The 288358-nt window shown below is 47.2% G+C and overlaps 1 protein-coding gene and 1 long non-coding RNA gene across 5 annotated transcripts; one reads left to right on the top strand and one right to left on the bottom strand.

The window, feature by feature from the left end:
- Positions 1–65099: 65099 nt before the first annotated feature.
- LOC142575082 (uncharacterized) lies at positions 65100–286117 on the bottom strand. 4 transcript variants are annotated; one of them, XM_075684062.1, is made up of 3 exons: positions 286047–286117; positions 94622–94864; positions 65100–67984 (listed from the first exon to the last, which is right to left on the bottom strand). In XM_075684062.1, the coding sequence occupies exon 3, from the start codon at positions 67959–67961 to the stop codon at positions 66027–66029; it is 1935 nt and encodes a 644-aa protein (XP_075540177.1). In that variant the 5' UTR covers positions 67962–67984; positions 94622–94864; positions 286047–286117; the 3' UTR covers positions 65100–66026. The 4 variants fall into 4 exon arrangements, with proteins under 4 accessions (XP_075540177.1, XP_075540178.1, XP_075540176.1 ...); XM_075684063.1 differs by lacking the exon at positions 286047–286117 and adding an exon at positions 285940–286019; XM_075684061.1 differs by lacking the exon at positions 286047–286117 and adding an exon at positions 144093–144196.
- LOC142573897 (uncharacterized) lies at positions 206498–208495 on the top strand. The gene is made up of 3 exons (XR_012826364.1): positions 206498–206818; positions 206896–206949; positions 207938–208495. It is a non-coding gene; the product is annotated as an uncharacterized LOC142573897 (long non-coding RNA).
- Positions 286118–288358: the final 2241 nt, after the last annotated feature.

Here is a 288358-nt window from a genome sequence, read left to right as displayed (position 1 = left end):
TTTTCTGTAGCGCGCATATGAATATAAGTATTTAGGCCTCTTTTTCACTCCAAGGTTATCCTGGTCAGAACATATTCTAACAACTTGCAACAAAGCACTAAAAAACATGGTTACCTAACCCGAACTCTACGTGCTGCCCCCAAAGAAACTAAACTCATTACATACAAAACACTTGTAAGACGGATTCTTGAATATCCGGCTACCATATGTAGCCCTTACAAAATTTCGGACATACACAAAATTGAATCTGTTCAGAAAAAGGCGGTTCGCTTCATATACCGCCGTTATGACAGAATGTTCTCACCGTCATCTCATCTGAATATGCTCGGTTTAACCCCTCTTTCCCACCGTCGTCACATTAATTCTCTGAAACTTCTACACTCTCTATTTTACTCTCCACATTATGCTTCCCCTAACACATATCTGACCCGTGCAAAGCCCCTAATCACGAGAAACAGCAATGACTTAAACTTATTTGCTCGCACCAACACTTTTAAATACAGTTTTTTTTCCCCGGACAATTGAACTCTGGAATGACCTGCCTGGTTCCAGCCGTTGTTTACCACATAGAGAATTTCGGGATGCCATTGAGTGCTTCCCTTAGTCATCTTACTCACATATGCTTCTTTTGTATAGTGATTTTCTTTCTCACATTTTGTATTCACCCACTCCTGCAATAGCCCTTCCGGGCTGCAGTATTTGTAAATAAATAAATAAAATAAATAAAGGAGGACTAAGTTGGATTTTGTTCGATGAAGGTGAATTAGGGTGGATGAAGGTGCGTTGAGGTGCATTAAGGACGATTATAGTGGATTAGGGCGGATTAAAGGGCATGAAGAAGGATAAGAGTGGATTAAGAAGGATTAACGTGCATTAAGGACGATTATAGTGGATTACGGTGAATTAACGTGAATGAGGGAGCATTATGGTTGATTAAAGAGGATTAAAGTGCATTAACGAGGGTTAGAGTAGATTAAGTTCGATGAAGGTGCATTAAGGAGCGGCTTTCGTGGATTATGATAGATTCAGGTGAGTGAAGGAGGATTAAGATCGGTGAATGTGGAATAGGTGGATTAATGTGCATCAGGAGGATTATGGTAGACTAATCGGTCTTAATACTCAATGAACCCTAATTCACCTTAATCCAGCTTAATACTCTCAATCCACCTTAATACAACCTAATTAACCTACATCGCCCCTAATGCACCTTAGCCTACCCTATACGGTCTTAATCCTCCTATAGCAACCCTAATCCGTCATAATCCTCCTTCATCCACCTTAATCCTTATCCATGCACCCTAATCCAACTTAATCCTGCTTAATAGTCCCAATCTACCTTAATACACCCTAATACGCCTCTATCAAACCTAATCCAGCTCCATGGTTCCTAATGCACCTTAATCTACCCTAATCCATCCTAATCGGCCTGAATCCTTCTTTATCAACCCTAATTCACCTTAATCCACATTAATCGACCTTAACTTCCCTAATCCACCTTAATCCTCCCTAATCCTTGTTCATGTACCCTAATCCACCCTAATCGGTCTTAATACCCTATGGGTGGGCAGCGCAACCCGGACGAAGGACGAGAGGAAGTACACAACACGAGCGCAGACTAACAACTGGTTTATTATTTCAAGCAACGGACTATAATATACAGAAAATGTAAACACGTGTAAAGTGACATTTACGAGGGTGTTAGCCTATCTTGCCATTCAAAAAATCAGTTTCTTTATCCTGCAGAGTGATAGAAGGCTGGCTGACGCATGCGCCTGAGTTCACATGCATGAAGTAGGCCTCTACAATCTCACGGTTAATTTGATGCATTTTTATACAATATTTTCGTTTGTTCAAACGTGGGTTTGCATGAGCAAACTCTACAATGCGCGGCCAGATTCGAACCTGTTTCATTCCTGATCGCACCTTGGTGCTCCCTAAGGCGGATGTTAAGGCAGCGTCCCGTCTGCCCAAAGTACAGTTTGCCGCACGAAAGTGGAATGACGTAGACCCCTTCCGCCGAGCATGCCACAAGCTGCCCCTACTGTTTGACGCGGCATAAAGCTTTGGACGCCTGTTTAGGTCTATTGACAAGATTCCAAATTTTGTTTAAGGAGTTCTTTGCTGAAAAGATCACTTGAACACCATATTTCATGGCTGTCTTTTTTAAAACATTCCCCATCTGATGTACATAAGGGATGACTGCGTACTTTTTAACTTTTTCGATCTGTCTTTCGGGTGCTTCCCCTTTCTTTATTTTCTTCCCTAGCCCTTCACATATTGACACAATAATGGATTTAGGAAAACGGACCTTCTCTAGACGATTGAGTTGTTGCGAAAAGGGGGTGGCATGACTTTCTAAGTGCGGAACCCAAACACATCATAGCAATTCCTCTATTCACAAGTTTTGAGTGTGCCGAGGCTTAGTATAGAATTGTTTCGCTAGTCCTGGGGTTATAATGCCAACAAATATGTTGTGCTGTTAATCTTAACTGCAAATCCAAAAATTGAATTTCATTATTACTGGGCAGTTCATGAGTAAATCTGAGACCCATTCCTTATTTATCAAAAGCGGCGAGAATATCTTCAATAATTTTGGAACTGTTTTGGGAGCAGATAACTACCAGGAAGTCGTCAACAAACCTGAAGCACTTGATCAAAGTTCCTGCCAAGACCCTCTCGAGTGCCCGGTCAACAGTGCCGAGAAAGATTTAGCTAAGAATCGGTGCGACCTGAGAGCCGATGGAGACTCCCCGCTTCTGAATAATTATTTGATTATCCCAGATAACGAACGTGGAATTTAAATAGAAAACCAAGGGTTCGAGAAAAGACTCAACCGGGACGACACTATCATTTCTAAACTTTAACTCGTTGTTTTCCATAATGCAATCTTTGATTGTCTAGATCAGCTGATTTATAGGAAGGGAATAGTATAAATCTGTGACGTCGATGCTAAACGCTGTGCATGCTGGATACACCTCTTCTCGTAAAAACCTAATGACATCTTCCGAGTTTTTTTTACTTTGAATGGGTCTTCTACTTCGAGCCCTGTTAAGTACTTCTGAAGATAACCAGAAACTACGTGTTGCCATGTGTTTCTTTCAGACACAATTGCGCGTAAAGGTTGGTCGGGTTTATGCGTTTTTATCGTAAAGAGCACCTCAAGGTTCAACCCCTGACTTTTGTTCACTGCACCAGATAGACGCTCAAGGTTCCATTCTAGCCACACTTTCTTTGCTTCATCTTTGAATTTCTTAGGTTGAACGTGTACCTTCTTGAAGTTTTCTGTTAAAGCTTTCGTGCGGCACTTTCGTGCGGCAAAATGTACTTTGGGCAGACGGGACGCTGCCTTAACATCCGCCTTAGGGAGCACCAAGGAGCGATCAGGAATCAAACAGGTTCGAATCTGGCCGCGCATTGTAGAGTTTGCTCATGCAAACCCATGTTTGAACAAACGGAAATATTGTATTAAAATATGCATCAAATTAACGGCGAGATTGGTAGAGGCCTACTCCATGCATGTGAACTCAGGCGCATGCGTCAGCCAGCCTTCTATTACTCTGCAGGATAAAGAAACTGATGTTTTGAATGGCAAGATAGGCTAACACCCTCGTAAACGTCACTTTACACGTGTTTACATTTTCTGTATATTATAGTCCGTTGCTTGAAATAATAAACCACTTGTTAGTCTACGCTCGTGTTGTGTACTTCCTCTCGTCCTTCATCCGGGTTGCGCTGCCCACCCATAGGAACATGTTCAATCACCAACTCGCCCAGCTTGCCGTCTTAATTCAACTTAATACCCTTTCATCAACCAATCAACTTAATCCACCATAATCCGCCTTAATCCTCCTCCACCCACCTTAATCTTTATCCATGCATCTTAGTCTTTCTAATTGCACTCTAATCCACCTTAATATTTAATACACTTTAATCAACCTTAATCCACCTTATGTCAATCACGAATGATTCATTATTTACTTAGGTAATCATTCTCTTATACAGGGGTGGACATGCTTTGGGTCACCTCTGGCCTTCCTTGGGTCACGTGATACTTCCAGTTTACAACGCGACCTTGAAACAGAGATCTAAAGGCTGTCGCCTTAAATCTTAAAAAAAAAACTCAATGTTGACTAGCTAACGCTCATCACCTGCAATACCACGGGTATACTTGCCACTAATTTTTTTCAGGGCGCAAAGCAGAATCTATAATGCGGCACTTCCAACTGAATAACAACAGTTAGCGACGTGCAAGGTGTTGGAGCCGCCTCAGAATATTGAGCACACTGAGGACAACCGCAACAAGAACGCTGGCCGGAAGAATGAAAAAAAAATTCAACATTACGGGATGCTTTGCTACGAGCTGTAAGAAAGACGTCCCAGCTCGCAAACAGCGCTGTTCTTTCTCGGAACAAAGTTATTGCGGCCAATGTCATGCAGCCACTGCTTCCTGCACAAGCCATCACGCTTTCCTTGTGGTATCATAAAAACGGCATAACCATCTTCAGGCTTCTTGCTGCAGTTATATGCGCAACAGCCCGGCATAGCGCTAGCACATAGAGCAGGAAACACAGCGTACAACACTCGCTACGCCGAGCCAAAGCGCCGAGAGAGAGAGTAAATGTTTATTGTAATAGAGGTTGTTTGGTTTTATGGTGGGTGGAGCCCCTCTTCCAGGGCCCCACTGGTTACAGCAGCTGGCCGGGCCTGGTCAAGGCTCGCCAGTTGGCTTCCCAATTCCACTTGCGCGAGGCGCGCCTCTCACGACCAGTTATGGAGAGTGTTGTCTAGCAGCGGCGAGGTTGCAGCCGCCGGACGTAACGCGCACTGGAATGTTATGTGTTCCACTGTCGGTGTTCCTTCGCACCACGGGCATGTGTTGCTATATTTGTCTGGGTACATTTTAACGCGACAGTGTTAAGGAGCTCGTGTCGCAGAAAAGCCGGTGTCGTCGGCGTCGGTGTCGGCGGCGTTGGCCGTGAGCGATAAATCCCAGCAGGCACTTCATGAATAAAAAACAACTTCCAAGATGGGCTGGGTGGGAATCGAACCAGGGTCTCCGGAGTGTGAGACGGAGACGTTACCACTGAGCCACGAGTTCGATGCTTCAAAGCGGTACAAAAGCGCCTCTAGTGAACGCGGTGTTGCCTTAGAAACTAGCTGTTTCTAAGGCTCAGGCGTGCGTCGCTTGCTCAGGCGCTCATTTCGTTGTCGCGCCGAACGCTGCGTTGCTCGACGCTCACCGCGTCCGATGCGGGGTGCGTAGTCGCTGCGCCGTAGCCCAATACCCCTTGGCGCGTCGACGGGAACGCTCTCGCGTTCCACTCTTGAAGGCGAAGCTTAGCGTCCTCCAATTTTTTTGTGTAGCCTATATAAATGTGGGAAAGTGTTTGCTTGCAGGCGGCGCCAGTCACGTGCTTGCCTCCTGTCTAGGTCTGGGTGAGGAAGGGCTTTGGTTCGCCTACTTAGCCGTTGTAATTCGAGGATTTCTCTTGGCGCACCGGGTGTCGAGGTGTTCTCTCGGGCGGTGTGGCCAGCGGCTCGGCCTGTCATGCCTCGAGCCAAGCGGTGCGCGCCCGTTCATTCCCCGCTATCCCTGTGCGCGCCGGGCACCAGGTCACGCAATGATCCAGGGTGAGTTCCGTTCCTAGGATGCGGAAGACGCAGCCCGATAAAGCCCACCCAACGAAGAGGCGGCAGGCGTCCTGCGAGTCTGTCAGCACGTAGGCCGATTGGCCCTTAGATTCTGCGGCGCGTATGGCCAGAGCTATGGCCACAGCTTCGGCCGTTGCAACCGATTTCGTGTGTATGGATGCTGCTACGGTTGTTCGTCCTTGGCTAGTCACGACTGCTGCAAATGTATTGAGGGTGGCTGTATACTTGTGATAAGAACTCGCGTCTGTAAAGTAAGTATCCGGATCGCTTCGCCGCCTTAGTAAGGTGGCTGCCCGCGCGCGTCTCCGTGCCGCATGATGGACTGGGTGCATGTGACGGGGGATTGGCGCCACGTGGATCCGCTCTCGGATTTCAGATGGCAGTAGTATTGTTTCGTCGCCGCAATATTAACGCGACAGCGTTAAGGAGCTCATGTCGCAGAAAAGCCGGTGTCGTCGGTGTCGGCGGCGTTGGCCGTGAGCGACAAATCCCAGCAGGCACTTCATGAATAAAAAATTGGAGGACGCTTAAGCTTCGCCTTCAAGAGTGGAACGCGACAGCGTTGCCGTCGACCCGCCAAGGGGTGTAAGACAATGCGCTCAGACAGTGATCACTTACGAGAGGCGCCCCGCATCGGACTCTGCGCCCACCTATCACGCGGTGAGCGTCGAGCAACGCAGCGTTCGGCGCGGCAACGAAACGCGCGCCTGAACAAACGGAACGAAGCAAAGAACTCGGTGTCTCGGAGGGGGAAACGATCTACGCCAGCCAAACGTCGTGATCGGCACGGGCAGAGAGATAGATAGATAGTAATCTAAAGAAAGGAACGGCGCTTGATTCTGCAACCCGTGTGGGAGCACGGCGAAGCGTCGTCAGGGGAGAGGGAGTCGGGGACGCGAGGCGCCTGGCACCGGTCCGCGCACAGCCCCAATGCGCGCGCGGCGCGCCACCTGTCGGGGCAGCGCCGCACATTGAGAGGAGGGGGTCTATTGTTTGCCGCAAGATGGCTCTGCGTGTGTGGTAAGCGCAGAAGAAATGTAGCGGAAACGTACTTCGCTATTCGTGTAAATGCGACTTCTGTAAGTTACATGCTCATAATTACCGATATACACCGCAGTATAACTTTCTACGGCTCGTTTCAAAGGCAACACCGCATTCACTAGACGCGCTTTTGTACCGCTTTCAAGCATCGAACTCGTGGCTGAGTGGTAGCGTCTCCGTCTCACGCTCCGGAGACCCTGGTTCGATTCCCACCCAGCCCATCTTGGAAGTTGCTTTTTATTTATGAAGTGCCTGCCATGATTTATCGCTCACGGCCAACGCCGCCGACGCCGACACCCGACACCGACGCCGACGACACCGGCTTTTCTGCGACACGAGGTCCTTAACGCTATCGCGTTAAAAAACAACTTGCAAGATGGGCTGGGGGGGATTCGAACCAGGGTCTCCGGAGTGTGAGACGGGGACGTTACCACTGAGCCACGAGTTCGATGCTTCAAAGCGGTACAAAAGCGCCGCTAGTGAACGCGGTGTTGCCTTAGAAACGAGCTGTTTCTAAGGCTCAGGCGTGCGTCGCTTGCTCAGGGGCACATTTCGTTGTCGCGCCGAACGCTGCATTGCTCGACGCTCACCGCGTCCGATGCGGGGCGCGTAGTCGCTGCGCCGTAGCCCATTGTCTTACACCCCTTGGCGGGTCGACGGGAACGCTGTCGCGTTCTACTCTTGAAGGCGAAGCTTAAGCGTCCTCCAATTTTTGTGGTGTCAGTGGATAGTGGTCTTTGTAAAACCGAGCGTCCCTGAGGTGTCGTATTTAGCCGTTCACGCTGCGCCATTAGGGTGGCCACTGCATATTCCTCGAAAGTGTTCTTCATTCCTAATTAGTTCAGTCGGATCGTGCTTGTGCTTTCAGGCAGGCCGAGTGCTGCTTTACAGGCGATTCTTATGAGCCTATCCGCATGTTTGATGTCGTTACGCCGCGTGGTTTGGAAAGGCAGAGCGTACGTTAGACAACTAATGACGAAGGCGTTTACTAGTTGCATGGTGTCTGCTTCGGTCATGCCTTCTCGGCTGCGTGCAACTCTGCTAATAAGCCCAGTTACGCTCCGAACAGTGCGTCTGAGATTGGAGAGCGCTATGCTAACGCTGCCCGTTTCTTGTATGCATATTCCCAATACGCGCAGGTGGGATGCCCTGTTGATGGGCTCTGCCTCCAAGGTGAGTAGCAGATCCGGAGCCCTGGTCGCTACGGTATGTCTAGGTCTAATGTGAATATACTCCGATTTCGCTGGAGCGCACCTCATGCCTGCTCGCCTCATATAGATTTCAATGGTGTTGATGGCCTGTTGAAGCGTGTCCTGTCCGTTTCCGTAGGACCCTTTGCAGGCCCAGAGTGTATGTCGTCTGCATATATGGCGCAGCCAAGGTCCCGGTTCTTCTGTAAGTCCAGGGCCATTCTACGTAAGCCGATGTTAAAAAGAAGTGACAATATGGATCCTTGAGCCAAAGCGCCGAACCAGCCATGCTCAGGAGGAAAATGAAGCGAACGAAAAAGAAAAACACAAGCAAAACTCAAGATCTGCGCGTTTCCAAGGGCAACGGCAGGGAGACCAATCGTCGCGCAGAAAAACGGGAGCAAAACTGGTAGCCGCGGGGGAACGCGCAAGGCGCGAGGAGGTCGCGCGGCGGCGGCAGAGTTCAGAGTGTCGCTGCTTTCAAATTATCAAGGGATTTTATTGGGCGTCACGCACTAAGGCTGATACTGAAACTAGTCAAGAGAGGGCGCCACAGTCTCTTGAATGTCACGCACGCAGACTGATACCGAAGCTATTCAAGAGACGATGCCACAGTCACTCTGAATACCTAAAAAAGACACTAGTACCCCAAGAAACGATGGTATACGTGGACGCAGCCACGTACACTAGAGCAGCGGGGCAGAGCAACATCAACGCGGTAGCAACAGTGATTGATTCGAACCTACGCGAGATCACCAGCGCATCACTACAAGACTGTATGATAGTCGAGACTGAAGAAACGGCCGTCGCTCTAGCGGCAGCGGAGGGATATCGGTCTAAACGGTCTCTAACAATCCTTACAGATTCACAAACGGCGTGTCGTAACTACCAATGCGGCAGAATAGGGCACGGAGCCCTCCGCATACTCCGCTCCGGAGACCGCATAACACAACGACAACTCAAACGAAGAACCAATTAGGCATACGATAGTATGGACGCCGGGACGCACGAGTGTGGCAGGGAACCAAGAGGCGGACAGGATATAGCTCGAGGGTACACTTATTACCGAACATCCAACGTAGGCGAAGTCGAGGGGACCGAACGTGTACCCCAAGACTATTACTACAAATGCTGCAGAAAGCGGTATCCACTGCACAAATCCCATAGCACAGAGTGCCCTGCCGCCTGGAGGCACGTACAAACGTGCTCGTACCCGAACCTAAACGTACTCAGCAAAATATATCCCACACAATACAATGACAAATGCCCCTGGTGCCACGAAACACCCACGCCGTATCACATAACGTGGGTATGCCAGAAGATGGACGTGGTACCCGTTATACCAAACCCGTGTGCGTAGCAATGGAAGGGAGTGTTTTCCAGCGATCGCCGGGTCGACCAAGAAGGTCGGATTCGGCGAGGACAACTGGCAGCAGCATCCAGCGGAGCCCTGGACTAAGGGCAACTGACCGTGGTGCAAGAAGATGGACGAAGCCATCTGAAGACCGCACAAGACCAGGAAATCTAAAGCTCAATAATGTTTTTCACTCACTGACTCACACTTGAGCGTCACGCACTCAGGCTGATAGCGAAGTTATTCAAGAGAGGACGCCACAGTCTCTTGGACGGCATGCACCCAGGCTGATAGTGAAACTATTCATGAGAGGACGCCACAATCTCTTGGGCGTCACGCACCCAGGCTGATTCTGAAAGTCGTCAAGAGAGGGCGCCACAATTTCTTGAGCGTGACGCACCCAAGTTGATACTGACAATATTCAAGAGAGGGCGCCACTGTCTCTTGGGCGTCATGGCGTCATGCACTCACGCACTCCGGCCGATACCGATAATAGTCACGAGAGGGCGCCACAGTTTCATGGGCGTCACGCAACCAGGTTGTTATGCAAACTGGTCAAGAGAGGGCGCCACAGTTTGTTGGGCGTCACGCCATGGAGGAAGGAAACTGAGGAGAGGCCCTACCCCATAGAGTTTCCGACAAAAATTACTAGAGGGAACTCTGGCGCTGCAGTCGTCGTCCTGCCATGGGAATTATGGGAAGCACATGGATTTGTCCGATCTTCGGGCTTGTGGATTCAGACGTTCTTGTGGCTTTGTATATTACGCTATGTAAATTATATTATCGTGTATTTCAGCGCAATCTATATTCTTCGGAGTGTCGAAGACGCCGGGAACGCGTACAAGTGCTATTAATTGCAACGATTGAGCTTGTCCAGGTGGCCAAATCCAAACGCGCCAAGCGTCTCAAGGCACTGCCATGCCCGCGATAAATTCATCAAGGCGTTTCATTCGCTTGTCGAAACATGCGTCCGTGGCTTAATGGCTTCAATATCAGGCTTCTGTGACAGAGTCCCTGTGTTCGAATCCTGCCGTCGGGCAATTTTAATGACGTTTATTTAATTACTTATTACGCAATACACTGTTGAAAATGACGCGTTTCCAAATTCACAAAGCCGTTTGACGCCGAAAGGACGAAGTTTAGGCAAATCCATGTACTTCCCAAGCTGGGACAACCGCTGCCATTACAGGTCCCGTATACACAAACGCCAGAGTTCCATTTTTGTAGGAAACACTATGCCCTGCGCCCTCCGCGCGCTAGGAGAAAAGTGTGGAGGAAATTACGTAGCAGATTCTCCGTTTTTTGCTGGTTTTTTTATTTCTTTGCTGTAGCGGCCACGCCTTTCGGGCCACAATGGCGGCTTTGTTATGGTTCTGTGCGCTCACACGTGTTCTAGAAATCTAGAAGTCGTCGCTTGTCACCCGGAAGTACTATGAGCGACTAGCCGATAGTGCGAAGCCGGAACTGGATTACATAACTCAAATAGTACTGTTTGTCGCACGGAACGAGCAAACTATTGAGTTTTACACGTGCAAGGATAAGAACCTAGGGCAAGACCTTCAGAAATATTTTATGCTCCTTTTTCAGTAAAATACATTAACTTAAATTGATAAAGCATGTGTCACGCTAGTTTCGGCGCGTATATTGCTGCCTTCATAGCGGGAAGTCGTCGCTCAAAGCCGTCGCTCACGTGGAGTTCGGCTTGCAGGCGACGAGTGAACGCGACAGCCATCGCCTCGCTTGTCGCGCTGTCGCTGTCGCGTTGCAAGATCACTTGTGAGGCGTTTATGCTTTACTCCCTACATGTACGAGCCGATTGCGAAGAGCCGGCCTCTCCAAGAAGCGAAAAAATGCTGGTGCAAGCACTGCTTTCCATGCGAACAAAGGCGAAGTGTTAGCATCTCCTTGTGTTGGAAATGTTCTTTGGCGAGTATATTTTTTGCTAAGCTGCATTCAGCGTTCCAGTGAGTACGTTTCCGGGCAAACAACTGTAGTGTTATGTTCCTGCATGCCTCCTCGTAGAACGTAAGCGGTGATGCGATCTTCGCGATTCGTGCGTTGCCCCAAAGCTGTCGGCAATCTACACAGACGGTTTAAACGCGGGAAAAGTTTACCGGCTGTTGTAGCACGTGTAGTATAGAACCTTCATCAGCGCGCCATCCTCCCGCTACTCGTAACCGGCGAATTCCGTCGGCTACGTGAAATGATCGGTTTCTCTATGTGTGCGAGAGAAGGGGGAGCGATGTGTCCTGGCGTGAGCAGGCTTTCCAACACATGCAAATTTTACGCTTGCACTGCGTTATGGTAGCTGCATGCAGGCTGTTAACAACACACGTGCGAATAGAAAATTCGCGGCGCTTGGCGATGAAACCTGCGTCAAGGGTGGGAGATAAACATGCACCTTCCGTTCAGCGTGCTAACACGAAGAAGAAACCAAAGCATGTATTATTGATAAACTCCGGTAGTACTCGTCACGGAAGTGGTTAGAGCACAACACTGTTGTTCTTGAGCCTTTGAAGTTGTTTCGCTTCACAGCAGCCTCCCGCTTAGCTGAAAGCTTCTTGTCTTGCAGGAACTAATGGAACATCGGAACATCGTCGCGGCCGCTGGTGTTCGTGCAAGCGTAGCCTGCACAGAACGCCAGCTTGATCGGCCTACAAATTCTATTGATTCTGCGCACGTCAACTACCACTCCTATATACGCCACAAACAAAGGAATGTAGGGTCGAGCGAAGCAGGTTAGGACGGCACGCACGCAGAAATAAGCCCGGTCAGGCACGGTCGCGGACACTGCGAAGGAACGGAACACCAGTGCTGACGTCACTACGCCGCGGTTTCCGGTCTCCGCTCACATCGTCAGCGTCAGCAGCAGCGCGCGGCGCTCGACGGGGGGCGGAGCTACAGCGCAATTTTAACCGACGATTGCGTCGCTCCTAAGTGAAAAATCACCCCCAAAATTGTACCTTCATGCTTTATAAGGTTCCCGCATCCGTCTATGAGCATCTCATTGAATTCGACAGACTCTTCAGCTTCCCTTTAAGGAGCGAATCCTCCCTACCGCAGGCGTACCTTATCTGTGCGCGCGAGAAGCGCGGGGAAGTGAAAGTTAGCGGATGCGCTGCAAGAGTCGGCAAGGCTCCACAGAACGTGCGCTTAAGAACACATCAAACGGCTGTTCCATGGCCGCACGTAGGCCGGTTCTACGCGCGTACTGTTCTGCACGGTGCGCCGGCTATCGCAAAACTTTGGTTCCGTGATGCTTCCCTTACTGTGAAGAAGGCACCTCAGGCCGAATGACATTCTGCTTCCTCGCCGGCGCGCTGTCGTAGTGATGCGCGGCCACCCGAATTTTGTTCAAAAAAGCACCATGATTGCTCAAGCGAGAATGTGTTTGTGCTCATAAACTCCAAATGGGTCGGTGTGTCGTACGTGTCTCCAGTGCGTTCTTGCAGTGCAGTGAGAATGCGTACATTGTTTTCGTATCGCCACACGTCGAGCTCGCAAGTCCATCTAAGTGCCCCAGGATGCCTAAGCAGAGAAAAGCAAGCAGAAGGCAGCGCTAGGTGACCTTTTTTAAAAAAAAGAACACGCAAGAACTGGGCAGCGGCCGGTACCTGCGCCTGATAAGAACAGTTCAGTTCGCTGGCCTTATAAGGTATGTTTATTTTCATAAAAGCCGGTAAAAGAAGCCCATTCTACCTCACGGCCCAATTTGCGAAGTTCATCAAGAACTTCTTTTAACATTACTTCGGCAACGGCAATGCAATGAGACATCGCGATTGTTTAGTATTGCTGCGGAGCGCGCGCGTCCGAGCAGCCCGGTTGCGTGCAGCACGGCGTGGTTTCGCGAGAAATGTAAATATGAGAGGAGCTCGCCCGATAGGCGGAGCAACGCCATGAGCAACGCCAGCTTCCGGCTTCGCTTTAGCTTCACCGTCACGCACTCACGCACTCAAGCTGGTACGGAAACTAGTCAAGGGAGGGCGCCACAGCCTTTCGGAAAGCGCGTCCGCAAGGATAGACGAAATTTCAATGAAGTTAATTAATGAACCATGCCCAAGAAGCGAGGAAGCGCTGATAAAGGCATTGGAGGCAGTCCTAACAAATAAGCAAATTCCGCACAGCTGGAAATAGAGTAACATGAATTTGATTTTTGAAGGGAAAGGCGATAAGACGAACATAAAATCCTTCCGACCAATTACGATTACATCAGTTATATATAGGCTGGCGATGCAGGCAGTGACATTAAAAATGCAGTCATTAGTTGAAAGTAATAGAATACTCAGAGAACTTCAGAACGGGTTCAGAAGTGGTAGGCGCTTAGATGATAGCCTGTTCATGCTTACCCAGTGCATAGAAATAGCTAAGGCGGAAAATAGACCTTTGTATTTAGCCTTTCTGCACATATGCGGTGCATACGACAACGTGAACAGGGAACGCCTGTGGAACATATTAAAAGATGAAGGTATCGGTCATGAGGTAATTTATTTTCTACAGGAAACATATCGAGAAAATAATTTTGAAATAACATGGGAAGGAACTAAGAGTACAACTGTCGAGGTACACAAAGGATTAAGGCAAGGTTGTCCTCTATCACCACTGCTGTTCATGATTTATATGATAAGTATGGAAAGAAGGCTACAAGGAAGCAATCTCGGGTATAATCTGTCGTGCAGATTAGGCGGAAGGACTACCGGGTTTAATGTATGCGGACGATATTGTACTGTTAGCAGATAGCCTGAAAGATTCGCAAACTCTGGTTAATAACTGTGGAAACAAAGGATACAGTTTCGGTTGCAGTTTTAGTGCAGCTAAGTCCGGTGGGATGTTTCTCAACTATACAACTGATCAGGAGCTTTCAATACAAGGCCATGAAATACCTCGAGTGGCCGAATACATATATCTTGGGGTATGATTAAACAAAGGGCAGATGTACATGGAAACGCACGAACAGGCTTTCATAGCAAAAGGGCGAAGTGATGCCGGGATAACGAAACATAGGGCATTGTGGGGGTACAACAGGTATGAGGGACTGAGAGATATTTGGAAGGGAATAATTGTGCCGGGGCTTACTTTCGGGAATGCGATCCTGTACTTAAAGGGCCGAAATTCAGTCGAGACTAGAAGTAAATCAGAGAGCTGTTGGATTATTAGCACTAGGTGCCCACGGGAAAACCACAAACGAAGCAGTATAGGGGGATATGGGCTGGGCATCGTTCTAAGCACGGGAAGCTCAGAGTAAAATCGTATACAAAAACGCCTGAGGAAATTGGACGATAACAGGTGGGCAGCTAAGGTATTTAAATACCTACACAGAAACAGCGTTGACTCACAATGGCGGAAAAGAACTAGGAAGCTAACCAGTAAGTATGCCAGACACGAGGACGGAGAAAGACAGAGCGTTAAACGACAGGTTACAAACGCGGAAGGTAAAAATTGGATAAATTCAATGGAAAAGAAGCATAGTGTGGAACTATATCGATACTGCAAACAGCAGATCAGGAAGGAAGCGTTTTATGATAACTCAAGAGGCAGTGCCCTACTCTTTGGAGCTAGATCAGGATGCCTTAGAACGCGGAGCTATAAGAAATTCAAAGAAGAAGACACATGTACTGTGTGTGGTAAATCTGTAGAAACAATAGAACACCTCAAACTAAAATGTGATGGTATCCATCCCGATATCGCTGCGGGCATCGTCAGGCTTCCTGAGGCCCTAGGGTTCAGAGCTAATAATAGCCGTGTAAATAAATATGCGGTGGAAATTATCAAAAAGCGATTGGAGGATTGGTGGCTCAAAAGCAAAGAGCTGACATAAGGTTAAAAGTGTAGGAAGACGTATTTAAAAAAAATGGCGAATTTCAATAACTTGCAACCCAGTTAAACAAAAATAAATGCGGAAGAAGGTATCTTGCGGAAGAACGTATGTTGGTCAAACCGGCAGATGCGTCAATGAGAGATTAAAAGAGCATCGATATAACGTCACTAGAATAATCTCGGGTCATTTGGGTATTCACTGCCGAGATTCTTCCTGCAAGCGCATGTTTGAAAGCACTTCCATTCTGTATAGGGCTCATAGCAGGATGACGAGGGAGATTGTGGAGGGCTACGAGATTGCAAAATTAGAGGAAAAGTGCGTAATCGAGCCTTCGGTATTGCTATCTGAAAAGGAGGTACGATTCCTCGGTTTATCTTTGTGACCACTGCTGTACATGTTTCCTCCATGCCTTACACACGTGTACGGCTTATCGAAATTCACCACTGTGTGTTCTTTTTTTGCTGTTACGTTTGTTTCCGCTCGTACGGTGTATATTTATCAATGCGTGCGAAAATAAAATTCCACAGTTGAAAGTGAAGCGCTTTGTTTGTGTATCTGTTTCTTTTCTACGTCCTCGTACAGTCGCGCTGATACACTCTACCATGGAAAAATAAAAAGCTGAGCAAGGTGGCAACTGCCATCAACCTGTTTCAAAGGGGACACTCCTGCCTTCCATCCATCCATGGACCCTGCGAACAAAGAGGCGGTCTTTGTCGCCATGGACGCCGAGCACGGATCGAGCGACAGTGGGCGCTTGCTCGCGAAAGACAGCGACGCCGGAAGGCCGATTTGTCTGCGCGGCAGTACGAAGCCAAGCTTCAACGAAGAAAATGCCCAGCTTCGTCAGACAGCAGTGAAGTATCAACAGCCGCGAAGGAAAACGAATCCTGCGGTTAAAGCTCAGAAAACACTGACGAATCTCTGCTCCGCACTTCCGACAGCTGTCACGTTGAGTTGAACTGCATCCATTTTTTTATAGCTGTATTGGAATTTAATGGGGCTCTGCTGCCGTATTATTAGGCAGATTTTCTTCTTTTTCCAATAAAAGCTTTCGATGTCAAGTTTTTATCTTTCAGGCTTGTATGCTGTTGCTGGATCTGTTAGAGCCTGAATTACGCTTTCTTTTATGCGGAGTAATACCAAATAACTTCTGTGATATGCCGCCGCACATCATCTCCTTCCTAGATTTTACCGTCATCATCCCTTATTGCCGCTTCCAAACCTTTAGCTGGAGCTCCGAGTGCTGCTATATGGTTCCAGAATGGTTTTTTTGGGGCACCATTGTCTTTATTGCGATTGTTATGCACCCAGCCTTCACTTGTGCCTCTAATTTTCTCTTGCAAGAGCCCACTTGCCGCCATTTTCTTTTCCTGTATCTGTTCCATCTGAGAAGCACCTCTTCTTCGTGTAATCGCAACTTTTGGGCTTCCCGACGATCCCTAGACGCCTGCTTACGCTTTTCTATAGCTTGCTTTATTTCTTGTTCCGCCACTTGCGTGCTTTCCTTATTCCAATACATTTTGCCGCATCTGTCTTATTTCCTGCTGCATAACGTATACCAGTTCTTTTTATTCCAAGACTGCGCTTGGCAAAGTCTCAATTTTGTTCTCTATGCTTATTGCGATTCCGTTATGACAGAAGCTCCTGTAGTTGCGACAGAAGTTTCTGTTGTCTTTCTCATGTAGTTTTCGTCTGCAGTTTCTCGCGAACGCTCTGTAGCTCTCATTCTAATGCAGGCATCTTAGAAAAAAATCCAACTGAATTTGGCCACTAATACGACTCTATGATTACGCCGAGTTCCATTTACGTGTCATAATTAGTTAACAGTGAAGTCGTAAACTTTACAGAATTCCCGTCTCCTGTCTGTACATAGCCGTCTACGGAGGAAGTATGGTTACAGAAAACGGCTGTAACTTTTGTTTTATCGATACGATCCTGAAACAAGTTTGATGACAATGAGCCGCTAAGACGATTCTAATATTACGCCGAATTTCATCCAATTTCCTTAATTAAGTAGTTCACGGTAAAGTTGTAAATATTGCAATATTCTCGTCTGCCATGCGGCGGTACTAGCAAACGTTACTACTTCATAAAAGAATAACAATAAATCAGTCCACAGTCGATATATGTAACGGTTGTCTTCGTGCTTCAGTAATAATAATATTAATAATAACCATAATACCAATATATACGTTGGGAACGGCACAGTCCCTCAGCCCACGCCAGCAGGCCCAAGTCGTGGACGGCCGCGCCCAAAAGCGCTCAGCCGAGCCTCGAGCCACCACTCGCGCCGACGAGTTACTTTGTCCTCCAATCATTCGACTGCTGGCTCCAATGCCGGAGTTCCCATCCTGCCCTTCCCTCGGCGAAGACGATGATGGCACTGGCCCATGGCGGCTTGCGGCGACGGCACCGCACACCTGGCGGCTAGCCAACCTTGCAGACTGCTGCACCGAACAAGAATCGGCGGAGCAGGCAACGTCCTAGTCACCAAGGTCTTCCAGGAACCCACAGGTCCTAAACCTGCCTGGCTTCTCGGACGTACGCTTCGCGAACATGCGGCAGACCAGGTGATGGAGCCTCATAGTTGTCGAGGTCTCGCAGGAACCAGAAGGCCCTACACCATTTCTGGAGGCACACTTGGTCCGATCTTTTTCCTCGACCTCGTTCTGACGAGTGCACGGAGCATGTCGCCGGAAGTATAGTAGCACCCTTCTCGCTGCCATTCCACCCGACACAGACCGCACGGCATCGCGCCACACAGTTAACAGAAGGGGATGATCGCAGATGATGATGACCATTTCTCGAACGGTGCCACTTTCATTACCTTTGGTAACTGACCTCAAGCGCCCATGCGGTCCTCATCGTAGCATTAGTTCAACTCCTCTTCTTCAGAATCGTCGTCATCGTCGTCTTCGTTGCCGCTGGCGCCGACCAGGACCGAGGAACCGCCGCCAGAGTCCGGGACTTCACCCTCCTCGAGCTCGGACGAGGACGACGCGCCGCTCTTGATCTAAGCTTCGCTACCCGACGAGCGGTTCTTCCGGGCCGTATTCTTCGACAGCTTGCCCTTGCGTGCCTTGGCGGCTCCTTTGCCGTCAACAGTCCAGTCGTCGTCGCTCTCCGAAGACTCCGAATAGCTGGACGCGACCACGCCATCAGGTTTGGTGCCACGCGTGGTCTCCGTGCTTCGACAACTTGTCGAGTTGATGCAGTAACCACGCCTTCAGGTCGCTTCTCCAACGGCGGCCGTGGGAGCTTCAGCAACTCCGCCCCCCTGTTCCATCCCAGACCCGATGACGGTGACAGATGAGGCGGCGGAAACGCTCCTCAGCGAACGCCCGCGCTGCAGCTTGCACCGCGGAAATGATCACGCACCAGGCCAAGCAGGCATCGCTACTGGCCGTGGAACGGGCGCCACCCGCCTTCCCCACGTTCATGGTCGGTCCCGGAACGCAGCCGATGGCCCCAGGTTACGGGCGCCAATGTGGGAACGGCGCCGTCCCTCAGTCCACGTCAGCAGGCCTCAGTCCTGGCAGGCCGCGCCCAAGATCGCCCAGCGGAGCCTCGAACCACTGCTCGCGCTCACGGGTAACTTTGACCTCCAGTTCTTCAACTGATGGCTCCGATGCCGGAGTTGCCATAATACATAGATGTGTCGATTGAGGTAAAATACACCACAGCTTCGGCGCTCGTCCTTCTTCACATGAGTGCAAGGGCGGATGAATTTATTGTCCCCTTTTTCGGCGTCTTATATCTTTAGTCAGTCACTTCATTGGGCCAGCGGGCGCCGCTTTCGCTCTTATCGTTTCGGCTGCCAGTCCGTTCGTCTGCTCCTGCCGCTTTCTATGCAGGTGCACGTTTGTTCGCACGTTCTGCAGTTGAGCATTTTCTCTCTGTGGCTGCGAACTTTCCGGCAGTGTCGGAAAAACTGAGGAAAGGGCACAAGGCGTGATGCGCGGCTGTGTGGTGTGGCGACTCGGGGAGGAACCGCAGGGCGACACTTTTCCGTTTCACAGCGGACGAGAGGTACGCACATTTTTTCTGCAGTCGTTAGGAAGAAACAGGCGCTATGATTATCCAAACAGCTATGCGTCGGATTGAAAGATCTTCGGCGGTTGTTTTCAAGCGAGCATCTTTTTTGGTTTGGCGTGGCGCATTTTTCTGCGCTGTTGTAAGAAATTGAAGCTACTTGTTGACAGTTGAACATGAGCCGATTGATGCTAGCTGACGTGCAGATGGAAATTTCGCTTCAGTATATGTTGAGTGTTGCTCTTCATTTTTCCCGCTAGTACAAACTTGCAATTTATATCTTCCGAAGATATTTGAGTGTTTGGTTCACAAACTCGTGACGCTAAAGAGCATTCCGGGACCAGTTTTTTGTTATGACACTACAACCTTTGAGTCGTCATGAGCACGACAGAAGCAAGGTAAATATAACTGCATTGTCATTTGTTGGGCGCGTTGGTAAACTGACTTGGAGAGCATATTTAGCGCCAGCGAACAAGGACAGAAGGGAGACCACACCACAAGCGCATTGTGGTGTCGTCTTCCTTCCCATAGGTTCAAAACACGGCGGTTCGTCGGCAGTTCACGGGGCTTAGCGCCATCTGTGGGAGGGGGGAACACTTCCGGCGGAAGAAAAAATCATGTGGCGCCATATCCGTTAAGAAACGCAGTCACGTCATTTTGTTCTCGAAGGCGCGAAATTTATTTTGCTAGCCTGCTATTAGAGCTGTATATTCAAATGCCCCGCCATTCGACTTGACCGTTTCGAGCTTTCAGCGCGGAAAGCAATGCAGGATAAGGCCATCCGTACGGGTGTCGAAATGGCAACCGTGCACAGAGCATACTTTTTTTGGAGGCCTACGAGAGCTTTAGGTGTGCTGGTTCTATTGTCGGACGCCAAGCCCGTTGGCCAGCAGCTGCAGGAAAAAAACTGAAGTAAATAAGTCTCTGCCGGCCGTAGCTCAATACTTTTGGCTGAACAGATTAAGAAACGATGAAGCTACCCGCGTCGCCAAATACAGACAAACGTCGACAAGCAACAGAGCACATTGTGTTAGGGGGGCATATTGTGACAGGTGAACTTTACGAGCACGCCTGTCTGCACACTTCGAAAGCTGCATTGTACTGCAAGTGATAGCGGCGCTGAAAAAATGCATTTATTGATAATAATAAATCAAATAAACTCGTCTTTTATTTACTCGTGAAACATATATAAAGTTCACCAGGAGTTTTATTTTCGTTGAATGAATCTAAATGTTTCTTTCTAAAAGCGCTTTCTTTCTTTGCCAATGTTTCTTGCCTCCAAACATAGCAGCGCTTCAATCGCTGCTCCCATTACTACCTTAGCTGATGTCGGTGACCATTTCTTCTGAACCGCTTTGCGCCCGAAGCTTAGCGACCTATTCGGATCGACCTTGGCAGAAGTGCAAAAAAAAAAATAAAGTCAATGACGTAGCCGTCACCGTTTGCGTTTGCCCAAATAAACCACGTATTCGTAACGCCTCTGGTAAAATGGATGTTCCACATCCGCCACCTAGGTTTGTGAATCGTAGCACTGGCTAACACTCCCAGGGTTAGTTATGGTACTAAAATATAAATACTCCATAAAGTGAACGGGAAAACTGCGTCGCCGTAGCTCATTCGTAAGAACATGGCACGCGTAATGCGAAGACGTCGGTTGGTATCCCACCTGTGGCCAGTTCTTTTTTCATCCACTTTCATTTCCATTAATTTATAATTTCTTTAATTCAGTTAGTTGAATGTCGTCCCTGGTGTCTATATTTGTTGGATTTTTATTATAAGATTAATAAAAATCGGGCCCCTTCGTTCCCTTCGTTCCCTTTATTCTCGTTTAAGAAGTTAGACTTACCTATGTGACTACCTGTGCCTAAAGGACCGAATTTTGTCTTCGCTTCTTCGTACTCTCAACTTTGGTTTCGCTTTTAAGTGTTGTTTAATCATGGCCACGCGGCAGTTTGCCCATCCTTCAGATGTGATATATGGCGAAATTACGCTAAATGGGGAGCCCTGGCGGGGCTGACATGGGAGCACAACGGCTACGCGTCCTCTGCTAGGACCGCTTCACGGGAACGGACGACGCCGACTCTGTCTGTTGGGTTCGGCTGTGCCGTCTGTTGGAGTGCAAGAGCGGTCCATCATCGATGAAGGTAAATAAAACAAATTACTAGTGGTTGCCGCTCTGCGCTTCTGCAGTTCATTATTTTCGTACAAAAATTTGTAGGACGCTGAAGCTTCGGCTTTAAGACTGGAATGCGTAGCATTCAAAGATCCCTGACTGTTTCTCACGCTTCCCGGCAACTGCAGCTTATTTAACCGTAATGTTTAGGAAACGCTTGCGGCGAGTGCTATGCACGAAGTCGAGCCTTCTTCTACAAACGCGGCCGCTTGCGTGGCCCGCTATGCGGCGCAGGCGAACGCCATCTGGAGGTGTTGCAAGGAACCGGCCGCACCGCTTTATGGCTTTGAGATTTGCACGCACAAACGCTCTATGAATGATAGAAACGCTGGAAAAGGGGTTCGTGTTTTTTTTTTCGCTTAACAGAACTATGTTTTCTATTACGTTTAAATTACACTCCGACACTATCATGCCTGTATGTTGTGTGCAAGTCGTACTTGATGAGTCTTCTGCCTATTCCACCTTGAGAAATTCAATTAGTTCAGTAACTTTCTTGCGCCACATACAAGGCCTGCGTCGTTCGGTATGCGTAGTTCGATATTCATCTTGCCGAGATGACGTCCGACGCCGGGTTTTCATGGACACGGGGCCCTTGACGCGTTGAACCACTTGGAACGGCGCAAGCATCGTGAGCACGGCCAGCGCTGTCTTTTCCACGTTGTTTGCTACGGCACCGGCTGCCATACGACATTACGCCACAAAATTTGCTGCGCGTTCGCCAAGAAACCGCGTGCTTATCAGTTTCTCGTTATAGCTTGCTCGTCTGCAGTGCCCGATGATCCTTACTGTAGGCTACACTAAATAATTCAACAGTTTTCGCTAACAGTGAGCGAATTCGCGTTCGTAAAATATGGTGCCGCGCTGGACGTTAGAGCATACGATGCGGCGAAGCCTGTTCTTGCCGCGCGCTGCCGTCTTCTCCCTAAGTTTGGTTTGCCGCTTTATAGCGGAAATTCTTCCGGAGGAAAAATTCCAATGCTCAGTTGGCCACCAACTTGGAGTGGGCAAGGTGACAGCAACGCCGCAACCATGCTTAGACGAATTCTGCTCTTTGTGCAGTTTCTCTTCGGGTTCCTTGCTACTGCGGACCCCCCTCCGGCGGTCCAGGATGCGTCGTCGATTCCGGAACAACGGATACAGGATTCATCTCGCCCGTGCCTGGCCTGCCCTGTCTTCTTTGGTGAAGATAGCCTTGACCCGACCGCCGCCGATTTCAACTTATCTCCGTTCGACTACGTAATCACGGACTGTCCAATCCTACTGGTATCCAACGCTGTGACGTCAGCGCCTGCGACTATAAGAGCAGCACCGCTGGCCGCTTTCTTCAGTGGGCAAGGTGACAGCAACGCCGCAACCATGCTTAGACGAATTCTGCTCTTTGTGCAGGTATGTCACTTCAATGTTGCTTACTGCATTCGATCTGACGACCTCTTTTTGTTGCTGCTGCCTTGCCCACGATGCTGCAATTCCTGTTTTGCGTACATTTCAAAGAGCTTGCGCATCTTGTTAGTCGCCTTTTGTTAAGTGGTGATGTTGAGACGAACCCAGGGCCTCTTAGAAAGAACCCTCAAGCCAACACAGAGCTAAACTCGCAGTCTGGATGCGCCCCTGCCCTCGATAGGTCGACAGCAGCGGTTGCTGACACTCACAACGTTGGTGATATGTTTGCTCAGCTCCTCGCTGGCCAGAACCGAATTGCGCAAGATATTGCTAATCTTAAAACTTCCGTTGACTCCCGTTTCAAGGCCTTTGAAAGCCGTCTAGCTTCACTTGAATCTTCATTTTCGGCCTCTGGCTCTGTGTCTGATGACGTGCAAAATAAAATTCTGGCATTAACAGCCACAGTGAACAGGATTGTCACGCAGAATGATGAATTGGAAGCATGTCTCAGTCAAAACAACTTCAGGGCTCTTTCTTCGCTTCTCGAAGACTTAGACAATCGCATGACCGCCGTGGAAAACGCCCCTGCGGTCAACGACCTGTGTACCAAACTACAAGCAGAGGTGACTTCGCTTTCGACAACTGTGACACGGCTGCTTTCCAAGAATGATGAACTAGAAAACAGGTCCCGTCGCAACAATATAATTCTACACGATCTTGGTGAACCGACTGGCGAAACTAACGAAACATTATTAGCTAATGTTTCACGGCTATTTTCTGAGGCATTGATGATGCAATATCCGTCCATTGAACGGTGTCACAGGATTGGTCGGCCTCGGGAAGGCCCCCGGCGCCCCGTAATAATGAAGGTCTTGAATTTCCAGGAAAAGCTTCAGATCTTCAAAAATGCCACTAAACTCGTAAATTCCGATCTGCGCTTCACCGATGACCTGTCTTCAAATGTGAGATCTGTTCGCAAAAAGCTCTGGGAGGCCTCCGGTTCATTTCGCGACGCAGGTTTTGTTGTAAAAATGCGCTATGATCATGCCTTTATTAACAAGATTCGCTATCACTGGGATCACTTGTCTAACTCAATGGTAAAATCTTCCAGTAATTCCTTTCGCTCCTCACCTGTGCCTTTAGTTAACAACTGTGCCGATGCCAGCAGCCATACTGTATCACCGTCATCGCATCTTTGACCAGCTCCCACATCGCTTGATTGTCTTCGTTTACTCAATCTTAATGCACGAAGTATCACCAATAAATTTCCTGCCTTGTTATATCTTATTCACTCGTACTGTCCTCACGTTGGTGCTATCACGGAAGCGTGGCTACACAATGGTATTTTTGACTCGGAATTCACTCCACCGGACTATATCGCAATTCGCACGGACAGACAGAACAGCAGGGGGGGCGGCGTCGCCCTTTTGCTTCGGTCTGATCTTAGGTTTTCCATTATTCCAGCTCCTCTAGATACGGAGTCGGCCTGGTGCAAACTTTACTTGGAAAAAACGCATTTTGTAATCGGCGCTTTCTATCGCCCCCCGGGAACAACGGTGGACTCGCTTCAATTAATCGAAACGTTCGTGCACATGCACACCCTAGGTCCTTCCAACTTTATTTGTCTGGGCTATTTCAATGCACCTGGCATTCATTGGCCCTCTCTATCGACATGCGGTCATGATGGCTCTTTCGAAAAAGAACTTTTGAATTTTAGCCTGAATTTGGGGCTTACTCAGATCGTTTGCGAGCCTACCAGGCACAATGCTCTTTTGGACTTGGTCTTTCTTAGCTCGAACCTCACCGCGAATGACTATACTTGCGAAGTGGTAGAAAGCATTTCTGATCATAAGGCTGTTCTCGTTTCCCTTCCGTGCATTGTTCCTAAACCATCCTTCGTTCTTACTACATTTCGCGATTTCAATCACGCTGACGACACCTCTATTTTAGATACATTGGCCGATGCCTTCGACACCTTTGAAACACTCAGCATACCAAGTGACGTGAATGTTCTCGTGACATATTTTGAACATATTGTCATGTCATGTATTGAACACTTCATTCCCGTCAAAACAAAAAAGAAAAATACTAAAATCCCTTGGATGAACAGAGATATACATCTTTCACGTCGTGTTCGCAGGCTTAGACGCTTGAAGGACTCCCATAACCCCGTACACACTGCTAGGTTAACTAAGGCGAAGGAGGATCTTCGTACAAAAACCAAATCAGCCAAAGATATTTTTATACCGTGCAGCTACCGCTTCTGTTCAGACAAAATATCACTGCATATTTGGCTAGTACTTAGCTAAAAACAAGTATCTGTTCAGTTTTGTTACTTTTAACTTCATTTTTATTTATTTATGTAAGCATTTGTTCTAAGGTTGTTTGCTTTACTGTATACTGAAAAGCTAACACCTGTTCGTTTACCTTCCTTGCTTTCTACCTTTGTTTACTTCGCGTTCTTTGTTTATTATTTGATTCTCGTTTTGTTCATACTTATGTAACAAAAACTATGTTTTTGCTCCGCATTTGTTATCTGTACCACCCCCCTCACGCAATACTCCTTCTGGAGCCTGTGAGGTATATGAAATAAAAAAAAAATAAATAAAGTAACCCGCATAAATTCTGGGGATCCATTTTTCCTCGTGGCAGCTCTTGTACATCCTTGCGTGTGAAGAACGAAATGACTAGCGATTCACTATTAATCTCCAACGCCTTCAACGCATACTTTAAGTCCGTTTTTACTTGCGATAATCATGTTGTTCCTCCTTTTCCAAACACTCATCCGACTTGCCCCATTAATGATATCTTAGTTAGCACAGAAGGTGTTTTAAACCTTATACTAAACATTGACACAAAGAAAAGTGAAGGGCCTGATGGAATCCCGAATTTGTTTCTCGTTCGGTATGCCTTATGGACTTCACGATACCTTACTCTTATCTTCAATAAATCACCAACTTCCGGCATAGTACCTTCATCATGGAAGATGGCTAAGGTGCTTCCGTTACATAAGTCAGGTAGTAAGCAGCATCTTTCTAACTACCGGCCAATATCTTTAACACCATATTCATGCAAAATACTAGAGCATATAATATACAAACACATTATGGAATTCCTTGAATCAAATAACATTCTCTCTAATGGACAACATGGATTCAGACGCGGTTTTAGCGCCATAACACAACTTCTCGAGTTCACGCACGACATAGCTTCTTACCTGGATAAGGGATTTCAAATTGACGCTATATTCATAGATTTTTCCAAAGCTTTCGATACCGTACTTCACTCAAAACTACTGTCCAAACTAAATGCCATTCTTAACAACCCTCAATTAGTGAACTGGATGGAAAGTTTTTTGTCCCACCGCACTCAATTCGTAAGCTTTAACTCTATCAATTCTTCGATGTGTCATCAGGCGTCCCACAAGGCTCGGTCCTCGAACCTCTACTTCTTTTACTATATATTAATGATTTGCCACGCGAGATATCATCCAAAATTCGAATGTATGCAGATGACTGCGTATTGTATGACATCATTTCATCTCCCTCTGAGCATGTTCGCCTTAGTGAATCATTCGTCAGATTTTCTAAATGGTGTGAAACATGGCAAATGAATATTAACTTCCGTAAGACTGTCGTTATGTCCTTCTCTAATAAAGCTAACCTGTTCCTTTTCAGCTACGGATTTAATGATAATTTAATTCAACGCGTTTCTGAATATAGATATCTTGGTCTCACGTTCACCACTAACCTGTCCTGGTCAAAGCACATTGATTCCATTACGACTAAAGCTCTACAAAAACTCGGTTATTTACGTCGTACTCTGTCTAATTCTCCGCGCGACACTAAATTACTGTTATATAAAACTATTGTTCGCCCTATACTTGAGTATGGTAGTCTCGTTTGGAATTCCTACAAGCAGTACGAAATAGACAGAGTTGAGGCCACACAAAGGAAAGCCATTAGATTTGTCTACCGACGTTATGACCACCAGTTCTCACCATCGTCAGTCATGTCCTCACTCAACCTGACATCTCTCGCCGAACAGCGACACGTTAATTCTTTAAAATTTTTTTCATGGCCTTATTCACTCATCTTGTCGCCTCTCCAGTAATGAATACATCACCTTTGCAAAAATCTCTTCTAGTAGGAGACATCACGCGCTTAACATTACACCATTTTTTGCACGCACTAATACTTTTAAGTATAGCTTCTTCCCTAAAACAATTGAAACATGGAATTCGCTACCAGGAACCAACCGTTCTCTCCCATTAAATGAATTCTTGTCTGTACTCCCTCAACACTGCGCCTAAACTTTCTTTGTTGCCTATTGTATTTCTTTCGTGTATTGTATTATCCACTCCTGCTATAGCCCCAGCAGGGACTGCAGTATGTGTAAATAAATAAAATAAATAAATTTCGAACTACTGGAAGTGAGTTTTCCTCTTATGGGTGCTTTGCAGAAAAATGAAGCCAAAGTAAACAAAACGCTCGATTACCTAATCCTTAACAAGATCAGTCAAAAAAGATTCATCGATCAAGGAAACCACCTATGAGAACTGATGCCTAGTATTCTCAACCAGCTATTGAGAAACCAGCAATGCCGAACATATTGCACGAATCTATAGCGGCAGTAAAGCTTGAAAGTTCGCTTATTAAATTTTTTGGGCATATCTCTACTTGAAATCCTGCAACCAAATATAATCAGAACTAACCTGCCAGGTATAAACGTGCTATTTTACGAAAACAGCCGCGCTTTTTGTCACATGCACTAGAAGTTTGATAATCAACGGGCGTTTCATATCGTGTTTCCATAAATGTGAAGCGATGTGACATGGCACGCATTGGTTGGCAATGAAATTCGCTTTACAGTGAAATATGACACTCAAGCATACACAGGGCGCTGCGCTTCTCCTGTGTGCCCCCCCCCCCCCCTTTGTGTAGTGTTCTTTTACACACAGAAAATTTACCAACTAGCCTGAAAAGACGTTCTCATCAAGCATCTGTCTTTACAGGTTCTACACCACCGCAGCAAGGCCAAAAGTGTAAAATATAACCACCAGAGACCGCAGGCGTCATCAACCGACTGGGAAATGATACGCAGAGCTATCGCAAGTCAACGAAGTTAACGATCCGCGGAAAGATTACCACGATGGAAGCGCTATAGAAGTTGATGTATCATGTGAGCCCAGAGTTATACCAACTCTTGCAGCACCAGGTGACGCTTGATTATCGCAAGAGTGGGTGTTCATTTTATGGCAAACAAGTCCTACACGGCTGTGGATGGCACGATGGACGCGGACAAGAAGACGCAACAGCGTAGGCTTAGCCAGTCACACCAGGAACAGCGTCTAGCCCGAGCCCTACTTCAGTAGCATTGGCGATCCGGCTGCGGAGCTCTGCACGGCGCACTTCTTCCTTACAACTTCCTCCCTCGCTGAAGACGGAGCCGCACAGGAGGTCTAAGGCGTCATGAGGACGAAGGGCTCGTGAGGCGGCTTGAGCCGATGTACGTGCACAGTTTCGCGGCCTCGGCGACGCAGGTCCGTAGGAGGCGTCAGAGGTTCGATGACGTAGTTCACCGGAGAAGTTTGCTGTAGAACCCGGCAGGGCCCATGGTATCGGGATACAAACTTGGAGGAGAGACCTGGCGTCGAAGTAGGAGGTACCCACAACCAAACGAGAGCGTCAGGCGAAAACTGGTGGGGAAAGTCAGGGAAAACAAGCCCTAAAGAAATTTCGTCATGACGAAATTTCTTTAGGGCTTGTTCTTGCGTTGTAAGGGAGCGAGCTAGTTGCCGACAATCTTCTGCATACCGGGTGGCTTCGGAAACAGGTGTGCCCTCGATAAGTCGGGACGGTAAGGAAGAATAGTGTCAATGGGAAATGATGGTTCGCGGCCATATAAAAGAAAGAAGGGAGAAAAGCCCGTCGTTCACTGGGGTGCCGTATTGTAGGCGTACGTGACATAGGGAAGGATGAGGTCCCAGTTGGTGTGGTTGGAGGCGACATACATCAAAAGCATGTCGCCAAGAGTTTGGTTAAAGCGTTCTGTCCATCCGTTTGTTTGCGGGTGATATGCGGTGGTACAGCGATGAATAATGCGGCATTCAGCGAGAAGTTCTTGAATGACATCGGCGAGAAAGACGCGGCCACGGTCGCTCAGGAGTTCGCGGGGAGCGCCGTGACGTAGAACAAAGCGTTGAAGGAGGAAGGAGGCAACGTCACCAGCCGTCGCGGCTGGCAGAACGGCGGTTTCTGCATACCGCGTGAGATGGTCTACAGCTACAATGACCCAGCGATTGCCAACAGCTGTGTATGGCAGAGGCCCGTAGAGGTCTATCCCAACCCGGTCGAAGGGTCACGAAGCGCACGGCAAAGGTTGCATTGGTCCAGAAGGGCGGCAAGGATCAGGCTTCCGGCGTTGACATGCTGTGCAAGAGCGAACGTACTTTTGCACAAATGTGTACATACCACGCCAATAAAACCTATGACGTAGTCTGGTGTAGCGCTTGAAGAGACCAGCGTGTGCGCACTGAGGGTCGGCGTGGAAAGCGGCGCATACATCAGTGCGGAGCTGCCGAGGTATTACAAGCAGCCATTTGCGGCCGTCGGAACTGTAGCTACGGCGATAGACAATTCCGTCGCGGATGGCGAAGTGCGAAGCTTGTCGGCGTAACGCTCGGGATGGTGGCCGTGTAGGTGAATTAGAGATGTAATCCATCAAAGATGAAATCCAGGAGTCCTTGCGCTGCTCCAAAGCCATGTCGACAGAAGTGAATGGGAGTGGGTCGTCTAGGACGGACACACTTACAATGTCGGCGTGGACAGGCGAGCGCGAAAGAGCATCGGCATCGGCGTGCTTCTTGCCTGAGCGGTAGACAACCCGGTGCTAAGAACGGCTAGCTACAGTGCAAGTTTGCCAGTCAGTTACGCCAGCGGTGGTAACCTCATCTTGGAATGCCGCCGCCAACCTCTAGCCTCGTCGCAGTTGCGAGTGAAGGAGTTCGACGAAGCAGGCTTTGTGCTGAAACCGCCAACCTCTAGCCTCGTCGCCGTTGCGAGTGAAGGAGTTCTACGAAGCCCCTCTGACGTCGGCTCCGGACCTTTACACCTGTGTGTGTGTGCGGCACGTGTATGACAGCCCTCATCCTCAGAAAGGGCGGGTCATCTTGAATTACGTCGAACTATGACGTCGAGCAGAGAGCTTATAAGCAACGTTTGCCGGCTGCTAGTGTGTGCTCGGTGTCGTGCTCGAGATGTACTAGTGAGCTGTGTGCTCGTAAGCTGTTTGCTGTATGTTAGTCTTGCGGGCTCCATCTAGGAGTCACGCTAGACTGTCGATGTATGTCTTGTCTAAGATGTAAATAACGTAAATAAATCCTGTTCACCGAGTTCCTCTCTACGACCGTCAACTCCTACAAATGGTGGCAGCGGCGAGATCGTCCGACGACTCCTACATCTGGTTGACAGCGGTGGGATCGTCCGACAACTCTTACAACTGAATGGCAGCGGTGAGATAGGCCTTCGGCTCCTAGATCGGCCTACGGCTCCTAAATCGGCCTACGACTCGGAGACAGCAACGGCAGCTGATGACCTTGGCACATGGTGACCGACCGGTATCCTAATCAAGTTGGAGGCCACTTGAGATTGACCACCTCTTGCAACTGACTGGGTACGGCGGAGAAGGACTGGTGATATGGTGCAGCTTCAGTGGGTAAGCGTTTGGTTTTGGCTGTAAGATTTACCAGGCTTCAATTTCTCTGTGTTTTTGAATTGCGTGGGTTTGATTTGCGTGGGTATCGCAGCAGGTATTGTGTGACAGCAGAGCCAAAGCTTAAAGTAGCGACCATGGTCCTAATGTGTTTGACGAGAGCTGACCTGTTGTGGTTGTGTGAAGAGATCGAGGTAGACGTAGAGGAGGACTTGACGGACCATTCTCGAAAGTGAGAATGATTTGAAATTCATAGAACAAATGGGCAAACGCATTCTAAGTATGAAACGGGAACGGGAAGCAATTAGGCAAGAAGAGGATAAACTTAGGCAAAAACAGGAAGAAGCTAGGCAGAAACTAAAAAGTATTTCACAGGAAGAAGGCCTAACAGAAGTTACGAGGCAGTACATTGATGCACTGGACATAGAGATTGAAGGTTTTGAGCAGTTAATCGAGCAAATTCAACTGCCGCTTGGGAAATCTGTAGGCTGGACGCAGCGAAAGTGGGAGGAAGTAGATAGCAGATTTTGCTCCAAAGCCGAAAGAAGTAGCAGCACCTGCGAGATTAGCAGCACGTTCATAAGTGAACTCGAAGTGCTAGCAGCCAACAATGCCTTAGTGGCAGCAGAGGCCGTTAAAGGCCAGAGTGAGAGCGACGAGGCGCTGTGCCAACAGAGGACTGTAGAGACAGCTAGGCCAGCTGCGAACAAATTGGCACATCATCATCATAAAAACTTTAATGTAAGACTGAGGAGTTTGGAGCACGCAAGCTCCCGGGCCCCCGCACGACCCCACTGCACTCAAGCGTTTATGTTGCTTCGCTCCATAACGCTGGCAGCCCGATCACTAGCCATGGTCTGCACGACCGGGTCTCCAGAGCGCAGCAGGGTCTCCCAGTCCTCCCAGGTCTTCAGGTGCTCGAGGCCCCGCGGGGGAGGATCCGCCGGGCAATGAGAAAGGAGGTGGAGAGCAGAAGCGCGAGGTTCGGGACAGAGATTACAGGCTGATGTGAGGAAAAGTGGGTGATAGTGAGAAAGAGTCAGAGGAGATGGGAGAGTGTGAGTTTGTAATCGGCGCCAAAGGGTTGCGTGTCGATTGCTAAGGGATTTGTGCGGTGCGGGGTACAGCTGACGCGCCGCCTTGGAGGCATTCGTCAGCTCGTTGAAAGTGTGCGCGCGCTCCTTCGTGAATCCCGGATCGGAGGCCCCAAGAGCCCGGTTTAAAGAACCTCGGGCTAAGACGTTGGCGGCCTCGTTTCCAGGATTCCCGCAGTGCGCGGGCACCCAAATCAGCTCCACATGACGGGGCGGGGGTGCAACGGGCGAGTCCAGTATGCAAAAAGCAGGGACGTGGACTCGGCCTCGTGCGAAATTTAGGATTGCAGTTTTGGAGTCTGATAAAACATACCGTGCTTCTGTGTTGATGATAGCTAGGGCAATGGCGGCTTCCTCTGCAGCTTCGGGAGAGGTGTCTGGGGGGAGTGTGTGCGTTCCAATCGGAGAGAGATTATGATCCACCACGACAGCGACCGCTTCATCACCCTTGCAGGCTGCGTCTACCCATACGGCGTCCGGTTCCGAGCCGTAGTAACGGTGCAGCGCTGTAGCTCGAGCTCTGCGGCGCTTATCGTGGTGGTCGGGGTGCATGTTACGGGGTAGTGGCTTAATGAGCAGTTCGCGGTGTAAGGGTTTTGATATGGGGCGTAATGTCGGATCGTTGGCTGGTATCCGGATTCCAAGGGAGTGCAGTATGTACCGGCCAGTGTTGGTTTGTGTGAGACGAAGGTATTGTGCTTGGCGGTGCGCGTCTACAAGTTCCCCGATTGTGTTGTGGATGCCTAACTGTAAGAGTCGGTCGGTAGGTGTATTTATGGGAAGGTGGAGGGCGACTTTGTATGCCCGGCGAATAAGAGCGTCCATGGCGTCAGTTTCACGGCGAGAGAGCTTGAGATAGGGGGTGGAGTAGAGTACACGGCTGAGTACAAAGGCGTGAACAAGTCGGCATAGATCACGCTCCCTCATGCCTCTGTGGTGGCCCGAGACCCGGCGGATAAGGTGCGAGATCGCCCCTACTACCTGCCTGAGTCTCCGGAGTGTAGTCGTGTGCTTGCCATCACTCTGGATATGCATACCAAGTATCCTGAGGGTTTCGACCTCTGGTATCGGTCTACCGTCCAGCTCGATGACGATGGGGGAGCAGGGCAAGCTGCGGTTCTTGGGACGAATGCACAGCAGTTCGGACTTCTCTGAGGAACAAGAAAGTCCTACGCTAACTGCATAGTTTTGAGTCAGATTGGTGGCTGCTTGGATGGTGTCCTGTATGGCGCCATCACTGCCATGGGTAGTCCATAGTGTAATGTCGTCTGCGTAGAGAGTATGTTTCAGGTGAGGAACGGTTGCCAATTGTCGTGCTAGGGGGATGAGTGTGATATTAAATAAGAAAGGTGGGAGGACGGAGCCTTGCGGGGTGCCTACGCTTTTTAGTGAGTATGTGGGATAGGTGAGCGGGCCGAAGTGAAGCTCGGCCGTGCGTGCTGTGAGGAATGCCTGAATGTAGGTGTACGTACGCGCGCCCACATTCAGTGGGGAGAGTGCAGTCATGATCGCGTGATGTTCGACGCGATCAAAGGCTTTGGATAAATCCAAAGCCAGGACTGCCTTGGTGTGGCTTGGAATGAGCGGATCGAAGATGTCATGGGTGATTTGCAACATGGCGTCTTGTGTGGACAAATGGGGGCGGAATCCCACCATACTGTGAGGGTATAAGTCATTGTCTGTCATGTGCTGTGCGAGCCTCGCTGATACCACATGCTCGAAAAGCTTTCCGAGACACGAGGTTAGCGAGATTGGGCGAAGGTTTTGGAGTGTAAGTGGTTTGTTGGGCTTCGGAATGAAGATTACCTTTGCGTGTCGCCAGGACTGGGGGAGGGTGCCTTCTTTCCAGCACTGGTTGAAGTACTCCGTGATGCGAGTAATCGATTGATTGTCCAGATTACGAAGCGTTGTGTTGGTGACCTGGTCGGGGCCGGGCGCGGAATTGGTGCGGAGAGTCATGAGGGCTGCTCTGACCTCCGCCTCTGTTATGTCGGTGTCGAGTTCGGGGTTCGGCTGTTCTGTGTATGAGGGGAGAGGAGATGGTACGCCAGGTGAAGTGTATGTGTCGCGGAGTGTACCCAAGAGAGCATCGGGGTTGTCCATGTGCGTGTATATGAGCCGGGTGACGTGGTGCTGGGTGGTGTTTTAGAGCGCAGCTCTTTGGCGTCCGTTCCTGGGTTTCGCGTCGTCGTCGGCGTTGTCGTCGGCGTTGTCGTCGGCGTCGGCCTCGTAACCAGCTCCGCCCCCCTTTCATCCCCCCAGCGCTAGCAGCGACCGACTGATACCGCTGGATGCCGCTGACGCCGCTAGAGAGTCAAGATAACGTGACTGCATAGAACACCGTCGCCGCCATGCAGAAAGAGTATCAGTCAAAGGCATCAGTCAGTCGCTGCTATCTCTTCCCTCCTCCCTTTATCGTGTTGTCCGCTTGCTGCGCGCGCTTCTGCCCCCATCGTTTGCCGCTGGGTGTACACGCCGCCCCCCTCCGCTTCCGCTTACTGCTGGTTGCTCTCGACGGCGGCGATGAGCCTCCGCTTCGGCGGCGCGAACTGCAGGGTCTTCTCGGCGGCGGCGATGAGCTTCTGCTTCAGCCTCGCTTACTGCTGGTTGCTCTCGACGGCGGCAATGAGCCTCCGCTTCGGCGGCGCGAACGGCAGGGTCTTCTCGGCGGCGGCGCTTAGCCTCTGCTTCCCCCACGGCTGTGACAACCTCGCGAGGCACTTGTATAGATCTCGTCTTTGAGAATCAAGCATTGGTGTACCAAGTCGAACATATATCAGTCTATTTCTCCGACCACAAAGCTTCCTTCATGACTGTCAAGAACTGTTAGTGGAGTCTTTGTTAAAGGAATACGTGTGAAAAATAAAAAAAAAATTCTGTGATAGCGCATACATGTGTTGCTCGATTTCTTTGCCTCAATCTATCCAAAAGGTGAAACAGCTTATTTGCTGCGCTCAAATTTCGCATTAGGAAGTAACGTAATCGTCGGTAATTTTTTGTTTTCGATGGATCGATGAGGTGTCGGAGGAGGTGCCACGCCCTTTTGGTTGTCAGTTTGCCGGCGATGCCGTCGCATACTTGCCCCCAATTTGAGCGGCAGAGCTCCTCCGAATGTAGTTGAATTTGAGATTGTAAAGCGGCTAAGCGTTTCTTTAGTGTTCTGTTATGTTTACCCCGTTTCCACCTTTCTAGGAGGCTGTGGTAGGCCTCCCAAAGGTGGGCGAGTCGGGTGTCTAGTGTCGGGGTGTCTGTGGTGGTTTCAATCAGCTGCGTATGGTCTTGGATGTCAGTCTGAAGAGAGTCTACCCAATCGGTGATGTCGGTGATGGGGTTGTCAGGGAGGGCAGTCCGCGCGGTGCGGAGAGCGTCCCAGTTAATGAGTTTGTGTGTCATGTAGGCGTGGCGGGGTGGCTTGAATGGGACAGTGACTTGTATCATGTAATGATCACTGCCCAGTGTGTGTTGTGTTCTCGTCCAGGTCACATCACGGAGGGAGCGGCTGATCACCAGATCCGGACTAGTGTCCATGCTGACACTGTTGCCGATTCGCGTAGGCATCTGAAAGTTGTTGTGGACGGAAAGTTGGAGGTTCTGCATGAGCAGCCAGAGCCTGCGACCTCTGTGTGTGGTTGTTTTATATCCCCAGTCAGTGTGCTGGCTGTTGAAATCGCCACCGATTAGTACGGGGTGCTTCCCTGCTAGGCGGTACAACTCTCGGAGGAGGGAGTCCAACGAGGCCATCGGTTGGGATGGGGGGTGGTAGATATTGGCAATAAAGATGGATGGGAGTGTATGTGTATGATGGATAATTTCGGTGATCACGCAGGGCGTCTCTGATGTGATATAATGTGTCTTGTGTGTTAAAGTGCTGTGCACAAGTGTGGACGCCCTGGGCCTGTTTGTGGTGTCAGAATGTGTGGAGTTGTAACTGGGGAGTGTGGCCTGATTGGCGGTATCTTGGAGAAGAAGGACTTGGGGTGTTGGGGAAAGTGTAGAAAGTAGAAGCTTCAGGGGCGCGCGCTTGCCCCGGAAGCCGCGGCAGTTCCAGGTTATGATGTGAAAGGAGTTATTGTTGCCCCGTCCCGCCATATTGGAGCGTAGAGGGATGGATAAGAGGGGTTAGTCTCGCGTCTATAGGGATGTGGGGTTCCATGGCAGTTAGTTGTGCAGTGGGGAGAAGGGGGGTAGAGAGCGGGGGGAGCTGCGTGAGGCGTGCTTCGAGGAGGTTGACCATTTTCTGAAGTATAGATTCCATGCAGCGTTCCAAGTGCGTCTCCACTTTCGTAGTGAGGTCAGTGATGAGAGCATTGAATTTGCTTTCGAGGCGAACCTCAATCTCTCTGAGTTTTTTGTCAAATTGGTCGGAGAGGTCTTTCAATTTGGAGTCGACATCGATCGGCTCGGAGGTGAGGGGTGGGGGAGTGATGCGTTGTTTTTTGAGGGGGGTGATTGAGAGGGAGCGGTGTTGCTTTGTGATAGAGTAGGAGGTGAAGTTGGGGGAGAGTGAGAAAGAGTAGGAGAGGGAAGTGAGCTCTGAGTGAGGACTGTGAGGCGTCTTACCTCCTCCCGCAGGGCCCGGAGCTCCCCTTCGTTGTGGTCCGGAGTTTTCTGGGCGGGGGCAGGCGGCGATTTTCTTGCACGGTCGGCCCATGTGAGGTCCTGCTGGGGTTTGTGGCTACGGTCGCGTGAAATGGAGCGCGCAGTGCTTGCACTGCGGGATGACTTTCGCGGGGCTGGCTTCTGCTCCCGGGTTCTTGACTGGCGTCCGGTGGTTGGCTGGGTGCGTGGTGGCGGGCGTGCGTACCGGTACTTACACTAAATATTCCCAGTATGATGCTCGTCCCCACAGACAATGCACTTGGGTGTACAGGTTGGGGGTTCCGTTGGCGTGTGCTTGTCACCGCAATTGTGGCAACATCCGCTAGTTGGGACGGGACAGACATCCTGGCGGTGTCCGATACGGCGGCAGTTGTAGCAAGCCTCCATTTTTGGTCGATGAGGAAAGCAAGTGTGAATACCCGCCCAAAAGCGGACAGCCTTTGGCAGGGGACCGGTGGCGAAAGTGATAATAATGGATAGCTTTTTCCCGAAGGGCCGAGCATCAATAATTGGTAGTTGAGGATTGAAGGGAACAAGTCCTTGCAGGATTTCACCGTGCGACTCACCACTGTGGGCCATGTGAATGACGCCCCTCACGGCATCATCGGGCGGAGCAAGATATGCGGTGACATCATTTGCGCTCGTGCCGATGCGGATTGACGTCATTTGGGCATAAGCTCGAGCTCGAGCCTCCTCTGGAGTGCTGATCGTCAAGGTATTGTTTGTTGGATGCAGCCGCACCTGGTCCTGAGCGAGCGCTTCCTGCAGGGGGATTTTCGTCGCATCACAGATCGCTGCGAAGAGCGCTCGAGGGGTCTCCTTGGTTACGTCCAAACCGCCGCGTGGTCGGACTACGATCTTGAAGTCTCCCCGCGGGAGCTGCGGGAGAGGCGCGTGTCGCGTACGGAGCGGGCGCTGCGCAGCTGGCGGCGCCGCAGCTCGGGATATCTCGGCGGTTGAACGGCCGTCGCCGCCCTTGGGTTCCGTTTGGGGAGAGTGAGTGGCAGTCGCCGGGCGGTGCTGTTTGCGAAGACGCAGGACAGTCTCCCATTCCCCGTTTAGGGCTTCGGCGGGGTCGATGTCAGTGCCGTTTACTTGGTATTCCATGGCTGGGTGGACTGTGGGGGTCACGGACGCTAGGCCTAAGACAGGCGTAGCCTCGGCGTCCACCAGGGAGACGGAGAAAAGGCCGAAAAATCCGACCCGGGCGGGATAGTGACACCCAGGTGCGCTCAAAATGGGCGGCTCACCTTCCCGGATACGATGGTGGCGATGTTGAGAGGCTCAAGTCGAAATGACCGGTCGCTGTGGACTTCGAAGCAGGAGCCCATACACAGCGCGTCCGCTCGCAGCGATACCGAAACCACCTCTCCAAATTGGCACAGTTACCGCGCGTGGGTGTCGCTTGTAATGTTAGCGAGGTTGCTAGCGAAGTAAAGAGTACTGCTGACCCGATAGACACGAGCACCCAGGTCGAGTCAGATCTGCGTGCCGAAGTGATGTGCGAGCTGGACGATGCAGTTGAGAGTAGTTCTCGGAATGGCGAGCTCCGTAGCTCACGAGAGAACAACTGCATTGTTCAGGGATCGGTGCGGCTCCCCGCCCGTCTAGGTAGCCAAGAGAGGAATGATTTAGTTAAGGATCATTCAGACTGTGCGGGTAAGAGACCGATCCGGGCCGACAAGAGGTGTAATGGCCAGCGCGAGGCGCGAGATGACGGCATGAAAGAGAGTTCGAGGAGAAAGCGCCGCAGAAAGAAGCGCGTTAAAGATCGGAATGCGGTGACTAATGTAGCGCCGCCAAAGACGGCGAGAGACACAAGAGGGCACGGCGCGAAGAAAAGAGAGGCGCGATCGTCACTGACGATGTTGACGCATCCAACACGTTCGAGCCACCGGTCAAAGAGAGACCGTGAAGCATTTTCTGCACGGACGTGGACAAATGGCACGGGGCAGTTAAATTCCTCGTCGTTCCGTCGTTCTTTTCTAAGCTCAGCGTGTAGTGCAAAGAAGCGCAAGGTGGCAAGACGAGACCAGGAGGGGAGTAGCGACGCGGTCAATCGAGGTCGTGATGAAAACGGGGCGCCAGGACGCAAATTGGCAGGAGACTGTAACGTCTTGGAGGAGCTGATAGTGAGTCAGCCCTTTTGTTGTTCCTGGATAGCCAGAGTAGCTTTAAAACAGCAACCACCTCGGGTACGGCTCAAAGTTTGAGTCAGACGTAAGCATTTGGAACGGGAGGCCAAGAGAGCTTCCGTGGAAGTAAAGCATGTTGTTTTGTTTTATTTTTGAGCATTGGATAATTTTCGCGATTTGAGACTAGGATTTCTTTCAATGTGTAAGGTTTGAGCTTTGTTTATGTTTTGTTTGAGAAGCTCGAGATTTGAAAGACGCGTTTTTTATGTAAACATGTAGTCACGCGAGTGTTCATTAATAAGTAGATAGGCTTTCTTTCTTTTTGTGTGAGTAACCTGAATGTCAAGGTTATCGGTGAGAGGCCTATCGTAGCGCGCGTGTTTTAGTTAACCTTCTTCATTTTATAAGCGTCTTTTTTTATTTTCTAAGGTTAAATGCGTAGATTTTCAGTGAGTGCATGATTTGCACTGAGAAGCGTTCTTAGTTCCATTAGCGCGTGTCCTGTGCGGACGGAAGGAAGCAGATTTTTGACTGTGTTGCTCGTGTGTGTCGAGGGCAGCCGTATTCTGACTTCTCTAGTACGCGTGCGTAGAGCTAGTTAGTAAAGGACACATTTGTTCAAAGGTTCCTCTGTGTTGCGTAAGTTACGCAAGTTTGGTTGTTTGTTTAAGGAACGTGTCCTTTGTGGGTTAAAGGAACAAATGTGAGTAAGCGTCACAAGTACGCGTTTTGAATAGAGACCACAAAGCTAGCGCGATTGTATTTGCGTACCTGTGGAGTTGGCCAGACGGTTCAGTGGCAGCAGTACATGAGGTAAGTACGCCACTGTGATAGGATAAGAACAGGCTGTTCGCGAAGTTAGGCTGCTTAAGTTATGTTTGGGTATTGGTGTTTGAGAGCCTTCGGTTTAATTCTGCGTAAACCTTTACTCTTGTGCAGCGTGACGGTCGGGTTTCGTCGAACTCAAGAGGAACGTGAACGCTCGCTTTGGCGGCACGAAATTTTGGGGGAAAATTTGAGGATTCCCAGTTGAGTGACTTGCACTGAAATTTTGATAGGAGGCCTGGTGGGTTAAAAGCTGATTCCGGGCGTTTGCACGGTGAGTGGTATAGTGCTGCCGGGTCGACTCTTCTGTGCCAGTTGTTGTGAGATGGTTGAAGGCATTCCAAGTGCGCAGGGGTTGCAGAGAGCTAAGCCATCGTCTTGCTCGCCAGCCATTCTCTTCCTGCCCAGCGGTTGCCAGCACTGGACAGTCGAGATTTTCTGGGCCATGGAGGTGCTGTTAAGAACGGCCAGCTGCAGTGCAAGTTTGCCAGCCATGAATACTTTGTTTAGCGCAAAAAGACAAACACAAGAAAGACGACAGGACAAGGCGCTACTCTCAACTGACATCATTTTATTGCGTCACTCCTTTATAGACCGCTCAAACCAGAGGAACACGCGCAGTGAGCACCATGCGGTGGAGCCACCAACATCCGGTCCCAAGAGCGCACTCATGCGACAGAATCCAAAAAACCAAATTCAGCGCTGTACAAGGCTGAATTTGGTTTTGTGGATTCTGTCGCATGAGTGCGCTCTTGGGACCGGATGTTGGTGGCTCCACCGCATGGTGCTCACTGCGCATGTTCCTCTGGTTTGAGCGGTCTATAAAGGAGTGACGCAATAAAATGATGTCAGTTGAGAGTAGCGCCTTGTCCTGTTGTCTTTCTTGTGTTTGTCTTTTTGCGCTAAACAAAGTATTCATGGATTCGCACCAACTAGCCCGCCAACGCATTTTGCCAGCCAGTTAGGCCAGCGGTGGTAACCTCATCTTGGAATGCCGCCGCCAACCTCTAGCCTCGTCGCCGTTGCGAGTGAAGGATTTCGACGAAGCAGGCTTTGTGCTGAAACCGCCAACCTCTAGCCTCGTCGCCGTTGCGAGTGAAGGAGTTCTACGAAGCCCCTCTGACGTCGGCTCCGCACCTTTACACCTGTGTGTGTGTGTGCGGCACGTGTATGACAGCCCTCATCCTCCAAAAGGGCGGGTCATCGTGAATGACGTCGAACTATGACGTCAAGCAGAGAGCTTATAAGCAGCGTTTGCCGGCTGCTAGTGTGTGCTCGGTTTCATGCTCGAGATGTACTAGTGAGCTGTGTGCTCGTAAGCTGTTTGCTGGATTTTAGTCTTGCGAGCTCCATATGGGAGTCACGCTAGACTGTCGATGTATGTCGTGTCTAAGATGTAAATAATGTAAATAAATCCTGTTCACCGAGTTCCTCTCTACGACCGTCAACTCCTGCAAATGGCGGCAGCGGCGAGATCGTCCGACGACTCCTACATCTGGTTGACAGCGGTGGGTTCGTCCGACAACTCTTACACCGGATATCGTACTCTTGGAGCCTCAGTGCCCACCGGGCTAGGCGGCCGCAGGGATCCTTGAGAGACGACAACCAGCAAAGTGCGTGGTGATCGGTAACGACATCAAGAGACCAGCTGTACAGGTATGGCCGAAATTTTCTGATGTCCCAGATGATCGCGAGACATTCCTTTTCCGTGACGGAATAGTTCGCTTCAGCTTTCGTCAGAGTGCGGCTCGCGTAAGCAACAACATATTCTTGGCAGCCGGGCTTTCGCTGGGCGAGCACAGCGCCAAGACCAACACCGCTAGCATCCGTATGGATTTCCGTGGGAGCAGTTGGATCGAAATGGCGCAGTATCGGTGGTGTTGTGAGCAGGCGACGTAGCGTTGCGAAGGCGTCATCGCAAGTCGGGGAACACGCGGAATGGGGGTCTCCCCGAAGAAGCTCTGTCAGAGGTGCCATAATCGAAGCGAAATTTCGAATAAAGCGGCGGAAGTACGAGCAGAGCCCAATGAAACTGCGCAAGTCTTTTAGAGACGTTGGCCTCGGGAATTCTTTAACAGCACAGAGCTTAGCGGCATCAGGGAGAACGCCGTCTTTCGACACGACATGTCCGAGAATTGTCAGCTTGCGTGCCCCAAAGTGTCATATTTTCAGATTTAGTTAGAGGCCAGCGTCACTGAGACAGCGTAAAACCTGCTCCAAGCGATGAAGGTGAGTAGGAAAATCTGGTGCGAACACTACTACATCATCCAAATAACACAAGCACGTGTTCCATTTGAGGCCTCGAAGAATAGTGTCCATCATCCGCTCAAAAGTCCTGGGCGCGTTGCAAAGTCCGAATGGCTTTACACGAAATTCGTATAAGCCATCTGGTGTGATGAAAGCAGTTTTAGGCTTACCTTCTGCAGCCATAGACACCTGCCAATAACCAGAGCGCAGATCGAGGGAGGAAAATAACTCTGCACCTTGTAAGCTGTCGAGGGCGTCGTCGATCCGCGGCAATGGATAAACACCCTTTCGGGTTATTTTCTTTAGGCGGCGGTAATCCACGCAAAAGCGGATCGAGCCATCCTTCTTTTTAACTAAAACAACTGGCGATGCCCATGGGCTGTCGGACGGTTCAATGACACCACGCTTTAGCATGTTACCTACTTGCTCATCAATGGCGCGTCGTTCTGTCGACGAGACGCGGTAGGGTCGCTCCCGTAGCGGTGAGTAAGAACCGGTGTCAATACGGTGACATACAGTCGTCATTTGGCCCAGAGAAGTGCTATGACTCTCAAAAGCAGGGCGAAATTCCTCGAGGAGACGGAGAAGGTCATGGTGTTGCGTGGGGCTTAAGGCGTTGTCGATGACGTGGCTGAAAACGTCTTCAGGCGATGCGGCAGGTGCGGGACTATAGTAGAGGGCGTTGACCTCTGACGATCCAACAGGAAGTTCCGACGTGGTAATGGTGTCGTAAGGATCCACAGTGCCGAGAGATTCACCGCGAAGCAACGCAATCGAGAATGGGAAGTGGTTGTGTATAGGAAGGGGAGTAGCACCAGCTTGAAGGCTAAGCAGCGCAGTTGGGAGTGGTGAGAGGTGGCGGTGAACGAAAGCAGTCGAAGGCGTGAAGAGTACGGTAGAGTCGGAGGCGACGGAACAGGATACAGGTGCCAGAACGGATGCGTGCGGAGGTGTATGGGTGTCGTCAGTGAGGGACAACTTGGTGCAGGAAAGCCAAACGTCATCAGATATGGCATTGCCAAGCAAAGAGAAGGCGACTTCTGCACGGGAGCAGTCAATAACAGCTTGGTGACGGGAGAGAAAGTCTCAACCTAAAATAATATCGTGGGAACAGTGGGGAAGAACGACGAACACGACTGTGTAGAGCACTCCTTGAATTTCACGCAGCCACCTGCTGGACGTGCTGTGCTGTGACTGTGCGGAGTAAAGGATCGAAGAAAGGCGTCGTGACTTTTCGTATTGAACGGCATAGTTTTTCGGCAATTACAGATATGGCGGCACCTGTGTCAATGAGGGCAAGCACAGAGACACCTTCAACAGCGACATCAATAACGTTGGGCGGCGAAAGAACAGGGCTTGAGCGTTGTGACGATGACACAGTTCTTGCCTCGGGAACTGCGCCACTTAGTTTTCCGTGTCAGCGGTAGATGGACGTCGACGCATCGGGGAGAGCGAGCGACGAAGAGGAGAAGAACGGCGGTCGGAAACTGGGCGAAGGCTTGGGCGGGGAAGGGGTAAATCGCGGTCTGGAGCGTAAGACAAAGGATGGTCCTACGCGGCTGTGCGTGGGTCGTCACGTAGATGAAGTGGACGGCGGCGGCACAGGCGTGCAACGTGTCCGGGAATACCACACGAATAGCAGATGGGCCGATTGTCCGGTGTGCGCCAGGGAATTATTACTCGATGGCCTGGAGGTCGTGGTGGCGTGGGGGTAAAAACAAGGGTAGGCATCGGAGGCGGAGCCCGGAAGGTCGGCGGTCGTGGTCGTGCGACGGCGTCGGCGTAAGTCAATGGGGCGGTGAGTTGAGGCGCCCGTTCCAGAGGAAGGACCTCGGACACTTGCTCTTCTATAACATGTCGTAGGGTCGGACTAAGGGACGAACTTGAGTCCAGCGGGTTGGAGATGAGGGAGAGCTGGCGAGGTACTTTTTTCCGGACGAAATCCTTGATCTGCGAGAGAGGGTGGAATCTTGAATAGGGGAGGTCAAGCCGGACAACGATTCGTTATGGGGAACAGGACGGCGAGTGAGGATGCGTTGACGGCGGAGCTTGTCATAACTTTGGCACAGTTCAATAACTTGCGCCACAGTAGAGGGGCTCTTTGAAATGAGCATCTGAAATGCGTCCTCTTCGATACCCTTCATTATATGCTTGATTTTGTTGCCCTCAGTCATTCATGCATCGACGCGTTTACAGAGATCGATGCCATCTTCGATGTAGCTGGTAAGGGTCTCACCAGGCTGCTGAGAGCGCGACTGCAGGCGCTGTTCGGCACGGAGCTTTTGAACAGCAGGGCGGCCGAAGACCTCGCTGAACTTTGTCTTGAACACCGTCCAGCTTGGGACTTCGCTTTCGTGGTTCCGAAACCACAAGTGGGCAATTGCGGTGAGGTAAAAAGGGACGGTGGTCAGTTTCGTGATGTCATCCCATTTGTTGTTCAGACTGACGCGTTCGTATGATGAGAGCCAGTCATCAACGTCGTGGTCGTCAGTGCCGCTGAAGATGGGAGGGTCCCGCTGACGGAGTGCGCCGGGGCATACGGAGGATTGGGGAGCCGGTGGTGGTAAGCTCGTGGCGCTTGTGGTGGTCATGATGGCAGGGAGAGTCCGGCTGCGCAATTCCAGGATGACAGGAGACCCAGCAAACCTCCAACAATTACGGCAAAGAAGTCCGACACGGCTGTGGACGGCGGCACGATGGACGCGGACGAGAAGACGCAACAGCGTTGGCTCAGCCAGTCACACCAGGAACAGCGTCAGCCCCACTTCACTAGCATTGGCGATCCGGCTGCGGAGCTCTGCGCGGCGCACTTCTTCTTCCTTACACTTTATATGCTCCCGCACGGAGCAGAGTTGCGAATAACTCTTCCGGCACCGCTCGCACCGCTATAACGTGGTGCAAAATGGCGTCAAACGTTCAGCTGCGCCGCTGCGAAGCCAACTTTGCTGGCGCGCCACTGACTCGTCGTTTCCGGCAGTGCCATCGATAGCGCAATCAGCGGACTGCCCAGCATGCGTTGCATTAATTAGCGCCGGGTTGCAGGTACGATATTCGACGATATTAAGTTTAGGACTTTGGTGAAGGGATCACATCATATTGACACTTGTATTCCAGTATGAAGGGGTGTAGCGCACAAAATTGCACAAACCGCACGGAATATCTTTTTACGCGGTGCCGTGAGGACGGACAAACATGCGCCGGAGAGTGGGATGGCTACGTCGTGCGGGCAGGGACCGGCCGGCGCCGAAAGGGACGAGCGTATGCGAGGTGCGTTCGCCTTGTTTGCACAGGTGAGTGTGGCTTTTTTTACACAAAGGCAGCGTTTATCTCGAGTACCACTCATCTACGCGCTGAAATGCGTACGCCTGGCATGAAAGGTTTTGCACTTGCACGATTTTTGGCGTATATGTGCAGCGCGACACAAACGCGGGACAAAGAATGAACGACATGTCTCTGTCGCGCTGCACTTATACACCAATAATGTTAACTTACCAACTGGCCCAATTCGTTGTGCTGCTTGCACGATTGTTCTGACTATGCGGGTGTAGAACAATGTGTTCTGAACAGAGCAAATACTAGCAGATATAATTTGCTCACTGCACCCTGATCCTTTTTCTACTGCATCTTTTTAAATTTTTTTTGTCGGCGTTCTGACTTTTCATGTAACGTTGGTTGATGTGCTAGTGTTCAATATCTGGTGGTAAGTGCAAACAGCGTGCGCGTCCGCTTATGAGACGGCTGTGATAGCTTCAGCATTTAGCGCCCGCAATGTCTTGCTTGTTCTATCGGCCTTAGTAGATGTGAGGAATGTAAAATTCTTTTTGTATGTTTAATAGGCGCTGTATAATAGTAAGTTAACCTGAGTAGCATGAAGAGATAAACAAAAATGGGTTGTCATATTACAGTCTGCGATGTGTGAATAATTATTTTGCAAGTTTGCCATCTTATGTGATTAGTGCTATAAAAATAACCTCTTGTTACCCTTAATTGCTTGTTGCCTTTTCAGTGGATTTGACTTCTACCCCCCAGAGTTCCAAGAACCAGCACTCTTGCCCTGCTGCCAGCAGCCACTGGTCGTCCGTTCCCTCGTATAAATTTGCTCTAGAACCTCGTGCATCTCGAATCCACTTCCACATTTTCTGCTACAAAGCAGCTCCTAACTTTGCGGTAGGAAACGCAAAAATAAGCTTTCCATAAAATGTGCACATATGAACATTTGAAATGCGTTTACATGTACGCGTCAGCACCGCATATATCGAAAACGTGCAGCTGCTGTGAACTACGGTGGTGAATGACGGTCACGGTTAACGGTCACTGACATACTTGCAGGCACGATAGTTCTCTTGCCCACGTCTGGTTTCGGCAGCCAAAATGCACTCACATGATTTTCCACCATACGTGTGGGACGTTTTCTTTAAGTGCACTTTAAAACATTTCTTGCCTTCTGCCCTCGGCAAAAAAACTTCATATGCATGCTGAAAAATATTGCGCTGCGTTGTGTTGCGAGGTAATGCCCATTTGCACGCGAACTTTTAAGCTGTTCAAGCCACGGGCGTAGACAGGAATTTAATCGGGGATCGAGGGGGATCCTACTCCCTATATGTGCGTTCATGTGTGTCTTACTATATGTGCAAATGTTTTTTTTAATTTTTTTATCTAATGATTTCTTGGGTTGGCACCCTGCCCCCCCCCTCCCCCGGCTACGCCAATGGTTAGAGCATAGCCTTCATTAAAAAGTTCCATCTTTCTCAGCGTTTGCGAACAATTGCCGCATGTAGTTCGCGCCCAGCAGACAAGAAAGGAAGTGGAACCCAGCGCGGCATTTGCCTCCTTCGCGCGCGAGGAGTGTCTTCACTGCAGACCTGGAACTTAAAGCGGACCAATGCGCAACTTTGCTCCCTGCGGGAGCATATACAGGGACACTAGCCTAGGAAGGGAAGGACATACAGAAATGTTTTCTGGAGCATGTTGGTGTAGGCCGCAATTGAGCGGCGTGTCCACTGTACGGAAAGATAATCTAAACAGTAGCCTACTATAAAAACTCTTTTGCTCTTTTAGTAAGAAGAAAGGGGGGAACCGACTGGCCCGATTATAGTAATCATATCATGAGAAGCAAACAAAGCTACAATTTATTGGCAAGAAAGACAGAGAGGTCGACCTGAGCTAGTGTGCTCTAGTCTGCTATGATTAAACAAGGACACCAAGGAAAACATAGGGAAAATTGCGTGTACTTACCAAGTGAATTAAAGAAATGATAAATTAGTGGCCATGAAATATGGATGAAAAAACAACTTGCCGCAGGTGGGGAACGATCCCACCCCTTATCATTACGCGTGCGATGCTCTAACCAATTGAGCTATACCGCGGTGGGTTTTCCCATCCACTTTCTTTGGCATTTATCCGTTGCTACTAGAACTAACCTTGGTGTCGCACAGACCTGATGCAGTAGTTCTGCCATGCATGCTTTATTGTGCACATAAATGACATCAATGTCGATCTCGAAAAACAGCGTGAGAGAAAATCCGCAGCAAAAAGAAAGCCCCAGAAGCTTGAAAGTTATGACAATTCTTTTACTGATATTTTATTCTTTTTGTGATTCCGATAGCACTTATGGCGGTCTCCTGATTATCCTATATTTAGAAAATATTTCGGGCTATTTCAATATTTCCACAAATATTGTGCAGCGCATTCTTCGTGCAGACAATCATTGCTTCCACAATTGCACCCTCATCTCTAAAGATTACTGCATAGCCACCATGCATGGACATTGGGAGGCTAGAATCTCCTTGAGCTTACTTCAGTAAAGTTGCGCAAGTACTAATGTTGCTTGACACTCTTGACTTGAATGGTTTCATTAATATGGCAAAAGCAGAAGGGCAGGGATTGCCTTATAGGCAAAGTCACGAATAATCTTAACAAACAACGAGAGCATGCTGTCCCAGAAACGAGTGTTCTAGAAGAGGTGAAATGTTTTGACCTCCTTATTGTCTCGGCACTGAAACTCTCATGCCAGATGACCTCCAGCCAATGATGAAGGTCGTAACATAGCCCTAAAACCTGTCCTATGCTTCAAACAAGTCGCACGAAACTGAGCTACAGGCTCTGCTACTTGCGCGAACAAGACCACGGAAAAAAGGTGGGACAGGACAGAGCGCTCTATGCTGTCCCACCTTATCTCCGCAGTCTTGTTCGCGCTTGTAACTATGTCATAGAAAATGCATCAACACCAATTAGCTCAACTTTCTGGGTAGTGCTCATTCAGCGTATTACAGGAAGGCACAAACATCCGTAAGCGAATTGTTCTGAGCTGGTTGCCTTGATTCATTGAATGCAGCCGACTTGCGTTGATTTTAGAAAAAATTCTGCATGTACCGAAGCTACGCGTTCAATAATACCTTTGAGCATCACTCTGTCCTTGTCCAACCTCAACTGATGATCAACAGCCGAGTGACACACGCTTCTTTTGCATTTACTGTTTCTCAACAAAAAGCTTAGCGCTGTTTGTTGCTATTGCCCTGGAACTGTGCTATTTATGCCTAGATATCGACAGAACAAGCGAAGTACATTACAAATTTTAACGAACATCTGCAATTTGCTCGCGAGGAATTTCGCATTGATACCTTGTTCGCAATATTACAGACCTGAATGAAGCTCTAGTGGTCCTACATGTTTTATTGCGAAACAAAACCACATATGAGAAAAGACTACAGGGATTTTAAATATACTTGGTTGAATGTTTATCGGAACATTAGCACAAGGAGAGCTATGCAGAAAATTGATTAGGTATAGCACATTTTTTGGACTAGCATGTATACTCGTTTTGTGGAATAAAAAAGGAAGTTTTTTTTTTACTATGCTACAAATGTGGATGTGCTGCTCTTGATAATCTTTTATTATTCACAAATAACCGTTGCAACAAGCATTGGTTTGGTAGAGCTGTCTTGTGCACAGCAAACATAACCTTTGTAGCAATTTTCGGCATTAGAAAATGTAGAAACTTGTCTTATGAATATATGATCGTAGTACAGAATATACCCATTTGTAGTGACTAATCAGATACTCAGCTCTACATTATTCTGTTGTGTATTTAATGCCTCTCTATGCAATAGGTTGCTAATAAAAACAATGAATAAGCCACATTGTTCTGTCCAGTTATGTTTTGCCGAAACAAGAAAGCCACGCGGCATGGCATGCTGGCTCGCGCATCTTGAACAGAAAGAGATCAGTTTTCACACAGATGCGTTGCACATATATTCTGAGTAAGAAAAGAAAATTTGAAACCAAAGATTGTTCAAAACGAGATCCGAAAGCGTAAAACACCCAGAAAAAAATTATGCATGTTCCACGCAGTGTAGGAATCGATGTAAGCGAAACTTTCCGTGCTGGATTCTTTCATTGTCGATAATTAGCGGTGATGTTGACGGCTAAAGCTTAATTTCTTCAACGTTTAGGCTAACACGAAAGTGATGAGTTGGTGTTAAACGCTACCTTGCATGCACCACTGCTGTTTGTCTGCGTAGTACACAGAACACACAGTGAGAGGTGTTTGTTTAAGGCGTTGTTGTGCGCCGTATTTTATAACCTTTGAGATATCATTGTCATTACCTCACATGACACATCGCATTGTGGCAGAAGCATCAAACTTGAATTGGATTATGAGGCCGTACATGCCAAAACCACACTCGGATTAAGCCGTGGTGGCGGACTCCGGATTTATTTCGACACCGTGATGTCCTTTAACGTGTCCCAAAATCTAAGTGCACGTGCGTTTTCTATTTCGCCGATTCGAAATGCGGCTACCGCGATTGGGATCAAATCCACGACCTCTAGCAGTGCCATAGCCCCAAAGATGACGCGGCGGGCACAGAAGTGTTGATTTGACGGTCGATCGCTTCCGTAGTGCCTCCTGGACCCTGCGTTGCGCTTTAATTAACGCGGCTCTGCTCCTGCGCGCCCTGCGTAAGTTGCCTGTTTGACATATTTGCATGGCGTTTATTTTTCAGATATAGCAGCAACGTAGCAGCAAGCATATTCTGTGTCGCCGCAACCGTTGTCGTATAGTAGTGGGGTTTCTTTGCCTTCTCACGTCACCTCCCCCCTCTCTCATATAGAAACTGTCTCTTCTTCTCCCTCTCCTTCTCTTCTCCTCTCTACAGTTCTATCTGCGTTCCCTCTGGCCTCGCACGTTTGTAGATAGGGAAGCACTTCAGTTTCTGCAATGCTTCTGAGGTGAGTCATGGATAATTCAGCTGTCAAGTGGCGACGGCCAGGGAGCTCCAGAGGGCATTGTGCCCATTCGACGCGGTGGGGTGAAAACGTGTTTCTCTTGTCGCCTTTCCTCCCTTACTCGCGCCTGTCGTCATGTACACGCTCTGAACCAGCCCCCGACGCGGTGTGCGCGACAGCAGCAGCCACAGCAGCAGCAGCAGAGAGAAAGTCAAAAGAAGAGGCAAAGAAAGCTTCGCTTTAAAAATGCAAGTGGTGTTGGTTTCCGTTGGCTCCTGCAGAGAACGTCGAGTGCTCCTCGAGCGCATAGCAGACGACAAGCGGGATAGCGTTTCCCCGCCGCGCATCAACAAAACTGTTGTCATGGAAACAGACAGACAGACAGACAGACAGACAGACAGACAGACAGACAGACAGACAGACAGACAGACAGACAGACAGACAGACAGACAGACAATGAACTTTATTTGATCCTGAGGAGCTTCAGCGGAGGCCCCTATCGGGGACCCGCGGAAGCCGCTGGCCGCGTCCAAGTCGGGGCAGGAATGCCGTGATGTTCCGCCCTTTCTCGAGCCCTCTGAATTGCCTCTAGTTGTGTCTGGAGCGATGGGCTCCGGAGTGCCTCTTCCCAGTCGGCTTCGCGGGATAGAGGGCCGTTAGGTAACGCGGGGCATTGCCAGAGCATGTGCGCTAAGGAACAATAGATCTCATTACAGTCCGGACAGCTCGAATCGACGTCTGTGTAGATACGCCTGAGAAAGCCCAGCGAGGGGAATGAACCCGTCTGGAGCATTCTAAGTGAAACTGACTGAGACATGTCTAACTTCGGGTGAGGAAGAGGATAGGCCCTTCTGCTGAGCCGATAGTGAGATGTTATCTCGTGAGAAGTAAGTAGCGGATCGTTCTGCTGGATTTCATCCTGTCCCCATAAGGCCTCCATGCCGCCGCGGCGCGTTAGATCTCGCGCACGGTCATGGGCAAGCTCGTTGAGGTCAGGTATGTTCTGATGAACGCCCGCACTCATATGGGCGGGAAACCAAGAGATGAAGTGAGCGCCAGGGTTTGCTCTCTTTTCCAGAATGGAGGCAGCCTCTTGGGCTAGGTTACCCGATTCGAAAGCTTTCATGGCCACTCGAGAGTCGGTGAAAACGTTGGTGCGCGAGAGCTCGGTCATGGCCAGGGCTATGGCGACCTGTTCCGCGACTCCATTCGAAGCAAACCTAACCGAGGCGGAGGAGCGTAATTTTTTTCTTAGCTTTTTCTTCTCGGACTATAGCCTACCAAGCACCAGGGTAGACATTGGCTTTCATGACGCAGTTCCCGGTTATCTGGAGGGTATACCAGCTGACATAGCCATGTTCTAGGTACGTCGTCGGCTTGCAGCTTTGTACGTGCTCTCGGCGCCCACATTGTGTTGAAGCGATAGACAGAATGGTCACTTCGCTCGCTGCGGCTGTCACGTTTCCTCACGCCAGCTTTTTCACAGCGAGCGTCCGCTGTCATCGAGTGTGATGTGTTCATGCTTGCTATGCGCGTGGACATCATGCTCGTTAATTTAGTTAGAAAGCAAATGTTTACAACTTAATTCAGCCGATAAAAGTACTATCCTTCATTCGTATGGCTCTCTGCTAATTTGCTATCGCCATCGTTGCTTCGCATTTCGGAAGAAACTTGGACTCTTTGATTTGAGACTTTCACAAATTATATGTCAAAGAGATACGAAGTGGACCAAAAAGGTGCAGCTCGTCGTCGATCCGTGCACGTTGTTCGATCCGCTCGTCCTTGATTGCGCAAGACTGTTAGGCAGCGCCGCTGACGGTTATGCCACAGGATGTCCTTTCAGACGAACGTGTGACGTATATTTAGATGCCGGCAACTCGCCAATCAACCATTGTGGGAAATTCTCAAAACACAAGGCACACAAAACATTCCATTCGGCTACACTTGTTAGTCTGCCACAGAATTTAAAGAAAAACAGATCACCAACAAACAGAAGAAAAATAATACTGGTCGCCACCTTGGCACTGCAAAGGCGCTGTTAGGCCGGCCCTCGGTGTGCAGGGATGATACGGGATATCGGCACGATACATATTCGTCCCGAATGGTCACTGGGGCGCTCAAATCTCCTACAGGTCTAGATGCGCACACATTGCTTCGAGGCTTAAACAAGCGCTGGCGGTCCTCGTTGCAACACGAGTAAAGCTTGAAGCAGCGCGAAGACGAGGACAACAATCGAAAGCACACACAACAGACATGGCCATCTAAAAACGCTCCCGGTGAATGACCCCTATCGAGTGGGATGTTCCGAAGAATTTGTGAGTGAATTTGTGAACACCTTGGGGTACAAATTTTAATGGCGTCAACGGCTTTTCTGTCGATGTGGAAGATCTCTTTTATTCACTTCCTTGTGACTGTTTGCTGGTTGCAGGTACGTGAAATAATTAATCAACGAAATAGGTTAACAAGAATTTCGAAACTCAGCAGGCATAAAGGTTGGCAATTTCATAACGCTCTTAGAATTTTATCTTCAGTTAACAGCCAATAATCATGACGAAATTTCTTATATGCAACACACCGGTACTTGTGTCGGTTCATCGACTGCACCAATGCTTACCGATATATTTTCATCTAGCACTGACAACACAGACAACTACAGACCGGCACATTCCCGCACGGCACCCTGCTACACGCCATGTATCCTACGAGCTATACTCACAAATGCGCCTTCTGCTCTACGCCCAATACCCTCGTCCACATGGTATGGGACTGTCAACTAAGCCCATCGACACCGCCCATCACCGGAGCAACCGTCGAGCGGTGGGAGGCCCAGCTGACAAGCTCGAGCCCTGAAGAACAGCATCGCCTGGTGAGCAGGGCCAAACTATCGGCTCAGGCCCAAGGCATCCTGGACTAGGGACGCCGCCTACCTCGGACGATTTTACCGTCGGCTCATTTCTACTAATAAAGTTTATTCCTCCTCCTCCTAGCACTGACAAGCGCATTTGCGATGTTTTAGTTGACTCCCAGTTACGCGCATTTATCGCTACGTGGACGACTACCTGGTGCTTCTAAAGCAACGACCTGTTTATTGCTTTGACGAAGAAGTGAAAAATATTCTGCGGATTTTTAGTACGCACAGTGGGGGTTTAAGTTCATGTTTTAACTGCCGAATAAAACTAACATTCCATTCTTAGATATTAGTCTTTCATTTGCTTCAAATCACTATGACCACTGGGCTTATCAACCTAGCTCTCAGAAAGGCGTGTTACCCTACCACGGCGCTGATTCAAAACTCGTGAAAAGGGGAATGCCCATCTCGTGTATTCAAGCTGCAATGAGCACATCCTGTGAGCACCAAATGAAGAATAGCCTTATGCAGGAGGTGGAACACCTAAAAACAGCATGGTAGCCATCTTCCCTCATCATAGCCATGTGTGAAACACTCCTGCTAAAAACAAAGTGCTCGGAACGAAAAATCGAAATGCAGCAAAAAGAAAAGAGACCATTTCATGTAATAGCATATGATCAAAAGTTATCACATAATCTGAAGAAAGTGGCCCATATGCAACAAATGAACTTTTCCTGCTCCCTGCAAACTTTCGAAATTATGCGGTGCTATTAAAAATTGGAAACGCGAGGAATGCACCACAAATCACGAGAAAAAATCCACTAAGTGCACCTCTGAGGCCGTTTACAGGAAACCTTTCATCGTCATCATCATCATCATTATGCAGGGCAAAGGCCTCTCCCATATTTCTCCAACTGCCCCGGTCATGTACTAATTGTGGCCATGTTGTCCCAGCAGCCTTTTTAATATCATCCGCCCACCTAACTTTCTGCCGCCCCCTGCTACGCTTCCCTTCCCTTGGGATCCAGTCCGTAACCCTTAATGACCATCGGTTATCTTCCCTCCTCATTACATGTCCTGCCCATGCCCATTTCTTTTTCTTGATTTCAACTAAGATGTCATTAACCCGCGTTTGTTCCCTCACCCAATCTCCTCTTTTCTTGTCCCTTTATGTTACACCCATCATTCGTCTTTCCATAGCTCGTTGCGTCATCCTCAATTTAACTAGAACCCTTTTCGTAAGCCTCGAAATTTCTGCCCCGTGCGTGAGTACTGGTAAGACACAGCTGTTATGCACTTTTCTCTTGAGGGATAATGGCAACCTGCTGTTCATGATCTGAGAATGTCTGCCCAAAGCACCCCAGCCCATTCTTATTCTTCTGATTATTTCAGTCTCATAATCAGGATCCGCGGTCACTACATGCCCTAAGTAGATCTATTCCCTTACCACTTCCAGTGCCTCGCTACCTATCGTAAACTGCTGTTCTCTTCCGAGACTGTTAAACATTACTTTAGTTTTCTGCTGATTAATTTTTAGACCCGCCCTTCTGCTTTGCCTCTCCAGGTCAGTGAACATGGATTGCAACTGGCCCCCTGAGTTACTAAGCAAGGCAAATATCATCAGCGAATCGCAAGTTACTAAGGTATTCTCTATTAACTCTTATCCCCAGTTCTTCCCAATCCAGGTCTGTGAATACCTCCTGTAAACACACTGTGAATAGCATTGGAGAGATCGTATCTCCCTCCCTGACGCCTTTGGGATTTTGTTGCTTTCTTTATGGAATACTACGGTGGCTGTTGAGCCGCAATAGATATCTTTGAGTATTTTTACATACGGCTCGTCTACACCGTGATTCCGTAATGCCTCCATAACTGCTGAGGCTTCGACAGAATCAAACGCTTCCTCGTAATCAATGAAAGCTATATATAAGGGTTGTTTATATTCCGCACATTTCTCTATCACCTGATTGATAGTGTGAATATGGTCTATTGTTGAGTAGCCTTTAAGGAATCCAGCCTGGTCCTTTGCTTGACAGAGGCCTAAAGTGTTCCTGATTCTATTTGCGATTACCTTAGTAAATAGTTTGTAGGCAACGGACAGTAAGCTGATCGATCTATAATTTTTCAAATCTCTGGCGTCCCCTTTCTTATGGATTAGGATTATGTTAGCGTTCTTCCAAGATACCGGTACGCTCGAGATCATGAGGCATTACGTATACAGGGTGGCCAGTTTTCTAGAACAATCTGCCTACCATCCTTCAACAAATCTGCTGTTACCTGATCCGCCCCAGCTGCCTTCCCCCTTTGCATAGCTCCCAAGGCTTGCTTTACTTCTTGCGGCGTTACTTGTGGCATTTCAAATTCCTCTAGACTATTCTCTCTTCCATTATCGTCGTGGGTGCCACTGGTACTGTATAAATCTCTTTAGAACTCCTCAGCCACTTGAACTACCTCCTCCATATTAGTAATGATATTGCCGGCTTTATCTCTTAAGGCATACATCTGATTCTTGCCTATTCATAGTTTCTACTTCACTGCTTTTAGGCTTCCTCCGTTCCTGAGAGCATGTTCAATTCTATCCATATTACGCTTCCTTATGTCAGCTGTCTTACGCTTGCTGAATAACTTGGACAGTTCAGCCAATAATAATTCTAACTGTACGGTTAGAGGCTTTCATACATTGGCGTTTCTAGATCAGATCTTTCGTTTCCTGCGATAGCTTACTGGTATCTTGTCTAGTGGAGTTACCACCGATTTCTATTGCCCACTCCTTAATGATGACCATAAGATTGTCGTTCATTGCTTCATCACTAAGGTCCTCTTCCTGAGTTAAGGCTGAATACTTGTTCTGTTGCTGGATCCGGAATTCCTCTATTTTCCCTCTTACCGCTAATTCATTGATCGGCTTCTTATATACCAGTTTCTTCCGTTCCCTCCTCAAGTCTAGGCTAATTCGAGTTCTTACCATCCTATGGTCACTGCAGCATACCTTGCCGAGCATGTCCACATCTTGTATGATGCTAGGGTTAGCGCAGAGTATAAAGTATATCTCATTTCTAGTGTCGCCATTCGGGCTCCTCCACGTCCACTTTCGGCTATCCCGTTTGCGTAAGAAGGTATTCATTATCCGTATATTATTCTGTTCTGCAAACTCGACTAATAACTCTTCCCTAGATTCCTAGAACCGGAGCCATATCCCCCACTGACTTGTCTGCTTCTTGCCTACCCTGACATTAATGTCGCCCATCAGTATAGTGTATTTTGTGTTGACTTTACCTATCGCAGATTCCAGGTCTTCATAGAAGCTATCGACTTCCTGGTCATCATGACTGGATGTACGACCTGTACGACCTTCCATTTGTACCTCTTATTAGGTTGCACAACAAGACCTGCCACCCTCTCGTTAATGCTATAGAATTCGTGTATGTTACCAGCTATATCCATATTAATCAGGAATCCGACTCCTAGTTCTCGTCTCCGCTAAGCCCCGGTAGCACAGGATGTGCCCGCTTTTTATCACTGTATACGCTTCTTTGGGCCTCCTAACTTCATTGAGCCCTATTATATCCCATTTGCTGCCCTCTAATTCCTCCAATAGCACTGCTAGACTCGCCTCACTAGATAACGTTCTAGCGTTAAACGTTTCCAGGTTCAGATTCCAATGGCGGCCTGTCCGGACCCAGGGAAACTTAGCACCCTATGCTGCATCACAGGTCTGACCGCCGCCGTGGTCAGTAGCTTCGCAGCTGCTGGGGACTCAGGGCACGGAGCAAGAAATATTTAGGAGTGGAAACTCCGCTGTTTGTGGCGACCAGTAAAGGTCACAAGCCCGCGGATATATTTTCATGCATATATTTTCAGGCACCTGGCGGCATGGGAAGAAATTACCGCCGTTTCGGTTGCCAGGGCAACCGGTTGAGCGTGTTGCCCCCGTTCGGCCGCGCGCGCCTGACTTCTACCACGGAGTGGCCGGAGCTGCCGGAGCCGCCGAGCCGCCTGCCGGGCGCTGCTTTTTTTTTTTTTCCGCTGCGGCTTCTACGACGCGCCGCATGGTGCCGCCACTGTATACGGTAGCGTCGGCGCATGCAACAATCGTGACTTTATCTGGTCGCCCGCGGTCGCTCGCGCTGACGGGAGTTTCACCTCCTATATGTCTTACTCCGTGACTGAGGGCCGGGGTTTGATTGTTGTATTCGCACTCTGCGGCAGAGGCATTTGCACTCTGCGGTAGCAGCGGCGTGGCGCTAATCCTGTGGCTACATTCCTAACTGGGCAATTCTCCCTGTAAGCGCAGGTTCCTACGTCTGCGCTACTCTGCCAGGCATACAGTTTTTCTTTTTTTTTTTTGGCCTTCTGCAAGCTGAATCGCATCACTGCCACTTGCTTTGACTGCCTTCGCGGTACCTGCGGTTGGGCGGCACTATCTACTGGTGCGCCGTACGTACCAGCTGTGAAGTGCATCGCCTGCCTGCGGAGCAGCTGCCGCCCGGGAACCAGTATATGAAGCCACGTCAGCTGAAGACCGACTGCATTTGCACTCTGCGGCAGCACAGGTCACAGGACTGCATTTTCACTCTGCGGCAAACGTAGGCCACTATACACCACAGCTTGAGCCTCCTCCGCCGCTACTTGATATTGCCGCCTGCCGTTGCTGCTGCCGCGAGTGTCCTTGCTGCATGTGTACAAATTTTCTGCAATGGCCGATACTGCTCAGTGTGCTTCATGTAGCCTATCATTTCCCGAAGATGCTCCTTCCATTTTATACGTGAGTTGTGGTTGCAGGTATGACTTAGGAAGTTGTTCGGGGGAGGACGAAATAACCATGATTCGAAAAAGGAAAAAAAAATGGAACTGTGAAGCCTGCAAGCCTAAAGCAACGATTGATCCTGACAGCTCAGCAGATGCACGCACTATCACTGATGTATTCAATGAGCTAGCTGCCATAAATCAAAAGCTGCTTGAAGTGAACTTAATAAAGAAAAATGTAGAGTTGTTACTGAATCTGAAGGCCACTGTGGACGGCACCGAGTCCTTGGTGACACTTGTTTCCGAGAAGTATGATACGCTACTGGATAAGATGACAGCTCACGAAAACGAAATTGGCACGTTAGAGAAAAGAGTTGCCGCCATTGAAGCGTCAGGGGACTATGAAGAAACAAAAGAACTCAGAAATGACCTTAATCAACTTGAGCAATATGGACGACGACACAATATGGAAATACACGGCATAAGGGTCATCGAAAATGAGGACTTGCTCAGCAAGGTTAACATCCTTGCTACTGAACTCGGTCTGCAACCTGTCACTACAAGGGAACTCGATGCTGTTCATAGACTTCCAGCGAAACAAGGAAAGACACAGCCGACACTAGTGAGGTTTCAGTCTCGAACTACTAGGGAAGAATGGCTCAAGAAGAGAGCTGTCTTAAGGGAGAAGAAATCAACTGTGGGTTTGCGTGAGAACCTTACAGCTACAAACAAGAGACTATTTTGGCTAATGAAAGCAATGGTAACTGAGAAGGATTACATGTTTACATGGATAAAGGAAGGAAAGCTGTTCGTCAGGAAACGTGATGGGGATCGTGCAATTAGAATCAGAGGATGACTTGTCCAAGATAGAATAGAAGCTGAGGATGTCAGTGACCCTGATGTAAAATGGCTGAACTACTTAGCCAAAGAGAGAACCAATGCTATAGTCAAGCAACGTTCCGAGCAGATGTGGGCAGCTATGTTCATAAAAAGCAATACTTCTCTGTTTTTCACATGAATGCTAGAAGCCTCAGGAACAAATTTGATGAAGTTAACACGCTTCTTGACTCTCTGCACTATAGTTTCAATGTCTTGGCCTTTACAGAAACCTGGTTCAGTTCTAATGATTTTATTCCCGAACTTGACGGTTACAGCTGTGTGTCTATTTCGCGATGTAAACGAAGAGGTGGTGGCGTTGCATTCTATTTTCGCAATGACGTATTGTACAACGAGTTAAAAGAGTACAGTATGGTTAACGAAGATTACGAATCACTTGTGGTTGAGTGTGACGGCCTGCTTCTTGCTGTCCTGTACCGTCCACCTGCAGGTAGTGTGAATATTTTTTTGCAAACTGTTCAAAAGATCTTGTAGCACAGCTTCTGGTTGAAAGTGCCAGTGTTACTCATTGGTGACTTGAATATCGAACTCCTTCTTGAGAACTCTCATAAATATGATCTACTAGATGTTATTCACTCTTATGGCTGTCGGAATTTAATCTAGGCACCAACAAGAATTAATGTCGAAACAAGCACACTGTTAGACTTGTGTATAACGAACCATTTAAGTGATTAAATGGTCTCAGGCATATTATCTAGCGGCATCAGTGACCAGTTACCAATCTTTTGCATTGTACCGTGCTCTAACCATCGTAGTGTTTCGCAGAATAGGAAAGAAGCTAGAGTAAGTAGAAAAATAAGTGACAATAACATCACGAAGTTCCAGAAGCTTGTAACTAACAGCGATTGGAGTGTAATAGAGAGCGAACAAAATGTTGACGAAGCTTACAGTAAGTTTTTAGCACTCTTTAAGGAAATTTACGACACTTGTTTCCCACTAGAAACGCGCAAAACGCACCGAAAAATTAAAAAGCCTTGGGTCTCCTACGAATTATATAAAGAAATTGAACGCCGTAAAAAGTTATTTGAAACATTCATTAAATGGAAAGATCCACACGTCCTGCAAGCCTACAAGCAGCTTCGAAATAAAACAAACTCTACAATGAAGAAGGCTAAACGCGAGTACTATCAGAATAAGTTTACTGCGGCTGCAAACAATCCTTCACTGCTTTGGAAAACATTTGGAGGATTAATGACGGGCAACAAAGCGAACTGTCCTCGGTCAATAGTGAACGACGGGATGGCATTATCAGGGGAACGCCTAGCCAACAAATTTAACTCGCATTTCCAGGTTTCTGCTGAGCAGTGTAGCGATGCTCCTGTAGGCCGATGTGAAGCATACAATAGATGTTCTGATATGCCCACTATATTCCTGTACCCAACAAGCCCAGCCGAGATAGCAGACGTCATATCTACACTAAAGGATAACTGCGCATGTGGAACGAAGCAAATAAGTACAAAGCCTATAAAGAGTGTAGCGCAAGTAATATGTAACCCGCTTTCGCATATCTGCAACCTCGTCTTATCGACTGTTGAATTTCCCGTGCTGATGAAAATTGCGAGAGTAGTGGCACTGCATAAGGGGGGGGGGTGCGTTAGATAACCTCAATAATTTCAGACCCATGCCAGTCCTTCCTATCTTTTCTAAAAACTCTGAACGCTATTTAAATAAAGAATAGTTGGGCACTTGACAAAAAACAAAGCGATAGTACCAGCACAATTCGGGTTTCAGAAACAAATGTCTACTGAGCAAGCGCTTTTGCATGCGAAAGACCGCTTAATTAAGAACTTTGAAAAACAGACTTACACTATTGGAGTGTTCTTGGATTCCTGAAAGGCCTTTGACTCTATTAATCACAATATTTTGCTCCGAAAATTACCCTGGTATGGCATAATAGCTGTAGCATATGCTTTAATTAAGAACTATCTCAGCTCTCGTAAGCAGTTTGTTTGCCTAAAAGATTCTAAGTCCCAACTTCTTCATTTAAACTGCGGTGTTCCTCAAGGCTCAATCCTAGGCCCAACTTTGTTTCTTCTCTATATTAACGATATTGTTCACATCCCAAACACACCGTGCATAACTTTGTATCCAGATGACACCAGCGTTTTCTTCTCTGATTATAACATTCAAGAAGCATTTAACGCTGCCAATATATGGATGGGGGACCTCAACTGTTGGCTAAGTTCAAATAGAATACAACTGAACAGCGAAAAAACATAGTATGTCATATTTAGACCTAAAGAAAAGCAGCTGATGAGCCACTACGAGTTAAAGATTGGGGGGCGCATTATAGAAAATACGAAGTGCGTAAAATTTTTAGGTGTATGGTTTAACGAAAATCTGTATTGGTCCATTCATGTAGGGACCGTCAGAGCCGACATTCGTAAAGCGACGGGAATGATTAACATGTTAAAGCATCTTATTCCAGTGAATTTAAAGAAACAGCTATATTACACACTAATACACTCTCGTCTAACATATTCCCTTCTGGTCTGGGGAACTACTTTCCAAAACTAACCTTATGTCACTATATAGGCTGCAAAAAAGAGCCGTAAGAGGAGTTTGTAACCGACCTGTTCTTGCACATACTAAACCGTTTCTTGATAAGCTTGGCATACTCCATATAGACCACCTGTTTTTGCATAAACTATCCCTTGAGGCGTTCCGTCTCCGTCAAGCTGATCACATACAGTTTAATCAGACCTTAGCCACCAAAGAAACTCCGTATAATCTCAGACATGACCCAATCTCTATACCACTTACTCACACGAACTACGGGAAACAGGCTACACTTTCAATATCGACGTTACTAAACAATAATCCCCCAATCCTGGAACAATTCCAAACCTCGAAATCAAGCTTGAGGTTCAAGAAATTTGCTAAAACGTATTTTCTTCGCTGATTTATTGCATGACTTCCTTATGTACCTCAATGTTATTGTTTTGTTTTCCTTTTTTAACATGTTCTAAGATTCGAATTCTTTATTGTTTTGATATGTTATATTCTGAAAATTGTAACATATGTTGTGCTGTTGTTTGCTGCAGAGTGTCAACATGTTTTGGGTGCTGCAGCCTTTGACAGGCAAGAATACTGCCTTTTGCAGCAGCCTCAAACAACAAATAAATGAAATGAAATGAAAATTCACATAGGAGGTTGTGGCCAAGTACTGGACCAAGGTGGCCAATATTGCTCTGGTAAGGGAATGCGTTACCGGTTCTGGTCACCGGAATCAGGCTGCACACCAGGCCTGTTTATGCAATCGAGAAACCTTTAGATTGCGTAAAAGTGTACATCGGTGAAGTTCGGCAATATTTCAATGATAGAGGCTGCATAAGAACAATGTTAAAAACAGGTACGGTAGTAATTTAGCTGTGCATTGCAACAAATGCTCATGTACCAGAATGTTGAGTGACACCAAGTTTCTGAAGCACGCAAAGAGCAGAATGGAAATAGAAATAGTAGAAGCTTACTACTCTAGCAAAGCAGGAGATAAATGCGTTAGCACGGCGTTGCTCACCCTAACAAAACATGAGATCAATTTTCTAGATAAGCACCTGTACTTGAAGGTAGTAAGCATGCGTTTCAACCTTTTTGTTATTTGTGCTTTTTGACATGTTACAAAAGCTGGTAGTACAAAAGCTTAGCAGTACAGCGCTCACCCTGTTGTGAGTGTTCTCGATCCTCGTTTTCTTCACGCTGCTTCAAGTTTTGCTGAACCAACTCGCCCAAATGAAGTTCCAACGGTGGCGGCACCGTCAGTCGTCCACACTGCGTGAAACCCGATTTGGACATTTGTACTCGGTTTGCTTTTTTTTTCTCATGCGCCATTTCTCAGCTCGACTGGTGTGCGGTGGGCGCGCTGGCCCTTGGTCGATTCCAGGCATCCTCAGGTCTCTTCGTTTTGCCAAGGCTGGGGGAAGCACAACTGTGCCCTTCAAAGTAACCTTTCTAATTGCAAACAACATGTGGAGCAGCCAGGCATGGCTAGACAAGCCGAGCTGGCAAGTGTCTTCTCGGCAGTGCTCTCACAGTTTGGAAACCCGCGGTCGGCGACTTCCGTTTAAGGCTGTCGCATGAGTCTCCACGCGAGACGCCGCAGCTGGCGACGTAGCTAAGTCACCCCTGTGAACAAATTCACAACACCTTTTACAAATTCAAGTACCAAACAGCTTTACAAATTGTTCAACTAGATTTAAACGCAATCTTGTCTCTCTTTTTCTCTGTGCGCAGCTACCACCTGCTGTCAAGCAAGAACTTATTTGGCTGTCTCTGTCACCGACATAATCCCGTCGCATGTATGCTTTTCGTGGTTAAGGGATACAAGGTGATCGCGTATGCGCGTGCCGTCAAGCTACCGCGTCGCAGGAAGAAACGCAGTTCACCTGTGCGAATACTCTTGCGTGACTCAACACATCATTGGAGCAATACGGTCGAGTGCACGCGCGCTGAGTGAGGTCCGAAGTTTACAACCGAGAGATGCGTTTTACCTTCGTTGGCAGGTTCGCCGCCTGTTCCGAGGCGTCGTGTCTCGAAGCCCTGCTGTGTGCTTCAGTGCACACAGTTTCATAGAAAAAAGTGGTCTCCAATCCACGCTGTGAATGAGTGAAGGCAAGGCGCAAAAGACAAGGACTGAAGAAGGACACAAATGACAGGCTCTGGTCCTGTCGTTTGTGTCCTTCTTCAGTCCTTGTCTTTTGCGCCTAGCCTTTACTCATTCAAGCATGAAACAACTAGCCAAAGAGTTTTACTTGACCACGCTGTGAACGGCGAAGCTCTTACATCAACTAGTACGATTGCCCATTGTGACGTAGCTTGAATTTATTCACTTGGGGACATTCACGTGCACTTTGCCTAATTATTAGCCTAAGACGTTCTGACGGCCTGCGACTTGAGCTTGTAAGCTATTGTAATCGTTTTACATAGAAAAATGCAGTGTTTGTGTAGGTCAGAGTTGTGATGTTTTTGAAACATGGAGCGTACTTTGTTGAGATTTTTCAAATGATTTTGCTAGTTCCGATAGTAGCCCTCTGTAGTCTGCCCGAGGTGGCTGGTGCGCCTGTGCGTTGGGAACAGCATATAGACTGCATCTCACTGTCATTCGAATATAGTTGCTAGTGGCATCTGTGACGTGTGTCTTCTTTGCGATTGTGCCTTCGCGCTACAGTATGTCTTTGAGTAAGTCGATCGAAGTCATTCGTCACTTGCATGTGAAGAGGCACATGCGACGACAAACACCCTCGCTTTGTCCACACGCGCTATTGTGCCGAGTCAGGTGATGTCATTCGATAGACTTCGCAATCATCCACTATCAGAGCAGAAAGTGCTAAGCCAGTTTTCTAAGAATAACTGCATGCCTGCTCAACTTCCCCTTGGCCTGCATAACAGACCTGTCTTACACAGCAAGCGCGCGGTTTTGTGCTTCCCCGTGTCAAAGCGAGGCTGTTTTGTCCGGGACTGCTTTTTTTTTGCCGAATATGCCTCACGCCGCGCAGCACACGCGCACGTCACAGTGTGCCACGGCTCGCATAGGCGCACCAGTTTCACACCAGTCCATCAGGTCATGGACGCAGGAGTGAAACCACAAAGAAAAAAAATAATAGCGAGCCTGGCTATCGCGTCCTACACCTTTCGGCATTCCTCCCGCCCCGATCACCATCGTTCTCGTCACGTCACTCTCTCGGCGTCTCAGTGTGCATTCGTATGCTCTTTGTATATCGGCTTAGATTGTGAACGGTGCAGCGCTTAAACATAAATATGTCATTGCATTAAGGTTGTGATTGCAACGGCACGTGAACATTGCATGAGATTGCGCGTTGCATGGACGACGAAATGCTTTTTGTAGAATTGTACAAAAAGCATTCAGCTTTATGGCACTTAAGTAAACGCTTCACGAAGGCTTCGATTGACAGGTTCCAACAGGTGCGTCGAACCCGTAATTTATTACAGCGAAGCTGCAGGTGGCTTGCGATACGTCCGGCGGGCCGCCCGGCTGTCCGTCCGTGTGTCGGTCGACCGTACACCGAAAACTCCTCCGGCGCCAACCCATGCCCTTGCGCGAAAAGAAATAAGAGAGAGAGAGAGATGCGCGATCAGCCAACACCACCAAGCTTCAGAGGTGTCTTTGTCGATCGTCCTTCACGCGCTATGCTTCCAGTGTAACCATCCAGCTACCACAGGGCCTGTTTACTCCGATCAATGACATCACGCTACCTGGCCCGAAATTCCTATTGACAAGGCTGGCGTGATGAAAGCGATGACGTCAAAATCACTGTTGCCTACTCGGGAGCATCCCCAATATATTCTATGACAGTCGGGCCAGGTAACATGGAGTCATGGATCGGAGTGAAAAGGCCTTGTGCTGTCTAGGTGGTGCTGGATTAGCTGCGCCAGTTGTGACGTCGTTGCTCTCTGTTGCAGCCGAGCGCGCGAAGCAGCTTCTCTCCGGCTCTGAAATGGGTAGGCCACGCATCATACGTACTCCTTAGTAGCAGGCATCTTTCGGTCAGCAACGCCGCGAGCAGAACCAGGAACGAGCTCGCCTACGCCGTGCCAAGTCTGCAGCCCGGGCACAAGAACACGTTCGTGCAGCCGAGCGCATGCAGAAACTGCGTACCGATGATCCGGCAGCCTACCAAGCCGTCCTTTGAGGTACCGTCGGGATTAACACACTGATAAATACCGGAGAAAAGACGGGGAATGCGGGAGATGGAAATTGAAGACGATGAGCATAACGTGAACAAGGTGAATGCAGGAGCCAACGTTTCGACAAGTGAACTTGTCTTCTTCAAGGCGACATATGCTTTCCTCGCCACAGTATATATAGGTGGGGTTTTTCTAAAGGGGAGGAGGGTGAGGCGGCAGGACGCGGAAAAAGTGCTAGCGTGTCGAATGGAGTGCAAAGGAACGCTGTGTACAAGGTCAAAGCCAGCCCCCCCCCCCCCCCCCCCCTTGGTCTGTCAACACACGCGCGTTAGCCGGCGTGTCAAGGGCGTCTGACACGCCGGCTGACAAAAAAAAATAGAAAGGAAAGGGGAAAAGAAAAGTGGGGGGATACGCCAAGAATTTCCGCGCCCTCCCGCCTCCCACCCCTTCCCCTTTAGAAGAACCCCACCTATATATACTGTGGCGAGAAAAGCATATGTCGCCTTGAAGAAGACAAGTCCACTTGTCGAAACGTTGGCTCCTGCATTCACCTTGTTCACGTTGTGATCATCCCCTTGATAAATACCGGGGTGCACTTTTCAAATTCGCTCGGACGGAGTGTTCGGGCGGTGATGTCTTCTTTCTCTCTTTCTAACCCCTTCCCTCCTAGTTTGTCCCCTTACTCCTTCCCCCTCTCTAGTGCAGCCAACCAGAAAACCTTCTCGTTAATCTTCCTATCTATACATCTTTTCGCTCTCTCTTTTAGAATGCAGTTTCCGACTATGGTGTAAGGAAGTATAACGTTGCAGTGTCTAAATATATACACCACACAACCATTCTGTTTTCTGTGTCATTGGCGCAGTTGTAAAGCTCTGATAACGCTTACAGTAGCATATCAAAGACATTCATTTGCGTTAAGCTTCGCCTATGTACTGTCCACTATTTCGTGGGCCGATCAGAGCTTGGTCACCTATCCTTGCTGCAAGTCTCGCAGCACCGCCACAAATAGTAAATACGACAGGTGAGTGCTGACAAGCACAGGAAACGACGCAACGGTGACCGTTTGAGGGGAACATTGACCTGGCCAAGCGTCGAGAATAATTGAATCATTCTTGACCAGCTGTCACCAGTTGGGGCACATGCGCCGACAAACGCCCGTGAGCGTTGTATTCCATAATGCAGGTCGTATCATCATGCGGCGGCACCAAATATGCTTTCTGCAGCGATAGCTCCTCCATGCCTCTCAGAGTTTGCTGTCACGAAGAGTCGAATATGCGTCAGTAACTATCTTTTGGAACGAATCAAGGGCGTGCACGGAAAGGGCCGGTCTCCACGGCATCCTCTATAGGCCGCTTTTCTGCAACGAGCCATCCAGTGCACGAAAATAATGGGGCCATTCCTTAACCAATCGTGCCTGTTACTTGCAGTAGCAGTACTTCTCCCAGCGGCTGCCGCGCGCGCAATGCGAGTGCGAGCTGTACCAGTCGAGCCGGTCGGCCTGCTGCACCAGGGAGAAGGTGGATGTCTTCCAGTCGACTGAGTGGCGCACGACGGCCTCGAACAGGGCATCGCCAGGCGCCACGGATAGCTTGACCCAGTAGTCACTGTCGGTGGTGTTACCGACTGTGGCGACCACGCCACGCGGGTAGAAGCGGATGGCCAGCACCGACTTGAGTGCCCACGGGGCACACTTGCCATTCAGCTGTTGCCCGACAAGCGTGTTGACGCTGGCGACGACGAAGTGCGCCACCTTCAGGGACAGCGGGTGGTTCACTGCAAACGCCTCGGTCTCCACGCACGCGCAGAACTGAGCCGGCACGGAAGCATCGGCGCAGGTTCTCGTCACGGGCAGCTCGTGCAAGAGGCTCTGGCCGTGCCTTGTCACCGTCCTGGGCATGCCGGATTCGAGCAGCTGCAGCAACGTGGCGTGCATGTCGAAATGCGTCGCGAGCCGCCTCTGGTTCAACTTGAGCGCTGCGGCAAAGCGCGGGTTCTGCTGCAAGAACCAGGGCGGAAAAACGAGGAACGCGTATGGCAAGCTGTCTTCGAACCGCCCGATGTACGTCTTTCGCAGCGATCCGAACCTGAGGCCGTGATCGCTCATGAAGGCGAGCACCGTGTTGTTGAGGATGCCGCTGTCATAGAGCCTGCCCAGGGCGGACCTCAGCGGGGCATCGCAGTGGCCGGCCATGTTCAGGTGGTCGTGGGCCAGCTCGCTCATCCAGAAGTACGCGAAGAAGGGTCGCTTGTCGAGCACCTCGAGTAGGCTCAGCATGTAGTCCAGGTAGAGCTCGAGTGGTGGCCTCGGTCCGAGGCAGTACGAGTTCTTCTTGAGCTTCGACTTGTCGATTGCCATTACTGCATGCCGTGTGTAGTAGTCGGTGGGCGCGTGCCTCAGTCCGTCGCCCACATAACTGTAGAGGCCATACTTGGGCTGTTCTTCGTGGAACACTGTGCGGTAGCCCTTTTTCGCGTACCGCTTCCACAAAAAGTCGAGTGCATCGAAGAACTTTCCTCCCGTCGCGTTCCTTGCTTCGTTCCCGCTCAGACCGGTCAGGAGGGGCGTTTGGTTCGGATAAGAATTGAGGCCCACCTTGTTGTAGCCCATCAGCTCGTAGCCCCTGAGCACAACGCGCACGTAGTTGCCGGTCTCTTTCAGGTGCCGGTTGAAATTTAGCCTAGACACAGAATCGAGTCCCAGGACGAGCACGTTCAGTCCACTCCCTTTGTCTCCAGCCTCGTGCCGCACCTGTTCGCAGCGCTCTTCGACGTCCTTCTTGAGCAGAGGCAGGAGCAGGTACTCCTCGTGGAACAGGGCCCCCCTGTAGCACTGCACGTGCACGAACTCGGCCTTCAGTGGTTCTCCAAAGTTGAGTTGAACTTCGGGCTTGAAGAAGAACGCATCGTCTGGTACGCGAACAGACTCGTTTCGGTATATCTCGATGTAAGTGCATCGCACGTCCTTCGGTTTGCACTTGAAGGCGGTCAGGAGCGACGGCTCGTCGATCACGGGCGTGGTCCCGTTGACTAGCCGAATGAACGAAGGCTTGCCCTTGCAACTGTACCGACCAACTTTCTTATAATATTTGCGTACGCTCTCGTCGAAAAGGTCAAAGTTTGGGATCTTGCAGCCAGGAGTGTCCACTATATACCGTTCCTTCTTCGGCTGGGCCAGTGTCGGTGTCACGCTTGTGCCGTCATTCGTGGACCATGGCACTGTAGCGCTCACTGAGATGGCTTGAGTGTTATATGTGGCGTCGATCACGACTCGCTTATGGATGCAGTAGTAGCCGCCAAGGACAAGGAATCCCAGGAGCAGAGCTCGGACGGTAGGTCTTTCCGGTCTGATCATTTAACTGCGGCCACGCATGGAACCTGCACCAAAAAACGTTTGTTAATTAGAAAGAATGTAAACCCGGCTCATCACTTATAACTAAGATCTACAAGGGCAAAGTCGGTGCACCATTTAGTGATAACGCCACCTGCTCTACAGGCGACGTTGTTCGCATGCAGCCGCACTTGTTGTGCTAGTTAAGCATGGCCAGTTGGGAGGGGCAAGATGCGACTTCACAGGTTGTTACTGCCACATACATGTATACAGTAGAGTCCTCCATCGTTACACCAAAGGTTGATGATGTGTGCGTGTACATACGCGTAAAAAGTGTCGCAGCCTCCCACAAAACACGAAGTATCAATTGCGTAAATTAGTCTTCAGCTATCACAAGTAAGGATAGTAGTTTTATCGGCAATAGAAAGCAGTAAACATTTGCTTACTAACCAAATTAACAAGCGTGGTGTCACGCGCGTACGAGCAAGCATGCGCACATGTCACTCGAAGTCCACGGAAACTCGCTGTGAAAGCAAGCGCGGCCGCAGGAGCAAGCGGATCGACTTTCATGCTGTCTCTCGCTTGAACGAGAACTAAGCGGGGGAGAACACAGCGCACACGAAGGTATCAGCTCTCGGTGCGCCTACGCCTAGACTGTGTCCCCAACGCACATCGCCCACCCCTTCCTCCGCAAGCGCCTTGTGTGCGAAGGAGGTCGGTGCCTTTCGTACCCGCTTTCCTCCCCTCGCATGCTTTCACTCGCACTTACTGCATATGGCAGCAGGCGGGCACGATGTTATGGCCCTTGGTCTTTGTACGGAACATTACGGCGACGCCGACGACGACGGCAGCAATGCGCCTAGAGTGTCCATATAATTGTTATCGCAATAAAAGAAGTTTGTCCGGTCAGTGCCTCCTCCATACTTTTAGCGCCTGGTAGACGGGGGGAATACGGGCGGCCGTCAAAGCGAGTAGGACCGTTCACCACCAGGCACCGCCACTCAAACAGGGTCTCTGGCACTTTGCCCGACCGGCCCACGCATCACACGCGCCAATGCGGCCGTCGCCTCGCCGTTTTCCGAAGACTTTGAGGTGTTTTTCGGCTGCTTTCAACGCTCGGCCATGGGGACATAGAAGACCTACTCCTCCACTAAGCTCTTAAACCCGCTCGCGGTAGAATCTAAATTAAGCAGAGAAACACAAAACATGGCAAACCCGAGCTTAGCGCTTGGCCGCAGAACAAGTTAATTCAAAATACCCTGTTAAATATGAACCGGCCTTGGAGCAAAACAGCGCTGTGTGTTCTTGGACCGGGTGCAGCCTGCCTTAGCGCACGATTAAAGCATTTGGTGACAACAAAAAAATCGTTTATCGCAAGAAACGCCTTCACAGCCTTACATGCGTTGGCCTACGGTTAAAACATTTGCTAACAAAAGAAAAGATCATATTGCCGCGATGCTATCTGTGCCCAACCACGCTAACGACGAAGATGACAACCTCGAGTGTGCAAGCAAGAAGGCGTGCTGGCGCCACGACCGCTCAGGTCAACGACAACGACCGCTGCTTCTCACTCCGGTGAACGAAGTAACATCGACGTCAATTAACGACGTCAATTAACGACGTCAAAACGAAGAAGAAGGAGCGGTGTTAAGCGTTCCTGCTTTCAGGGCTCAGGTCAAGTATCGGGTGGTATTTTCTTTGCTCAGCTTGTAATTTTCCGTTACTCTTTTTCTTTATGTGTTCTTGTGTTAGCCTTGCTTGATGTCTGTATCATCATCGGGCTACGAGGCTTCCCCATGGTGAGCCTCGGTAGCTCCTCAGGAACTGCCGCTTCAGTTCTTTTCTTCGCAGTGGAGCCGGCAATGTTCTTGCGGCCATGGTGCCTACTGACGGCTGAACGATCAATATGAAAAATCCAAAGACGATTCAGAGCGAACTGCAGAAGGCCTCACCTCACTTCCGCCAGATTACAGGGGTCCGGCGATTCGGCAAAGGGGGTATACTTTGCTGCTCACCCGACCAGGCCTGTGTCAAAGAACTTCTCAGTTCTACCACCTTCGCTTCACATCCGGTGAGCTGTTTCGTACCGCCATATCTCGCATGCTCTAGAGGCATTGTGCGAGGGATAGACGCCACATTAACCCCTGACGAGATTTTAGACATGTTCTCGGTGGCTGGAGTCACAGCCGTTTACCGGTGTAGTCGAGTAATTGACAACGAAAGTAGACCAGCAAAGTCGGCTATAGTTACGTGTGCTGGAACGATGCAACCAACGGAAATCGAGGTCTGGCCCCTAATTTACCAGGTAGAAGCTCTGGCTACACGCATTTTACAATGCATCAAATGTAGGTTTGGTCACAGCGTCAGGGGCTGCAGATCTGCACCCCGCTGCTGTACTTGTGGAGACAACCACAATTTTAGTGACTGATCGTCAAAAGATGATAAATGTTGTCTCTGTGGCAGTGGTCACCCCGCCAACTACTCGAATTGCCCTGAAAGGTCACAGGAAATGCAAAATATAGATGTAATTGAAAGGAGACGTTGCTCAAGCCGTGACGCTGTTGTTGGGGTCCAGGGGAGATTTAAGGGATATGCAACAAATGGTTGCAGACTCAGCCCTTTCCGATTCTATTGCGACAGCGGTCCAAAAGGCGTTGTCAAAAGCTATGGAACAATTAACATCAAACCAGTCGGAGACTCTCCCTCAAGTGTTGACTTCACAAGTGATTTAGCTGTTCAGCCCTTTAGCGAGTTCTAATGCTACTCGCAGATTCTTACACAGACCCTAACATAGAATGCTCAAGAGCTAATGGATCCCTTATCAGTTATTGTAGAAGGCGCAGACAATGCGAGGCCATCAAGTTCAATTCAGCAGACCGACAACGAATGCTTCTCAAGATCAGTGTCGGAAAACAACCAGGATGTAGAATAGGACCTCCCGACGCTAAAACGCACAAGATTACCTAACGGTAATCGTCGGTCTCTGTGCCGCATTCAAAAAACAAAAAGTTTCTGAAAGATAGTCTTGCCAAGTCAAATTCCAATCCTAACTCTTCCAGCTCTGTCCCTGAATCAAAACCCACAAAGTACGGTAAAAATAGTACTTCGAAGAAAGATTTTCTGAACGACAGTATTTTAGAGCAAATGGTCTCTAAAGTAGGCATTAAATCATCATAGGTTATTTAAAGGTGGAACTGCCGTTACATTATTTCAGCAGCTACCGGTTTAATATATTTTTGTTCAATACTTTCTCCCGACATTATTCTTTTGCAGGAAACTTGGCTCTCCAATGGCCAAGATTTTCATATAAAAATTATCGTTTATTTCGATTGGACCGTCCATCAAGAGCCGGAGGACTTGCTTTCTTGATAACAACAAAAATGTGCCACTAAGTGAAAATTTCCTAGCAGTATATGTCTACGGAGTGTGAGATACTAGCAATAGATGTAACTATTCCTAGTTGTTCCCCATTTTCCTTAGTTAACACATATTTTCCCACAGGCGTGCATGATATTCGTTTCCTTTATACCGTTGTCAAACCTTGTTGGAAAGAAATTGTGGTAGCCGGAGACTTTGATTCGCATCATGTGTCTTGGGGTATCAAAACGGACTCATGTGGAAAGTGATTGTCGGACTGGGCAATTAGTCAAAATTTTTGTTGCTTAAACACGAATTCAGCTACCTTTATTCAGGGTCTTTCTAAATCAGCATTGGATCTAACATTTGCCAGTTCAGGAATTTCCGTAACTTCCTGGTCTACTGTCAGCTCAGCCTCAAATAGTGACCATCTACCTATTAGGGTTGACATTGTCTGCCCTGTTATTCCCCTGGAGTCTCCGACGCGGACTTGTGTCAACTATCAGAAATTTCACAGTGTCTTGAAAACGGTCCTCAAGTCCCAGAAAGCGGTATCCAATCACATCAAAGCAATGAGGCTTCGCGCTGTATTAAAATTTTCTTTAAAAAGTTCCCATTTAATGTTAACATAAGCAAAAGTACTACCTGTCCTTGGTGGAATTCGGATTGCACGCGGGATTATAGAAGACGAAAAGCCGCGTGGAAGAAATTACTTTGCAATCAGTGTCCGAGTAACTGGAGTGATTATAAATTCGCAGCTGCTGCGTTCAAGAGAACAGTATCGAATGCCAAATGCGAGTATGACGAAAAACATGATGACTTCCTCTCTAAGCCCTGCAACAAAAATCTCTTTTCAGATTCCTTCGATATAGAAAATTCATACCGACACTAGCGAAGACTGAATCGGTAATTCTTTCACCACGTGAGACATCTGCTTCATTAGAGTTCATAGGAAAGGGCTTAGCGCAACGCTTAACATCACGTTTGCCAAATGGCCACTAAGGCCTCCCATCGCCGATGAGTTGCGGAAGACACAGTGTCAGAACTGTCTAATGTCCTTAGATGTCTGCCTGCCTCAGCTCCAGGTCCTGACGGCATTTCCAATGCCATGCTAAAATTATTGTTTGAAATGTCTTCTGATGACAGTCTGAACACAGTAAATAATTTTCTACAAAATGCTTGGATTCCATAAGAATGGAGGACTACCAAAATTATTCACTTGCTTAAAAAACAAAGAGCCAGCTACAATCTTGACAACATTAGGCCTATCTCTCTTACGTCAAATATGGTAAAACAAATTGAAAGAGTTTTATATGATCGCATGATGGGTCATTTATCTCCAATTTCGTTACTGAAATACGTTTCCGGCCCGGTCTCTCCATTTGGTGTGCGCATGTAAATTAAGAAAGCCGCATCCAACTTGCTGAACATAGAAAAGAAGTTAGTGCTTTAGTGACTTTTGACATCGCAAAAGCTTATGACAGCGTTGAGTAATCTCTACTACTGGGCAAATTACAGTCCTACAACTTTCCGAGATATATACCGGCATGGATTATTGAATTTCTGAGAAACAGGACATTTCATTGTTTTCTAAACGGCTTTTCTTCAAGAAAGTTCGATCAGACAAGAGGGGTGCACCATGGGGCTGTTCAGTCTTTTGTACTATTTCACATATTGATGAGTTCAGTACCACTGCACCAGGATGTGAATTTGTTGTCTATGCAGATGACACTACACGTTTCGCGACTGCTAGAGACATCAACTCTCTTCACCTGTCTTTGCAAACGTACCTCTGTACTCTAGAGACGTGGCTTCACAATCTGCATCTATCACTAAACGTAAACAAAAGTGCAGTCCTTGTTTTTCCGCTTTCCGGGTCGTTGCAGTTATAATTAGTATATGAACAGAGAACCATGCGTCAGGTATAGTCGCTTAAATACTTGGGTATCATATATGACGGAAAACTTAACTGGCGATCTCACATATAAAATATTGGAACGAAGGAAACACGAGCCGTATAGGTTTACTACGTAGAATCAGTAACCGACGTTCTGGTATGCGAAGTGACACACTAATTATGATTTATCGTATATACGTACGACCGATTCAAGAATTTGGGTGTGTTTTATTTTCCGGAAGTGCAAAATATAAATTAAGACCCATTGTTCTATCAGACAGAGAAGCTCTTCGACTATGTTTAGGTCTCCCTAAATTCGTTGCTAATAATGTATTATACCAGGAAGCGCGCCTACCTACCCTTCACACGCAATTCCGCATGCTTACAGTTCAAACCTACTTAAGAACTTATGAATCTTCGCTACGACGTAGACAATATGCATTTATTAGTGAACCAAATCCATTTTTTGAGGACACGTGGTCATTCTTGCATACCCCAAAAGTTGTACTTGTGCAAGCACAATTGGCACCTTTAAATGTTAGCCTTAGAGAAATAATTCCGCTTCATAGGTCTCCATGGTCGCTCAGAATTAAATTTGCAGACAATTTTTTCCAAACAATGCAAAATGTCTGCCCACAACATATTTGAATGACCGTTGACAAATATATTTGGCCCGTTTCAAAATAAATGTAATAGCGACAGATGCTTCTTCGTGTGAAGGCAGGCCTGGGTATCCACTCATCATCCCTCGATTAGTCTTTTTCACTTCGCCTACCTTATTACACATCACTTTTTCATGCCAAAATTCTGGAAACAGTTCTTGCCTTGCGGAAATTACCCCTTCATACTACAAGAGTTATTATCGTCACAGGTTCTCTATCTGTATGCAGCGCAGTTACTGCGTTTACAAAATCGACAACATAGAACACGTTTTATTCATTAGCTCCGCCTCACTTAAGTTTAGTTCATAAAGTATGGGTCCCAGGTTACCGAGACATCCATATTGATGAAATAGCCGATTCCTTAGCACGAGCTTCTTTAACAGGTCCTGTGCTATCTCTGCTGCTGGCAACGGCGCACATCACTGCAGCCAGATATAGGCAATTTTCTTTGAGCGAAGACAAAAAAGCCCTGTCATTAGCAAAATGTGCAGATTTTTGCACCTAAATTATTCTTGGAACCGGAAATGGTGTCCTAATCGGAAATTCAAAGTTTCATTTACTAGGCTACGTTGCCGTATTCCAACACTTCATTTTTACTTGCACAGATATGGTCTGGCGGTATCCCCTCTATGCTACCTCTGCAATGAACCGGAATCTATAGATCATTTTTATTATCCTGTCGGCGGTTTTCTGCCATAGAAAGCTATGTATATAAATCTCACTTCAAAATGGAAACGGCTGCGCTCACATCGGGCTACGCATGTTTGGGTTTTCGGGTGGACCACCTTCTCGGACCGGCCCGAAACGATCATCACCATCTCCAAGAAGTGGTCCGGTGCCTTTGGAGACCAACTGCAGGTCAGTCGGACCATATTTCGGCGTTTTGTAGCTGATTTTCCACCTTCAGAACGTGGCGAGCTGCTAACCCTAACTTCAGTTAGGGGAGCAGCGCCGGCGCCGGCAGGCGAGCGCGCACTCGAGCATGGCGGCCTTAAGATAAACTCCGGCTGCGACATCGAACCCGCTACTTATTACAACGTCGCGACTTGAAGAACAGATGTATTCCACTGCATCTCAGGTGGGGGATGCAACACCACACCACGGCAATAAGGCAGCTACGATCAACAACAACGTGCAAACCGCTACCGTGGTCAACGAAACGACAGCAGACGCCGAATGGGAGCGCATTCTTTCCCTGAAGGAAAAGAAAAATCTCGCTCAGCAGCGCCACTCCGCGCAAGGAAGCGCACTGCCACCAGGTCCGATTATCAACTCGTCCAAACCCATGGCACATCGCGGACGCCCACGACTCAAGCGTCTTGGTGTGGTCATCAGACCACACCAAGGGCTACCACTCAAGAATGTTGCCAGTCAGGCCCTGGCAAGAGCCGTCATGGAGGCGTGCAAGGACAGTACCACCGACAACAATTTTATTCTAAGAATCAAGTCAGGTTCCAACATTGCAGTAATATCCACCCCGAATCGGGATACGGCCAAGGTCATGCAAGCCATTAAATCCCTGAGAAGATACAGGCAGGAGAAGATACGACGCGGGGAGTAATCCACGGGATTGAAGCACACACCCCTTCTGACGTGCTGCGATCGAACATACGCATCCGAACGCAGGGACTGGAGTTGATCGACACAAGAATGATGGGCGACTCACAAAGTCCTTTGCTGACCTTCTACGGCAGCCAAGTGCCAAGGTGTGTTTATTACTTCGGGGGGGGGGGGGGGAGAAACTCTGCACACCCTCCCGAAATGCGGTACAATTCTGCCGTATCTGTGGCACCGTGGGACACCGCACCCACGTATGTCCACAGCCTGACGTACAGGTGTGCCGCTCGTGCGGGGTACGGGAGCCTGCCGATGGACACACGTGCACCCCCAAATGCGCCATTTGTGGGAGTGATCATCCAACGGGTGACCGCCGATGTCCCAAAAGACTAAAGCCTGTCAGGCAGATATCAGGACCACGGCCAAAGAAACCAACGAAGACCCAGTTACGGTGGTTCGCCACCGAAGACGAAGACTCCGAGCTGGAGTTCCTACCGGCAATGGATCGTCGCAACCGCTCCAGAACCCGCTCGCCGTCGCGGAGCCGATCTTATTCCGGGCAGCCGGGCCAGAGAATACGGTCGGCATCCCGACCCAAGGTGCTTCAGCAGTAACATCAGACAAAAAAGAAGGAGACCCCGAGAAGCAAGTCACCGGAGATCCTACTGGCATGCAGCACCCCTCAAAATAATCAGGTGAGCTGGGCGCAGGTCGCATCTCCCACTGCCAATGCTAAGAATACACCTACACCAATCACACAAAACCCAGAGTACAAGAAAATAGTAAAAGAAAACAAAATACTTCGAAACAATTTAACCGAGCTACGAGCCGAGTTTGAAGCTTTTAAGCGCATGGAAAACAACAGCACATCACAGCAACCCATACAAATTGCGGAACGCACTTCCAAATCACCACCGCAGACATCACTGCAACAAAGTACCGCCTCTGGCGCTCAATCGGTAACGCTGGAACAGTTAGCACAAAACATGCAACTAATGTTCGCAGAGCTACACAAACTCAAGCGAATGGTAGAGGATGTGCAAACAAAAGCCGCAGCCGTCCCCCGAAAGAGAGTCAGTTTAAGTCCGGGAGCTCCTACCAGGACACCTAAAGCTATAGAGCACACTGATAGTGACAGTAATATCCATAGATAATATGGCAAACAACACAAAGACCGGACACATTGAAATCTGGCAATGAAATTGCTGCACGCTACGCACTAAATTGGCTAATTTCACGCACTACATAGAATCGGCGCTTATCCCTCCCGACGTTATCTGTATTCAGAAAATAGGGAAACAAAATCAAAAACTCAAAGGATACGAGCTTTATGCTCACCCTGACTACCCTCAAGTGGCCACCTTTGCCAAGAAGGATGTCGCGATTAGCGTAAATTATTTTTGGGGGGACCTATTCAGCACCAGATTATCACGATTTGGCCGCAAAAAAAGGGCAAACCCAAAACAATTATTGTCAACGTTTATAGTTCTCCCAGAGAAAAACACGGATTTCGAAAACGTGGTGGCCACCGCGGTGCGACTCGCTCAAGGTAGGGACAAATTAGTATTGTTAGGCGACTTTAACGCACAACACTCAAACTGGGGCTACAGTAGAGACAATCCCAATGGCATCTTGTTAGCAGACGTTGTAGAGCGCTACGGACTTTTCCAGCTAACTCAACCGGATCTCCCAACGCGAATCGGGAACAGCGTGTCCCAGGACACTTCCCCCGACCTCACGTTCACCAACAACGAAAGTGAGACGCGATGGACGAAACTAGGTGAAAACCTAGGAAGCGATCACTATATCTTAAGCGTATCGGTTAATGCAGCCAGGATTCGAAGAGCTATTGGCAAAGCAAGGCTATCCGAGTGTACCAAATTTCGTGAAAAACAGAAAACAATCGGCAGCATAACAGACGTAGGAGAATGGGCCGAGCGGATCCGAGTTATTCACTCTTTCTTTCTTTATTGATTTATTTAAGACAATGAACAGATTGCCTTAGGGGACACGGCTAAAGGCTAACATTTGCCTGACTAGGCCGTGCCACCCGTACATTGGCAGCAACATGGCAGTGGCAGGCTTTCAGGAGGTCACACATGAAATTATAGTACACATTTTCGACACTTGAGAACACAATTCGCGTAAGAAAAAAGAAAATATGTTAAAATTTATACAGTTTTCTAAAAAATTGAAGCACAACAACTACAGGAAAAAGAAGCATGTACGAAATTTTTCATACCTGTAGCTGAAAGGTTAAAGTTTACACAGTTTTCTAAAAACAACAACAAGAAACATGTACAAAATTTTCTATACCTGAAGTTGAACATTTCTATTAGTCTTCGGATAGTAACAATTCTTTTACCGTTTTCTTAAAGTTTTGCTTTGAAATTCCAAAATTTAGCAGGTCCAATGCCAAGGGGTAGTCGTTTAGAAGGTTAGGAAGTTGAACTGCTAGTTTTTGATCTCCGTATTTTGTTCTGCAACGTGGTATTCCTATCAGAGTTTTTCTGAGGTTATAGCTTGTCGTTTTGCCATGGTATTTACTTTGGAAGGAACACTTGTCTTCCCAGAATTGCCGTGAAATTTCGAGGAATAATTTGTAAGTGTGAAGTTTTGATACTGTTAATATTTTATATTTGTTATAGTATGGTTTAGTGGTATCAGTACGTTCTAAGTTACCTATCGCGCGCAGTGCGCGGTTTTGGAGTGTTTGAATTGATTTTAAGTTAGTTTGTGCGGTGGTTGACCAAACTAGGAAACAATAAGTTAATCGAGAATGTATAAGCGCGTTGTAAATATTGCGCTTCACATTTATCGGTAGCAAATATCGCAACCTATTTAGCACACCGACAGCACGAGCAATATTTTTTCTAACATCTACGTGCGGTGACCAGGACATATTTTCATGGAATGTAATTCCTAAAAATCTGGCTGTTGGTGCCTGTTCGAGGTTGACCTTCTGAAATTGGAGTGTTAGCTGAGGGTGGATTATTGTTCCTTTTGATTTGAAACTAGATACTTCGTTTTAGTTATGTTTAATTGGAGTTTATTCGCATTTAGCCACAAGCTTAGTTGCTGCAACCAGATGTTAACTTGCTCAAAAAGATTTCCTATTTTCCTTCCTGAGAAGAACACGTTAGTATCATTCGCGTATAATATAACATTGGAACAGCCTTGAATTTTGACAATATCATTAATATAGAGTAAAAATAAAACAGGCTCCAAGACGGATCCTTGCGGCACGCCGTACTCAATGTGCTGAATTTCAGAACTAACTCCATTCATTGTTGTGTACTGTGTTCTACAGGTGAGATAGCTTTTTATTAAGGATAATGCGACACCACGAATTCCATAAAGAGGTAGCTTTTTCAAAAGGACATCATGTTGCACGCAATCGAAGGCCTTCCTAAAATCTAGAAAGATACCTAGAGTTAACATTCGGTTTTCTATGTTGTCAAGGATTTGTTCCTTTATTTCAAGTAAAGCGGTTTCTGAAGATTTAGCCTTACAGAAACCATATTGCTCCTGAGCTATTATTTTATACGTGTTTAGAAACTCACAAAGTCTTCTATTAATTACATGTTCAGCAATTTTCGCGAAGACAGAAAGAACGGATATTGGCCTGTAGTTATTCATGTCGTTAACTGGGCCACTTTTATGAATGACAGTCACTCGGGCTAGCTTCATCTTATCTGGAAACACACCGTTAGAAAGAATTAAGTTACAGATATGTGCAAGAGGCGTGCTTACAATTTCACTGACGGCTTTCAGCGGCTTCACTTTTATATCATCTTCACCTGGAAGCACAACTGTCTTTCAACGATAAGATTATGGTCTCTATCTCGTGCTGCTCAGTAGGCGCCAAGAACACCGTAGAAGAACGTCGATTTAATATATATTCCGTGCAAGAGACCGGTGTATCATTTTGTGAGAGCGCACCAGCATCAATAAAATGAGAATTAAAAGTATTTGCAACCTCAATATCTGACAATTCACTGTGCTGAAATGCAACTTTTCTTGCAATAGCGCCTTTGTTAATTACTTCATTGATCGCTTTCCACATGAGATTTGAATTCCCCATGATAGCAAAAAACTTGTTCGCGTAATATTCTTGTTTAGAGCGTTTAATATCAGAATTCAATTTGTTACGCTCAGATTTGAAAGACCGAAAGTGATCTTCACTTCTGCTACTCAAAAAAATTTGGAAGAGCTTGTTACGACATTTTATCCTGTTATAGAGGTCACGAGTTATCCAAGGCTTTCTAGCTTTGTTGTGTTTTTTAAACTTCTTAAGTGGAAAACATCTGTTGTATAAGAACGCGAAGGTAGATATAAAAACATCGTAAGCCTTGTTTACATCAGTTTCCGCGGTCACTTCGTCCCACCGATAACCAGAGACTACTTCAACAAGTTTCTTAACACTCTGTTCTGAATAAATTCTTTTTAAGCTTTCAGGGCATATATTGGATGGCTGTCTATGAGGTAGCAGACAGTATATAGGCAAGTGATCACTAAGATCGCACATCAGGACTCCTGCTCTTACATATTAAGGAGAAAAACTCGTCACACAGAGGTCAAGTGTTGTCTGGCTTGTAGGTGTGATGCGAGTAGGCACGTTAATGACATTTGAACACCCGTATGATTCAAAAGTTTCCTGAAAACTCGCATATTCTAGGTTGTCTGGGCAAGCATCTGTATTAAAATCGCTCATTACTATTGTATCGAGTTTAAGTTCGATGCTGAATTCTAATAATTTTTCAGAAAATTCTAAAAAACTTACACATGGATCCAGATGGCGGGCGGTACACTAGCGAAATCAAAGTGTTCATGCACTGAAGACCAATACATTCATAGCATTCGTTAACAATCTTGAGCTCGGGGATTATACTGTACGATAGACCAGAACGGACATAAATAGCAATTCCTCCTCCTCGTTTTTTCGTTCGATAAACAGACATACAGTCATACCCAGAAATAGAAGCGCATTCATCCTCTGATGTAAACCACGTTTCACTAAAACAAAGCAAGTCGAAGCAGTGTTGCAGCTCAGACAGATACAAATTGACTTCATCAAACTTATTTCTCAAACTTCCACATTAAAATGAAATATTGAAAGTGGACAGTGGTTCTTTAACGACGCGACATCCCCAGTAAATTGGAATTCCAGGGTCGCCATTGTGGTTTAGTAAACATAACGCATTTTTTGCTATCACGTGTGCCGCCGTCACTTCGAGGCTGTAAGACTGGTCAGATCCTCCTCGCCGCGTGTGACAACAGCTCGGTCGCCGCTCCTTTTTCGCACCAAAACTTTACCGTTTGAGTGCCAGACGTATGCGTATCCTGAGGTCCGGGCCATTCCTTCGTCTTTGATAAAATAGCGCGTGATAGCCGTGTCATATTTTCACAGAAAAACACGTGCCCATGGTCCTTTAGTTACTTCTTGTTAGCAAGCCAGGAATCGCGAAGTTCCTGGTGAACAAAACGAATAATGATCGCCCGTGTTTTGCCTGGTTTGGCGGGAAGTCTGTGTATAGCCATAACATCACTCTTGTTCAATAGTGGAAGCTTAATTTGCATCGCTACTTCGTTTACCTTCATCATTAGGTCTTCGTTCTCGCTTTCAGTAATGCCGTGTATTTCAATATTTAACCTGCGGCTACGGCATTCAAGATTATCCAGATCCCGTTTGATTTGGGACAATTCACTGCTCGAATTCGCATGTTCAAGTTGATCAACTCTGTTTGATAGTTGCGTGGTAACTTTTTCCTGAGCCTGCAGCCTCGTCTGAAATTCATCGAATTTATCAGAAATATGTTGCACAGACGATTCCAGTTCCACCAGTTTGATTGGCAGAACCAAAAGGGTATCTAGCTTGGTTTCGATTGCTAGAAGTCTAACTGCTATGTCTCTCTGCGACGTTTGCCGCTCAATTTCAGCATCCGCCTCTTGGGGTCGGGGGTCACAAAAACAACTAAAACAACAACGGACGCTCCAGCCGTGGATCGCCACCTCTTGCATCTCTGGGAAGCCCGGAGAGACCTCACAAAAAGATGGAAAAGGCAGAAGCTTAATCGCAAACTCAGGATACGGATAGCCCAGCTAGCGCAGGAAGCTAACGAATACGCACAAAAGTTAAGCAACAGCAATTGGCGTCAGTTCAGCGACTCGCTTCGAGGCACGTTGACTACAAAGAAAACATGGCGCATTCTTCGAAGTATGATTGACCCGGGAGGAACAAAAACAGTCGCGAATCGCACACTCAAGCTGCTTGAAAACGAGTTTGAAGGTCGGGAAGCTGACATGATAGACAAAATTAAACGGATATACGTAGGAACTGTTCCGACCGGGCAATCCCCCAAACCCGTTCACGAAGGTCAGGACCAACCGGAACTGGACGTCCCCGTAACCTTTGAAGAGGTTTACGCAGCGGCACACTGTTTCAGGAAAAACACGACCCCAGGGGTAGATCAGGTTACGAGCGCAATGATTCGCAATCTAAGGGAAGACACGCTAAAGAGCTTGACCAAATTCTTTAACGACACGGTCTGGACAGAGGACGGCGTCCTTCCGAAAGAATGGAAGGAAGCAAAAATTATTCTTATTCCAAAACCAGGTAAGCCTCGTAACAACAACAACCTTCGACCCATCTCTCTAACATCGTGTGCGGGGAAACTCTTTGAAAAGGTTGTGCAGGTCCGGCTCTCGGACCACATAGAGCTAAACAACATGTTCCTCTCCAACATGTTCGGTTTCCGACCCCACGTGTCAGAGCAGGACGTTTTTCTACTACTAAAGCACGAGGTCCTGCACCCCAACAGAGGGTCGGAAGATAAGTTTGTACTGGCATTGGACATCAAAAAGGCCTTCGACAGCATCTCCCACCACACTATTCTGGAAGGACTGGAAGCGGTGAACTGCGGAACGCGAATTTATAACTACGTGCTCTCGTTCCTCAGCGACCGCACGGCCACAATCAGATTAGGTTCCACGAGGTCCGACACCTTCAACTGTCCCGACAGAGGTACCCCTCAGGGAGCTATACTCTTTCCACTGCTATTTAATGTAGGGATGAGAAAGCTAGCCTTGGAGCTAGATAAACACCCGAATCTCGGCTGTGCGATATATGCCGATGACATCACGCTCTGGGCTCACCAGGGGTCCTACGGGGACAAGCAAGAAACTCTTCAAAAGGCCATAGACGCAGTCGTGGAATATGCGAGGGCTGCGGACATGGCATGCGCACCCAAAAAATCGGAATTCATTCTGGTGCGACCGAAATACGCAAGAAAGAAGGACTGGGTGCCACTCACTCTGACTCTCGACGGGGCGCCAATCCGTGAAGACGCTGGAACATCTCACACCCTTCAAAAACTAAAGGTGGTCACAAGAAACGCGGCCAGAATGATACGGAGAGTGGCAAGAAGCAGAGACGACCTAACTAAGGGAGAGACCATCAGCCTGGTTCACGCATTCGTAATTAGCCGAATCACATACGCCCTTCCGTATCAGGCCTTGCCAAACCAAGAGATTATACAAGCAAACACAATAATAAGAAAAGCCTTCAAAGCCGCCCTTGGTCTTCCCGAATGCGCTAGCACAGAGAGATTCGAGGGACTGGACCTTCACAATACTTTTTACGAGTACGCAGTCGCGACGTTATATGCTCAGAAAGAACGACTTTGTTCTTCAACTCAGGGCAGGGAAGTATGGGCGAGGTGAGGCTTTCCCCTGAGACCCCAGTATTGCGGAGAGGAAACGGCACCGATAGATCGCAATGTTCGATCGCACATCGCGGTGGCCCCAATTCCCAAAAACATGCACCCCAAGTACCATCCCGGACGACGCAGAGCAAGGGTCAAGACCCTTCACAAACGTTTTGGCATGGGACCGGGCGTGTAATATACGGATGCCAGTCGAGCCAGCTCAGACAATTTCACCATAGGCTCTACATGCAACAACAACATAACAACGGCATCCTTCAAAACCGCCTCGGCATGCGTGGCAGAGGCTGCAGCCATCGCCTTGGCCATTCAGGACGCCGAGCGCCAAACTAATTCGGCTGTCATATTATCCGACTCACAAGCGGCTTGCCGCCTGTTTTTACATGGAACGGCACCCAAATCAATAATCAAAATTTTAGGCACTCAACTATAGGGGCACCACGCTATCGTATGGTGTCCGGCACACGAGCGACTGGAAGGAAACGCGAGGGCTGACCGTATTGCTCGAGGATTAAACGTCCCAGCAACGGCTTGGCCTAGCGACGACCTTCCCTTACAAAAATGACTTTAGACTGTCTATAGAAAGTCTATAGACTTTTCATAGACGACCTTTCCTTTCTATAGATTTGGACTTTTGTTGATATAAAGTCTATAGACTGTCTATAGACGAAAGTCGATAAAGTTTCTATTTATTTTTGTCTATTCGCAGTCTATAGACGGTCTATAGAAAAAAGTCGATAAGGTGTTTGTTTCCTTTTTGTCTGCTTCCCCTCTATAGAATACCTACAGATGAAAGTCGACACAGACTCTATCTATTTTTGTCCATACTTTGTCTTTAGACTTTCTATAGACGAAAGTCGATAGGGTTTCTATTTCTTTTTGTCTATTCGCAGTCTATAGACGGTCTATAGAAAAAAGTCGATAAGGTGTTTGTGTCCTTTTTATCTGCTTCCCCTCTATAGAATACCTACAGACGAAAGTGGATACAGTCTCTATCTATTTTTGTCCATACTTTGTCTATAGACTTTCTATAGACGAAAGTCGATAGGGTTTCTATTTCTTTTTGTCTACTCGCAGTCTATAGACGGTCTATAGAAAAAAGTCGATAAGGTGTTTGTTTCCTTTTTGTCTGCTTCCCCTCTATAGAATACCTACAGACGAAAGTCGACACAGTCTCTATCTATTTTTGTCCATACTTTGTCTTTAGACTTTCTATAGACGAAAGTCGATAGGGTGTCTATTTCTTTTTGTCTATTCGCAGTCTATAGACGGTCTATAGAAAAAAGTCGATAAGGTAGTTTGTTTACTTTTTATCTGCTTCCCCTCTATAGAATACCTACAGACGAAAGTGGATACAGTCTCTATCTATTTTTGTCCATACTTTGTCTATAGACTTTCTATAGACGAAAGTCGATAGGGTTTCTATTTCTTTTTGTCTACTCGCAGTCTATAGACGGTCTATAGAAAAAATTCGATAAGGAGTTTGTTTCTTCTTTGTCTACTTCCCCTCTATATGGACTACCTGTAGACGAAAGCCGATACAGTTTCCATTTATTTTTGTCCATACTTTGTCTGTTGACTCTCTATATTATGGACAATAGTCGACAAGGTTTCTATTTTTTTTCTCTACTCCTGGTGTATTGAATGTCTATAGAAGAAAGTCGATAATGTGTAATTCCGAGTTCCCATACCCCCCGCCCTCTGCGAACGCGATGATATGGCACTGGTTCATGCACGACGGCACCGCAACCCCGGCGCGGCGGGCAAACCGTGCATGTAGACTGCTAGTCTGCGTTCGGTGCAGCTGCACCGAACGAGGATCGCGGCGGAGCAGGCACCGTACGAGTCACCAAGGTCTTCCAGGCACGCGAAGGCCCTAAACCTGGCTGCTTCCCAGACGTACACTTCGCGAAGACCAGGTGGTGAAGGTCAGATGGTGAAGATGTGGCAAAGGGGGTGGATAAGTGGCGAAAGCCCGCAGACCAGGTGGTGAATTCACCACCTCTGAGTTGTCGTGGTCTTGCATGTCTATAGATTAACAATAGACAAACATCGTTAATCTGGGCCCAACCCGTGTACGCTGTAACCAAGCGCAGGTACCGGTGGATAATACATAGCTGCATTTGATATAAGCCACTAAAGTTGTATACTGCTGAGATTGCTGTAGAGCCTATTTGTAGACTTTAGTATACACATAGTGTATACCTCCGCATTTGTTGACCACATATGATCTACGTAGTCGCTCTCGGCAATCCCAAGACAGTCTTCACAGTTGTCGCATCACTTTTGCGGCAGTAGAATAACGGAAGCAAAACGCCGATCCAATTGTTAAAATATATGTTATGAACGCCAGCTTCAGGTACAAGTGGATTCGAAACAGGCATCAAGCTAACAGCAAAGACACTCGTAATGTTTGTAGCTGACAACGCGGACTTTGTGAATGTGCCATGAACCGATGTCGCGCATGTGGTGTTCGCGTTGTGTGTCGTCCGATTCTCGGATACTTTTCACATTGTCTTCATATCTCGGCTGCGTCACTAACATCGGGCGACTTTTGTTGCCTAATATCCTGCACTATAAACTCATCAAAGTTTCTCATTCACTTAAAATAGGTGCCAAATTCTCTGAGCCCACCCAGTATTTCGCCGGCGGTATGCCTGCGCAGCCACGCATATGAGTACCTCAATGCTGTACTGATTGCTTTGACCTATCATCGGAACAGAAAATTAGCACTAACATACGTGCGGGCATCACATTTGGCGGTACGCTGGAAGATATGCTACAAGTACGCTGTATTACTCATCGACGCTGGCAATAATGCGTCTAAAACGTCTGAAGGGCCCCGTAACGGCTTTTACAAACAGCGCATTCATGTTAGCGTTCCAGTCTCATACGATAGCCCACAGCGTTTGTCATACAACCTGCCAGCGCATATCCTTCGTCCACGAAAAAAATGCATAACTGAAAAGAAAAGCCACCCGTTCCGGCGCGCATGGCGCGAAGAGAGAGAGAAAGAGACAAAGAAAAAAATGAAGGAGGAAAAGGCGCTCACACTCCTCCGAGCGCGCACGCCCGCCCGCGCGGAGCTCCTGCGCATGCTCGGAGCTCTTGCGCATGCGCGGCGGTGCGCCATCTCAACGAGTGCGCCAGGCACGTAAACGGTTGTGCCGGTGTGCGGTCTCTCCCTGAACGTTGGTGTCTGTGTATATGCGTGTCTTCTTTGTGGCATCACACGTCAACTACACTGAATGGTAAGCTTTATCAAAGACGTTTTGCGTCAATACCTCATGATTATGTGAGCGCATTTCGTAGCGCGAACCGGCTGCATGTATAGTGTCGGTTTGTCGTTGACATGGTTTGATAACGTGCTCTTGTTCTCGCTTCTACTATACGGAATGTTTTACGGCGAGCGATCGCTCGTGCTTGTTGATTTTATCATTATAGCTTAGGTGCGTAAAAAAGGAAGTACACCATGTTTTAACTTGATACTGAGCTACCACTAAGCGGATTGCGTGTGTTGGGCAGCCAGTGTGGTAGATCTCATTTCGTGGCGCTTGATCTGGCCGCGATGAATGCTGCACCGTATGTGTAGTGAAATTTTCGTGACACGCTTTACGTATATATCTCGAAATTGTGTTAGCATCAAGAATTTTCAAACAGAAAGGCATAGTTGAATAACTGCTAGCGTACTCGGATGAAAGGCCGTGTTTGCGGGGCATGCATCAGCAGTGTGTGCGCTGCCGTTTTCGCATAGTTTAATAGTAGCAGTATTTTTAAGGTTCCTGGCTACCAATCTAAATAATTTTGGGAAGTTACAGCAAGCAAAACACGAGACTTGAAGAAATATCTAGTAGAAATCTCTAGATTCACCCAATCTATTTATATGCAACCACAAACGCTTTTGGAGCATGAAACCTGCGATAAGCTCAGTCACTTGCAGCTTCGCAACTTAGCCGAAAAAATTACAGAACAATAAATTAGTCGCTCCGGGAACACCTTTACACGTTTCAAACTGAAGGCATTGCGTTTGACGGTAGTTGGAAGATTTGTTTTTTGTCTCTTTTTTAAACAATTTAGCAGCAGAAGTTATCTTTCGAGCTATATGAAAAGCGTTAAGCGGCTTCCGATGCTTCGGCGTTCTGCAGTGTACGTGCTCTTAATCACAAGGCAGCTGCTGGCGCAGATTCGCATTGTGCTAATCGTGCATGGTACGAAGCCATTGTCGTGCGTAATAAGTGTTCCGGTTTTCATTACTGTTGCATGTAGTGCCGTCGTCTTGGACAGACTGCATACAATATGCGCTGTACAAAAGAAAAAAGAGCCAGATTATCAATTTGGTGGTCTTTTCTAAGTAGATAACGCACAGATTATTCAAATAATTCAGTGGGCATTGCATTTGTTCTACCCTTATCAACACACCTAAGAGATCGTAACATGTTTTAGTTGATAAGTAATCTGATCAGTACGGCCCCATTCATGTGCATTCTACTGAAAGTGTGGCAAATCTATTCATCTCGAAGTATGAGAAAAGAGACATTGCAGACTGTTCTAAGCGGAAATAAATTGCAAATCTTAACGTGATTGTTCAAAACTGCAGTCAGTATGCTGAGCATGTTCGTTCGGCACGGGCATATTGCATTAACACCTGAAAAATGTGCACAGTCCAGCCGGGTATCTTTGTTTCAACAAGTATTACTATAGGAATCGTTTGGGATTCTCGCATTTCTTTTATTTTTATAAGTACACTGTGTGTCACATGAACCTGTCTTAAAACGAAACGTACCGTTGCTGGCACCGGCGATTATTACGGTTGTCTAACTGCTTATCATACTGTAGTATAACGAAACATCATAATGGTACTGATTAATATTGCCATGTAGTCTTTAGTCAGAGGTAAACAAAGTTAACTAGAGGCATAAGTGATGAGAGCAAATTATATTGAAAACTACTATTGAACCGTAAAAATAACTAATTGTATAACTCATTGTATAGTTTTTCCTCACATTGTTGCATTTGCTTTACGTGTGCCTCTGTGTCTTCCGTGCTGTACTCGTGTGGCCATCAATTACGAACTTGCCGAAGCCCTTGTCAGTTTTATTAATCAAGGGATTCAAGTCAGTTGAATCTAATACTGCATGTCAAGTGACTGACGTGTTATTCGTTTTATCTAAATATTATGGACTGGCAGTACTTGGCAAGCATTAAACCACAATATTTTTTTTTATTACACTTAAGCTGCAGGCGTCATAGATTGCCAGAAAAGTTTCATGAAAACAGCCAGGGAAGGCTTGGAACAAGATCGGGAAATTTTAAAATGGCCACATAGGTATGCTGTCTTGTTATATGTCATACAAAGTTTCCAGAGAATCTCTGAGTTAAATATATTTTTAAAAAGTTTCACCTGATAAAAATTGAAGGAAATTGGTTCCATTTATTGAAAAATAAAAGAAAGTCAAGCTTACTGACAAGGCATTTCTTACTCAATATGTGTTTTTTTTTTGCGTTAACTAAACGTCCTGAACCTCGATAGCCTAGAAAAAATTTTCATCTTTCAAAGCACCTTAAATAATTTACTGTAATAGAATTCATTCGAACTATACTATCAGTTCTGTTTCCTAGGAGGTGCATATCTGTCGTGCCATGACACAAAGTGCTCGTGTGGTATTTCGGGTGCTCATGTGGTATACCTAACTTGGAAACCTGTTAGCACGCCCAAGAGGCCTCATTACCTGTAACAAATTAAGTGACCATATCGATACAATCAGCCCATCTGCCTTCCGTTGAAGTTATGGCCAATCACCCATTCATTTAAAAGTATGAGAAAGACATTCAAATGTGTATTAAGCAAAATAAATTACAATCTTAGGCATGATACTGTGAATATTCCAGTCACGTCTTCTGAAAATATCCCTCTGCACGGGCATACTTAACTACCAGCCAAAAAAAATGTACAGACAGCCCAACTGGGTAACGTTTCAGCAATAAATATAGAGACCATTTGGGATAAGTACAATAATGCATCATATATGAACTTGTCATAAAAGGGAACATACTGTTGCAGGCACGAGCAGCAGTTGTGACTGTTTAATTGTTCACCATACCATGCAATAAAACATTGTATAAAGGTGCTGATTTGTATTGACAAGCAGCCATTAGTCATAGTTAAACCGCATTAAGTATTGACTTAGATGGTTTGAGCAAATATATTAAGCTGCTTAATGAACACACAAAGAATATACACTTGTTATTTTTGCCTCATATTGCTGCATCTACTTATTTGCAGCATACACCTGCAGCACCTTTGGGACTAATGACACAAAGGTCAAGGCCAGCCTGGCGACCATGCTTGCCAAGGAGTAGTGTAAATATTTAATCTGTTTCCATAATAGCATACGACATGAATTTAAGGAATTCATCTATTATATCGAGCAATAAAAACGGTGAATGCATTGCTGGTGCATTTGTTTTATTTTTGCACTGCATGATTCAGCACTATATAAATTCTTTCTGTTTATGCAACGTATATGAAAGTACAGCTGGTTCAGAAGCATTATTAATCTACTAACGGTAATGCATAAGTGCAGATGAAAAGGAACAGGTGCACATGCATAAATACATTCAAAACTTTTTGCTACCGCATGTGAACAAAAATGTAAACTAACTTGTAGATAGCTGCTATGGAGTTATGGCCTTATACACTCTTTGTAGACTTGTCTATAAGATGTCTGTGTATATAGAGTGCCTATAGATTAAAAAGCAATTCATATTTGTTAACAAATGTCTGCAGAATGTCATAGAAAAAAAGTGTATCGGACTATAAAGTTCTGTTTTTGTAGACTGAAGTCTATAGAATGTCTATAGACTATCTATATACATTTGTATATAGACATTCCATAGACTTCAGTCTACAAAAGTAGAACTGTATATATAGTTCTACTTTTGTAGACTGAAGTGTATAAAATGTCTACGGACAAATCTCATCTGTAGACATTCTATAGACTTCAGTCTACAAAAGTAGAACTGTAAGCCTATACACTTGTCCATAGACAGTCTATAGACAGTCTATAGACTCAGACTTCTTATAGACTAGTCTATAAAAAGTGTATGGCCAAAAGTCTCGACTGTCTATAGGCAGTGTATAGACAGTCTATAGACTCAGACTTTTTATAGACTAGTCTATAAAAAGTGTATGGCTATAAGTCTATAGACCGTCTATAGACAGTCTATAGACTCAGACTTCTTATAGACTAGTCTATAAAAAGTGTATGGCCATAAGTCTATAGACAGTCTATAGACAATCTATAGACTCAGACTTTTTATAGACTAGTCTATAAAAAGTATGGCCATAAGTCTATGGACTGTCTATAGACTGTGTATAGCCAGTCTATAGACTCAGACTTTTTATAGACTAGTCTATAAAAAGTGTATGGCCATAAGTCTATAGACTGTCTATAGACTAGTCTAAAGAAATGTCTATAGACAGTCTATAGACTCAGACTTTTTATAGACTAGTCTATAAAAAGTGTATGGCCATAAGTCTATAGACTGTCTATAGACTAGTCTAAAGAAATGTCTATAGACAGTCTATAGACTTCATAGACAAATGTCTATAGACTGTCTATGGACTTTCTATAAAAATTTTTGTAAGGGTTCCACCGAATTCTCGTGACCTCCTCCTACAGCAAAGGCAGGAGCGGAGACGTTTTGGACATCCTCACTCCGATATAAACAGCCAACAGGAGAGGGACTGGCGTCGTATTCAGACGAATACATACCCCAACCTGCACCACCTACACAGAATACACCCCACGAGGTTCACTGACGAGTGCCCGTGGTGCACAGACACACCCACACTAAAACACATCACATGGGAGTGCCCCAGGAGGCCACCGCACATAGACAGCCTCATATTACACCAACACCCACTAATGAGGAATAGGCAGTGGGAGGCATGGCTTGCGGACGATGGTCGCGAGAGCGAGTTGGCTCTTCTGGACCAAGCCCAGTGAGCCGCTCGTGCCAGTGGGGCCCTGGAATAGGGGCTCCAACCATCATGCCTTATTTTATTTATATTGAATAAAGTTACTCTCTCTCTCTCTCTCTCTCTCACTTCAAAATTTAGGATTGCCTTTAATCAGCACTGTTATTCTCTCCCTTGGAGCAACATTATTGGGATACAGCCACAGGAACGTTTGCCTAGCCATTTATAATTTTCTATGTGGCACAAAAATAATGCCTTCTTAATAGTTCTTAGTTTCCATAACTGATTTACTTCTACTTCAGTCTAGAAAATTCAAAAAGTAAACGCACGAATGCACAGTTTAAAGGGGCACTAAAGTGAAACAATAAATCAGTTTAGACTAATGAACCATTGTTTGAGAACCCTGCAGGCAGTCATTTAAAAAAAATAGTTTGATTATTAGATGAGAAAATGAAGGTCCAAGTATCACTATTTGAATTTCGCGCCGAACCCTAGCGCCGGTACGTCAGCGTGACGTCAGGGATTCCAAAGTATGTTTTCACATTTGGGCCGCGTCGGCTGAATAAAGGTTTCTGAAACTTGCAATGTTTAATATTTCGTTCCTTTAGAAAACAATGTAATCAATCTGTACCACTATATATAATTAGTAGGCCCTAGAAGATGCCATGAAAATCCAAGACGTCACAGCCCCCAGGTGCGGGAACTTATGTAGGTGTCGCCACCCGTATTTCATTCTTGCACTTCATCTGGCTTACCAAACGTTTTATCGTTGTAAGAGTGGTGTCTTTGGTGTTGTAGAATGGTAATTTACTGATGCAGAAGAAATCATTTTTCACTTTTGTGTCCCTTTAAATCTTACTAGTATTATTATTCAAAATTTACCTGACTCAAGCTTAACTATATGTTTTTTTATTCTCTTTCTTCTTTAGTATTCCTATCAATGCAAAGCTTACTATAGTATTGATCACTATTTTTACTCATGTATTCACAGTTTATTTTTCATCTTGGATTATATATTTATTTTACTTTTTTATGTGTTAGTTATTTATTAACCAGTTTCTTTTATTTATTCAATCATATTACCACCCGGTTCGTGGCTTATCCCCCATAGTGGGTTTGTGCCATTGATTGAGGCTTCATAATCATCATCAGCTAGAGAAAAAGCCTGAACTGAGCGCTTGTTCTATTCTTATTAAACTTTTGCGCGCACAAAGACAGGACGTCGAACGAAGAAGTGACACACAACATGCGCAAACTTCAACTGGCTTTTATTGTGACAGCGACATATATATATACGCTTCCACAATTAGAAAAAAAGCAGGATGGCAAGAAAACAGACAACCATGTACAAACCTGCATAGCCACATGTGCCGGCGAAACGAAACCTTGTCGCTGCTATACCTTTTCACCGTCCAGAAACCCCCCTTCCTTATCACTTAATGGCACAGACGGGGCACTAACTCAACTCTGATTATGCCGAAGAATTTCTCTGGTGGCAACTATCTCACTGGTTAATCGATTTACGTGAGAAAATAATATCGTGCATCGGTTAAAGATGGGATAACAACCATTGCATAACTTGCAGTGTTCTGCCATGTGGTCTTCGATGCCTTGCTTTACCTTGCGGCGATGTTCTGCTAGCCTCTCGTTTACGCATCGGCTGGTTTGGCCGATATAACACTTGCCGCACGACAAGAGAACCCGATATACTACACCTTCCTTGCATGCAACTTGTTTTGATGCTTAATCATGCATTTTGGTTTCTCATTCTTAATTGGGCAGCTTTTCTTGCAAAGCCTTTGAAGTTTTTGGGGAACCCGCCGTGGTTGCTCAGTGGCTATGGCGTTGGGCTGCTGAGCACGAGGTCGCGGGATCGAATCCCGGCCACGGCGGCCGCATTTCGATGGGGGCGAAATGCGAAAACACCCCCTGTACTTAGATTTAGGTGCACGTTAAAGAACCCCAGGTGGTCGAAATTTCCGGAGTCCTCCACTACGGCGTGCCTCATAATCAGCATGTGGTTTTAGCACGTAAAACCCTATAATTTTAAAAGTTATTGGGGAGCCGAGAACACAGGACTTTGACGTTAGAGCGAGATCGTATTTTCTTTAGGTGATGTGAAATTTTATGGAAGTATGGAATAACAACCATTTCTTTCTTTTATTCTGGCTTCTGTCTTCTTTGCTATTGCTGCGGCGGGTTGTTCTCTCCTCAACCTTGACTCACTTTTCTTTTTGCGGTACATACTTTCAGCGACTGCTACAACAACCTGTTTCGGGAAACCTGCCTCTTTCAACCGCAATACCTGCGAGTGAAAATTTTGCTTCATTAAGTGATGACCTGACTTTTCAAGCGCTTTAGACAAATGTAATTGCTGGTCGTTTTGTGATAACCATAGTTTCGGTGAAACATATAACCTGAAATTTATTTTCTATTGTTGACATCATATTGTGAATTTCGTCTACTTTGTTCCTTATACTTCTGGCATTTATATGAATAGTCGAAAAACTTTTTAAATCTGTGGTTTCTCTATTGAGACGAAGGACGTCATAGTAAGTGTCACTGACTAATTCAGATCCCACCTTAAAAAATTTTTGAGGTAGTGTATGCGTCTCTGATGGCCTATTCGCTCTTTAAGTCATTTTTTTCTAGGTCATTTTGGGAAGCTATGCAGATGACCCCTGAAGTTTCAGTTTTCTGTTCCAACACCTGTCCTTTTGATGTCCAAACGATCTGCCAGGTTACCTCGGATTTCTTCTTGCGCGCGGCTGCGAACAGTTTCTTGTTTGTTTCTGTCAAGGGTTCATTTACATACACAGCGTTTTTAGAATCTAGATCGAATTCTTTACATGTCAGCCACTTCTTTCCGGCCTTGGCGAGCAATTCATCGCGCTTCTGTCGTTGGAGTAAGCGAACAACAATGTTGTTCACATCCTGTTTCGGTGTCGGGACCCAGTGACATAAGTCAGTTTTACTTTTCTGGATGATTTCTTCAAAGACTGCACCTACTTTGTCATCCATTTTCATGGCGTCAATTGTTTTATCTGTTTTTGGAATCCCTATGATTTCGAGATTATTCAGCCTTTGATACTGTTCAAGGTCTTCAATTTCTTGTGTCAGTTTTTCGTTTTCATCTCTTAAGGTGCTATTTTTATTCAGTAGCTGCTTAATCTCATCCCTCAAGGCTATGAATTCCTTTTTGAATTCGCTCACTTCATCGCATGTATCGGCACAGTATTTTACACTTTCTTTCAGTTCTCTGAACTCCGTTCGCATTTCATGCTTGAAGGCTTCAAGCTGTCTAGACAGATTCTTTATCTCTTTGGCGTCATCTTTCCCACCCATTATCAGCACTAGTAGGCCAAAGCGGGCCCAAACACAATCAATTCGGCAAGAATGCACACGAACAAAGTACAAAGTTGGATGAAAAACAAGAGCAGCAGCATCATTGACAGCAGAACAATAATAATATGTCAATTCAAACATACTGTAGTTTCGGGACTAACCTGTACAAGAATAATAGGCGACTCAGATGCTGCACGTTATGCTGTCGCCGCTGCTGCTTTGATGGTCCGGTGATATCGGCTTCATATAGGCAGGGGCCACCGGAAGGGCAGGTAGACTGTCCCCGGAAGGTGGGCATGCGCAGGTGCAGAGGAACCCACGTGTCGTCGGTCTCTAGAATGATGCGGCTGGTAGGTGAAGGCAGGAAGAGGGGGTGGGCTGGACTGATGAAACCGGGAATTTGCCTGTACAAGAATAAGAGGCGACTCAGATGCCGCACGTTATGCTGTCGCCGGTGCTGCTCTCACGTACAGGCCATAATCCAATTCACTACTTCTGCCACAGTGCGATGTGCCATGTGAGTAAATGAAAACGCTCAACCCTATCAGAGGTTCTATAATATGGCGCAAAAGAACCCCTCAAGCAAACACCTCTCCCTGTGTGTTCAGTGTACTACGAAGACAAACAGCAGTCGTGCATGCAAGGTAACGTTTAACATCAACTCACCGCTCTCGTATCAGCTTAAACGTTGAAGAAATTAAGCTTTGGTGCCAACATCACCGCTAATTACCGTTAATCAAAGCATTCAGCACGGAAAGCTTCGCTTACATCGATTCCCATAGTGCGTGTATTCTGCATAATTTTCTACTTCGAAGCCAGCACTTGTTCCAAACTAGTGCCACGAGCCAAATTAACCTGAATGAGTAAAATCATCTTTTCTTCCCATAAATTTGCAGTACCGCTGTATCCGACAGTTGACTGCTGTGATTCATGAGAAATATTATGAAATGAAACAAATCTGGTGTAAACGTTGCGACATCATTGTTGAAGGGACGCCATCGATGCTTTCTTCGTGGTTTTCAAGAAATCACCTGATTGTGTACAGTCATTTATTCTTCCGATAGCAAAAATGCGGGCACTTGAAACCGATTTTCGTCGTAGCCATGAGGTTCATTATCAAGTCCAAGTGCGATAAGACCGCGGCAACGTGCCGTACGTTGAAGGGGCGAGACAAAGCATGTAGGGGTGAACTGAGAACGATGGTTGCCTTTTGTGGTGGCGCCTTCTCGCGCGACCACTAGGGGGTGGCGAGGAAGAAGTGGCACGAACCCACGTCTTCGCATTACGCGCACGATGGTCTTACCAAGTGAGTTATCGCGGCGCCGTATTCCCACAAGATTTCTGGGTTATTTATGTCTGTCTGAAGAATGCTAGGCATAACGTTAAGAAACAAAAAGAGAGCGGTTTGGATCAGAGAGCAAACGGGTATAGCCGATATTATAATTGACATTAATGGGAAAAATGGAGTTGGGCAGGTCGTGTAATGCGCAGGTTCGGCAACCGTTGGACCATTAGGGTTACAGAATGGGCAACAAGGGAAGGGAAGCGCAGACGAGGACGGCAGAAGACAAGGTGGGGCGATGACGCAGACTAGGTGGGCGAAGACAATTTGGAAACGGTTCTCGATGGACAGGGGTAATACGAGATCGCAGGGGGGGCCTCCGTCCTGCAGTGAACATAAAAGGGATGATGATGATGATGATGACTAGAAATAACCCTGGGAGTGTTGTTAGCCAGCGCCACTACTCGCAGCCTTGACAGTGGATGTGGAACATCATATCTATCGCAGCCGCCCCCGTAGTACGCGAACTTTTTGGGTAAAGGCAACTGGTCAAGAAAGCCACACATGCTACCTGAAGGCACTAAAACTGTCAGATTTGAATCTCTTGCCATGTAATGAACGAAAAGAAAGGAAACTGAAGGGCCCAATTATTCTTCTTCAAATCATAAGCAGCCAACATACAATGGCACTAAAGAAAGCGTAGGGAAAATTGTTTGCAGTTCTTCATTGAATTAAAGAATTTATCCATAAAGGAAAATGAAACTGGACGAAAAAAATCACCGTTCACAGGCGGAATACGAACCCAGGTCGTCGCATTTCGCGTGCGACCTTCTTACCAAGTGCACTAACGCAGCGCTGTTTCCTCATCCACTTTCTGGGGTAATTATGTCCGATAACTAGAACTCACCCTGAGAGTCTTAGCGGGCCCCTCTACTAGAGGCCTTGACACTGAATGTGGAAAATCGTATCTATCGGAGCAGTCCCCGTAGTAAGCGAACTTTTTCGGTCAAAGCAACTGGGCAATGAAGCCACAGGTGCTACCTGAAGGCATCAAAACGGCCAGTATTGATTCTCTCGCCATGTAACGAACGAGAAGAAAGGACATTTAGGAGCCCGATTATTATTTCTCAAATCATAAGCAGCCAACAAACAAAGACACCAAGAAAAGCATAGGGGAAATTGTTTGTAACTCTTAATTCAATCAAAAAACTTTTCACAAAATGAAACTGAAAGTGGATGAAGAAACAACCATTCGCAGGTGGGATACCAACTCAGGTCGTCGCATTGCGTGTGCGATCCTCTTACAATAGGCACTACCGCAGATTCACATCCACTTTGTGGGGTAATTATGTCCGATTACTAGAACTAACCCTGGCAGTGTTAGCCAGCGTCATTACACACGGCCTTGACAGTGGATGTGGAACATCGTGTCTATCGCAGCAGACCCCGTAATAAGCGAACTTTTTCGGTCAAGGTAACTCAATGGTCAATGAAGCCACACATGCTAACTGAAGGCATCAAAACTGTCAGATTTGAGTCTCTCGCCATGTAGTGAACAAGAAGAAAGGAAACTGAAGTGCCCGATTATTATTAGCCAAATCATAAGTAGCCTACAAATAATGACACCAAGAAAAGGACAGGGGAAATTTTTTGTAATCAGTAATTGAATTGAAGCAATTATAAATAAATTAAAATGAATGTGGACGAAAAAAATAACCGTTCGCAGGTGGCAGAGAAATCGACATCTACGCTTTGCGCGTGCGATGCTCTTACCAAGTCCGTTACAGCAGCGCCGTTTTCTCATCAACTTTCTGAGGTATTTATGTCCATCTACTGCAACTAACCGTGGTAGTGTTAACCAGCTGCACTACTCACGGCCTTGACTGTGTATGTGGAACATCGTATCTATCGCAGCTGTCCCCCTAGTACACGAACTTGTAGGGTAGAGCCAACTGGTCAATAAAACCACACATGCTACCTGAAGGCATCAAAACATGCAGATTTGAGTTTGTCGCCATGTAGTGAACGAGAAGAAAGGAAACTGAAGGGCCCGATTATTATTAGTCAAATCATAAGTAGCCTACAAATAATGACACCAAGAAAAGCACAGGGGAAATTTTTTGTAGTTGTTCATTGAATTGAAGAAATTATCAATAAATGAAAATGAATGTGGACGAAAAAATAAACGTTCGCAGGTGGCAGGCAAATCGACATCTACGCTTTGCGCGTGCGATGCTCTTACCAAGTGCGTTACAGCAGCGCCGTTTTCTCATCCACTTTCTGGGGTATTTATGTCCGTCTACTGCAACTAACCGTGGTAGTGTTAACCAGCTGCACTACTCACGGCCTTGACTGTGTATGTGGAACATCGTATCTATCGAAGCTGTCCCCCTAGTACACGAACTTGTAGGGTAGAGCCAACTGGTCAATAAAGCCACACATGCTACCTGAAGGCATCAAAACATGCAGATTTCAGTCTCTCGCCATGTAGTGAACGAAAAGAAAGGAAACTGAAGGGCCCGATTATTATTAGTCAAATCATAAGTAGCCTACAAATAATGACGCCAAGAAAAGCACAGGGGAAATTTTTTGTAGTTGTTAGTTCAATTAAAGAAATTATCAATAAATGAAAATGAATGCGGACAAAAAGAACCGTTCGCAAGTGGGATACAAGCCCACGTCTTCGCATTGCTCCTGCGATGCTCTACGAATTGTAGTACCACGTCGCGGTTCTCTCAACCACTTTCTCGGATATTTGTGTGTTACTGCTAGAACTAACCCTGGGAGTGTTAGCCAACCCCACAACTGCGGAAAGTTGTTTTCTCATCCAGTGTAACAATTTAACATAGCAGTCGCGGTTGTCGGCGGAAACGTGCATAGAGATCATGTCAGTTATGGTTGCGATTCAGTCGTTCTGTGGGACCGTTGGCCTGCGGATGATAGGCGGCGGTGACTTTTTGTTTTGTGGAACATGAGCAGAGGAGGTCATCGAAGAAGTAAGGACCGCAATCGGTGAGCTGCTGTCGAGGAGCTCCGTGATGCAGAATCACATCGTGGAGAAGGAAGTCGGCAGTATCAGTAGGATAGCTGGTTGGAAGTGCCCATGTAATAGAGTAGTGCGTGGCATAGTCTGTCGCGAGAGCGACCCATTTGTTCCCTGATGCTGATGCAGGGAAAATCCGATCAGATCGAGGCCGACGTGTAAGAATGGCTCTACTGGGACATCGACAGGCTGAAAAAGGCCGGCGGGAAGCGTCCGTAGCCTCTTGCGATGTTAACACAGTTCGCAGCTGCCAATATACTTCTGTACGGAGCAATAAAGCCCAGGCGAAAAGAAACGACGCCGCACGCTGTCATATGTGCTCGTGAAACCAAGATGGCCTGCTGTGGGTTCGTTGTGATGCTGCTGGAGGACAGAGTTGCGCATGTGGGAGGGCACTACCAGCAAGTGCCCGTCGGCGTATGCACACTGTGGCGGTATAAAGTTCTACTTTGTAAGGTAAAATGCCGGACCGACTCGCCAGAGGCCCAGCAGCTGAGACGGTTGATGATGGAACGTAACTCCAGATCACGTCGCTGTTCATCACCGAAATGAAGAAATTCCGAGATAGAAAGAACACAGGAATCTGTGTCAGGGTTGGTGTGGTCTGGCGGATCCACGGTGTATAGCGACAGGCATGCAGCGTTCTGGTGTAATTGGCCAGACTTGCGCATGACAGAAAACTAGTACTCCTGTAACCGCAAATCCCAACGTTCAATACGGCCTGTCAGATCTTATATAAAGGAAAGCGAGCAGATCACATAATGGTCAGACACTGCCACGAATGGACGGTCAGAGAAGTACAGCCGAAATATGGAGATGGCCCAAGCAACGGTAAGGCATTCACGCTCGGTAATTGAATAATTGCACTCTGGCCCAGTGAGCGGGCGGCTAGCGTACGCTATGATGAAGTCATGACCATGCTGGTACTCGCCAAGGACGGCTCTGATTCCGTATTCACTGGCGTCCGTCTGAACTTCCGCAGGAGCAGATAGGTCGAAGTGCGCCAACAGTGGAGAAGTCGTGAGAAGGCAGATAAGCGCCGAAAATGCATGAGCCCATACACGCCCCCATAAGAAAGGCGTATCTTTCTTTAGAAGTTCGGTGATTGGAGGGGCGATGTCAGCGAAATTTTTGACAAAGTAGGAACGTAAGCCAAAGAAGGATCGAACGTCTTTGGTAGAGGAACGGGGAAATGCTTCACGGCGCGAATTTTTTCAGGGTCAATTTGCAGTCCTACACAGTTAACAAGATGACAGAGCACTGTTATTTCGAGGCGACCAAAGTTGCACTTGGCTGAGTTGCACTGGAGACCGGCGCTGCGGAAAACTTGGAGAATTGGCGACAGGCGCTAAATATGGCTGGAAAATGTCGTTGAAGAAAAGAATAACGTCATCCAGGTGACATAAACAGGTCGACCATTAGAAGCCTCGAAAGTGCGAATCCATCATGCACCCAAATGTAGCTCGCGCATTGCATTGACCGAAGGGCGTAACCTTAAATTTGTATAGCCCATATTTGAACTTAGATTGAAGCGCACACAAGACGTGGACACAGAAAAGAAGTAGGCATGACGGCGTTGTCCTGTCTGCTTCTTTTCAGTGCCCGCGTGTTATGTGCGCTTCAGTCTAACTTCAAATATGAACTTCAACCCACTAGCCCAACTCGCCATCTTATTGGGATAGCCCGTCAGGTGTTACAAATGCGGTCTTCTCGCGGTCCGTAGGATCTACAGCAACCTGCCAATAGCCACACCGCATGTCGATGGATGAAAAATAGCTCGCTCCGAGGAGGCAGTCGAGGGCATCATATTTACGAAGCAACGGATATATGTCCTTCTTAGTGGTCTTGTTCAGTGTCTGTAATCAACACAAAAAGTACAAGTGCCATCTTTTTTCTTGAAGAGCACAACTGCAGATGCCCTTGGGCTACTCGAAAGTTCTATAATGTCTTTTTCCGCCGTCTTTTCAACTTGCTTTTGTATGATCGCCCATCCAGCAGCAGAAAGGCGATACGGACGACGATGAATAGGGTTTGCGTAACCGGCGTGATTAGATGCATGACAGTCGTTGTCTGGCCAAATGGGCGGTTGTCCATGTCAAAGATATCCGATACCACGCAAACTCACGGCAACGGTCCCCAGCGCTTGCAGGAGAAAAGTCCGCGGCTATCATTTTGTCTAATTAACTGGTGGGCAAGCTGATGGATCCTGTTGCGCACATAGGACGTGAAAGGCCTTTAGCTGTTGTTGTGGAGATGTCGTTCAGGTATGACAACGTTGCAAGCGCAATTCCGGAAGGCAGTACATGGGCGGATAAGCTTCATTGTTGACAATTTCGACAACCGTGTGTGGTATACAGAGTCACAATGTGTGCCAAGACAACGTCAATAATAGGAAATGCAGCGCAATCCCCGTCAGCGACAGTACCAGAGAGCACCAAAACAACATTAGTGGATTGGGACGGCAATCGCACGAACTCTACAGCTCATACACAGCTGCATAGACATATCATCAAGAGTCTCGGGGACAGAGGGGAGTTCAAGTTGAAGTATACCGGCGCCCCAGTCCAGTGTGTGGAAAGAAAGTCGATGCCCAAGATCACGTCGTATGGGTACTCCTCAAGCACAAGAAACAGAGCACTTCTCCGATGGCCAGATATAGTGAAGCGGGCAGTACATGTCCCAACAACTGTAGGTGTGCTTCCATCGGCGACACTTACTGTACGTTGCACGGCAGGTGTGAGGACTTTCTTCAGCTTCTCACGAAGAGTAGCGCTCATCCACGAGATAGTGCACCGGTGTCAACAAGGGCCGTCACAGCAATACGATCGACTTGGACTTGGTGGAAATGCGCACACATACCGATATATTTTAGGAGCGGCCGCGCGGTTATCACGCGATGAGCACGTGCTCGGTCGCGAAGGGTAACGGGGAGAGGGCACGATTCGCCGCTTCCTCTGCTGTTCGCGCCTTGCCGCGACGTCGCAGCCAGGACACCTCGCTACCTCCTTCCCCTTTCATGGAACATCATCATCATCCTGGTTACGCTCACTGCAGGGCAAAGACCCCTTCCATACTTCTCCAACAACCCCGGTCATGTACTAATTCTGGCCATGTCGTCCCTGCAAACTTCTTAATCTCATCCGCCCACCTAACTTTCTGCCGCCCCCTGCTACGCTTCCCTTCCCTTGGAATCCAGTCCGTAACCCTTAATGACCATCGGTTATCTTCCCTCCTCATTACATGTCCTGCCCATGCTTATTTCTTTTCCTTTATCTCAACTAAGATGTCATTAACTCGCGTTTGTTCCCTCACCCAATCTCCTCTTTTCTAATCCCTTAACGTTACACCCATCATTCTTCTTTCCGTAGCTCCTTGCGTCGTCCTCAATTTAAGTAGAACCCTTTTCGTAAGCCTCCAGGTTTCTGCCCCGTAGGTGAGCACTGGTAAGACACAGTTATTATACACTTTTCTCTTGAGGGATAATGGCAACCTGCTGTTCATGATCTGAGAATGCCTGCCAAACGCACCCCAGCCCATTCTTATTCTTCTGATTATTTCCGTCTCATGATCCGGATCCGCCGTCACTACCTGCCCTAAGTAGATGCATGCCCTTACCACTTCCAGTGCGTCGCTACCTATTGTAAATTGCTGTTCTCTTCCGAGACTGTTAAAGGTGACTTTGGTTTTCTGCAGATTAGTATTTAGACCCACTCCTCTGCTTTGTCTCTTCAGGTCAGTGAGCATGCATTGCAATTGGTCCCCTGAGTTACTAAGCAAGGCAATATCATCAGCGAATCGCAAGTTACTAAGCTTTTCTCCGTTAACTTTTATCCCCAATTCTTCCCAATCCAATCTCTGAATACCTCCTGTAAACACGCTGTAAATAGCATAGGATAGATCGTATCTCCCTGCCGGACGCCTTTCTTTATTGGGGTTTTGTTGCTTTCTTTATGGAGGACTACGGTGGCTGTGGAGCCGCTATAGATATCTTTGAGTATTTTTACATACGGCTCGTCTACACCGTGCTTCCGTAATGCCTCCATGACTGCTGAGGCTTCGACAGAATCAAACGCTTCCTCGTAATCAATGAAAGCTATATATAAGGGTTGTTTATATTCCGCACATTTCTCTATCACCTGATTGATAGTGTGAATATGGTCTATTGTTGAGTAGCCTTTAAGGAATCCAGCCTGGTCCCTTGCTTGACAGAGGCCTAAGGTGTTCCTGATTCTATTTGCGATTACCTTAGTAAATAGTTTGTAGGCAACGGACAGTAAGCTGATCGATCTATAATTTTTCAAGTCTCTGGCGTCCCCTTTCTTATGGATTAGGATTATGTTAGCCTTCTTCCAAATTTCCGGTACGCTCGAGGTCATGAGGCATAGCGTATACAGGGTGGCCAGTTTCTCTAGAACAATCTGCCCACCATCCTTCAACAAATCTGCTGTTACCTGATCCTCCCCAGCTGCCTTCCTCCTTTGCATAGCTCCCAAGGCTTTCTTTACTTCTTCCGGCGTTACCTGAGGGTTTTCGAATTCCTCTAGACTATTCTCTCTTCCATTATCGTCGTGGGTGCCACTGGTACTGTATAAATCTCTATAGAACTCCTCAGCCACTTGAACTATCTCATCCATATTAGTAATAATATTGCCGGCTTTGTCTCTTAAAGCATACATCTGATCCTTGCCAGTTCCTAGTTTCTTCTTCACTGCTTTTAGGCTGCCTCCGTTCCTGAGAGCATGTTCAATTCTATCCATATTATACCTCCTTATGTCAGCTGTCTTACGCTTGTTGATTAACTTTGAAAGTTTTGTCAATTCTATTCTAGTTGTAGGGTTAGAGGCTTTCATACCTTGGCGTTTCTTGATCAGATCTTTCGTCTCCTGCGATAGCTTCCTGGTATCCTGTCTAACGAAGTTACCACTGACTTCTATTGCACACTCCTTAATGATGCCCACAAGATTGTCGTTCATTGCTTAAACACTAAGGTCCTCTTCCTGAGTTAAAGCCCAATACCTGTTCTGTTGCTTGATCTGGAATTCCTCTATTTTTCCTCTTACCGCTAACTCATTGATCGGCTTCTTATGTACCAGTTTCTTCCGTTCCCTCCTCAGGTCTAGGCTAATTAAAGTTCTTACCATCCTATGGTCACTGCAGCGCACCTTGCTGAGCACGTCCACATCTTGTGAGATGCCAGGGTTAGCGCAGAGTGCGAAGTCTATTTCATTTCTAGTCTCGGCGTTCGGGCTCCTCCACGTCCACTTTCGCCTATCCCGCTTGCGGAAGGAGGCATTCATTATCCGCATATTATTCTGTTCTGCAAATTCTACTAATAACTCTTTCCTGCTATTCCTAGAGGCTATGCCATATTCCCCCACTGACTTGTCTCCAGCCTGCTTCTTGCCTACCTTGGCATTGAAGTCGCCCCTCAGTATAGTGTATTCTGTTTTCCCTCTACCCATCGCCGATTCCACGTCTTCATAGAAGCTTTCGACTTCCTGGCCATCATGACTGGATGTAGAGGCGTAGACCTGTACAACCTTCATTTTGTACCTCTTATTAAGTTTCACAACAAGACCTGCCACCCTCTCGTTAATGCTATAGAATTCCTGTATGTTACCAGCTATATTCTTATTAATCAGGAATCCGACTCCTAGTTCTCGTCTGTCCACTAAGCCGCGGTAGCACAGGACGTGCCCGCTTTTTAACACTGTATATGCTTCTTTTGGCCTCCTAACTTCACTGAGCCCTATTATATCCCATTTACTTCCCTCTAATTCCTGTACTAGCACTTCTAGACTCGCCTCACTAGATAACGTTCTAGCGTTAAACGTTGCCAGGTTCATATTCCAATGGCGGCCTGTCCAGAGCCAGAGATTCTTAGCACCCTCTGCTGCGTCGCAGGTCTGACCACCGCCGTGGTCAGTTGCTTCGCAGCTGCTGGGGACTGAGGGCCGGGCTTTGATTGTTGTGTTCATATATGAGGTTGTGGCCAAGTACTGCACCAGGGTGGCCAATCCTGCTCTGGTGAGGGAGTGCGTTGCCGGTTGTGGTCACCGGGATCAGGCCACGCTCGTCCTGTTTATGCAATTTTATCAACACGCAGATTTTTTTTAATCCGGTGGAAAATTGCGCGCGGCACCGCGATTCGAACCACGTACCTCTTGCACGCGAGGCGGGTGTTCTACGTCTACGCCACCGCTGCAAGGAACCGGGGGTCGTATTTACAATTGCTAGTAGGTACAACGGACCGTGGCGTTTCTCGCGGTGCTCGACGTTTCTGCGCAGGCGCGAGTAAGAGCGGGCGCGAGAGAAAAAATCTAGAGCCTTTGCTCCTTGAATATGTGACTGCCTAGGCACTACGGAAGAGGTTTCTTAGAGCATGTTGTATGCGTTTGTCCCCTACACATGCCGGCATTGCGGAGTGCTGTCGAGTTTGTTTACGCTCCGTCGGTGGCTGCCCGCGCGGTGAGGTAGTGGACACGGACGCCCCATTTGGTGATCGCTGTGTCTGAAAGGGCAAGGGTCTGATTGAAGTCGTATAAGTCGCGAGTCGCTTTTTTCGTCGCGACAATATATTGCAGTTTTACAAGCACTACTCCTGGGCGACACGTGTAACCGGCAAACGGAGGCCTCAGGAGGTTATAATAAAGCAGGTGGCGCAGGATCTCCAGGGCACCCGAGGGGTAGCGAGGTGATCAAAGCTGGAAGCAGGGTGGCCCGTGGGTAGGGGCCGCGGAGGCCAATGCGTGACAGGGGGTGTTCGCATATAAAACTGGCTGTCCGCTTACGCGGACAGCCGATCTTATACCCCCCCCTGGCACGCGCAGGCGTCGGCGAGCTCAACCCTCGGACCAGTGCCGGTTCCAGGTTTGATGTCCCCGTTGCCGCTTTGGTGTGCTGGAGGCGCCTTCCAATAATGGGAAATAATGATAACTTGTTTCAATCAGTGAAAAACACGATTGAATTAATATAATTACGTCTAGCAGCCAACTTGTGACACGAAGTTCAGAGCTACAGCGCCCCGTGACTTCTGCCAGCACTCCTATAGGGGCAAACGCATACAACACGCGCTAAGAAACTCCTCCGCAGTGCCTATAGGCAGAGTCGTATATTCAAGGAGCGAAAGTCCCTACATTTCCTCCCTCGCACCCGCTCTTACTCGCGCATGCGTGCAAACGTCTGCCGTCTCCGCAAATGCCACGCGCAAATACCAGGTGCTGTACCCACTAGCAACTTTAAATACGCAACCGGGGGTACTCCCTCTTCGACGCTCGGGGAGAAGCGCTATCCCCCCGATGCGTCTTTAGGCTGTTTCACATGCAGCGACTAAAGCTGCGACTGGAATGGCGAAAACCGGTGCAGTCGCACGCGTCGCAATGAGATTTTCAGCGGGCTCATTTCATATTATCGCGATTTCAACAATGCAGCTGGTGCGACGCCCAGGTTGCCTACTACCAGGTTTCGTGGCACACGCTGCATAATTATTTTATTGTAATGAATAAAACATTAACATTAAAATATTGTTGACATTTCTTTATTAGGAGCAAATAATATGGGTGTTTTGTAATTTAACAACGTGTCAAGTTAAGATTTGTTTTCGAGTGTGCAACGGCGGCATCTGAAGTAGAGTGCGATGAGACACGGCGCACGTAAACAGCTATTCGCAGCTGATTCAGCGCTGTGTGTTGTCTCATCTGCCTTCTGTGACCCTTCCGTTCTGCCTGCGCTACAATAATCTACGATATGACCTATCAACAAGTCCATATAGCTACCCTCGCCGCATATGCAGTATTCGGAATTCAGCTGCCACGAAGTCGTCGTGTCAGCCCAACAAGGTCGTCGCGCTACCCGTGCTTAGCGTCAGCTTCTGGAGAAATGGTGTGTGTATATTGCTCGTGATTGCACATATGCGGTGCCTGCTCCTAGCCATATTCTTGAACCAAACGCAACAAGAAGCACCAGGCCGAAAGCCCGTGTCTGCTCCTGAACGGAGCCGCAAATGATCTGTGTGATTACTGCACGTGGAATGGAAATTGTGTTGTGAAATTCAACCTTAGCGCTAGCCTGGTTCCTCCATCGTACAATGGTAGCCTAGTCATTGGCCCAGACGCCACGGGGCATGCGCGCACATCCAGCTTCTCTGGCAGTCACTCCCTTGGCCTCCACTGCCGATGGCGGGTGTAAATCTAGCTCGCAATAAAGCTTGTCAATGCAATTTTAACGCGACAGCGTTAAGGAGCTCGTGTCGCAGAAAAGCCGGTGTCGTCGGCGTCGGTGTCGGCGGCGTTGGCCGTGAGCGATAAATCCCAGCAGGCACTTCATGAATCAAAAATTGGAGGACGCTTAAGCTTCGCCTTCAAGAGTGGAACGCGACAGCGTTCCCGTCGACCCGCCAAGGGGTGTAAGACAATGGGCTACGGCGCAGCGACTACGCGCCCCGCATCGGACGCGGTGAGCGTCGAGCAACACAGCGTTCGGCGCGACAACGAAATGTGCGCCTGAGCAAGCGACGCACGCCTGAGCCTTAGAAACAGCTAGTTTCTAAGGCAACACCGCGTTCACTAGAGGCGCTTTTGTACCGCTTTGAAGCATCGAACTCGTGGCTCAGTGGTAACGTCTCCATCTCACACTCCGGAGACCCTGGTTCGATTCCCACCCAGCCCATCTTGCAAGTTGTTTTTTAGTCATGAAGTGCCTGCTGGGATTTATCGCTCACGGCCGCCGACGCCGACTTTTCTGCGACACGAGCTCCTTAACGCAGTCGCGTTAAAAAACAACTTGCAAGATGGGCTGCGTGGGAATCGAACCAGGGTCTCCGGAGTGTGAGACGGAGACGTTACCACTAAGCCACGAGTTTTTTTTCTTTATTTCCAGCTTGGCTACAAGCCTCAAAAGTGTTTGTTATCATAGATCACACTCGTTTTATATGTGTCAAAATATCAAGCATTGACACCACAGCTTCATCACAGTCATTCATCTTGTACACGTCACGTACCTTCACAACCATTTCCACAAAATATTCATACACAGTTCGGCCTTTAACATCGCAATGTCTATATGCCAACAGACTACGCCATACTGCGTGCAGTCCAAGTAAAAAGATGACATCCATCTGTTCAAAATCGCGTTCAGGCGGTAAAAAACGAATGCCATGTGGATTGAGGGGTAGGTCTATTTTTAACGTTCTCTGTAATATATCCCAAAAGAATATGGCATTATTACAATCGATGAAAACATGTTCAATCGTTTCAGCTTTGTTGCACAGAAAGCATCTGCTTCCCCATGGCACATAAATCCCTCTTTCCTCTAGCCACGTTTTAACAGGCAAGGTTCCCGTGTGAAGCTTGAAAAAGAATGTTTTAACGTTCGCCGGTATACACATATTTTTAACCCTTTAAGTACGTCTTGCCCAGGCCCTTGTTGAAAAATTAAACGATATAATGGAACAGGGAACACACTTTCAATGAGATCCTTCATAAGACGCTTTCTTTTTACATTGGAGAGGTACTCAAGGGAAAATCTCGCCCTAAGGAAACGATAGGACGTTACAACTTCACGCAAGAACCTTGAAATTGTGTAGGGAGGGCCAATGGCTGAAGAAACAAAAAAATCTGGCATAGAAACTGTTAACATGGTTTGAAAAAAAAAACACAGAAACGGGTCTCTTTCATCCCTTATCAATATGAAACGTGATACAACTTGCTGAAGAAACAAGTGGCACACCGACAGACTACCTTTCTTTACTCGACGAAACAAATTCGTCCTTGATGTTCGCTCCCACGTAGAACACCAGATAAATGTGACAAATATTCGGTGAAATTTTTGAATATGCTTACGTGTACAATACAGTGCCTGCAGAAGATACATAATTTTCGCAACGAGAAAAACGTTACAAATAGTGGCACGTGCAAAAATCGACAACTCACGTCCACCCCATGCTTCGGCCATCGCACGCATTTCATCCGTTTTTTCGAGCCAAAGTGACTCGTTCTCACGATACCCATCCAAAGGTACCCCCAGGTAAGTGCTAGGTGTCGTGAGCCACCGAATATTTTCAAAAACACCGGGCGTGGCATTCCAATGGCCATGCCAGAGACCAATACTCTTTTGCTTATTGATTTCACTGCCGCTTTTCTCGCAAAACCTTTCAGTAATTCTTAATAATGAGCTAACACTCTCCCTATCTGCAGCAAATAGGGCAACGTCATCGGCATAAGCTAGAACACGTACTTCACAGGACTGTATCTTAAACCCCCTGATTTCTGTACTATTAACTATTTTTCTACAAAGCGGCTCCAAAAATAAAGCAAAAAGTAAAGGACTTAACGGACAACCCTGTCGAACGGAAGAGAGTACTTGTATGCGTTGTGATAGTTCGCCATTAACAATTAAATTGGTACATGAGCTTTGATATGCCATTTTGATGCCTTTACACATGACGGAACCAAGCCCTACATAATTAATTAATAACAAGAGAACACTATGTGGTACCATATCAAAAGCCTTAGCTAGATCTATTTGCAGCATCGCTACCTTGAGGAGAGCACTATCGCAATATTCTAAAATGCTTCTAGCTGTATGAATATTTGTAAATATTTTCCTACCTCTGATGCCGCATGTCTGATGCGGCCCAACTAACTTCTGTATAACTCCCTGCAGCCTTGCTGCAAGAACTTTCATGAAAACCTTGTAGTCAACATTAGTCAACGTAATTGGCCTGTATCCCGTTACTTTACGTAGCATATATTTTTCTTTGCCTTTTGGGATTAGTACTGTGTGCGCATGATTGAACGATGGTGGTAAAGTCCCCCGCTCGAGTGCCTCTGAAAATACTTCATGCAATGCTGTTGCCATGTCCGTCTTGAACGCCTTGTAAAATGCCGCGGTAATCCCATCCGGACCAGGAGATTTGCCCGAGCTCAGTTCCTCAATAGCCCTCTCAATCTCTTCCATACTAATATTCATTTCTAATAAATTCGTTTCCTCTTTGCCTAGCGTCGGCATTTCTGCCAGAAAGTCATCCTCGTAGCCCGGCGCCTTTGGCTCACGACAAGCAAACAAATCTCTATAGTAACTTTCAAATGCCGTCATGATAATTTTCTGTTCTCTGAATATCCTACCATTATATTCTATTTCCAATATTTCATTTCCTCGAGCGTACGCCTTTTCATCTCACAAAGCTCGCTTTGTAGGTACTTCCCCCGCGAGATATTTTTCGGCTCGTGCTCGTATAATTGCACCTCTGTATTTATCCTCCTCTAAGCTTTCTAGTTTTCTTTTAATGACTTGCAGTTCTTGCGTTACCAAACCCGGATTAGCTGTTTCGATTCGCACCAAGTCTTCGAGCTCCTGCCGCAGCATCTGTTCATGTTTTTGAGCCTGATACTTCATATGCCCACCTCTTTCTATTGCGTTCAATTTTACCCTTTGTTTAAATAACTCCCATTTCTCTGCGGCACTGCGTAGTGTGTCATTAAAAAAATGATCTATTTCTTTTTTTGTTTCATCTATGAACACGTCATCCTTGATAAGCTTCGCATTCAATTTCCATCTTTCCCATTCAAGCTTCCTTTTTTTGCTTTTCGCCGATCTCGAAGGTCACTAAACAATGATCACTGAAAGAAACAGCATCAACATCTTAGTTCTGACACAAAGGCGCAATCTCCGAACAAACATACACTCGATCTAGTCGTGCATTGCTGGTGCCTTGAAAGTGTGTGAAATGCTGGCGACTTCCACCTCTTGCGAACTGTGCCACATCCTTTAAAGAGAATTTGCTCACGCATTCTTTAAGATACGCAGCACTTTCTTCATTTACACAAGCAGTGGTTGAACGGTCTTCCTGATTAAGGACACAATTGTAGTCACCCAACACAATCAAACACCTCTCACAATCAAAATACATACTCAATTCGCGAAAGAACAAAAATCTTTCATGCGGCTTTGTAGGTGCATAGACACAAATAATTCTAAATTTCGTTTCCCCGTAAGAAAGATCGCACAAAACAAAGCGTCCTTGCAAGTAACTTGTAACCGTTTCAACGACAATGCCAATTGAATTTTTAACAAACAACATACACCCGGCTGATGTTCCCACCGCATGGCTCACGCATACATTGTACCTCAAAGAAAATTTTGCTACCAAGCCTTCGGTCGCCTCCTCTCTGCTAACCTTCGTCTCCTGGACCGCAAGAAAATCTAGGTCTCTTTCTTGCATTATTCGTTTAACTTGATATTGCTTGCGACTAGCCCCTAGACCCCGTACATTGAGCGTACCGACGCGTAATGGTGCAGGTATACTAATCATGGTGATTGTAAGCGCGAACCACCAGTACAACGCTAACTGTGGCTCTACCCTGCAGTGGGAATACCCGGGTATTACTTATCGCGTCCCTGACCCCGAACCGGCGACGATGACGCCGACCGGACTTCAGGGACATATTTTTTACCCTTGGCGCCAGCAACGCGGTGCCACTGACGCTCCAGGCGTTTAACCTTGCGTTCGGTGCTGTCCTCCGTCAACTTCGGAATGCCTGTTCTGGGACGCTTCCCGCGTCCCGCGGTCGCCCCTGTAGCGTCTGCTTGATATTCGGCCGTAGTGATCTCGGTGCTGTCGCTCATGTCTTCCACTTCACTTGCTTGACTTAAGGGCAGTGACTCTTGCGTGCAGCCTATTTCGGCACGTTCCTCAGTTGCCTTCGTCAAGTCCCGACTGTCAGGTGTCGTCCTTCCAGTTTTCTCGGCGTCAGTCTCCCGAGCCTTGTCTTCGCATTCCTTGGTGTTGCTGTTCGGGGCAGACCTTTCGGCCTCCTCCGCGTCCATTATGTTCTCTTGTACTTCTTCTGTTGGGAGAACGGTTTTAGTTACTCTGGCGTAGCTCCTTGCACAGTCATTACTTTCGTGTCCGAACGCCCGGCACACACCACAACGTGGCGTCTGGCAGTCCCGTCGAATGTGTCCTTGCCTGCGGCACCTCAAACATAGCGGGGACCGGCCCGGGGTCACAAGAAGGACGGTGCCACTTCCCAACTTGAAAAGATGAGGCAGGTCATCAAGCTCAACACCTTCCTTAAGTCTCATTCGCACGACTCTCGTCGTGGATGTCACATGTTCAAAACCGGCGACGGACCAGTTGTCGTTCGACACGTCAAGGACGTCACCAAAGCTGCTCAACGCTTGCCGAAAGCTCTCACTTTGGACAGCAAAGTCGACCCAGTGCACTTTCACGGTGACGTCTTGTTGGACGGGGTCAATGACAGCGCAGAAGCCGCCCTTGACCTGAAGTCCACCCGTTTTCACCAGAGCATCCTTGTCCGCCTTGCTGCGCAACTTTATAGCCAGACGTGATTCATCTGGTAGGCTCCAATACCCGTGATGTTCTTGATGATACCAGCGTCCTCCAATGGCTCGCGAAAATCTTCCAGCCGATATGGTCTTCTTGCCAGGTCCCCGTGCAAAAAAACGCACTGCTGCATGCTCTCGCCTGAAGGCAATGTTGGCAGCAACATCCTATAATCCGAGGGTGCAGAAGAAAACCTGTCACCGCGGCCAAAGGCGGCCGCCAAAGAACCTTGCACGGAGCGCGCCATCACGCGTCCTTCCTCCTCGAAAGCCGAACGCGGAGTGAAGCCACGAGTTCGATGTTTCAAAGCGGTTCAAAAGTGCCTCTAGTGAACGCGGTGTTGCCTTAGAAACGAGCTGTTTCTAAGGCTCAGGCGTGCGTCGCTTGCTCAGGCGCACATTTCGTTGTCGCGCCGAACGCTGCGTTGCTCGACGCTCACCGCGTCCGATGCGGGGCGCTTAGTCGCTGCGCCGTAGCCCATTGTCTTACACCCCTTGGCGGGTCGACGGGAACGCTGTCGCGTTCCACTCTTGAAGGCGAAGCTTAAGCGTGCTCCAATTTTTGTTCCATGAACACAATTTTTTCTTTTTACCTTCCATTAACAGCCATGGAATGAAACTGTCCACTTTCATAAGTATCAGGATGCAAATATCAGATCTGGAGTTTCTCCTGAGCGTTTGTCCGCATCCTATAGTGTGCGTGTTTGTATCAAGTTCTGGGGTCAAAATCCCAGTGATGTAAGCATTTTTAAAGTATGTTGCAACAAACTAATTTAGTCAACTTTGTTTTCAAATCTACAAGAAGTGGCCATGCAGTAACGGCTACATTAATAAGCACAAGAAAACTGCAGATTCAGTGCGCGTGTTGGAATCTATGCGAAGTGAACTTTTTGTTAAGTGGTCAGTTAAATGCTGTTAAAGTAACTGCGATATATACAATTGGTCTTATTTTCAGCAATCCAACATACCATCTTTTGCAAGGTTTGTTTACGCACCACATAGGTAACTACCTCAGTGCCATATAATGATTATGCACTACACTGTTCACAAACTATACTAAAATGCATGCGGCAGTTACATGCACACTCCGAGACATCAACACAGTGACGTTCGTTGAGGGAGGGATGGTGCGAGATGTATGCAGAATAATTAATGACATGGGCATATGTACTTATTTATTTTCCTCGTAGGCTGCACGGTTGGAGTATTAGGCGAGGGGGAACAAAAAAGCAATTACAAAAGGAAGAAGAGACAACATTAAGAAAAAAAAAAACAAAAGAAGCAGCACCAATACAATGCACCAACTAGCCCAATAATGTCTTTACTGCTTTATGCAATAATTGACAAACAAGAGCATAAAAAATTTCCACCCATGCACCCTATCACCATCATCATCAGTATATTTATGTCCACTGCAGGACGATGGCCTCTCCCTGCGATCGTCAATTACCCCTGTCCTGCGCCAACCGATTCAAACTAGCCTGCGAATTTCTTAATTTCGTCACCTCACCTAGTCTTCGGCCGTCCACGACTGCGCTTCCCTTCACCCATTCTGTAACCCTAATGTTCCACCGGTTATCTAACTGAAGCATGACATGACCTGCCCACCTCCATTTATTTCTCGTATAGTCAACTAGACTATCGGCTATCCATGGTTGCTGTATGATACACACCGCTCTCTTTCTGTCTCTTAACTTTCTGCCTAACATTCTTCGTTCCATTGCTCTTTGCGCGGTCCTTAACTTGTATTCAAGCTTCTTCGTCAGTCTCGAAATTCCTGCTCCAGGCACGTACCCAGGGGAGGGGGACCCTGTGCCCCCCCCCCCCGGAAATCAAGTAGCATAACCCCCCCCCCCCAGCCCTACCCACGCCACCACTCCCCACATATTCCTAAAGCGCCGCCAGATCAATGTTGAGACTTGGCAGCTATTCATCGGTCAACACTTTGGTGCCTTTTTCACTCCTTTTAGATGGCGGTAGTTGTCGGCATCTCTTGGGATGTGAAGGCCAGTTTTCTCATAGATTCGGCGTTCGCGCGATTAACTCGAGATGCGTTCAGTTGTCACCATCTATTCAACTGTCACGCGCATAGCTTTTGCTTTTGTTAGTTGAACCTTCTCTCTTTAGGCTGATCCTGGGATCAGGAAAGGGATTCGGTTGTTAGTCAGCTGATCTCTGCTCTCGTGGAACGAGTTGCGGCTGTAGAAAACTCCAATTGCGCTTAACTTTTCCTTTTGCTTCATTATTTCCTCGAGTGACTGCTCGCCGCGACGCTGGCAGATGCCCGGAACCATACACACGTGATAGGGGTTAGATAAGGAGGAAAATAGAATAATGTGAAACAGTGTCCTTCATGAAACCCTGCAATAACCCTTAAAACCATAAGCAATATGACTGTCACCCGTTACCTCGTCTGGTTTTTCCCTAATTGTACAGAACTTTTCGTGCAAAATTGGCAACAGGAAACAAAAATTGCAAGGAGTTGAGAAATTCAGCGATCTACTAAGGGAGAGACCCAAGGCAACAGTCAAGCTGCAAGGAAAAGCGAATAACAACAAACATAACCGTTGTTTATGAAACTATTTATGGATCAGCATCTTCTTTATTTCAAAAGGAAGTAGAGAAAACGCCGCCGGAAGTGGAGCACAATTACGTGTTTTGAATGACGTTTGTCTAGTTATCGGTCGAACCGCCTCACGTAGCCACTTCTCTGCTGTGCTTATGTGGGTGTTTTTCTAACCTTTCTCGGTGGGCGCAGTACGTCAAGAATCGCAGTGTCCTGCGCTCTACGCGGTTGTATAGGACTGGCGGCCACACAGCGTTACACAACTTCCCAAATAACAATACGAGTCGGTTTTCGCACTTGGTAGAGCAGTAAACGAGGAATCCAAAAGAACTGTGAGTGTTCCGCAAATATATATTGCGCTATAATTCTTCCAGAGCTAATACGAAAAACGCTACTATGGTCGGATACAACTTAAGTCTGCAATGAAGCCTCTCCCACACCCTCATTACAACCAGCCACTGTTCCTCCACGAGGCTGCAAATAATCCGTACTTCAAACTTTTCCTGTTGCCCAAATAAGGCAGTAACCAAAAAAGTAAAATTATGAGCGCTTAATTTTACACGTTTTCCCTCGTCTGTTAAAGTGAAATGACGAACGCCTAATTCGTTATTGAACTGAAATAAAATGCTTGCTTCACTGCAACTATTTGTTAAGTTTCACTCCAGTTGGCAGTGAAGTTTCATGAGTAAGCGAGCTCAGCAGTAAAATGAACTGTACCGAAGAATTTTCAAGAGTGAAATATACTCAGGCTCCATACACTTTGTCCATGTCTGTTGCACACCTCATTGCTTTCACCGATGAAAAGACTCTTCAAGAACAGCGGATGATCCGGAGCTATCAAGTGCGACGCCATGTTGAAAAGGCCGCATGACGATGATTTTGTTTGCTTCTGTGATTAACTGGCGGTGTAACACAACCCAGCACGGTCCGTTCGCCTTGGTTGCTAAATGCCGTTTTTTAAGTTGTAGTCTACTGTAGAAATCTTTATTTTACACTTTCGCTTGTTTACTTGTTCTGCGCTTCTTTCCTGCGTGAGTCCATTTGCTGTCGCTCCTTGTTTGCCAAGTAATGGAGAGGTGTATCTCACAAGCGTACCTGTGAGATACGCCTTATTTCATGTCTCTTTTGCGCGTTTACGCGTCTTTGTGACGAATGGTGGTCGTTATTCACATCTGTACTAGTAAATGTACCCCCTCATTTGCATAGAAAGTTACCTACGGTTGCCCCCCCCCCCCCCTATTGAACAACATCTGCAGGCTTAGAGCGACACCTGTCACCGGCAAAAGATGACGAGAGCGAGTGGGGCTATACTAATACAGGTATAACCAAATTTGGAAGGGCCACTAAGCTTCAACAAGACACTCCCTCACCAGAACAAGAATTGGCCTCTCTGGTGCAGTATTCGCCCGCCCCCTCCCACATGGTTCACTCATTTACCCAATGGTCCTCAGTCCCCAGCAGCTGCGGAGCAACTGACCAAGGCGGCGGTCAGACCTGCAACGCAGCAGAGGGTGCTAAGAATCTCTGGATCTGGACAGACCGTCAATGTAAACTGACGCTTGCAACGTTTAACACCTGAACTCCCTCGAGTGAGGCTAGCTTAGCAGGAGTTTTTGAGGAATTATCATTGTTTGGGATATTATCGGCCTTAGGGAGATTAGAAGAACTGGTGAGGCTTATAGATTGCTGAATAACGGACATTTCCTCTGCCATAGAGCTCTTCTAGATAAGAAGCAATATGGGGTAGGATTCCTAATCCATAAGGACATAGCTGGCAACATTGACGAATTCTACACCATTAATGAGAGGGCAGCTGTAGTCGTAATCAAGCTTAATAAGAGGTATCGATTAAAGGAATTGCAAGCCTACGATCTAACATCCAGTCACGATGATGAGGAAGTAGATCAGTTTTAAGAAGATGTTGAATTAGCGATGAGAAAAGTGCAAACTCAGTATACTATAGTAATGGGCGACTTCAATGCAAAAGGGGGGAAACGCAAGCTGGGAAACAAGCAATTGGCAACTACGGCATCGACTCTAGGAACGCTAGAGGAGAGATGCTGATAGAACTCGCAGAAAGGAATAAGCTTCGAATAATGAACACCTTTTTCAAGAAGCGTAGCAACAGAAAGTGGACCTGGAAAAGCCCTAATGGTGAAATAAGAAATGAACTTGATTTCATACTTTCTGCTGATCCCAGCACAGTACAGAATGTAGAAGTGATAGGTAGGGTAAAGTGCAGTGATCATAGCTTAGTACGGCTAGGATTCACATGAATTTCAAGAGAGAAAGAGCAAAATTGGTCAAGAAGAAACAGGTCAACCTTCGGGCAATAGGGGTAAAAGCAGACAAATTCAGGCTGGTACTTGCCAACAAATATGCAGCCTTAGAACAAAGAGATGATGATGACATAGAGCTAATTAATGAAACCGTAACTAGGTTGGTTTCAGAGGCAGCAATTCAAGTGGGATGAAAGGCACCAACGCAACGAGTAAGCAAGCTCTAACGAGTGACAAAGGACCTAACAAAGGAAACTCAAGAGATATGATAGAATTCGCGGAACTGTCAAAACTGATCAACAAGGCGAAAATAAGTGATATTCGAAATTATAACATGAGAAAGACAGAAGATGCCGTAAAAAATTAACGCAGCCTGAAATCAGTGAGAAAGAAACCTGGCATAGGACAAACCAAGATGTATGCACTTAATGATAAGCAGGGTAATATCATCAACAATCTCGAAGATATAGTAAAAGCAGCGGAAGGATTCTATACTGACCTGTACAGTGCCCAGAGGAGTCAGGATACCTCACTTAGAAACAGTTGTGAACAGGATACAGAAACTCCTCCTATAACTAGCGATGAGGTCAGAAGGGTCCTGCAAGACATGAAACGATGAAGACCGGCAGGAGAAAACAGAATAACAGTCGATTTAATCAAAGATGGAGGAGACATAATGCTTGGAAATCTGGCGGCTCTTTATGCGAAGTGTCTATCGACTGCAAGGGTCCCAGAAAACTGGAAGAATGCAGACATTATATTAATCCACAAAAAGGGAGACGTTAGAGAATTGAAAAATCATAGGACCATTAGCTTGCTCCCAGTATGATATAAAATTATATATATATATATATATATATATATACATATATATATATATATATATATATATATATATATATATATATATATATATATATATATATATATATATATATATATATATATAGTATTGCGATGCTCAAATGACGAGCCGCCGCGAGAACGGCGACGAAGTGGGTGTGTGCCCTTGGCGCGAGCGAATGTCGGCCTGGCGTTCTGGCTCCAGTCCAGTGTAAATAGCCTGTAAATAGCCTCTTTCATCTGTGTCTTTCTACACATAACAATATTTACCAAAATAATCTCCAATTGAATAAGGGCAACACTGGATTTTGTCAGCCAAGGGAACAGGCTGGCTTCAGGAAGAGATACATTACAATGGATCGCATCCATGTTCAGGTTATCAGGTTATCGGTTATCGGTAATCAGGTTATCGAGAAATCCGCAGAGTACAATAAGCCTCTCTATATGGCTTACACAGTTTACGAAAAGGCATTTGATTCAGTAGAGATACCAGCAGTCATAGAGGCACTACGTAATCAAGGAGTACGGAACGTTTACGTAAATAGCTTGGAAAATATTGCTACACGCGTGTGGTATTTGTTTGAACGAGGTGCGTGGGCTCCATCACTCCAGAAAAGAGGAGGAAGAACGAACTGGGCTCGCGCTGTGAATTTAACCGGTCAGCGCTGCAACCGTTGTTGCAAATATAACCTGTAATTAGTTGCTGGTCTTACTGGCTATTTCTTCGTGTAACAATATCTACAGAGGTTCTACAGCTACCTTAATATTACACAAGAAAAGTAGGGAGTCACCTATAAAGAAAGGGGTCAGACAGGGAGACAATTTCTCCAACGCTATTCACTGCGTGCAATAATGTTTTCCTTCCTTAGAAGTATTCAAGCTATTAAACTGGGAAGGCTTAGGAGTAAAGATCGACGGCGAATATCTCAGCAACCTTTGGTTTGCCGATGACATTGTTCTATTCAACAAAAATGCAGACGAGTTGCAGCAAATGATTGAAGACCTTAACAGAGAGAGTGTAAGAATGGGTTTGAATAATAATATGCAGAAGACAAAGATAATGATAAATAGCCGGGCAAAGGAACAAGAGTTCAGGATCGCCAGTTGGCCTCTAGAGACTGCGAAGGGGTACGTTTACCTAGGTCAATTAATCACAGGGAACCCTGATTATCAGAAGGAAATTCCCAGAACAGAAATGAGCTGGATCGCATACGGCAGACATTACCGGCTCCTGGCTGGAAGCTTACCAATTATCATTGAAAAGTAAGGTGTACAATCAGTACATTTTGCCAGTGCTGACATATGGGGCAGAGACTTGGAGACTGACAAAGAAGCTTTAGAACAAGTTAAGGACCGCGCAGAGAGCGATGGAACGAAGATTGCTAGGCATAATGCTAAGAGACAGAAAGAGAGCGGTTTGGATCAGTGAGCAAACGGGTATAGACGATATTCTAATTGACGTCAAAAGGAAAAAATGGAGCTGGGCAGGTCATGTAATGTGCCGGTTAGATAACCGTTGGACAATTAGGGTTACAGAATGGGTACCAAGAGAAGGAAAACGCAATCGAGGAGGACAAAAAACTAGGTGGAGCGATGAACTTAGGAAATTCGCGGGCGCTAGTTTGAATCGGTTGTCGCAGGACAGGGGTAATTGGAGATAGCTGTGGGAGAGGTCTTCGTCCTGCAGTGGACATAAAACAGGATGATGATGATGGTGGTGGTGCACCGCCCCTCGAAAAACAATCCTCGGCACGTGCCTGTCCTGCCCCATATGCCAGCACCTGTAGAATGCATTGATTGTACACCTTTCTTTTTAATGATAACGGTATGCTTCCAGTCAGGATCTCAGGATGACTGCCGGATGCGCTTCTGTAAATTTCCTTCTCATGATCAGGGTCCCCTGTGAGTAATTGACCTAGGTAAACATACTCCTTCCCAGACTCTAGAGGCTGACTAACGATCCTGAACTCTTGTTCCCTTGTCCGGCTATTGATCATTATCTTTGCCTTCTGCATATTAATCTTCAATCCCACTCTTATACTCCTTCTATTCAGGTCCTCAATCATTTGTCGCAACTCGTCCCCAGTGTTGCCGAATTGGACAATGTCATCTGCAAAGCGAAGGTTGCTGAGATATTCGCCGTTGATCCTTACTGCTAAGCCTTCCCAGTTTAATCGCTTCAATACTTCTTCCAAGCATGCAGTGAATAGGATTGGAGAGATTGTCTTGTTGTGACTTCGGTGTGGAGGACGAGAGACGGACTCTTTCCGCAGACGAAGAAGGAACGAAGAACTTTATACAATATTTGCAGATAGTGGATGATAGCGTACATGTAGCTGTAAGAGCGCATCAGACCGATTGGGCGGCTGCAGGCGACTCTCTCCTTCACAGTGGGCCGCTTCTCCTTAAATCCCTTTGGCGACTCGTCGTCGGCAGGTACCAGTTTGGCGACTTCTCGTCGGGCAGGAACCCGTCGGAGCGGGCGATGACGTCACCCGCATTGAATTCTTGATTCGTCGCGGAGAAGTGGGAGCTCCCGTCGCGTCGATGATAGGCACGTGGTATGGCACTACAGTCTCCTTGTCTGACCCTTTTTTTATGATTATCCTCCCACTTTTCTTGTGGAAAACTAAGGTAGCTGTGGAACCTCTGTAGATACTTTACAAGATATTTTACGTAAGCCGTTTGTACTCCTTGCTTACGTAAAGCCTCTATGGCTGCTGGTATCTCGACTGAATCAAATGCCTTTTCGTAATCTATAAGAGACGGTAAACCATACATATGGTCAACCTGCGAAGTTGAAATGTGCGGTCGTGGTGTTTATCACTGGGTTAATTCCAACGGCTTATTAAAGTCTTTCTCAATTATTGGCAACCTCTGTGTTTCTAATGAGGCTATGCACACGTTTGGCTTCGGTTTATCGCATGGTTTATTTGAAATATCACGCATCACGCTCGGCGTAATCACCATCATGGAGGGTGAAATGAGTGGTTTATTGGGCTAATGCAGCGGGTTAATCAAAGTCTTTCTCAAATATGTTACGTATTTGTGTTTCGTAATACGTTAATCATAGTATTTATGACTTGGTTATGCACTGTAGTTACCAAGTGACACACCGGGGCTCCACATTTCATTTCATTAAACACAGGGGGGCATTTTTCAACCTACTGCAAAGTCTGAAAGTGACTGTTGCAGGCGCACTCTGCTTTGAGAGAAAAACGACCTCACTACCGTAGTAGCCAATGGCCCGCCACACTTTTGCTGCCAGATAATTATGTCACCAGATTTTGCCTTAACCTCGTCCCCCTCCGTGTCGCTTCCCTGCAATAATACGTCGAAAAATGTATATGTATAAATGCGTAGGCACTTCTATGCCTACCCAACGAGAAAATTTTCGTCCGTCCTGTAAGACGAATGCAATGGCTCATACCCTCGCAATAGGGTTTCTGTGGTCGGACCACGAGTGTTTCGCCTAGGCATATACAGCTTCGCTGTAAAAAGAGTGAGCACCTTTCTTCTGGTGACCAAGACGATCATAAGGTGCACTAACAAATGAAAGTTTATTGAACATGCCGAATAAATGCTGCTTCACAAGCAATAAATCCAAGTTTGCACAGAAAGGAGAAGCAAAACTGTCGTGTCTCCATGCAGATCCCAACAGGAAACGCATCTATCTCTGAAAGTGTAACAGAGGCCACGCTGGCACAAGATTCTCCCAGTGTCTTTGCATCTACAGATTCCATATTTTCTCTAGGAAGCCGATCTCCACAGAATGCTAGTTTATTCCTCTACATGCACCCTCGACATCTGAGCGTGCATTGTAAAGGAAGAAGCTAGCATTCTGTGCAGATCTGCTGCCTAGAAAAATTATGGAAGTTGTAGATCTAAAAACGCTAAGAGAACCTTGTCAGCATGGCCTCCGTTACCCGCCGTGGTTGCTCAGTGGCTATGGTGTTGGGCTGCTGAGCACGAGGTCGCGGGATCGAATCCCGGCCACGGCGGCCGCATTTCGATGGGGGCGAAATGCGAAAACGCCCGTGTGCTTAGATTTAGGTGCACGTTAAAGAACCCCAGGTGGTCAAAATTTCCGGAGTCCTCCACCACGGCGTGCCTCATAATCAGAAAGTGGTTTTGGCACGTAAAACCCCAAATATTAAAAAAAATATTATTAATGGCCTCCGTTAGAAAGGGATGCATCTCCTGTCAGGAAACGCAAATTAATTTCTGCTTCTCCTTTTTCTGTATGTTCGGTTTATTGCTTGTGGGCCAACAATTACTCGGTGTGTACATTAAGCTTTCGGTTCTTAGGTCATCTCGGTTTTCTTGTTCATCTTATTTTTTCTCTGGTGCCGTTTGCAGCCAGGCTATTCTTTATTTTTTTAGACTGCAACACGTCACATTGATGGCCCTCATGATGCTTCGTGTACCTTAGGTAATTTTTTATTTGTACTATCTTGCAAGAGCGTACAGTGTGAAGCAGTAAAAGCAATGTACGCTAAGTTCTAATGAAAATGTTTATTGTGGAAATGCAGTGATTTATAAAGGTTACCACAAAGTAGTGCAGCAAGAAAGCCTAATAAACACTTAGAACGACAGAAAGCTGAGCTAGTTGGTAAGAATTCATTATGCAAAAAAGAAGCGAGGCGTGCAGACAGGACACAAGAGTAGAGAAGTGGACAACACGAACGCCGACTATCAACTGAAGGGAGCACTGAGGCGAAAAAAGAAGACACAAAACTCATCTGCGCATGCTCAGGAATGATAAGACCACGTGTCAGTCGGGTACACGTGCCGGTCTACGTGAGAGATAACTGTTAAGACACTTAATCTCTTCCTTATGTAAAGTAATCGAAGACTGGCTCACGCACGCACTTCCACCATTAAAGATATGCCATGCCTCTACCATAACACGCGTATCTTCATTCTTATGCCTGCACAATATCGCGCATTCATCTAACTCTGCCGTGCAGTTACAATCTCGGCAATGTAGCGAAAGATTAGAAGGCGATCCACCGGTTAACGACCTTTTATGTTCCATTAGGCTCTGATTGATACACCGTCCCGTTTGCCCTACGTAGAACTGGCCACAGCTAAGGGGAATTTTATAAACCACACCCATACGACAGTCAGTAAAACTGTTGTTCTTATTGTGCTTCACTGGACAAATATCTATTCGTTTTTTGCCTTTTACCCGCTCCTTTTTATTTTGTACGGCAGCACATATCTTACCTAGCTTATTGGAAGCAGTGAAAGCAACATTAACATCATATCTACTTGCAACTTTTTTAAGCCTGTGCGACACTGAATGAATATACGGAATAGCCACTACTCTTTTTTTGCTATTACTGCTTTCCGTAATCACGTCCGTCCCTCTCGAAACCGACTTCTTTAGGCGCTCAGCCACAGTGGCCACCGCTACACTAGGATAACCTGCTTCTAATAGGCGCCGGACCTGCGCATTAAAACTGGTGCTCATTTTATGCATGCAGGATGTGGTGAGGGAAGACTTAAGGCACGACATGGCAATTCCGTTTTTTACTAATTTAGAATGCTTGGATAGAAACTTTAGCAACGGCTTCGAAGATCTTGGGGAGTACTGCCAACAAACATGGTTTTGTTCGAAGATCAAGGAAATGTCAAGAAACTGAATTACGCGTCGCTGAGGAAATTCCTTGGTAAACTTTAATCCTCCCCCATAAAGTTTAAATTGCTCACTTACTGAGGTAGCAGCGGAATCGAATTCTTCCCTATTGCAGAAAATCAGATAATCATCACCGTACCGAGATATTTTGATAGCGCTAGCACCTAAGGCTTTCTCTAAGCAGTTGTCAACCTTGCTCAGGTAAATGTTGCTAAGAATAGGGGCAACCTTTGAGCCAATACAAATGCCTGATTTCTGCAGAAAAACGCCATCTCTCCCTCCAATCAGCGTCGACTTCAAGTACATTGAAAGAATTTCTAGAAAAGCTGCCGTGGAAACTCCGCATCTGTCAATAAAAGCCGATTATTGCACTTGTTCTTTAATGCACTCATTTACGGAATTTAGTAACCCGTCATGCGGCAAGGAATATTACAGGTCTTCGATATCCATACTAAAATCTGTACAATCACCACGATTTTCCTCTCTCAAATACTGAACTAGTGCCTGAGAATTACGTAAGCAAAAGGGGTCTGAAAAAACCAGTGAAGCTGAGCAGTTCCGTAGGTAACTGGCGACACAGACCTGCCACGTCCCTTTCTCTGACACTATAGCACGGAAAGGAATTTCTAAAAGGCGTCAAAGAAATCAGGCACACTTTCAAAAAATACAAGCCGAGATGGCCGCGCTCGGCTACCGTTGGCCTTGGCAGCAACTGCAGACTCACTGGAAAAACCTGAAGTCCAGATACAATAAGGTATGTTTCCAATGTTAGTTCTTCCCCTTCTCGGCCTGTGCCATAGTGTTGGTTGCTTAGAACACCTTTCTCTTTCTTTTGACATGCCCTAGGAGCTGCTAGAGCAAAGCAAGAGCGGCGCGGGAAAATCCACTTGGCAGTGGTTTTCTGAAATTAATGCTCTACTCGCACATCGTCCTATGAGCCAAACGCTGCATTAAGGGATCGACAGCAACGAGCCGGACGAAAGTGAAGACTCCCGAGCCGGTAAGCGAATACAGCATAACGCTCGCGTACTTTGCGGACTGCGCGAAAGCAACGACGTATGTGCGGAACGAAGCGCGTAAAACTTCGCGTGAACGTTGCGTACACACGACAGCTCGCAGCATTTAAGCGGCGCGGCCAGAGGGTGCGAGAACCCAAACCGCAGGGGGCAAGGGTTATGCAGACAAACATCCCGCGAAAAAGATTAACCACTGCGATTGCAACCAAAGATATCCCTATGTGTACCGCTCGATGCTGCCCGCAGATCCCACTGCGGTGGGCATCTGGCGAATTCACGAACTTCTTTTCCTAGCGTTGTAGGCCCGCGTTTAGGAGTATGGCCTTTACAAAAGAATATGTGGTCAGTTGCATGCCTGGCGTTCGTCACTTTGTTGGAAAAGCCTAGCTCTGTTTGCGCCAGTAAAATAAAATGTGCCACTGCGGACATGTTCACCGTAACTGGAGACGCAAGCTCATTGAATGTAATGTTGTCTTTGTAGGTAGTACCTAATATGTATTTTTTCCGCCTTCTTTTTGTAATTAAACTTGGAAAACTAGCAGAAGACTCTGTGTAATGTGCACTTACTTATAAGGCTGTTTGTATTTATTTTTTTCGCAGACACGTGTGAAAGTGAAGCTGATGACGCCGTCGAAACGCTCCGAAGTACACAGTCCTGTAAGTGACTGGTTCCTTTCTGTCTAATCACATACGCCCGTTAAGAAACCTTTAAAATTATGGGGTTTTACGTGTCAAAGCCAAAGCACGCCGTAGTGGCGGGCACCGAAAATTTCGACCATGTGGGGTTCTTAACGTGCACCTAAGTCTAAGTACACGGATGTTTTTGCAGCCCCCATCGAAATGCGGCCGCCATGGCCGGGATTCGATCCCGCGACCTTGTGCTTAGCAGCCCAACACCATAGCCACTAAGCAACCACGGCAGGTTTTAAGAAACCTTTTTCGCGCTCACCTGGGCAAGAAATGAAAAACGCTGGAAACATTCTGTGAACGTTAACTCGGGAAATGCGGCTGTGCTGTGCATAAAAAAACGTTTGCTAAGAAATATATACAATTTTGGGTAAATTAGCACTACAATCCGAGGTCACAAGATCTGCGATGCTGAAATTGCAGAATATTAGGGAAAACCAATGTGCTGCTTTTTCTTTCTTCGCAAGCAAGTGTTAAAATTTCCATGACGTGACAAGCGAAAAGAACAAAATGTTCTGTACTGGAATTGGTTTCTTATGACAAAGTTAAACTATTCAACTGCTTGTGTTTGCGTGCAGCCCCAGAAGCCAGCTGTTCACAGCCACCAAGGAAGCGCTCCAGATACAGCAAGCACTCAGAGCTGCGTGAACTGTTCGCTGATCAGCAAAGCAGAAGTGCTGCAAGCACTTGCAGCTGCGTGAACTGTTCGCCGATCAGCAAAGCAGAAGTGCTGAGCTCTTAAGACAGCACACAGACATGATATTTCAACAGCAGCGGCAGCTTTTACAGGAGGAGCGGAATAACATGAATCAACTCATGGCAAACATTACAACTTCCTTCCTTCAAGGCACTCAAGCCCTTTTGTCACAAGTGTTCAGCCAACAGATGCAAATGACAGGCCGCCAGCCAGCAGTGTTCAGCTTTCCTGCACAAGGACCTTTTGTCACAACGAGGGTGGCCTCCAACATCACAAGCTTCCAACCATGTCACCCGTCAAACTCGACCCAAGATATACCAGTGCAACCAAACTTTTCTGGCTCAACCGCATCAAGGTCACCTCGCTCATAGGCGACTCATATTAAGTGTGTTTCATTGAGTCCTAGAAACAGCTGGTGCTCTCTTATGTTCCTTTAAAAAATTGCTCACAGGCACTATAGCACTCTAGTCACTTTCGTTGTTTTTTCTGTGGGTCTGTGGTGCTGTCTCACTCACATTTTGTTTTGCTCGACCTGTAGTAACTTTTTTTGCGCGTTTTATCTCAGTAAGAGATCTGTGGTGTCTAGCCATTGGTTATTTTTTGCGCTGCGTCGGCTCATTTGTAGGTGGATCATATTCAGTGTGCTATGCTAAGTGCTGAAAACAATTGGTGCTGTCCGACCTTCTTTGTACTCTAGTCACTCTTGCTATTTTTCGCTGTAGGTCATGTTATTGCACGGCCTACATTTCTTACTATTTCATCAGATATGAAAAGGTGGGTTGTCTAGTCCGTCTGGTTAATTTTTGCTGCCAGTCAGTTTATGTGGTACCTACATTTTTTGTATATAATCTATTTTATCGCAGGTAAGAGAGCTGTGTTGTCTACTGACTCCTTTGTTTTGCTGGACCAAATACATTGCCCGCATTTTTTTGTGTACTATCTTAGATAAGAAAAGCTGAGTTGTCTAGCCTCTGGTGATATTTTGCCTACATACAGTGCCTACATTTTTTGCATTTTGTGATAGAGCTGTGGTGTCTAGCCACAGGGTTTTTGCCGTGTGTCACACTCTGTCAAATGCCTACATCATTTATGACTCCTATTATAGTCAAGAGAACCTGTGATGTCTAGCCAGTCTGGCTATTTTTTTGTTGTGAACGACACTTTATACAGTGCCTGTATATTTTGTGTACATTTTATCACGGATAAAAGGTGCTGTGGCGCCTAGTCACTCTGACTATTTTTGCAGCGTGTCGCACTCAATAGTGTCCACATTTTTTTCTGGATGTCCTGTCATAGTTAAGCAAAATTTATTTTTTGTCACATGTGTAACCAACATGTTTACTAATCGTAGCACACAAAGACAGTGCCTCCACTACTCCTGCATTTACTGTTTAATTTTTTTATATATATTACATGAAAGTATTGGCCACTTTTATTGCTTAATGAGAAGCAATGCTGCCTTGTTACTGTTGTGCACAAAGTGTAAGCTGAATTTAGCAGACAAGACGGTGCTTCCAGTTCTTTATAAACATTTTATTTTCACACTTTGTTGCATTTTATCTGCGATATGTTGAAGGTGGAATGAACACCTGGAGCTTAGGAACTTATGTTCCTCACAACCACCTCATAATTTGAACACATAGCATGTGATCTGCAAACAGGTTACAAGTTTATGTATAACTGCTTCTCAATTTTATAGGCGCATTGCAGTTCGCCGTCTAAGACAGGACCAGTGTACTTCTGCTTAGGTACATGTTAATAATGTGTTAACAATTGCCATGTTAACTTCGTGACCTTTAGTAACGTTCTACCATGAAGCAGAGCGCAAAGGAAATTCTTCTGCCATGTACTGCTTCAAAAAGTATCTCATAGCATAGACGGCATTCCGGTCCTGAGGACTGTTAGACGGCTGCACATAGATGTTTTGCTCCGTATCTTGAACAGCTGACAGCCATGCATCTGTGATGCTTTGCCGCCTTTGTTCACATAAATTGTGCAGTATACACGTCGCTGCTATTACCGTTGGCATAAACTTATAGCACGTTTTAAACGAATGCGCCATCGTCCCTTTAGCCGCCCAAATGCATCTTCCACTACATTGCGCCCTGAACTATGGTAAACGTTAAATGACTCCTGTTGCTTAGAGAGTGCCCCTGTATAGCCTTTTAAAATCCATGGCAAACATGGGTACGCAGGGTCGCCAAGCCGCATAAATGGTATCTGGAAGTCGCGCAAGGTTCTTTCTCCCTCCGGCAGCAAGTCGTTGCTCCTCAGCAACAAGTTGGACAGCTTGAGCACTGTGGCATCATGCGCTGATCCAGGCACGTTGCAAGTGATGCTGCGAAACCTGAAAAATTAGGCATCATTTAGATCATGCTTTTTTTTGCAGAAGAGGTTTTAAGATATGCCAGGCTTTGTGCTGTTATCTAATCTCACTAACATGGGGAAGAGTTCAGCTATGCATGAGAAAAAGTAAGGCAAGAATGCATCATATGAAACACGCAACAGTTGCACAACTTTGTACAGAAATCACTGAGTAAATATCACACTTAGTGTAGCAGAAGTCCTTAGCTGTAAGTTAGCTGAAGATGCAAGTCCTGGTCATTCAGAGCAGCCTTCTTGGTATAAAAGCATATTTATAGTAAACAAGGTCGTCAAGCCCTTTCTTCAGAACATGGGTGCAGTGACTTGCACACAAATGTGAGCTAAATGGCATCTTGCTGCAATACTCTTAGGAGTTTATGTTGGCTTTGAGCTGAACTATGAATAACTACAGCACTGGAAAACTATACTTTGTTGTCTAGGTGTCTTAGGTTTAGAAAGCATAGCTAAAACACGCTTACAGGCCTCTGTCATCCACTACGGCTTGTACATTGTACGATGTCCAGTCCTTCCTGTTTACGAAGTCTCTGCAGCCTTTTTTCGGGGCAGTTATTGGAATGTGAGTCCCATCAATCGCCCCGAAAATTTGAGGCAAGTGGCACCTGAGCTCAAAGTTTCTGGCTATTGCTGTGGCTTCTTGTGCTGATGGTAGCATTATGAATGTCTTCAAGTAATACTTGGTAAGTGCACGACAGAACATGTAAAAGCACTTTTTAGAGTACTTTTGTGCCCGCCAAATTGGTGTGCAACATTCCTGTACTCGCAGCAGCTAGCTAGCTTGTACAATTCAATGGCCACTCTCTTTTCCAGGGGCCAGGGAGCTCTCACCCAGCCAGATTTGGGTAACATATAGTCTGCGACGAGAGAGACAAGCTCATAAAATGAAGCCCGGCTCATGCGAAAATTTTCCCTCCCGTCGCTGTCCGTGAATTCTTCTAAGACGATGCGACACCACCATACATCAGATCTTGTTTATGCCCAGAAAGACCACTTGCGCCGCTCCTTTGATAAACGATCTGTAAAATAATGCACGAATAAATTAACGGAAACACTGCAAGCATTTCTACATATTTCTACCTAAAACATGCGGTATTCTCCACAGGAAAGTACAGTGGATTGTTACTTCATATTCAATTTTTTGTTAACCACAGCCACAGCTTGTGGGACATATAAAAGCACGCACAGAAAGCTAACGTTTCCTTACAATTTCTTAGTAGTGAAACGTGTTAACGAAACATCATGTCCTACAAAACGCCGCTAGTACTTGGCAAAGAAATAATAATAAAGAAAATAATACCATGTTGCAATAAATGCGATTCACATAGATGAAGCAGCAATGCCAGTAGATCGTTAACAACATTGCGGTTTTCACAGCACCGTAGAAGCGTGACAAACCATTTTTTTTAATTTGTTTTTTTAACAATATAACGCTCGCTTTCTTTTCAGTGCATCAAATCGATCATGGTACGTGCAGATTACAAAACAATCATATTTCCAACTCATGATGTTATAAGTCGTTTCTTTTTTTAAAGAACACGCAATTCGCGTAAACAAGAGTGGACCACATAATTAGGACGTTTTTCTTACCTTGCATCACCGCCAATCCGCTGAAAGTCGACGCCGTTGTGGCACTGGCGCCAAGTTGCAAAGCTTGAGTGTGCAGCAGCCATATTTCTCGGCAACGCTCTTGGTAGCGGATAAGTGCTAATGTAAACCAAACTACATGCAAATTCATGCACGCAGACAAGAGAAGCAGGACGTGCAGACGCAGAGACGCACTGAAGGACATAGCTCACTCGGTGCGTATGGTGTGGCTTTCGGATTGTTCGCGAGGAAACGCGGAAGCATGCTTACCGTAAGTAGGGGGCTCATCTTCAAATGTGACACTAGACGGCGCTAGCTTGCCAGCCAGAGAGATGCGCATACATGTAAACGGAGGTGCATCAACGGAATGCGATACGGCAACATAATACGATACGCTTCTACCGTATTCATGTAAACGCGGCCACTGTCTAGTAGCATGATATATCTGTAGCAGTATATTCTAGTGTAAGCTGCCATGTGCAATTCCTCGCCTTAAATAGTTCATGCGGCATCGGCATGTGTGTTGCATTAACCCATGAACAGTGTGCTATGTAGCATTTGTAGCATTTGCCTTTTCTTAACGTATTTGGCCTTCAGTGCTTGCAGAGCAGAGTGGCTTCTTTCTTGAATGCAAGTTTTCTCATTCCCATATTTGATTCCCAGTCTCGTTGCGGGTAGCTCCTCTTTCTCGATAGCCTGGGTCTTTGTGCAAGCTACACTGAACCGATTAATTGCAGAACGTGCTTTCACTGCTCCGCTTTGATGTGGTTGCCATGTTACGTTTCTTAGATGTGGGGGCCTGGTAAGTTGCATTGGGAAGCCGTCTCTCGATGTAAGCACCTGCTCCTGCAGTCCGCACAGCGACATAGACTCCCAATACACACTCAGCGTAAGTAGTGCTCCCCATTCGTTCTTTCTTGCTGCGACCATGGGCAAATTGTGCTTGTGGCCTTCCTTGTCCGCGATTTGGCATGAACGGAGACCAGCATCCGTGCTTACATGGTCGGAAGTGTATGAAGCTGACAGCCACATGGGTGGAAAGGCCCTCAAAAGTGGCTGCTGAAGGTGATGCCAACAAAACCGACCATGTCCATATTGAGACAAAGTGGGGTACCAAGTGTGAGCCACTCATTTGCGGCCCTCGAAAGAAAAGAAACGTGCAGGTTAGAAAGGAGGTAATGCTAAAATGCCTCGTAGTCCATGTCTTTATGTTTGCTGCGGCAGCAAATGCCTTAGTGACCTGATAGCTTCGCAATGCAAGTTGCTCATCTTCGATGGCGACTGTCCGTGAAAACAAGCGAAACACTCTGTCCAATCTGTTTGCACTACTGGTTGTCGCTTGTTACCAGAACACCACGTGCGACGAAGGCAAGCAATATGGCCGTAGGTGGACGGCTGAATGTGCCGTAAGCGACCCGCGTACGTTGATGCTGACTGTTGCCATGCCAATCTTAGCGAATGTATAGAGTTTATTCTGAACCTTATGTGAGTGGTATGCCTAAGTGACCGATTGCAGAGCCTCGTTTCAAATCTCAATTTGCAAGGACCCTGATAGGTGCTCCCCGTTCCGACCTTTCCAACCGCGGGCAATTTGTGCTTGTGGCCTTTCTCAGCCATGATTTGGCATGAACAGAGACTAGCATACGTTCTTACATGGTCCGACGTCTATGAAGTTGATAGCCACATGGGCGGAAAAGCACGCAAAATTGGTTGCCGAAGGTGATGCCCACGAAACCGACTTGTCTATAATGAGGCCAAGTGGGGCACCAAGTGGGAGTGACACAATAGCGGCCCCCGAAAGAAAGGAAACGTGCAAGTTGGAAAGGAGTTAACGGTAAATTGTCAGGTAGTCCATGTGGCTGTGTTGGCTGCGGCAGCAGATTCCTGCGTCACCCGATTGCTTCGCAATCGAAGTTGCTCACCTTCGACGGCGACTGTCGGCGCAAACAGGTGAGGCACTGTTCAATCTGCTTGGGCTGCTGGTTGTTGCTCGTTCCCAGACCGCCATGTGCGACGACGAAGGTGACCCATTCGCGAGCTCGCGTTAATAATGCCAGCGTATCTCCACATGCAAATTTTATTTCTGCTCATGTACGAAAAGGTGCACTGCTTTTCTTCTGCCAATAAAGTCGCACGTTCTGTTCACTCATTTGTGGCTTGTTTGTGTGGGCGTCCGTAGAGGCTCTTTGTTCTCCTGGCAATTAGAACGCGCCAGCGCGGCAGTCAACGTAATGAGGCATACCGCAACGCCAGCGGAGTGAGCCCGACGCGCATCAGCGCACGCTACTGGTACAAAGCGGCATTATTAGATTTTCCTCTAAAGACACTTCATTCCCGTTTCCCTTCTGAGCAGTGCCATCTGTCGTACACTGACGTAAGTCCCATGCGCTTCCGCTGCTTATTTTCGTAGCAGTGTGAAAGGTACAGCTTCCCTTCTCTAAAGCTGGTTCTGTATTCCATGATACCGCGCCCGCACGGCCGCGCCATGAGCAGCAGCCACCGGGGAAGAACGCTCCCTCCCTAGGCTAATCCTCGTGCTTCCCGCACGACAGGAGAGGACAACGCATCTGGCCCGACGCGCGCGACAGGAGAGGACAACGGTTCAGGCCCAACGCTCGTGACTGGAGAGGACAACGCTTCTGGCCCGACTTCTTCGCTTGTACACGTGATATTGAGCCGCGTTCTCCGGTTCATCCTCGCACGCTTTCACTCGCGCATACAGCATATGACACGCAGAGCAGATTTTATCGCCCTTGAATTTTATATGGACGTTCACGGCGACGGCGACACCAACGGCGGAAATGCGCCTTAAGTGTCCATACAATTGCTATCGCAATAATAACATAAATACGTGAAATGACAATTTGGTTGTCTTCTTTTCCCAGCACTAAGGCAGGCTGACAAGTAAGGTACTACATGAGGACAAGGTACGACATGAGGACATCTTACAGCCTGGCCGCAGCAAACGAGTGGGAGTTTTCGGATTACAACAGCAGTTTCCCTGACCCGTGTATTTTTCCGCGTCGATAGCCAACGCACCCAGCCACGACCCTCTACTTAGCCAGACACGAAACGCAAGCTGGTTTTATCACATCGCATGACGGTGGGCACGAGGCAGATCAAAACGGCCGCAGTCTTCCAGGAAGCGTCCGGAACAACGACTCCCGTGGTGGAGGACGCCAAGCACCACGAAAACAACCGCGACCTGTGCGTCGATGATTTCTTGTTGGCGCATCTGCTGTCGCGCTGAATGAAGTTACGTTCAAAGGCGCCCGTGGCGGACTACGTCAACAAGATAAATGGGCTGCTCCAGGACACGTCTACTCATGCCAAACTGGCTACGGATCCAAGGAAGAAGGTGGAATCGGAGCTCCAGAAGCTGCTTACTGAAGTTTTCAAGTTTGTCCCCCCTCCCGAACAAAATAATCTCTACTACACGTTTCTTTGCCACAGCGGATCGGCTCCCGCTATCTACGGACTGGCGAAAATTTACGAGACCGATGTTCCGGTACGCTCGCCGCTGTACGAGCTATCCGGCTACCTGCACCGTATTCTTCGGCCGCTTGCAGGATTCACGACCACTTTTGTCAAAGACTTCGCTGATTTCATTGAGCAAATAAGAAGCGCTAGCTTGCATTGACGATGACGAAGTCATGATCTTCTTTGACGTAAAGTCAATGTTTACATGCGTGCCTATTGACTATGCGATCGAGTGCAGCACGAAACTTCTCGAGGATGACTCTTCTTTGTCTGAACGCATGCCATTCGAAGCTCACGACATTCGCCGCCTTCTAAAATTTTGCCTTTAGCATACCTACTTCGTCTTTAAGAAGAAGTATTACAAGCAAGTATTCGGCACAGCTATGAAAGCCTCTGTGTCCGTCGTTTGAGCCAACGTTGCTCTGGAGGCTCTGGAAAGTGCCGCCTTAGCTTCATTCGGGACGCGACCAAAGCTCTTTCTAAGATACATGGACGACTGCTTTTGCATTATCCCTCGCCGGCGCGCAACACATTTCCTCGAGCACCTAAATTCCTTCAAGTCGAGTATACAGTTCACAGTTAAAGAGGAAACCAATAGGCGAATTCCCTTCCTGGATGTCCTCGTAGAGAGGACTTCAAGCGGCTTGAGGAGTAGCGTGTCAACGTCAAGTCAACGCACACGGGAAAGTACCTGAGCTTCGACTCGGCGCACCCAATTGGGAAAAAGCGATCCGTTGCAGCAGCACCACTCTTTTCCCGGGCATTTCGCGTCTGCTCCAGCCACACGAAACGTAGGCAAGAGCTACAGGTTGTGAAAAGGGACCTGTTATATAGAATGGTTACGCTCTACAGTTGCTCAGAACGCAGGAGCGCGAATCAGCGAAGCCTCACCGTGAAATGGCGAAAGAAACATTGAAGCGCGCGGCGGTACCCTACACAGCGGGAACAGGCGAAGCCCTTGCACGAATTTTTAAGGGCTACGGTGAACAAGTTGCCCACGTGCCTTCCTGAAAACTTCGCCAACCGCTGGTTTCGAAAAGGACCCTTTGAAACACACAGACTACCCGGTAGTGATCTACAAGATACCATGGAAGTAGTGTGACGTGTCGTACATCATCGACAGCGGATATATTAAACGGCGCTTGAAACAACACATGAATGACGTCGCCAAGGACCACACAAGTGCGAACACCCTGGCAGAACATCAAGAACTAACCGGACAGATCATTGACTGGGACTCGGTAGCCATCGTCGTAAAAGAGAAACACTTATCTGCCCGCTTGCTTTTAGAATCGTTTTACATTCTATCAACTAGACGCACGATAAACAGGACGCGGGGTAATCATCACGAGATATACACCCGCGCGCTGCGCTACCTTACCCAAATAGCCACGAGCCCATGCTTATATCTTCATTGTGATCAAGAGGATCCGTACGGGGCCCGCAACGTCTGTTCATTATTTTTCATTTATTCTTGGCGAGTGCACGTTTTCTTTGCACCAATATGTTTCCTCGCCAGACGAGTTTTCGTCGAACACTTGACTACGACAGTGCCGCTTCAGTAGTGTGTGTACTCCACGCACGCTACATTTTTTGCCCAGTTTCTCGATTCTATGCCAACAGTAGAGCCTACCGGTAATATAACGATAGCGCGGCCTATGCAGACTCGGAGATCAGAGGTGCCCTAAAAACTAAGGAATGACCTCGAGCGCGGAGTCACGTCGCGATGCCTCTGTCGAACGTGCGCTCTCACGAAACACCAAGTCTTCACGAAGCCCATCTTCTATTTAGCCTCGCCTGCTCAGTGAACCGCTGCCCCTTTCACACGCACACGGCCTCGGCGAGCTGCAGACACCGCCGCAATGTTTTTCTGCTTCACACTTTCTCTTGTAATCCAAGGTGATTCACAGAGGTGGCACGCGTGCGGCCACGCCCCGAGGGCTGCCGCTGAATCAACAGCGAGATCGCCTTGATATCTTCACGCTTTGCTGCCGTTTGCAGACAACAGCTGCGCCTTTCCCTTTTGTTTGCGGCGATTCCTGCCGGGCTCGCTCGAATCTAAGTTGGGGCGACGCGACTCCACAGACCACTACCAAGGTCGATTCAAATAGGTCGCGAAGCTTCGGGCGAAAAGCGGTTCAGTACAGATTGTCACCGACATCAGCATGGGGGGTTATGGGAGCAGCGATTGAAGCGCGACTATGTTTGGAGGGAACAAACATTGGGAAAGAAAAACGCGTTTTTTTAATTCAAGCGAGACACAGTTAGGCTCATTCAACGAAAATAAATTCCTAGTCAGTTTTATATACTCGTGACGAGTTAAGAAAATACAAGTTTATTTAATTTTATTATTATTAATAAATGCATTTCTTTTCAGCGCCCATCGCTACAGGGGGCGTTGATGTCATTATCACTCGCAATGCAATGCACGTCATTAAATGGGCAGAAAGGCGCACTCGTGAAGCTCACCTGCTGAAATACGCCCCCCTCACGGTTAGCGCTTTCTTGCTTGTCGAAGCTTGTCTGAATTTGGTGACGCGGGTAGCTTCATCGCTTCATAATCTGTTCAGTCAAAAGTAGCGAGTTAAGACCGCCAGATAATTGTGTAGTTGTTTCCGTGCGACTGCGCTGGCCGACGGGCTTGGCATCCGACAATAGGATCAGCACTCTACACCTAAAGCTTTCGTCGGCCTCCAAAGAAAGTATGTTCTGTGCAGGGATGCGATTTCGACAACCGTACAACTGGCCTTTTCCTGCATCGCTTTTTACGCTGAAAGCTCGAAACGTCCATCAAGTTCCACCAAGTCGAATGACGGGGCATTTGAATATATAGGCAGGACAACAAAACAAAGCTCGCGCCTTCGAAAACAAAATGACGTCACTTCTACTTTTAACGGACATGGCGTCGCATCATTTTTTCTTCCGCCGGAAGTGTTCCCACCACATACAGATGGCGTTAAGCCCCATGAACCGCCTATGGACCGCCATGTTTTGAACGTATGGGCGCCTATGGAAGCTTCGCTACCAGGTATATTTACCTTGCCACTACTACGAGAACCGCTTAAAAGGAGATGCTCTTCAAAGATATATCTTCATTATTAATATAGATAACTTGATAGAATTTATGAACAACATTGAGTTGCAGTAAAACTTCATTTGGGCCTAGTTGGTACATAATTGATAATAGCATTGAGTTGATGCCTTGATCTGGGATCATGATCTAAAATACAGTGTATCATGTTTAGTTATGTTTCGCTGCCCCTTGAAAGTGGGAAATGTAGTCTCTTGTGCAAGGCTTGGGCTTCATAACATCTCAAGGAGAGCCTTACAAAATAGCCTGTATTGCTGCTTCTGAATAAATGATCAAATATAGGTCAACATTTACTTTCTATTAGCTTTATTTTGTACAGAAAACGCTTGCCTCTTTAAGAAAAACGTTTTGACATGCATTGATGACTGGTTTGCGAACATTCACACGGCCATAATTGCTGCGAATTAAAATAAAACTTAGATACTTGCGCTCTACACATCGTAGCGCATGTGCATGCAAAGAAAGCCGCCGATGTACAATATGATGTTGCATTCAAATGTTTCTAGTTCTTCAATGAATAAAATTTCAGAGTCATTGATGACATCGGCCTCTACTTCCCTGCGCTATTATTTACCATTTGAAAGCATGTCGGCGAGGTCCCGCCTAATGCTCACGAGCCATTGCAGCTTTCTCTTCGGCTCTGTCGGAAAACGGTAAAGTTTCCAACCGTTCCTGGAATCATTCGTACACACGCACATGCAGCAGTCAGTCATTTCACTGAAAAAGGGAGTGATCAAGCAGCCGCAGCTCCTTCCTCGCACCTGTCGCCTTGAGAAGTGAGATCCGCAATGGCGGTGGTTGTAGGTAAAAACCGGTCGCGGCGGCGAGTACCCTTTCAAAAAATATCCTCACCCTGCACGCAACACCGGCGAGGAAGAGACCATTCAGGTACCGCCGCCTTCTAGCGGTGAAGCGAAGTACTGCGTCATGACACTAACGAGCGCCAAGAGTGAGCGCATCCGTATACTCAACGCAGCAGAGGCTCCAACGCCTGGGGTTGCCAGACTGGGCTATTAATAGCCAAATTGGGCTACTTTTTATACGTGTTGGCGTCGAATATTCCAAGTTCGCTACATGGCTATATTTGGGCTATCTTTGTCTTAAGGACTTCCGAGTCCCGAGGACGCGTCAATACTCAGAAAATTCGGGAACGCTGTTTTATGAAAATCCACCCGAAGCTCATTTCTGCTAAAAGTGCTGTGCTTTAAGGTAATATCGGAGCTGGAAGGATGGCGTAAAATCATGGCTGCCACGTTTATACGTCATTTCAGCGCTAAACTCTCTTGGGTTTTTTTTTTCTTTTTTGTTGTTTCGGCGCCATCTGCTGCCGGTTCATTCATGGTTCAGTAATAGAAACGGTGCGGCTGACAGCTGTCGAGTACGTGTTCCGTACCGGCTGCCATACAGCATGCTATTATGTAGGCTTACACAGCAGCTTAAGTATTTACACGCATGTCATGGCGAATCGTTTTCGCGCGTGGTCCTTCAATGTTTATAAAGAATTCCTCGAAGCCTATTCCTTGGTTTTCCTACAAATCACCGCGTTCTTTATTTGCTCAGTAACGTTATGAAAAAAGCCGCAAGTTGCTCCAAACGAGACACGCGGCGGTTCGAGTGTTTATGTTCATGATCAGCGGAGCGCAGTGTTCTCGACTGCCGATCAAAACGAAATACTCTGCTCTAGTATCACCGAGCATCGTCAAGCACCAGGAACGCAAAAATAGTGCGGGAAATCCAATGTTCCCATGTTCCCAAATCCAAGCTGTCGATGTGGCAGCTTTTTCTGCATGCTCCTCGCGTCATGTCCTGATGCAAATAAACATCATTGTCATTGTCATTGTCATTGACGTCTGAGCTTACTTTGTCACTACTTGAGCTGTCTCTTTCGAAGACAGCCGTCGAACGCGTGCTCAGCCAGGTTTCTTTGAGAAAGAATGATTGGACAAACCGCATGTCTAATTAGGCACCGCAAGCGCTCCTTCACGTTAAGTTTGGTCTGGCAGAGACTGGGGACTCGCGTAAAGATTTTCGGCTAGTTGAAGTTTCTGTCGCATTTCAACTGCAGTTCTATATGGTCCAAGTGGCACTGGAAATTAATTCATATGGAGCTAGATTGTATACTTAATCCATTTGCGCAAATCCCTATTGTGAGAAGTAACAACTGGGATTCTACGCAGTGTTTGTTCTTTCGTTCTTTGTTTTAGTCAAGCAGCTACTTATTACGTGAAACTTGCGGTTGTATCATTGTACTTCTTGAACGTTGCATATTATTACAATAATAGACTCCGTAAATATATGAAAAACGATGTTCGTCCACAGTGAAGATGGCAAGGCAGTTAGTAGCTCACGAAAGGTCGCTGAGTGATTGCCTTGCCAACGTAAAGGTGATAACTCGTCGGTTTTCATACCGCACTCCTGCGACATTTTTCCCCCTTTAAATTTTGCGTAATTGCGATTATCGCTTACTTTTTATATGCACGTACTTTATCATCATTGTAATTCCTCTTTGTTTCTCTTATTAGTCCTCATTACATTGTACTTTGCTCGGGCGTATTTTCCAGCTGTGATGAGGAAAAAAAAAAGGTGTTCGATATACTGAATAGGTGCGTGTTGTACTTTTATGTCGAAATTTTATCATTTTTGCAGACATCTTAGTGGCGGATGGGCAACGAATTCTTGCCAGTTTATAAAAATATATATGTATTGTTTTACTGACTTCCTGTTCTGATGTATAGTGCTTGGATTTGTTAGACAAAGGTGTTTACTTTGTACTTAACTTCATGACAGCCGTGCGCGGGGGGGGGGGGGGGGGGGTGACCTATATAATTTGATTTTTTGTGTTTCTTAGTAGAATTGCAGTTCTTTATTATTCTTTGAAGTCGCACTATTCTTTTTCAAGGTACACAGCCCTCCGTCAGTAATTTGGCAACACACGCATTCGTACTTGCATTCACATAAACTTAATTCACGTATTCATATGGCACGAATCTTACCAGCGAATCGGTGGAGACATGAAAATTTTCGTACATGCGTGCTTCAATTCAAGCGTTGCGCACTGCTTCAGGAAGCACGATACACACCGCGGGATTCATATATACCCGATAAATAATTTAATAATAGCATTATTATACCGAGCAATTTCGGTTTCGGTTTCTGGGCTCCGGGTGATGGTATGACGTCATAAGAGAGGAAACGCAACACGGCTTGGTGACGTAAAACTATGCTGCGTCGTCTGCTGGCGCATACGCGTGCTCTGCCAGCAGAGGTAAACAACTGGGGATTCGAAGTGCATGTCGCGATTATTATAATTATTGCGAAGAGCGATAACAACGGTAAAAAAATATTGCGGCTTGTGAGAGTCGGTGATTCATTCCGAATCGCCGTAAGCTTTAGCTTTGAAGTGAACCGGAAAAGGCCTAGCGACGATATCGGCGACGCCGAACGATCAGAGGCGGTGAGGCTGCCGTCGGTGCCAGAGTGACCACTCCTCGGTCGCTGATTGGCCGCTTCGCCGTACGGCTGCCGCACAAATGGGTCCCGGGCCCGTCCTCTCTACGGCGAGGAAATTTCGCCGTTCACGAGCGAAACCGCCGTCACACGGGTGCCCGCGAACGGCAAACGGCGTGCGGCGAGTTTCCGTGCCGGTAACGTGGACGGGCCTTCACATTGAGAAAGGCCAAGCGAACGGGAGACCGCTCCGAGCTGCAAAACTATGTGAATATGTAAGGAGAGAAGCGGACAACACGAACGCGGCATAACCTGGTCCCTTTCGGAGTCGGCCGGCTAGTATTACACTCAATGTGTAAAGGCCCGTCCGCACGGCAACTCGCAGGACGGACAGTAAAGTGGAAAGTTGGGCTAGTTGGTGAGTGATCATCACACCTTGCTGGAGAAGCAACGCACCGACACGGACACAGTGAAGACAAACAGGAAAAGACGACACTCGCTGCACTCGCAACTATTTTATTTCAGATCACATGCTTCATATTTATATACCTGCGCACCCTCAGGCGTCAAAGAAAATCAAGGCAAGATTAAAGGCATTTTTTAAAAATCATTTGGCCGCGCATACTCGGGCGTCAAAGATATGGCACCTATCTATCATGGTGTGGCAATCCTATCATAATTTGTTGCAACCCTAACAACCATTTTTATTACACTTTTTTTTCCTCTCTTTAGTGTACTTCCAAAAAGGCAACCTCACAATGGCTTAGATGTACAGATGGCTGACTGATACAACCCTCTCCCCTCTTGTGAATATGAAAGGCTTCGATTATTTCCCTGGTTAGTTGGTCCTTATGGTGTGATAAAACTGTGGTATCATTGTAAAGCGGCCAGCACCCATGTTGTGAGCAGTGCCCCTTAATGTGGGAATGGATGTTTCCTCCCAGTGACCTTTTGTGCTCCAAAAGTCTCGTGTTTACACACAGACCCGTTTGGCCGATGTATACTTTTCCACATGATATGGGCAAACAGTAGACTACAGATGACCTGCACTCAACAAGTTTTTCTTTCTGCTTGACTGTGCACTTACGACCATTTACTTTTGCTTTTGTTGAAACTCTACGATCCAGTCCGGCACATATTTTTCCGAGTTTGTTAGGTGCTGAAAAAACTACTCGTAGACCATATCTGCCACCTACGTTTTTTAAGTTATGCGCAATTTTGTGTGCATATGGTAGTGACACAATTCTTTTGCTATCAATCTCTTTTCTGTTGTGCTCTTTCTGATAGCTATTGCGCACATAACGAATCAACTTATAAGCTGATGTACAGAGTACATGTTTTTCATATCCTGCATTCTTTAGTCTGATAACCTGTTGGCTGAACGTTTCTTTTATTTTTTCCGGGAAGACTTAGTTAAGGCCGCCCTCAGGCACGAGAAAGCTATGCCACTTTTTACAATTTTAGAGTGTCCCGAATTATAGCTAAGCAAGGGTTTTTCTGATCGTGGATTGTATGACCAGCAAACGTGGTCCGGTGCGGAAGTTAACGCCAAATCTAAAAACTGTAGCTTGCCATTCTTCGGCAACTCAACAGTGAAAGCCAGTCCTTGGCTGTTGTCCTTGAACACTTTTAAGACTTCATTCACTCTTACGTCCAAGTACACCCGAGTATGCGCGGGCAAATGATTTTTAAAAAATGCCTTTAATCTTGCCTTGATTTTCTTTGACGTCTGAGGGTGCGCAGGTATATAAATATGAAGTATGTGTTCTGAAATAAAATAGTTGCGAGTACAGCGAGTGTCGTCTTTTCCTGTTCGTCTTCACTGTGTCCGTGTCAGTGCGCTGCTTCACCAGCAAGGTGTGATGATCGCAGGACGGAGTTTGCCGTTCGCGGGCACTTCTCTCCTCCTGTGTCCGTGTCTGCACGCCTTACCCCTTCTTTGCATTATGAAAGAATTTCTATATGCCTGTAGCTCGGTCATAGTGGAGACTATGCTCGGTTGCTTGGCTCAGCAGGCTCCGTAATCGGCATTTCATCGCTACTCATCATACGTCACGTTTTTGTGCTAGTGCGCTATGACGTCAATATTTTCGTTCCTCCACTGTGGCGTCACAACTGCCGCGCTAGCGATGGGTCTCGACCACGAGAAGGAGCTTTTAATTACTCTTTGGAGCTGAATTAAAATTATTGTGAAATGTTTGCAGCGCCCAATACCTCGTTGTGAGTGTCCTTGCATACGGAAGCAGCCTACAACATACTTTTTATAGCCTCAAAATTTGGTGTCCCAACCCCTTTAAGTATTGGCCAATTCAACTCCTTTCTCTAATAATACCACCTGGATTATTGCCAGCGCCGTAATGTAGGCGGCAATAAAAACTATAAATTTTAATTCACCTATTATTTCATGGGCCAGCAGCTCGTTCGTTTGTTCCCACTCAAATGTGAATTGCAGTCCCAGCTGCCGCTGCTTCGCGAGAGGAAATGCGAGATGGTTTCTGGTTTTCTCCAGAGTCCCGTGTGCCTCAAAGCATGCAGCATTTGTTAACTCAGCGTCGGGCTGCTCTCGAGTAAATTGGAAAAGAAAGAAAGAGGGCGGGAAAGAAATAACACGTTGATTTTTTAAGTCAAGCTTAGAAAAGGCATCCCTAATTTAATGCCCTGAGCTCGGGCCGCCTCTTGGTTGCACGAGCGTGAACTGTTGAAGCTCATCCTCGAGCTTGGCGCTGGCAATATGTTATCCGCCTGTTATGGAAAACGCCTCGTGCACAGCGAGGCGCCAACTGAAGTTAACGCAGAATGTGGCTCCGTAAATACGAATAACGTCATGAGTAAATCGGAAAAGAAATCCTTCGGTTTATTGTAACAATAAATGGTGTCCAAATCTCCGTCTCAGTGACAGCTCTCAGTAGATTTCTTTATGAAGAGGCGAGCGTTGTGCTGGTTGTATGTAGCGGACGTAATTTTGGAGCAGGAAATATGCGGTGAGATTTCGAGACCATCTACAAGACACCTGCAGAATATCATCAAACGTTTTGGCTATGTTTCTGGCTACCTTTCGCTCACAATAAAATTGAGTCTGGCTATTTCTGGGCAACATTTTGAGATCATTTGGCTATTTTCACTGAGGCCATCTTCCCCTGCCAGTGGTGTAGGCGGTGTAAGCCTTCTGCTGAGGTGACAGTTTCCGCACATGGTTTGTCTTTCGCGCCGGATTAGCCTGTGACGACTCGTCGCCTACGGAATGCAGCTTCAACGCGCATCAACAGTGCTTGCACGCCGCCTACTGCTTGGCTTGCGATGGCGCCAACTAACTGCTGCGCTAAGCGGCGCAGAAAGGCAACGACGTTGACGGGCGAATCTCGCAGCCCGCCAGCGTGAAGCGAGAACGCGCGTTTGCGGCGCACGCTGCGAACTCACATTCTTGAAGCTGAGCGCGTCGCAACTCAACTGGCTGCCCAAGACACTGCGGGCCACAATGCTGGTAATGTCGCAGAAGCGACTCGGTAGCAGGAGGCCGCGCGCCAATCAAAACACGGTCGCCGACCCGCAAATCGTGCGCCTTTAAGCGGACAGTGAGTTTACGAAGCAGTTTACTAATAAGCCGCTCAGTTTCGCTTGTACGTTTTGCGAACGCCTGTGGTTTATGGCGAAGTTGCCAAGTGCTCCGGCGCGTGCCATGAACAGCTTCTGTGAAGACGCGTTTATCTTTCATGTTCTACCGATTCCTGTGAAAGACGCCTCAACCACACTTTTCGTGTACATCTCCTTAGTCTTCTTTATCTTCCTCAAGCCTTCTCTATGTACCTTGTACCACTACCTATGCAGCTGCCACATGGGGTGCCACCTGGTGTAATAATATGCAACAGCCATGCAAAGTATTGTTGGTACGCGGCGCGTACGTCACACCGCGTGTCTCCTCGCGCGCGTCTTTCCGCTGCAGGTTTGCAAGCGTTGCCGTGGTTCAGTGGTAGAGCAGCTGACTCCCTCCCAGCGTGCCCGGGTTTGATGTCGGCGTGAACTAGCTTTTTTTTCTCATTCCCGGCTACAGCGGCGACGGACACCGGCTGCTGTGGCGGATAACATGGCCAACCGAGGCAGCTGTTGGAATGTATTCATAACAGTCTCGCTGTAAAACACATCTCGAAGCGCCATCGCCAAAGCAGTGCAACGAAGAACACATGTATGCGCTGAAATGTATATGATTGGTGCCATTTACATTTCAGCGAAAGCTATCAGCGCAGGACACTCACCTATGTCGCCGCATTCAAAAAGAACTCCTCGTCCTGACCTGTCAGAAGATGTTGGATCTCTCTGTACTCTGCATGGCAGACACGAGTTCTCGTGAGAGAGCGATCTCCGGAACAGGGGACAGTACTTGTGTACAAAAAAGAAAAACAGACAATGCTCATGTTGCGTATCCACTACGTCGCCTCACACATCCGGCCTGCTTAATCTGGCCGCTTTTGTTTTCCCCTCATTAGACTGCTGACTAGCGCTGCGGCTTCCGTTCGAGGACGAGACATAGCAGGAAATCCGCTACGCTGTGCTCCACATTTAGTTTATAGCTGCTTGCCATTATAGGCGACGCGAACAAACTCAAGTGTCCTACTTCGTTCGTAAACTCTCACCCGTTTCAGAAAACCCGCAGTCTGAACAACCGACCGTCACCTATAATAAAGCCAGACATATGAAAGCAGAAAATTTTCGCTAGAATAGCAGCTTGGGCTTGTTGGTTTTCCATCCTGGTGTTGACAGCGCAAAACGTGGACGGGACACAAGACGAGAAGACGACACCACACGCGAATCCAGAGGCTACAAGGCGCGACTGCCATTCCGATCGGCGCATTCAAAACTGGTGAAGAGAGCCATTGCAAACCTTTTTCTAGCAAATGCGCTTATAAAATCATGCATCCACGCGATGGAACAAAGTTTTCGTTGACAGGTTGACCGCCTTACTGAGGCTGGTTACCCGTCGCACCCTCTTGTGTCAGAACGAATGAGCAAGAACCTAAAACTCGAGCGTGTCAATGGCGAGCAAGGTGGCGAGAACACAAAAATGAAAGAAGGACGAAGGACCATGTCCTACCTTACGTGCACAACATATCTCACCGTTTGGAAAAGAAGCTGTGGAGGTAATGTTGTGCTTACTGCCCTGAAAAAACTGAAAAGCCTCTTCCGACGCGTCAATGCAGAAGAGCCGATAAAGCAGCAAGGGTGCACGATAAATCACCAGAGCCGTTTTGTGGATCGCACGGAAGCCGTGGTGTATTCTATACCTTTGAAATGCGGGGAAACGTATATAGGGCAAACTGGAAGACGCACGACCGAAAGACTAAATGAACATAATCTTAGCGTCGAGCAGGCGAACAGAAATCTAGGTATCTGCGTCAGGGATTGCCCCTCTAAAGCTTGTGCCGCAGAATTCAGACGCAGTGAAATGCTGAAAAACAATATGACCAGCTGGTTCGGGAGATAATTGAGGCAGCGGAGATTGCCAGATTTCGTAGCCAATGCCTTAGCACGTCGTCCTTGTTAATAACAAAAAATAAATGGAGCTTCTGCAAAAAACGTGCATGTTTCCCATGATGTGCAATCACGTGTCTGTGACACATGTGGGCAAAGGTATAAGAAGCCGTGTTTCTTTCAAATAAAATTTGCTGTGCAGTGAAGAGGAATGCCCGACGCTGCAGCCACATCGCCAGTCGTCCGGGAGGCGCGAGATTGGCTGCGCTGCCCTGGTTGAAACACGCTGCCTGCTGCGCTCTTGTACTGCATTCATATTAGATTCTGGTGGAGGTGCTGCTGTTTTCCCTAATCTGGAATTACGCACCCGAACTCTGCCATCCGTCATGCCTGACAACCCCAGCCCGACATCCCCACCAACCAGTGGGGATGTCCAGCCATCGTATGTGCCGGTGCCGAGCGTCAGCGAGATCCTGATATCTTCAGCGGCACCGATGAGAAAGACGTGAAAGATTGGCTGGAACCGTACGAACGTGCCAGCAACACTAACAAATGGGACGATCCCCTCGAGCTCGGCAACGCGATTTTCTATTTATCGGGCGTCGCCAAGCTGTGGTTCAAAAACCACGAAGCCGGTCCCCCCACGTGGGCTAGCTTCAAAACCAGCATCGCAGAAGATTTCGGCAGCCCTGGCGTGCGCACACTTCGCGCTGAACAACGCCTCAGAAGCCGATCCTAGCAAACTGGTGAAACATTCATCAGTTACATAGAAGACATCGTCGACATCTGCCGGCGTGTCAATCCGACGATGGCGGAGGCGGGCAAGGTACGTCACATCATCAAGGGCATTTCCGACGATGCCTTTCATATGCTGCTGTCCAATAACCCAGGCACTGTTTCCCAGGTCATTGAGCTTTTCCAGAGTTTCGGCGAGCTCTGCAAACAGAGTCTTCTCACGCGGCGCCCCCTGCGTCCGACGAAACCCTCGCAAGCATGACCGCGGCTTCTGAGATGGACTCCCAGCTTTGTCAGATAAAGGAGTTCGTCCGCGCTGAGGTCGCTCGTCAGCTTTCGCTGCTGTCCTCAGCCACGCCACCACCTTCGCCTTTGCCGGCCTACCTTCGCCAGGTCATACTCGAGCAAGTCTGCGCAGCTCTCCCTTCTGCACGCGAGACTCCGCCGGTGCCGACCCCCGTTGCTTTTCCCGAGGTGACTGCACCCCTCAGCTATACCGAGGCTCTCGCGCGGCCATCACCTCCGACCTTTGCGCCATTTCCATCAGTCGTGCCACTGCGTCCAGCTGCTCACTTCATTCAGCCGCGGTACCCACACAGCAGTGGACAATGGCGCACTCCTGACAACCAGCCAATAAGTTTTGCGTGTGGTCTACCTGGCCACGTTGCACGATTTTGTCGTCGTCGCGCAACATCCTACCGCCGTAGCTTCGACACCGAACCATACGTTTCCCCATACCCGCCATCCTCCACGTCTCAGAACCCTGCCCAGATATCTTCCCACCGCTCGCTTTCGCCGATGCGTCGTCATCCTTCCATGCCGGAACGGGGAAACTAATCGTCGCAGTTCCAGAGGCAAGAACTGTGTCACCCACAAACAGACCAAGGCGTCTCCCTTCTCCGACTAATGTTATTGATGTATATGTGGACGGCGTCGCTGTACTCACCCTCGTTAACACTGGTGCCGCAGTTTCAGTTATTAGTGCCAAACTTTGCCGTTAACTCAGAAAAGTTACGATGCTACTATCAAACGTGTCACTTCGTACTGCCAGCGCAGAACGCATCACGCCTGCAGCTGCGTCTACTGCTCGCGTTGTGATCAACGGCCTCCTCTACATCGTCGAACTTTTGGTGCTGTGTTCTTGTTCCCACGATCTTATTAACGCGATAGCGTTAAGGAGCTCGTGTCGCAGAAAAGCCGGTGTCGTCGGCGTCGGTGTCGGTGTCGGCGTCGGCGTCCGCGGCGTTGGCCGTGAGCGATAAATCACGGCAGGCACTTCATAAATAAAAAGCAACTTCCAAGATGGGCTGGGTGGGAATCGAACCAGGGTCTCCGGAGTGTGCGACGGAGACGTTACCACTGAGCCACGAGTTCGATGCTTCAAAGCGGTACAAAAGCGCCTCTAGTGAACGCGGTGTTGCCTTAGAAACTAGCTGTTTCTAAGGCTCAGGCGTGCGTCGCTTGCTCAGGCGCACATTTCGTTGTCGCGCCGAACGCTGCGTTGCTCGACGCTCACCGCGTCCGATGCGGGGCGCGTAGTCGCTGCGCCGTAGCCCATTGTCTTCCACCCCTTGGCGGGTCGACGGGAACGCTGTCGCGTTCCACTCTTGAAGGCGAAGCTTAAGCGTCCTCCAATTTTTTTGAGCTGGGACTTCCTTTCCGCTAATAAGGCCGTCATCGACTGTTTTCGTGCAGAAGTGGAATTTCAAAGGCTGTGTCATGCCCCACTCCTTAACGCTTGTGAACCTGAAGATAAAGAATACGTCGCCGAAGACGTTACAATTCGAGCGCACTAATTTGCCCTTGCCACAGAGTCATGCAACATTGTTGCTGATGACAGCGCACTTTTTACGCCATCTGCAATTTTCGCTCGTCGCAAATGTTCCCCGCTGCCTTTCGCTCTTTAGGACGTTCATGCAGGCGTCAGCAGACTGCTCGTCACCAACCGATCGTCCTGTCCTCTCACTTTGCTTTGTGGGCAGTGCATTGGCCATGCCCAGTGTGTCGACCCTGCTGCCTTTATTTACATGCCAACTGGTTCCATCGCCACTCATGAGGTCGCCGGAATGACCTATAACCCCGCGCAGGAGCCGACTTCGCCCGATGTTTTACATAGCTACATCGCCGACACGTTGATTCTTTCTCAACGCGCCCGGATTCTACGCCTTCTCGACAAGTTCCGTTCGTCTTTCGACTGCCAGCATGTTCCCTTGGGCCGCACGCCAACTGTGTGCCATCGCATCGATACGGGTACCAGTGCGCCACTGCGACAAAGACCATTTCGCGTATCCGCGACAGAGCGCCGTGTTATCGACGACCAAGCAGCTGCCATGCTCAAGCGCAGCGTCATTCAGCCTTCGGATAGCCCCTGGGCATCTCCTGTTGTTCTTGTTAAGACGGAAGGATCGATTCGATTCTGTGTCTATTACCGTCGTCTTACAAAACAACTCGTAAAGATGTTTACCCTCTTCCGAGAATTGACGACACCCTTTACTGTCTCCAAGGCACAGAGTTCTTCTATTCTATCGACTTACGCAGCGGCTATTGGCAAGTACCCATGGCACCCGAATACCAACCTAAAACGGCCTTTGTAACACCAGATGGCCTATACGAATTTCGTGTCTTGCCTTTCGGGCTTCGCAACGCCCCCGCAACATTTGAGCGTATGGTGGACAACCTTCTGCGTGGTCTCAAGTGGAAAACGTGCCTGTGGTACTTAGATGATGTGGTTATTTTTTCGCCCGATTTTTGCACCCATCTCTGTAGGCTGGAGGAAGTGTTACAGTGGCTAACTGCCGCCGGGCTTCAGCACACCCTGAAGAAATGCCACTTTGGCGCAAGTCAGCTCACCATCCTTGGCCATGTAGTATCTAAACACGGTATTCTTCCTGACGCCGCCAAGCTCCGTGCAGTTGCATTTTCCCAAACCTTCCTCCGTAAGAGAACTTCGCAGCTTCCTTACGCAAAGCCTACAACACCGCTCTCCACCTTCCCCACAACACCTCAACCGAAAAGCTCCTAGCCTTAGGACTACACAACACCTTCGACGAATTGAAAGAGGCGCAACTAGTCTCCCAACAACGCAGACTACAGCAGACCCCATCTGGCAGGGAGCTCCTGAAGAAACTAGGCTGCGCCGATCAACTTCAAGAGATACAGAGGACCGAAACAATTCCGGACGAGTATCGCAACACACTGAAAGTAGCACCCATACCCCGGAACATGGATCCCAACCTACACAAAGCACGCAGAGAAGCGAGGGCTGAATACCTACAAAAGACACTAGCACCCCAAGAAACGACAGTATACGTGGACGTATCCACGTACGCCAGAGCAGCGGGGCAGAGCAACAGCAACGCGGTAGCAACGGTGATTGATTGGAACCTACGCGAGATCACCAGCGCATCACTACAAGGCTGTACGATAGTCGAGGCTGAAGAAGCGGCCGTTGCTCTAGCGGCAGCGGAGGGATATCGGTCTAAACGGTCTCTAACAATCCTTACAGACTCGCAAACAGCGTGCCGCAACTACCTACGCGGCGGAATAGGGCACGGAGCGCTCCGCATACTCCGCTCCGGAGACCCCATAACAGAACGACAAACAAAAGAAGAACCAATTAGGCATACGATAGTATGGACGCCGGGACACACGGGAGTGGCAGGGTACCAAGAGGCGGACAGGATAGCTCGAGGGTACACTTATTACCGAGCATCCAACATAGGCGACCTCGAGGAGACCGAACCTGTACCCCAAGACTATTCGGCGATACGAAATTACTACAAGGGCTGCAGAAAGTGGTATCCACCACCGCACAACTCCCTTAGCAGAGAGGACTCTGTCGCGTGGAGGCAGCTACAAACGGGCTCGTACCCGAACCGAAACGTACTCAGCAAAATTTATCTCACACAATACAATGACAAATGCCCCTGGTGCCACGAAACACCCACGCTGTATCACATAACGTGGGCATGCCAGAAGATAGACGTGGTACCCGTTATACCAAACCCGAGTGCGGAGCAATGGGAGGGAGTGCTCTCCAGCGATCGCCAGGTCGACCAAGAAGGTCTGATTCGGCGAGCACAACTGGCAGCAGCATCCAGCGGAGCCCTGGACTAAGGGCAACCGACCGTTGTGCTAGAAGATGGACGATTCCATCTGAAGACCGCAGAAGACCAGTGAATCTAGAGCTGATAAAGTTTTTCACTCACACTCGCAGCTTCCTTGGCCTGTGTTCTTACTTTCGCCGCTTCATTCGGAAATTTTGGGTCCATCACCACTCCCTTGAACCAGCTTCTACGGAGCGACTTGAACGATTACGCCTGGTCGTCCGCTTGTGACGATGCCTTCCAAGAATTGCGTCGTGTACTGACCTCGCCGCCTATATTGCGTCACTTCGACATGACAGCTCCGACCGAAGTACGCACCGATGCCAGCGGTGTTGGACTCGGCGCTGTGCTCGCGCAGAGCAAATATGGATTCGACGAGTACGTCGTTGCATACGCAAGCCGCACCCTCACAAAAGCCAAGAAGAATTATTTCGTTACGGAGAAGGACTGCTTGGCCATAATCTGGGCACTTGGTAGATTTCGACCCCACCTCTATGGCCGCCCCTTCGACGTGAATACAGACCACCATGCCCTCTGTTGGCTGTCCACGTTGATAGACCCCTCAGGTCGATTAGCTCGCTAGGCTTTGCGGTTGCAAAATTTCAACGTGCGCATTGCCTATAGGTCTGGCCGCCGCCACGCCGATGCCGACGCGCTTTCCCGTTCGTCCGTGTCAACCGAAAGCGATGCCTGCCTCTCTGCCGTTGACCAAGTACTTTCGTTCCCAGCAGGCTGCGACATGGCTTCGCAGCAACGCAAAGATGCCTGGATTAGTGCTCTTATCCGCTTTCTTTCAAACCCGTCGACTGTTCCTTCACCTTCTCGACCTTTGCGCCGTCAAGCATCACACTTCGAAATTAAGGATGGTCTTTTCTATCGCCGCAATTACGTCTCTGACGTCCGCAAATGGTTGCTGGTCATACCTCGACGTCTTCGTGGTGAAATATGTTCTGCCTTCCATACTAACCAGCAGTGTGCACATGCGGGTGTCTTCAAGACGTACACCCGGCTTCGCTACACGTTTTATTGACGTGGGTTGTACACCTCTATGTGCAAGTACGTTCGATCGTTCCCTCAGTGCCAACGCCGCAAGGTTCCTGCTCAGCATGTCTCTGGTCCACTCCAGCCAATCCCGTGTCCTGCCAGGCCCTTCGATCGCATTGGCATTGACCTGTATGGACCCCATCCGAGCACGGCTTCCGGAAACCGCTGGATAGTCGTCGCATTCGACCATTTGACGCGATACGCAGAAACAGCCGCTCTGCCTGCTGGCACCGCTCGTGATATAGCATCCTTCCTCCTGAAGAACTTTATTCTCCGTCACGGTGCACCTCGCGAACTTTTGAGTGATAGAGGACGTGTCTTCCTCTCCGAAGTCGTAAACGCGCTCCTTGCTGAATGTCGCATCATTCAGCGCACCACCACCGCCTACCATCCTCAAACTCATGGTCTGACGGAAAAATTTAACTGCACCCTTGGCGACATGCTCTCCAAATACGTCACCTCTGATCACACTGATTGGGACCTCATTTTGTCATTCATCACGTTAGCCTACAACACTTCACCACAGGCGACCACAAACTTACTCCCAATTCTTCCTCTTGTATGGCCGCGAACCTTCGACTACCCTTGACACCATTCTTCCATACAGACCCGACTCATCCGAATGTACGCCCATCTCTGAAGCTGCCCGCCTCGCAGAGGAATGCCGTCAGCTCGCCCGTTCCTTTACAGCCGTCGACCAAAGGCAACGAAATCTCGACGTGACGATGATCACCCGCATTGTCACTTTCTTCCGGACTCCCTTTTGTGGCTTTGGGTTCCTGCCGTTCCTGCTGGACTCTCATCCAAGCTTGTCTCCAAATATCAAGCACCCTACCGTGTTGTAGCGCAGACGTCGCCTGTGAACTATATTGTCGAGCCTGTCACTCCACCTACGGACCCACGCTCTCGTGGTCTGTGAAACCGTCCAGGTACAATGCCTGAAGCCGTATTACGGCCCCATGATTCTATGTTCACCATGAGTCGCCAGGATGGCTTCTTTTCCAATGGGGGGGGGGGGGGGCGGTTGTAGTGAAGAGAAATGCCCGGCGCTGCAGTCACATCGCTATTCGTCCGGGAGGCGCGAGCTCGAGATTGTCTGAGCTGCTCTGGTTGAGACATGCTGCCTGCTGCTCTCTTGTACTGTATTCATATTAGAGTTGAAAGTCAGCGATTGTGGTCTCGTCCCGTGTCCCGCCTACGTATTGCGCTGTTAACACCATGTTTGGAATCGGACTGCTGGTACGATCTGTTGGGAACTCGGCGCTGACGCCCGTGGTTGTACCTGGGTCGCAAGCCCCAAGGGTAGCGTTGGCCTGGCGGCCTGGGGTACAACTGGAAGCATCCGAAGGTCCCGGCAAAGCATGAGTCGACGGGTAACAACAAAACAACTTGTTTATTTTAACATCGCAAAGAGTTGGCGGTCAGGTTTGACCGAAGTAGAGAGACGGGAGAGCACTTCACTCAACAGAAGAAATCGGAGCCCTCCTTTTGGCGTCCGGGGGCAGCTGTTTTTATACTCTCGCAGTTGAGGGCAAGAAGGAACCCCTCAAAAGACGAGCACGTGAATGTACAATGGGCTAATGGTGACGCACACTGTCGTAGCGATGCCGTAGCACCATGTCGAGCACGATCTCGTAGCACCCTGTCGTGGCGCTGCCGGTCGGACACAATGACTGTAATGAGAGGATGGTCCCTGCTTTGGCATCGCCTGTTTCGGGCACAATGACTGGAACGAGATCCCTGCTTTGGCATCGCCTGTTTCGGGCCCAATGACTGGAATGAGATCCCTGCTTTGGCATCGCCTGTTTCGGGCACAATGACTGGAATGCGAGGATGATCCCTAGGCGGTCGCATCGCCGCAGTCGCGCCTGGAAACACCTGGCGATGAGTGTTGCGGCGACGACGATCGGGCCAAAATGTCTGCCGCCCCGCCGCAGTCGCGCCGGCAAAACCACGTGTCGCAGGCGAAACGCAACAGACCGCCCCGCCGGGGGAAGGAGATCCCGATGGACAGGGGACTGCATCCGCTGTCCGGAGGGATGTCGCTCGATGATGCTCATAACCGAAGTCGGGCGTCCCTCGACGTTTCTTGAGCGCAGCGCACAGAGAAGGCCTCGTTCTCTCGTTCAGGTTCGCACGGGACACTGCAAAGTGACTTCGGGAGAGTTCACATTTTTGTTCTCGTTCCCGGCAAGCGTTAGAACTACGCTGAAACTCAACCGCTCAGTCAGCAAGCACGGCACAACCCTCACTAAGCCCTGCCAGGCTCTTTCCCCTTTTTATACCACTGCCTAGTTCCTTACAGTAGTCTAGCATCACTCAGAACGCGTCCACAAATTGAAAAATTGCACTAGAAAGCATATCATCACTTTGAAACACTAAACAAAAGCAATATGTTAAAAAAAATCCTGCCTCAGGAAGAAAAACATCAGTAACAAACAATTTTGAGGCTGATTCCTACGTTAGGGGCTTCGACTTAAGCCAGAAATCCTGCCTCAGGAAGAAAAACATCAGTAACAAACAATTTTGAGGCTGATTCCTACGTTAGGGGCTTCGACTTAAGCCATCGGCGTTACCGTTGAGACTCCCCTTTTTGTAACGCACCTCAAAGGAATATTGTTGTAAAGCGAGGCTCCAGCGCAGGAGGCGGCCATTTTTGGGAGAGATGGTCTGCAGCCATTGGAGAGGGCAGTGATCCGTCTCAATGATAAACCTCGAGCCGGCTAGATAGCATGACAATTTCTGAACGGCCCACACGAGACATGCACACTCTTTCTCGGTGGCGCTATACGCCTGCTCACGACTGGTCAGCTTACGACTAGCATACAGGACGGGGTGTTCTACTTCTCCATTTTCCCGTTGGCACAGTACAACGCCCATGCCTCGCTCACTAGCATCGCACTGAACAATGAACCCTTTTGTATAGTCTGGCGATCGTAGCACAGGCTGGCTTGTTAGGGCACTCTTTAGGGCGCTAAAAGCTCTTTCCTTGGTCTCGTCCCAGACGACTGTTTGAGGCTCTGTCTTTCTTAGAGCATCCGTCAGGGGAGCCGCGATATCAGAGTACCTAGGGATGTACCTCTGATAGTAGCCGGCGACACCCAAGAACGACCGAATATCGGTCTTGGTGCGCGGTTGCGGAAAGTCTCGCACAGCGGCCACTTTTATTTCAGAGGGGCGGCGACGACCCTGACCAATCACGTGACCGAGGTAGACAACCTCGGCCTGTGCTATCTGGCACTTAGGAGCCTTGACTGTCAAGCCCGCTTCGCGCAGGCGGGTTAGCACTGCCCGCAAGTGTGTCATATATGCTCAGACCAGGATGCGGAGAATATCGCTACGTCGTCTAGATACGGTAAAGCGAATTCTTGCTGTCCCCGCAACACTTTATCCATGAGGCTTGAAAAACAGTATGGCGCGTTCTTCAAACCAAAACTCAACACTTTAGGACGGAATGTTCCCATTGGTGAAATGAACGCCGCATACCTACTAGCCTCTTCTGTAAGTGGAACCTGCCAATAACCCCTGACAAGATCTAGGGTGGAAATAAACTGAGCGCTACTAACTTTCTCAAGGCGCTCCTCGATGTTAGGGATCGGATAAATTTGATCCTTAGTGATGGAATTAAGCCTGCGGTAGTCGACGCAAGGACGAGGTTCCTTGCCCGGTACCTCAACTAAAATCAAAGGGGAGGTATAATCACTCTCACCTGCCTCAATAACACCGAGCTGTAGCATTTTCTTTACCTCAGCCTCCATAATATCGCTCTGGCGGGGTGACACCCGATACGCCTTGGATCGTACTGGCTCTGGGGAGGTAAGTTCTATGTCATGAGTAAGGACAGAAGTCCTACCAGGCCTCTCAGAGAACAGACCTTGAAACTCTTGTAATAGCTGGTGTAGTTCGTTTTTCTGCTCAGGCGACAGCGGTGCTTTACTGATAAGGTCACTAATGACTTGACCGGTGTCTTCCCTGTTCGTCACTGAGCCTAGTCCCGGAAGCTCGACCGGAAGCTCTTCAGGAACGTTTACCATCATGCACACCACTGCTTCCCTTTGTCTATAAGGTTTGAGCAGATTACAGTGGTAAACTTGCTGTGCTTTCCGCTTTCCTGGCAGACTTACCACGTAGTTAACGTCCGACAGTTTCTGAACAATTCGTGCTGGGCCCTCCCACTGCACGTCTAGTTTGTTGTTTAGCGATGTGCGCAATATCATGACCTCATCGCCCACCTCAAAACGACGGGCCCTGGCGGTCCGATCATAATAAACCTTGGCCCTCTGCTGGGCCTTTGTCATTGCTTCACCTGACAACTCCTGTGCCCTTCTTAAGCGTTCGAGGAGCTTAAGTACGTACTCCACCACGACTGGGTCGTCGCCCCTACCTTCCCATGATTCTCGAAGCATGCGAAGCGGAGATCGAAGCGAGCGACCGTACACCAGTTCAGCTGGCGAAAACCCCGTAGCCGCATGCGGCGCGGTCCTTAAAGCAAACATCACCCCAGGCAGACACAGCTCCCAGTCAGTTTGATGTTCAAAACACAAGGCTCTCAACACGCGCTTCATGACGGAGTGGAGCTTCTCAACGGAATTCGACTGTGGGTGGTACACTGAGCTGTGTAACAGCTTTACCCCACACCTTTCGAGAAAAGTTGTCGTCAAAGCGCTAGTAAACACTGTGCCCTGATCTGATTGAATTTCTGCAGGAAAACCAACTCGCGCAAATATGGACAGTAGTGCATTGACTATCTCAACTGAGCTGAGTTCTTTAAGCGGCACTGCTTCAGGGAACTTTGTCGCTGGGCAGATCACAGTCAAAATGTGTCTGTACCCCGTGGCTGTTACCGGCAGAGGTCCCACAGTATCAATAACGAGCCGTCTAAAAGGCTCCGTTATGATAGGTACCAATTTCAACGGCGCCCTTGATTTGTCCCCTGGTTTGCCCACCCGCTGACAAGTGTCACAGGTCCTCACGAAATGGTCTGCGTCCCGAAAACACCCTGGCCAATAGTACTCTTGCAAGAGACGGTCCTTAGTTTTCTTAACTCCTAGGTGTCCGGACCACGAACCCCCGTGTGACAAGCGCAACAGATCCTGACGATAGCATTGAGGCACGACCAGCTGATCGAACTCCACTCCTCTGCGGTCTAGATACTTCCGGTACAGGACTCCACCCCTTTCCACAAAACGCGCAGTTTTCCTGGCGATACCTTCTTTGACATTGCAGCGCACGTTTTCCAGGCTGCCATCCTTTTTTTGCTCGGCTATCAAAGCCGACCGGCTGACTTTTAGCAACCTATCAAGTCCGTCTGACGTAGGCGCGATGAGCAAATCAGTAGATAGCTCTTCTAACTTTCCCGTGTCGGGCGTTTCCTCTCCAGTATCTGGCGCCTTTAACGTTACAGACTCAAGTTTATTCAGTTCGGGCGTGCTCGGAATATCAGCTTGCTGCGCCTCTGACCCTTTTTCGTTGTTTGATAACGTCGGCCCCGCAACTACCGCCTTTGCAGCGAGCTCCCGAACCTTCGATCTGGTTAAGGCCTGAACACTAGCTTCACCAAACAAAAGCCCCCTCTCGCGCAGGAGGTGATCGGACCTGTTTGAAAATAGGTACGGGTACTGGGGTGGCAGCATAGATGACACTGCCGCCTCTGTCTCAAGCGCTCCGAAAGGTCCTTCAATAAGCACCTTTGCTACTGGCAGACACACGCTATGAGCTTCCACGGCTTGCTTGATCCACGCGCACTCGCCCGTGAACATATGGGGTTCTACGTAAGACGGGTGAACTACATCCATCGTAGCTGCGGAATCGCGAAGCACTCGGCACTCTTTCCCGTTCACGAGGAGGTCTCGCATGTAAGGCTCGAGAAGCTTCATGTTCTCGTCAGTGCTGCCTATTGAAAAAAACACAACTTTTGGTGTTGTTTCCGGACACTGCGCCGAAAAGTGACCCGGCTTCTGGCACGTATAACAAACGCCCGCTCGCCTCATCTCGAACCGCTTTCTGCGTTCGGCTTCGGCTGCCGCCGTCTCCTTAGGTTCGGTCGCACTGCTTCCACTCGCATCCGCACTACGCGTGTTCCCCTTTGCTCTCATGGGTGTGAACTTCGGCCTCTCGAACTTCGAGCCAAATTCACCCTTTTGACCATCCTTAGCTCCGCGAGCCCGACGCGTCACAAACTCCTCGGCTAGCTCAGCGGCTTTAGCCACCGTACAAACGTCTGGCCTATCCAAGACCCAGTATCGCACGTTCTCCGGTAACCGACTATAAAACTGTTCTAGCCCGAAGCACTGCAGAACTTTATCGTGGTCACCAAACGCTTTCTCTTCTTTGAGCCACTCCTGCATGTTCGACATAAGCCTATACGCAAACTCTGTATATGACTCACTTCTGCCTTTCTCATTTTCCCGAAACTTCCGACGGAACGCCTCCGCAGACAGCCGGTACTTTTTTAGCAGACTCGATTTTACTTTGTCGAAATCCTCTGCTTCCTCTCTATCCAAGCGAGCGACTACGTCGGCCGCCTCGCCGGGTAACAAAGTGAGCAAGCGCTGTGGCCACGTTTCCCGAGAGAACCCCTGCTTCTCGCACGTTCGCTCAAAGTTAACCAGGAACAAACCAATGTCCTCTCCAAGCTTAAACGGCCGCATCAGGTCAGTCATTTTGAACAATACGCGTTCTCCTGCACCGTGTGCCTGACTTCCATTACGAGCGCGTTCCATCTCTACCTCGAGACGCTTCATTTCCAAAGCGTGTTCGCGCTCTTCTTTTTTCTCTTGTTGCTCTCGCTCTTTCTGTTCTTTAAGTTCACGCTCTTCTTTTTCTTTTTGCTCTTTAAGTTCGCGCTCCTGTCTTTTTGACCTCTCCTCAATAGTCTCAAGGCATTCCGACAGCTCGTCATCCTCAGCCTCTAACTCAAGAATAGCCTTTAGCAGTTCAGGTTTTCTTAGTTTGTCTGAGACATCCAGACCCAACTCTCTTGCAAGCTCCAACAATTTCGGTTTGCGCAACGACTTCAAATCCATGGCTGCTCTGAATGCTGCTTTCTCTACTGCTTACTATTGTCTTGCCGCAAACTAACCCGGCAGCAACGACAACCACAATTACCAGCTCTGTTTCTGACACTAACAAAAGCCTGGCAAAGCTCAGAAGAAGAAAGTCCCGCACTCACCAAACCTCGCAGGCAGGAATTCCGCGTAGTCGTTCCGCTGCAGGCAACCAGTCGTCACACAGGGCTCGTTGCACTGCTCCCGGATCGTCGTTGAGCTGCTCAGCATACCGTCAACTGCATCTCTTCGCTGCTGGCCTCCGTTGTCGTGATCTCACCGCTGGCAGACAGTTGTCTGAAGTCGGAGGCGATCCCACCGCTGCCACCAGATGTTTGGAATCGGACTGCTGGTACGATCTGTTGGGAACTCGGCGCTGACGCCCGTGGTTGTACCTGGGTCGCAAGCCCCAAGGGTAGCGTTGGCCTGGCGGCCTGGGGTACAACTGGAAGCATCCGAAGGTCCCGGCAAAGCATGAGTCGACGGGTAACAACAAAACAACTTGTTTATTTTAACATCGCAAAGAGTTGGCGGTCAGGTTTGACCGAAGTAGAGAGACGGGAGAGCACTTCACTCAACAGAAGAAATCGGAGCCCTCCTTTTGGCGTCCGGGGGCAGCTGTTTTTATACTCTCGCAGTTGAGGGCAAGAAGGAACCCCTCAAAAGACGAGCACGTGAATGTACAATGGGCTAATGGTGACGCACACTGTCGTAGCGATGCCGTAGCACCATGTCGAGCACGATCTCGTAGCACCCTGTCGTGGCGCTGCCGGTCGGACACAATGACTGTAATGAGAGGATGGTCCCTGCTTTGGCATCGCCTGTTTCGGGCACAATGACTGGAACGAGATCCCTGCTTTGGCATCGCCTGTTTCGGGCCCAATGACTGGAATGAGATCCCTGCTTTGGCATCGCCTGTTTCGGGCACAATGACTGGAATGCGAGGATGATCCCTAGGCGGTCGCATCGCCGCAGTCGCGCCTGGAAACACCTGGCGATGAGTGTTGCGGCGACGACGATCGGGCCAAAATGTCTGCCGCCCCGCCGCAGTCGCGCCGGCAAAACCACGTGTCGCAGGCGAAACGCAACAGACCAGGACAGAAAATTTTGCACCAGCAAACTTGTCAGAATGGACCTCTGCTCACGTCTTTTACGTAAGATGCGCCGCTCATCATTTCTCATTTCTACTTTTGTTGTTGTTTTAATCTGACTAGCACTAAAAGAACAGCATTTTATACTCATTATAGCATTTGACATCACCTAGCTCTTACTTTAACCGACGTTAAACCAACGTTAAACCAACGTTAAACCTTTAACCGACGTTCTTGAGCACCTGGGCGCCATCCGCAGATTTCTAAACACTATCTTTTATCGTCACCAGTGCCGGTTCTTGCTCTTGTCCTCTGCGTTTGCCTGCACTTGTTTCCACGTATTATTCATGGTATAACCGTTGTATAAGCGTTTATTTTGTGCACTGTATAAGCGTATAAGCGTTATGTTAGTTTTTTTGTTTTTATCAGGGCACTCTTCTGCCGATACTCCCCAGTCACGCACACAAGCCACACAGCTTATGCAGATTGCATATGTTTATGATGTACACTGTCACGTTGAATAAAAATCTATTCTTTACGAACTTCGCGCTCCCGTTTTTATGGGCTAACTTTCTATCTATATTTCTCTGTACCTGGGTCTCTAGCCATTTTCCCGCCTACTTGAGTCACTGGGTAGACCATAGTTAGTCCACTGTGCCGAGGGAAGAGTTCAAAGCCCGGACCAACGCGGGTCATCGGGTACGTGACAGTGGGTCTGTGCCGCTTTTCCGTGAACCTCTTTCAGGCCACCATCAGTCACTGTGTATGTTCCGCTGGGAGTGTGTCGCTTTTCAACGATAAAAAAAATATTTTCAAATTTATCCGTTGTCTGGCGGAATCGAGTACGTGACGTATATGTCGATACAATTTTGTCTAAATATATCTTCACACAGGCGCCACGCGTGGATTTCGCGGCGACGCCGCCAGATGTCCTGGCGTGTTCAGTGGGAAGCGCAATAGAGGAACCCGGCTGTATATGAGCGCCTCCTACAGGACGCGATTCATTAGCGGTAGTACGATGTGTTGCTAAAGTGCTTCAATACTAATCGCAATAAGGTCGGTATTCGTCGTGACATGGGTTCTGCCACAATATTTAGTGCGCTAGCGTTCTTAGGGTACTTCACCAGCTTTCTGGGGTCTAACTGTCTATCTGTCGGTCTATCCTACCAATTTATGTATGTTTTTCTCTAACAATTTTCCCTCCTACCTCGGTCATTGGGTACAGTCCTTGGTCGAATAGGTAGTGAACCGGCCAGCTGTGCGGTAGGAACAGGGTTTCGGACCATCTTGGGTCTGAATTTGTGGCAATGTCTACGTATGTGCCGCTCTTCAACGAACCTTTTTCACGCCTACATGGGATAGGGATGGGGGTCTCGGTATGTGGCACTGAGTGGTACCGCTTTTCAATTAAACTCTTTCACACGAACTTGGAGCACTGGGTATGTGTCGCTCGGACTGTGCTGGTCTCCAATGAACCTCTTTGATGCTGACTTCGGTCCCTAGGTATGTGCGAATAGGTGCGTGATTCTCTTCAATGAACGTCTTTGACACCGCTTTGGTAACTAGGTACTTTTGTCGCTGGCAATGTGCCACTCTACAATGACGAAAAAGATCCTTTAGGTTTATGTGATACTGGGCGGAATCACGCTCGCGTCACAAGGGTTCATCAAGGATGGCAACACGACACTTTAGCGAGATGCGCCACACATGCACTGGGCATCTCAATGAACGCCTTTCACGCCATGGTGTTAGCGAACTGCGCCACGAATGTGCCGCTCTGCAATGAACCTCTCGCCAACTTGGGTCACCGAGGTTATGTCACTGGGTGTGCGGTAAGCGAGGGAACGATTCCCAGCGTTCGTAGGCAGTGGCACACTTCTCGCCTCGGATGCCACGTTCGGACTCCTGGGCAGGGCTACTAGAGGTTGCAACGTGTCCAGAAAGAAGCGCGAGAGCGGAGCCCGGTTACGGCAGGAAACGTTTCGGAGCGTTCACACATTTCGGAGTCCACGCTCAGGCTTGGAGGCTTCACCGCTAGATAGCGCCGATTGTTTTCAAGGCAGAACACTCAGCATCGTTCTTGTAAAATTGAAAAGGAGCGTGAGATGTTGTGGCAAATGGACGTGTTTTTCAAGTGCTCCATGGCGGCGACGAAATCATAAGCTTTTCTGCATGCTTTGATCTTGCTTCTATTTTTGATTTGCACACTTTTTTAGCCTTTAAATTCTTTTGAGCCTCGAAGCGAGCGCATCGTGCACGTTATTATTATTTGAAACGCCAGTAGTGATATCGGCTCTGTATCGCAGAGAACCCGGTGGCGGAGTCTTCCAATTTCTTCGGGAGCGAAAGTTTCTGCGTATATATACGTGTGTTTATATGAAAGTGCAGCTTATCCACTCTCGATGACTCGGGCTTTCTACGGAGCTCAAGATGGAAATACTCCGTGTCTAGTCCCCTTTCGGGTGAGAGAGCGACCAGTTCCACCATTATTTTACCCCCTTTTCGTTAATCGAAATGCCTATATAGTTTACCTAGCCGAGTTCACGGCTGCCTGCGTGCGTGATATTCCGGATCTACCAGGTCAGAACCGTTTAGAAATCATGCTATATTAAGTTACCCATCTAGGGCCCTCTGGGCTATACTTGTCAGCGATAAGCTAGCCCCGCCGCCTACGGGATTATCTGACTGAGCTCTGTCGAATGCTCGGTTGCCATAGTAGGATGTTCGAATCGCTCTATAAGGGTTCCTTCTTTTTCCTACATCTGACGACGGTGATCTTGAATTTCAGCTCCTCCAGTGCACTGCGTCTGCAGGCTTGCATTGCAGCTTGACATCGGCGGAAAGGCCGAGAGCGAGTGGGGGGGGGGGGCTATACTAATCCAGATACAACCAAATTAGAAAGCCCACTAACCTTGAACAAAGACATTCCCTCACCACAACAGGAATTGGCCTCCCTGGTGCAGTATCCGGTCACTAACTACCTCGCTCATGATTCCTACAATTAACCTATGGCCCTCAGTCCCCAGCAGCTGCGGAGCACCTGACCAAGGCGGCGGTCAGACCTGTAAAGCAGCTTAGAATTTTAGAAGCTTAGAGGATGCTTAGAATCTCTGGGTCCTGAGAGGCCGCCAATGGAAGCTGACCCTGTCAACCATTAAAAGACAAATTCTGTCGAGTGAGGCTACCTTAGCAGGGTTCATTGAGGAACTATCAGACATTGTTTGGGTTGTCATCGGCCTTAGTGAGATTAGAAGAACTGGTGAGGCCTATATATTGCTGAATAATGGCCGTATCCTCTGCTTTAGAAGTCTCCCAGCTAAGAAGCAATACGGGGTAGGATTCCTAATCCATAAGGACATAGCGGGCAACATTCACGAATTCTACCGCATCAATGAGAGGGTTGCAGTAGTCGTAATAAAACTGAATAACATGTGCGATAAAAGGTAGTACAAGCCTACGCTCCAACATCCTGACACAATGCTGGTGAAGTAGATCAGTTTTATGAAAATTTTGAATTAGCGATGTGAAAAATGCAAACTCAGCATACTATAGTAATGGGCGACTTCAATGCAAAAGTGGGAAAGAAGCAGGCTGCTGAACAACCAATTGGCAACTACGGCGTCGATTCTAGGAACGCTAGAGGATAGATACTGGTAGAATTCGCAGAAAGGAATAAGCTTCGAATAATGAACACTTTTTTCAGGAAGCATAGCAACAGAAAGTGGACCTGGAAAAGCCCTAATTGCGAAACGAGAAATGAAATTGATTTCATACTTTGTGCCAACTCCAGCATAGTGCAGGATTTAGAAGTGATAGGTAGGGTAAAGTGCAGTGATCATAGGTTATTGAGGGCTAGCATTCACCTCAATTTGAATAAAGAAATAGTAAAATTGGTGAGTAAGAAGCAGACCAACCTAGACGCAGTAAGGGTAAAAGCAGACCAATTAAGGCCGGTACTCGCAAACAAATATGCAGCCTTAGAACAGAGAGATGAAGATAACATGGAGGTAATGCATGAAACCGTAACTAGGCTGGCTTCAGAAGCAGCAAATGAAGTGGGAAGTAAGGTACCAAAGCAACCAGTAGGTAAGCTCTCCCAAGTAACAAAGGACCTTATAAAGAAACGACAAATAATGAAAGTGTCCAACTCAATTCGCGGAACTGTCGAAACTGATCAACAAGGCGAAAATAAGTGATATTCAGAACTATAACGTGAGAAAGACTGAAGAAGCCGTAAAAAATGGACGCAGCCTGAAATCAGTGAGAAGGAAACTTGGCATACGACAAACCAAGATGTATGCACTGAAAGAGAAGTAGCGTAATATCATCAGCAATCTCGAAGGTATAGTAAAAGCAGCGGAAGAATTCTATGCTGACCTGTACAGTACCTAGAGGAGTCAGGATATCTCCATTAGAAACAGTAATAAACAGGATACAGAAACTCCTCCTATAACTAGCGATGAGGTCAAAAGGGTCTTACAAGACATGAAACGAGAAAGAGCGGCATAAGATGTACTAACAGTCGATTTAATAAAAGATGGTGGAGGCTTGATGCTTGGAAAACTGGCAGCTCTTGATGCGAATTGTCTATTGGCTGCAATGGTCCCAGAAAACTGGAAGAATGCAAGCATTGTGCTAATCCACAAAAAGGGAGACGTTAAAGAATTGAAAAGTTATAGGCCCATTAGCTTACTGCCAGTATTATATAAAATATGCACCAAAATAATCTCGAATAGAACAATGGCAACACTAATTCCATTCAAACACTGTTCGTGGAAATAATAATATTTGGGGTTTTACGTGCCAAAACCACTTTCTGATTATGAGGCACGCCGTAGTGGAGGACTCCGGAAATTTTGACCACCTGGGGTTCTTTAACGTGCACCTAAATCTAAGCACACGGGTGTTTCCGCATTTCGCCCCCATCGAAATGCGGCCGCCGTGGCCGGGATTCGATCCCGCGACCTCGTGCTCAGCAGCCCAACACCATAGCCACTGAGCAACCACGGCGGGTTGTTCGTGGAAAGAAGGAATACTTAAAACAATTATTACGCGTAGTAAATGGGGCTATTGTTCGGCTATGTCGTTGCCTAGTAGTATAACCAGATGAAAAAGTAATTATTCCCGTGAGATCTGTTTATAATGACCATTCATAAGTTGAAAAAGGAATTGTAGTCGTCATACACGGCTTCTTTGCATTAATGGTGGCAGTTTTGCTTTTGTGAAGAGGTCTGTCATTGAAGTGCGTCAGAAGCTGTTATAAATGAAACGAGTTTCACGAATTTCTATCTTGTTAGTGCCAGTCTTAGTGAAAGCGTCCCAAGTTACACATGCATAGTCTAGCATCGGCAGAATTACAGCTTTACATGCGAATAGGCGTACAGTGGGAATAGACAGTTTCAAAGCCCTCCTTAAAAAAAAGAAAGCTTGCGGTTAGCATTGGCTACTACATATTCAAGGTGCTTAGCTCAAGTGAAATCATTTGTGATCCAGAGTCCGAGATACTTATAATGTGTTACTTCGGAAATAATTATGATATAATACCGTACGTAAACTTTAATTTATGCTTCTTATGTGAAACGGACATAAAAGCAATTTTCTCGACATAAATCCACATTTGCCAGGCATCGCACCAGTCGACAACTTGTCGACAATTTGTCTTTCATAGATTACAAAAAGGCATCTGATTCAGTAGAGACACCAGCAGCATAGCAGCATTACGTAATCAAGGAGTACAGACCGTTTACGTAAATAGCTTAGAAAATATCTACAGATATTCCACAGCTACCTTCTTTCTACACAAGAATAGTAGGAAGATACCTATAAAGAAAGAGGTCAGACAGGGAGAGACAATCTCTCCAATGCTATTCACTGCGTGCTTCTAAGAAGTATTCAAGCTATTAAACTGGGAAGGCTTAGGAGTAAGGATCGACACCGAATATATCAGCAACCTTCGGTTGGCCTATGACATTGTTCGATTTAGCAACAATGGAGACGAGTTACAACAAATGATTGAGGACCTTAACAGGGAGAGTATAAGAGTGTGGTTGAAGATTAATATGTAGAAGACAAAGATAATTATGAATAGCCGGGCAAGGAAACAAGAGTTCAGAATCGCCAGTCAGCCTCTAGAGTCTGTGAAGGGGTACGTTTACCTAGGTCAACTAATCTCAGGGAGCCCTGATCATGAGAAGGAAATTCATAGAAGAATAAAAATGGGTTGAATCGTATACCGCAGATATTGTCAGCTCCTGACTGGAAGCTTACCATTATCATTGAAAAGGAAGGTGCACAATCAGTGGATTTTACCGGAAACCTACGTCCCATCTCACTCACGTCCTGCGTGGGCAAAGTGCTGGGGCACGTGGTAGCCAACTGGCGGCAGGAATACCTGTAGGAGGAAGGCCTCTATCCAGACATGATGACCGGCTTCCGGCACAATCTCAGCGCACAATATTTCATGCTACAACTCAAACAAGAGATCATTCACAAGACACAAGGCAAAGTAATTCTGGGGCTCCATTTAGAAAGCGCGTTCGACAAAGTGAAACACTCAGCCATATTATCCCAAATATCAAGACTCAGCATGGGGGTAACGAGCTACAATTATATCCACGACTTCTTGACCAGCCGCACGGTGGAACTGCACGTCGGAGACCTCAAGCTCCCAGAACACAAGCTCGGCAGCACGGGTACCCCACAGGGTTCGGTCATCTCGCGGTTGCTCTTCAACCTCGTCATGATCGGGGTAGCGAGAGCAGTAGCGGGGGCCGGCGTCCGGCATGCTATCTGCGCCGACGACATTACCCTGTGAGCGGCTGGCGGCACCGACGCCAGCATCAAGCAACAGCTCCAAGCGGCGGTTACCGCCATCGAGCAGCATCTTTACGGCACCGGCCTAATGTGCTCGCCGGCCAAACCCTAGCTGTTCGTGCTCCCACTGCTACGACCACGTTCACGCTGGGGAGTGCGATCACATCAAGATCGTGACTGCATCGGGTCAACACATCCCCGATGTTCCTAAGATCGGGGTCGTGGGCCTGCTGCTAAACAAGAGCGGTCGCAACGACGAGACCATCAACAATCTTACCACGAAGGCAATGGACGCCATCAGGCTCATACACCGTGTCTCGACACGACGGGTGTACATGCGTGAAGACAGTCTCGTGTGACTTGTCCAGTCGTTCGTGATCAGTCGCATCGCCTACGTTGCGGCCTACCACAACTAGCAGGTCAATGACAGCACCAAGATCAACACGCTGATCAGAAGGGTTCACAAGACGGCGGGAAATGAGAAGTGAAAAGGTGTTGTGGCTTTGGACGAGACGGGATCAACTTCAATTACAGGCTTGGACGAGAAGTGGGCTGGCGACTTGCTGGTCGCGCTCTTGCTTTCTTAAGGGGCCCACGGGCATTCAGGAGGCCAGAGTAAGTATTGATGAAGAAGGACCCCTAGGGGATCCTCAGAATAGCCCGTACAAAAATGACTGTTGATTAACCATTGATATATTGTTGGACAATTGTTGAAACAACGGACTTCAACAAATTTTCAAGAGCAATTGTTTTCACTCAACCCTTGCACGACAATATTACCGTTGAGTGTTCTCAATAAACAATTTATTGGGTAATTTGTGTTGATTTTTCTAGTTGATTTTTGTTGTGTAGCAGTTGAATCCAGTACACAATAATTAGGACTCGCATATGAAGACATTCCAAAAGTATATTGCGAAGCGGTCCAACCTCATTCCTGTCACTTTGCGGCAGGTAGGTTCTTCCTTCGCCTCGCTTTCATTAAAAGAAAATAATGTGTGACCGATGGGGTGGAATCGAACGTCGGCCGTCGAGCCCGGTACTCTAACCAATAGGCCACGATTGCGCGCATGCTCCTGTCATTCGAAAGCCCTGAAATGCTTGGCGCGTGTGCCGTGTGCCAATTCCTCGTGCTGTCCCTACAGCTGGCGGTTTGAAGCGCCTATCTCCGGGACCACCCCGCTTTCGTAGCCGTTTTCGCTACGTAAAAACTGCAACGTTAGAATACATTCATGACCGCTCAAGTACATAACGATTTATTTCTTCACCTGTGTACAAATGCCATCGTCGTTTTAACATACACTAGATGACATAGCCATTGGTGCGATCCAAAATGAGCACGTTTCGGGGTGCAGAAAAATGCAAAATTCACTTGCAAACACGGTGACTACGCGCATGTGGAGTTCCCCAAAAGTAGACACGGCGGCAGCGCGGCCGGCGATAAGGCAGGAGCCGACACGCAACAACGCGACCTTCGAGCATCGGACGCGCTGTGGGAACCGTGGGATGCAAGCGCGCACACGCTACAAACCTACACGTGTGAGGTCTTCGAATTTCCTGCGACGTATCCTCTTTTCGTAAAGCAAATATAGTTTTTCTTATCCAATGTCCGTGGTACTAGAGATCAAAGAACAAACGCGCTTTGATATCGCAGCGCGCAGCCGCTATAACCATTGATTTCAAAGAGCTTCGGATTCAGCAACAGCCGCAACAGTATCACAGCTAATCACTGTATCTGCGGCTGCTCCCGACTCTCGCCTTGCAAGAAGCACGCGATTTATTCGAGCCTCACCGAACTGTCGTCCTCTCATCTTCCAAGCCTGCAGATCTCGCATGTTCAGTGAAATAGAACACCAAAGGGAAATGAAAGAAATACAGGTAACGGACCCTTATCATACCTTACTTATTGTCACCTCGTCATCTGCAAAGGCGCTACAAACTATTTTAGAAAAGATACTTTTGTAAAAGTAACAGAATTAGTAGAAATTTTTATTTCTAGGTGGGCGCTACAAACGTCAAGGTAGCGCTCGGGTGTTTGTGTGTGTGCGCGCACGCGGTTACAAACGTTGTAGCTTCGGTTTGCGCACACTTTTTAAACAGTACACATGGTTACCGCTAGTTTCGTAGTCGCATTTTTTGGTCGTGGTATTTATTGCTTACGCTACAAATTAGGTTGTTCTTAAAAATTTATGAAGGTTAGTGGATGAAAAATTATTGCTAATTAATTAGCGGTTTTTCAGTGCCGTTATTTTGTGTTTGAAATGTTTTTATAACTCAATACGATAGTGAAGCTGTGACCGGCTTTCGGACTCAGTTACTTGGTTGCAGTTGTGCGCTGGTTCCCGCCTCGTGCTTTTTGATGAAAGTAATTTTTTCTTTTCGGACATCATGACGCACATTTTAGTGAAATGCTTTAACGACGATAAGTGGGACGTTTATCTGTTGAATTCGTTGGTTCACCCAGCTACTAGTCTTCGACTGATGTGCGAGCCTGGTTGTTTTGATGAGTTGCGCGGCAGAGGTCATGGTGCCTGTTGGAGAAAAGGCACACCGAAACAGTCGCAGCCGCACTTCTGAAGATAGGTAAGTAATCTCGTTTTCTTGGGCACGTAGCCTCTTTTCTATTTTGACATTGACAAGCGTGAGATGTTAAGCACACCGCTCACTCTCTTCTAGCGAACCGCATGGCCCGGAGCAAAAGCGCGCGATATTAGCTCTCGCTGCCGTCGTCACTTCGTTTGAAACAATGGTAGGCGAAGAGGCAGTGGCACCCCACGTGCGTAAAATTGCATTGCTTCATTTGTTCCTCTATAATAACGTTTCCTTAATTTGTATGAGAGAACCCAATTGGAACATAAGGATCGGCTTCTCTGCGAAGTGGCAATTTTGTACAGTGGCCCGTTATATTTCATAGGAGCTCACGTGGGCCGTCTAAGCGCTTGTTATAGCGTTTCGATACGTGAGAGGCGCGCTGCCTTTCAACGTATTTAGGCAGGCACTACGAGCTTAAGAGAACCGCGACAAATAATTGTGCAGCAGGTGTGCAGCTGTGCTACGCTTGTGCCACACTCGTACCCGAAGGCAGTGTTGCACTTCACGCTTACGCATTTCGTAACTATGGCGGCCGCCGTGGCAATTTGGTGCTCGAGGTCGTGGATACGATCCCTGCAGCGGCCGCATTCCAAAGGAGCGGAATGCAAAAACGCTCGTACGCTGTGCATTGTATGCAGCTAAATATTTCCAGCAAGTCAAGATTTATACGGAGCCCCCAACTACGACCTGTCTAATAATCAGATCGTTGGTTTGGCACGTAGGACATCAGAATCTTTTTTTTAATCCGTAGTGGCTCATTGTATACTACACGGTTAGTGTGATCACCTTTTGTGCCGTAGCGCTTAAGCGCGCCTCGATTTAGGTTGCGGCTAATGATGCGGCGCACCGCAAAATAATTTCGCCTCTTTGGGATTTACGGAGAACGACCAACCGATTAGTCACAGCTTCCGCGCGGTGACTGTACGCGGATACAAAGCGCAAATGAACAGGTGTGGTGACGACGTCGGCAAAGAACACAGCCGCCGACGGGCTCGCCTTATCGCATATCGCCGCCAACTACCGCAGTAAGCATCTTTATCCGGCGCGGCGGGTTGCCGTTGAAGGCGTACTGCGCAATTTTAATAGGCGATAGCCGAAACATGCCACCGTTCTCTGCTGCCTCTTTGAGTTGGACCGATCCGAATGTGCGTTGCTTCCAGAAGCGAAAGGAGCACCAATCGGCACGTTGTCGCCTCGAGCTAAGAGTCGTACTCGATCACCGTTTGCGCGGCGAAGAATGATGCGTGCATGAAGCTAGCTCACTGCGCAGACGCGCAAAACGCGCAAGGGCGTGTACGCGACGTTCTGCACACAAATCACGTGGGATAATCGGAGCCATGCCGGAGCGGATAGCTTCAAAGAAGCGGTACATGTTCTCACTCGAACAGGCAACGTCACGCTCGCATCGTTCTCGGCGTATCTTTAGGTCATTCCTACTGCTGTACTTCTACGCAAAGGTTCGATATCTGCATGGTATCGGCTATGCACTGTCGCGTGGTCTTTGGTTCTGCGAGAGAGCCGGGAATATTTTTCCCTGCCGTGAAACATCGTTGTGCGTGTTTTAGCTAACATTTACCGTAGCAACCCGTTTCTTCCTTTTCTCGACGGCACTCGTAAAGAGTCGCAAATTTTTACTTGCCAGTATAGTGTGTACTTCTATTTCGTGCGTAGTTATGTGCAGTGTGTGGCAGATTCTTAATCCGCGTAATCTCATTTTCTGTCCACATTCCCTTCTCAAAGGTTGCGCATGCAGCAAATTCCCAGGTGCTAAAGTGTTCTACGCCAAAAGCACCTTGGCGTCGTGCAAGAGACACCCGTTGATATGTGGCTGATTCACTAGCAAGCTCGCATCTCTGTTGCCACTCCCCATCAAGTGGGATTTTCAACTATTTTTGTGCTGCTCTGTGGCGTACTAGCTGCTGCATGGACGCTGTGACGGCTTACTTTAGATTTGCTCTGCCGCTTAGTAGTAAAGGATGGGCTACCTTTTGAGGGGAGGCATTTACTTTTGTTTGTGAGAATGTTTACCAGCCTAACCAAGTAATACGTGCGTACTGTAAACAGCAGCACGAACAGAGGCGGACGACGGACGACGAAATAGGCAGGAGCGCACACGAACGCAAGCTCTACTAAAAGTTTACTTTTGATGACAGAGGTATTAAAGACACTGGTCAACTTGACAAAGGTAACAAACCGTGCATGCGTGGCAGAAACAGCCACGTGCGACCAAAAAAAGATATGAAAAAGCCATGTCATGTAGAACAAATGTGCGTGAAAAACGAGAACTATCGGACAAATCTTTCGAAAAAGCGAAAGATTTGTGTTGCGGTGTTGCGGTATAGAGCGGAAAGAACGATTGTTTCATCACAAAGACCAAAACACAAGAGGGCTTATGGAAGCATTATTGATCACGAAGAAAAATTCATAAGCGAGATTTCTGTGACCCTTAGTGGGAAAGAGTTGCTGCAGTACTTCTCGTTAATACCACTTACAGGACAAACCTTTCAGTTTTCATGTTTTTGTTAGTGTTTGACGCACATGTTTATTCTACAGGACGTCTTTCGGTCCTTATTTGTTGTGCCGGGCTGTTTCTGCTGCGCATCCACGGCTTTTTCTTTGTGAAGTTGGCCAGTGTGTTTAAAATCTGTCTTCACGAATAAACTTCTAGTTGAGTCAGCGTTCATGTGTGTTCCTACCTTAATTGATCTTTCTCATCTCTGTTTGGGTGGTTGTCAAATATAAATGTACACCGAATTGGCGAAGTGTCCATAGATTTGATATATGAAGTTATTTGTGCTGTTTATTTCAGTGAGAACGCTATAGGGTCTTATGTTCTCTTTGTTTTTAACACTGATTTGCACGTTCTAGTTCAACTTCAAGGAGTCCCTTGAGGAAGCCAATAAGAGTGATGGTAACTTCGTTTGTGCGTAAGATTTATGAATTTCATCCATTCAAGGCATGACATGTCACATGCCAGTTTGTAGGTATGCAAGCATTCGTAGTGTTTAGACATACTAAGCTCTACTTTTCGGTTCTCATGACGCTGCTTTCTACTGTGCTGCATTCTCCAGGCGCAGGAAGCTTTTTCATGTGGTAAGTGCATGTGTTCTTTTTGTATATATTGGAGAAAAAATTGTCGAGAGCTTAAATATGCATGTATATCACTTGTAATTTTTTTTTCAACAGGGGTCCTGTATCTCCCTCCGTCTTTGTTACTGCTTTGTCCCAATTTTTATACAACCTTTATTTATTATATGCAATAAAATTCTGGTACCATTTTAACAACAATTCACCTGCGCAATTGAGGTCATTGGTGTTTCGTATACGCATTTATTTGCGTATTTCACTGTCTCACCAATCTGGCTGTCCAGTCACTGGAACCTTTTCTCATCCTTTATGACTATTTCTGGGGTACTTGATACTGCAAGTGCAGGTGACCATTTATTTGGCTGTCTGGAATTGTGTTAGCGGTGTGTTAATACCAATTTTATGTGCTAAATAAATTTTTCTCTTATCGTTCAAGGTATTAGCCTTGCCTTACATCTTTATTGACTGAGGTACCACTTAGTTGCTGAGTATAGGGAAAAAGGCCCCAAAAAGTGCTCTAATTAGCTTTGTACAAGTCCAGAAAAATTACCTGAAATTGAGCTCACTAAATTGAGGAAATGCCACCAACAAGCTCTTCTGTACCCCAAATGAACATAATCAAATGGCGTACTGTTTGTTCTTGACTTGTGCCAGGGAGATAAGCTGCATTCATTACACAAAAGCTTTACAAGTTTATTTCTGAAGAAAGCAAACCTCGCTCGTCAGAAATATGATTCAGGTATTCACCATGCCCGACAACTTTCTAAATGATGCCTCGTCAATTAATAGCTAAGTTGAGTGATGTTATTTTATAAAACAATTGGGCAACATGAAAATATATACATCTCGAAGACAAAAAGCTTGGGCAAGTCTACTTTGGTACTTCATTAAATTTGAATCGCAGTGAAAGACGTGTGCTAAAGCTTGTATATATTTACGTGAAGTCATTTGTTTCAAGTCTGTTATTTCGCCTTCTCACAGTCAGCCGTAGCTCTTCCTGTGGTGTGTTAGTGTGCGAAACATTTTAATGTAACATATTCAGATGTCTTGTGTATTCACACGCGAGCAGCTTCAAGTGTTCATGTGTTCAAAGTTGGTTATTACAAGGGTATGCTTAAGCCCTGCCTTTTGAGTCGCTTTGCCTTCTAGTCATAAACTTAAGTCGAAAGTGAAGACCACAATGATCGTTATGATTGAATTCATATGTATAGGTTTTTTTCAGATGTATTTACACTGCTAGAGTGCTGTAGGTACTAGCCTATATCTCCAGGTTCGATGTAGTGGTGCCTTATGTACTGTAATAATGTTTCATGTGCACGCATCTTTAGTGTAAATAAAGGTACTTCAAATTGATCAGTCTCACATTTGCTTTTGTTTGTGTTTGGGAAAGTTATGAGCAGGCACCGGGGCATGCAAGTGTGAAGAGCAAGGAAATTTCAATATATGAATAAAAATCCACTAGCTCAACCAAACGTCAATCATATTTCAATGACGACTCTGAAATCTCAATGCCATCTCAACTGGGCCACAATGTACTTTTCAGTGCTGCGGCAATAACTCAACAGGTCAACAGAACTACCACGTCACTTCAACGCAGATTCAATGGTAACCCAGCAACTATTCAACAAAACGAACACAACAGGCCGTCTACGCACAATGGACTTTCAATGGTAACTTAACAATTATTCAACATTGAGATACCCAATGGTAAGGTAAGGTAAGAAGAACTTTATTGGGTCCTGAAGGTCAACCCTAGGTTGACGCGGGCCGTTCCCACGTTGGGAATGTCAGGCCGAGCTCTTCAGCCACATCGCGGGCCTTCTGGACTGCCCGTAATTGGTCAGAGAGTGATTCGCTGTGTAGCATTTGCCGCCACCATTCTTGCTCCTTGTCACAGTCTGTGAAGGCCGCGGGGCACTGCCAAAGCATGTGGTCAAGAGTAATGATGCCATTGCACTTATTACAGTTGATTTGAGTTTCCCTCTCCGGATAGATCCTGTTAATAAAATCTGGACTTGGGTATGTTCTTGTCTGTAGCAAACGTAATGTGACCGCTTGGGCTCTGCAAAGCTTACCGTGTGGCAATGGGTATTCCCTTCTGCTTAAATAATGCTTCGTGATTTCATTATATGTTAATAATCGATCCCTGTGTTCTCCGGGTGAAATGTAAGTTGCTCGGTCTTGAAGAGCACGGCTAGAAAGTCCTCGTGCTGCTTCATTTGCCACCTCATTGAGGTTTCTCCGAGCTCTGTCCACCACCCCCCGCGATGTGCAGGAAACCAACGGATTTCAATCCTCTCACTGTTGACCTTCTCTAGTAATTTTTTTGCTATCCGTGTCACATATTCGTTGGTAAAGTTGCGTATGGCTGTTCTAGAGTCGCTGTAAATATGTGTCCACCGATTAGCCCGGATGGCTAAGGCGATTGCTACTTATTCTGCTACTGTTGGGTCCTTGGTATAGACGGTGATGCCATCCCGTATGTTACCTTGAGTGTCTACAACAACGGAGGTATACGCACCCTTATTTTTAACCCAGGCAGCGTCAACGAACACCGCCTGCTGCTTATGTTGATCTATGTCTTGAAGGAGTGCCTTCGCCCTTGCCTTCCGTCTCTCGAGGTTATGTGTCGGGTGCATGTTCCTAGGGAACGGGGTCGTCTTTATTGTTTCTCGTAGTCCCTCTTGTAATTGTGTTAATAATCCTCCTTCGTTGGTGTGGTTGTTAATTTCTACGCCAATTTCTTCAAGTAGCGCCCTCCCAGGTCGTGTCCCCATTAGTCTCTCCTGGTGGGCCACCTGTTGAGCCTCAGCTATCTCCTGTAGTGTGTTATGCAGCCCTAGGCGCAATAAGCTATCATTGGCCGTGCTGATGGGAAGTCCTAGTGCAGTCCTTATAAGTCGTCTGATTAAAGCGTTTAGCTTGTTCTTATCAGCCTGTGTCCATTGTAGCATGCCAGCCACGTACGAGAAGTGGCAAAAGGCGAATGCATGTACCAATCTTATGGCACTGTCTTCTCCTAGCCCCTTATGCTTGTTGGTAACTCTACGCAGAAGCCTAATGACTTCTTCTGACTTGTTAGAGATGTGCTCTATCATCCTGCCATTCGATCCATTCGCTTGCAGGTGAAGTCCTAGCACTCTAATAGTATCCACCTGCCTGATTGGTTCTCCATTCTTGGCGTATATGTCAATGCGGGGTTCTTCCTCTGGGATATATCCGTTCGGCTTGTGCCCCCGCTTACTGCTTCGTAATACCAATAGTTCTGATTTTTTAGCAGAGCAGTTCAGTCCCATACCCCCAAGTGTTGTTTCTACCACATAAATGCTTTCCTGCAGTTTGGTCTCTGTTTGTCCCATATTACCTTCAGCACTCCAGATTGTTACATAATCCGCATATATAGCAAAGTGGATACCCTCAATCTGCGCGAGACCTCGAGCCACTTTTGACATTGCCAAATTAAATAACGTGGGAGATAGGACAGACCCTTGCGGTGTCCCACAATTCCCAAGTTCCAGGGTTGTCGATTGGAGTTCGCCTAACCTGATACTAGGAGAACGGCCACCGAGAAAGGCTTTGACTATATTGTGCAATCGCTTACCCAATCCCATCTCCGAGAGGATATCCAATATGGCCCTGTACTTGATGCGATCAAAGGCCTTTTCTACATCTAGGCCTAGAAGAGCTCTCGTATGTAGCGGGCTAGCAAGAATAAGCTGATGTTTGATTAAAAGCATTGCATGTTGAGTCGAAAATCCAGTACGGAAACCGATCACGTTATGTAGAAGAACATTTCTGTTTTCTAGATACTTAGTCAGTCTATTCAGTATGCATGCTCCATGGTTTTGCCCAGGCATGATGCTAATGATATGGGTCTTAGGTTATCTAGACTGAGTTGCTTGCCTGATTTGGGAATAAGAATTGTGTTGGCAATTCTCCATTCCTTCGGATAATCACCGTTCTTCCAGAGTTCGTTGAAATACTCTGTTCAATATTTTATACAATTATCGTCCAAATTTTTCAACAGCCTATTGGAAATGCCATCTGGACCGGCAGCAGATCTACTGTTGAGGTCGTACAGGGCTGCGCGAACTTCGCTTTCTGTGAAGTCTTGATCCATAGGCTCACAGTCTTCCCCTGTATATTCAGGCAGGTCTGTACTCTCATTGCTATCCTTAAGTGGTAAATACTTAGCCGCGAGCCGATCCAGAATGGCCTCCTCCGTTGTGTCATGACTCTCACGATGGACGAGTCGTGCTACTGCTGTTCTCCTATTAGATTTCGTGTCGTTCTCATGAAGCAAATGTCTACGTAGGCTCCAATTTCCACCACATCTGATTCGACCATCTATGGAATTACAAAGCTCATCCCATTGTTGTTTCTGTAAATTTCTGGAGTGTTCTTCAATCTCTCTATTCAACAATGCTATGCGCTTCCTGAGTCTCCTGTTCAGCCGTTGCGATTTCCAACTTTTTACCATAGATTGTTTGGCTTCAATCAAGTGCGCCAGCCTACTGTCCATGATTTCGATATCCTCCTCTGAGCTAATATCCTTCGTTGCCGCCTTTACACCTTCTCTGAGCTGTGTGGTCCAAGTTTGGAGTGTTTTCTTTTGTCCTGCTTCTATCTCAGCTCTGCTTTTCCTTGCTTTCCGAAAAAGATCACAGTCAATGTAGTTAAAGTGCTTCATCTCATTACTTGGTGTTTCCAATAGTATTTGTAATATGTAATGATCACTACCCAGGTCAATATTGGAGTTATTCCAGTCAGCGTTCGCTAAATTTGACACAAAAGTAAGGTCTGGGGTGGAGTCCCTGCATGTAGATGTACCACACCTAGTGGGATAAGCTGGGTCTGTGATGAGGGAGAGATTAAGATCTGTAGCTAGGTTCCAGAGTCCATCACCTTTCTTAGTATTCCAGCGATATCCCCAGGTTTTATGTGGGGCGTTGAAATCCCCTCCAATAATGAGTGGAGCGTGCTTAGTAACAGCCATAGTCTTATTAAGAAGTGCCCTGAAACTCTGTTTCATGTCACTAGGGCTGCTATAAACATTAAGACAAAAGAGGCTTTGCGGTTTGCCTCTATTCCTTTTCAAAATTATTTCCACAAGTAAATATTCTAATTTGTTTAGTCGAAGGCGCAAATCATGTTCTTTGTAAGGTAATTTCTTATCTACGAGCGTGGCTAGCCCCCTACCCCGCTCTTTGCCCCTGCATGTCGCTTTGTATCCGGATAGGCTGATCTCATCCGCCAAGGTTTTCTGCAGCATAATTATTTTCGGTTTGTCTGGAGAGGTTTTTATTAACTGCGTGAGAGACGACTTTTTGTGATAAAATGCTCGGCAATTCCATTGCCACACGTTAAAGCTCGCCCTGCTAGCCATTGCTTATAGAACCCGCCTTACTGCTACCCGCTAGAGTACGCTTCGTAGAACTCCCCGACGCGCCAGGGAGCGATCTGACGCTTTCTGCTTCTGAAGGTAGGTATTCGTCGTCCTCGCCTTGCGCTTCAACTTTGGTAAGCCTCTTTTCAGCCGTCAGTCTCCATTTCCATAACTTATCAACTTTGAAGGTAGTTTTATCTATGGCATCTCGAAGTTGTTTAATCGCCTCCTTGATCTCTTCCAAAGCAGAGCACACTGTCGTTTCTACTGGGCTTATTGCCGGCTTCTTTGGAGCTGGTGTGTTTTCTTCATCCTGGCTGTTGTCATTATTCACCGGTTTGGCTATTGCTACTTTTGTGGAGCCCGTCTGCGAGTTCTTGCGAAGTTCTACAACCGGCTTAGTAAGTTCTTCATTTGCCTTTCTCAGATATGTTACTTCCTTAATTAGCTGTCCTACCCTGGCATCATTATTTCCGACCGGCCGCCCGCACCGCTCTCCGCAGTCCTCACAGTACCTTTCACTTTGTCGGCCCAGGTTGTTCCAGATGTCGTCTTGTCGCCAGGCGTCTGCCCTCCTCCTTCGAAGCGCACCTGCGCTTCACGTGATCTGAAGCGGTTTCTGCCCTTCGACGGCGAGCGGCGTCTTGACCGTGTGGGGCTCCTTGAGCTCGTGCGCTTCCTGGTGTCCGTTTGGGCATCCCATTGCAGCTGAGCCGATGTCGCCGCCGATGCTGATCTGTTGCGTTCTCGTCGTCGAATTCGCACCACGTATGGAATTTGGTACCGCTGTCGGCAAGTCTTGTCCCCAGTTGGGTGGTCCCCTCCACAGAATTTGCAGTTAGGCACACAGATGTGATTGTCCTCCGGGTTTTGAGTTCCACATCCTCTGCACTGTACCACGTCCGGTGTTGGAAATACATCTGATCGATGTCCAATCTTTCCGCAAGCATAGCAGACATCAAACTGCTTCCTATACAGGTAGCACCTTACAAGGGTCGACCCGTACCTCACATAATTGGGTACCTTGAGCCCATCAAACAGAACAATGACCGAGCCCGTGGATTTAATACGTTTGGCTGCCAATGCTAGTGGGTTAAAGTTATGCACAATGTTCTTCGTTATCGTGGCCTGATTGTCTCTGAGGTCAACTCTCCGAATCACCCCTTTACACGTGGTATGCGGAGCTGTCTCGTAGGCGTTCACTTCATATTCGGTTTCCACTATAATGATCGACCTGATTCGCACATACCTGGCAGCATGACTGGGATCTGGTGTACTAACCACCACGATGTTTTGCGTGAAGTTAGGGCGAACGACATCCTCTCGGGCTTGTTGCGGAGTCAGGCCCGATGCTTCAATAATCGCCACGCCTATCGCTGTGGTGCTCACTTTGCTCAAGTTGAGACCTCCTCGTGGGCGCATGATGATCTTGCTGTGCTCCTCGGGCAATTGCGGCATCCTTGATGCCTTGACAATGCGGTTTTTGAACATAGTGTTGTAGGTCTTTTGTTCTTGCTGCTGTTGCCTTGCTCTTGCTGGCTCTTCGGCGATGTTTTCCCATCGCCAGTAATCCTTCTGGTGGAGCGAAATTTTCCGCTTGTCACAATTTGCCAACCTAGATCTTTCTCATTCTCTTCTAATCCGGTAGCGTCTTCATCTTCCATGCACGTTTCCGCCATCGCGGCCCGGCGGGGCCAGTAGACCTACTTGAGTCTTGCACCAGAAAGGCCAGTAAAAGTCCAAAAATGAAAGTCCCACCTTAAAGAAAGGTGTCCGCCAATTCCCGGTGGCTTCACAAATCCACTGATGCGCTTGAATCCGTGATGGTGGCAAAGAAGGCTGCACAAACATTCAAAAACCACGGAGCCGATGTGAGGGACGTCCGCACCTCGGCTTCTTCTTCTTCGCCCTCCCATACCCAATGGTGTCTCAATTAAATTTCAGTGGCCAATATTCAAAAGTCCTCAACACTCGACCCAACAATTCTCCAACAAACTCTCAATAATACCTCAATAAAAAATTCAACATTAACCAACGATAGTTCAATGTCTTCTCAATAACTTTATACGGGCTAGCATCGCCGTGAATAACAGAAAAATTAGGAAAACAAGAAGCAGAGCTCTCCAGCAGGCTGCATCAACATGCAGGACGGCAGAAGAAAGGAAAATTTGGCAGAGATTCACGAGCAGTTAAATAGAGAAGAAATAGGGTTGTGTGCGGTTACATAATCGCATCTTAGAGACTCGAAAAAGCCGTCAGTAACTGAGAATTATTCTTGGCAAGGGTGCAACAGAACTAGATCGGAAAGAAAGGGAGGAAGAGTCGGAATGCTCATCCATCAGTGAGCCAAATTCAAAAAAGTAAATTCAAAACGTCAATAGCATATTTGGTTATAATGTACAGTGAGCGGGAAAAAAATGTGGCAAGGCGTAACGGATTTGCGGACCAGAAATTATCGCACAGAGAAGAATCAAGAGTTAGTGGAATGCATAAGTGCTGATATTAAGGGTTTCGGGAATGATGCCGAAATTATCCGAATTAGGCGACATAAATGCCCGCATACAGGATCTAGGTGGTCATACCGACCATAATGGGGAGTGAATGCTAGATCTTTGTGAGCTAAATAGCTTCGTTATCGTGAATACAGGGCCTGAGTGTGAAGGGCAGACTAAGTGGAAAGTGGGAAACCGGAAATCGACCACTGATTGCTGTCTGATAACAGAATCAATGCATAATAAGTTCAGAGAAATGGTCATTGACGACGAAGGATATAGCAGCATAGGGAGCGACCATAAACGCCTAATGTTGAGAATGACATATGTAGTTTGAAAGAGAGCAAGGAGTGCAAAATGGCCAGTCCAAATTTGAACACTGAACAAATAACAAATACAGTCACAAGAGTCGAGGAAGAACATGGCAAATGGTCAAGTAAAGAGTGGGAATATAGTGAGCTTCTAAGTGTAGTAACGACAGGAATACTGAAAGATAAACAGCAGGCTCGTTGGAAAGCAAAAAAAGGAACTGAAAGTTGATGGAACAGGGAGATAAGAGAAGCGATCGCCAAAAGAAAGCATCCCGAGAGCACTGGTAGGCAAAGAAGGCGCAGTTGCCGCATGGTGAAGTAGCCAGTGAATGGGAAATATACCGGGAGAAAAAGTGTATGGTTCAAATGCTGGTGCAAGCAAAATTAAAAGGTGACAGTGAACGTTGGTTGTCAGAAATACGTGAGAAAAAGAAGGCCACACCTAGAATATTTTGGAACCACATAAAATTATTAAGCAGGAAGTCAACAACAATACAACATATCCTAGACGAAGATGAAAACAGACTGGAAGGAGAAGCGGAAATAAATTACATACGGAAAATAACAGCCGAATCTTTCCAAGGCAATGACGAGGCTGTATTCGAAGAAAAGAAGAGCATGAAAGAGACCCAAGTGGAAAAGGAGCTCGTGCTGACAAATTTCAACTGGAAGAAAGCAGAAAATTCCTAAGCGCACAGCCACAGGGCTAGACGAGATTCCCGTTAGGCTGATTAATGAACTAGGACCAAAAAGTAAGGAAGCTCTGGTGAAAGCAGTGGAAAAAACTTTAAAAGATAGACGAAACCAGGCAGTTGGCGACGAAGTGAAATGAAGTTAATTTATAAAGGTAAGGAGGAGAAAGATAGCGTTTACTCGTATAGACCGTTGACCACTCCATCAGTAATATACAGGCTGTCAATGAAGGCACTCAAATTAAAGCTGCAAGCATAGGCAGAGAATAACAGCCTTTTGGGAGAACTTCAGTATAGCTTCATAATCGGTAGGCGTTTGGACGATAACTTATTTGTACTTACTCAGTGTATTGAAATATCAAAAGTAGAAGGCAGGCATTATATGTGGCCTTTTTAGACATTACAGGAGCCTATGACAACGTAGACCGCAATATTTTGTGGAATATCCTGGAAGGGGAAGGCTTAGGCGACAACTGTCTACAACTTTTGAGAAAGATTAACCTAGAAAACGCCGCTTGTGTTGAATGGGAAGGGATGAGCAGAGAGGAGAACGTTGATGTCAACAAAGGACTAAGGCATCGGTGCCCTTTATCGCCACTGCTGTTTATGATGTACACGGTCGTCCACTTCCAATTTGAACACGGCTCCGGGTGGCCGGCGAGGCCGGCGTAAAGCCCCTTGATAATTTGAAATTAGCGACACTCTCCTCCTCACGGCGCTATCCTCCTCGATTCTCCTCGCCCGCCGGCTGCGCACGGCACGCATTTCCTCCTGGGCTCCCGCGGACGGGCCGCAGGATTCTATGGAGGCGTTTTATTTTGGGCCAGTTGCGCGCCCCGGTGGGGTTGAAAATTTTGAGAAATGCTAATAACAGCATCGATAATGTTGGAGGCAACGTTTATGAGGAGGTTGGTTTTTTCTTAAAGCCGTATGAACGGGATATACCGAGGTAAAGGAGCTTTGAGGCGAGTTCTATACTCCAGACAACTTTTCAGCCACATGATCAGATGCTTTACTTCATGCGTCTGATCTAGTATTGCTTGTGACACATCCCTTTGTGTGTGGCTTATTAAGCGAAAGCCTTAGACCTCTGTTTCAAGGTCCCGTTATGAGCTACAGAAAATATCACGTGAGCGAAGGAAGGCGGGAAGCGAACCAAAGCATGTGCAACTGTGTATAAGAGATGATTAATGATTAGCAAAGTAATGATTGATTAGTGATTGGATTAAGATGAATTCGGGAGTATTAAGGAGGTTTAAGATGGATTAAAGTCGATGAAGGCGCATTAGGGTGAATGAAGTGGATTAAGGTGCATAAAGGAGGACTAGGTTGGGTTAAGAGGAAGCTTAAGCTCGAGTGCTCCTATCTAAATACATGTAAAAGGAGAATTCGTTTTTCTCGGCAACCACTGCACCAAATTTGACTAGGTTTGTTGCACTTAAAAGACAAACCTAAAATCTAGTGACTGTTGGTTTCGAACTTTTGAGTTAGGTCGTCAATTTTTTATTAAAAATTGGCAAAAATCGAACATTTTCAAAAAACGAAACTATCAAGTTTACAACTCTGCAACTCAACCACTAAAAATGATAATACAATTCTGTGAATTGCATCTAATAGTACATCTAAAGCGGACAAAATTTATATGTTACACATGAATATAAAAAAAATTTAATCATGGGAAAATACAACTTTTGCAAAACTGTTGTAACCAACGTAACAAATTCACGTAAGATGTAAAATGACATATTGAATTTCTCCGCTTTGAATGATCTAATAGATGCCGTTTACAGAACCGCGATATCAGTTTTTGATGCAGAGCTATGAATTTGTAAACTTCGTGCTTCTATTTTTTTCAAACGGTCAAATATTTGAAAATCGTTTTAAGAAAATTCAAGCCCTAAATCAAAATTCGGCTTCCAACAGTCACTAGAATTTACCTTTCTCTTTCAAATGCAACCAATTTCATCAAAATCGGTCCAGGGTTTATCTCATAAAAACGTTTTTGCGTTTTACATGTATTTGAATAGGCCGCGTCGGAGTTGGGCCCGAGCTAAAGCTTCCTCTTAAGGTTGATGAAGGTGTACTAGGGTGGATGAATGTGCGTTGAGGTGCATTAAGGACGATTAGGGTGGATTAAAATGCATGAAGAAGGATAAGGGTGGATTAAGAAGAATTAAGGTCTATTAAGGAGGATTATGGTGGGCTAGGGTGAATTAGAGTGAAAGAAGGAGGATTAGGGTGTACTAAGGTAGATTAATATAGATTCGGGTGGATTAAGGTGAATTGAGAACGATTGTAGTGGATTAGGGTGGATTAAAGTGAATGAGGAAGCATTAGGGTTGATTAAGGAGGATTACAGTGCATTAAGCATGCTTGCGTACATTAAGGTCGATGAAGGTGGATTAGGGTGCATTAAGGAGTAGTTTCGTGGATTTTGGTGGATCAAAGTGAATGAAGGAGGATTAAGGTCGATGAATGTGGATTCGATGGATTAACGTGCATTAGCAGTATTATGGTAGACTAATCGGCCTTAATACTCAGTGAACCCTAATTCAGCTTAGTACACCCTAATGCACCTTAATACAACATAATCAACCTACATCGCCCTTAATGCACCTTAGCCTATCCTATATGGTCTTAATCCTCCTTTATCAAAACTAATCCATCATAATCCGCCTTAATCCTCCTTCATCCACCTTAATGCTTGTTCATGCACCTTAATCCAACTTAATCCTGCCTAATAGTCCCAATCTACCTTAATACACCCTAATCCACCTCCATCAAACATAATCCAGCTCCATGGTCCCTAATCCACCTTAATCTACCCTAATCCATCCTAATCGGTCTTAATTCTCCTTTATACACCCTAACTCACCTTAATCCATATTAATCAGCCTTAATCTACCTTTACCCACCTTAATCCCCCTAATCCTCGTTCATGCACCCTAATCCACCCTAATCGGTTTTAATACCCTTTCATAAACCCTTCACCTTAATCCATCATAATCCGCCTTAGTCCTCCTCCACCCACCTTAATCTTTATTCATGCATCTTAATCCTTCGTAATGCACTCTAATCAACCCTAATCCTCCCTAATCCACCTTATGTCAATCACTAATGATTCATTAATTAACTTGGGTAATCATTCTCTTATACAGGGGTGGACATGCTTTGGGTCTCCTCTGGCCTTCCTTGGGTAACGTGAAACTTCCAGTTTACAACGCGACCTTGACACACAGAGATCTGAAGGCTTTCGCCTTAAAACAAAAAAAAAATTCAATGTTTACAAGCTAATGCTCATCACCTGCAATACCTCGGGTATACTTGCCACTAATTCTATTCGGGGCGCGAAGCAGAATCTGTAATGCTGCACTTCCAACTGAATAACAACAGTTAGCGACCTGCGAGGTGATGGAGCCGCCGCTGAATATTAAGCATGCTTAGGAGAACCGCAACAAAAACGCTGGTGAGCAGGCCGGAAGAATGAAAAAAAAATGCCGCATTACGGGATGCTTTGCTACGAGCTATAATAAAGAGGCATCAGCTCGCAAACAACGCTGTTCTTTGTCGGAACAAAGTTCTTTCGGTCAATGGCATGCAGCCACTGCTTCCTGCGCAAGCCGTCACGCTTTCCATGTGGAATCATAAAAACGGCATAACCATCTTGAGGCTTTTTGCTGCAGTTATATGAGCAAAAGCACGACATAGCGCTAGCACACAGAGCAGGAAACACAGCGTACAACGTTCGCTACGCCGAGCTAAAGCGCCGAGCCAGCCGTGCTCAGGAGGAAAATGGCGCGAACGAAAAAGAAAAACACAAGCAAAACTCAATATCCGCGCGTTTCCAAGGGCAACGGCAGGGAGACCAATCGTCGTGAAGAAAAACGGGGGCAAAACTGGTGGCCGCCGGGGGAACGCACAAGGGGCGAGGAGGAGGCGAGGAGGTCGCGCGGCGGCGGCAGAGTTCAAAGCGTGTCGCTACTTTCAAACTATCAAGGGACTTTTTAGGCCGGCGCTCCGCGGAGCGCCGCTCGTGGGCGTCGGGGTAACTAACGCGCCGGCGCACTGGCAGCCACAAGCGTGGCCTCAGCCGCCAGCACACACTAGTGCAGGCGCGCTGTAGCAGACGACGCGGCTGCGGCCACGCTTGTGGCTGCCAGTGCGCCGGCGCGTTAGTTACCCCGGCGCCCACGAGCGGCGCTCCGCGGAGCGCCAGCCCGCCAGCCTAGTGTTCCTGTATATGCTCCCGCAGGGAGCAGAGTTGCGCATAGGTCCGCCGTCGTGATCCAGCTCTGCAGCGAAGCCACTCCTCGTGCGCGCAGGAGCCAAATGCCGCGCGGTGTTCCGCCTTTTTCTCTAGTGGTCGCGAGCTACAAGCGCCAATTGTTCGCAGGCGCTTAGCAAAGGGCACTTCTTAATACAGGCTACGCTCGAACGAGTCATTCGTGCAGTCGTAGGGGGCGGGCTTCCAACCAACCGAAACTTTGTATGTACCTATGTAAACACGCATATACAAACACACACATGAACGTACAAATAGGGGGTAGGACCGCCTTCCATTCCCCAAAATAAAATACTCCCATGGCTCGAACAGCTCCAAAGTTCGCTCGCAAACGCGCAGTACGTTGCCATAAAACGCGGTGCAATGATTTTCAGCATGCATATGAAGTTGTCTTATCACTGTCAGAAAGCAAGAAATGTTTTAAAGAGTGTTTAAAACTTCACACACGTAAGGTGGACACTTAGCGCATTTTGGCTGCCGAAACCAGCCGATTAATGACCGTCGCCAAGAGAGCTATCGTGCCTGCAGTTATGTCAGTGACCGTTAACAGAGCGTCATTTATCACTAACCATCGTTCACAACAGCTGCACGTTTTCGATACATGCGGTGCAGACACAGATTTAAGCGCATTTCAAATGTTCACATGCGCACATTTTAAGCAAAGCTTGCTTTTACGATTCATTCATACCGCAGACTAATCAGCTATATAGTAGCAGCAAATCTGCAAGTAGAAAAAGATTCAAGATGCAAGAGCTTCTAGATCAAATTTATTTCATACAAGGGAATGCATGAACGGCTGCTGGCAGCAGGCCAAGTGTGCTGGTTCTTAGAACCTTGGGGGCAGAATTCAAAGAAACTGGAAAGGCAACAAGCTATTAAGAGTAGGTTATTTTTATTGCACTAATCACATCAAGATGGCAAACTTGCAGAGTAATTATTCACACAGTGCAGACTGTAATCTGACAACACATTTTTCTTGATCTCTTACCACTCGGAAAAAAGCCAGTAGTTGAAGACACTGTATCAAATCAATGAAATCACTGAAGCAGCTTTTGGCCAAAAAGCCAGGTTACAAAGCTTTGTGACCTATCGCATCAGAGGCAAGGAAATTTTACCTCATTGAACAGTGCATTCACTCCACTCCCGCCCACAGGAAACAGCATTCACCAAAGCACAACGTAGATTTCTAGCGTGTTTAAATGAACGACAAGTTTTTGTTCCACTGGCCGATACATGATGCTCACAAGCTAGCACACATACAATTGCGGCTTAGCTTCTATGGCAGCAATTAGTTAACAAAATAAATAAGCCTGTGCACTTCAAGACAATAAATTGACTAGAATCAATTTTACTGTTCTCAAAACTTCACACGGAGAAGGAATATATTACAATTATCACAGCTCGAGAGCTAAATATGCATATGCCAACTTAGCACCCGTTTTATCCTTGTTCCCTTGTGTGCTTTCTGCAATGATGTCCTAGCTCTTCAGAAATTGCGGTGGACGAGAGAGGTACATATTATTCATTTCAATTTTAAACTCTGAAGGGTGCATTCAAACTCAAGAAGCCCAGACTTGTTAGCAACAACGCTCTCACTATAGTATCAGTGTGTCTCCAGCTAGTTTGCTTGGCTGAAGCATTTACTCCTATGGCTGACTTCCGTGCGGTTTGTGCAGTGTGGTGCGTCGCACCCCGTCATACTGGAATACAAGTGCCAGTACGATGTGTTTCGTATCACTTCACCAAGGTCCTTGACTTCACATCGTCGAATACCGTACCTGAAACCCGCAGCTGCTCCTCTCAACGCACGATCGACGGTCCGCTGATTGCAATGGCGATGGCACTGACGGGAACGACGAGTTCGCATGAGTCGGCGATGCGCCCGTAAAGTTGGCTTCGCAGCGACGCGGATCATTTGACGTCATTTTTCGCGCTCGGCCAATAGCGGTGCGAGCGGCGCCGGAAAAGGTATGCGCAACTCTGCTCCCTGCGGGAGCATATACAGGAACACTACGCCAGCCTCGCCGGCCACCCGGAGCCGTGTTCAAATTGGAAGTGGACGACCGTGTACATGGTGAGGATGGAGACGGTGCTAGAAGAAAGTAATATCGGGTGCAATCTCTCATACAAACAAGCGGGTACAGTAGTGGAGCAGCAGCCGGCAGGTTTATTTTATGCGGACGATATCGTGTTGCTAGCTGAAAAGCAAAGTGATATGCAACGTCTGGCTAATATCTGTGGACACGAAGGCGATAAGTTAAGCCTGAAATTTAGCGTTAAAGATCAGGTGTTATGGTATTTAATGAAAACAGTGAACAGTCAGTGGGAATACAGTGCCAGGAAATACCTCCGGTACAAGAATATAAGTACCTTGGTATATGGATAAACGAAGGCAATAGATATATGGAAACGCCGGAAAGAAAAATAACAGTAAAGGGGAAGAGAAATGCCGACATAATGAAACACAGAGCCCTATGGGGATAAAATAGTTACGAGGTGCTCCGAGGTATGTGGAAAGGTGTAATGGTTCCAGGACTTACTTTTGAAAATAAGGTTGTTTGCTTGAAATCTGGGGTACAAAAAGGACTCGATGGTAACCAGAGGTCAGTGGGACGCCTTGCACTGGGCGCTCATGGAAAGACTACAAATGAAGCTGTGTAGGGTGATATGTGCTGGACAAGTTTTCAAATAAGGGAAACTCACAGTAAAATTGATTATGAAGGACGACTGAGGAATATGGAACAAAGTAAATGGACTGGGAGTGTTCAGGTATTTGTACAGGAATAACATTGATTCACAGTGCAGGAAAAGAACTACGTAGCTTACCAGCAAGTATGCGGTCTGTACGCTGAGCAACACAGCAACAACAAATGAGCAACAGGAAAGTCAGAGAGGCTGAAATAATCTCATGGGTGGTGGCAATGGATAATAAACCTACCATTAGAAACTACTTCAGAGGAAAGAACGAAATCAGGAAAGAGCCAATTTACGATAAAATAAAGGGAAGCTCATTATATTTTGAAGCGAGATCAGGATGCCTTAGAACACACACCTATAAAGCGAGATATAAGAAGGAAAAAGAAGCATGTGCTTGCGGCGGTAAAGCTAGGGAAACGATGGAGCATGTTTTCTTAGAATGTGAAGTTATCTGCTCAGGAGTCAGTTTAGGCACTACTGGACTACTTGAAGCCCTTGGGTTCACTAAGAGCAGGGGCAAAGTAAACATGTCCGCAATAGAGGTTAGTAAGAGGCGATTAGAAGATTGGTGGAGGAAATGTAGGGAAAGGATAAAAAACAGGCTTACAAAAACAAATTTGACAATAGAGAGTTCGAAAATTTGGTTATGGTAATTCACTGGGTTTTTTTCTTCTTTTTCATTTTTTAACCTAGGTAGGACATTAGGCAGTATAATAGCAAGAGCTTTGTGCTTCAACCCACCGTCTCTTTCCAAAGGGGACGCTCACAAGATCCATCCGGAGCGCGAAAGAGGAGTTCCGCTGACGTAGACGCCTCATAGATAACTCGTTTCGACAGTGGCAATACGCCGTGTCACCATATTGATTTAATGCTAAACGCATTACCGTCGATAGGCATCGTCAGATCGGTTCTGCGGAATTATTAATGATGCTGACCACGAGTACGTGACTGTTGGCTTTACATAAAAGTGACTTGTCTTTCTTAGTAAACTCAGTCAGCCCCCGTCCTGCCATCTGTGTTCTTTGTCCTAGCCTCTTTCGCTCCTGAGGTACGACTCACTAACTAGTCCGAACCAAGGTTATCATGCCTACAAAGAGGCCCGACTTAAATATGGCGGTGCTGCGCTGAATCTTTCTCACTGCTTTTATTCATTTAGTAATGGTGTGCAGGAGGCTTTAGGTACTCCTGCCGATAGATGTCATATTGTAACGGCTGTGTGACGAAAGAAAGCTTGACTCGAAATTTAGTCTTCTTGCAGCGAAGCTGTGTGTAGCTAGGTTTGCATCCTTTCTGCATGCGCAGGAGAGTCTCGCATAGCCCAAGAAATGGACATAGCCAAGTCCAGCACACGCCCGGCGTCGAGCGACGCTCGCCCACCCGCCGATAACATCGGACGGTAAACGCTAAAGGCGCCTTTACATTCCGACGTTATGTATGCGCCTCCGCGACGTCAACACCGCCTAGCGACGCCACCAGCAGTTTCGTTCTGGCCGTGGTAGGATGCGTGTTCTGCGCACCGTGGACGAGAGCGACGGCGTGAGCAGCGGGAAATGGGCGCGTCGGTCAACGGCAGTGGACCGTCGGGCAGCCGCCTTCAGTCCGACGATAACAAAGGTACCCTGTATCTGCAGAAACAGGGAGTCTGTATAGGTCCTTGCCTAGCGCCAGTGCAAAGTAATCTGCTTTTGGCCAAACTGGACGGAGAACTGTCAGAGCGCCTTCACGAATCTAAGGTTGCAAAAGATTTTAGATATGTTGATGACTTTTTAGTTCTTATTGAGTGTACATCCGCTTCTTTTACTAATGAATGTGCTCCCGTTTTTGCCGCTATTCGTGACTGTCTTATCCCACTAGGAGTGACCTTTGAAATGCCACGTGACTGAAGAATTAGATTCCTTGACATCAAGTTTGTCCTCACCGACAACAGAACCTGCTGGTGTTGCGAACCTAGGGCAAGTGATCCACTTTTACCATTTCATTCCGCGCCTACAAAGCTTGTGAAGAGGGGAATCGCGAAGATGTGTTTCAGCGAAGCGCTGAAGAAATCCTGCCAGCACCTAATGCACGATAGCTTCGGACGGAAAGCCTCGCGTTTAAGCTGCGCTGGTTACCTGAGCCACGTGCTTGTGTCAGTCGCAGAAGGACTGCTTAAGAAGGCACAGGAAAGCAGTTAGGAGCAGGTGCATGGTACAAGCACTGACATAAACAAAAGAAAGTTTACTGTCATCCCCTACATACACGGATTCTCCCATAGATTAAAGAAGATTACTGGAAGGAGCGGCATCAACGTTGTATTTTCGGCGCCTAATAAGTTGGCCAGCCGGTGTAGAAACACAAGGCCAGAAACAATCGCACGTACCGCACGCGAAAACGAACATAAAACCAAATTCATTGATGCATCGCGGTTGTAGCATACCGCATTCATCTCGGGTGTGGACGATCCTGCCTTGCTCAAACAGGGAGAGGCATAAATGACAGGCTACGAGAACACAACGAAGTAAATTGGTCGCTGACGGCATTTCCCATCCATTGCCAGAGATGCAAATGCAAACCTAGATTTAAAGAAACAATCATGAGTAGAGGCAGGTGTGACATGACGCGCTTGATAATAGAATATCGACACATATCAACATTCGGCGATGCATGCGTCAGTAAACCTCCCATTTGATTATCCTCAAAAGAGCTCAGTTATCTTTGATCGCGCTGAACGTGTACATGTCTGTAAATATGCGAGTCAAAAAACTGCTCACGTGTGGTTCACAGTTTATATTCCTTGTTCATTTTTACTGAAATTTTACACGTGCTGTATGACGTTTCGAGGATGCACAGTGGTGAGCAGCCTTGTCTAAAGCGCGGCGACGGTGTTCTGCGGAGCAAGTCAGCGCCACCTAACGTTACGCTCTGGGTTTGAGCTATGCGTCTCGTGCGCATGCGCGGCCAGAATAAAGCGGTGCCTGCTCGTGGGTTCTCGGCCTCAGTGCTTGCGCGTCAGTCCGCCAGGGCTGCGCTGAATGATATGTAACAGCGGCCGGAAAACCAACGCGTTTCGCGCGAATCACGAGGCGGCGAGGCAAGCAAGTGCAAGTGATATCGGGTGATCGCGCGTTTTTGAAGCCCGTCCAAGTGATAGCGGGTGATCGCGCGTTTCAGGCACAGACCAGGCTAAGAGTGCGAGAATCGGGCCTATATGGTTGTTTGGTGTCTACTTTCGTCGCCTATTTTCGTCGGCTGTCGCCCTTAGCTAAATACGCAGTGCAGATACACGCCGAAAGACATTATGGCCGCGGCGAGTGGTGCCTGTGCATAAATGCGCAGTGATCTGCTATCACTCGCGCTTGCTTGCCTGGCCGTCTCGTTACACTCGTGAAACACGGCGGCATGGCGATACCCTCGCCGCCGTCACAGCGTCACAATTGCAGGCAGTGCGTCCCTGGCGGCACGAAACGAACTCGCAAGGCGGTGGCTGGACAAGGAAGCGATGAGCAGGCATGCCTCTGTTTCTGGCGCGCATGCGCGCGGGACACATAACTCAAACCCAGAGCGCAACGTTAGGTGGCGCTGACATGCTCCGCGGAGCACCATCGGCGCGCTCTAGACAAGGCTACTCACCACTGTACATATAGCGACGAGAACGGAAAATAAATCTGTTGTTGAAAGTTAGCGCTGTGTGTGTCAGATGTGCCTTTCTCTTGTTCTTGTTCAGCTTGCGCTACAAAATAAAAAAAGACTGCGAGGAGGATAGGTTCGGCATTCAATGATATACACTTACCAATATACCAACTACGCGTTATCGGTCATGTATAGACTTGACGTGTGCTAAAAATCTTTCCAGCATAGTCGTTCAGCTCATGGCCATCTACCATAATGACCATAAAGGTATGACAACTGTGGTAACAAAAAAATAAAAGACGGTAGGATTACGAAGTCACACGAAGTCACGTGTATGTGTCTTTATTCAATCAATATAGTAATGACCATATATTAAAGCAATATTGTCGTCACTATACACAGCTTTGCTGGTCATTCACCTTCGCAAAGTGGTATGGCACTGAATTTTTATGTTTTAATTGTCCTCGAACGTCTTCCTTTACAGTACCTAAATAGTATCAGAGCTCAAGATTATGCTTTACCTTGAAGAGCATCCTTGATGCACTCAAATATGGTTCACTAATAATTTGCTGCCAAAGTCCGCTGAGGAATTTTAATAGGGAGATTTACTGGCTATTTACGTAACTAAAAATCACAAGTTTGTAAGGCTCAAAACAAGGTTGCCGTCAAAACAAAGACTTTCTCACCATGTTGCCAGCACTGGTAAAGATATGCCTGCATAATGCTCGGAGAAAGTCTTGACACCATCTGGTCAGCCTAAGTTTGGGGCAACAAGCGAGACCTCATGTGAATTCAGGAATCCATACCATGCCATGGTGTTTGAGCAGGGCAAATCAGACGGACAGAAAATGAAGGGCTCACTTTCTACTCAAATTTATTTTCAAAGAACTTGGTCTGCTTCTGCGCTGTTGAAACATGGATCACTAACCTGCGCATTCTCACATTTGCTTCAGCATACCATGGTGGCGGAAGGGCTGCTTAAGCACGCTTAATGAAAAGAAGGTACGCCGTCTTCGCCAGCATGCTCCAATGCAGACAGACGGGATTTATCAGTGATTCCACCCCTATATTCACTGACTTTCGTGTCATCTCAAGAAAACTGCATAACGCGGCAATATAAGTTTTGCGTTTGAAGCTCCATACAAATTAAGCAATATTTCAAGGAAGATGAGACCACGGAGTACAGAAATAAAATGACATGACAAATGACGACATCAACTGCCGCCAGTAACGACGGACAACGCAACAACGACACAGTTTTGTCTGGCCTGGAACATTTCTCATTGGCACGTACGAGCAGTATTTTCCCTGCGCCCGTTATATAACTATAGCTTGCAATTATCTTGAAATATTCAGAATGGCATTCTTAGAAAATGGCCTTATTTCGGTTTGAAAGCACTCCTTAGTTTGATAATCGCCGTCATGGAGAAACTGCTGCCCAAATTAAAAAAAAATACTGAGCATAATTTGACTTTATGCTCCGTGATGTGTATCATGTGATACACGAGAGTATCTTGCAAGATATTTCAGAAATGTGTGTCTCTTTTTAACTTGAGTCGCGGAGTTAAGGCTGCGAAGTTATTGATTGACGAGCAGCCAGGCCGATTCACCGACCTTTGTGCCGATCATGTGCTCTGAGGCAACCTCCGCATGGCGCTCGAAGACACGCCGGTACTCAGCTTCCCAAGGCACGTGCAAACGGGAATGCTACACCGGCGATTTTCCACGGCCGTCGAAGGCGTCAGGTTACGCGAAACGGCCGCCCGGCTGGCTGTTTCTTTAATGTGCCGCTGGCGAAGTATTCTGTCGAAATGAATGCTCTGCAGCGCAGACAACAGGAAGACATCTTTCTTCAGAGAAAGGTGGTAAGAGCCGCAATTCAAGGGGAGCACCATTTCAGCATGTCGCCAACTCCTGCCGAGGGAAGACACAAGACGGCGCCGTCTCGCGCCGTCCCTAACAATTTCGTTACGCTGCACCGCAATGTATTCTAAAAGAGCCCAAGCGTACTTGGGAAAACTTCTACCAAGTCACAACGAGCCAACTACGATAAAAATATTTTCCAATCCGTGACGGTACACTGACTCGCCGGCTACAGCGTGCAAAGAAAGAATGAACTTTTCCCTCATTTTCTCTTCTAATAATCACTTCACGACCACGAAATTTGCCGAATTAAAGTTTTTTATAAATGGATGATCCGCTTAAACTAGCACATCATTTCTCGTCAGTGTCGTTTTAAAGAATTATCGCGATTACATTTCCTAGCGGCAAATGCATTTCAATATCGAGTACGCGCGATGTTTATCATTCAAGGTCAAAAAGGGTAACCTCTTGGTAAGGCGTAATTTCAGCACTTAAGAGGAAGCTTAACTCGTGATCGTTCATTTCTAAATACATGGGAACGGATAAATCGTTTGTCCAGGCAACTGCTGGACCGGTTTTCATGAGGCCGTCCTTTTATTTAATTTCCGAAAGTTGCTCGAATTTTCAAAACCCAATAAAACTTAATTCCCAAGTGCCCACCTCAGTATCTCAGAAATAAATAGTGATATCACAATTCTGTAAACCGTACCTATTAAGACATCTTATGAGGGCAAAATTCACGCAGTGTACACGGCACTCAATTGCGCCACTAATGTACTAGTGACACTTCTGCAAACGCCTCGCAAACATTGTAACATATATACGTAGGCTGCAAATCAGATTGCTCCGCTTTAAGTTTCCCAACATATGCAGCTTGTACAACTGTGATATCTGTCCCTGACGCATAATTACGGATTTGTAAACTTCGTGCTTCAATTTCTTGAAACTTATATATTGCCGGGATTTTTTTTCCAGGTTCTAAATCAATATTCCGCTTCCAGATTCATCAGAATTTAACTTCCTCTGTCTAATTCAAGAAATCTCCTTCAAATTGGCCTAGTGATTCTCTCATAAAAGCATTTGCGCGTTCCACATATTTGAATCGCGAAAAACGGAATTGTCCCGGAGCTGAAGCTTCGCTCGAGGCATGCTTCTGTTTCCTCAATGGTCCAGACACGCGAGCTATCTGAAGAGATGAGAATGAAGAAATCGATTTTCTGGGTATCCGCTCCTTGTGATTGTGATTACATTTGTTGCATAATAAGAACAAAATTTAAATTATACTGACTGTATATAAAGCAGGTGTTTATTTAGACTGTCAATAATTAATACGCCCTTAAAAACTGCTCCACTCTAAAAAAGAAGCTCCACTAGCCTCTTAGTTAGCTCAGATGGTAGAGCAACCACCCCAGACAGGCGATGGTTTCTATCCCCAGATATGCGCAGATTCTTTTAACTGCGAAACTTTCTTTCTGAGAAAGTTTTCTTTGTAGGTTCCTGCTACGATTGGGTGTACCACAATCTTTTCTTTCATATGTGGCAGCATAGACGGCGACACTAGGGTTGAGGATTGGGCGATTTGGTATTGCCTTCTAAAACTGGTACAGCGCCGCGTAGAAAGGAAGAAACAAGCCAAGCCAGCCAGATAAAGGAACAGAGCGCTGACTCCGGAGGGCGCTCGGAAGAAACAAGCCAAGCCAGTCAGATAAAGGAACAGAGCGCTGACTCCGGAGGGGGCTCGGGTGGTTGAAGTGATGGTTTTTTTTCAACAGCTTCGCTGGACACCCACTTTCGCAGAGCCGGGATGGCGAGTCAATCCTTTTTGTCATAACGTTAATAAAGGCCCGACAATTGTGTTCCCGTTGCCGGATCCAGATTTTGTTTATTTTAGAGCGCACCTATTAATGGCCCTTTCCTTCGGCAAGCGGCGGCGTGAGCCGAGAGAAAAGCGTAGTGGCCGCCTTGTTCCGCGCACCGTGGTGCCGCGCGTGTTCTGGTAAGCAAGTGGTCCTGGTCCCGTTTGACTCAGGGCAGGCGTTTGTCAACGCAACAGGCGATCTAGAAAGAAAGAAAGGAATTAAGGCGTAGAAAGTAAGGAGAGAAAGAACGTAAAATGCAGTTTCTTCACAGTTAGAGTATTTGAGGCCATCTGGCTGGTCCGGTTCACTGTACTGTAGTCACCTCGGATTTCACCAAAGCGCGGACGATCCAATCTGCCAGCCAAGCCGGGGTCAAGCTTCGCTGCCTGGTCGGCCGTGAATCCGTCGTAGCAGGCAGCGTGGTTGGCGTCAGCAGCCAGCCATTGTCATAGTTCACTGTTGTTGTGATGGGGTGGCACTAGCTTGACCATGTCTGTTTGTGGTTTCTCCGGTCGGCCAGGGGCACGACCGGAGATCTGTAGGACCCACGGGAATTGCTGTCAAACATGGAGGAGGCTTCATTCTGGTGCACCGCACAAGCGACACGACGACCTACGCCGAATAGTTCGTGGCCAAGTTGGTTTGTGAGGAGAGCATCATTGCGGGCTTCAAACAGAAGAGCGCTGCCTCTATCTGCTCGGTAGTGTGGTGATGGGCACTGTCTCGCCTTGCGCTGATAATATAATGCAAGGCTTTGCTTTTTTCCGGCTGCCGTGCATCATATAGTTGTTTTAGCATCAGTGATTTAGTTCATGACGGCCTTGCGCCACTCTGTCTATGCCTTAGTTTCGTGGTTTTGAATTTTGGTTGTATTTCGTGTCTAGGGACGTGTACTTCGGAATCCAAGCAGTCTTCATGTTTTTGTATCTTAAGTGTAAGTATATTCTGCGACTGTAATTTGTACTTGCCGTGAATTTCAGTCTGCCAGCGTATCGTAATTTGAACCTCGGCTCCCTTGCCTCGTACGACATCCAGCTAATTTCCACACTACAGCATTTGCAGTGGCTGTGCTTCCCCCTAGCAGCCAGTGGCCTAGTTCTATTTAGCGACGCTCCAGACATTTTATGGTTTCACTGGACTAAGCCAGCGCGTCGTCTGCGTACGTTGTCGCTGGTACAGCTATTGCCTTCTACAGTATACGTCCAACAGCGTGCGGGTTGTATGAATGCCTAGCCTAGCCTTTGAGGCGATTACATTTTATACTAATGCGTTTTGGTGCGGAACCAGAAAATTTGGTTCGTCACTGAGAGTTACGCCGACCTTTTTTTTGATGAGGTTCCCTTGGAGGCTGAATTCGTCGCCAGTGTTTGTGTTTATTCCTATCCACGGCGTTTTTTCAATGTTGAACCCTAGCTTGTCGTTTCCTGTAACTCGGGAGCAGATGTCGAGCTGTTGTTCGAGGTCAACTGCTGATTCGATTCTTCTAGAAGCACAATATCATCGGCGAATTCCAGGCATGAGATTTTGATGTATTCTTCTTGCTTGTCGGCTGTTATCGGGGACAGTTAGAGGCCTGTTCCTCGTTGTCTAATGTTTGGCGGAGTTATGCGATGTATATCTTAAATAGCGTTTGGGACAATGGACATCCTTGTTTTAGTCCTCAGTTTTGCTGGAATTTCTTCGAACTTAGTTCGTAGAACGTGCACACTGCTGTGCAGTCCGTGTATTGGTCCTTCAGCAGATCTATGCTTCTACGTTCTAGTCATATGCCCAGTAATTTTTCCCAAAACCTACAACGAGGGACATCGTTGTAGGCTTTTCCCATGTCAAGGAAAGTCAGATATAGCGCTGATTTTTCGTTATTTTTCATTTCTATAGCCTGAGTGAGAGTGAATATATGGTCACTTGTCCTGCGGTTTAGCCTGAAGCCGTTCTGAGATTCTGTGTATAGGTTATTTGATTCAGAGAAGTTTTGTAGTCTCCGATTAAGGATTGCGCTGAACACTTTTTGCACATTGCTCAATATAGATATTGGGCGGTAGGCATTTAGTTGTTCAAGTGGTCTTTCTTTGCCCTTATGGATGAGGGTAATTTTTGCCTCTTTCCATGTTGGTGACATTTTGCTCGATTTAAGGACGTTGTTGAAGTAGGTGAAGAAGTTCTTGCTTTTGTCTTTACTGCATTTAGGAATTCGTTGGGAATATCATCGAAGTCTGCTGTGTTTTTTTTAAGGTCGGCGATGCATCGCTTCAGCTCTATTGTGGATATTGGGCTCAGTACACTCTGTTCTTGCTTTATCCTCTTCATCTTATCCGGAACACATATATCTTATGTGATTTCTTTCCGAGTACAGTGGGCGCTGTTTGGGGTTTAACGGGGTTTGAGATCCTGCGTATTGTCTTGGCTGACTCGATCCTCTTCAGTGTGGTTTACAGGTGTCTTCGTGCTTGGCCAAGAGTTGCTGTCTTCCTATAGAACAGCCTGCTGACTGTGTTCCATTCTGTTGTCCTTTTGTGTCTGTGAGACTAATGGCAAGAATTTTTGTTGTTTGGCTTTCATGAAGCGTTTTTCCAGTGACGTCTCGTTTGGCCTAATTGGCCAAGTGCAGTCAAAATTTCTGCCAACAGTGTCCTCACTGGCCTCTAGTTTGTACCATTGGGGCGTCTGCAGTATTGTGGTTGTGTAGCACAAGACGACAAAGGCAGAAGGCAGGAAACACATAGGAGAGCGCTGAACTCACACCTAAGTTTATTAGAAGGCCATACACAAGCTTAAGTATTACAACCTATACCCACGTGCTCTCCCATCGCTGGCGTGAAGATATAAAGGGCGTAAAAATGTTCAACCAGTACCAACTTGTCCAAATGTCGATTCTTCTTGGGGGTGTTGTTTCCTTTAAAAAAGAGTTAATTTTTCGACTAGTAGGGCGCCCACACGATCTCCTGCTGCTTCAGTATAGTGGACGTCGTTGAAGCTGTCTGTATTGAGGTCATCCCTCGTGGCGAAAAAGGCTACTCAGGGAAGGTGTGAAGCACACACATTGTTGATTTGTTGGGTTCATTTGCAACAAGCTGCCTCTGCTTGGTGGCCTCGTGACTTCAGTTCTGGGATGGCACTTATGACATTGTGGTGTTGGGGGGCCTTTTTGCTCCAGGACGTTAATTTCTCTGTGAGCTGTTAGATGGACCTTTCAACTCCTGTGTCACCTAGAGTTCATCAGGAGTACCAACGTAGTTTACTAGTTGGAGTATGATGTTGGAGAAGTCTGCGCGCGCAATTTCTCCTTCCGCTCGAGGGAGTGTTTCGTGCGAAGTTGCTCCCAATTTGGTGGTTATGCGGAGCCTTGCTTTTCTCGTAGAAGTGTTTTTTCAGTCGATGAGAATTTCAGTCGCCAAGCACCACAGTCTGGTAGCGCTGGGGTGGGCTGTTGCTGGGTTGCTCTTCTGACTGGTTCTGGAACTTTTATTTAGGCGTTTGGCTGGGAGGGGGGCGCTGTTGGACTATAGTCTATCTGTTTATTTCCCTTGTTTTTCTTACCCACGTTGATCCATGGGGCTGCACTTGTTTCTTCGCTCTTCATTGCGTTTTCTTCCGTTTTCATTTTGTGATGGGTAGCCCTCCTTTGACTGGGTGTGGGTCCTCTTTTTCTGATGACATATTGTTATTCTTTGTGTGCTTAGGTGGTCCATAGTTCTTCATTGTTGGGGCACTTCTTTTCTTGCTAATATCTTCGATCTTGGCTCGAAGCACTGTCACCTCTTCTGACAGCCGTTCGCGTTGTTAGCGTTCGGCTCTTAGCGACTGTAGCATTTCTTGTCTTTCTCTTTTGCACTAGATCTCCAATTTTCCCCATTGTTTTCTGAGTGTTTCGACGCCGAGGCTGCACTCGGCCCTCACCTTTCTTTTTTGGTGCGCTATTATATTTTGTAGCGTAGAATTCTTCGTGCAGAAATTTCACGTGAAACTCTTACCCTGGGAATCCTCTATGGAGGAGAATGGGGAGTCATCCAGGTAGAACTAGCTGTCGCAGCCATCGCATCGAACCATTGGCTCGTCTTCCGAGGTCGTCTGCTTAGACGTGCTCCTCGTCCAGAGTCGGTCGACGGGCGCGCAGCTGACACTCGGCCGTTGGCGGTTTGCTCGTCCTTGTAATAAAGTTCGTTTTCAGGGGCCCCTTTTATTTTTCATCGCACTTGTTCCCCTCTCTCCCGAGGGCTGTGAACGCTCTGTAGTCGACTTGGAGGGTTAAGTCTACCTAACACACCGATGGGGCTGTAGGGCGTCGTCGCCAGCCCCAATTGATAGTTGAAGCACTGTTCCGGGTGAGATAGTCACTCCTGGAGTCGAAACAACTGTCCGGAGGAGCACAAGTACGCAAGAACAGCGCTCATTAATCCCACAAGTACACAATGGCACTCGACTTTCAACGCGACACGACTCGCACCTTAATCTGATCAGAGGCGACGTGGTGCCAGAGTACCACGCGTCGTCTGTTCACTTTTTTTACTTCCGTTCGCTCACTGCTTTTCATCGGCTAAAGCCTGTCTCACATGATGCCGTTTTCATCGCACCGGAAGTGAGATTCCCGTCGCATGCGAAGAAAATCGCAGTCGCAGTGCTGACCCCACCCTTCTCGGCTGCGACCAACCGGTTGGTCCCAGCGTTGCAACATCGCAGCAATCGCTGCGATTTTCAATCGAAGTTGCGCCTGGAGCTATTTCGCAGTTTGTTTTCGGAAATGGCGTCTCGCTCAACAAGTGCAATGCCCGGAGATGTGGATTGCCGAATCCGGCACGTACGCGAAGGGCGAATAAAGAACTTGTATCGCAGGTTCCATTCTCGCATTTCTTTGCGTTCGTTCAGACGTTACGTAGCAAATAAAGCGCATTTTCACGCTCGCTTCGTATGCAATAGATACACCTTTACGCGTTGTCAATACTACGAGATCCTCAATCCCAACCAGACAACATGGCCTTCTGGGGTCGTCACAGTCTTCTGTTGTTGAGTAGCGTACGAAAGTCCCGCGCGTACGGAGCAGTTCAAATGTTTTGCAACCTCGGCAAGCGGAAATGAAAAAACAGCGAAGTAGCCGAAGTTTCAACGTTGCGCTAAACGCGACCTAATGGTTGCATTGTTTACCTGTCAATTGATTTCTTTTTTCGCGCAGAAGGTGCAGCGGTGGCGTAGAGGTAGAACACCCGCCTTGCGAGCAAGAGGTCCGTGGTTCGAATCCCGGTGCCGCGCTATTTTCCACCAGATTAAGAAAAAGAAAATCCGCGTGTTGATAAAATTGCATAAACAGGCCTGGAGTGTGGCCTGATCCCGGTGACCAGAATCGGTAACGCACTCCCTCACCAGAGCAGGATTGGCCGCTCTGGTGCAGTACTTGGCCACAACCTCCTATATGAACACAACAATCAAACCCCGGCCCTCAGTCCCCAGCAACTGCGAAGCAACTGACCACGGCGGCGGTCAGACCTGCGACGCAGCAGAGGGTGCTAAGAATCTCTGGCTCCGGACAGGCCGCCATTGGAATATGAACCTGGCAGCGTTTAACGCTAGAACATAATCTAGTGAGTCGAGTCTAGCGGTGCTATTAGAGGGCAGTAAATGGGATATAATAAGGCTCAGTGAAGTTAGGAGGCCACAAGAAGCATATACAGTGCTAAAAAGCGGGCACGTCCTGTCCTACCGGGGCTTAGCCGAGAGACGAGAACTAGGAGTCCGGTTCCTGATTAATAAGAATATAGCTGGTAACATACAGGAATTCATAGCATTAACGAGAGGATGGCAGGTCTTGTCGTGCAACTTAATAAGACGTACAAAATGAAGGTTGTACAGGTCTACGCCCCTACATCCAGTCATGATAACCAGGAAGTGGAAAGCTTCTATGAAGACGTGGAATCGGCGATGGGTAGAGTGAAAACAAAATACACTATACTGATGGGCGACTTCAATGCCAAGGTAGACAAGAGGTAAGAAGAAGGCATGATGTAAGAATACAGCAGGATCAGGTAACAGCAGATTTGTTGAAGGATGGTGGGCCAGATTGTTCTAGAATAACTGGCCACGCTGTATACGCAATGCCTCATGACCTAGAGCGTACCGGAATCTTGGCAGAACGCTAACAAAATCCTAATCCATAAGAAAGGGGACGCCAAAGACTTGAAAAATTATAGGCCAATCAGCTTACTGTCAGTTGCCTACAAACTATTTATTAAGGCAATCGCAAATAGAATCAGGAACACCTTAGACTTCTGTCAAGTAAAGGACCAGGCAGGATTCCGTAAAGGGTACTCAACAATAGACCATATTCACGCTATCAATCAGGTGATAGAGAAATGTGCGAAATATAACCAAACCTTATATATAGCTTTTATTGATTACGAGAAAGCGTTTGATTCTGTCGAAACCTCAGCAGTCATGGAGACATTACGGAATCAGGGTGTAGACGAGCCGTATGTAAAGATACTGAAAGATGTATATAGCGGTTCCACAGCCACCATAGTCCTCCATAGAGAAAGCAGCAAAATCCCAATAAGAAAAAGGCGTCAGGCAGGGAGATACGATCTCTCCAATGCTATTCACAGCGTGTTTACATGAGGTATTCAGAGACCTGGATAGGGAAGAAATGGGGATAAAAGTTAATGGAGAATACCTTAGTAACTTGCGATTCGCTGATGATATTGCCTTGCTTAGTTAACTCAGGGGACCAATTGCAATGCATGCTCACTTACCTGGAGAGGCAAAGCTGAAGAGTGAGTCTAAAATTAATCTGCAGAAAACTAAAGTAATGTTTAAAAGTCTCGGAAGAGAACAGCAATTTACAATAGGTAGCGAGGCACTGAAAGTGGTAAGGGAATACATCTACTTAGGGCAGGTAGTGACGGCGGATCCGGATCATAAGACAGAAATAATCAGAAGAATAAGAATGGGCTGGGGTGCGTTTGGCAGGCATTTTCAGATCATGAACAGCAGGTTGCCATTATCCCTCAAGAGAAGTGTATAATAGCTGTGTCTTAGCAGTACTCACCTACGCAGCAGAAACTTAGAGGCTTACGAAAAGGGATCTACTTAAATTAAGGACGACACAACGAGCTATGCAAAGAAGATTGATGGGTGTAACGTTAAGGGATAAGAAGAGAGCAGATTGGGTGAGGGAACAAACGCGAGTTAATGATATCTTAGTTGAAATCAAGAAAAACAAATGGGCATGGGCAGGTCATGTAATGAGGAGGGAAGATAACCGATGGTCAGTAAGGGTCACGGACTGGATTCCAAGTGAAGGGAAGCGTAGCAGGGGGCGGCAGAAAGTTAGGTGGGCAGATGAGATTAAAAAGTTTGCAGGGATGACATGGCCACAATTAGTACATGACCGGGGTTGTTTGAGAAGTATGGGAGAGGCCTTTGCCCTGCAGTGGGCGTAACCAGGCTGACGATGATGATGAAGCTTCCCGATGCATCTTGAAAAGTTATCTTAACTCACTGGCTCATTGAATTTGACATACCAAATGTGCAAGCTATCGTAATAAATTTTCGACGATAGCATATTTAACTCCGTAGCTTGAATAAGCAGCGTCGTCAATATTTTCGAATATTCATGCACACTTAGTTGTATCTGTTCTCAGATGAAGATTTCTTTCTTGCCCAGAAACCAATAAACCTTGAATATGCGCGGACTTTGTATCCTTAGTGCAACTGTATTAACCCCTGCTTTGAACGGTAATTATTGTACTATACAGTTACGCATCGTTGTTGACTTACTATAGTGGCACAGTGACAACTCCCGAACCGTCAAGTAAAACTCATTCACCAATGCGAAAAGCAGGCCAAGAGTCTGTTCTTATGTGGAACAGTGGGTAGAAGACGACACGTTAAAGAAAAGCAAATAAGCACTGCTTAGTGAACTAAGCTAGTTCCATCGCCTGATGTAGGCGATTGCAGCCTTTAAGTATAAACAGTTCTTGGACGTACACAGCCAATTAAGTGTGCAGAAATACCCATGCCTAACATGTTTCTAATAACAATCGCTAAGACCTTTTTATTACATTTATTATATAGTATGTAAACCCATATAATTACATCCTTTGTCATTGTTATCTATTTAAAGGGCCCCTCACCAGGCCATTAGCAAATTTTGGTTATACGCTGGAAATAGTTACGTGTCCTCTAGGAAGCGTTCTGCCGCAAAAAGTTTTCAAATCGGCTCATTAATAGCAGAGATAGAAATATTTCAGTGCCGCGAACCCATGATTTCTGTATGCGTGCCGCGAAGGACGTGACAACAGCAAGATAGCCCAGAACAAGAACGCAGGTTTATTGGGAAGTGTTGCTTTTATAGCCGACCGAGTGATAACGGACAATATCATCTTTCGCATGCTCTGGGGTACGATTACTTTGGAGCCTTTAAAAAGTACCCCATTCACAACAGATAGTTCTTGCGCAAAAGGCTTGAGTTCACCCTCAACGGGTTGGCTCCTTGACAAACGTTCCACCACTACCTGCAGGTAGCTGTCACGCGCAGTTTCTGTCCGCAATTCGCGCTCTGTCGTTGGCATCACCATGTAACCTAGGGACTGCACTGCGTGAATTTCCACGTCGTTCATGTTTGTATCTTGTCTGCAGCAGTCATCAGCCGTGAATCGTGGTAACATTAGGCAGAACTAGGTTCTTTCCCGGAGTGTAGCGTAAAACAAAGTCGTACCTGAACAGACGAAGAAAAAACCTTTGCAGTCGGGGCGGCATGTCATCAATTGCTTTTTCCGCTATCGACACGAGTGGCTTGTGGTCAGTTTCTATGAGTAGCTTTCGCCCGTAGACTAACTGATGGAATTTTTCGCATCCGAAGCAAATGCCAAGGGCCTCCTTTTCAATCTGGGCTTATCTCTGCTCTGCCTGTGTGAGAACGCGTGATGCATATGCTACGGGTCGCCAGTCATCGCTGTGACGTTGCAGCAGAGCTGCTCCTACACCATCCGGTGAAGCGTCGCACGAAATCTTGGTTACCTTTTGAGCATCAAAAATAGCAAGCACGGGAGCTGTGGCCAAATCTTGTGTTACGCTCTTCCACTCCCTAGCGTGGTTTTCAGTCCACTGAAAATCTGAGCGAGACTTGATAAGATCTCTCAACAACACTGTTCGTTCAGACAGACGCGGCACAAATTTTCCGAAGTTGTTTAACACTCCCAGCATGCGTTGAACATCGGGCTTGCTTGTTGGTTCCGGCATTTCAATCATGCTTTTAACGAGCTGTGGTTTCGGTAATATAACATTTGAGGTTGTTATGTCACCAAGAAACTTTATTTCTGTGACGCCGAACTTGCACTTTTGTGCATTAAAAGTTAAGCCAGCTTTTGCGGCTGCTTTCAGGACAGCTACTAGGCGCTCGTCGTGCTCTCGCCGCGTTGAACCCCACACCAAAATGTCATCCATGCATACTAGTACGCCCGGTAGCCCGTCTAGAACTTGAGTCATTGTTTGTTGAAACACTTCTGGTGCAGACGATATTCCAAACGGTAGACGTAAAAATCGGTATCTTCCAAAAGGCGACGAGAAAGTACATATCTTCGAGGTTTGTTCATCCAAAGCTATCTAATGGTAGCCAGAGTTAGCATCCAAGCAGCTGAAGTACGTGGCGCCCGCTAACTTTGCTTCCAAGTTTGCACGCTTAGGGAGGGGAAAATGTTGCCTTTTCACCTGCTGATTGATATTCCTAGGATCCAAACACACTCGTAGACTGCCATCTTTTTTCTTCACAAGTACCAGGGGGCTTACCCAGTCAGTAGGCTCCTGTTCTTTCACGATGGTTTCAGCCCGCACCATTCTTTCGAGTTCATCTTTGAGAGGCTCCTCCAGGGCCAAAGGAACACGACGAGCTGGCTGGACAACCGGTACTGCTCCAGGTTTCAGGACCATCTGATAGGGCTGCTTCACGCAACCAAGTCCCTCGAAGACATGTCTGAAATCCTTCAGAGGACCATATACGGAAGCCGCGTTCACAGCATCCACAGTACGGTGAACCAGTCCCAAGGACTCACTGGCTTCTAGTCCCAGTATGGGCTGGCGACCATTTTTTACAATGAAGAATTTCACCGGAGTGTGTGCATTTCCAACACGCACAATTTTCGACACTGTCCCAAAGCACGTGATGGCACCGTCGTTATACGCCCGCAGCACTGTGCTTGTCGGATTTAGTTCATTTGATGGTAGTTTCCGATAGACTGAAAACGGCAAAAGGCTGGCTTGTGATCCCGTATCTATCTTGAAGGAAATTCCCTGCCCATTAACTTGAGCTTTTATAGCCCACTCGTTGGTTTTTCCACCTTTACTGCAGACATCTAGGACATCAAAGTCGCTCTCTTGAAGTTTGTTGACTTCACTCACTTCTGTCGACTTCCTACAGCATATAGCAAAGTGATTGACACCTTGGCACACATAGCATTTTTTTCCATATGCTGGGCACTGCTTCGGTCTGTGCTTGCGGTTACAAAATAACGCCTCCACTGCAACTGTTCCCCGCCAACCTTGCTCTCGTTTGTGCGCCTCGAAATGGCATCGACGCAGCCGTCTGCTTTGCACCACACCTCATTCCGTTGTGCGACTGACTCTGCAATTTTGCACATATTTTCCGCTTTCAATAACGTCAGCTCTTTCTCACGAAGCATCTTCTCCCGTAGCTTAGCGTTCTTGGTACCAAAGACAATTTGGTCTCTTACCAGTGAGTCGTGTGATGCTCCAAAGTTGCACTGCGAGGCTTGTTTCTTTAAGTCACGTAAAAATTTTTCGAACGGTTCTCCTTCCGCTTGCGTCCTCGTGCGAAACAGGTATCTTTCATGCACTTCGTTGGTCACTTCTGTGCAGTAGGCGTCGAACTTTTGTATTAAGGTCTTGTACTCATCCTTGCTCTCGTTCGGCTCGAACTTAAAATTGTTGAATACATCGAGCGCCTCGTCACCCGCGATGCTCAGCAGAAGTGCAGCTTTCGAAGCCTCACTTTTTGGCTGGTCTTTCACTTCCGTTGCTTGCAGGAAGAGCTCAAACTTTTGCTTGAAACGCTTCCACGATGCCGAGACGTTCCCCGCCAGACGCAGGGGCTCCGGTGCCTGCAGCCGTTCCATGCTTCGTACTTCACCGCTGCCGAAGCTAGACCGTCGTAGCCACTTCTGACGCCATGTATGCGTGCCGCGAAGGACGTCACAACAGCAAGATAGCCCAGAACAAGAAGAACGCAGGTTTATTGGGAAGTGTTGCTTTTATAGCCGACCGAGTGATCACGGGCCGACCGTAGCGCGCATGTCAGGAACAGGCGCACAGTCATGCACGCGCCTGATACAATTTCAGCAGACGGGCTCCGTTGCCTAGCAAGACGCTCTCTCCATTCGCCCCCTGTAGACCAGAAGACGATAGCCTCGCACCCAGGCTAACCGAACGCATACTCTCGCACCCGGGTTGCCCGGTCGACCGGCGCCATTTTGTACTGGGCTGCCAAAGTGTGTTCGCCGGCGACCAGTAGACATGGCAAGCGTTAGCTCTAGGTCTCCAAAGTGCGGAAATGTGCCCGTTCACGCAGATCGAAAGTACAAGAAGTCATCTGGGCATCATTGCGTTGTGTTTGGATGCCAAAACAACGAGCGCAAAAGGAGCAGGTTGCTCAGCGCTGTTTGCGAAGAGCACAACACACGTAGGGAATCGTGCCGGTGCGGTGTTTTCAGCCTGCACCGATTTCCATCCGCAACGAAGAATGCCAAGCTGCGCCACCGGTGGAAAGCTGCAGTTAATAGGAAGAACTACGAACCCAGTGAAAATACGCGAGTGAGTATTCGATCTGTGTATATTTTGGTGTCACGTTCAAGTTTGCGCCCTACGAACGTAATATGTGCAACACGCAGGTTTGCTCCGAGCACTTTCTGAACAACAAGCCTACAGAGAAGAATCCCGTGCCGGTGATTCGCCTTGGCTATTACAAAAAGACACGCCTTTTCGTGTTTTCAGTAATGCAGAGCCCTCGACAGTTAAGCGGAACAGTTGAGTTTGCGGTTAGCGATACTTGCAGCTGGTGCACGGCATGACCATTAAGCGTGAACGACAAGTTGTAGGCAATAGAATGTTGCCCTGCTGGTGAGCGTTATTGCTATGAAAGCAAACCGAAGTCTGCTCGTCACGTAGCACGCGTCCACAAAAACGCAAACGACGACTGCTCGTCGCCGAAGGTGTTCTTGCAGCGCGCCTGTCTTTACGAGCTGGTGCTGCAGGTGTCATTCGTAACGAATTCATTTGAGCCTCCTGAGCTCTAAACTGCGTGCGGGCTGTTATGCGGGGCAAAGCGCAAGATTTTTCCGTTCTTATAGCGAGGAAAATAAGGTGGTTAATTATTGTTGTATTTTGTAACAAAATTTTGCTCGTTCTCGCCAGTTTTTTTTACTGTTTTATTTCTTTTTCTAAGGGAGCGCCAACAATCCAATATGGCCTCGCACAAGTGAAACAGGTCTGATACCAGGTAGCTGCAGTTGGTGGGGCTAATTTCTTGGAATGCAGGTGCGGTTGTTTTGTACCAAAGGGGTCCCTGATGATGCAGCTTTAAGTAGGTATGGCAATTTTATGTGCCCTGTCATGGTTTGTGCAACAACTGTACAACACCCGCAGGTGTCATGCTCACCCTGTTATAGGGGCTTTGACTGCACACGTAGTTTAACATTATAACTACTGTAGTTCCTCATTTTCCAATGAGTGCAGGTTTAGCATCATATATGCTGCTTGTTCGAGTGCTGTAGGCTTGTGTTCTGAATGTTGTACGATAAATTGCACGATAGAATTGGCCTGGTGTATTTTCTATTTCATTTTGAGAGGACTTTATATCTTCGCAACAGTGATGGCATGGGAAAGAACTACAGCCCTTCTTACTATAACATATATTTTGTTTTCAATGTGCAGGTGGTGAAGGGCAGGCGTCTGCTAATCAGGCAGGCTATAAGCCCAGTCAAACGACCTCGCCAGTTGGTTGCCAAACGCGGCCAACCCAGTAGTGACCCTGACAAACAAGACCAAACTGAAAGTGCAGAGGACAATGTTCTGCGTGCTTTAATAATATATGGCACCAACACAGTGCTGTATATTCCTTCACAGGTTACGTGCCAAAAATGCGGAGATATTACAGCTCACACGTGTTCTAGCATATAGCGCGCAGTTTGTACAAACGTAATAGCGTACTTGCCCGATGTATTCGCTTCTGCAGCCTGCACAGCACTCAGTGTGGCCATTGCGGACTTGCATGAGGTCTTGAAGTTTGATTGAATCGAGACAGCGAAAATGACAGGTTAGAAAAAACGCGAAACACGCCTTCCGCCCAGCTAAAAAGCCCAAGTTTCGCTTTTGCGCCGGGTCGCATCTCCCGGCGTGGCAGCCCAGACCTGCTACTTCGCGGCGCTTAGGATAGATGGCGCGACCAGCGCTCATCAATATGGCAGCGCGCTTTGAATTCACGGTGTTCTGGTGTATTGGCGGCGAGGAGTTACGGAGTCGCCATCTATCGGAAGCACCTCGCTAGCGTAGTATGAGGGATCACGTGGCACGCTACTCATAGGTTTTGCTGTCAGCGCTCACTGAAAACACCACGCGCGAGCTCTCCCGGACATTTCTGTAAGTATTTTCGAAACGAGAAAAGTTGTTTACTGTCTAAATAATAACCTTGGGCAAACCGAAAGCACACAATCGTTTACAGACGCTATCTCTTTTCCGAATACGTACAGTGAACGCCACTGCGCGCGGTCGCCGCGATGGAGTCTCCCGAACCGGCTTCTTGCGTGAAAGGTAGGTAAACGCTGAGAGCAAACTATATGAAATCTGTTCTTATAGTGTTCGTATAACTCTTGTATAGTGTTTGTAAAGAAGCCTCAATGCAGCGATCGCGCAGGTTCGCAGCGACCGACTGCGCGTCTGCATGCTTGTCCGCGCATTGTTTCGCTTTCGCCACGTGCGCGTTTTCGCACCGTGCCATGAGCGTTAGGCCGCAGAATATGAGCATTTGACAGTATACAAGCAACCATTGTTGCGTGGGCGCTATCAGAGCGGTTCAAAAATAATTTCATTGTAGAGACTTCGACGCCTACAGTGACTATGATGTGCCGTCGCCACGATTCAATCTTTTTTTCTTCTAAATTCTTTGACCTTTCAATATTATTTCTCGAGTTGCATCGCACTGTATGTTTATCGACGTTCTCATCTTTCAATATCCCGCTGCTCCTTTTTTTGTAATCCAGTGCATTAATTCATAACACAAACATGACCATGTGCCATGCTTTTTTTAAAATGTGGTCCTTACCGCTGCCTTTCCAATCCACTGAACTTGCCAGTATCTGTAGCATCGACAAGTTGATAGACCAAACCGTCATGACATTAGTCGTGCAGCAGACTCGGGCGAGCGTCTCAGTACGCGTCTTCAGAACATCGCAGACCGGGCGCCGTAGCAGAAATCTTCCTCGCGTCTGTGCTTGCTGCATACCCGAGTTGTAGCCGATGACTGTAGCCGGTCTTATGTTTCGCGAGCCAAGCTTCACGCAGCTTCTTGTCCTGCGGCTACGTGTGAATAAGGCTGACACCGGCCTCCGTTACGTGCGTCCGGCCCTGCGGCACCGAGCAGTAGCCTACCATGTTGCGCGCCTTCAAAGGCAGGCACTACCTATTGTAGTGCTTTCAAGCGTTGTAAAGGAGACACTTGAAGCGGGAAAACTTCGCCACTAAACGAGGACCGCAGCGTACGAGGGAATTCAAACTCGTTTTCAGCTCGCTTCGGCGCTCCCGAAGCAGCCGACGCGGCCGCTATGTCCACGTGATCCCTCCTAGCACGTCACGCCGACGGTGGCGCCAGCTTTTCCAGTGGTGGAGCTCGAGGCCAACAGCTTCCGCAAGTGAAAAGTGGGGGGAAAGCAGGCTGGTGAACAAGCAATTGGCAACTACGGCGTCGATTCTAGGAATGCTTGAGGAAAGATGCTGGTAGAATTCGCGGAAAGGAATAACCCGCGCATAATTGTGACCTTCTCCTGGGTGCTTTGCAAGAGAAAGTGGACCTGAAATACCCTGATGGTGAAAGAACAAATGAAATTGATTTCATACTTTCTGCCGAACCCAGCAAAGTGCAGGATGTAGATGTGTTAGGTAGGGTAAAGGCCAGTGATTGTAGGTCAGTGAGGTCTAGGATTTACCTCAATTTGAATAAAGAAAAACTAAAATTGGTGAGTAGGAAACAAGCCAACCTAGAGGCAGTAAGGGTAAAAGTGGACCAATTCAGGCCGGTACTCGCAAACAAATATGCAACCTTAGAACAGAGAGATGAAGATGAGATTGGGGTAATGAATGAAACCGTAACTAGGCTGGCTTCAGAAGCAGCGAATGAAGTGGGAAGTAAGGCACCAATGCAACCAGTAGGTAAGTTCTCCCAAGTAACAAAGGACCTAATAAAGAAACGACAAAGCATTTATGTATCTATCTCAAGAGACCAGATAGAATTCGCGGAACCGTAAAAACTGATTAACAAAGAGAAGATAAGCGATGCTCGAAAAACGTGAGAAATACTGAGGAAGCGGTAAGACATGGACGCAGCATGAAATCATGGAGAAGGAGGCCTGGCATACGACAAACCAAGACGTATGCACTGAAAGATAAGCCGGGTAATACCATCAGCTTTTTTGAAGATATAGTAGAAGCAGCGAAGTAATTATATACTGACATGTACCCAGAGGAGTCAGGATATCTCCATTATAAACAGTAATGAACAGGATACAGAAACTCCTGTGACTAGCGATGAGGTCAGAAGGGCCTTACAAGACATGAAACGAGAAAGTGCGACAGAAGATGTAATAAGAGTCGATTTAATCAACGGTAGGGGAGACATAATGCTTAAAAAACTGGCGGCTCTTTGTACGAAGTGTCTATCGACAGCAAGGGTCCCAGAAAACTGGAAGAATGCAAGCATTATACTCATCCACAATAAGGGAGAGTTGACTGTTGGGCTAGTTGGTCGTCCATATTTGAAGTAGTGGCTTAGCGCAAATAAAACCACGGACACAAGGAAGACAGACAAGGACAAGCGCTTGTCCTTGTCTGTCTTCCTTGTGTCCGTGGTTTTATTTGCGCTAAGCCACTACTCACAATAAGGGAGACGTGAAATAATTGAAAAATTATAGGCCCATTAGCGTACTTCCCGTATTATATAAAATATTCACAAATTAAATTTGCACTAGAATAATGGCAACACTAGACTTCAGTCAACCAAGGTGCTGGTTTCAGGAAGGGATACTCTACAATGGATCACATCGATGTCATCAATCACGTAATCGAGAAATCCGCAGAGTACAATCAGCCTCTCTATATGGCTTTCACAGATTACGAAGAGGCATTTGATTCAGCGGATACCAGCAGTCTAGAGGCATTACGTAATCAAGGAGTACAGGACGCTTACGCAAATACCTCGGAAAACATGTACAGAGATTTCACAGCCACCTTCATTCTTCCCAAAAGAAGCATCAATGCCTATAAAGAAAGGGTTCAGACAAGGTGACAGCTTCTCCAATGCTATTATTCACTGCCTACTTGGAACAAGTATTGAAGCTATTAAACTGGGAAGGCTTAGGAGTGAGGGCCAACGGCGAATATCTCAGCAACCTTCGGTTTCCAGATGACATTGTCTTGTTAAGCAACACTGGGGACGAGTTACAACAAATGATTGAGTGCCTTAACAGAGAGAGTGTAAGAGTGGGGTTGAAGATTAATATGTACAAGACAAAGATATTGATCAAAAGCGGGGCAAGGGAACAAAAGTTCAGGATCGCCAGTCAGCCTCTAGAGTCTGTGAAGGACTACGTTTACCTAGGTCATTTACCCACAGGGGACCCTGATCATGAAAAGGAAATTTGCAGGATAAAAATGGGTAGGAACGCATACGGCAAGCATAGGCAGATCCTGACTGGAAGCTTACCATTATGATTGAAAAGAAAGGTGTACAATCGCTTCATTTCACCGGTGCTAATATATAGGGCAGAAACATGGAGACTTACAGAGAAGCTCGAAAAGAAGTTAAGGACCTCGCAAAGAGCGATAGAACGAATAATGTTAGGTGTAACGTTAAGGAGACAGGAAGAGAGCGGTAAGGATGAGAGAGCAAACGGGGTAGCTGACATTCTAATTGATATTTATAGAAAAAATGGAGCTGAGCAGGTCATGTAATTGCGTAGGTTAGATAACCGGTGGACCGTTAAGGTTACAGAATTGGTGGCAAGAGAAGGGAAACGCTGTCGAGGACGGCAAAAGGCTAGGTGGGGCGATGAAATTATGAAATTCACAGGCGCTAGTTGAAATCTACCGGCGCAGGACAGGGGTCATTGGAGATCGCAGGGCCTTCATCCTGCAGGGGACATAAATAGGCTGATGATGATGACGATGAATCACACAGATCATTGGCGTCTTCCTTCGGGGTCAGACGTGGGCTTTCTGGTTAGTGCTTGCTGCTACATTTCGTGCAAGAATATGGCTAGGGGTAGGCACCGCCTATGCGCAATCACGATCAATATACACGCACCACTTCTGCAGAAGGGGACGCTGAGTACGGGTAGCGCCAGGATCCCATTGCGCTGACACGACGACTTCGTCGCAACCGAATTCCGAATACTGCATATGAGGTGAGGGTAGCTGTATGAGCTTGCTGATCTTGTAATTTGTTGTGGTGCAGGCAGAACGGCACGGACATAGAAGGCACATGAGATCACACAAAGCGCTGAACAACTAGCTACGAACAGCTGTTGTTTATGTACGCCATGTCCTTTCGAACTGAACTATATACGGAAACGACCGTTGCGCACTACAAAACAAATTTGTTTCCTGAAAATCAAGTTGTTTAAATTAGCGCATTGTGGTGTCGTCTCCCTTCTGTCCTTGTTCGCTGTTGCTAAATATGCCTTTCAGGTCAGCTTACCAACACGCCCAACAAATGGCAATACACAAGTTCGAAGCATTCTTAAATTACCAAAGCCGCGTATTATTTGCTCCTAATAAAGAGAGGTCAATATAATTTGTACGTTTTCTTCATATTACATTAAGATATTATGCGTTGTGTGCCACGAAAGCTGACAGCAAGGAACCTTGGGCGCTGCACCAGGCGCATTATTGAAATCGCAATCATGTGAAATGGCCACTCGAAAAAATCGCATTGCGACACGTGCGACTGGACCGAATTTCGTCGTTCCGGTCGCAGCATGTGAAACAGGCTGAACAAATGTTAAACGTTATCCCTCGAAGCTGGACGCGCCTGGATCTATCAGAAGTTTCTAGAATGTTAGCGATAGTTCTATCCGTTGGATTTTGTCAACAGAGCCTTTTGTAATCTGATTGTAGGCGCCACGCGATGTATGTAGTACTTTCTTAAAGTCAAGCGGGCACCAGCGATTACTCTGGAACCTTCGACGAGTCATGTATAGAAGCCGACGTGTATAGAAGCCGACGCGCTAGACCCGCAATAAGATTTTCGACGATCGACGACTCTGCTCGCGGCTATCGTTGTATTCGAGTCTGACTTCTCTTGCAACGCTTCTTTGCAACGTGCCGTACGAGACAGATTGTCAGTGCCAGCCGATAAAGCGCGAAATAAAAACACGTACAGAGCTGCGCTCAAATTCCGTATTAAGGAGTATCGCAATAGTCGGTGAAGTTTTTCATTATCGGCTGCAACTTATTCCTCAAGCCAAATATTGAAGCTTTTTAGGAATTACACCGGCACTCTTAATTACGAGCCGTAGTCGATGCAGATTCACGCAGAGTGCGACGACAAAAAGGAATTATTGTTGTGCGCCATCGGAGTTTATACTGCGACGCGTTCAGTTACGTTATTGGTGATGTATAAACTTTACGTTCGTGTCTAGTTTTTTTTTTTTTTTTTTCAGGATGCGCCGCTTACAACCTACGCCCTCTATTACTACTGGAAAAGCAGGCATGGCGTGTCTCTCTCGGTCTGCCCACTTTTTGTGGTTAATAGCGTGCATCTTCTGGAGGCCTGCGTTATTTCGCTAAATTCCACATTTATATACATCACTGTACTTAGCTTTCTGAAGTTGTATGACTCGGCGGCTCTCGCTCTCACAAAACATTTTCATCGTTCCTGCAGCTGTTTTTCTTGATTGTTTATTTTATTTTTTGCACTGTGCATTGGCATCGGTAAGAATAGTCACATATTCTGTCACAGCCCGAAAATAACCCACATAGCATTATCATGAACGGTTCGGTTCTGCACGATCACGGAACGATAGCGTCACATTACAACACGTTTTTTCAGTCTGTTTTTTCCCCGCGGTCTGGTGGTGATGCGTCGCAATATCAGATGCCTGGTCATCGTTCTTCGGAAACGCCGGACGTAAACGTAACGTACGAAGGCGTCGTTTCCCTCCTGCTAAACATTAACATAAAAAAATCTAATGGTCCCGACGATATACCAAATGCTTTTTTACGTAGATATGCGGAATGGATTGGACACTATCTTACGATCATTTTTAAAGCGTCACTTGAACAAAAACGCGTCCCAAATGACTGGTTAATGGCCAAGGTTGTCCCAGTTTTCAAATCAGGAGACCGGCAAAAAATTGAAAATTACCGCCCCATTTCCTTATCTTGTGCATGCTGTAAACTTCTCGAGCATGTAATATCAAAATCAATATACATCTACCTGGAAGACAAAAAACTTCTATATTCCAATCAGCATGGTTTTAGGCGAAATCTTTCGACAGTGACGCAACTGGTTGAAACAATTGATGATTTTGCGAGGGCTTTGGATAACAAGGGGCAAATTGACTGTATTTGTCTTGACATGTCCAAAGCCTTCGACAGAGTCCCTCATTCAGAACTCATTGATAAGTTGGTTCATCTTGGCATAAACTACAATGTAACACAATGGATTCGTGCATACCTAACAGGCAGAACTCAGTACGTAGAAATTAATGGCTCCAAATCAGAATTATTAGACGTCACATCGGGTGTTCCACAAGGGTCTGTGTTGGGTCCAGTCTTATTTCTTGTTTATGTTAACGATATTGCGCAATGTATTAACAAAGACATAAGAGTGCGACTCTTCGCAGATGATTGCCTACTGTATAAACAGATAAGCAACCAGGATGATTCGAAAATTCTTAACGAAGCTCTGCAGGTGGTTGAACAGTGGTGTGAAATTTCAAAAATGAAAATTAACAGAAATAAAACTGTTGTATTTCGTGTCACAAACAAGATAAAACATGTTGTTGACTTTAACTACACCCTGGGTTCATTTACACTTGCCGCAGTTGATAGCCTTAAATATTTAGGCGTAACTATTTCCAAGAATCTGAGTTGGAAGGAGCACGTTAAAAACATTTGTTCGACAGCAGAAATGTAACTCTGGTTTTTGCGTAGGAAGCTCAAGCTTGCTTCGAAAGACTGTAAGTTAACTGCCTACCTATATCTGGTAAGACCCACACTGGAATACGCCAGTATTGTTTGGGACCCTTATGAAACAGGATTGATAACCATGATTGAAAGAGTCCAACGAAGAGCTGCTCGATTTATTCTGTCTCGTTACTCGCAAACTGATTCTGTTACAGAAATGCTGCAATTACTTAACTTACCCTCCCTAGCCGAACGACGCCATGTAGCCAGACTTAAGTTTCTTTTTTTGCTTTGGAAAGGGCATTTCAACATAAATACTACTCCCTATTTAGCACCAAAACAAGGCAGAACCTCAAGAGGTACACATGAACATAATTTCCAGATATCTCAACTGCACATTAATGCATACGCCAATTCTTTCTTCCCCAGAACAATAAATGAATGGAACAGACTACCAAAAGCCATTATTCAATGTGATACCGTAACATAATCTGAAAACAATCTGAGGCAAATCATGTCCTAAACAAAATTATGTACATTATGTTAGATTAACACAGATTGTGTTTATTGTCCCTGCATATTGCTTTTGTATTTGTGCTGTTACTAGTTTCCTGGTTCCTTTTATGAATGTATGCTCAAAAAGAGTGTTTTATGTATGACTTGCGTGCATTGTGTATAATGTACATTATGTTTTTCATTTTCTGTGCTGTACCCCACCCTTGTAACGGCCTCCGGGCCAACAGTATGACTAAATAAAATAATAATATTATTTTGCCTTTGCGCTGTCGCTGACCTCAGAGCTCTAATTCTGTATGCCACGTTTCATTTGTCACAATTGAACTTCGACTAAGCTGGCTTGATCTGTTATTTCAGGTAGCGGTCATTTTGAAGTTTTACGAAATTTTGAAAAATCCTCTGTAGCACATAGCGTAATTATTCTCCTTGATCTGGATTATTTCAAAAGGCGGAAATTACGAGCACAAGGAACTGACACATTAAGGATAATAAAAAAAATTCCTAATTAACTTCTCAATAATTTGCTTTACGAGGCATATTGCAATTCACAAATTGTAGCCGGGGACATTTTACGACATATCCATTTGAAATAATCCCCAGGATGACACCAGTTTCGAGACATTATTTCGCAAATTGTGGGACAAAATGCATGGGCGTTCCAGTCACCTATGCGCTCTACTGCATACAAGAGGGTCTTGTTAAAAATATAGGTGTAACAAGAGTCCATATTTACGGCGAATTTCATTGCGCGTATGTCCAGTCTAGTGTCCCTCTAGAAATTCATTCCAAGTGGAAACGCCTTGAAAAATCATCCGCTACAATTCATAAATTCTTATGTGTGCCATAAAGTAATTAATTAGGAAGTTAATTCGCGAATTTCTATTAATATGTTGGATATGTGTTTCGATTTCTCGTGTACGTAATGTCGACGAACCTCTCTGAATAATGGAATTCCAGGATTAGAATTTTGCTATCTGCAACAAGGGATCTTTAAAAATTCTGTACAATTTAAAAAAAACCCAATGGGAGGCTTTGCTGGTGATGCAAGGCCGTGAATACGAGCTACAGTTGCTTAACAGGGCACAGGCGGCAGCAGCGAGCCGTGGCTGCCTGCACTGAGGACACCAGCCGCCTTCGGGCTCAAGTCAAAGAAGCCTGGTCAAACAATAGCATCTACTCCCTCTCTCTCGTAGATTTCCAAGCAACGCTGAATTTCTAGCTCTAGTCTTCATCATCATCATCATCATCATCATCTTGATTACGCCCACTGCATGGCAAAGGCCTCTCCCATACTTCTCCAACTATCCCGGTCATGTACTAATTGTGGCCATGTTGTCCCTGCAAACTTCTTAATCTCATCCGCCCACCTAACTTTCTTACGCCCCCTGCTACGCTTCCCTTCTCTTGAAATCCAGTCCGTAACCCTAAATGACCATCCATTATCTTCCCTCCTCATTACATGTCCTGCCCATCCCCATTTCTTTTTCCTAATTTCAACTAAGATGTCAAACTCACGTTTGTTCCCTCACCCAATCTGCTCTTTTCTTATCCCTTAACGTTACACCCATCATTTTCATTTCCATAGCTCGTTGCGTCGTCCTCAATTTAAGTAGAACCCTTTTCGTCAGCCTCAAAGTTTCTGCCCCGTACGTGAGTACTGGTAAGACACAGCTGATATGCACTTTTCCCTTGAGGGATAATGGCAACTTGCTGTTCATGATGTGAGAATGTCTGCCAAACGCACCCCAGCCCATTCTTATTCTTCTGATTATTTCCGTCTCATGATCCGGATCCGCCGTCACTACCTGCCCTAAGTAGATGCATTCCCTTACCACTTCCAGTGCCTCGCTACCTATTGTAAATTGCTGTTCTCTTCCGAGACTGTTAAACATGACCTTAGTTTTCTGCAAATTAATTTTTAGACCCACCCTTCTGCTTTTCCTGTCCAGGTCAGTGAGCATGCATTGCGATTGGTCCCCTGAGATACTAAGCAAGGCAATATCATCAGCGAATCGCAAGTTACTAAGGTATTCTAAACTCTTGTCCCCAATTCTTTCCAATCCAGGTCTCTGAATACTTCCTGTAAACACGCTGTGAATAGTACTGGAGAGATCGTATCTCCCTCCCTGACGGCAGGGAGATACGATCTCTTTATGGTTGCTTTAGATTGCTTTCTTTATGGAGGACTACAGTGGCTGTGGAGCCGCTATAGATATCGCTCAGTATTTTCACACACGGCTCGTCTACACCCTGATTCTGTAATGCCTCCATGACTGCTGAGGTTTCGGCTGAATCAAACGCTTTCTCGTAATCAGTGAGAGAGAGAGAGAGAGGAAAGGGGAAAGGCAGGGAGGTTAACCAGAGGGGAAGATCCGGTTTGCTACCCTACGCTGGGGAAAGAGGGGAGGGGGAGGTAAAGTGATAACAAAGTAGAGATAACGAAAGAAAGGAGCACAGACATGCGATCACAGTCGCTCACTGTCACCGCATAATGTCACTGCACAGCACAGTAGCACTTGCAGCAATAGAAACCATCTGTTCATGCTACAGTCGCTTGTCCAATTCTGTTGCCCTTAAAAACTGCAACAGTGCCCTCGTTGCCCTCTGCTGCGATGGCTTGTGATGACGGCATTTTAAAATACGTTCCTCTGTTAGAGGTCTTCGGTCAAAGCGCACTATCGCGTTTGCGAGTGATCGTCTCTCTAAATTATAGCGAGTACAGTCACAGAGAAGGTGTTGAAGAGTCTCCTCGTCACCACAGTCATCACACGAGGCGTCGTTGGCCCATCCGATTCGTAAAGCAAAAGACTTGGTGAACGCCACCCCTAGCCATATTCGACAAAGCAGGGTAGCTTCGCGACGGCAGAATCTTGCTGGAATGCAAAGGCGTAGAGAAGAGTCTAGGTTGTGCAGCCGGTTGTTTTGAAAACTTCCTGCATTCCGCAAGGAGAATGTGATATCACGGCTGAGCATTCGAAGCTTTCAAGCGGCATCTGTCCTTGATAATGGTATCGGCTCTTCTTCGTCGCCTTGAAGAGCCGACCGAGCAGCATTATCGGCGTATTCGTTCCCTCTGACGCCGCAGTGACTTGGAAGCCACTGAAGTGTCACGTGGTGTCCTTTCTCAGTAAAGGTATAGATTAGTTCTCTGATCTCGAATGCCAGCTGTTCGTATGGTCCACGTCGCAAGGCCGATAGCAAAGACTGCAGTGCTGCCTTCGAGTCACTGAATGTTGACCATCTTCGAGGTTGTTCTTCGCTGACGAGACGCAGCCATCGCTATGGTTGGGTGACATGTCTTGAAACTGATCGTGGTGGCTTTCGCTGGGAAAACCACGGCTCCAGAGGAACACTGGAGAGTTGCCGATCCATCAGTATAAATATGTACATGGTCGGCGTACCTGTCGTGCAAAAGGAACAGAGTTAGTTGTTTAAGAGCAGGTGATGACAGCTCAGATTTTTTCCTGATTTCTGGTATGGTGAGGTGCACTGTAGGTCGAGCCAAGCACCATGGAGGAATCAATGGCTTAGTTGCGGGGACGAAGTCTGATGGATGGCAGGTGTAATAATCCGAAATCGTAGAACAAAATGATGCCTGCGGCCTTTCTGACGGTAGTGTTGCCAGGTGGTGGGAACGGGCACCGGCAACGTGTCTAATGTGAACTCTCAACACTTCCACAGCAATGTGTGTTTGTATGGGTTGGTCCCGGGCGATCGCAATAGTCGCTACTGTCGATGTGCATTTTGGCAAACCAAGACAAACCCTGAGAGCCCGAGCTTGAATAGCCTGTAGAGCACGAAGATTTGTCTGGCAAGTGTTGATCAGTGCGGGCAAACTGTATCTCAAGAAGCCCAGAAAAACAGCCCTGTACAATTCCAACATTGCATGCAGACACTTTTTCAAGTAGGTCACGTGTGGGCTCCATGAGAGATCTCTATCAATGATTATTCGAATAAATCTGTGAGTCTTCTTGTAAGAAATTATCTGGCCATTTATTGATATGGCGTAGGGTGTCATTGGCTTGCCAGTGAATGCCATCAGTGCACATTTGTCTGGCGAGATTTCAAGACCTTGGTCGCGGGGGTATATAGCTGTCAGAGTAGAAGCTTTTTGAAGGCTTGCACGTATCTGAGGACGTGTCACACATGAAGTCCATATACATATGTCATCTGCGTACATTGATATCTTGATAACTGCTGGCAGATGGTCAACGAGACCAATGAGTGTGAGGTTAAATAGGGTAGGGCTTAGTACACCGCCTTGAGGAACACCTCGGTAGGTGTAGTGTCGTGCGGTTTTATCATCGTCGGTACACACAAAGAAAGATCTCATTAAAAGGTAATGATAGATCCACTGGAAAACGCGACCACCTAGGCCAACCATCTCAAGAGCATCTAGGAAAGCCTGGTGAGATACGTTATCGTATGCTCCCTTGACATTCAAGAACAAAGCTGCAGATAATCCTTTGCGTGACTTTTGATGCTGGGCATACGTAGCGAGATCATCAACACTGTCTATTGATGAGCGATCGCGACGAAAACCAGCCATGCAATTTGGTAACAGGTTGTAGTGTTCCAGGTACCACTGCAAGCGGGCAAGAGTCATCTTTTCCATTATCTTTCCTACACAGCTGGCCAGCGCTATTGGGCGGTATGAGGTGAGCTGAAGTGGGGACTTGCCTTGCTTCAGGAGAGGGACCAAGCGGCTTGTCTTCCATTATTCGGGTACCACGCCATCTTGTCAAGATACGTTGTATAGACGTAAGAGTTCTTTCCGTGCGCCATCACTCAGGTTGTTCAAGGCGTGGTAGGATATTCCATCTGGTCCCGGGGATGAAGAACGCCTGCATAGAGCAAGAGCCGCTTCTAGTTCCTCCATTATGAAAGGAAGATCCATGCGGCAGTCACGTGAAACAGGGTTGTGACTGGGAGCTGGAAGGCCTGGACCGGTTGCTTGGCCAGCGATCCTTGCACAGAAGTCTTCTGCAACATCAGCATCCACTCGCCTCTGGAAGAGCGCCAGCGCTTTGAATGGGAAGCGTTGTTCAGGGAGGGAACGCAGACCACGTATGGTTCTCCAGATGTTGGGAAGTGGCTTTCGGGGGTCTAGTGACTGGCAAAAGATTGTCCAACGTCGAGATGCCAATTTATCCATGCGACGTTGAATTTTCTTTTGTAGTCGTCTGGCTGTCCTAAGGTCTTCGATAGATTTTGTTCGCCGGTCACGCCGCTCCGCACGACGATGGAGGGCACGAAGTCGCTCCAACTCTATATCCGATTCCGTGTGCTTCGACGAAACCGTGACCATGCGCATGGAGTCTCGTATTGCAGACTTGATTGTTTCCTCTATACCAGAAGACAAGCCCTCTCGACAAGCACCTTCCATGGTAGAAGTAAAATTAGTCCAGTCTATTAATCGAATGGTGTTCCGTGGGAAGGACCTGGACATCCCTTTGATGACAAGGTACGTGGGAATGTAGTCACTCCCGTGTGTCTCGATATCCGAAAACCATTTAACACATCTTGTGAAAGAGCTGGAGACGAAAGCTAGGTCAAGACAGCTGCCATAATTCATGCCTCGTTTGTATGTTGGGCTGCCGTCATTCAAGAGTGAAAGGCCCTGGTTGCAGGCGAAGTTTGCAAGTCTTTGCCCTCTTGCATTTGTCCTTGTGTTTCCCCATTCCATATGGTGCGAATTAAAATCTCCATTGATGACATATGGAGCAGGGCACACCGACAAGTTTTTCGTTAATCTTTTGGGATCAAAATTACTTGAAGGCGATATATAAACGCCTACAAGTGTAAACATGAGTTTGCCCTTTTTAATTGTTAGGCAAACATATTGAATGTTATCATGAGGAGGAATCGGCTGGCGAACATAGGTCAGTTCTCGACGAATAAAAACGATGACTTTGCTGCATGCCTCAGTTGTTGCGGATATAACAGCTTCGTATCCCAATAATCTGACTGGTTTTGACACGTTAGGCTCGCATATGACAATAATCGAGAACAAATTAGTATATATATACTGACGAAAGTCTGAAAGGCGTGACCTTAGTCCTCTTGCATTCCACTGGATGATTGACGCTGTCTTGACTTCTTCTCGAAAGGCTGGGCGATGGTTGGTCATGACTCTATTCGAGAGACTCAAGCACTGGGCTTAAGGCGTCCAGTACTTTCAGCGCACTTCGAGCAGACGTGGTATCAAGGTTCGACAGGATCACTCGAATGGCATCTATGAGGGGACGCAGCATTGAAATAACTTGGCGATCTGCTTTGTGCGTGTCGTCAGCGGCAGGAGTAGGCTCCCGAGCGGGCTTGACAATCTATGGTTCTTTGGCAAGTTGCTGGCTCGGAAGCGCAGGCCATTCTTCTTCAGAAAAGATTCCGTTCAGCTGACTTTTTTCTGCTGTTCAGCCCCTTTGTGGCCTCATTGGAGAATGTCGGTGCCACAATGAAAGGGCCCCTCTCCTTTCGTGTATCTGCCTATTTTGAGGAGGTTTGGTGACGCCGACGCCGGATCGTTTCAGCAGCCTCCCTGTGTGTCGAATTGTCCCGACCCATTTGCTTGAGAACAGCGACCTCTTTCTTGATGCGAGGGCGGTTCCTAGACGAGGCAGCATGGCAACCATTACAGTTGCCGCACTTTAGGATAGTAGCCCAGCACGCGTCTTCCACGTGAGGTTCAGCCCACCGGGGACACAATAACGAGTTTGGACAGACCCCCTTGACATGTCCAAGCCTAAAGCACTGATGGCATTGAAGAGGCTTTTGTACGAAGGGCCGAACAGGGTGTCGGAAGTGACCGACTTTGACGTGAGATGGTAGGCAATCTCCTTTGAAAATCAGTTTGACGCAGTGCGAAGTTCCAAAGCGGCTCACACGCATGATGACAACACCCTCACTTCCTGGTTTGACGAGGATAGGCAAGTCCGTGTTGGGAATGGCGACATCAATGTCATAAATTACGCCTGCTGTGGATGCATCATCCATCGGGATATAGGAACGCACTTTGGTGCGCCCTAGCTCCGAGATTTGCTTCACTTTTTTCGAGCGCACTCCCGTTGGAAACATCCATTGCCAGGACATTTCTGCGTCTATTTATCCGAATGTCCTTAATTTCATTCGTCACGACCCCTTCCAAGAAAACAGATAGTTCTTGCCTGTTTAGCAGTCGGAGGTTGGTTGAGGGTTCCTCGGGTACGAACATGATGGCGTGAGGCCAACGTTCAGGCCTTGACTTCAGAGTCGCTGTGCTCGCTTGCGTTGACCTACTCGCGTTTACAGTCTTCCTTTTGGCCCTCTTTCTGCGGACAGTGATGAAGCTGTCATCCGACGAGTCTTCATCCGACACGGAGTACAGCTCTGTGTCCTCGGTGTCACTAAGCGCGCTTCCTCTCTTCCTCGTGAAGGACGGCCTTGATGACCTCTGGCCAGGAGGGCCTCTGTAAGGCTCCGCGTCCATGGCCACGAGACCGGGAGCCGAGGCACCAGGAAATGCCAAAGATTTCGCCAGAAATCAGAGAACACAGATAGAAGCGTTCTACCAAGAAGACACTTCGTCGTCGTTCCTTGTAATCAATGAAAGCTATATATATATATGTGGGTTGGGTATATTTTGCACATTTCTCTATCGCCTAATTGATAGTGTGAATACGGTCTATTGTTGAGTGGCCTTTACGGAATCCTGCCTGGTCCTTTGGCTGACGAAAGTCTAAGGTGTTCCTGATTCTATCTGCGATTACCTTAGTAAATATTTTGTAGGCAACGGAGAGTAAGCTGATCGGTCTATAATTTTTCAAGTCTTTGGCGTCCCCTTTCTTATGAATTAGGATTATGTTAACGTTCTTCCAAGATTCCAGTACGCTCTAGGTCATGAGGCATTGCGTATACAGCGTGGCCAGTTTTTCTAGAACAATCTGGCCCACCATCCTTCAACAAATCTGCTGTTACGTGATCCTGCTGTATTCTTACATCATGCAAAAGGGAGCGCAGAACTTTTGCGGAAGGAGACCGAGACACGAAAAACGCTCACTTGCAGCTCAGTTTATTTTTGAGAAACAGTTTTATGGCGCATGCGTTTACATCGAAGATCTTTAGCAAGTTTGAAATTTTAAAGAAGATCGCCCAGTGCACGAGCAGACATCACTGCATGAAAATGACAAACTACTTTGGGCTGCAGCAACATCGGCACGTGCAAATGGCTTAAAAGAAACCGTTCCAAAAAAGAAATGCGTCGGGGGGAGGAGGAAGAGGCGCTTGCGCAATAACGCTGTTTCTCAAAAACAAGCTCAGCTGCGTCTTTGTCTCCTTTTTTCCTCAACACTTCCACGCTCCCCTTTGCAAGATACAAGGTCAAACCGACAGGCCTAATGACTTACAATTCTAATGGATAAACTTCGTGGTCTCCTTCAAAATAACGTGGCTAAATTATCTTCTGACTGCTGCTTTCACGCACGCAGCTTTAAATTTGGAGAAGGACAAACTTCACACCGTTTGTTCGCAGCCCAGCTGATATTTTGCTTTCCACTTTCTCATTACGACAAGTTTTCTAGCGGCCTTTCCAGCGCCGTCAAAACATTCTGTTCTCAGCCGTCTAAAAAACCCATTATTATCGATTTCCTGTTTGTACACGTTTCCAACAGTTTATGTGAGTTTCACTTTGTCCCCACCAGAGTATTCATCAATGAGTCCACTAATTCTGTCGCATCGCACCGTCACGTGAGGGCCCTGTTTTAAATGTTCGTCCTGCATTTTCTTTCATTACAGAATTGTATTCCAATTAGGTGAAACGAACCGTCGTTCCTGCTATCGCGCGATTATTTCTGAGAACTGCAATGCTCGTGGAATTCTTTCACGAACGAATGCGAGGTGAGGTTGCCGAACCCCGCTGCAGTATTCTGCGCGTAGATCTTTTAACTTCATAAATCGTATCTTTAGCTAACCCTGGTTACTCTAATAAACTTCAGAGAAAATCTATTTTTTACCGCCCCTTCCCTCCTCCCCCCCGATTCTCCTCCCTCTTCAGGACGTTCTTCGCATTTCCCACCGGTTACAAGCTTTAATTTTATCAATATCCAACGAAATGTAATTTGGTGCATGTCAGTTGAGTTGAGCGCCATCGACGAAATCATTACGGCAGCACAGCATCACTCTATTAGTGCGTCCGAAAGGTTACCAGTGGTGCCGCACGTGGTGCAATATTTATTTTCTTTATAAAGTATACCAAATAGAAACTCCGCCGTCAACTCTGCTTTGCTTTTGATTTCTTAATTCATTGTGGGCTGGTCCTCGTTGCGAGTAGTTTTCAGATCCTCCTCTCTTGACGATCCCACTCGTTGGTATGAGCAATTTTTTTAGTGCCACGTGCAATAAAATTTTTGGTGATAGGTAATTGCTTACTTAAAAAATTTTCAAAAGGAACGTATTTGTTAACATGTCTCCGTCCTTATCAACTGAACTTGGCTTGAGTGGCATAGCTGCGGTTTTCAGAAGCACCTGCACAAAGATTTATTTTTCGTCGCTGTACGGTAAATTCTTCAATTGTGCTGAATTTCTTTGGTTTCCCTTTGTATCGTTAGTGACGTTATCCGGGCTTTTCTTTCCTGCCAGACAGCGCACGACGAAGCGAGGAGAGTTTAAATGGAGCCCGAAAGCTGGCGCCCACAGGCCCGGGGGCGAAGAGAGTGTCCTCCTCGCATAACAGCTGCCGCCACACTCGTGACTTAACGTGGCTGTAATAACCAGGGCGCCACTTGCTTGCTGTTTATCACATGACTGGGAAAACAAGACAGCAGACGACACCCAAGCTCGCAGGCAACGTTTTCGTTCATCCTGGCTGCACTAGTGAGTGACACTGTGCAGCTGGAAGGGGTGGTTGAGATGAGACACAATCTAACTGCAGGAAATAGAAATACAATACAAAAAGTTATGCAGATTTAGCATACTGTGTGATTCTAGGTTATGACAAGCATCTTGCGGGTAGCTGGCCGCCCAACATTGTTTCAAATTCCGCAAGCAGATGGACGATTGTGTTCGTGTTTCGTGTAAGGTGAGAGATTGTGCGACTGACGCGTGCATTTGTAACGACAGCAGCGGGACGACGACTACGACGAAATGGCGGCGATGGCATGACAGCTGTAGGGAAAAACACTATGGTGTTGTACCATGCAGGTCATGACATTAAAGCACGCAATGTTTGTGCAGTACACCGTTCTTGCAATGCCGAAACGAGAGCAACACTCAGCGGATCCACAGTGTTATCTATTAAACGATCTATTAAACATCTATTCAACGATCTCACGAGAGCGAAGGGGATGTATGATGCTTGTCGAGGCAATAATGGCGATGAGAGGCGTGTTTCAAAGAGAAGTACGACGATACCTAAATATACTTGTGCGCGTGTGGGTGCGTTAAAGCGCTGCACGGGCCGGCTTTTGTGGCCCGACAGCCCCGCACCAAAGCCCGGTTATGTGTCTCACCCTCTCCTCATTATGCTAGTGGGTCACTGCGTGTTAAGCACGAATGTCCGTACAACGTTTGTCAAACAGCTTTACGGCGATATATACCGAAGGTACTTTACTTTTGCATACACAGCTGGGCATTTCACCTCACTCGTTAATATTGAAGAACCACTGTTACCTACAACGCTTGAATTTTACCGTACGAAATCCCTAGACCTTTATTCGTTTCTAGGCATTATATGAAATACAAAGCTTCCCTGCTGTCCTTTAAGCTCCGAAGATGGCATTAATTTTGTATTTGAAGATGTTATTGATGACAAGTGCAGAAAGCTTGCTGTGTGCAGAATAATTACATCCTATGTGAAAATTGCCAATAGAATGGCCCAACAGCTCTACAAACGCATTTCGTACAAACCATGTAGGTAGTGTGCCCAGTGTGCTCAAAGAGCTAAATGTGCCACAAAGCAAACATTTCAAGCCAAAGGGAGATACTAGTACTAGGCGGACAGAATTTCAAGATCGTAAACTGGAGCCTATAAAAGCATCCCATCATGCGCTACTCTTCAGTGGGTCCGGCGGCAGCATGGAATGCACTCGCTTCAAAATGTTATGTTCTGCTTTGCAGATCGCTGCATGCACCGGAATCTTCTGCGTTCAGGACGGCCCATCCTATTCAAGCCATCTCGATAGCCCACCTTCTTGGCCGGTCAGCGGATGCTTTGTCAATGCCTCGAGCGGCGAAGTTGCTTGCAGGGATACTGCGAAGAAACCTGATTGCCACCATAACTGCTGGACTGTCAATGCGTGGTCGACTGCGCGTGGCACGGTACCAGGACAACTACGAACACACTGGAGCCTATAAAAGCATCGCATCGTGTGCTACTCTTCAGTGGTTCCGGCGGCAGCATGGAATGCACTCGCTTCAAAATCTTATGTTCTGCTTTGCAGGTAAGCTTGAAGTACAATTTCAAGAGCTATAGAAGTGACAATCGTTTTCTATTGCTGCTGCCGGACCCCCTGCAGTCTTCATGAAAGTGTTTCTTTCGCTCATAAATTCCTTAACGATGCTGTTGCTATTGTGCGGTGATGTGGAAACTAACCCTGGCCCCGACATTGAAAAAATGTTGCTCGAATTACTCTCAGGACAAACAAAAATTAGCCAAGAGCTAGCGGGTCTTTCCTCTAGGGTTGCATCCTTCGAAGAGCGATTAACTGGTATAGCGCAGCCTATTGCACCAATTGCTGACGTTGCATTGCGGGTATCTGAGCTTGAAACGGCTGTAACTGACCTTCGAGAGATCGTTAATAAATTGGATCGCAAAAACGACGATTTAGAAAACAGGTCCCGCTGAAATAACTTGCTTATATTCGGTCTTGCTGAAAGCTCCCGCGAATCTTCAGAGGAGTTGCTGGAAGCGGTAACTGAACTGATTACATCGAAACTAGAAATCAACTGCAACGATATCGAACGCTGTCATAGGGTGGGAATGCGAAAGAGCAATAATCCAAGACCTGTAATTATTAAGTTGCTGGATTTTAGAACTAAGGTTACTGTATTAAGAAACGCAAGAAAGTTGAAGGGCACAAAACTATATATAAATGAAGACTTCTCTGTTCGCGTGAGGCACGTGCGCAGGGAGCAGAGCTGTGGCAGAATTTAGCTGAGAAAAGGAAAAATGTGCAAAAAGCCCGGTTGCGCTATGATCATCTGTTGGTGGACAACGTTCGGTACTCTTGGTATGATAGCAAAAAAAGCTATCGTTAGAGAAAGCCGTCGCTTGACCGCTATAGACAATGATTGACAGTTTCGAGAGCAATGCTTCACGCTTTTGAATTTAAATGTACGTAGCTTCATTAATAAAATTGAAAACATTAACTGGCTAATTGAATGTCATATTCCATCAGTTATATGCGTGACTGAGACTTGGCTAAACGAATCCATTCTTGACCATGAGTTCTTGCCTCCTAGTTGGACGGTTCTAAGAAAAGACAGGCCTTCTGGACGTGGTGGCGGAGTAGCACTTTTTATTAAAAGCGGTATTGAATTCTCTTTACTACCTCAACTTCTAAGTGTTGAATCAATATGGTGTAAATTAAAACTTGATGGTCTCGCTGTTGTTATCGGTGCTATCTACCGTCCCCCAAATTCCGCCCCTGACATTTTTTCGGCTATCAGTGATTATATTGTCGGACGAAAGCTTAGCTGTTCTAAACTGGCACTAACCGGTGACTATAACGCACCCGCTATAGATTGGCATTCGTTATCATCAACTGGCCGTGATAGGATAATTCGTGATTCGTTAATTGGCATGTCAGTAGCTTTCGATCGATCGCAGCTGGTTGTCGATACAACGTGCGAAGATTCTGTCTTAGATCTTGTTTTTGTCAATGATGACCTGGTAAAGAATGGATATCAGTGCCGTGTTGCTGACGGAATTTCCGAACATAAGGCTGTTATTGTTCATCTAAATGTTGCCTGTGTACCAGTATGACCAACGTTTAAAACTGTCCTGAATTTTGAGCGTGCTGAGGACACTTCTATTATTGCTAAACTTGCATCATGTTTTGATGATTTTGTGTCTTGTAGTGAACACTACAGTGTTGATATGTTGACAAACCAATTTTATAGTATAGTTAATGAGTGTATAGCGCAATTTGTTCCTCAAAAGAGTATAAAACGCATGCTACACACCCGTGGTATACCAGACTACATAGTAACGTATTTTTGCGCGCACAATTGACAAGGACACAGTGAAGGGGGGACACACGAGCGCTTACTCACAACTATTTTATTTTCGGAAAGATACAGAACATATACACCCCAGCTATCAGCGCTGAGCATGTCAGTAAAACAGAAACAGATTAAAAAACAGATTCAGAAGGTTCAACCAGTATTTCAAAAAGCGAATTCATTTTCAGTGATTACAACCGATGGTTGGCTTATGCATCTTTCAGCGCACTTTTTTATATGAAATGCTTCTGTGGTTTCACGTGTTAGTTTATTTTTATCTGAAAACAAAATGACAGTGTTAAAAACATAGGGCAAACCGGTCGGTGCATAAACACCCGTCTAAAAGAACATGAACGTTCTCTTGGTAAAGAAAGTTATTCGCACTTGTCAAACCACTGCAATCTATGCCACTGTGATCCGGTATTTTTTTAACACTGACATTTTGTTTTCAGATAAAAATAAACTAACACGTGAAATCGCAGAAGCATTTCATATAAAAAAGTGCGCTGAAAGATGCATAAGCCAACCATTGGTTGTAATCACTGAAAATAAATTCGCTTTTTTAAATACTGGTTGAACCTTCTGAATCTGTTTTTTAATCTGTTTCTGTTTTACTGACAACGCTCAGCGCTGATAGCTGGGGTGCATACACGTTCTGTATCTTTCCGAAAATAAAATAGTCGTGAGTAAGTGCTCGTGTGTCCCCCTTCACTGTGTTTTTGTCGATTGTGCGCGCAAAAATACTTTACTACGAATTCGTACCAACTCGCCCAACTATGAGTTCTGCTGCAGTATATCAGACTAATTATAGAACTTAAACGTCGCATCAAGCGTCTGCGAAAACGACGGAATGCACAAAATAATGACGGGGAGTCCCTAAATAAATTACTTAAATCTGAACTAAAAGCCAAAATGAGCGAGTCTAGAAAGTTCTATTTCAATACCACATTACCCTCTTTTATGAAAAATAATCCACTTAGGTTTTGGAAAACCATCAACCCTGCTACTTCCTGCCCGTCATCCTTCGTAATAAATGATGTGTCCTGTTCGGACCCTTCGACAATCTCGGAGGCGTTTCTGTGTTTGGAGATGATAATGGTACCACCCCCGAAATTGGTATTATCCAGGAAATGGCTCCGTTTCCAAGAATTGAAATTAGCTATACCGGTATTTATAACCTTCTCTTGAACATCGACATTACTAAGGGTGCCGGACCGGATGCTATACCAAACACGTTTTTGAAGCGCTGTGCAGAATGGAATGCTCATTACCTAACCATAATTTTTGTAAGTCATTAGAGACATGTACTGTACCGGCCATTTGGAAAATCACCAGCGTAATTCCTGTGTTCAAATCGGGTAATAAGCAACTAATTTCCAACTACAGGCCTATCTCGTTAACAAGTACTTGTTGCAAACTCTTAGAGCACATAATTCACAAACATGTCCTTCAGTATTTAACTACTAATAATATATTGTCGCAGAGTCAACACGGTTTCCGCTCTGGTTTTTCTACAACTACTCAATTCATTGAATTCACTCATGACATCGCTTCGGCTCTAAATAATCGAAGTCAGGTTGATGCCATATTCATAGATTATAGCAAAGCATTTGATATGGGTGTGCCACAGACTTCTTCTTAGGCTCAGTAAAATTATTAACGATGACAAAATACTCGGCTGGATAGCTGATTGGTTACATTTAAGATCTAAGTATGTTACTTTTAATCGCACGCAGTCATCGTCGGCTACAGTCACTTCCGGGGTACCACAGGGCTCAGTCCTTGGGCCCCTGCTGTTCATTATTTATATTAATGATGTCACACAGGTCATTATGGACACACCAGTGAAACTGCAATTGTACGCTGACGACTGCGTGCTCTATACCACAGTAACTAACAGACGAGATCAAGAGGTTCTAAACAATGTATTTTCGTCATTTTGTGGTTGGAGCAATGCGTGGCAAATGAGTATTAATTACCAAAAAACTGTACAAATGACTTTCACTAATAAAAAGCAGCCGTTCAATTTCAGTTATAGCTGCAATGGGCTTTACCTAAATTCTGTGAATACCTTCAAATATCTTGGAGTTACCTTCACTCAAAACTTAAAATAGCATCTTCATATTGAAAGAATTTGCACTAGAGCACTTGGCAAACTGGGATATTTAAAGCGAACCCTCAAATGCTCAACTAAGGACTGCAAATTAAGAGCTTATAAATCCCTCGTCAGACCATTACTAGAGTACGCCTCAGTGGTATGGGCACCATACACTGCACTTGACATTAGTAAGCTTGAAGCCATACAAAAGAAAGCAATACGGTTCATTTTTTGCCGATATGACCGCAACTTTTCTCCCTCATCACACGCATGCGCATTATCAATAGAACCCTTGGCTCATCGACGCACACTTGAACGTATCACTTTGCTACACAAGATTGTACACGGCCAAAGTTGCATTGATGCCCCGATTTCCTTCAATCATCCCACTGGGCGTGCCACGCGCCGTTCACACCCACTTAATATTGTTCCTTTCCATCCCTTTGTAAATTGTTTTAAGTATTCGTTTTTTCCAAGCACTGTTGAAATTTGGAACAACCTAGCTGGTTCGTTGCGGGAAAAACCTAATGAAGAGTTTTTGAAAGAATTGCCTGACCACATTTTGTAATTATGTTTCAAATTCATTGTATGCTATTTCGATCTAATCTCTGGTGTATCCACTCCTGCTATGCTTCATGTATTAAGACAGCAGTATCTGTAAGTAAATAAAGTAAATAAATTAGACACTGGCTGTGCGATACGTCCATTAAGCAAATGCTCGAAAGCGTTATGCTATGTGGCATTATGCGCGCCTGTCAGGTTAAGGAAACTTGCCTATTTGAACAATGCCCGCGTGGCGATAGCGCCCTAACATTGTCCCGTAAAAGTGGCCGAATTTCACCACTGCGTGAGTCGCCGTCTGTCGGCGATTATCAGCAGCGCCATCAGTTCCAGAGCATCACGGCAGGCTGACACCAGCACGCTGTCTAGCGCCGTGCTCGACTGTCACGTGACCGCGCACTCCACACACGCCACGAACACAGACGAACACATCTCCCAGAGTCTGGAACTGCACGTGACACAGAGTTCATATGTGGTGAAATGAGTGTCATGCTATAGAGTGCGTCCTGGCTAACTTTAGCCAAGCTCTTCAACGAAAAAGAGGATATATTGAAAAAACACTCAAGTCACGATTTTAAGACTTATGGTGTTGGTCGTCAGAGGTCTGATGACCGAACACCGCAGGTCTTATAAAATGATCTTGCACCGTGCTTTTTATTGCGATAGCAATTATATGGACACTCCAGGGGCATTTTTGCCGTCGGCTTCGCTGTTTTCTTCCGTATAAAGTCCAAGGGCGATAGCATCGTCGCCGCGCCGTGTGTTGCACGTGCGAGTGAATGCGCGCGACTGGAGCCGGCGATCACATTTCAACCTGGCGCACGCAATGGAGGAAAGGGGAAAGCAAACGCACCGTCATCAGTCGCGCGAGAGGCCGTGGGAGTTTGGGAAGAAGGGAGACGGGAGTGTCGTTGGGCTCCGGCACCAACCGGTCGCAAACGGAACTGACGAACGCGGCTCAACTTCGCGCGCGATAAAGAGAAAGGCGGGGAGGCAGCAGCGCGGGAGAGAGGGTTGCTTCTACTCCGCCAACCATGGAGGAAGGAAACTGAGGAGAGGCCCTACCCCCTCAGCGCGCTAGGAGAAAAGTGTGGAGGATGTGACGTAGTACGTTCGCCTCTCTTTTTTTGCTGATATTTTATTTCTTTGCCGTATCGGCCACGCCTTTCGGGCCACAATGGCGGCTTTGTTTTGGTTCTGTGCGCTCACACGTGTTGCTATGTAGGTTTCGTACCGTGGCATAGGCGCCGTGCGGGCACATTTGCGTTGGTCTCCGTGTTTCGTTGCGCTGCGTTATCTGGACCGTGCTCTACCGCATGTTGCTGTGGCTAGCTGGGACAGGAGCAACTAAAGTTCGTGAAATGAACGCGCATGCAACGCTGTACGCAATGTACCGCGCCACGGCAATGGCAACGGACGAAGGAATATCCCAGGGAAATATTGCCCTCTTTGGCGGAATCATGCTAACGTGCTAACGATTGTTTATTATTGCTGCGGAGCGCGCGGGTCCGAACAGCACGGTTGCGCGCAGCGCGGCGTGGTTTCGCGAGAAATGTAAACAAGAGACGAGAGCTGGCCCGATAGGCGGAGCAACGCCATGAGCAACGCGAACTTCCGGCTTCACTTTAGCTTCACAAAGACTGACGTCAGGGCCTCTCCTGAGTTTCCTGCCTCCGTGCCGCCAGCACTGCGTACTTAGCGCTGTATTTTGAAAGCGGTCGGCAGGCGGCTCATGCCTTTGAGCGTGCCGTTTTCTCGCCGCTGTTTGCGTTGAAGCGATAGACAACACGAAGGTTGCTTCGCTCGCTGGTGCTGCCGCGCTGCTCACGCATTTGGCAGCGAGTGTCCGTGGTCGGTCATCGAGTGTGATGCGTTCGTGTTTACCTATGCGCACTGAAACCATGCTCGTTAATTCAGTTAGTAGGCGCATGTTTCCAAGTTTCTACGGCCGATAAAAATACTATCCTTAGTTCGTATAGCTGTCTACTAATTTGCTATCGCTTTATTGCTTGCTATCGCAATCGATGCTTCGCCTTTAAGTTGAAACTGCGACTTCTTTTTTTTTTATTCAGCTACCCTAAAGGCCCTTTTGAGCTTTACATAGGGGGAGGGGGGGGGGTTAACAACAGGATATTTCACACACAATTAGTGGGGCGAAGGCAATATAGAACAACGTGGTAAAGGTCACCGAATACAACAAGGAAATATAAAAAGAAAAAAGGAGAGAATTGCATACATTGATGAAAAACAACAACAACAACACTCCGTACAAAGCATGTAGATACACTTACAATGCTTCAAAGGCATAAAATTCTAATTTTACCCAACATGCGTAAAACTGCGCTTCAAATTACTTACAAATGAGTCATGATCACGTATAGAAGCAATTTCTTTTGGCAGCTTATTCCAGTGATGAATAGCTAGAAAGAGCGGTGATTGTCGCAGGAGATTCGTACGCGCAATCATGGGACGCACTTTGAAGGGATGGTCGAGGCCGGCGAAAATTTTTTGTGGGGGTTTGATATGGGATGCTGTAAAGGATGACGGGGTATGATACAATCTGTGGAAGTGGGAAAGTAGTGCTAACAGTCGTCGTGTTTCTAGAGACGGTAATTGGAGGGACTCTTTGATAGCCGTGATGCTGGATGTTCTAGAGTATGTTTTAGTGATGAAGCGTGCTGCTTTATTTTGTAAAGATTCCAGCTTGTTTATTAGGTAAGTCTGATTTGGATTCCGTATTATGGAAGCGTATTCAATGTTTGAGCGAACTAGAGCTGTGTAAGCTAATAATTTAGTTGACTGATTTGCTAAATACAAATTTCGCCTAATGTTTTTTTTTTTTTTTTGTTGAGCAGCTCGAGTAATGTAAGCTGTGACACCCTATATAGGGCTGGTGTGTGGAGAAAGGTCAATTTTGTATGAATTATGATTATAGTAGATAAATACTGAATACATTATGCAAAAAAGGTGAGGCGTGCATACAGGACACAAGAGTAGAGAAGTTGACAAAACTTGTCCACAACTTCTCTACTCTTGTGTCCTGTCTGCACGCCTCACCTCTTTTTTGCGTAATGAATCCTTACTAACTAGTTCACCTTTCTGTCGTTCTAAAATACTGAATACTCGTTTTCTGCCTAATTTTCTACGTTATGCCAGGAATATAGAAGGTTTCCACAGTGTCGTCGTTGAAATAGGGCACCTTGTTTATATTTGGCAACAGTGAGTGGGAGGTTACGGGTGCTGTGTAAACAAAGCTCAAAGTGCGTCGCTTATTTACCAACTTCAGTGTAAATTGCGTTTCATGTGCTCCGGACAATTATTTTTAGAAAGTGAGACATTTAACGAGCTGTCTTGGTAAAATTGTGTCTGCCACTAAGGTCAAACTGTATTAAAACGCTGGAAACGTGATTACCAATGTTTATGCGGCCTTAAATGCTTGTGAATATATTCCAACCCCTTGTAAAACAATATTTCGGCAAGTTCTCCCAAGCGTAATACGGCCATTGTTCGCTATCATTTCCAGGGTCCCGAAATAACGCCTATTACACACCGAATCCCCAAATGATCAAAATGCGCGTTACGTGCAGTGTGGCGAAGTTTTCTGTCTAACCACGACTTTTGCCAGTAACGACTCAACCCTCGTTTACTGCCTATTTTCATATGTTCTTCAATGTAGCAGCACGGTGTGCTGAGTCATTCCGGACCGCCAGTTACAATCCCTTACAAGCTACACGCCCGGCGTACCACAAAGCATCCGAGCAAGAATTTTCAATCCAGTGCCCGAGCGCGCCATCTTAATGCACAACGATCGCGAGTGAATGGAAAGCGTTCCGGTGCGCTCCCTATGAGACGGAAGCAAAACATGCGAAGGGCAGCTGCTTCCCATCTCGGATTCGATGTCGCACACTCGGCATTCTCAACCGTCGCTCGAATGCATCAGCAACAAAACCAAACTGGTGTCACGCTTGGTCGGAGATCCAGAGAAGCTGCTAATCTCGTGACCAAAAGCGCAAACTTATCTCTTACTGCGAATTATTTTTTGCCTCATTCCGGCCAGCTTGTAATAGGCAGGTTCTTGTCTCGCCTAGCGCCGGGCTCCTTCAATAAAAAGAAATGTGCGAAACATTGTGGGATCGAAGCTCCCTTATTCAGCACAGCAGTCTGACACCCTAAACTTTAGGCCACGATTGCGTTTCACGCGCAAGCGCACCTGACCAGCTCGTGAAATCGACGGTGTTCGTCTGAAGCCGCGCAGCAAGCGAACGAGGAAGCTGCCTCCGTGCTGGCTCTGGTATGTCTGCAAATTTCGTCTGCGCATTAAATTAGCACTGTGGGCAATGACAACAGAATTTGAGCACAAAAATCGTTAAGCGTGCTGCATACTCCTTAAACTAACACTTTGAACATAAAGTCTGACAAGCCTGAAATTGCGCTGCTGTAATGTTTGCTGTTAATGAATAAAGAAAATATTTATGAAAAACTAACCCCGCTTATTAATCAAGAATACGGTGAGCATGCATTGGGAGGTGGTTATTTGCGGCACTATATCGCACTCTACTACTGGGGGGGGGGGGGGGGTGCTCCCCCTTAACACCATGCCTTACTGGTACGCGGAATTGTACTTCGAGCGCAACTTTCTCAAGCAACGCGTTCTGAGCCCTGTGCAGCGCCTGCGTCTGTACGCTGACGCTGCGACCAGAGGCGCCTCAGCGAGAGCGTCTCGAAGCGCTAGCTATCGCGAGGGAAGAATGCGAGAACGCTCAGCTTACCACCGTGCCACCATGCGGTACTGAACGGTGTTACCCTGCTAGTGGTACCACCATACTGTCCCACGGCGCGGCTGCGCCCCGCGGTATTTATCTGGAAAGCGATCTGCCTTTGGGGGCGCATTCTAGGTGGGCGGACGGCTCGTAGCTTTGCTTGCGCTGTGCCCTCACCGCTCAGTTGTCTACGATGTGGACAGCCTGGGTGGACCGAGCGCGTCGTGCGCGCCATAGCAACGATACGCTTGAGCGTCGCCCGCATTCGCGAACATCACTGCGATCTCTTCTAGCGTATAAATTAACGCAGAAATGTTCTAATTTGTCATCTTAATAATACTTAAGCTGTTGACATGCATTGTAGTTAGGCAGACATCAATTTTATGGAAAGTAACAATATTTATTTACCATGCTGCTAAGCACCACAGAACAAATAGTGTACATTTGCATGTGTTCTGTAGTCACAAACCATTACAATATATATCTCACACCTTGTCGCATTTCATATTGCAAAATTGTGCATATTCAACTTCTGATGCAGCCAAAGTTTCTGTTCTAGACATGCAGTAATGAGGACAGCACCATTATAAAGCAACACACCCCACGCACTAAATAGAAGCTGCTACCTGCTACAACAAAGTCATTGTGTGGACTTTGGCTGCTACTACAAGGTAAACAACCCCTGGTTCAGAAATAAATATGTTTGATCTATGCTGTATTGGCTTGCTAGTCTTGAGATACATGTCATTTGTTTGTAGCAGATGATATGAACATTTGTTCGTATCTACAGTTCAGCATAACTCGTTCGAACATAAAAAAAATTGGAGGACGCTTAAGCTTCGCCTTCAAGAGTGGAACGCGACAGCGTTCCCGTCGACCCGCCAAGGGGTGTAAGACAATGGGCTACGGCGCAACGACTACGCGCCCCGCATCGGACGCGGTGAGCGTCGAGCAACGCAGCGTTCGGCGCGACAACGAAATGTGCGCCTGAGCAAGCGACGCACGCCTGAGCCGTAGAAACAGCTCGTTTCTAAGGCAACACCGCGTTCACTAGAGGCGCTTTTGTACCGCTTTGAAGCATCGAACTCGTGGCTCAGTGGTAACGTCTCCGTCTCACACTCCGGAGACCCTGGTTCGATTCCCACCCAGCCCATCTTGGAAGTTGCTTTTTATTTATGAAGTGCCTGCCGTGATTTATCGCTCACGGCCAACGCCGCGGACGCCGACGCCGACACCGGCTTTTCTGCGACACGAGCTCCTTAACGCTCTCGCGTTAAAACCCAATACACGAGTTTGGATAATCTCTGCTGTATCTCGTGTGTCACTGTTCTGCCGCAACAGAGCCTGTGCCAAGCACATCTTGGTCATCACGGGAGCCTCCATCTACACCACCAGGAAGGGGCTGGAGCCGAATTCACAAGGCTTTACACCACGAACAAAGAACTCGTTCCAGAAATATTTGGATGAGATGTCAAGTCTACAGACGACTGTGTCAAGAGTGAAAAAAGCATCTGCCATCATTCCTCCAGCACGGATATTGGCCGTCATCCAGACCTCCAGAACAAAAATTCTGCGTCTTCAGATGTAGTACCTGCAACCTCTGAACAGACAACGCTGGCCAAGAGTTCCGTCAGCTTGTCCTCCCTTAATGAGCTTCCTGGCCTTGTCAAATACCATTTGCGCCAAGTATAATTTTTTTTTCACTGAATGCAAGCTTTCTTATTCCACATTCTTGTTAAAGATTATTCCTCTTCCTCATCCAAACATTAAAGATCAACCGATTCTTTGCTCATACTTAATACCAGTCACTGTCTAGTAGCATAACATATCTGTAGCAGTATTTTCAAGCGTACGCTGCCATGTGCAATTCCTCTCCTGAAATAGCTGATGCGGCATTGGCGTGTGTCTTGCACTAACCTTTGCACCATGTGCTAGGTAGTATTAAACTTTTCTTAATGTTATTGGATTTCAGTACTTGCAAGGTAGAGTGGCTTCTTTCTTGAATTCAAGGTTTCTCATTCCCATATTTAATTCCTAGTCTCATTCGGGATTGCAATTTTTGTTCGACAGCCTGTGTTTTCGCGCAAGCTACATTGAAGTGATTGATCGCAGAATCTGGTTTTGCTGATGTCCGACGTCGTACTCGTCACCGTGTTCCGTTTCTCGTATGTGGGAGCCTGGTCAGTTGCATTTGGAAACAGTCTGTCGAGGTAAGCACCTGATCCTGCAGTCCGCACAGCGACACAGACCCCGAATTTACACGCACCTTGATTGGTGATCCCCATTCCGTTCTTTCCTGGTGCTGCCGTGAGCAAATTTTCCTTGCGACCTTCCTCGGCCATGATTTGGTGTCAACGGAGACTATCATACGTGATTACATGGTTCGAAGTGTATGAAGTTGATATCCACATGGGTGGAAAGGCCTCCGAAAGTGGCTGCAAAATGGTGATGCCCACAAAACCGACCACGCCTATATTTAGAGAATGCGGGGCACCAACTGTGAGTTACACATTAGCGGCACGCGAAAGAACAAAATGAAATGTGCAGGTTAGAATGGAGGTAACGCTATTATGCCGGGGACTTCATGTAGCTATTTTGGCTGCTGCAGCAGATGCTTGCGTCGCCTGATTGCTTTGCAATGCAAGTTGCTCATCTTCAATGGCGACTCTCAGTGCAAACAGGTAGGACACACTGTTCAATCTGCTTGCGCTGCTGGTTGTCGCTTGTTAAGAGACTGCCATGTGCGACGAAGGCAAGTACTATGCCTGCAATCGGACGGTTGAATGTGCCATAAGCGACCTGCGTGCGCGGGTGCTCACTGTTGTCATGTGAATCGTAGCCAATGTATAGTGTACACGGCCAATGCGTTATGTTAGAGGTATGCTGCAGTGATTTCATCGCACAGTCTTATTTAAATGCTGTACCACTTGGTCATGGTTGCCGTATTACATTTCTCGGATGTGGCGGCCTAGTCAGTTGCATTGGGTAACAGCCTCTCAAAGTAAGCACCTGCTCCTGCAGTCCGCACAGCGACATAACTCCCTGTTTACACGCACCGTGATGGATGCTCCCCGTTCCGTCATTTCCTGCGGCAGCCGTGTGCAAATTTTGCTTGTGGCCTTCCTCGGCCATGATTTGGAGCCAACGGATACTATCATACGTGATTATATGGTCCGAAGTGTATGAGGTTGATATCCACATGGGGGGAAAGGCCTGCAAAATGGTGATTCCCTCAAAACAGACCATGTCCATATTGAGAGCAGGTGGTCCACTAAGTGTGAGCGACACATTAGAAGCCACCGGAAGAACAAAAAGAAACGTGCAGGTAGGAAAGGAGGTAACGCTAAAATGTCGGGTAGTTCATGTCACTGTGTTGACTATGGCAGCAGATGCGTGCATCACCTAATTGATTCGCAATGCAACTTACAGCGACTGCCGATGCAATCAGGTGCGACACTGTCCAATCTGCTTGCGCCGCTGGTTGTCACTCGCTACCAGACGACCATGTGCGACGAAGGCAAGCACTGTGCGTGAAGTCGGAGAGCTGAATGTGCTGTAACCTACCCGTAGTGCGTGAATGACATGACAACAATAAATACTCACTGTTGCCATGTGGATCTTAGCCAATGTACAGTGTATTGTCTGAACCTTATGCGGTGAGTGAATGCGGAGTCTCATTTGATCATGGTCGCCGTGTTATGTTTCTTGGATGTGGCGACCTGGTCAGCTGCATTGGGCAACAGTCTCACGAGGTAACCATCTGCTCCTGCAGTCCACACAACGACAATTACTCCCAATTTGCCCACACCGTAATTGGTGCTCCCCGTTGGACCTTTCCTGCTGCAGTAGTGAGCAAATTATGCTTGTGGGCCTTCATCGGCAGTGATGTGGCGTGAACGGAGACCAGCAGACATGATTACACGGTCCGAACTGTATGAAGTTGATAGCCACATGGGTGGAAAGGCCTCAAAAAGTGGCTGCAAAATGATGATGCCCACAAAATCGACCATGCCCATATTGAGAATGTGGGGCACCAAGTGTGAGTTACACATTCGCGGCACGCGAAAGACAGAAAAAAATAATAAAGGTGCAGGTTTGGAAAGGAGGTAACGCTAAAATGCCGAGTAGTCCATGTCGCTCTGTTGGCTGCGGCAGCAGATGCCTGCATCACCTGATTGTTTCGCAATGCAAGTTAGGGCGACTGTCGATGCACACAGGTAGGGCACCGTCCAATTTGCTTGCGCTGCCGATTGTCACTCGTTACCAGGCCGCCCTGTGTGACGACGTAAGTGAGCATCTCAGCGCATCTCGGAATGCAAATTTTATTTCTGCTCTTGTAGGAGAAGGTGCACTCCTTTTCTTCTGCCAATAAAGTCGCGCGTCCTGTTCACTCACTTGTGGCTTGTTTGTGTGGGCATCAGCCCTTTGGTCTCCTGGCAATTAGAACGCACCAGCTACGCGGCGGCCTAGGCATGTAGGCATGCCGCATAGGCAGCAGGGCGAGCACGGCGCATACCAGCGCACGCCACCGGCGGAAAACGGCCATATTGGATTTTGCTCTAAAAAAATTGCACTTCCGCTGGATGGATGGATGTTATGAGCGTCCCCTTTGGAACGGGGCAGTGGGTTGCGCCACCAGGCTCCTGCAATTATACTGCCTAATGTCCTACCTAAGTTAAACAATAAAAAAAACAATATGAACTCCCACAACCAAATTTTCTGATCCCCTATTGCGAACTGTGCTTTTGTACGTGTCCGTTTTTTTTTTGTCGTTTCCATACTTTTATTCCACCAATCCTCCAATCGCCTCTTGCTAATCCCTATTGCGGACATGTTTACTTTTCTACTGCTCTCGCTGAACTCAAGGGCTTCAAGGAGGCCAGTGGTGCCTAAATCGACCGCTGGGTAGAAGTCTTCACATTCTAATAAAACATGCTCCATAGTTTCCCTAACTTTACCGCAGCAAGCACATGCTTCTTCTTCCATCTTATATCCCGCTTTATAGGTGCGTGTTCTAAGGCATCCCGATCTCGCTTCGAAAAGTAATGAGTTTCCCTTTGAGTTATCATAAATTGTTCCTTTCTGAATTCATTTTTTCCTCTTAAGTAGTTAGTCATGGCAGGTTTTTTTCCATTGCCGCCACCCATGAGATTATTTCGGCCTCTGCTCAAGCTGCTGCTCAACTACAGTACCGGGCCCGCCTGTTTGTATGAAAGATTAAAACCAATATTACTCACTTCTTGCACCTTCTCCATCCTCACCATGTACATCATAAACAGCAGTGGGAATAAAGGGCAGCCCTGCCTCAATCCCTTGTTGATGTGAACTTTCTCCTCGCTCTTCACCTTTTCCCATTCAACGCAAACGGTATTTACTAAGCAAATCTCTCTCAAAAGCTGTAGACAATCGTTACCTAAGCCTTCCCCTTCCAAGATATACCACAAGATGTTGCGGTATACGTTGTCATAGGCTCCTGTAATATCTAAAAAGGATATAACGGTCTGCTTTATACTTTTGATATTTCAATACACAGAGTAAGAACAAATAAGTTATTACTTAAACTCCTCCCTATTCTAAAGCCATTCTGAAGTTCTCCCAAAATGCCATTATTCTCTGCCCATGCTTGAAGCATTAATTTGATTGCCTGCATTGCTAGCCTGTATATTACCTATGTAATGATCAACGGTCTATACGAGTGAATTCTATCTTTCTCCCCCTTACCTTCATAAATTAAATTCATTCTACTTTGCCGCTAACTGTCTGGTATTCGTCTATCTTTTAAAGATTTTTTTCCACTGCATTCACCAGAGCGTCCTTACTTTTTGGTCCTAGTATATTCATCAGCCTAACGGGAACCTCGTCTAGCCCTGTGGCTGTGCGCTTAGGAATTTTCTCTTGGGCTTTCTTCCAGTTGAAATTTATTAGCACCTGCTTCTTTTCCATCTGGGTCTCTTTCATGGTCTTTTTTTTTTCTTCAAATACAACCTCGGCATTGCCTTGGAAAGATTCGGCTGTCATTTTTCGGATGTAATTTATTGCCGCTTCTCCTTCGAGTCTGTTTTCATCTTCGTCTAGGATATTGACACGTGTTCTCGTCTTCATCGGGCGACACGCTTCACCGCCTAACAAATGTTATCGCACAGCGCAAGACGCACCTGCATGTATCGGAAGCTTCTGGAATGTTATCGATGGTTCCATCCGCTGTCTGTGACCGAACCTTGTGTAATCTGATTGCATGTGTGCGCAACGCGAATAATGTAGAACTTTGTGGAAGGCACGCGGGTCCCAACAATTAGTCTGGAACAATCGACGAGTGATGTATAAAAGCCGACGCGTTGACCCGCTCATTAGATTTTCGACGATCGCCGACCGTGTTCGCCGCTATCGTTGTGCTATAAGTGTAGCCTGTTTTTCTGGGCACAGGTCAATCAATATAAAAGTTAGTTTTGTCCTTCACAGTATTACTACTGTGTTTTTCAACGTCACCACCACGTGACAATATGTTGTATTGTTGTTGACTTCCTGCCTAATAATTTCACGTGGTTCGAAAATATTCTAGATGCGGCCTTCTCTTTCTCACCTCTTTCTACAATCAACGTTCACTTTCACCTTTTATCATTGCTTGCACCAGTATTTGAACCATAGACTTTTTCTCCCGGAATATTTCCCATTTACTGGCTACTTCATCCTGCGGCAACTGCGCCTTCTTTGCGTTTGCTTCGGAATGCTTTCTGTCGTTCGGCGATGGCTTCTCGTATCTCCCTGTTCCACCAGCTTTTCAGTTTCTTTTTTCCTTTCCAACGAACATGTTGTTTCTCTTTCCGTATTTCTGTCGTTATTACACTTAGAAGCTCACTATATTCCCACTCTCTCTTTGCCCATTTGCCAATTTCTTCATCGACTCTAGTGACTATATTTGTTATTTGTTCAGCGTTCAAATTTGGACTGGCCGTTTTGCATTCCTTGCTCTCTTTCCCGACTACATATCCCATGTTCAAAATGTTGCATTTATGGTCACTCCTATGCTGCTATACATTTCCACATCAATGACCATTTCTATCAACTTATCATTAGTTGCTTGTGTCATCAGACAGTAATAAATGGCTGATTGGCGGTTTCCCTCTTCCCACGTGATCTGCCCTTCACACTCAGGCCCTAATTCAATATAACGAGGTTATGTTGCTCAAGAATGTCTAGCACTGGCTTCCCCTTCCTTTCTTTCCGACTTAGTTGGACTGCACTCTTCCCAAACATAATTCTCAATCACTGGCGGCTCTTCTGAGTCTCTAAGGTGCGTTTCTGTCGCCGCATACACTCCTATTGGTTCTCTATTTAACTGCTCCTCAATCTCTGCCCAGTTTTCGTTTCTTCTGCCGCCGTGCATGTTTATGTAGCCTATTGCATGGCGAGCTCTTTCTTGCTTTCCTCCTTTTTCTGTTATAAACGGCGTTGCTCTTCTGGGGTTCCCCTAGGAGACTTTCTTCATTACTACCTACTAAGCGCCCGTGGGCCCCCTAAAAAGCAACAGCGCGACCACCAAGTCGCCAGCCCACTTCTCGTGCCAGCCTGTAATTCAAGTGGATCCCGTCTCGTTTAATACCTCTACACCTTCTCACTTCCCTGTTTACTTCGACAACCTGAAGCCTTTATCTATCGACTCATTAGCAGCCACTACGGCTCTTTGTACATGACTGTCACGTACAGGCACCTCCGGTACCGTGCACACCACGATCTGCACCTGAGGGGACAGCACGCGCAAGTCGCACCAAATATTGGAAATAATTACGCAAGGTAAACGCAGCGAGAGTCTGTTTATACTCAATGCATTCAGTTCCCCCCGTTCGCGAACGCACTGTTTTCAGCACCTACTAACAGAATTTGGTAGGTTTGGACGGGTTTGTGTGGTGGCCGGCGACTTTAACGCTCTGCATACTACCTGGGGTTACGTTAAATCGCAGGCTAAAGGGACCCGCTTATGGAATGCCATCTGTAACATGAGATACACACTCCTTACCGACCCAGAGCACCGCATTTCAGATGGGCAACAGCGTATCTCGTGACACCTGCCCTGACCTTACCTTCGTGAGCAATACTGGCCCAGTCGTTGCGCACGGGCCTTTAGAGGAGAACCTTGGTAGCGACCACTACATTGTGGCGACCACCTTGTCATTACGGGGTGCGCGCAGGCCCGAGCGAAATATGCGTATAACGGATTGGGCGAAATTCAGGGAACGTCGCCAGGACCCACCTGAGCGCCAAGGGTACGAACGCTGGCTTGACTCTCTCGCACAAGCTCTAGAGGCCACCACGAGCACACTGCGCACCACAACCGAGACACCAGACATAGACCCGCATTTACTTCATCTTTGGAACGTCCGCAGAGGGTTGACACGACGATGGAAACGACAACGCCTCAACCGCAAACATAGGAAACGTATAGATCAAATTACACGGGAATCTCAGGAGTATGCAGAGATCCTTACGAGGAATAACTAGCGAGGATATTGCGATCGCCTCTCAGGCATATTGAGCACAGCAAAAACGTGGTCGATTCTTCGCTCACTCACAGATCCCACCACAACAAAGGGAAAAACATTTCAACAGCTGCACATCCTAATGCACAAGTACAGGGACGATGTCTCGACACTCCTCAGAGAGCTAGAGAAGCATTTCTTACCCACAGGCCCGCCGCCGCAGTACCCTGACTATCCTTATGTAGGCGAGGCGAACGAATTGCTAGATGCGGACATCACATCTGACGAGGTGCGGGCGGTCCTACAAGACCTACGCCGCAACACGGCACCGGGAGCCGACCACATCCGATTCGCCACCCTTCCTAACCCCAGTGACGCGGATATTAACCACCTCACCCATATCTTCAATGATTGCTGGCGCAAGGGCATGCTTCCCCAAGCATGGCGACACGCCGACATCACACTGATCCCCAAACCGGGCAAGCCTGTTAAGGTTCGAAACTTAGGACCCATCTCCCTAACATCCTGCATTGGTAAGCTCATGGAGCATGTACTCTTGCGGCGTCTGCAGCCCTTCCTCCAAGAAAAATCATTCTTTTCTAACTCTCAATTCGGATATCGGGCTCATCTGTCTGCCAAAGATGTGCTTTTACAATTGCGGGAGGAAGTCATAGGACCTCCGTCGTCCGCCGAAACGAGAGCACTCATAGCCTTAGACCTAAAAGGGGCATTCGATAATGTTGAACATGACTTCATCCTTCGCAATGTCGCACATTCACACTGGGGAATTCGTATGTACACCTATATCCGCGCATTTCTTCGAGATCGCACAGCCACCGTAGGAATGGGACCGCATCGATCCGGTACGATTCGCCTTGTAGAACGCGGGACACCCCAGGGCTCAGTTCTTTCCCCTACTTTATTCAATATCGCGCTCGCAGGGCTCCCCCGACTACTCGACCAGATCCCTGATGTCGGCCACGCTATTTATGCGGACGACATTACTATCTGGTCGACACGGGGTTCCGACGGAGCCATCCAGGACCGACTGCAGCAAGCAGTCGATACAGTTTCCGAGTACGCGAGAAAATGCGGCTTAAGATGTGCTCCGGAAAAGTCGGAGCTCATAATCATTCGCCCCCGGAGCCGTTCCTCTACTCCCCCTATCACTGTGCGCGTGGATGGCACACCGATACCACAGGTTAATCGTGCTCGTATCCTCGGCCTACACATCTAAGCGGATGGCAGGTCAAACTACACTGTTTCCCTTCTATCCAAACAGATTGAGCAAATTCTGGCCATGATCCGGAGGGTCTCCAACGTGCGCTCGGGCCTTCGAGAAGAGGACCTGCTGCGCTTGATGGAGGCATGCGTGATCAGCCGCCTTACATACCATCTCCTATTTCAGCGGTTGACCCAAGCGCAACAACTTCGCATAGACGCAATGATTCGCAAAGCGACGAAGCTGGCCCATGGCCTCCGGAACTATACTTCCACACACCGTCTCCTTAACTTAGGGACACATAACACACTAGGCGAGCTGCTAGAGGCACATTGGGTCAGCCATCGCCAGCGCCTCCTACTCACTGCTACTGGCCGCCATCTTCTCACACGGCTAGGATACTCTGTCCCACCCCTTGAGCCTGAAACCCGTCCAACGATCTTGTCGTCAGCGATACGCCAAGCACTAAGTATTCATCCATTGCCACGTAATATGCACCCCGAGCATGACAAAGGGCGGCGCAAAGCCCGTGTACGATACATTGGCCGCATGCTTGAAAACATCCCGGAAACACATACTTTATACACGGACACATCACGCACTCAAGAGGGCTATACCTCAGTAGTTTTGGATGGCACCGAATCCCTGAGAGACTCTGCTGCAGTGCGCGGAACAAATGCCGCTTACGGAGAACTTCTCGGTGTTGCTCTTGCAATTCGATACGCCATCCGTGTTCCTGAGGAAGTGCATATATTGGACGGACTCGCAACAGGCATGCCGGGCGTTCCTATCAGGACATGACATTCCGAGAGCGGCGCACCGAATTCTCAAACAGATCCCGCAAAATACACTAACCACACCTCCCCGCATCCACTTACTCTGGACCCCTGGTCATACCTCGCTGCCGGGTAATGAACGCGCACATGCGGTTGCCCGAGATATTTCCCTCCGGGCGACTCGGCGTGGTGAGGCGACTAGTGCAGAGTGGGGGGATCCTTACCCCGTTGTAAACACATACTCCGTCATTATACACGCATTCGTCGCACCCACGCCGCACCACCACCGTCCTTCTCGCGGGAGGAAGCAGCGGCAGTACGCCAGTTACAAACCGCAACTTTTCCTAATCTTGTCTCTCTCAATAAATTCTACCCACACTGTTATGCAGATCGTTGCCCTGGCTGTGGCAGCTCGCCCACAATCTTCCACGTCACGATTGAGTGCACTGCAAACCTCTTTCCTCCTTTGCCAACTCTCCTTTACCCCCTACGCAACAAAGAGCTGTGGGACGATGCCCTCCGCGACGGACCTCCCGAGGTCCTCCGAGCATTGATACAACGGGCTCGAAACATCGCCGAAATCATCTTAGGGACCCTGGACTGAGGGTTCCTCCCACACTGCTCTCGCCATTAAGATATTATTAATAATGATGTTTTACTCTGTCTCTCCACCCCCTTTTCCAAACGCTGGGCTACTCCTGTCCAATTGCTCTTTAGGACGTCATTTAGCCCACCTGCTACTATGACAAGGTTGCGCACGTGGGCATATTCCGCGAGCTTTTCTTTTGCTCGCTCCGTGACAGAACCCAGTGTCCGCCCTGGAAATGTCCCTACCGCCACTCTTTCATCACCTTTCACCTTCTCTACAATTGCTTCTGAGCACCCAGCCAGGTTTGAGTCGCCGACGATAATCACCCTTTCACTCTCTCCTACCTCTCCCTGCTTCCCTTTGTCCTTTTCCGCGTGATTCGGACTCGACAAGGGGGATTGTCCCCTGTGCCCCTGTTTTTTTTCGCGTGGCAGCCTCAAGGTAGGTGCCGCTCTTTCGAGCTAACCTCTTCACGACGTTGCACGCATTCAACGTACTTTGCTAGCATTCCCTCTCGTGTCACGTCGGGGGACTGCGTTCCATTGTCACGTACATTCCTGTTCACAATTGCGGCCCTGTTCAGCTTTTCCTGGGCTGCTTCAAGTCTTTTTTCTACTACCTTCCGTGCATCACGCTCCCTGTTTAGCTCATTTTTGAGCTGTTTCACCTGTTTGACAAGCTCTTCGTGGAAGGCCTCCATTTTCTGCAGCCTAGTATAGACATCACAGTGTGTGCCGGTTGACTCGATTCCCTCTTCATTCTCATCCGTGCCCTCATCTGCCTTGAGGGACCCCCCGCGCACTGCCTGCTTTCCAGGCTTTCTTGCCATGTATTGCACGGTTCTTTTTTGCGATGCGAATACTATAATATTATAATAATGCAGAGCACGTATCTTTTAGCAAAAATCGATACGCACACGATCCAAATCGTCAAAATGTCGCAAAGCAACTCTCACCACTGTTTCAAAAGCAATCAATGCTGCGGAGGCCCAAGATATAACATGCTCTCGCACGCGCTCAACCACGCGCCCACGCTCTCATTTTCCTACCAAAACACGCACAGTAAAACCACTAATAGCTATTAGTCGCAACTATTAGTTAACTATTAGTAGTCTATTAGTAGTCAACTCAACTATTAGTGCAGCAGAATTCGTTGTTTGACAAGTTGGTTCGTTGTATTTGGAAAGATTGTATGCGCTTTGTACACGACGCTTTGTAGACGCTTTGTCTTCTTCCTTGTGATCGTCTACAAAGCGCATCCAATCTTTCCAAATATTAGTAGTCTCGACTATTACTAATAGCTATTAGTCTAATAACTCAACGTCCCAACCGACTGCACGTGTTGAAACACGTGGCGCGAAAGGGCTCTCTAACTATCCTGCAAAACCAAATGTACACGAAACACACCCGCGCACACGAAATACGAGAAACAAAAAAGTGAAAAAAGAAAACGACCCAATTACTATTTGAAGGCAAAAAAACCGGCAAATCAAAAACAAGCAAGCTCAAAGTATGCACAAAAACTTTTGAATTCGTCGCCGCCACGGAGCCCCGAAAAGCATCTCCATTCGCCACAATATCTCAAGCAAACGAATGGGGTCCACTACCTTAGGGTTACTATATGTGCTACCAAAGGTAGCATATACCTTTGGTAGCATATACAGTAACTCTACGCTTCCTGGTTGAGCAACACCATCTGGCGTCCGCCCCGCTAAGTTCCATGCGCTGCCGCTGCTTATTTTCGTACCACTGAGGAAGGTACAGTTTCCCTTCTCTAAACTTGGTTCTTTATTCTATGCTGTGGTCGCAGCCGAGCGGGCGCGCAGCATTTTCTCTCCGCCTCCGAACTGGGTAGGCCACGTGTCATACGTACTCCTGAAGATCAGGCAGCTTTCTACCAGCAACGCCGCGAGCAGAATCGGGAACGAGCTCGTCTACGCCGTCCCGATGCTGCAGCCCGGGCGCAAGAACAGGCTCGTGCAGCCGAGCGCAAGCAGCAACTGTTTTCTGAGGATCCGACAGTCCCAAGCCGCCGTTTAATAAACCGTCGGGATTAATCCAGTGATAAAAATCAGGGTCGCAGGTTTCAGCTTCGCTGGCTAACCATCTGTGTGGAGTGCTTGAGTGGTTTATTTATTTAATTTCGTTCTGGCTAACACAGAAGGAGCCTGTTCGAGGGCGCTGCTTTATGATGCGGGTGGGAGCGCAGTCACTTGGTATTCGCCATATTTCGCAGGGTTGATTTATCAGTCGGAAAAAATTGGCGCGCAATTAGTATGTCGCTGAAGATACTACAGTTAGGTGTCCCTTGGCTGTACCAACAAATGCCTCATTGACACTTTGATAATTATGACAGCACGTCTCGAGTTACATAATTATTTACGATTACATAATTCAATCTTAGTAACGAAAAAATTACTGCCAGCTACTCCACTGTACTGGAAACAATATGCACTAGGTTTTCCTCGAGTAGCGCATTGCCTTTCTTTAAATATTGGTAACTGGAACACCCTGTAGGTATTTATCACTTCTGCATGCAAGTGACGATGTTTCCATCCCTAATAAATGTTATAAATTGTTAGAAGTGTTTTTAATAAGACGTTAGCTTCGCTTACTGGGAAGAGAAGCGATATACTGAGACACATCATTCACGTGCATTTCACACACCATTGATAGAAGTCTCTGCCGAAGGGGTCACTAAAGTCTACAGGTTTTTTTTTCGGGATCTAAAAAACACGCAAAGCATTCTGAAGCGAGGTGAACATACAGGAATATATTCATTCTATAGGCATAAGCTATCCATACCTTTAGAAATAATTGTTAATTGTCTGACTCCTTCTTTTTAAATATGTAATAAACTTTGCCCTGTATATATTTTTAAATATATTGTGTATGTGCATGGCGTTTACAGTGTAAATGGTGTATCTCTGTGTGTAAATTTTTTTTAACGCTTTTCTCTCTGTCCTCTTTCTAACCACTATCTGCCAGCCCCAGTGTAGGTTAGCAAAGTAGAGAATAATACCTGGTATAGCTCCCTGCCTTTCCTCTTCATCCCTCTCTCTCTCTAAAACGATGTTGACGTGAGAAAATACGGATCAAGCTGCCAGCGCTGGTATTTCTAATGCGCCTGTTCTCCTATTGTCAAGATTTGCAGAAATAAAAGCAAAGCACGAATTAAAATCTGTGCAGGTCCGCACCAAGAATGATGCAGTAAGCTATTAGCCACAACGAAATTTTAAGTGAATGGGTCGACGCAAGTAAAAAAACCTCAAATGATGTTGGTGACAAAACTCTGATCATGACACGTTAGAGGGGGGGGGAGGTGCCCTTAGACCTCCCTCCCCCCCATATTCATCGCCTATGCGCATTACCGTCGACAGTCATCGTGTAATGGGGTCGGCCGATCTTTTTCTTTTTTTATTCTAACGTATGAGCACAAACCTTTAGGGAATGTTAAATGTAAAACAAAGGTCTGCAAGAACATAAACCATAAAATATACCGAAGTTCTAGGAGCTTGTACTTTTAGCTATGAACGGCACCCCTAGAAAAACCGGAGCTTCAGTTTGTAACGCACACTACGTGCCACAATGGCAAGGGCACAAAATACGACGATGACGCGCCCAGCACGCTCATGGTGCCCGAGCTGTGCAATCAGCGGTATCGGGCTTCCACCTGAATGAGCGGCCTCGGCTAAAATATACTTTGTGGACACCATGCACCAGAGGCTCTCGGTTTTGTTCTTCCCACACAAATTGATGACTTCGGATTCCGCGTCACCGCTCTCAGGTCCGGGTGCCTCACTCTCTTCCCCGGGTCCGCTGTCTTCGTAGTCCGCCTGCTCCGCTCTCAAGCTCCCGGAGTTCTGGTCGTGGGACACCGATCTTTGGTTCATTGCCATCGAATCCTTCTTCCGTCGCCACCGCCTCAGTACACAGTTGACCACGTTCGACCACGTCGTTGGTTCAGAAGAACTTCAGTTTGGCCTAGTTGGTATTTACTGCATATCATATTGTTACGGGGATGTTGGGAATATAAGACTGTATTTACAATGCATATACAAGGAAAGTCAATTGGGTTAAAATGGCTGACTAGTGACTACGCGCAGCAGCCCGCGTCTCGCGATTTTCTTCTTCCTCTCTCTTCCTTCACCCTTCCGTAACAGGACCCCCAGGTGGTGAAGCGCCGTCTCGGCGCATGGTAGACGAATAACTGCGAGCTAAGTATGGCTTCAGCCGCGAAACCTGCACGACGTCAACAGGCGGCGGACTTGAGGATGGCTGAAACTGTAACAGCGCGATCTCGTAATTGACGTCCTTAACTTGACGTAGGACTTCATAAGGCCCTGTGTAGCGAGAGAGAAGCTTCTGGGAGAGGCCGACCCGATGACATGGTGACTAAAGCAGCACCCAAGCACCTGGCGCGAACTAAACATCGCGACGGCACCGGTTGTAACGCTCTTTTTGCAGATGCTGCGAGGCTAACAAGCGGGATCGGGCGACTTCACGCGCCATGTGAGAGCAATCGATGACTTCACGAGCGTACTCAGTGGCAACATGGGGCACAGAAAGTAGGATGGTGTCAAAGGGCAAAGTGGGGTCGTGACCATACAAAATATAAAGGGATGAATATCCTGCGGTGTCATGTCGGGACAAGTTAAACGCGAATGTCACGTAGGCCAGCGTGGCGTCCCAGTCGCGGTGATCGTCGGAAACGTACATCGACAGCATGTCTGTGAGTGTTCGGTTCAGACGTTCCGTAAGACCGTTCGCTTGTAGGTGGTAGGCGGTGGACAACTTGTGCTCATTGGCACAAGAGCGGAGGAGGTCTTCCACAACTCGAGACAAGAACGAGCGGCCGCGGTCTGTAAGTAAATGTTGAGGTACACCGTGCTGGAGAATGACGTCATGAAGGAGAAAATCGGCGACGTCAGTTGCGCAACTAGTCGGTAACACCTTTGTTATCGCGTAGCCTGTCGCGTAAACAGTAGCGACAGCGATCCCCTTATTCCCTCTAGTCGTCGTCAGAAAAAGGCCAAGCAGGTCAAGGCCTACGCGAAGGAATCGTTCAGAGGGAACTTCAATTGGATGGAGTCGGCCGACAGGTGGCAGGGGGTTTTCTTCCGGCGCTGACGCAATTCGCATGTTGCGACATAATGACGCACAGAGCGGTAGAGGCCCGACCAGAAGAACCGGCGACGTACGCGGTCGTATGTAGGCAAAACTCCAATGTGTCCCGCCGTCGGTGCATCGTGAAGTTGTTCGGGAACGACGAATGGCAGATGACGAGGAAGGACAAGGAGCAACTCAGGGCCGTCAGGGTTGATATTGCGCCGGTAAAGGATGCCGCCATACAGCACGAACACACGGCACGTGCCGTCGGTGCTGCCAGATTGCACTCTGGCGATGATGGACTGGAAGGATGCGTCGCGTTGTTGTTCAGCGCGCATGTCGGTCATGTCAGTCAAAGCCATCACGCAGGTCAGTGGATGATGTGCAACAGGATTGGGAGGATCCACGGGGTGACGCGAGAGGCAGTCAGCGTACTTGTGCAGACGTCCAGACTTATCGTTAACAACACATGAAAATTGCTAACCCGCCGTGGTTGCTCAGTGGCTATGGTGTTTGGCTGCTGAGCACGAGGTCGCGGGATCGAATCCCGGCCACGGCGGCCGCATTTCGATGGGGGCGAAATGCGAAAACACCCGTGTGCTTAGATTTAGGTGCACGTTAAAGAACCCCAGGTGGTCAAAATTTCCGGAGTCCTCCACTACGGCGTGCCTCATAATCAGAAAGTGGTTTTGGCACGTAAAACCCCAAATATTATTATTATTATTATTACATAAAAATTGCTGGAGCCGCAAAGGCCAGCGACGAAGCCGTCCTGTGGGGTCCCGGAGGGAAGACAGCCAGCAGAAGGCGTGGTGGTCTGTCGCGACCGAAAACATGCGGCCATACAAATATGGCCGGAACTTGGCGACAGCCCAAACTAAAGCCCAGCACTCCTACTCGGTGATGGAGTAATTTCACTCAGCAGGTGACAGCAGGTGGCTGGCGTAAGCTATCACGCACTCGGTACCACTCTGCTGTTGGGCGAGAACAGCGCCGATGCCGTGGCCGCTTGCGTCAGTGTTGACTTCGGTCGATGTAGTTGGATCAAAGTGGGCAAGTATGGGATGGGTAGTAAGAAACCCTATGAGAGCGGCGAACGCGTGAGCTTGCCCAGGGCCCCATGAGAACGGCCTGTTCTTTTTTAGATGATCGGTCAAAGGTCGAGCAACGCCGGCGAAGTGTTTGACGAAAAGGTGAAAGCAAGAACACAGGCCGACGAAGCAGCGCACGTAAGAAGCATAACGTAGCACTGGGAAACTGCGTACGGCGCGGACTTTTTCCGGATTTGGTTGGACACCGGATGCGTCAACGAGGTGCCCCAACGCGGTAACCTGAAGGCGCCCAAATTGACCCTTCCTGAAGTTCAGTTGCAGGCCGGCTTTTCGGAAGACAGCAAGAATGGCAGCGAGTCGGGTAATGTCGCTGCCGAACGTGGGAGAAAAAACAATAACGTAGTCAAGGTAACAGAGACAGGTGGTCTATTTGTAGCCTCGCAGAAGAGAGTCCATCATACGCTCAAAAGCCTGAGGAGCATTGTAGAGGCCGAAGGGCTCGACTTTGAACAGATATAAGCCATCCGGTGTGATGAAGGCCGTCTTCTCGCGGTCCATTTCATCAACTCAAAAATGCCCGTAGCCGGATCGAAGATCGATGGACGAGAGTATTTAGCTCCGTGCAAGCAGTCCAAGGCGTCATCGGTGCGTGGTATTAGGTAGACGTCTTTTCGCGTGATCTTCTTTAAATGGCGATAATCGACGCAAAAACGTCAGGTACCATCTTTTTCTTTTTCACTAGGACGACAGGCGAAGCCCAAGGGCTGGCTAATGGTTCGACAACCCTTTGAGGAGCATTTTGTCCACTTCTCATTGGATGACTCGACGTTCAGCATGCGATACACGATAGGGACGCCGACGCATAGGATTCGTGTCTCCAGTATTGATACGGCGGTGAACAGCAGATGTGTGTCCTAAAGGCTTGTCGCCGAAATCAAAGATGTCAAGGTCAGATTCGAAGAGGAGACGTATGTCCGTGGCCTGTACAGAGGTGAGGTCAGGTGCAATCATGCTCGCGAGGTCATCCGTTAGGGAAGCAGAGCTTTGAGCTGCAATTCGTGCTAAGAAACGAAATTAATGGAAATTAAAGTGGATCAAAAAACAACTTGCCGCAGGTTGGAACCGAACCCACAACCTTCACATTTCGCGAAACGCGAAGGTTGTGGGTTCGGCGCGAAATGGGAAGGTTGTGGGTTCGGTTCCCCCCTGCGGCAAGTTGTTTTTTCATCCACTTTACTTTCCCTTAATTTATCGTTTCTTTATTTCATTTATTAAGCACAAGTAATTTTCCCTATGTTGTCCTTGGTGTCAGTGTTTGTTGGCTTCTTATGATATGACTAATAAAAATCGGGCCCCTCGGTTAACCCACTTTCTTCTCGTTGATTACATAACGAGGGTCTCGAATCCGGCAACATTTATGCCTTCAGGTAGCATATGGGGGTTTATCGACCAGTTGCCTTCACCCAAAAAGATCACGTTCTCGTGACGCCTGCGACAAAAAGGACATTCCACGTCCGCCGCCAAGGTCTGTGACTGGTGGCGCTGGTTAACACTTCCAGGGTTCTACTAGGATACATAAATACTCGAGAAAGTGGATGGGAAAACGGTGCCGCGGTAGCTCAATTGGTAGAGCATCGCACGCGAAATGCGAAGGTTGTGAATTCGGTTCCCACCTGCGGCAAGTTGTTTTTTCATCCACTTTAATTTCCGTTAATTTATCGTTTCTTTATTTCATTTATTAAGCACAAGTAATTTCCCCTATGTTGTCCTTGGTGTTAGTGTTTGTTGGCTTCTTATGATATGACTAATAAAAATCGGGCCCCTCGTTTAACATCTTTCTGCTCGTTGATTACATAACAAGAGTCTCGAATCCGGCAACATTTATGCCTTCAGGTAGCATATGGGGGTTTATCGAGCAGTTGCCTTCACCCAAAAAGATCACGTTCTCGTGACGCCTGCGACAAAAAGGACATTCCACGTCCGTCGCCAAGGTCTGTGACTGGTGGCGCTGGTTAACACTTCCAGGGTTCTACTAGGATACATAAATACTCGAGAAAGTGGATGGGAAAACGGTGCCGCGGTAGCTCAATTGGTAGAGCATCGCACGCGAAATGCGAAGGTTGTGAATTCGGTTCCCACCTGCGGCAAGTTGTTTTTTCATCCACTTTAATTTCCGTTAATTTATCGTTTCTTTATTTCATTTATTAAGCACAAGTAATTTCCCCTATGTTGTCCTTGGTGTTAGTGTTTGTTGGCTTCTTATGATATGACTAATAAAAATCGGGCCCCTCGTTTAACCCCTTTCTTCTCGTTGATTACATAACAAGAGTCTCGAATCCGGCAACATTTATGCCTTCAGGTAGCATATGGGGGTTTATCGAGCAGTTGCCTTCACCCAAAAAGATCACGTTCTCGTGACGCCTGCGACAAAAAGGACATTCCACGTCCGCCGCCAAGGTCTGTGACTGGTGGCGCTGGTTAACACTTCCAGGGTTCTACTAGGATACATAAATACTCGAGAAAGTGGATGGGAAAACGGTGCCGCGGTAGCTCAATCGATAGAGCATCGCACGCGAAATGCGAAGGTTGTGAATTCGGTTCCCACCTGCGGCAAGTTGTTTTTTCATCCACTTTAATTTCCGTTAATTTATCGTTTCTTTATTTCATTTATTAAGCACAAGTAATTTCCCCTATGTTGTCCTTGATGTTAGTGTTTGTTGGCTTCTTATGATATGACTAATAAAAATCGGGCCCCTCGTTTAACCCCTTTCTTCTCGTTGATTACATAACAAGAGTCTCGAATCCGGCAACATTTATGCCTTCAGGTAGCATATGGGGGTTTATCGAGCAGTTGCCTTCACCCAAAAAGATCACGTTCTCGTGACGCCTGCGACAAAAAGGACATTCCACGTCCGCCGCCAAGGTCTGTGACTGGTGGCGCTGGTTAACACTTCCAGGGTTCTACTAGGATACATAAATACTCGAGAAAGTGGATGGGAAAACGGTGCCGCGGTAGCTCAATCGATAGAGCATCGCATGCGAAATGCGAAGGTTGTGGGTTCGGTTCCCACCTGCGGCAAGTTTTTTCATCCGCTTTAATTTCCGTTAATTTATCGTTTCTTTATTTCATTTATTAAGCACAAGTAATTTCCCCTATGTTGTCCTTGGTGTTAGTGTTTGTTGGCTTCTTATGATATGACTAATAAAAATCGGGCCCCTCGTTTAACCCCTTTCTTCTCGTTGATTACATAACAAGAGTCTCGAATCCGGCAACATTTATGCCTTCAGGTAGCATATGGGGGTTTATCGAGCAGTTGCCTTCACCCAAAAAGATCACGTTCTCGTGACGCCTGCGACAAAAAGGACATTCCACGTCCGCCGCCAAGGTCTGTGACTGGTGGCGCTGGTTAACACTTCCAGGGTTCTACTAGGATACATAAATACTCGAGAAAGTGGATGGGAAAACGGTGCCGCGGTAGCTCAATCGATAGAGCATCGCATGCGAAATGCGAAGGTTGTGGGTTCGGTTCCCACCTGCGGCAAGTTTTTTCATCCGCTTTAATTTCCGTTAATTTATCGTTTCTTTATTTCATTTATTAAGCACAAGTAATTTCCCCTATGTTGTCCTTGGTGTTAGTGTTTGTTGGCTTCTTATGATATGGCTAATAAAAATCGGGCCCCTTGTTTAACCCCCTTTCTTCTCGTTGATTACATAACGAGGGTCTCGAATCCGGCAACATTGATGCTTTCAGGTAGCATATGGGGGTTTATCGAGCAGTTGCCTTCACCCAAAAAGATCACGTTCTCGTGACGCCTGCGACAAAAAGGACATTCCACGTCCGCCGCCAAGGTCTGTGACTGGTGGCGCTGGTTAACACTTCCAGGGTTCTACTAGGATACATAAATACTCGAGAAAGTGGATGGGAAAACGGTGCCGCGGTAGCTCAATCGATAGAGCATCGCATGCGAAATGCGAAGGTTGTGAATTCGGTTCCCACCTGCGGCAAGTTGTTTTTTCATCCACTTTAATTTCCGTTAATTTATCGTTTCTTTATTTCATTTATTAAGCACAAGTAATTTCCCCTATGTTGTCCTTGGTGTTAGTGTTTGTTGGCTTCTTATGATATGACTAATAAAAATCGGGCCCCTCGTTTAACCCCTTTCTTCTCGTTGATTACATAACAAGAGTCTCGAATCCGGCAACATTTATGCCTTCAGGTAGCATATGGGGGTTTATCGAGCAGTTGCCTTCACCCAAAAAGATCACGTTCTCGTGACGCCTGCGACAAAAAGGACATTCCACGTCCGCCGCCAAGGTCTGTGACTGGTGGCGCTGGTTAACACTTCCAGGGTTCTACTAGGATACATAAATACTCGAGAAAGTGGATGGGAAAACGGTGCCGCGGTAGCTCAATCGATAGAGCATCGCATGCGAAATGCGAAGGTTGTGGGTTCGGTTCCCACCTGCGGCAAGTTGTTTTTTCATCCACTTTAATTTCCGTTAATTTATCGTTTCTTTATTTCATTTATTAAGCACAAGTAATTTCCCCTATGTTGTCCTTGGTGTTAGTGTTTGTTGGCTTCTTATGATATGACTAATAAAAATCGGGCCCCTCGTTTAACCCCTTTCTTCTCGTTGATTACATAACAAGAGTCTCGAATCCGGCAACATTTATGCCTTCAGGTAGCATATGGGGGTTTATCGAGCAGTTGCCTTCACCCAAAAAGATCACGTTCTCGTGACGCCTGCGACAAAAAGGACATTCCACGTCCGCCGCCAAGGTCTGTGACTGGTGGCGCTGGTTAACACTTCCAGGGTTCTACTAGGATACATAAATACTCGAGAAAGTGGATGGGAAAACGGTGCCGCGGTAGCTCAATCGATAGAGCATCGCACGCGAAATGCGAAGGTTGTGAATTCGGTTCCCACCTGCGGCAAGTTGTTTTTTCATCCACTTTAATTTCCGTTAATTTATCGTTTCTTTATTTCATTTATTAAGCACAAGTAATTTCCCCTATGTTGTCCTTGGTGTTAGTGTTTGTTGGCTTCTTATGATATGACTAATAAAAATCGGGCCCCTCGTTTAACCCCTTTCTTCTCGTTGATTACATAACAAGAGTCTCGAATCCGGCAACATTTATGCCTTCAGGTAGCATATGGGGGTTTATCGAGCAGTTGCCTTCACCCAAAAAGATCACGTTCTCGTGACGCCTGCGACAAAAAGGACATTCCACGTCCGCCGCCAAGGTCTGTGACTGGTGGCGCTGGTTAACACTTCCAGGGTTCTACTAGGATACATAAATACTCGAGAAAGTGGATGGGAAAACGGTGCCGCGGTAGCTCAATCGATAGAGCATCGCACGCGAAATGCGAAGGTTGTGAATTCGGTTCCCACCTGCGGCAAGTTGTTTTTTCATCCACTTTAATTTCCGTTAATTTATCGTTTCTTTATTTCATTTATTAAGCACAAGTAATTTCCCCTATGTTGTCCTTGGTGTTAGTGTTTGTTGGCTTCTTATGATATGACTAATAAAAATCGGGCCCCTTGTTTAACCCCCTTTCTTCTCGTTGATTACATAACGAGAGTCTCGAATCCGGCAACATTGATGCTTTCAGGTAGCATATGGGGGTTTATCGAGCAGTTGCCTTCACCCAAAAAGATCACGTTCTCGTGACGCCTGCGACAAAAAGGACATTCCACGTCCGCCGCCAAGGTCTGTGACTGGTGGCGCTGGTTAACACTTCCAGGGTTCTACTAGGATACATAAATACTCGAGAAAGTGGATGGGAAAACGGTGCCGCGGTAGCTCAATCGATAGAGCATCGCATGCGAAATGCGAAGGTTGTGGGTTCGGTTCCCACCTGCGGCAAGTTTTTTCATCCGCTTTAATTTCCGTTAATTTATCGTTTCTTTATTTCATTTATTAAGCACAAGTAATTTCCCCTATGTTGTCCTTGGTGTTAGTGTTTGTTGGCTTCTTATGATGTGGCTAATAAAAATCGGGCCCCTTGTTTAACCCCCTTTCTTCTCGTTGATTACATAACGAGAGTCTCGAATCCGGCAACATTGATGCTTTCAGGTAGCATATGTGGGTTTATCGAGCAGTTGCCTTCACTCAAAAAGATCACGTTCTCCTGACGCCTGCGGAAAAAAGGACGTTCCACATCCGCCGCCAAGATCTGTGAGTGGTGGCGCTGGTTAATACTTCCAGGGTTCTACTAGGATACATAAATACCCAAGAAAGTGGATGGGAAAACGGTGCCGCGGTAGCTCAATTGATAGAGCATCGCATGCGAAATGCGAAGGTTGTGGGTTCGGTTCCCACCTGCGGCAAGTTGCTTTTTCATCCACTTTAATTTCCATTAGTTTATCGTTTCTTTATTTCGATTATTAAGCACAAATAATTTCCCCTATGTTGTCCTTGGTGTTAGTGTTTGTTGGCTTCTTATGATATTCTATAGAGGACGCAGTCGTCCGAAAATAACTGCATTTGAGACACTATTCCGTCACTAATGATGTTCACGTACAGCAAGAACAATAGCGGCCCCATCACAGAGCCTTGCGGAACACCGGACACAACTTGCACCCTCTGAGACTGAGTACCATTCATAACCACAAACTGCTGACGTAAACGTAAATACTCTTTTACCCATGATATCACTTGAGGACTGATATTGTAAAAGGTCATTTTTTTAATTAGTAAACAGTGCGTCACGGTATAAAATGCCTTTTCGAAATCCAAAAACACACAGTCCACGTTAATACGCCTGTCCAGTGCCCCTGCCAGGTCGAGCCCAAATTCAGTCAACTGTGTAGTACAAGATAGGCCCCTTCGAAAACCATGCTGACGAGAAATAAACAATGAATGTGCGTCCATATGTGCTACTATACTAGTGTACAAAATATGATCAAGAGTCCTGCACGTAACTGAATTTAGTGATAGTGGCCTATAATTTGAGACGGTGTCAGGAGGACCAGATTTGTGAATTGGCACTATGCTTGCAATTTTGCAGTCCTTTGGAAGGCAGGATTCGTCAAGCGATTTTTCGCAGATTATCTTCAAGTACGGTGCAACCAACTGAGCACAAAATTTATAACACTTGTTTGGCAAGTCATCAGGACACCCAGCCTTAGCAATCCTCAGATTCTGCAGTAGAGACTCTATATCGTTAACGCTAATGATAACATCATCCATAACACTCATCACCGGCTGGAAATTCAAGGTACTAATATCATCATGTCTCTGCTCGAATGCACAGCTGAAAACAGAGCTAGAATACGTATTAAAGAGCTCAGCTTTTCCTACGTCATCAATAAAGCTGTCACGAGACACAAGAGGTGGTATTGTCACAATGTCTTTTCCATTTCTATGTGCATGTTTCCAGAATTCCTTCGGATCATCCTTGAATTTCGACTCCATTGAAATTCCAAATGAATGCTTTGCATCTGCCACTGCAACTTTCATTTTTTTAGTACTTTCATGTAGCATCAACCAATGCTCACGTGTCGGCTTTCCTTTATATTTACTGTAAGCTAGTTGCCTTTTGCGTGTTAGACTTCGTAACTCCCAAGTACACCAAGGTTTACTTTTACTTCTTTTCGTTAATGTTCATCCCGGAATAAATCGCTGTCTCAGTTCAAACATCTTCTCCTTAAATATGAGCCATAATTCAGTTACTCCAGTATAGTCGGCATATGTTTCAAATACCGTCCGGTAGTCATTCAACGCTTTATTTATCTCGCTTACATTTGCATTTCGTAGTTATATACTCCTCTATTTGCTGTTACAATGCTTTTTAAATGTTCAACATTCATTTCACAAAGCACAGCATTATGATCGCTTATTCCAGGTAGCACATGAGTAGACCGGACGCATTCAGGTTTATTTCTGAATAACAAATCTAAGATATGGTTCCGACGCGTCGGTTCCAAAATAGTTTGACGTAACGCAAGAAATTCAAACAAGTTCATCAGTTCTTGACTGGACCGACCCGAAAAAGAGTGGAAGTGAGGTTGATGACTCCAATTAATATTAGGCAGATTGAAATCACCTCCAACTACCATGAAGTCTGTTTGAACTGTGTCAACTGTCACTGCCAACTGCATAAGCGCATCGACGGATGAATCAGGTGGGCGGTAGAATGAACACACAGTTAAAACCTTGTTATTATTAAGCGTCAGTCTGCACCATACAGCCTCACACTCATCGGCGCCAGCATTTACCTAAGAAGAAATTCTAGAATCCACAAGAATAAATACACCTCCACCATGCAAGTATCTGTCCTTTCTATAACACTTAAAGTGATCTGAGAATACTTCACCATCAGCAACTTCATTTGCTAGCCATTATTCAGTACCGAGAATAATAGACGGTTTCACCATGTCAACTAGAGATGCGAATTCATCAACCTTGTTCTAAATGCTTCGGCAGTTAATTACAAGAAAGGAAATAAGCGTTACATTATGCCGACGCAGTCACCCGACCGGTTATACTCCCTTTGTAGTATCGGTTTGCCTTTTACTGCTGGTATCACCTCATTTGTATTATCATTAAACAAGTACTTCTGACCATTTGTAATAAGAGTGTCGTACTTAAGACTGATCTTGTCGCCACTTTGTTCTTGCGATTTCGCGAACTGCCATAGATGTTTTCTCTTTCTACGTACATCCTCAGAAAAGTCCTCTGAAATACTTACATGGCTTCCTTTTTAACTTATAAGCGCTTTTTAAAACATTTTGCTTTTCAACGTAGGAAGCGAAAATTGCTATTAAAGGACGATTGCTACCAGTCTTGAATTTGCCCAGCCTGTGTGCATTTGCCTTTTTCACTGATTGGATACCTAATTTTGATTTACACGCGTCAATTACATATTCTCCAGAGTCCTCACTTGACTCGTTGAGTTTTGTATCCTCTACACTGTAAAAAAGCAAATTACAACGCCTTCTTTGGTTCTCCAGATGGTCTACCTTCGCCATAATTGAACCCAGCATCCGCTGATGTTCTTCACATTATTTCTTTGCACAAACATACATACATTGCACAGACAGAGGATTTGCTACAGTGGTGGGCAATGCAGCACCATCTCCGAGGGCTGCATTTGTTGGTTTTCCGAAAGGGTGTGGCCAAAAGCCACAGGGGACGAAAGGCGACGTGGCTACCGCGAACGGGAAGATGGGGGACGTGTTTACGGTGAACGAGACTGGTGTCCGCGCGGCAATGGTGACTGAGTGTACCACGTGTTCCTAGCAGAGTTGTCAGCGCTGTTAGACTCGACGGTGGGCGAAACATTGCGAGCATTTCTATTAAAACTGCTCAGGTTGGTTGGCGTGCGAGGTGTTGAGGGGCACAAGTTGCGACAGTATCTGGTGACATGACCAATGCGGCGACAGGTGAAACATATCGGCCGGTCGTCCGCGGTTCTCCACTCATTCGGGTTGTGATAACGCCGAGTGAAGCGTCGGGGTGGAGCGAAAATAGGAGGGCGTTCGTTGGCTCTGGGGTTGGTGACAGCACATACAGAATGTAGGCCAAAGTTTTCAAGTTGCTGTCGAACGATGGCTTGCACGAGCGGTACTGAAAAATAGGTAGCATCAGGGCTACGCGAAAAGAAAGCGGCTGGCGACATCGCATCAAGTTCACATCGAACGATTCGCACCACGTCCTCTGATGGCGACGCATGCTGCTGTGCGGGTTGATCTTCTCACGTCAACGTTGCAGCCGTATTGGGAAGTCTGGTGAATGGATGCAGGACGCGTCGGCTTGTGGCCTGCTCGAATTGTCGGCTCTCTTTCATGATGGCATCAACTGTAGAGCAGCTTTTGCACATGAGCAGATTAAACACGTCGTCAGCAATTCCCTTGAGCACATGCCCTACCTTCTCAGTTTCTCTCATGTCGTGGTCGGCTTTACGACAAAGCGCGAGCACGTCCTGGATGTACGAAACATAGGACTCTGTGGAGGATTGGGCAAGAAAGGCCAGTTCCTGCTTTGTGGCAATTTTACTGCCGGCTGGTTTGCCAAACAACTCTGCGAACTTCTCTTTGCATTGGTCCCAGCTGGTCAGCTCCTCTTCATGGTTTTCTAACGACACCTTTGCCGTGCCTCTTAGGTAGAACAACAGGTTAGCTAGCATAAGAGTAGGGTCCCATCTGTTGATTCCACCCACACGTTCGTACATAGCCACCCATTCTTCAACGTCGGCGCCATCAGTCCCGCAGAAAGTTCCTGGATCCTTGGGTTGCACAGCCACAACCAAAGGGGACAGCGACGTATCGTGCTGGTGACGCTGGAGGCGGCAACGACGTTGATCCTGCGTGCTCACCTTCATTCATGGTGAGGACAGTGATGAGACATCCACTGTGGAGCTCCGTTTCCAGCCGTGGTACCCCGTACCTCCCGCCAATATGTTACGGAGATGTTGGGAATATGAGGCAATTTACAATGTATACACAAGGAGAGTCAATTGGGCTAAAATGGCTGACTAGTAACAACACGCAGCAGCCAGCGTCTCGCGATTTTCTTCTTCCTCCCTCTCTTCTTTCACCATTCTGTAACAATGTCAACCGCAAATAAAAGGGCTGATAAGAACCTTGTCTTTTCAGCCCCTTTTAAGCTGGCGTGGCTCTGCCCCCGCACACCCCGTGATCCTAAAGGATGGCAACGATGTGGCAAGAACCATGCCAAGCCGTATGCAAAATACAATGTAAGAGTTGTGTACGAAATCCCACTGGCGTGTGGCAAGACCGACATAGGGCAGACAGGACGGTACTTGAATGATCGAGCCCGGCAACATCAACAAAAGGTAACGAAAAATGAATTGGCGCACTTGCCTGCGCACTGTAATGCCTGTCACTGTGCACCTTTTTTTAAGGAGATAAAGATTCTGGGAAGGACCAGACTGGCACGCGAACTGATGGAGGCCTATCACATAAAAAAAGAAAGGCCAAGACTGTGTTAGTGACACTTCTATTACGTTGTTTCAATCGGAGATAGATTTTTTGGATAATTGGTTGCCCCGCTAGGCTGATGAGTTTTCGAGTTTACTGCGTTCTGCCCATGTTCTACTTGTCTATATATGCCCACGGGCTGCGGTGAATAAACCAGTCGAAAGTCCCCCCGTGTTGTTTATGTGTTCTCTTCCCCTGTCCCCGTCTTTAGTTGCGGTTATTATGATATGAAGCGTGGCTGCACAAGAGTCTGCAGCGTGGGGCTCGCTGCAGAGTGAGCAAACTCTTGTGTTCTCGCACACGGCACTCCCGTGTCCCAGCCTCATACAATTGCGGCATTGCAGTGGCCTTGGGATGAATGGCCGCACAGGTTGTCTAAAGCGGCCCACCTTGACGTGCGACGGGAGTGTCTCGCCCTTGAATATAATTTTCACACAGCGTTATGTGGCGAGGCGATACACGTGTTATGGCGACGCCATCAACGGCAGGCTTCACTAGAATCGGCAAGTCAGCGCTGGAGATGGAGACGTCCACATCGTAGATGACACTAGTAGTTGAACCACTGTTCAGGAGGATGTACGAGCGGAGCTTAACGCCACCTAGTTCTGTAACTTTATTCAAATTTCTCAGCGCAGTTTCATGTGTGACGTCAATAGGCAACACAGTTTCTCGTGTGTTGACTCTAACGTCTGTTATCTGATTTGGCTCCACCGCTTCAAGTTGCACCGATACGGAATGTCTATTTAGTCGCCTCAGGTTGTCGGTAGCTAGTTCTGGTACAAATAGAATCATACTGACTGGGGTATTCTGAGTTCGCCCTACCGTTGGCGTGCTCGAAGACATGGGTGCCCTGGTGGTGTGTCTTCGTTTCGCCTTGCGGCTCCGCACAAGCTCGAAGGCATCATCAGAGAAATCCTCACTACTGAGCGAGTAGACGCTGGTGTCATTGCCATGGGTGTCGCTCTGGAGGCCGGTCCGCTTCCTAGACGCAGCCGCCGCTGAAGTCGCCATTCCCGGCAAAGGCACGGCGACGTAAACTTGCATCCGCGCCACGAACCATGCCAGGCAAGCATGAATGACGTCACAATATTGTCACGTGGTAGTGACGTTGAAGAACACGGTAGCAATACTATGAAAGACAAAACTAACTTTTATTGGGCGAACCTGTGCCTACAAAAACAGGCTACACTTATAGCAGAAGGATAGCGGCGAACACGGTCAGCGATCGTCGAAAATCTGATCACCGGGTCAAGGGTGTCGGCTTTTATACAGCAGTCGTCGAATGTTCCAGACTAATTGTGGGGACCCGCGTGCCTTCCACAAAGTTCTACACCATTCGCGTCAGGCGATGAAATCAGATAACGCAAGGTTCGGCGACAACAGACAGCGGATAGAAGCATCGATAACTTTCCAGAAACTTTGGATACATTCAGGCGCGTCCCGCGCTGTGCGATAACATTTGTTAGGCGGCGAAGCGTGGTCGCCCGATAAAGATAAGTACACGTGTCAATACCCCCCTCTTAAAAAGCATCGACCCGATACTGCAAACGAAAGTAATAAAGAAAAGCGCTCGTAGCAAAAAAGACAATATAAGGAAGTTCGTCAGCGTCCGTAAAAGGGTTTAAGGCGCACCACGTGGACCACTTCAGATCGTGCGCGGCGCCGCTGTGAATGCGAAATGCCGTCTGGCACGACCTCATAGTCCCCAATACGTCGGATGACCTTGTCGCAGTAGTTTCTCACTGAGTCCTCGTCGGCGTATCGAGGTCCATACCCAAACACGGTCGCCGGGCTGGTACTCGATGAAGCGTCGTCGGAGGTTATAGTGCCGGCTGTCGGTCATCTGCTGGTTGTTAATCCGCAGGCGGGCGAGCTGTCGGGCTTCTTCGGCGCGCTGGAGATAGGTAGCGACGTCGAGATTCTCCTCCTCAGTGACGTGCGGCAGCATGGCGTCGAGCGTCGTTGTCGGGTTCCTGCCGTAAACCAGCTTGAATGGCGGGATCTGTGTTGTTTCTTGCACAGACGTGTTGTAAGCGAATGTTACATACGGCAGGACCGCATCCCACATCTTGTGCTCGACGTCGACGTACATTGCTAGCATGTCGGCGAGGGCCTTCTTCAGGCGCTCTGTGAGACCATTCGTCTTCTGATGGTAGGCAGTTGTCCTGCGACTTGTCTGGCTGTTTTGCAGAATGGCTTGCGTGAGCTCTGCTGTAAAAGCCGTTCCTCTGTCGGTGATGAGGACTTCTGGAGCACCATATCGCAGCAGGGTGTTCTCGACAAAAAATTTCGCCACTTCGGCTGCGCTGCCTTTCGGTAAAGCTTCAGTTTCAGCGAAGCGGGTGACATAGTCCGTCGCCACGACGATCCACTTATTTCCGGAAGTTGATGTCGGAAACGGTCTCAACAAGTCCATCCCGATCTGCTGAAAAGGTCGGTAAGGAGGCTTGATCGGCTGTAGTAATCCCTCTGGCCTTGTCGGTGGTGTCTTGCGTCGCTGACAGTCTCGGCGTGTCTTGACGTAAAAGGCGACGTCGGCGGTCAGACGCGGCCAGTAATACCTTTCCTGTATCCACGATAGCGTGCGGGAGAAACCGAGGTGCCCAGCGGTCGGATCGTCATGTAGGGCGTGCAGTACTTCTGGACGCAGCGCCGACGGAACAACAAGAAGGTAGTTGGCGCGCACTGGTGAGTTCTTCACGAGTAGATTGTTTTGAAGCGTGAACGAAGACAATCCACGCTTAAATGCCCTAGGGACAACGTCGGCGGGCCCTTCCAAATACTCGACAAGGGCTTTTAGCTCCGGGTCTCCTCGTTGTTGTTGGGCGAAGTCTTCCAAGCTTATTATTCCAAGGAAGGCGTCGTCATCCTCGTCATCTTGCGGCGGCGGGTCAATGGAGGCGCGTGATAGGCGATCGGCATCTGAGTGTTCTCGTCCGGACTTGTAGGTTACAGTGATGTCGTATTCTTGTAGTCTGAGGCTCCACCGTGCCAGCCATCCTGACGGGTCTTTTAAGTTAGCTAGCCAACACAACGCGTGATGGTCGCTGACCACTTTGAATGACCAGCCATAGAGGTAAGGGCGGAATTTTGCTGTACCCCAAATGATGGCGAGGCATTCCTTTTCAGTCGTAGAATAATTGCCTTCCGCTTTTGACAGCGACCGGCTAGCATAAGATATCACCCGTTCATGCCCGTCTTTCCTCTGCACTAGAACGGCACCGAGGCCTAGGCTACTGGCGTCAGTGTGGATTTCGGTATCGGCGTCCTCGTCGAAGTGTGCAAGTACCGGCGGCGACTGCATGCGTCATTCGAGTTCTTGAAATGCGTCGGCCTGCGGCGTTTCCCAGTTGAACTCGACATCACATTTGGTTAGATGTGTTAGCGGCTCCGCGATGCGTGAAAAGTCCTTGACAAAGCGCCTGTAGTAGGCACACATGCCAAGGAATCTACGCACTGCCTTCTTGTCGATGGGCTGCGGGAACTTTGCGATGGCAGCTGTCTTTTGCGGGTCGGGGCGTACTCCATATTTGCTGATGACGTGGCCTAGAAACAGAAGCTCGCCGTAAGCGAAGCGGCACTTTTCCGGCTTCAGAGTAAGCCCTGATGACCTGATGGCCTCTAGTACTGTTGCAAGCCGCCTAAGGTGATCGTCGAAATTTCTGGCGAAGACAACGACGTCATCCAAGTAAACGAGTCAGGTCTACCACTTCAATCCTGCTAAAACCGTGTCCGTCACGCGCTGGAACGTTGCAGTCGCCGAGCACAATACAAATGGCATAACCTTGAACTCGTAGAGGCCGTCTGGGGTTATGAAGGCGGTCTTTTCGCGATCTTTTTCGTCAACTTCTATTTGCCAATAGCCTGACTTGATGTCCATCGACGAGAAGTATTTAGCGTTGCAGAGCCGATCCAATGCGTAGTATATGCGTGGGAGGGGGTATACGTCCTTCTTCGTGATCTTGTTCAGACGACGATAATCGACGCAGAAACGTAGGGTTCCGTCCTTTTTCTTCACCAAGACTACAGGAGATGCCCACGGACTTTTTGACGGCTGGATGATATCGTCGCGCAGCATTTCGTCGACTTGGTGCCTTATAGCTTCACGTTCTCGCGTAGAAACTCGATAAGGGCTCTGGCGGAGTGGTTGAGCGCACTCTTCGGTTATTATGCGATGCTTTGCAACTGGTGTTTGTCGAATCTTCGATGAAGTCGAAAAGCAGTCCTTGTGTCGTCGGAGAAGACTTCTGAGCTTATGGTGCTTGCTCATGGGGAGACTTGGATTTACGTCGAAGTCTGGTACGGGGACTTTGGTCGGAGGGGTAAATGCGGCAGAATCTGAGAGGACAAAGGCATTGCTCGTGTCCACATTTGGTCGATGTACGCGACTGTCGTGCCCTTGGTAATGTGCTTGAACTCTTGGCTGAAGTTGGTTAGCATCACTTCCGTTTTCCCTCCGTGGAGTCGTGCGATCCCTCTTGGAACGCAAATTTCACGGTCTAGCAGTAGACGTTGGTCACCTTCGATGATGCCTTCTACGTCGGCAGGTGTTTTGGTGCCGACGGAAATGACAATGCTGGAGCGAGTCGGGATGCTGACTTGACTTTCGAGCACGCTTAAGGCATGGTGACTAAGAGAGCTCTCCGGCGGTATCGCTTGATCTTCAGACAGGGTTATCGACTTCGACTTCAGGTCGATGACTGCGCCGTGTTGTTTTAGGAAGTCCATGCCGAGAATGACGTCTCGTGAACACTGTTTGAGGATAACGAAGGTGGCAGGGTAACTCCGGTCATGAACGGTAATTCTTGCCTTGGAGATTCCAGTCGGCGTAATCAGGTGTCCTCCAGCGGTCCGAATTTGAGGGCCTCCCCATGCAGTCTTAACCATCTACAACTGGGCGGCGATGTGTCCGCTCATGACGGAGTAATCGGCCCCTGTGTCGACTAAGGCGGTGACTGCGGGGCCATAGAGAAGCACGTCGAGGTCGGTGGTTCTTAGTCTTGCGTTACAGTTAGGTCGTGGCGTCGGATCATGGCTGTGTCGCATTGACCTGTGGCTGGTATGGGACGTCGTCAGGTCGTCTTTCGTCGTCGTATTCTTTGCTTTCACACTTCGTCGGGACGGCGGCGTGTCGTTATGTCGTCGAGGTAGTTCCTTCGGCGTCTTCGTCGGCGCGGAGGATCTTCGTTAGAACAGCAACCGCACCTCCATCGGTTGCTGCTTTTAGTTTTCCGGATACGGGCTCACTGACCGGACCCGGGCTGGGCCAGTGTATGGACGGCGCTGTGGCGACAGGTAGCGGCCTGGTGAAGGCGAACGGGATGGTCGTCGAGAGTTGCAGTGAGTGGCGGCTAGGTAATCGGCGATGTAATCGGCGGCGGCGGACGACGGAATTGCGGCGTTACAGGGCCCTGGCGCGGTCGCGGAGGGGGTCTTATCGGCGTGCGACGGCGGCGTAGGTCATCGCTTCTGGCTGGGGCTGCGATGATTGAGGTTGCACCTCAGGAACCCCAAGCGATCGCTGAACCTCATCTTTCACGTTGTCGGCGATCGAGGCCACTTGAGGCTGCGACAAAGACAGGACCACGCGCAGTTCTTCGCGCATAATGGCCCTGATGGTCTCTTGAAGGTCGTCGGAACCGATTCCTTGGATGGCGTACTGCGGCGTGAGCCCCTGGCGGTTATATTGCCGGGTGCGCATTTTCAGAGTTTTCTCGATCGTCGATGCCTCTGCACAAAACTCAGCTACAGTCTTCGGTGGGTTACGAATAAGTCCGGATGAAAAGTTCTTGCTTGACGCCCCGCATCAGGAAGCGGACTTTTTTCTCCTCCGGCATTTCCGGGTTTTTTCTCCTCCGTGAAGATCGCGATCGTCTCATTTGGCAGCTGCGCTCTGGTTTCCAGTAGAGCTTGGGCTCGCTCTTTTCGCACCACGCCTGTAAATGTTTGAAAGAAGCCGCTTCGGAAAAGGTCCCACGTCGTTAAGGTGGCTTCTCGATTCTCGAACGACGTCCTGGCAGCGTCTTCCAATGCGAAGAAGACATGTCGCAGTTTGTCGTCGCTGTTCCAGCTGTTAAATGCAGCGACCCTCTCATACGTCTCGAGCCAGGTTTCCAGGTCCTCGAATGTTGAACCGCGGAACGTCGGGGGCTCCCTGGGCTGCTGCAGCACAATGGGGGACGCTGGGGCTGCCATTGCCTTGCCCACAATCTTCTTGGTCTTCTCAGGTAGAAGTCCGTACTCCGGGGGCAGCTGTTGAAGACGGCGGCTTGCTCGATAGTCCGGGACTACGTTGGTGTTCTCTTTGCGGTCCGGGCTTGGATCACGGCTTGTTGGGGGCGTCCGGTACATGAACGAAAAGCACCTCCACCAGATGTCACGTGGTGGTGACGTTGAAGAACACAGTAGCAATACTGTGAAAGACAAAACTAACTTTTATTGGGCGAACCTGTGCCCACAAAAACAGGCTACACTTATAGCACAACCATAGCGGCGAACACGGTCGGCGATCGTCGAAAATCTGATCAGCGGGTCAAGGGCGTCGGCTTTTATACAGCAGTCCTCGAATGTTCCAGACTAATTGTTGGGAACCGCGTGCCTTCCACAAAGTTCTACACCATTTGCATCAGGCGATGAAATCAGATAACACAAGGTTCGGCGACAACAGACAGCGGATAGAAGCATCGATAACTTTCCAGAAACTTCGGATACATTCAGGCGCGTCCCGCGCTGTGTGATAACATTTGTTAGGCGGCGAAACGTGGTCGCCCGATAAAGATAAGTACACGTGTCAATATTTTATGAGACTGCGTTCGTTAGAGTGGATAGTCGGTAAACCTGGTCATTGAGAATACGTTGAAGACGTTTAGTCCAGTAATGCATGTTAAAGCGTTATGAGGGTTAGCTTGCAATGGCTTACTGCCAGAGATCGCCTGACTAAACACGGTAAGGTATGTGTCCTTTGCGATGCCGAGTACTCGGCTGTCGGCCGACTATTTCGCCTTGATATATACGTCCACAGACACAGCCACCCATGTCTCCGCTTTAACTTCAAAGCTTTAGCGAACAGCCTTATTTTTCAGCGTGAGGTGGTCATCTGCATAGCCAGGCCGACTTTGCGATCCACCAACGCCGCGAGGTCATTAGTGCTCACTCTATAGCCTTTCGTGCCTTAGTGCCGAAATCTTAGCTCGTTAGCAAAAAAGTGGGCAAAACATTTTTCTCAGCCGTTGCAACCTTTTCTGGAACTCGACGAACGAAGTCAATGTCACACTCCGTGATAAGAAAATCAATTTTCACCCCTACACCTTTTATAATTGTCGCGCAGTCCTCTCCCTGTGTACATGGGATATTCTTCAATTCAACGTTGTTCAGCCGAGAGTAGTGCTCAAATTCCGTCACTTTTGCTCTTAAGGTTTCATTTTGTGATCGCAGAGCTTTATTACGAGTTATCAGGCTCTCATTCTCTGTCTTGAATTTCTCGACAAGAGAATTCAGTATTCCAGCACTTTCGACCAAGATGCTGATTTCTGTCTTCGTTGCGCGAGTTTCAGGCTCAGTTAAGAAAATTCTTTGTTTCGTTTTCTCAACCCACTTTTCAACTACGCCTTCCAGTCTGCCTTCAGACCAGGCCTCAAGCAGTTCAGTTCTCTTAGCAAGGTCAGCAACAGTAGGCATCCTAATAACAACACGGAATCACTGGAACAGGCCAGAACACTAGCGGCAGCATTTGCGGCAATCTAGAGATGATTAAACAAATTTTATAATGTTTATGGCGATTCACGGGATAGCACAGACACATAAGATGCGTCGATCTCAAGCTGTGTTCTCTATGCAACGAAGAAGCAAAAATTCTACCTAAATATCCTCACTGTAATAAAATGTTACCTATGAACCTTTGCTGGTGATTGTCAGTGTAAGTGAATAGCCAAGCACTTCTAGAACGCCACTCGCCGGTCTTTTCGTCGTCACGTCAGGCGATGAAGACTGCGGGAGACCTCGAGAGAACTCGCATCGGCGGTGAAAAGTTTTGAAGCTGGCGCAAAGGCCGTGACTTTTATGCTGTCACTGCAAATGGCCTGACATGTGGTACAAATCGTCGCCGCCTTGCCGACGTGAGCGACGATAGGCCCAGGCTCGGCTCCATGCACGCTGAGTCCCGGCTCCTTTCAGCACATTCTTGAAACGTGGGTCTTGAAGGCCGTTGGCAAATGATGGCGGCTAACCGCCTCTTGCGTTTTTGGCACTGTTCTAGCTGACTCGGCCGCACATCACGCGCTGCACTCGCAAAGGAGAATGTGCCGGCCGCATCTCGACCCCGCACCGCAGCTCACCGATTCCGTTGAGCTCGCCTGCCACCCACGGCTCCGCGTGCCAAAAGTGCAATGTCTGTGGCAAGCATCGCTTCTACAAAAGCTGCTCGCATTTTAAGCACGTCTTTCAAGTAATACGAGCTTTGCCCTGCGCACACTTCTTGAGGGCGGCTTTATAACGGTGCAGACGGGACCAGTAATGCTCATTCAATGCACGTGTTGGAATCTGTCATATCAAGTTTTTATTTTGCGCCCTGTACATTACAGGTGAAGAAAGCGGAAAAAAGCTGCCAGGAGACGGCTTGACGAGTCCACAGCCCCACGTAATGAGCGGCGTTTGGGCAGAAGCAATAAAAAAAAACGCGTTCAATAAACAATTGCAAACATTTGATAATTGCAGAACAAAAGTAAAACACAGCGGTACGAAGTAATAGATGCCACGATAAGTAAAATCAGTTTTCTTCTTCTTCAAACATAGATCCAAGTTTAGCAGTGGACCAAATAAATAAATCAAGATTAGCAGATTCATAATGGTTTAACAGCGATGGCAAATAATAGTATGGGCGTTCTATGCCCGAGTTCAAACGGGGTGCAACAGCATTCCATTATTCACCATGTCTGGTAGCTTAATATTGCTCTTTTTTTTTTCTAAATGTGCCAGAGTAAATGTGCCAGAGTTTGTTTATGTTATATCTCGCTTCGTATTTAAATCTAGTACTCAAACGATAGTGATTTACTTTGTGAACAGTGATAGCATGCGCTCTATGAAAAAAAACCCCTGCAGTTGTTGCATTATAACCAGCATTGTGCACATGGCATAGGCATCGTTTCTGCAAAACGTAATTTTTTTTTGTAGGTTGGAGACTGTGGTTGCTCCTCAAACAAGTTGTAAGTAGTTACCATGTGAATAGAAACTAGAATTATCAATCGGTATTTTAAGCTTTGCAGAAACACTATGCCTGAGATGACCAATTATACCAGTTAGTCGAGCTTGATTTGTCACTAGTAAGTTCATATGAGATTCTCAGGACATGTGCGCAGTAAACACACCAATGCATTGAAAACGGTCAACAACATCAACCGGACGAAAGTTCAAAATAATATCGGCATGAGGATGGACTGGCTTATTTTTGTAGCGAAAGATAACGGTTGTTGTTTTATTTTCGTTAATCTCCATTAAATTATATGAGGGCCACTGTTGTAGCTAAACTATAGTATCATTACAATTAGCGATAAAGTCATCGATGTTACTATGAGAAAAGAAATCGCTAGTGTCATCTGCGTATATAATAAATTTCGCTTTCTCATTAATACTAACAATGTCATATCTATAAAGGTTAAATAGCAAGGGTCTCAATATGCTGCCTTGTGGCACGCCACAAAGCAGTGGAAGGACTTGTGATCGTGAGTTGTTAATTTGCACGACTTGTCGCCGATGGGATAAATGTGACCGCAAGAAATGTAATCCACATCCACGTACAACATAAAAATTCAACTTTCATCCAGAAAAACTTGGTGATTCGCCATGTCAAAATCCTTGGAAAAGTCAACAAATAAGCCAATCACTATTTTCTTGTTTTCAAATTGTGTTAAAGTATATTCCTTTTGGTTAAGCAAGACTAATTCTGTTGGCATGCTCTTCCGGAACTCAAATTGGTGACGTTTAATACATAGGAGCTTTAAGCGAAATTCAAGACCCTACAATGAATTATTTTCCCGAGATCCGTTGAAAAAATCGGCAAGAAAAATACCGGTCGGTAATTACCAAAGTCATTTCGATTTCCCTTTTTAAAGAGTACTACTACTTTGGCAATTTGCATTTTTATTCGAAATTTTGATGTAGTCGGACAGATATTAAAGACATTCGCAAGGATCGGTGCAATAACGTCAACTAAATATTTCACACGTCTTATTTTAATTTCATCGATATCCCTACTGCTGCTATTGTTTACATTTGTGATTATTAAAATCACTTTTTGAACTGTAACCGGCTCCAGAAATAAAGATCTATCATTGCTCATCTATGTGAAGCGATCGATCAAATGCTACACAAAGGCGATGGACATAATTTCATTGTATGCAGCGTGAATCTTATGCAATGTTTATCCAGCGCAAATGTCACAAGTTTAATCGCGTGCAATCGTTATTTGACACCGCTCACCAGCTGTGCCGGCATGCAAACACCAAATCAGGCAAACGCATAGTCTGGGACGTCACGACAACGACGCTTGCCGAGGGAAGAATGGAGCGCAAGCACGAATGATGCCTTCGAGGATTCCCGCACAGGACTGAACGACAAGGGTGGCCAAGTGCCCGACGGCTGAACTACAGAATGTAAACTGCCTAAATCAAAGAATTTGTTTAATATAATGATGTATCTTATCAAGGGGTCGGTGTTATTATTATGGAGGTACCTATGACCAAACATTATGTGTATAGGTTTTACGAATGACCCTTTTTTTATTATTGTTACGGCAGAACAGAGATGCGATCATCGCGGTGAGCTTACACAGGTAACATAAGTTCGCTTGCTGGTACTTGCATTGGTGCGCATATTACTATCGTATATAGGTACATTCAGAAATGTGTCTGCCGAGATACCGACCAGCCTAGCAGCAGCCACGCCAATCGTGAGAGGGTACAGGCAAAGAAAGCTGCTCGCGGCGCATATGCCCTAGCGCGGACACCACCGCCATAAAAGAAAAAAAACTGCACAATTCTCCCGCACGTCGTGACAGAGCCGGTTCCGTCCTGACGACATCCCTCTCATGGACACATCCTTGACGTACGCTCGGCTTGGCCCCGCCTGACCGCTCTTCCTTCGATTGGCGCTGGGCTCGCACTTACGTTGGCCGCGTAAAACCAGCAGAAACTTTTCTGTTCGAGCGTCTCCCGTACATCGAAAGTGGGTTCATTTCAAACACGTGAGACCAACGTCAGACTTTTTTTTTAATGATGAAAGTTAATAAGAGCACAGCTCGCGTGCAGAGAAAGGCCAACCAAGAGCACAAGCCGTCTTTCTAGAACAAACGTGGCCGTAAAATGCACTGCTCTGGGCTCTTCGAGCGCATTGTTCTTCAGCGAACTTGAAGCCTGGTCCACCGGACAACGAGGCCATCTGACTTCATAACATACTCTGATTATTTCGCGCTGTGTTTGTTCTGTCTGATTGGATATAATATTAGTTATGCAAGCAGTTACATATTCACCTCAGAGCGTATACCTGGTGTTGAAACACGACACACACTATGCAGCTGTTTTCATCAAATCAGTCTGCATCAAGTTTGCTTTTTCCATCTTCCAAGAAAGTTCACCTACATAGATGGTCTAAGTATGCAAAGAAAAACGTGGCACCAGAACGCGCTTTGAATGTGATTCATAATGAAAGCAGAGCAAAAGGAACGGCAACACAAGGCTGACATGACAGTTTTACGCTCTAGTGGAATTGAAAGTGCGTTTTCAAAAGCACTCGTGACTGCTACAAAGCTGCAGGGCCCGGTCAGATGCACTTCCAATATGACTAAATAATCAACTTGTTCTCACTAATAAAGGTCGTCTTCCATTTCATATTTACCCTGCTATCTTTACACACAAACGACAAGTTGTAAACAACTGCATCCATTACTTTTGAAATCGTATCCTAACGCAAGTCATAACAAACAAATTTGCGTGATCGTTTATAACAAATTAGCAGACTTATGCCCTTGCTTAAAGAAATATATTTGCTAGCAACCCCTATAGGATCTTCGGTGGTGTGACGCGTCATTAGAGCGCGCGCCGTGGTTGGCGTAGCCGCGCTATAATAAAGCGTCATCGTCTCTATCCACCAGTCGTGTGTGACCGCCTACTCCGGAAAGGCGGTGGTCTCGGGTTCGAGTCCCGGACCAAGGCTAATTTTTCTTCAACTGCGAGGCTTTTCTTTCGAGGAACCCGCATGGGTTTCCTTTGGAGCAATTGCTACGATTGGGTAGATGTCTCACTTTGCCTTTATTAAACCTTAAATGTGTGTAATAATTACAAACTTTGAAAATTCTTTGTTAAGGCTCGCTTCCTTCCTATATTCAAGTTTTATGCGATGCGCACAGTTGGCTTTCCCGGTGGTGACAGCTGCGCGACGCGCATTGTTTGTTTTGTGTCCAGGGTATGTGATGACCACGCCGTAAGTTGTGCGGGCCAACTCACGCAAGCATTCCAGAGCATTAAACAGTATCTTATGGACCACGTAGGAAGTTTGTCAAATTTCCCATAGTGACTCAACGTGCCATTAAGCCGACATTTTGGGCGAATAAGACACATCTTGCGAGTGATTGGGGGGCAAAGCTTCAAGAGCTTCACAAGCTTCGTAAGCAATTCCTCGGGCGTTGCACGGCTGTTATCCGTAATGTTGTCCATTGTCCCAGAACAAGCGAACGTGACATTTAGTCCACATTCAGAGATACCATGTCCGGGTCGATGAGTGCAGAACATTACGGCCTAATTATTAGCACTGCAAATTATCACTAAATACTCGTTTTCTCGTTGTAGTATATTTTTCTATTTGTATGCCTTCCAGTAGACACGTGGTGGGTTTATCTGGCATCCTCGGTGAACTAAACAAGCCTTTCTGTTTACATATGATGAAAATAAGAGAGTTGTTATTGTTGATATGTAGGCTAAGTTCAAGTGTGTGTGCCAATTGCGCTCTTACAAGCTGTACATGACTAACCTTACGTAGTTTTTTCGGCGTCCGTCAACAGAAAAAATCATCATGTGAGCCTAATGAGCGGCGTACCAACTATTTCTCGAGTGGGGAGGGGGGGGGGGGGGCAAACGGCACAAGATTTGATCTCTCTCTCTCTCTCTCATATATATATATATATATATATATGATCACGATTTTTATATTTTGCGAATTACTATTACACAAGGTGAAAGAGCCTGGACCGGCTTCTGTCAGTTCTATTTATATTTAAGAGATATAGACCTGTTTATCGATCACACATGGCGGACCATGGGAGCCCGAAAATTTATTTGCATTTGCATTTATTTCTTCTAACTGTATAAAACCTCCAGATCATACGGGAACAAAAGGCAACGAGTACCTCACAGACGTCCCAGATGCTTCTCAGTAGAGGCAGAGCAGCGCACATAAAAAGTGCACATTTGCCTCAAATAATTTTAATATAAAAATTGTAAAATTTGTAAAACTGTAAATTGTAAATTGTAAAATTTTTATTTATAAAATTGTAAAATTTTATAAATAATATAAAATGCAGAGCACAAATGTATCGCTTATTTAGGTAATAATATTGTCGAAGTTATACTCAACGAAGTACAATCAGCATAAATTACTTGCAATATTCGCAAGGATAAAAGGCACCAGATGTGTGCGATCTGGAGAATTACAACCCGATTTCCAGTGAAGCTATTTCTTTCGAACAGTTGCAATAAATGTTTCAGTTTACTGCAATTACATCACGTACTTTTTAATGTTGCCCATATATATATATATATATATATATATATATATATATATATATATATATATATATATATATATATATATTGCAACGCACAGTTGACTGACGGTGCTTTCATCAATTTACCTTGGGCGAACTTGTGCCCGACAAACAGCTAAACGAGAGTTTCGCTAGTACGTCCACAGTCTTTTCGCAAGAGACCCGCACCTCTTCTTTTCTCGTGTCCCGCGCTGATGGCACGTTGTTCCGATTGCGCGTGCCTTGCGAGCCCGTGTTGCCCGCTTCACTGCCGATATTTTTCGCAGGTAGCAGTAAACAGCTGGACGGACGCAGGAAGCGGCTGGCGCGCGTAATATGAAATCATCTTGCGTCAATATATATATATATATATATATATATATATATATATATATATATATATATATATATATATATATATATATATATATATATTTCGTCCACTTTTATTTCGATTAATTTATCGTTTCTTCATTCCATTTAGTAAGCACAACCAATTTCCCCTATGTTGTCCTTGGTGTCAGTGTTTGTTGGCTTCTCATGATATGACTAATAAATATCGGGTCCCTCGCTTAACCTCCTTTCTTCTCGTTTATTACATAACATACATATCATAACGGTGCTGCACCTGCACTTTATGGCCTGCCAAAGGTTCATAAGCCTAACGTCCCCCTACGTCCAATCGTCGACTACACTCGCTCCCCTCTCTACAAATTGTCCGCATACCTGCACCAGCTTCTGGCTCCACTCGTCGGGAAGAGCTCCACGCACGTGAGCAACTCCTGTGACTTTATTGAAAAAGTTCGTGACGTGTCTCTAGACGACGACGAGGTGATGGTTTCGTTCGACGTGGTTTCACTGTTTACCTCAATTCCGACTGACTTGGCTGTGGAAGCATGCACCTCTGCTCTGGAATCTGACAGGACCTTGCCAGACAGGTCGCCCGTTGACGTTCCCGACCTCAAGAGGCTCCTCTGTTTTTGCCTTGGAAACACGTACTTCTGTTTCGACAAGGTCTTCCACAGGCAGGTACGGCAATGGGCGCATCCGTCTCTGTTGCCGCTGCCAATCTTACGATGGAATGTTCGGAAAGGCGTGCTCTCGCGTCCTTCAGCCCTAGGCCAAACGTTTTTCTGCGCTATGTGGACGACTGTTTCTGTCTGATTCGGCGCAGCGCTTTGGATTCGTTCACTGCGCACCTAAACAGTCAAAAAAAGGCCATCCAATTCACAGTTGAGACAGAGGTCGACAGCAGACTCCCTTCTTTAGATGTACTTGTCACCAGACGCGATGGACGGCTCTCGTTCAGCGTGTACCGTAAGGACACACACACTGGCCGCTACCTGAACTTTCAATCCGTTTATCCAGACGCTCACAAAAGGTCGGTTGCTGCCTCACTGCTCAACCGTACGAACCGCATTTGCACCACAGCAGAAAGCCGTTCCACTGACTTGGACCACGTGCGAGGTGATCTCTCGGCAAGCGGCTACCCCCACATCCTTTTTGGCTGCTGTGGAGCGCCGTCTGTCCAATGCTGCTCGTCCGACGAATCCCCGACCAAGAAAGCGTGCTGCCATACCTTACGTTCTCGGGAAAAGCGAAACCTTGTCTCGCGTTCTACGCAGTTATGACGTTGAGGTGGCGCACGTGCCCGTATGTAAGCTGAGGCAAGCGCTCGTCGGCGGTAAGGACAGGCTTCCGAGAGAATCGTTTCCCGGCGTGGTCTATAAGATACCCTGCGCAGATTGCGACTACGCATACATCGGTGAATCGGGCAACTTCAAACAGAGACTGAGGCAGCATCAGAAAGATGTCGAAAAGAAGCGTACAGTGTCGAATGCCCTTGCCGAGCACACGGATGCAACGGGCCACAATATCGACTGGGATCGCTCGATAATTATCGGCCAAGAAAGAAACCAAAAATCGCGTCTGTATCTGGAATCACTGGAGATACAAAAAACACGTCACACGCTTATTCGAAATGAGGGAACCCTCCCCCCGTCATACACGCGCTGCTTACGTCACGTACTAAAGCATACATAAGCTTCCATGTACCTTCCGTCATCCCATTGTGAACAAGGCTTCCGTAGCGAAGCCGAAACGTCTTTTAGATTTTTTCATTTTTTAGCACTTCTATGTTGGTCGGTGTCCTTCGTTTTATTTCTTCAATGCTTCATCCCGACCAGACGGGCTTCCGTCGAACCCTCGATTTCATATTCCTGTATTTGCGTTCATTTTTGGTTTTATTTTTCTGCTTGCCTTACTTTTTATTTGCCTTGTCCGCTTGAGTGCCCTTCCTGCAAGGACTGATGCGTGGTCTGCAGCACGTTATAAATAAAATAAAGATTTGCCCGCTTTGGAGCACTTCTTGTTGGGCATTTTTAATAAAGCCAGTAGTTCATCAGGTACAGGATCCCATTCCGACGCCGCCGCCGTGAACGTCTGCACAACGAGCGGATGTTTGTGTTTGCGGCGCCGGCCTCCTCGGCGTGGAAGGCACGTACAATAAAGACACAGTTTCACCGCCGCTCGGCTGCTCGTCGGTTGCTCTCAAAGTTCGTTCTCTTCTCTCTGCGCGCGTCTGTCTATAGCGGACGCATTTCGCGCCCCTACACATCAACACACATGTTACTCCGCCATAACATTTACTATGGTGTCCTCCCCACCCTTCCCTTTCCCAGTAAATTTCATCTAGATTTGATATCGGTTGATTTCACAGTTCTCCCGAGGTAACGGAGTAAATTCTTTTGCTCGCAAAACGCATTGACAAAGCTCCGGATTGCTCACATGCGCAATTTACTGCATATGTCATAATTAGTCTCCTGTCTTTGAAGTTTACCTACATATTGACCATAATGTTCCTTTTATTTTCGCCAAATATAAACAAAATATCTTGTTTAGTTCATCGAAGACATCGATCAAACCAAGTTGGAACATGTTATGACACCTGAAATTATGGAAAGGAAAACGACGGCATAGTAATTATTTGCAACGCTCTTAAACAAATCGGGAACGGAAAACTTTTGTCGCACTTCGCGTTTGCCATGCCCCCCCCCTCCTATCCTTTCCACAAAATATAAACATGTCGTAACCTGCGGCTATGTCGGGACACTGGGAAGCATAGCTTACAGCGGCCATATCACACGCGCTAACACTTGAATAAGAGTTTTTCGCAAAGGCTGTGTTTGAACCAACCGTATTTAACTTATCACATTGAGTTTTCATAGCGTACTACCAAATTTTGCTAAATTTGGCCTTGGTGGATTTTATATATTATTCTGCCAGGGCAGCGGACTCAATACTTCCCCGCTCGTCAGACATGCACATAAAAATCTAGAGTGCTTACATACGCATTTTACTGCGAAAGTCCCAATTGCCCACCTATATTTAACTTCACCTGCACATCACCCATTAACTTCAACCGCCATGGTTGCTCAGTGGCTATGGTGTTTGGCTGCTGAGCACGAGGTCGCGGGATCGAATCCCGTTCACGGCGGCCGCACTTCGATGGGGCGAAATGCGAAAACACCCGTGTACTTAGATTTAGGTGCACGTTGAAGAACCCCAGGTGGTCAACATTTCCGGAGTCCTCCACTACAGCGTGCCTCATAATCAAAAGTGGTTTTGGCACGTAAAACCTCATAATTTCATTTAATTAACCCATTAACTTATACTTACATTTACCGAACATAACGAACCTGCCTCCTTCAACACCACATGAAAATAATATATCATGCGTCAAGAAGAAAAAACATGATTAGGCTGGAATAATTCTTCGTAACGCTTCCAAATATGCCAGAAACCTTAGAACTACGCGTCATGTTGCACTTAAAATGCCGCCTATTCCTTCAAAGTATGAAATATCTGAAACACAGAGTTCTGTTGGAACGTTGGGAAACCTAGCTAATAGGAACAGCTTGAAGCCTTCAAAAACTTGCTTACATATTTTTAACGCTGTATTTGATCAACACACGTTTACCATGGCACATAAACTAGGCGTATTGTGCTCGTTATGTTGGCAAAATATGAGCTCAGTTGTAGTTGTAATTATGCCAGCGCAGCCGTCTAAGTATACACCGTTCGTATATAAATATAAAACAAACTGATAATGCTATAGACAACTTTCACACCTATTTTACTGGATATTGAGCATTAAGCCCACCCATTTGGAACATTGCCCACATACTGGCCATACTATGCCCCTAATGTTTCCCAGATATAAAAAAGATGCCTTGTTTAGCTTCCAAAGGACACCGGAGAAATCAACGACGAATCTCGTATGATGCACGAAAACACATGCAATACCGGGGGTTTAGTAGGCTAATCTGCAACACTTGCATTTAAAGCAAGAAAGTGAAAGTTTCGCAAAGCATTGCGTTTAAAGTTCTCTCTAATGTCACGGAATTTCAACCGACTCCCATGCTGTTGTTTTAGGAGTATGGGAAACATTTCGATTAGCGGCAGTGTGACACTGGAATGCTTGAATGAGCAACTCTCTACAAAGGCTGCCATGAATCTACCCAGAATAAACATATACCGCTCGTCACTCAGAAAATTGATTCGTACTTCAAATAAACATAAACACCGTTCCCCGCATATAGATCTACATTACCGAGGATACCGACGCAAAACAAGTACATGCTGTTTATAACGCGTAAAATGTGGGGGAAATTGACTTTTGTGTAAACGTTTTCAAAATGAATAAGCAACCTACAGAATGCAAGTTTTCGGTACACGTCACCAAAAAGTGGCCTTCAATTTTTCAAAATACAAAATATCTGCTCTTTTGCTCCTGCCGGGAAACAAGTAAAAGTCTTTCTCTTATTCAGAAACAGCCTAAAAACGAAATCGTCAATGTCAGCAGTGACACATGCCTTTAGAAAAAAATTCGAGTGAGTGTTCTTTTGGTATATAAATGGCTCTGCACGTTCGACGAAGGTCATTTTTCACGAGCATATCTACGATAAGTCGTGATTACACAAACTTACACAGCTACACCTGTAAGAGTTTTGATTTTTGATGGTGATCAGCCACTGAGACTGCAACGCTATGTAAGCTATCTCTGTACAGAGATTAAATAGTTCCAGCAATCGGAGAATCGAACGATTTCATGCCTTAAGGATTCCATGCCATAAGGCCCACCAGTCGTTGGGCGCGGCTGATTATAATATTTTCTCCTGACCTTCCACTCGCCCGTGGATTAAATATAGGAAGCTGATTGCGTTTTTGAACACAGATATAGCGGTCCCAAAAAACTGGGCATGATGCAACTTAAGCGAGCTGGCATCTGTTACGGCGGGTACTATCCAGCGCCTCGCTTTCTCCGGGAGCATGTACGGCGAATCCCGCGCGTCGGCCGGTGCCGACAAGGCAATCCTCGCATTCCAAGCAGGGGATGCGCAGTAAATGAAAGCATTACTTATGTGCCCACTCTAGTGACAAAGAAAATTTAGCTTCAGCTGCATTTCTGTTGGACTTTTCAGCGTGCAGTCGAAAGCGTCCGCTTTCAAAAGTAGAGGGAAGGGGGCAAACCACACACTTTGCCCCGGCCCAAACTTTTGACAGGGGGGGTCAAGTGCCCCCCTCCGCCGGTATATACGCATATGGCCCAATGGTACATCCCCCTGTGGGCTGGGGAACCTGTAACGCACCCTTGAAGTATTTTCGGCGTCCGACAACAGAACTTTTTCAAACGTGGTCCGATCCCAAAGATAATGCAACACCGGGCCGATCCCCGGCGGAGGTGAAGCAGGCGTTAAGCATTCCCCATACGTGGGCCGATCCCGGAGATAGTGAAACGCGCGGCCAACCCCCGGCGGAGGTGAAATAGGCGTTAAGAGGAAGCTTTAGCTCGAGTGCTCCTATCTAAATACATGTAAAAGGAGAATTCGTTTTTCTCGGCAACCACTGCACCAAATTTGACTAGATTTGTTGCACTTAAAAGACAAACCTAAAATCTAGTGACTGTTGGTTTCGAACTTTTGAGTTAGGTCGTCAATTTTTTATTAAAAATTGGCAAAAATCGAACATTTTCAAAAAACGAAACTATCAAGTTTACAACTCTGCAACTCAACCACTAAAAATGATAATACAATTCTGTGAATTGCATCTAATAGTACATCTAAAGCGTACAAAATTGATATGTTACACATGAATATAAAAAAAATTTAATCATAGGAAAATACAACTTTTGCAAAACTGTTGTAACCAACGTAACAAATTCACGTAAGATGTAAAATGACATATTGAATTTCTCCGCTTTGAATGATCTAATAGATGCCGTTTACAGAACCGCGATATCAGTTTTTGATGCAGAGCTATGAATTTGTAAACTTCGTGCTTCTATTTCTTTCAAACGGTCAAATATTTGAAAATCGTTTTAAGAAAATTCAAGCCCTAAATCAAAATTCGGCTTCCAACAGTCACTAGAATTTAACTTTCTCTTTCAAATGCAACCAATTTCATCAAAATCGGTCCAGGGTTTATCTCATAAAAACGTTTTTGCGTTTTACATGTATTTGAATAAGCCGCGTCGGAGTTGGGCCCGAGCTAAAGCTTCCTCTTAAGCGCTCCCCATACGTGGGTCGATCCCGAAGGTAGTGCAACGCCGGGCCGACCCCTCGCGGAGGTGAAGCAGGCGTTGAGCACTCCTCATACGTCGGCCGATCCCGAAGATAGTCCAACGCCGGGCCCAGCCCCGGCAAAGGTGAAGCAGGCGTTAAGCACTCCCCATATGTGGGCCGATCCCGAAGATAGTGCAACACCGGGTCAATCACCGGCAGAGATGAAGTAGGCGTTAAGCACTCCCCATACGTGGGCCGATCCTTCAACTTTATAGCACCAATGTGTTCTCGGTTACAAAGGTAAGCACTTATCCGCTGAACAATCAACCTGGGTAGCCCTATTCGCTGGAAGTGATACAATAAGTTTCCATTGAGCACTTAGTCGAATGCCTTACAGAAGTCCAAAAACAGGACCTCTACTTGTCCCGCCAGATACAAAACACGCCAAAACTCATGGACAGCAGTGACAAGCTGTGTGACTTTGGAGACGCCTTACGATGTTGGTGGCACGACAGTTCTGCCCCGCGTGACAAAACAGTCTTTTGATATGATTGCCGACTACGCGTTCAAGGAATTTGTGGAAGGAGCCAGTAATGGATACAGGCCTGTAGTTCGAAGCAAGTAAGCGGTCTGCTTTTTTTATGCACAGGAAATACTTTATTTAGCTTTAAGCCATTCAGACGTAACCTCACGAGAGGAAATAGACTGGTTAAAGATGTTAGCTATGCGTTTTCGCAGAGTGGTATCACCCTTTGCGTTTTGAGTTGTATACGATTGCTTCGAACCTAAGGGCAATAAAGGCAGATTAAAGCACAGTGTAAACAAATCCGCAACAAGGTCTGAAGCGACGAAGGCGCATCTACGCGTACAGCTGAATGCATGCGTACCAGCCGCGGTGCCAAATGCTTCCTCAAGCGTCGGAAAGCATACGGGAATGATGACGACGCGTGCACCACGCCATCGGGAGAACGAGCAAGCGGGAAAGGCGACTCACCCGTCGGAAGCTGTTGCGCGCACTCGCGGAGACGCTGTCCGCGCGGCGGCGACGCGACGAACAGCGAGCGGCCCTCTGGTGGCGGCGGCGCCCGTTCGTAGCAGCGGCACAATCACGCCCGCCGCCCGTGAGCGCTGACCCGCCCTCGCGCGGCGGGTATTGCGCACCGCTGCTACGCGCAAATGCTGCCAGTCTGGATTCCTGGCAAAAGGAAGAAACTTGCCGGCATTTCTTCGATGTGTAGGATTGGCGCAGGCTACTCCTCTTCGCAGAGCAAGCAATACTAAAAGCACGAAAAGAGCGGCTTCGATTCGGCAATTACGCGTGCACTAGGGTTACTCATTAAGACGTCGCTTCGTGAACCGTAGCCAAAGAATGGCTTGCTGCGTTTTTTGTGTGCAATTCTTGATGTACGCAATGCGGCATATTATGCCGACGAGAAGTACAGCTGAGGAGGTGGGCCGTTTCCCGAGCCACTATTGTTTCAAATGCATCGCACTTGTTGCCACGTGGACGAGCAGTAAATCGCGCAAACCCAAATGCTCAACTGCAACTGTAAATTTATTGCTGAGTGAGACGTACTCATGTTCGGGCTCAAATACGATGCAGGCGTGGCCAAAACGAAGGCTAATGAGGATCCTAAGACGGAGCCATTTCCTTATTCAAGTGCGTGTAAATGCTTTCATGACCGCTGACCAATTTCAATGAAATGTGTCGCCTTTGGGATATCTAGCGACTCTATATAGGAAGCACACTTTCGATTTTGGACCTCAAATATTTGCGAAAATTGCCGGATACAGGTATGTTCCAAAAAAAAAATAGAACCAGGAAGTTTACAAATCCGTAACTCTGCGCGTAAAACAGATAAGTGGTGCAAACTTATTCTGTTACAGCATCTAAAGCGGATAAAGGTGACAGATAAATATACATATTACGCGAAATTGTTTCATAGGCACTGACGGGCTACTTGGTAATCCATGATTTCCATAAACCAGCGCACATGGAAAGAACATAAACGTGAATGAGGAGGACATCCACACGCGCAGATTCTTTTTCAGCTCGATTGCTGAAAGATGCGCTTTCTTATTTGGCGCTTTGGTAAGCGCACGGCGACGAAAAGTAACAAGCGAGTGAATACGACCATCGCCATATGCGCTAAGATGGGATTCCAGGTTTTTCTGAAAACGATACTCAGGAGCAACTGAAACAGATGCCCTTCCACTTGTTCATTTCTATTGCTTATAAGATATCCAGTGTGTTTGTTGCGTTCCCTGCGCACAACCTCTGTTCTTGTAAGTGTGGGCGAGCAGCCTCTGCAAAAAAAGGCCAAGTTTCCCAAGTCCTTAGCTGTGCAGTGGTAGTTGTGCTCTGTAAGCCTCGCGTTACAAGGTCTATCTGCCCGATATATACCTTGTCAGAGGAATGAAATAAACTGCCCACTGCGTACAAGGGACGTAAGGGTTCGTGTGCTTGACTGGCAGGGGCGTAGCCAGGGGGGGCTTATGGGACTTCAGCCCCCCCCCCCCGAAATTTTTTCGTGCTGTCCATGCACTGCCGACTAAAGCAACCGCCGAGGTCGGAAATCATTCTGGATTTTGTCTAGAATGTCTTTTTCACGCTCGAAAATACATTTCACCACGAACATTGCGAACTCGGGCTGGATTTCGCGGCAACACCCATGCACCGGGAGTCACATAACGCCAAGCAGCCCCATCCAAGCACCAAGTTTCAAGGGCGTTTTGATGGCGAGCGCGCTCGCCGCGGCATCCCGCCGAGGCCGCGGAATCTATGGAGCGCATGGATGTCAATTCAGAAACTTTATAGGTATAAATTTCATAAACTCTAGATGTGAAAGGTGCATTGACATTTACAAAGTTGTGTTTTAGATTTTCAATTGGAGAACTTTGTGGGTTTAATGTTGTTATAAACAATTGACGCCAAAGGTCTAATGACTTTTCTGAAGTCTTACATCGGAACATACAACGAGAAATCAACACACTAGCAGACATGCTGACAAAGCACGCAGCGAGGTCCGATCATATGAAGCGTTCTGGTGGTTCATTTGTGCCGTCATATCAAATAAGAAAATATAAACATTTTTTTTTTCACCTACGCCAAAACATCCATGTCAAGACACTAAAGCCAAGGTATCTACGTTCTTAATTATTTTTTTCTACTTTGACTTTTATTCGCGAGGACACATTGAGCCTCTTCAATATTTTTTTTGTTCTCGCTACCCTACCCGCGGGCTGCCAGAGCCAGCCAGTGCGCGTACGTTTTTCTCGTGTTGACCCGACCACCGCGCGGCGCAC

This window comes from Dermacentor variabilis, chromosome 3 (assembly GCF_050947875.1).
Source record: "Dermacentor variabilis isolate Ectoservices chromosome 3, ASM5094787v1, whole genome shotgun sequence".
NCBI classification, from domain to species: Eukaryota; Metazoa; Arthropoda; class Arachnida; order Ixodida; family Ixodidae; genus Dermacentor; species Dermacentor variabilis.
This window is presented reverse-complemented; position numbering and strand designations above follow the sequence as displayed.

What these genes read in the sequence shown, in the direction of transcription:
- LOC142575082 (XM_075684062.1), bottom strand. Translation starts at nt 67,961, where the DNA reads ATGATCAGACCGGAAAGACCTACCGTCCGAGCTCTGCTCCTGGGATTC.